The sequence below is a fragment of the Notothenia rossii genome (assembly GCF_949606895.1).
Source record: "Notothenia rossii genome assembly, chromosome: 10".
NCBI lineage: Eukaryota > Metazoa > Chordata > Actinopteri > Perciformes > Nototheniidae > Notothenia > Notothenia rossii.
In genome coordinates this window covers 26,047,077-26,335,434 of record NC_136908.1, presented here as the reverse complement: position 1 = coordinate 26,335,434, position 288,358 = coordinate 26,047,077, and the positions used below count along the sequence as shown (strand labels likewise).

The following is a 288,358-nucleotide window of genomic DNA, read 5'->3' as shown; positions in this document are numbered from 1 at the left end:
GGTGCATCTTCCTGTGACTTTATCTGTCTTCGCATTAAAGCCTGGAAACTCAGAGCTGAGATTGACAGCATGACAAACAAGGACCAGAAGAAGTTCTGTGCAGGAAAGTTCTCTTTTAAATATTCTGGATGCACTGTGCCATTCACGGTTTTACACTCCAGCTTGCCAACGCCTTGCCCTAAGGCCACAACACAAGGGACCAAGGCACTGAGGCCCTGACCGATGAAGAACGTACGAATATACTGTCGAGGGTAACTAAACATGAAAGGCAGGAAGGTGACGTTGGACGTGCAGCAAACAAAAGACAGCAGAAAGGTGAAGAGCAGGAAAGGCAGCGACCTTTCTTCTCCAGCTATTGTGAGGGTGTGTGACCAGAAGACAGCCAGAAGAGCGGAGGACACCACGGCCAGCACCTGGATGCAGTGGATGACGATGCGTTCGTTTAAACGCCCCGGAGCACAGTGGTGAGTGATAGTCACTGCCACTGGACCAATGTTCCCAAATGCTATCAGCACTGAGATATAGGCAGGCAGATTCCAGCCTGAAAGCAGATACAATTATCAGTTAGGGCAATGAGGAATAGGTTTATATTATATATTCTTGTATGTTACAATACATCCAAATCGATCGAAATGGGAGCTATGAAAAACACAACTTGAACTTCTCTTTTCCATGAAAAAGTACTTATTTTAAATCACTCATGCAGCTGTATTTTTAGGCATTTACTTCTTTTGTTACATTGCTACTTAATATAAGTTAAGATTTCCAGTAGTTAACATACATGAACACATTAAAATGTAGCTTACAAGACACATAAAATAAGATGTGAGGAAGTATTCCGATATGTTTACTAAAGTAAAAGGTAGGAATAAAAAACACAATGTTAAAAGTACAAGTTTATAAGAAATATCTCATATAAAAGTACACTATTCGCAACATCAACATTAATTCAATTCATTCAAGGCAACAGAAGACTGCGGTCAAGCCAGCCGTCTTTCACTTTTGCGTGGTCAAACCAGCCGCCCCTGTATTTTGAGTGCGCGATTAGTTACAGGTTTACGGTAATGCAATAAAACAACCCTGGGAAGCTGGATTTCAAAGTAAAGGATCGCATGTGGTTCATTTATATTATTTGCGATTGAGGAACAGGGTAATTTATGAGAATAATTGTAGGACTTATTGCTTCATAAACTTGTTGCACAAATACTATGAACTACTTTTACTGTGTACTTTTTGAGAATGGCAACATTCCCTCCAGAGAACAAGAAGGAGCATTTTTGTCTAACTTTGACGTGGGATAAAAAACATTTCTTCCATAAGTAGTTTATGAAACTGCCATGTTTGTACTTAATACTTCTAGAACTACTTGCAAACATAATATGAACTACTTTTACTGTGTACTTTGAGTAATTTGAGTTTCAAAGTCCTCTCCAGAGAACAAGAATGAGCATTTTTGTCAACTTTAATGTGGGATAAAAAACATTTCTTCCATAAGTAGTTTATGAGTCTGCCATTTTTGTACTTAGTACTTCTTAGACTACTTGCACAAATAATATGAACTACTTTTACTGTTTACTTTTTCAGTAATTTGAGTTTCAAAGTCCCCTCCAGAGAAAAAAGATTGAGCATTTTCATCTAACTTTGGTGTGGGATAAAAAACATTTCTTCCATAAGTAGTTTATGAGTCTGCCATGTTTGTACTTAGTACTTCTTAGACTACTTGCACAAATAATATGAACTACTTTTACTGTGTACTTTTTGAGTAATTTGAGTTTCAAAGTCCCCTCCAGAGAACAAGAATGACCACATTAAAGTTGACAAAAATGCTCATTCTTGTTGTCTGGAGAGGACTTTGAAACTCAAATTACTGAAAAAGTACACAGTAAAAGTAGTTCATATTATGTTTGCAAGTAGTCTAAGAAGTACTAAGTCCAAACATGGCAGACTCATAAACTACTTATGGAAGAAATGTTATTTAGACCACATTAAAGTTGACAAAAATGCTCATTCTTCTTCTCTGGAGAGGACTTTGAAACTCAAATTACTGAAAAAGTACACAGTAAAAGTAGTTCATATCATGTTTGCAAGTAGTCTAAGAAGTACTAAGTACAAACATGGCAGTTTCATAAACTACTTATGGAAGAAATGTTTTTTATCCCACGTCAAAGTTAGACAAAAATGCTCCTTCTTGTTCTCTGGAGGGAATTTTGCCATTCTCAAAAAGTACACAGTAAAAGTAGTTCATAGTATTTGTGCAACAAGTTTATGAAGCAATAAGTCCTAAAATTATTCTCATAAATTACCCTGTTCCTCAATCGCAAATAATAGAAATGAACCACATGCGATCCTTTACTTTGAAATCCAGCTGCCCAGGGTTGTTTTATTGCATTACCGTAAACCTGTAACTAATCGCGCACTCGAAATACAGGGGCGGCTTGTTTGACCACGCAAAAGTGAAAGACGGCTGGCTTGAACGCAGTAACAGAAGGACCTCAGTGTTATTGAAAATATGATTGTATTGTAAAGGTATAGTGTACTGTGTAGCTGGAATATGGATAAAAATGTACCATTACTCTGTTTCTTATTATTTATTGATTGATATTGTTATACCCGTAGCTATGCTGTATTCAACAAAGTTACATTTAATTATTCTTAATACTGCATCACACGAGTACATGAATGACTGAATGAAATACGTAGCTAGCTGTGGTCGTTTGGTACACGCTAACTTCTCAGGTTTGTACCAAAGTCCCACTGAAGCCAAAGATAATAAATGATAAAGCAAAGTGTCAACATTATATGACTTTATTCATTAATAAGGGCTCAATTGTGATAGACCAAAGTTCAGGTTAGGTAAGTTGCATCACTGACCTTCGGGCAGCACGTTGACTACCACCGGGAGCTCGACCCACAGACTGTTGACAGAAATCCAGGACCCCATGGCGAACAGAGCCACAAGCCCGTGGGTCACCGGCTCACTGCTCCACCAGCTACCGGACATGGCGCTGCGGATATAATAACAAACAAAAGGCTGGTAACACGTTTTACCGGCTTGTTTAGGCTGAACGACGAGACGTTTGTTTTTCGCACACTGCTTTAACCTGAATAATGGTGGACATTACGCAAAGTTCCCGCCCCTTCAGTTGCCTTTCCGTGTGCCTCGTAAATTCAACTTTCAGTACAAGAATCTAAATTAGTTATTATGTAGATCAGCCTATTTGAGAATAATTTAACGTTATTGCATCATTATTAAAGATGCATTACTGTGATCATCAGTATTATAAACTACTGGTTAATAGTATTTTTTCCATTAATAATCTAAAGTTGCAAATTAACTTTAAGTGACTTAAGATATCCAGCCTAAGTAGTGGAGTAAAAAGTACAATATGATCTAAAATGAAGTAGAGAAGGAGCATAATTGTTTCAAAAGTAACAGGATACAATATAAATATTGTAATATTAAGTTAAATAGACCTATAAATACCTGCAAAATGTGAAGTCGAGTTAATGTGCCCCCATTTCTCCAATGGTTACAAACGTCTGGTTAACTGTATTTATTTGCCATTCCAAACATTTATTCCCCATTCTTACCAGTGTCCAGCTATTTCCATGGACTATCCTTTTATCTGCATACTGGCTGTTAGACAGAAAAAGAGGCACTCAACTTAATTTGAAAGAATTATAAGTTTATACAGCGTCTTTATTTGTTGTTGTTGCTATAGTAACTGCTTTATTTAACATTTCAGTTTCCCGAGAAACTTGAAGGCACCATCGTCAAAGAAACCATTCCTAGACCACCGGTTGGATGAAACTGGCTGGTGCGTTCGTTTTCCTCTCCGCTGACAACTGATACGGGCGGCTCCATCAAAATCAAGGTTTTTCCTTAAAATGTTTACACTTGAGGACTTTCATTTGACAATTCGTTGGTGACTATGATTCATGCACGAATTGGCTGTAAATATGTGTATGCTGTATATGGGGATATATTATTATATCATTACAAGGTTTGGGGACTCCATCATCTTCTCTTGGAGACATAGTGGGTAAGGTTAATTTATTTTCAAGTATAGCCTACCGGTACTTGGAAAAATAAATGCATTAATAGTCCAGCAGCAAGTCCTCAAAAAAGGCTTTAGTTTTCGAGATACCCATACCCGAGGTAGAGGGTAGAACAAATGACAACAATGATTTTCTTATCTTTAGGGTCTCCCATTAATGAAATTGATTGTTTTCTAATTTTATTTGGGGAAAAAAATGTTTTTTTGGTTGTTCTTTAGAACTACCCCAATCCCTGAAAAAGAGCCAAATTAGACCAGGCCGAATGTGGGAATGGTGACTAAAAAGCCCATAACTTGAGAATGACAACTCTTTTCCTCTTCAGAGTTGCTGAGGTATGAACCAGGTGGCTATCCTACATCACCAAATAGTCAAACAATTATTTAACTAAAAAAATACTGAATTATAGTCCTGTAAACTTAGCTTTAGTTGAGATGGAAATTGTACTTTTTGGTGATAGGAACATAGGACTCAATCACTTTTCTCTCATTTATCAGAAAAACAGAAATCCCTAAAAGATATACCATTACTGAATTGTCTAGGGTGCTATTGAACACTAACCAGTAGTTGTATGGAAATATCTGGTACAGTTCTATTTCAAATGAGATTTCTTTAGACATAGGCCTAGCTCTTCTCTGATACAGTCACATTCCGAATGGGGGATTAGTGGCACAATAGCCTATAAGTTAAGAATGCTTACTCTGATAGTCATTATATTTGGAGAGGGAAATACCAGGTGGCTGCACTACATCACCAAATAGTCAGAATAAGAGTAACCCAATATAATAAAGTGTATTAGTTCTAAATTGCAATCCTCTAAAACATAGGTGTAAATAGTACATGTTTTATTGAAACTGGAACCTTAATTCAAAGTACAGTATACAATTTATCAAATAATTCTGTGAGAGGTCAAGTATATAGATACTAGAATATAATGTTAAATGTCAGGTTCCTCAGAAACGTTAGGGGACACATGTTGACATTGTGCACAGCAGCTGCAGAACTCCGTACAGGGAAGGCCAACAGAGAGGCACTGGCACTTCCCACTCTCTCCACACTTTGCATCTTTGCAATACAAGTGAGTAATGTCTCTCACTTCTGTAGGTGCTGGGGTTTTGTAAATAGCGCTGGTTGAATGGCCCCATCTCTGACAATCCACCCCTTGCCAACAGGACTCCATAATAAGGGTTTGGGTTCGGGCTGTGACACCATATCGCTGTCTGAAACATTGCTCTTTACATTTTGTTGAAATGCATCCTCTGTTGGTGGCAGATTTTCCGAGGCTGCATCTGTTGTTGATGCAATTATGAACCTCAGTTCGTTCAAGTTTGTGCACATCAGTCCAATTTCCTTTTTTCCATATAGCAGAAGCGCCAATTCTCTTGCGACTGGCAAAGACTCTTCCAAGCTGGCAGAGAGTCCAAAATGGGCCAGATCTTTGAGCTCGCTGAGATGGGTCTTGAGTTTGGTGAATTCTGTTGTCTTTCCTATTCTGTACAAACTACTTGTTTTGCCACAGCCAGTGAGTGCACAACATGCTGGTAGACAGTTAGACATGTCTTTTCCAATTTTCTCACACATGGTGTTGATGGGGACAGATCTCTCTCTCATTCCATGGCCTGCATGCATGTACACTAGAGATGAACCAAACATGTATTTGCTTGCATAATATATGAGCAGTACTTCCACACCTTTGTCATTAGACCTCACGATGATGCGGGAATATGACTCTGCAAGATGTATGGCATGGAGCACCATCCTTGTGTCTGCCTCCTCCTGATCACAGTACAGTGATGTCAAACTGCTGACTCCTGCTGTGCAGATGCTCTTCACCTCCTCTCCTTCGTCAAATCGTGAGTGTAGTCTCTGTGGGGCAGCAGTGACAATGTAGTGGCTCCAAAACATGCACAGTGCAGTCTTGTTTCCACTACTCCTCAAGTACTTCCTGTAGTTTGGGACATTTGTTTTGCCAGTGATAACATGTGTAGGCCTTCCACCACTTGCACCACTCCTTTGCCTCTCCAGGTCTTTGATTGACTGCTGGCTGTCATACCTGTCAAATACCATGACCACGCATTTCATTTCTTGTCTTTTTTATATATATATATATATATATATATATATATATATATATATATATATATATATATAATATGTGCCAAACACACAATGCAGGGTGTGTCAATACAGGTGCATTTAAAAAAAGTGCAGATCTGTAATGAGGACCCAGCTCTGAAGAATAACACAAGTGTTATAACCCAAAGCAAAACAAATGTCCCAAACTACAGGTGGTCTGGGGAGTCCTCAGGTTGGTCTGTGGAGTCCTCAGGTGGTCTGGGAGTCCTCAGGTGGTCTGGGGAGTCCTCAGGTTGGTCTGGGGAGTCCTCAGGTGATCTGGGGAATCCTCAAGTGGTCTGGGAGTCTTCAGGTGGTCTGTGGAGTACTCAGGTTGGTCTGTGGAGTCCTCAGGTGGTCTGGGAGTCCTCAGGTGGTCTGAGGAGTCCTCAGGTGGTCTGTGGAGTCCTCAGGTGGTCTGGGAGTCCTCAAGTGGTCTGGGAGTCTTCAGGTGGTCTGGGGAGTCCTCAGGTGTGTCTGTGGAGTCCTCAGGTGGTCTGGGAGTCCTCAAGTGGTCTGGGAGTCTTCAGGTGGTCTGGGAGTCCTCAGGTGGTCTGGGAGGGAATTCCACAGGTGAGGAGCAGCTGCACAGAAAGCCCGATCCCCCATTGTGCAGAGTTTGGTCCTGGGGGGGCGAAGCCGATGGTTAGTTGTGGAGCGGAGGTTGCGTGTGGAGGTTTGTGATGTGAGAAGTTCCTTCAGTTATGGAGGAGCGTTCCTGTGGAGGCATTGATGGGTCAGTAGTGCGATCTTGTATTCGATCCTGAATGAGACAGGAAGCCAGTGGAGGGAATGAAGGACGGGTGTGATGTGGTTGTACTTTCTCACCCTCATCAGGATCATAGCGGCACTGTTCTGTATGTATTGGAGCTTCTGAAGGCTCCCGCTAGGAGTCCCGATGAGGAGAGCGTTGCAGTAATCGAGCCTTGAGGAGACGAAGGCATGGACCAGTTGTTCAGCATCTGACAGGAGTTTTGCAATTTTCCTGAGGTGGTAGTAGGAGGTTTTGCACAGGTGTTTGATGTGGGTGTCAAAGGTCAGATGTCGGTCAAATCTTACACCCAGGTTGGTAACTGATGTGGAGAGGGGTATGTTTTGGCGAGAAAAGGCGATGTGGGTTATGGGGGATGACTGGACCTGGTTTGGTGTGCCAACTAAAATAGCCTCTGTTTTGGAGCTATTTAGCTGCAGGAAGGTTTGTTGCATCCAAGCCTTTATCTCCTCAATGCAGTTGTTAAAGGATGTTGATGGGAATGGAGAGGATGATGGTGACAGTGGGATAGGGTCTTTCTTTATATTTAGCTGCGTGTCATCAGCGTAGCAATGATGTCTACCAGCATGTCATGCACTCACTGGCTGTGGCACAACAAGTAGTTTGTACAGAATAGGAAAGACAACAGCATTCACCAAACTCAAGACCCATCTCAGCGAGCTCAAAGATCTGGCCCATTTTGGACTCTCTGCCAGCTTGGAAGAGTGTTTGCCAGTCTCAAGAGAATTGGCGCTTCTGCTATATGGAAAAAAGGAAATTGGACTGATGTGCACAAACTTGGATGAACTGAGGTTCATAATTGCATTAGCAACAGATGCAGCCTCGGAAAATCTGCCACCAACAGAGGATGCATTTCAACAACATGTACAAAAAGGAATGTTTCAGACAGTGATATGGTGTCACAGCCCGAACCCAAACCCTTGTTATGGAGTCCTGTTGGCAAGGGCTGGTCAGAGATGGGGCCATTCAACCAGTGCTATTTACAAAACCCCAGCACCTACAGAAGAGAGAGACATTACTCACTTGTATTGCAAAGATGCAAAGTGTGGAGAGAGTGGGAAGTGCCAGTGCCTCTCTGTTGGCCTTCCCTGTACGGAGTTCTGCAGCTGCTGTGCACAATGTCAACATGTGTCCCCTAACGTTTCTGAGGAACCTGATATTTAACATTATATTCTAGTATCTATATACTTGACCTCTCACAGAATTATTTGATAAATTGTATACTGTACTTTGAATTAAGGTTCCAGTTTCAATCAAACATGTACTATTTACACCTATGTTTTAGATTGTAATTTAGAACTAATACACTTTATTATATTGGGTTACTCTTATTCTGACTATTTGGTGATGTAGTGCAGCCACCTGGTATTTCCCTCTCCAAATATAATGACCATCAGAGTAAGCATTCTTAACTTATAGGCTATTGTGCCACTAATCCCCCATTCGGAATGTGACTGTATAAGAGAAGAGCTAGGCCTATGTCTAAAGAAATCTCATTTGAAATAGAACTGTACCAGATATTTCCATACAACTACTGGTTAGTGTTCAATAGCACCCTAGACAATTCAGTAATGGTATATTTTTTAGGGATTTCTGTTTTTCTGATAAATGAGAGAAAAGTGATTGAGTCCTATGTTCCTATCACCCAAAAGTACAATTTCCATCTAAACTAAAGCTAAGTTTACAGGACTATAATTCAGTATTTTTTTAGTTAAATGATTGTCTGACTATTTGGTGATGTAGGACAGCCACCTGGTTCATACCTCAGCAACTCTGAAGAGGAAAAGAGTTGTCATTCTCAAGTTATGGGCTTTTTAGTCACCATCCCCACATTCGGCCTGGTCTAATTTGGCTCTTTTTCAGGGATTGGGGTAGTTCTAAAGAACAACCAAAAAAACATTTTTTCCCCCAAAATAAAATTCAGCAACAATCAATTTCATTAATGGGAGACCCTAAAGATAAGAAAAATCATTGTTGTCATTTGTTCTACCTCGGGTAGGGGTATCTCAAAATCTGAGGGCCCTTCTTGCTAGACTATAAGGCTTTGACATCTGGCACAGTGAACCCTCTTTCAGTGCTGCCTTTCTGTAATCTTGAGCCCCTCCCAGTCAAGGCTTTTATATGCATGAACTCATTGACATTGCTGATGCCTTTAATGCAAACAGGAATACCCTTCAAAATCTGAGAAAAACACGATATTAAGGGACCTAATTCCAGGGAGACGATGTTAATTAGAGCCTAAACATAAGCTTACATCTCTACAGGCAGTAAATAACAAACTATGCACTAAGGCGTTGTTTATTTCATTAGCGGTTTATACAACATATTTTAAGTCAGCAGTTATCAACTGACCTCATAATCACAATGCATAATCATGTATTAAAAAAAAAAGTTTCCCCAGTAACTGAAAAAGTTACCTTTAAAGAAAGGCTGGTAACAAAACAGCACCGTACAAATTATACAGTTATATGCATATGATAATCTACAACAATCAAACCTTATATTTTTAAATAAAGGCAGTTGAAGTACAGTAAGTAACACACATGACAGCTGCGATAGATATATGCAGAATGATACAATAAAAAGGATAACGGTCATTGTTTATATTTTTGATTAGTTAGCAAATGTAAAATCATAAGAGAGTGACAATTATTCTCTCTTCTCCAAAACCACACTTTTTTTCAGACGCCATGAAGATTCTCATTTGCTGTTGTCACATCCCATCCAGTAGCAGCATTAGGTTGAACCACAGGCTTTGTCTTTGTTTTTTTAGGGGCCCAAACAAGCGAGTAACCAGGTTTAACACGAGGAAGTGCAAGTTTCAGCTTCAACACCATTTGTGTGGTGTTGCTGAAAGTACCACCCAAGTTTTGGTCTGTGTTGTCCAAAACCATTTTCTGGTACATTATCTCACAACGGATTCCTTCCCGTTTCTCTTCCCTCGTTTTTCCGTCAAAGCGCAGCATCATTTTGTCGACATCCTGCTGTGTCTTGCATGGCCCGCCGTTTCTTTTCACTTTAGCTACAATGTAATCCCTATCATTGTTCTCCACTCGCTCTTCCTGTACTTTTCTTACTTTCTTAATCTTGGGACTGTCGGCATCATTTTGGCCACTTCTTTGCCAACTGGAAGATTCATCGGAGCTGCTGTCAGAGGAACCGGATTGGTCATCATCTTCCTGAAGGTTCTTCTGTGAAGAGCGTTTGTAAGACTTGTCAGGTTTTTTCTTCTTGATGGGACTTTCTTCTGCAGTGCTGAAAGGATATTTCGCCATCAAGGCGGAAAATGTGCAACTTTCCAGTTGTGAGATCAGATCTGGTGAAGGGATTTGACCAAACGTTCCTCCTGGCAGGAAATCCTTCAAGTGTTCCTCAGTGACAGCAGCAATCACCTTCACTATCCTTTTCAGGCAAGCTCTGATAAGGTCCCTATTAGTGTGCCACTGGCCACAGAAATGAAACACTCCATCAAAGATTTTCTCCTGTGATGGGTACTGCAGAAAAACATTTGTCTCAGCTTCAGGTTCTAGCAGTGTTGAAGGATCTTTGGACCAATCGAGGAACTTTTGGTACAGGGAGAGTATGTACTGGCAGAAGAGGGAGTAATCTCCGCTGCTACTCAGGAGCTGCCAGTAAGGACCGAGGACTTTGCAGTAAACAATGGCCAGGACACACACAAAGCTCTGAATCACTGAGTCATTAGCATCAGCAGCAACGCTCTCCAGAATAATGTTTGTGTCGTTTGTCATTGCAAGCAAATCAGAAAAGAACAGAGCCGTCTCTTTGTGATGGTGGATAAGACCCGCTGCAGCTTCGAAGTAGTTCTGGAATCGTTTTGATGGATTTACTGCAATTCTGGAGGGGTTTTTCTTTTCTTCGCAGAAAGCTACCCAGTGTTTCCTGTAGTTGTTCATGCAAGGGTTGGTTGTATTTAGGATATCACAAGCCATGTGGATGTAGCGTGAAGTGGCACTTTCAGACAAATTCACAAAGCTCTTGAATTTTGAAAGTCTGTCCCGGCCTAGTTTCTCTCCGGTTGATAGAATGATATCTTTCTCAAAGGCCATGATCTGCTGCTCCACAGCATCTTGCAAGTCAACAAGGAAATTGGCATTGTAGTTTAAAAACACAACGGGGTAAACAAGTGAAGGCTCTCCACAAAGTGTGTCTAGTTTTTGCTCAAACTCTGCCATGGCTCGATGCTCCTTGCATGTCAGAGCATACTGATTTTTGAGGAGATCCAAGCAAACTTGCTTGCATGCTTCGGTTTTCCCACCGTACATTTTGGACAGCTTTTGGACAGACAGCATTGCAATGTCAAGCAGAGTCGAGGTATCTTCTTTGTTATCTGACGTTTCTTCTCCATTGTTGGACTCGTCCAAATCCTCATCACTGTCATCGTTTAAAGAGGCATCTTCTTTCACAATTATTTTCTTTACGTCTCTTCTCAGGTTAGATTCCTCCCCTTCCATGATTTCATGGCTCTCATATTCCTCCTTGATTATAACTTTTTCAAAATGGATGGTGTCGTCTTTTCTCATGCGCTTCTTCACAGTGACTTTGGGCATTTTCTTACGCACCAGTTCAAATGGACTTTGAAGCAGATTTTCCATCGCTGCATTCCTCCTGTGACTCCTTGTTTCATAATTGCGGTAATGCAGTTTTAACTTCTTTATCTTAGGTCTAAGGACTTTATATGCCTTTGGAAAATCCCCTTTCTTACAAAACTCAGGGTTGAAGTTTCTAAGCCAAGTCACTATAACAACTGGTGCAAGTTTCTCCCTGCTGACAAAGTTACTCAACTCGAGAATCAGCCCATTAGTGACTTCTATTGACTGTGCTCGCTCACTAAAATCCCTAATTTCCAAAAGATGTTGCCGTTCAACTCCAATGCTGTCACATATTGGGCCAACAAAGTTAAAGTTGACGTCCGAATCAAGAAAGATTTGCCTTGCATCACTTCCCAGACTCAACGTGGTTGCGATGCCTCTTTCCACCAAACAACGAAAGTTAGTTGACCAATGACTCGGGAAGATTTTCATTAGCCAAGATACGATGGCAATCCATGGAAAATTATTGTCCTCTGTCAGAAGTCCTACTTGAATTAAAAGTCTGTTCTTGCATGGTGCACTTTCAAGCTCCAATCCTTCTCCTGATTGAGGACCAATGAAGTCTGCAACAAGCTTCCAATAGTACTCATCTCCTGAAAAACAGACAAATTGGCAAGTGAGCAGAAAAGTACAAAATCTAGGATTTTTATGGATTTAATTAATTAAATTTGCGCTTTCAATTTTGCGCTTTCAATTTTGCGCTTTCAATTTTGCGCTTTCAATTTTAAACCACTGAAGATGGAAACATTCAGAAAGGTTGTAATGCTATAAATATAAAATAATTCCAGAAAACTGTTCCCAAAGACTTGCAGTATATAGTGAATTTCATCATATCGTATCTTGATAACAATTTAACTACAAGTTGGACTTACTCACGTTAAAAGCATGGTTAAAGTGTTAGACTTACTCAGATTAGCTTCGGTTACTGCCTCTTTACCACCAAGGGAGAAATCTTGGACATCCTCCATTGTGTGCTGTCTGAAAAGAGAGTCACCGTTCAAAAAAGAAAAAGAAAAAGGGGGCATCTTCATCATTCAGAAGCATAACCACACCAAGAAGAAAGGGGATGTTCATGTGTAACAATACTCAAAGTCTTGGTAAATACCCGGGTGTGTAAAACCTTAAATCCACAATCATTTTTGTAACTATGGCTGTTTCCATGTATTTTAGATAAGGATCGTTTTTTTTGTATCAGTTTGTCACATCTTTTATCAATCCTGAAAAGCAAAGAAAACCATCCTGGAAACTACTACCAGTACAAATATAAAACAATAATGCTGTAAGACGGCATCATGGCATTAGTAAGAATAAGATTAACTTTGAAGGTCACAGTTCTTATAGTCTGTTCTTCTGAATGAGCAATAGGTGAATTACACAGAAAAATCACACTTTCAGTGATGTTGTGGGGAAAGCAGAATAATGCCTCCCCCTGGCAGTAGCATGCACAATAACACTATACTGAAGTTCTGTAGGAAAAGTCACTCATTACCCTGCCGAAAAGAAAAAAAAGCTTAGTTGTAAACTTTTTCCAACATTTATCTTTTACGTTAATGATGCTACATTTTCTCTAAAGATTGTAATAGTTTGTACCAAAAAGTACATTTATATTATGTTGTAGAATGTTTCTCAAATCTTGATCAACTTGAAAAATATTAAACATCATAATTACAACAAATGACAGTGAAACAGATATCAGCGTCCAAACATTAGGCAATAACCTATGTTAAAAAAAATTGCGCAGGGCCATTGTATTAGACAATATATTTGTTTAGAATGGTATACCTTATCAACAGTACAATAGGTATACATCTGTTTATTATGAGCCACTATAGTTATGGGGTCTTATCCACTCAGGGAGTCCCTCGCCTTGACCAGTACACCTGGAGAGCCTTATTAGCTGGGAGCACATACATTTTCCTTTTACAAAAAATACTATAAAAAGGACAACACTAGACAATTTCCGTGATTAATTGTAAAAATAAACTTTAACTAAAAAAGCATTAACACTCAACTTGCAAATGAGGGCTAATGCTACAATAGCTCGGCATGCTAATGTTAGCATTGTTGTGAGCAACTTGCTAGCGTTAGCACCAACTTTATGTACAGGAAATGTAGCATAATATACTGCAATAAATCTTGAATGATACCAGAGAATAAGACCTTTTTGCGTACTATAGCATTTACAAGTAATTTCAAATGGACAAGTATCAGTAAAAGTCGTTCTAAAGTATTAGTTCTTACCCCAAAACAACACCACCGTGCTTTTCTGAACCTCAGTACACAGCATGAGGGAGTCAAAACATGGACAGCAGGCTGGCCAATGATTGGATAGCTTTACAAAGGCGGGCTGTACTTGAAGTCTCCACCAATCACAGGAGCAATGTGAAATTCATTGTGGGATGTGGGTATACTACGGAAGATGGAAGTAGCCGGTTGCCAGCGGTGTTGGTGAACCAGCAGCAGGTATTGCAAAAATAGCAACGAATTAATTTGTACTTTTTTCTGTTGTGTGTGTGTTCATATCGTTTGTTGTCAACGCATTGCACATGTCGTTCCACCTTTCCGCTACGTTATGTTGCACGGTGGCTCGTCAACTTCCTAGATAGTTGCAACAGTAACGTTAGCTCATTACATTATGAGCTGGTATGATTCATTTAGCTAGCTAACAAATCAACGTTGCAATGTGCTCTTATAAGTAAATGCTTAATTAGTATTTAGCACCATACAGAACGCTGTTGTTTTATTTTATTTTATTTTTGCCGTCTTCTCTTTTAACACTTCAGAGACATAGTTTGGATGTGACTAGCTTGACTAGCTTCCGTTTACAAACAATCGAGGATGCGCACGCACATTGACACATTTATGAAATAAGTCTGTTAGTTACACGTTATATTTCCATGGATTCCAGTTGTTTCCTTGATCAATATTGCAGCAGCACAGTTTAAAAACAAAAGATACCATTCACCCCACATATCTTTGCTGATCGATTTTACGAAACTCCCATAGTGTATATTAATAATACAATATTACAGATACTTGAGCAATGCAACATGATTGGAACCCAAAAGCATAACATAAACAAATGTAATAGCCTTATTTTCCGATAATGTGTACACATACAAGGAATTTGACTGGTCTTCTTTTTTACATTACTCTTTATGTACTTGCACAAAAATAGACATAACATTCAGGAACAAGGACAACAAAGGTTAAGGTCAGACAGGAATATTATGTAGACAAGTATGCGAACAAATTATTTAATAACAGTAGCCTATATATAAATATAATATCACAAATGACCAACACTAAAATAAAAGTGTTCTGTTGTAAATTAAACAAATTGCTCAATGGAGTAAATACTAAACACAGAGTGAATAATCATTATTTACAGTATGTGTTCATGTCCATATACTGTGTTTCTTTAAAGCATGTAGGATTTATATGACACTATATACAGGATTCTGCTCTATTGTACGATCCCATTTAGCTGACACACTATCACATTAGCATAAGCTTTATGTATTAAGAAAGTTGTAAAACAAGTAAATCACTAGATATGATTGCAATCTCACAAGTTACTCTGGATTTACATCGATCCACTGTGCTGCATGTCTTACCATTTTGTTTATCATTCTTATCTACAATAAATCACCCACACAGATACAGACTAATGTTATTTGTTTTCTTTTTTTCAGAAGCCGATATGTTACTTCTCAGCCACTGTCTGGTTATTTGACAAAAGCTTCTGATAAAGACTAATTATTTGTATACGATGGAAGCAGAGGCTCCAACCCACAGTGAAAGAAGTGAAGACACCACACCGAGCACATCAAGTACATCAGGTCAAGGAGAAGATGGACCAAAGACCAAGAAGTCATCTTTGAAGAGGACCACTATTAAACCTACAAATGCAAAGGCCAAGAAGCGTAAAAGAGTCTCCCGGCCTGTCCCGCTGGGCTACACCGTGCATCAAGGGGAGGATATGCTTCTGGTCATATCCAGTTCCACTTCTCAGTACGCCGGCTCGGCTTGGACCCCCCCAAAGAAGGGAAGCAAAAAAAAGAAGCTTACTAAAGGAAAAGGAAAAGCTAGTCAGATTAAGAAACAAAAGACAGTCCGTCCCAAACCTAAAGTGGCAAATAATCCTGTTGTGAAGGAAAAAGAGGACACTAATCTGTTTGTACCACAGAAAACAACAGACCACAGATGGGGTCAGATTCTCCCTGAGGAGGTGCTAGTCAGTATTTTTCAGATGGTGGTGGTCCAGGATGGCGCTGTACCATTTCTTTGCAGGTAATAAACACATATTTGATTTGATGTAGCTTAGCTTAGTGACTACTCAAATATCTCGAATTTATACTAAGATTCGATGAGGATATAGCTTATCGAGCAAATCATTTAACACAAAATTATCTTTCTAAAATCTACTTTAATTGGAAAGCTATAATGGGATGATCAAATGGCTTTTAAAAATGCAGTCGTCCAAATCTATAACTCCAAAATTGTTGTTTAACTTGAGAAAATAAATAAATTAGGAGTGCCATCATTATTTACATAATTGTTGAAATGACAGATTATCACATAATTTAAGATTTGATCCATTTAATGTCACATTTAATCACAATTTCAAAGAGCTACATGTGAAATATTATTATAGACCTGAACAGTCAATTGTATTATTATACAGTATACAATTCATCATGTATTCAATAAAATACCATAGAAAAAACCCACCAAATGCTTATGGATTTGGGGCGAAAAAACTGGACAATGCAGTTTGACTTTAATTGATTTTAATGCAATGATGGACTAATATAATACTGAGTACTTATTTTGTTGTTGTTGCTGTTTGATGTAATGGTGGTTGCCTAGTCATACTTTTATGTATGTAATGCATTTTTTGCTGTTCCGTTTATTATTATTGTTTATTTCAGACCAACCTAACTTTTCTTCTGCTGTTCTGGTTCAGGGTGGGACGAGTTTGTCGTTTGTGGAACGCTGCTGCCTCCAGTCCGGTCCTGTGGCGTAAAGTTACTGTGGGTCACTGCTGGATTGCACCAGGGAAAACCCAGCTACCTAAAACTGAGATGAAGATTAAGGAGACTTTTGACTGGATGGCACAGAACAGGTCTGCATTTGTAGAGACAATAAACTGTTATTTAGTTTGTGCTTGTAGGTCTTGTATTTTTCGATTTGTTTTAAAAAAATATATAAGATGTAGTCGTTGTTCTTTAGATTCTCTCAGCTACGAAACTTCTCTCTCTGTCACTGGAAAAAGAATGTCACCTATGCAGTGGAGGTAAGTCACCAACACTAGATATCTGTCTTTTATGTCATAAGCTTCTTAACTGCAAAGATTATTCAATAAACCAATCAGTTGAGAAATCAACCAGCCTTCTATTTTGATAATTATTTAATTGTTTCTATCACTTTTTATCTAAATACTTGCTGTTTTTAGTGTCTTAAATGTGGTTCTATTTTTGTCATATATCCAAAAAGCTAAAGATTATTTTTGAGTGTTTGAATATCTACTATATTACCTTGGGCACAGGAATGTTATAGTCTGACATTTTAAAAACAAAATGTCCATTTTGAAAATAATCATCAGGTGTGTCAATTATGGAAGTGTAATTGTTAACCAAATCCAATAAACTGTATTTGAATAGTTTTGTTCTAAAAAAAAGTGTAACAAAGTATGGACCAGCTTGGAGTAGAGAGTCATTTTAATGCATTTTTGTTACAAAATATTGTCTGATAATTCATAGGATGCCGTCTTTATCATCGCAGGTTGTATTTACCCTATGTTTTTCTACTCAATGAAGGTTGTGTCGCAGTTTTGCCCCCACCTCCGCTCCCTCAAGATCTCCTACTGTACAGGCCTAGCAGCGACAGCCTTCCACAGCCTTGGTCTGCACAGCCGGTCTCTGCAGGGCATAGATCTGCAGCACTCAGAGGTATGTCCAGGACCAGCTCAGCAGTTGAATTAGTTTCACTGTAAAAAGAAAATGTTAGTGGTGGATGCATCCTAGAATGTATTAGATGTTGTCATCTTTAAAAGCACCATTAACCCCATAGTCAAAAATACACATTTTAACACTTACTTGTTGTGGGAGCAGTTCAATCAATTTTGCATTACAATAAAATATCCAACAATTAGGCTGCAATCATACCACTCGTTAGAATGTTCGACGTGAGTTTGGGCTGCAACAGTGAGGACGGCAGGGGGATGCTGGAAAAAGCAGCAGAGAGAGAAGATGAAACTAAGCTAAACACCGCCCTCCCTGGCAGCGGTGACAAATCACATTACTTGCGATCAATGAGGATCTCATAGGTTTACCAAATGAGTCACCCTCAATTCTGCTGTACAACCCTGTGCTCACCATAACAATGCCTGATTTAGTTTGAATGCAACTGTAGACATTTATGAAAGTGTACCTACAGGACCGAGTGAAATATGAAAAACATGAGACTTCAAATCTAAATAAACCTTTTTTTTGTAGTTTCAGGTTGAGGGGCTCCTGGAGTATCTTGAAAATCATGGGAGCCAGATCAAGCAGATTCTGTTCACTCATGGTATAAAGAATGACAGACTTCTGTCAGCGATCACCGTAAGTCACACCTAGCCTTCCAGCTATGTTGTTTGAGTGTATGCAATACACATAGACCTGAAGCCATGGAGAGCAGATACACTTGTTACTCTCAACATATTGGATTTGTTATTTCAGAAGGGGAGCTGTCCTGATTTGGAGTTGTTGGAGGTCAACACAAAGCTAGACAGTAAAGATTGTGAACTTCCTGTTTTCATCCACGCACTACACATGGCATGCCCTAAACTCAAGGTAAGAAAATAACCTAAAGCAGTTTTGGACTGCTGGTCAGACAATACAGAAATCGTCACTATTTTATGACATTTTAAAATCAGCATGATTTATGGAGGAAATAATCGGCTGATTAATCCATTGGAATAATTGTTATTTGCAAGTTCAGTTTTACATTTTAGCCGCTTGTTAGCGATACATGTTTCACTCTCTTTGCTACCTGCCACTGAACAATAAATGAGTATACCATTACATTACATTAGTATACCATATGTGTTTACATTGTTTACCCATGAAACTTGCACTTTTATTGTAATTCCTATCAGACCTTCCGGATGCTGAATGTGAGGCCCCTGCATAAGACGATGCGTAATAGTGCAGATTCTACATTAGGCTTCCCGTTACTGGAGGAGCTGTGTATCGCAACCACCTCTTATTCCTACATGACTGATAAAGATTTGTGGGACATCCTGTTTGGCTCCACCAGGCTGCGGGTGCTGGACCTGCGAGGCTGTTCACGAATCACACCATCCGGTCTCTCATCACTACCCTGTCTTGGTACGCTTAACTCATGTGATACATTTAGTTTATTTGTTGATTTGGCGTTACAAAAAGCTCTTTATTGTTCTCATACTGTCTGTGCTGCAGCACCTCTTTTCACCCTCTGTCTGAAACCAGAGGCCTGTACTACGAAGCTGGTTCAACCTAAGCTGGATATGTTTGAGTTAGCCGGTTGGCCTAATCCAAAACATACGCGCTCTCGCTAAGCGGTCCTACGACGCGGGTTATCAAATGGATCGCTCAAGCCAGCCGTGTCCTATCTAGTTAGGTGCGCGTTCACATGAAAGGGGTGGTATTTGGAGCATTCGACCAATCACAAACATGGAGAAGCGCACTGACAGCGCAGCGTCATACTTCCTGAATGAAAAGTCAACTATAATATTAGACATATGAAGAAGTTAAACTTTAAACATCCATGACTTAAACACTTTATCCAGGATAAAAGCCACATAGCTGCACCTGCAAGGTGAATACAGCTGGTAAAAGACAAAGTGTTTGAATGCGTACATTAACAGGTTTATGGTATCACTTCCCCATCTAAGACATGATCTGACTTTAATTACATTTGACTCGAGTGTTTCGTCAACTTAATGTGTTGCTTAAAATAATACTTCTGCATACAGTATGTGACACTGTGAGTGTTGCACGTCCAGATACGGCTCAAGAAGCTGACTCGGATAAGGAAATATATGATACATTATGATGTGATATGAAGGATAATGGGACACATCGACGTCTGCACTCACAGTGCCGCGGACTGTAAGTCATGTTACTTTGATCTGGTTACTTATGTTGTGGCAGATATTTAAGTAAGCTTTCTTAACGCTAATGTTAAGATAGTGAGATTGCTTTGAAGATAGGAGGTGATATATTCTATTAATGTTCACGTTCACACAGTCAGTGATTTTTGCCGGCCGTCTTTCCTGCAACGGCCGTTTAAACAGTATTTCCTTTCTCCTGTAATATGACTTGATACTTGATAGCTTTAAAGTCTGCACACTGAGCTCTGATTGGTCAGCAGGTGCTGCTTTCACTGAGTTGATCTCTTAGCCTGCAACCTAACCTGCTCCGGAGCAGGCTAGCCGTTCAGCATAAGTTACCATGGAGATCTAGCCCGCTAAGAAGTGAACCAGCGTCGTAGGACCGAAAATTAAGTTTTCCCTGAAGTAAGCTTGCTAAGCGAAAATCCAGCTTCGTAGTACAGGCCTCTGAGCCCAGTCTGCTCTGATTTGTTAGCTGGCCGGCTCTGTTGTGATTGGTCAACCGCTTAGAGATGTCCCGCCTCTTAGCTTATCAAGTACAATGTGTTAGAGTGCTATATAGCCAACAGAAGCGCTAGTGTTACATAGTAATGTCATTATGTTACCGGAGTAAACAAGACCAATGGAGAAATTTCAGGCAGGGGCCGGGGGGAAACTCCATCTGGAGGGAACACAGGGACTTTAACCTTTGCAGATAATTTACATGCAGAAAAAACCTATATAACACACTACAGGAACATAATAACTCAAATAGCTTTAAGCAAGATTTACATTGGGAACTAATTATGATAGGCTGGTCTTTTCATGTGAAATCCACAATGTCTTGAACTATTATTGATGAGATGAAATACCCCTTTTTTTATACTTATCTTTAAGCACATTTACAATGGAATGTTTATTATTTTTAAGTTCCTAATAAAATAGCCTGCTGTGTTCTTAATATCAGATCTGAGTGTCATTAAAAACCCAATTTATTAATTAATACTCCTTTTATTTTTGCTGTGATTTGGCAGAACTGGAGTGTCTGTTCTGGGGACAGTATTTCTGCAGCAATGTTGGGTTATCATCACCGAAGAAGGAGCTTCACATGGTCACCCAGAAATGGAGTCGAACACTGCAACAGCTTGACATTGCAAATCAGCTCTTCTCCGAGGAGGACCTGGAGATAGCCATGAGTCACCTCGCTCAGGCCTCGGAGGCAGATACCCTCCATTCACTGAACCTGAGTGGGACCAGGATCACACCACCTGCCCTCAGGTACTTAATGTATAGTTTTTCTTGACTCTACCAGTCCCATTAATCAAATAAACGTTTGACAATCACATCATCAGAACTGATCATGAATCCAGCATGACATTTGTAAATCTTGAGTATTGCAGATTTAGCATTTTCATTATCTTTCCAAGGGTTTCACAAAAATAAATTGGTGTCTTTGCTTTATTTTGCAGGCCAGTCATCGGCCAAACAACGGCTCTTAGGTACCTTAACCTTTCATCCTGCCGCTATCTTCCAAGAGGAATAAAGAGAATTTACCGTGGCCAAGAAGACATTCGCCAGCTGCTGGACAAACTGTAGTGGTTGTCACATTTATTCGGGATTCAAAAATCAGAATCCGAAAGGCTTATTTCAATGTCTTAAAAACATGGATTGTTTTTTAAGGAATGTCGTCAATAACTGATATTAAATAGAAAACTTTAACATGTCACTTTAAAGTTTGTAATACTGTCCTTCCACTAGAGGGTGCTGCACTTTTAAGCTTAATTTACAGAAAGACCAAATGCTTTCTTGCTGCATTCACATATTTGTTACGGATATACATTTAAGTGTTTCCAATTGAGAGACATATTTCACACTCTTGTTTGAAATAAAACAAATGTTTTTCATTTTATTTGCTTTATTGTTATTGAACAGAAATGATTATGGGTGATTTAAGAGTTGTCCAACATGTGAGGACTCTTCAATCAGGAAATAATTTGAAAGTGTTATTCAATACACATCAACTTCCAAAAATGTCAAGATGTTCTGACAAAATATTTAAAAGAAAAAAAATATAGTATTTCATTTGTTAAGTTGGTCATATAATGAAATGGTATCAATAAAACATAATTTACAATAATACAAAAAGAGCAGGGCTGACTTCAAATGAAAGCAAAGTATAACTTAATTTGTAATTAAGTGTTCTAAATGGTAACATAACTAAGTCTAGCTTCTATAGGCAAAGCTTAACTCCATCTACCCACATCAACATACGATACTACAATTCATAATTCCCACAAATCCAATCCAACTTTATTTATTAAGCACTCTAAAACATCCAGACCCAAGTGCTGTGCAGAAGAATACAAAATCCCCAAAAAGTATTGCAAATCTACGATGTTATTTCCCAGTAACAGCCAAGAATGCAGAAAACAAAGATTTAAAAACAATATGCTGTATTTTAAGTGTTTATCTATGTAAGATCTGTATGTATGTTTTGAGAAAAGAGATGATTTAATCAGTTTAATAGAGTTTTACGGCGACTAAATTCAACATTTCTCAAAGTTGATTTATTTTGAGGGGGGCTAAATTCCAAAGTGGAGTTGTGTCAGTGTCACTGGTTTTGTGGGTGCTGGTTCAAATAATCTACACTCCACAACAAGCAGTTGTAACTGAAGCATTACAAGTAACAGTAGTTGGAGAACAACAGTATGCGTGTATTTTTCTCTCGTGTTTCAAGATCCTGAATTCTGTTGATTAAAAATCTAAGAATGCAAGCACAACAGAAAATAAAATGCATGAAGAAAGCTTTGGTTTCATTCACTTTTTCAATGATAGTAAACTGAGGCCTGTAATGGGATCTGTGACACACCTCTCAACCAGCTGAAGATATGTGAGGTTCTCTTGAGTGTTGGGATCAAAGAAGCCCTTGGTGTCATCATCAGGGTCGGACAGGATCTGGTTCATTTCTTCATCAAAGTAACCTCTTGTGTATGCCACCTGTACAGGTACTCTGTGACTGTGCACTGGGTCAATTATGCCTCCAGTGGCAATTTGGGCTTCAAGGAGACGAATTCCATGATCTTTGACAATAAGATCTTTTTTCAAGGCTTGGAACAAGGAAATTGTGTTTCCAGTGTAGGGATCTTTGTATCCTGTCACTGCCCTTTCTGCTGAAAGCAGTTTGTTCTTCCATTCGCTGCCAACCACTCTTTGAGATACAGCTTCTTCCACTGAAAGTTTCTTGTTTTTCACTGGGTCAATGACAAAGCCAGTGGCAGCTTGAGCCTCAAGTAGAACAAGAGTAGTACCAGGAGTTAGCAGGCCTTTGCGTTTGGCTTCATAGATACTCAGGGTCTCTTTGGTGGACTGCAGGTACACTCCTGCAATACTGTTAGTTCCCTCTAAGTACTTTCGCACTGACTCCATTACACTTACTTCTGTCACTGTGACATTTCCAGTTGTAAGCTTGATGTAAAGGTCCTCATTGATGATTTGTGATTCAAACAACTCCCTAGCTGTGACGTCTTTTCTGATTCCATGGAAGTTTTGTACTTCAGTTGTCTCTGTGACTGTAGTCTTGATACTAGATTGTGTCCTGCTGTCCACTTGTCTTTCTGGTGGTTGGCACATGACGATTGAGGAGATTGTTGTAGTCTGCGGCTCAATGATTGTCAGTATTATTTTCAGGAAGTGTTCGTTTGTGATTGATCCAGACTTGTACTGTTGCACAAGCTCTCTCCTCTTCTCCTCAGTGATGTGTTTGGAGTAAAGCAGATCCCACAGAGACACTGTTGTTCTTTGGTATTTTCCTCCCGCTTTGGTTGTGGTTGTTGATTTCAAAATGAGTTTTGTTGCCTCATCAACAAAGAAATACAACTCTCCTTTCTGTGCAATCACCAGTAAGCTAAGGCCTGTAATGGGATCTGTGACACACCTCTCAACCAGCTGAAGATATGTGAGGTTCTCTTGAGTGTTGGGATCAAAGAAGCCCTTGGTGTCATCATCAGGGTCGGACAGGATCTGGTTCATTTCTTCATCAAAGTAACCTCTTGTGTATGCCACCTGTACAGGTACTCTGTGACTGTGCACTGGGTCAATTATGCCTCCAGTGGCAATTTGGGCTTCAAGGAGACGAATTCCATGATCTTTGACAATAAGATCTTTTTTCAAGGCTTGGAACAAGGAAATTGTGTTTCCAGTGTAGGGATCTTTGTATCCTGTCACTGCCCTTTCTGCTGAAAGCAGTTTGTTCTTCCATTCGCTGCCAACCACTCCTTGAGATACAGCTTCTTCCACTGAAAGTTTCTTGTTTTTCACTGGGTCAATGACAAAGCCAGTGGCAGCTTGAGCCTCAAGTAGAACAAGAGAAGTACCAGGAGTTAGCAGGCCTTTGCGTTTGGCTTCATAGATACTCAGGGTCTCTTTGGTGGACTGCAGGTACACTCCTGCAATACTGTTAGTTCCCTCTAAGTACTTTCGCACTGACTCCATTACACTTACTTCTGTCACTGTGACATTTCCAGTTGTAAGCTTGTTGTAAAGGTCCTCATTGATGATTTGTGATTCAAACAACTCCCTAGCTGTGACGTCTTTTCTGATTCCATGGAAGTTTTGTACTTCAGTTGTCTCTGTGACTGTAGTCTTGATACTAGATTGTGTCCTGCTGTCCACTTGTCTTTCTGGTGGTTGGCACATGACGATTGAGGAGATTGTTGTAGTCTGCGGCTCAATGATTGTCAGTATTATTTTCAGGAAGTGTTCGTTTGTGATTGATCCAGACTTGTACTGTTGCACAAGCTCTCTCCTCTTCTCCTCAGTGATGTGTTTGGAGTAAAGCAGATCCCACAGAGACACTGTTGTTCTTTGGTATTTTCCTCCCGCTTTGGTTGTGGTTGTAGATTTCAAAATGAGTTTTGTTGCCTCATCAACAAAGAAATACAACTCTCCTTTCTGTGCAATCACCAGTAAGCTAAGGCCTGTAATGGGATCTGTGACACACCTCTCAACCAGCTGAAGATATGTGAGGTTCTCTTGAGTGTTGGGATCAAAGAAGCCCTTGGTGTCATCATCAGGGTCGGACAGGATCTGGTTCATTTCTTCATCAAAGTAACCTCTTGTGTATGCCACCTGTACAGGTACTCTGTGACTGTGCACTGGGTCAATTATGCCTCCAGTGGCAATTTGGGCTTCAAGGAGACGAATTCCATGATCTTTGACAATAAGATCTTTTTTCAAGGCTTGGAACAAGGAAATTGTGTTTCCAGTGTAGGGATCTTTGTATCCTGTCACTGCCCTTTCTGCTGAAAGCAGTTTGTTTTTCCATTCGCTGCCAACCACTCCTTGAGATACAGCTTCTTCCACTGAAAGTTTCTTGTTTTTCACTGGGTCAATGACAAAGCCAGTGGCAGCTTGAGCCTCAAGTAGAACAAGAGTAGTACCAGGAGTTAGCAGGCCTTTGCGTTTGGCTTCATAGATACTCAGGGTCTCTTTGGTGGACTGCAGGTACACTCCTGCAATACTGTTAGTTCCCTCTAAGTACTTTCGCACTGACTCCATTACACTTACTTCTGTCACTGTGACATTTCCAGCTGTAAGCTTGTTGTAAAGGTCCTCATTGATGATTTGTGATTCAAACAACTCCCTAGCTGTGACGTCTTTTCTGATTCCATGGAAGTTTTGAACTTCAGTTGTCTCTGGGACTGTAGTCTTGATAGTAGATTGTGTGCTGCTGTCCACTTGTCTTTCTGGTGGTTGGCACATGACGATTGAGGAGATTGTTGTAGTCTGCGGCTCAATGATTGTCAGTATTATTTTCAGGAAGTGTTCGTTTGTGATTGATCCAGACTTGTACTGTTGCACAAGCTCTCTCCTCTTCTCCTCAGTGATGTGTTTGGAGTAGAGCAGATCCCACAGAGACACTGTTGTTCTTTGGTATTTTCCTCCCGCTTTGGTTGTGGTTGTTGATTTCAAAATGAGTTTTGTTGCCTCATCAACAAAGAAATACAACTCTCCTTTCTGTGCAATCACCAGTAAGCTAAGGCCTGTAATGGGATCTGTGACACACCTCTCAACCAGCTGAAGATATGTGAGGTTCTCTTGAGTGTTGGGATCAAAGAAGCCCTTGGTGTCATCATCAGGGTCGGACAGGATCTGGTTCATTTCTTCATCAAAGTAACCTCTTGTGTATGCCACCTGTACAGGTACTCTGTGACTGTGCACTGGGTCAATTATGCCTCCAGTGGCAATTTGGGCTTCAAGGAGACGAATTCCATGATCTTTGACAATAAGATCTTTTTTCAAGGCTTGGAATAAGGAAATTGTGTTTCCAGTGTAGGGATCTTTGTATCCTGTCACTGCCCTTTCTGCTGAAAGCAGTTTGTTCTTCCATTCGCTGCCAACCACTCTTTGAGATACAGCTTCTTCCACTGAAAGTTTCTTGTTTTTCACTGGGTCAATGACAAAGCCAGTGGCAGCTTGAGCCTCAAGTAGAACAAGAGAAGTACCAGGAGTTAGCAGGCCTTTGCGTTTGGCTTCATAGATACTCAGGGTCTCTTTGGTGGACTGCAGGTACACTCCTGCAATACTGTTAGTTCCCTCTAAGTACTTTCGCACTGACTCCATTACACTTACTTCTGTCACTGTGACATTTCCAGTTGTAAGCTTGTTGTAAAGGTCCTCATTGATGATTTGTGATTCAAACAACTCCCTAGCTGTGACGTCTTTTCTGATTCCATGGAAGTTTTGTACTTCAGTTGTCTCTGTGACTGTAGTCTTGATACTAGATTGTGTCCTGCTGTCCACTTGTCTTTCTGGTGGTTGGCACATGACGATTGAGGAGATTGTTGTAGTCTGCGGCTCAATGATTGTCAGTATTATTTTCAGGAAGTGTTCGTTTGTGATTGATCCAGACTTGTACTGTTGCACAAGCTCTCTCCTCTTCTCCTCAGTGATGTGTTTGGAGTAGAGCAGATCCCACAGAGACACTGTTGTTCTTTGGTATTTTCCTCCCGCTTTGGTTGTGGTTGTTGATTTCAAAATGAGTTTTGTTGCCTCATCAACAAAGAAATACAACTCTCCTTTCTGTGCAATCACCAGTAAGCTAAGGCCTGTAATGGGATCTGTGACACACCTCTCAACCAGCTGAAGATATGTGAGGTTCTCTTGAGTGTTGGGATCAAAGAAGCCCTTGGTGTCATCATCAGGGTCGGACAGGATCTGGTTCATTTCTTCATCAAAGTAACCTCTTGTGTATGCCACCTGTACAGGTACTCTGTGACTGTGCACTGGGTCAATTATGCCTCCAGTGGCAATTTGGGCTTCAAGGAGACGAATTCCATGATCTTTGACAATTAGATCTTTTTTCAAGGCTTGGAACAAGGAAATTGTGTTTCCAGTGTAGGGATCTTTGTATCCTGTCACTGCCCTTTCTGCTGAAAGCAGTTTGTTCTTCCATTCGCTGCCAACCACTCTTTGAGATACAGCTTCTTCCACTGAAAGTTTCTTGTTTTTCACTGGGTCAATGACAAAGCCAGTGGCAGCTTGAGCCTCAAGTAGAACAAGAGTAGTACCAGGAGTTAGCAGGCCTTTGCGTTTGGCTTCATAGATACTCAGGGTCTCTTTGGTGGACTGCAGGTACACTCCTGCAATACTGTTAGTTCCCTCTAAGTACTTTCGCACTGACTCCATTACACTTACTTCCGTCACTGTGACATTTCCAGCTGTAAGCTTGTTGTAAAGGTCCTCATTGATGATTTGTGATTCAAACAACTCCCTAGCTGTGACGTCTTTTCTGATTCCATGGAAGTTTTGTACTTCAGTTGTCTCTGTGACTGTAGTCTTGATACTAGATTGTGTCCTGCTGTCCACTTGTCTTTCTGGTGGTTGGCACATGACGATTGAGGAGATTGTTGTAGTCTGCGGCTCAATGATTGTCAGTATTATTTTCAGGAAGTGTTCGTTTGTGATTGATCCAGACTTGTACTGTTGCACAAGCTCTCTCCTCTTCTCCTCAGTGATGTGTTTGGAGTAGAGCAGATCCCACAGAGACACTGTTGTTCTTTGGTATTTTCCTCCCGCTTTGGTTGTGGTTGTTGATTTCAAAATGAGTTTTGTTGCCTCATCAACAAAGAAATACAACTCTCCTTTCTGTGCAATCACCAGTAAGCTAAGGCCTGTAATGGGATCTGTGACACACCTCTCAACCAGCTGAAGATATGTGAGGTTCTCTTGAGTGTTGGGATCAAAGAAGCCCTTGGTGTCATCATCAGGGTCGGACAGGATCTGGTTCATTTCTTCATCAAAGTAACCTCTTGTGTATGCCACCTGTACAGGTACTCTGTGACTGTGCACTGGGTCAATTATGCCTCCAGTGGCAATTTGGGCTTCAAGGAGACGAATTCCATGATCTTTGACAATTAGATCTTTTTTCAAGGCTTGGAACAAGGAAATTGTGTTTCCAGTGTAGGGATCTTTGTATCCTGTCACTGCCCTTTCTGCTGAAAGCAGTTTGTTTTTCCATTCGCTGCCAACCACTCTTTGAGATACAGCTTCTTCCACTGAAAGTTTCTTGTTTTTCACTGGGTCAATGACAAAGCCAGTGGCAGCTTGAGCCTCAAGTAGAACAAGAGTAGTACCAGGAGTTAGCAGGCCTTTGCGTTTGGCTTCATAGATACTCAGGGTCTCTTTGGTGGACTGCAGGTACACTCCTGCAATACTGTTAGTTCCCTCTAAGTACTTTCGCACTGACTCCATTACACTTACTTCTGTCACTGTGACATTTCCAGCTGTAAGCTTGTTGTAAAGGTCCTCATTGATGATTTGTGATTCAAACAACTCCCTAGCTGTGACGTCTTTTCTGATTCCATGGAAGTTTTGAACTTCAGTTGTCTCTGTGACTGTAGTCTTGATACTAGATTGTGTCCTGCTGTCCACTTGTCTTTCTGGTGGTTGGCACATGACGATTGAGGAGATTGTTGTAGTCTGCGGCTCAATGATTGTCAGTATTATTTTCAGGAAGTGTTCGTTTGTGATTGATCCAGACTTGTACTGTTGCACAAGCTCTCTCCTCTTCTCCTCAGTGATGTGTTTGGAGTAGAGCAGATCCCACAGAGACACTGTTGTTCTTTGGTATTTTCCTCCCGCTTTGGTTGTGGTTGTTGATTTCAAAATGAGTTTTGTTGCCTCATCAACAAAGAAATACAACTCTCCTTTCTGTGCAATCACCAGTAAGCTAAGGCCTGTAATGGGATCTGTGACACACCTCTCAACCAGCTGAAGATATGTGAGGTTCTCTTGAGTGTTGGGATCAAAGAAGCCCTTGGTGTCATCATCAGGGTCGGACAGGATCTGGTTCATTTCTTCATCAAAGTAACCTCTTGTGTATGCCACCTGTACAGGTACTCTGTGACTGTGCACTGGGTCAATTATGCCTCCAGTGGCAATTTGGGCTTCAAGGAGACGAATTCCATGATCTTTGACAATAAGATCTTTTTTCAAGGCTTGGAACAAGGAAATTGTGTTTCCAGTGTAGGGATCTTTGTATCCTGTCACTGCCCTTTCTGCTGAAAGCAGTTTGTTTTTCCATTCGCTGCCAACCACTCTTTGAGATACAGCTTCTTCCACTGAAAGTTTCTTGTTTTTCACTGGGTCAATGACAAAGCCAGTGGCAGCTTGAGCCTCAAGTAGAACAAGAGTAGTACCAGGAGTTAGCAGGCCTTTGCGTTTGGCTTCATAGATACTCAGGGTCTCTTTGGTGGACTGCAGGTACACTCCTGCAATACTGTTAGTTCCCTCTAAGTACTTTCGCACTGACTCCATTACACTTACTTCTGTCACTGTGACATTTCCAGCTGTAAGCTTGTTGTAAAGGTCCTCATTGATGATTTGTGATTCAAACAACTCCCTAGCTGTGACGTCTTTTCTGATTCCATGGAAGTTTTGAACTTCAGTTGTCTCTGTGACTGTAGTCTTGATACTAGATTGTGTCCTGCTGTCCACTTGTCTTTCTGGTGGTTGGCACATGACGATTGAGGAGATTGTTGTAGTCTGCGGCTCAATGATTGTCAGTATTATTTTCAGGAAGTGTTCGTTTGTGATTGATCCAGACTTGTACTGTTGCACAAGCTCTCTCCTCTTCTCCTCAGTGATGTGTTTGGAGTAGAGCAGATCCCACAGAGACACTGTTGTTCTTTGGTATTTTCCTCCCGCTTTGGTTGTGGTTGTAGATTTCAAAATGAGTTTTGTTGCCTCATCAACAAAGAAATACAACTCTCCTTTCTGTGCAATCACCAGTAAGCTAAGGCCTGTAATGGGATCTGTGACACACCTCTCAACCAGCTGAAGATATGTGAGGTTCTCTTGAGTGTTGGGATCAAAGAAGCCCTTGGTGTCATCATTAGGGTCGGACAGGATCTGGTTCATTTCTTCATCAAAGTAACCTCTTGTGTATGCCACCTGTACAGGTACTCTGTGACTGTGCACTGGGTCAATTATGCCTCCAGTGGCAATTTGGGCTTCAAGGAGACGAATTCCATGATCTTTGACAATAAGATCTTTTTTCAAGGCTTGGAACAAGGAAATTGTGTTTCCAGTGTAGGGATCTTTGTATCCTGTCACTGCCCTTTCTGCTGAAAGCAGTTTGTTTTTCCATTCGCTGCCAACCACTCTTTGAGATACAGCTTCTTCCACTGAAAGTTTCTTGTTTTTCACTGGGTCAATGACAAAGCCAGTGGCAGCTTGAGCCTCAAGTAGAACAAGAGTAGTACCAGGAGTTAGCAGGCCTTTGCGTTTGGCTTCATAGATACTCAGGGTCTCTTTGGTGGACTGCAGGTACACTCCTGCAATACTGTTAGTTCCCTCTAAGTACTTTCGCACTGACTCCATTACACTTACTTCTGTCACTGTGACATTTCCAGTTGTAAGCTTGTTGTAAAGGTCCTCATTGATGATTTGTGATTCAAACAACTCCCTAGCTGTGACGTCTTTTCTGATTCCATGGAAGTTTTGTACTTCAGTTGTCTCTGTGACTGTAGTCTTGATACTAGATTGTGTCCTGCTGTCCACTTGTCTTTCTGGTGGTTGGCACATGACGATTGAGGAGATTGTTGTAGTCTGCGGCTCAATGATTGTCAGTATTATTTTCAGGAAGTGTTCGTTTGTGATTGATCCAGACTTGTACTGTTGCACAAGCTCTCTCCTCTTCTCCTCAGTGATGTGTTTGGAGTAGAGCAGATCCCACAGAGACACTGTTGTTCTTTGGTATTTTCCTCCCGCTTTGGTTGTGGTTGTTGATTTCAAAATGAGTTTTGTTGCCTCATCAACAAAGAAATACAACTCTCCTTTCTGTGCAATCACCAGTAAGCTAAGGCCTGTAATGGGATCTGTGACACACCTCTCAACCAGCTGAAGATATGTGAGGTTCTCTTGAGTGTTGGGATCAAAGAAGCCCTTGGTGTCATCATCAGGGTCGGACAGGATCTGGTTCATTTCTTCATCAAAGTAACCTCTTGTGTATGCCACCTGTACAGGTACTCTGTGACTGTGCACTGGGTCAATTATGCCTCCAGTGGCAATTTGGGCTTCAAGGAGACGAATTCCATGATCTTTGACAATAAGATCTTTTTTCAAGGCTTGGAACAAGGAAATTGTGTTTCCAGTGTAGGGATCTTTGTATCCTGTCACTGCCCTTTCTGCTGAAAGCAGTTTGTTTTTCCATTCGCTGCCAACCACTCTTTGAGATACAGCTTCTTCCACTGAAAGTTTCTTGTTTTTCACTGGGTCAATGACAAAGCCAGTGGCAGCTTGAGCCTCAAGTAGAACAAGAGTAGTACCAGGAGTTAGCAGGCCTTTGCGTTTGGCTTCATAGATACTCAGGGTCTCTTTGGTGGACTGCAGGTACACTCCTGCAATACTGTTAGTTCCCTCTAAGTACTTTCGCACTGACTCCATTACACTTACTTCTGTCACTGTGACATTTCCAGTTGTAAGCTTGTTGTAAAGGTCCTCATTGATGATTTGTGATTCAAACAACTCCCTAGCTGTGACGTCTTTTCTGATTCCATGGAAGTTTTGAACTTCAGTTGTCTCTGTGACTGTAGTCTTGATTGTAGATTGTGTGCTGCTGTCCACTTGTCTTTCTGGTGGTTGGCACATGACGATTGAGGAGATTGTTGTAGTCTGCGGCTCAATGATGGTCAGTATTATTTTCAGGAAGTGTTCGTTTGTGATTGATCCAGACTTGTACTGTTGCACAAGCTCTCTCCTCTTCTCCTCAGTGATGTATTTGGAATAGAGTAGATCCCACAGAGACACTGTTGTTCTTTGGTATTTTCCTCCCGCTTTGGTTGTGGTTGTAGATTTCAAAATGAGTTTTGTTGCCTCATCAACAAAGAAATACAACTCTCCTTTCTGTGCAATCACCAGTAAGCTAAGGCCTGTAATGGGATCTGTGACACACCTCTCAACCAGCTGAAGATATGTGAGGTTCTCTTGAGTGTTGGGATCAAAGAAGCCCTTGGTGTCATCATCAGGGTCGGACAGGATCTGGTTCATTTCTTCATCAAAGTAACCTCTTGTGTATGCCACCTGTACAGGTACTCTGTGACTGTGCACTGGGTCAATTATGCCTCCAGTGGCAATTTGGGCTTCAAGGAGACGAATTCCATGATCTTTGACAATAAGATCTTTTTTCAAGGCTTGGAACAATGAAATTGTGTTTCCAGTGTAGGGATCTTTGTATCCTGTCACTGCCCTTTCTGCTGAAAGCAGTTTGTTTTTCCATTCGCTGCCAACCACTCTTTGAGATACAGCTTCTTCCACTGAAAGTTTCTTGTTTTTCACTGGGTCAATGACAAAGCCAGTGGCAGCTTGAGCCTCAAGTAGAACAAGAGTAGTACCAGGAGTTAGCAGGCCTTTGCGTTTGGCTTCATAGATACTCAGGGTCTCTTTGGTGGACTGCAGGTACACTCCTGCAATACTGTTAGTTCCCTCTAAGTACTTTCGCACTGACTCCATTACACTTACTTCTGTCACTGTGACATTTCCAGTTGTAAGCTTGTTGTAAAGGTCCTCATTGATGATTTGTGATTCCAACAACTCCCTAGCTGTGACGTCTTTTCTGATTCCATGGAAGTTTTGTACTTCAGTTGTCTCTGTGACTGTAGTCTTGATACTAGATTGTGTCCTGCTGTCCACTTGTCTTTCTGGTGGTTGGCACATGACGATTGAGGAGATTGTTGTAGTCTGCGGCTCAATGATTGTCAGTATTATTTTCAGGAAGTGTTCGTTTGTGATTGATCCAGACTTGTACTGTTGCACAAGCTCTCTCCTCTTCTCCTCAGTGATGTATTTGGAGTAGAGCAGATCCCACAGAGACACTGTTGTTCTTTGGTATTTTCCTCCCGCTTTGGTTGTGGTTGTAGATTTCAAAATGAGTTTTGTTGCCTCATCAACAAAGAAATAAAACTCTCCTTTCTGTGCAATCACCAGTAAGCTAAGGCCTGTAATGGGATCTGTGACACACCTCTCAACCAGCTGAAGATATGTGAGGTTCTCTTGAGTGTTGGGATCAAAGAAGCCCTTGGTGTCATCATCAGGGTCGGACAGGATCTGGTTCATTTCTTCATCAAAGTAACCTCTTGTGTATGCCACCTGTACAGGTACTCTGTGACTGTGCACTGGGTCAATTATGCCTCCAGTGGCAATTTGGGCTTCAAGGAGACGAATTCCATGATCTTTCACAATAAGATCTTTTTTCAAGGCTTGGAACAATGAAATTGTGTTTCCAGTGTAGTGATCTATGTATCCTGTGACTGCCCTTTCTGCTGAAAGCAGTTTTTTTTTCCACTCACTGCCAACCACTCCTTGAGCCACAGCTTCCTCTACAGAGAGTTTCTTGTTTTTCACTGGGTCAATGACAAAACCAGTGGCAGCTTGTGCCTCAAGCAGTATAAGAGATGTCCCAGGGGTCAGCAGGCGTTTTGTCTTGGCCTCGTAGATGCTCATCACTTTCTTTGTAGATTCAATTCTGACACCTGCTATACAGTTTGTAGCTCCGAGGTATTTCTGAATCGATTCCATCTTGTCAACATTATCTTCGGTTATTTCCCCTTGTATTATCTGTGTGAAAAGCTCTTTTGAGATAATCTTAGACTCAAACAACTCACTGGCTGAAACTTGCTTTCGAAGTCCTTTAAACTTTCTTTCTTTGGATGAAACTTCTGTAACAATAACAGTGAGTATTTCAATGAGCTCCTCTATTTTCGTGGCTCCTTTCTTGTATTGTTGTATGAGCTGCTCCCTTTTTTGTTCCGAAATATATTCAGAGAGTAACACTTCCCACAATGTCACTTCTTTGTCTTTAAATCTCCCTGCATTTATGATGATAGCTTTGTTTTTGAGTGTAAGCTCTATTTGCTCATCAGTGTGAAATACATGGGATTGCTCTTTGTATAGGGGTAGAAGAAGTAGCCCAGTTTCAGGATCTTTCTCGCATTGCTTTATCAGCTGATGGTAAGAGATTTTCTCTTTAGTGTTTGGGTCAAAAAATCCCTTTGCGTCATCATCTGGGTTCAACAGAGTTTTGCTGATTTCGTCATCCAGATATCCCTTTTTGATAGCAACATGAACAGGTAGTCTGTGACTTTGATTTGGGTCTATGATTCCTCCAGTTGCCATCTGCGCCTCAAGAAGACGTATACCATCACTTTTTTGAATCAGCTGTTTATCCATGGCTTCAAACAGTGATATTGTTGCATCAGTGTATGGATCTTTGTAGCCAGTGACAGCTCTTTCAGCTGAGAGAAGTTGCTCATGTAAATCTGGTCCAATTATTTTTTCTTTTGCTGCCTCATCAACAGCATAGTTCTTGTTTTTCAGAGGATCAATGATCCATCCTGTTGCTGCCTGCGCCTCAAGCAGTAGAAGTGCAATGCCAGGTGTCAACAGTTCTTCCTTTTTTGCCTCATATATGCTCATTACTTGTTGAGATGGATGAACTTTTATTCCAGCAATGCTTCCGGTTCCCTTAAGGTATCCTCTCACAGGTTCATGTTGGACAACTGATTCAAGAGTGAATTTTCCTTTATTCACCTGTTTGAATGTGTCTGCATCAATAACATCAGTATCTAGTAGTTTTTGTGCAGAGACCGGTTTTCTCAGGCCCATTATCATCGTGGAAGTTTTGCTCTTCTCCAGTTTATTAATGGTGGAAATCACTGATGTAATTATGGTTTCTGTGCTAATCTTTCTTGCTCTGTACTTCTCAATGAATTCAAGCTGCTGATCCTCGGTAAAGTACCCAGAGTGAATCAAGTCCCAGAGAGACACAGATTTTCCTGAGTAGTGTCCTACTGATACGGTCATTGTTGTCTTTTGAAGCTCTTGCTTTATCTCTGTGTCCGTGTACATTTTTACCTTTGTCTCAGTAGCTTTTGGCTTGTCAGTCAGTGGCAGGAGAAACAGTCCTGTTTCCTTATCTTTTACACATCTACCTAGCATTTCCATGTATGTCAAATTATGTTGTGTCTTTGGGTCAAAAAACCCTTTTGTGTCATCAGTCGGATCTGTTAGGGCCTTATTAAGTTCTGCATCAAAATACCCTTTCCTGTATGCAACCTCAAGAGGTAAGTGAAGACACTTCAAAGGATCAATGATACCACCTGTAGCAATCTGGGCCTCAAGTAAACGGAGGCCATGCTGCTTGACAATCAGATCCTTTTGTAAAGCTTGGAAAAGAGAGATCTTTTGACCAGTGTATGGATCTGTGTATCCAGTGACCGCCCTCTCTGCAGACAACAGCTTTTCATGCATCTGTGGACCAATCAACTTTTCTCTGATAGCTTGTTTTACTGTGAGTTTCTTGTTTTGCAAAGGATCAACAATAAACCCTGTGGCCGCTTGTGCTTCAAGTAGGCAGAGGGCAGTGCCAGGTGTGAGAATGCCGATTCTCTGTGCCTCATAGACGCTCAGCTTTTTATTGGAGGGTTGCAGTATCACTCCAGCTACACAACTTTTCCCATGTAGGTAATCTCTCACACTGTCCATGTTCATCACATCAGTGTTTTTTATCGTTCCATCAATCAAACTGTTGTAAGTTGTTTCATTCACTATTTCAAGTTGCAAAAGATCCACCACAGAGACCTCTCCTCTGAGACTCGTAAAGTTCAGCCCTGCCTGCTGTTTTATCTCCTTACTCTCAATGATCTCTAAAATGGTGACAGTCAGTTGCTCGATCGGGATTTTCCTTGATTTGAAGAGCTTGAAAAGCTCCTGTCTTTTGTCCTCTGTCAAATACTCTGAATTGATAAGTTCCCAAAGTGTTGTGTGTTTGTCTTTGAACCTTCCATATTTAACAGTAACTATTGTTGCTTTGAACGTCTCCTTCAAATTTTCATCTATGTTAATTCTGTTGCTTTTGCTTTTGAGTGGCAAGAGAAAAAGACCTGTACTAGGATCTCTAACACATCTGGCCATGAGCTGCAAGTATGTCAGGTTCTCATGGGTGTTGGGGTCAAAGAATCCTTTGGTGTCGTCACTTGGGTCAGCCAGTATCTCGTTAATTTCCTCATTGAAGTATCCCTTCTTATAGGCCACATGGACAGGAATGCGATGGCTGTTCACTGGGTCAATGATCCCACCAGTGGCAATTTGTGCTTCCAAGAGTCGAATTCCATGGTCTTTGACGATGAGATCATTTTGCATGGCTTGGAACAATGAGATTATTCGGCCATCATATGGATTTTTGTATCCAGTGACCGCTTTCTCTGCTGAGCGCAACTTTTGACACACATCAGGCCCCACAACCTTTGCTTTGACTGCATCATCCACTGAAAACTTTCTGTTTCCGATTGGGTCAATGATGAACCCGGTTGCTGCTTGTGCCTCCAGTAGAATCAGAGCAGTTCCTGGCATCAATTTCCCTTTTTGTTTGGCCTGGTAAATGCTCATGATTTGAGAATCAGGAAGCAAAATGCCTGCAATGCTGTCTTTCCCCTGTAGGTAGACATTTACACTTTCATCTGCCATCACTTCCTTCACTGACGTTTTTCCCTTTTTCAGATCCTCCATAACCTCTTTACTAATGATATCTGCGTCCACAAGCTGTTTGGCTGTAACAGTTTCTCTGATGCCTTCAAAGACGCAGTTTGTTGTTTTCACAGACTTTTCAATGACTTCCAGAATTGTTGTGGTAACCATCTTGATATTGAGCTTCCCCTCTCTAAACTTTTGAGTGATGTCTCGCCTCTGGTGTTCATCAAAGTATTCTGACATGAGGAGTTCCCACAGAGATACTGTCATTCCCATGTACTTCCCGTATGTCACGTTGACCTTCTCCTCTTTGAAAGTCATTTTAGTTTGGTAGTCAATAAAGGTCAAATTCAGGCAGTCTGACTTGGAGAGGAGAGGGAGGAGACACAGTCCAGTTATTGGATCAGTGACACACCTTTGCATCAGCTGAAGATAAGTTAGATTATCTTTTGTGTTTGGGTCAAAGAAACCTTTTGTGTCATCCCCTGAATCCTCTAGTATGGCGTTCATTCTTTCATCAAAATAACCTCTTTTGAAGGCCAATTCTGTTGGTAGTCTGTGACTGTTGATGGGATCTATTATTCCACCTGTAGCAATTTGCGCCTCAAGAAGGCGGATCCCATGTTCCTTAACCATGAGGTCTTTTGACATGGCTTGAAACAGGGATAAAGTTCCACCTGAATATGGGTCTTTGTAGCCAGTAACTGCTCGCTCAGCAGAACGCAGCTTTGCATGATATTCTGGACCAAAAACGTTGTTTTTGATGGCCTCATCCACAGTGTACTTTTTATTTTTTACAGGATCAATCACGAATCCAGTTGCAGCTTGTGCCTCCAGTAGAACAAGTGCTGTTCCAGGCATCAGTATACCTTTCTTCATGGCTTCATAAATGCTCATTCTCTGATTAGAAGAGAGTACAGCAATGCCTGCGATACTGCCTTTGCCTTCCAGGTATTCTTTCACTGTTTCCATCAACATCACATCCTGTGTGTTAGTCTTTCCCTTCTGTAGGTCATCATATGTTTGTTTGTCAATGATCTTTGACTCAAAAAGTTCAGTGGAGGAAATACCTCTCCGCAGACCTTTAAAAGTGATGCAAACAGGAAGGAGCACCAGGCCTGTGTCAGGCTCCACGGTGCATTTTTCTAGGAGGTTTTGGTAGTTTAGATTTTCTTGTGAGCTTGGATTGTAGAATACTTTGAGCTCAGACATCTGGTCATTGAGCAAACCTTTTTCATAGTAGCCCTTTTGAATTGCTGATTCAACTGAAATAGTTGACTTCTCAACAGGGTCAAACAGGCCATTTGTGGCAATCTGTGCTTCCAGCAGCCTCAATCCATATTCTATTGGGACTAAATCTTTTCGAATAGCTTGGAATACAGATATCATTTGGTTAGTGTAGGGGTCTACATAGCCGCTGACAGCTTTCTCTGCTATGAGGAGCTTTTCTTTCATCTCTGGTCCAACTATTCCCTCCTTAACAGCATCTACAACAGGAAGTATTCTGTTGTTTATTGGGTCTACGATACCTACTGTGGCTGCTTGTGCTTCCAGCAGGGCTAATGCTGTTCCTGGCTTAAGCAGACGTTTCTTCATGGCTTGATATATGGTTATCTTCTCCTTTGTTTTCTCCAAAAAGATGCCCCCCACAGGTGCCTGGACTTGTGTGTTGCCATTTTGCTTGGAGTCCATCTTTGCCTCAAGAGCTGTATAACACAGAAACAGTTACGTAATTGGTTTGGATTTTGAATGCATTTTCTGTGAGTTATATAGTTGTTGTGTTCATTACAAATGTTTACAGAAATTCCTATGAAGAAAGTCTTTACATTGTTAAATGTACAAGCCTATGATATACATTATGTTAATTCTGGAGACTGTAGTTCATGTTGCTGTTGATGATAATAATAATAATAATAATAATAATAATAGTGAATACATACATCGTTTGTATAAATACGTTTGGAGTTCTTAAAATCCCTTTCTTTTTAATTCAGTACAATTGAACAGCACCACTTACTACAGCCTCTACAATAACCACAAAGTATTATTATTACATTTTTAAAACAGTTTCAACATTACTGAACTTGATTAAGTGTTTTCCGCATCTACATTTGTGAAATTATTTTTCTCTAAATATGAAGCGCTAAGAGGATAACTTTACATTGATTTATTTCACACTTCTGGCTCATAGTCAGTTCCTCTATTAGTAGACAACAAGGCACACTTATATACAGTACATATCTTACTTAAAGTTGTGGGCTGCTCTTAATATTACTATGAAATCTCACCAAACCATCAATGAAAATGATTTGTAATTGTTCTTGCATTATGTTGTTCTTTTGACTTGCATGGCTACTCTCCTTGGTTATGTTGTGGTGTCCACAAGTTCATCACATGAAAACCTTGCTTGATTTTGAATCACAAATTGTTTGGCCAATGTGTTTTCATACTGTGAGTTATTTAATCTTTAGAAGAAGCCAAGATAAAAAATTCAAGAACGTCGCAGGGTATAAAGGCCTTATTAATTGTAGTAAAGTAGTTCCTAAATGAAGGGAAGACAGTTGCAACTACTTCAACTGTGATGATTTTTAAACATATTAACATGAGGGTTTACTGTGGCTCTCTTTTTCAATTTAGAATTTCAGCTGTTTTAGTTGTTTTCTGTTTGTTTTTAATGCTAACACATATCAGGGAATGCAAAAAGGCTTAACACTAATGTTTGCCTATTGGTCCTTATCTGAATATCTAATATATTGCAGCAAAATACTGAAAGTGAAATTTGGTAATTGAGTTAAGGCCATGAAGTTTAAACATAATAAAGTAAAGCCTCTAAATCACCAGACTGTGCAAGAAAAAGTTGGTTAGTTCAAGTTTTTTTCCTAACCTTTTTGTTTCCTTATCAGTCTGCAGCCTCAGCTCCTCGGAGGTTCCGGGCCGCTCCTGATGAAGGCCAAAGGTACTCCGACCTGTTAGAGCTTTGAAACTCGGTCCCTGTTGAGATAAGGCAGGTGATGAACATTCTGCTCATCAAATCTCTCTCTCTATGTTCGTTATCAGCCTAGTCTTTTTATCATGTATTGAAATTGTACCTTTGTGTTTACCCAGTTTATCTAGGCTACTTGCTCACAACTCAATAAATACACACACTCACACTTGATGTGTAAATGTGCCTGATAACAACAAGGGTGATATTGGATAGTGGTGCTCAGTCCACTATAAATGTGGTTTTTTTTGCCAACAAATTACATTATTTAAGCCAGGGGTTCCCAACCCCCGGGCCGGGGGAGGTGTTACTTTCCGGGCCGCAAAATAGCTGTGAGTTTATCGTAATATTTGCAGAATTAAAAATATATACAAATATTTTATCATAATGTTTAATTATACCAGTCATATTATTTCATCCAGCAGCCTAGTTAAACTTTCACCAGAAAACAGTTGAAAATGGCTTTTAGGATGTTCCGAGGGATTCGGCGGCTCAGCCTAAGGTCTCAGCCTCCCGTTTGCACGAGAAAGTTACCGGTGCGCCAAGTAGGAAAAGGAGCACCAACCCACTCTCTTCAGTCTGCGTACAAAATACACGACTTTACACATTGAAAATGTGTGCAATAGATACGCAGAAGTCTTATTTTGGGTGCATATGATACTCTAACCATTCCCATTGAGATCTGAGGCCGAGTTTTGCGTGCATACGCCACGTTTCGTGCCTGCACCACTTATTTTTGTCCGGTCGTGTCTTGGTAGACCGGAAGCTGTGCACCACTTATTTTTGTCCGGTCGTGTCTTGGTAGACCGGAAGCTGTGGGGTTAATAAAATCATGTTCTTACTCAATACCAAGCCACGATTATTGTTTTTATTTTAAACCGTATAATGTCTGACTTTTTTTGCCGTTTTTGAGGAAAATAAATGGGCCTCAGAGCCTCAGAATACTGAAATCTGTATTTTTTTAAATCTTTTTTTCCCTTCTAATTTTTTATTCTTTTCTAAATAACACAGTCTTATTTACTCAACAATAACACACTATTATCCTTGTTTTTATTTATTTGTTTAATTCTATAATCTTGGACTTTTTAGCCGTAAATAAAGTCACCGGAAACAGACGTAGGCCTATAAGGGACATTTTGAGCATTATTGCGATACACACCACACACCCACTGAACTGATTACCCAAGATCCTCAGCTTGAAGCTCGGTGATTAGATGTTTTAGCCGCAATGGCTGCAGCATCAGGAGGCAGAGAGCTGTGCCTTTTTACGCACTGCCTTTACTGTGTTTACCTTCTTCAGAACAGTTTAACCCTCCTGTTGCCTTCGGGTCAAATCTGACCGATTTACTACTTTCATCAATCATGACTTTTTTGTTTTACATTCGATTGCATTAAGGCTTTATGATATCCTTCACAGTGGAAATTTGAACATATAAAATTGCTGATCACCACTGTCATTGAATTTTGGATGATTCAGTCAACTTAATAACACCCATGATGTTCCCGGTCAAAAATGACCGCCATAAAGAAAAGGAATTAGTAACCATCCGGATCAGATAAAACACAAACACCCACACACCCACACCCACAGACGCACACCCACACAAACACCCACACACACACACACACACACACACACACACACACACACACACACACACACACACACACACACACACACACACACACACACACACACACACACACACACACACACACACACCCTGGCCACCGGACGTCTCCTTCATAATGCGCCTTCTCCTCGTTTCCCCAGCATTCATTGGATTATCCGTAAATCATACAAACAAAACTAAAACGTTGATTTATCTGTTTTCCCGTTTTGGTTTGAAAACTGAATGACGTCTTCTTTTTTTTTAAACGTTGTTAATATGTTTTGGATGCATATTGTTCTAGTATTTGTTCAGGCTGTTACATACAATTAGTCTCTGTTGCTAACTGCTGGTGAGTACATTTTAAAATCAGTTAAAATTGACAACCGGTCCGCAATGTTTTTTTTATGTATCTGCCGATCCTTGGCACAATAAAGGTTGGGAACCCCGGATTTAAGCAACAAAGAATGTTTTTATGCCATCAATAGTATATCTAGTTTGATGGTACAGACATCATCTTGTGAATATATAAAAAGTAATGTATGCAGAAACATAAATCTAAATATGAATTTAGGTATTCTTAAACACTTGAAAATATGTTTAATAAAACCTAATAGAGGTAACTGTACCTGTAATGACAGTCAAATGGAGTTCTTTATTCTACATACCTTACAATTTATTGAAAGTATTTTTTTCTGAATACATAATCCACCCTTCTTCAAACCTAATCCCTACATTAGTAGGCTACATGGTGCATGGGAAATAGATATTGCATTAGGAATTTTCTTCCCATTTCGTCATATTGGAATCAGAAAGAAACTGTGCCAATTCATGAACTTGTTTCACAATAATCATGTATTTGCTTTGGCATGCCAACACGTCATGCTTCAGAACTGGTCCAGCCAAATGCCCTGTGTTATGATAAGGCTCAGAAATGTTTGTGACACACTGCAATTACTTACCCTCCCAATCATTAAAATTACCAATGTTCACACTCATTGTAACCGTTTTTTCCCCCCTACCGCCTTGTGAAGTAAATGTCTCTTTAACTGTAAAATGCTCCACTATATTCAGCAGCTTGTCTCTAACTGTGTCTGTCTGCTGTTTGGTTCTGGCAGTGTAAAGAGGTTAACCTTTTTTCTTAAAATGCATGCCTGCTGCAGCTGACACAAGTATAATAAGAGTAGTGAATGTAAACAGGAACAATGACTTGAAAGACGCTCAAATGCTCCTTTAAGATGGGGAACTGCAGAGTTGGGGATAATATTTGTTTTTTAGAATAGATTGATACATTGCTGAAAGAGAAAAATGGACGCATTGCATGTTATGATACACCGGGTGATGAGGGGAAAAGATTGACCGTATTTATAACATTTGGGAAATATTAATAATAATAGTATTTCAAAACTATTGTGGCTTCACAAACCAAGAAAACCAAAGAAAACAGGAATGCAATCAAATACCAGATCACATTCAACAACTAGAAATAACACATTAAATAAAAACAGTAAAAACAATGTATAAATGTCCCAAAAAAAGGAGGGAAAGTGGGAGTGTGTGGGAGGGAAAGGTCAAGATTTAAACAGGCAGAGAGCCAGTGAGGTTTGAAAAATATCCAACACTACAAAACTTAACAATAGTGCAATGTATTTTAGCGTTTTAGTGTTCTAGATCTTATAAAGCTTTGAATTAAATGTGAAAGAGACGATACAGTACCAGACTGACAATGACCATACCGAAATATTCAAGTTCTAACAGTTTCACTGATGCAAATTACATCATTCAAACAAGTGAATTTGATTTGCATAAAATTATTTCCCACACCTTCTGTTGATAGATTTGTGGCTCAGGCGCTGTGCACATGATGTCATTGCCTTCAGGAGGATTGAAAACACACTCTAAGAAAACAAGGTGTGGAAGGAACTTGGTCATGGCCTTCACAAACCTGCTAACTGTTGCAATACACAACAGAGAGGGTAACTCTAGACAAGGCTCCATTCTCTTTATAATCACTTCCATGTTACTTACTGTGCAAATTGTGTCAGAAAGTCAACAAAATTAGCTTTTCCGCATGACATGTTAATCCCCATTCACGCACCTTAAGCGAGTAAAAAGTGGTACTCCTGTCATGTCTCAGTAGACTAAAGGTGTGTACTTTTTTCAACATGCTGAAACACAGGCTGTGTATTGTATGACAACAGCTGTCCTGCAGTGCTGCTGAATGTGCTATTTGAGGCCGTGTCCTACTTTGTAAATGTTTGAATTAGATGTTGAACATTTACTTTACATTTATTGCACCATGCTGTTTGCTTATCATATCGTGATGCTCCACCTGCCTGAAGTATGTGAAGATACTGTAGCTTCACTGGTAATAATGTGCCTATTGTACTTAACTTTCACACCACAGAGGAGATAGTGACAATAAAGTTAATGCTGTGTTGAATAAGCGGGAACTCTGTCTCAGAAACATAAACTGGTCCACTTTTATTGACATTTGAGAGGTGTAAATGTTATATACAGTTGATATTGAGCACACACTGCATCCTTTATTTTGTTATTCATATTAAGACACTTGAAGGTGGGTGCATAATATTAAAGAAACTCCTCAATAGAATGCAGTCCAACTACAACGCCACAGGGCTAAAACATAAGATTTAATTACCACCTCTGTAACAGTGTCGGCAAAAACAAACAAGTAGACATGTGTTTCAGATTACATTAGATTGTACAAGCAAGTAGTTACACCTCAATATCTGTTATCTATGTATTATCTAGATGATTTATTTGATTATGACCTCCTCGTCTGCTTGAGTTATAGGGCTTCTAACTTTAGCTTAAATTTAGCCAGGACAATCTGTCTAAATAGAAGATATTTGTGCCCATGAGTAAAACTGTAAAACTGCGGGAAAGTGACCATCACAATAATTATTGTCTGAGCGCCTGATATGATATCTTAAGGAATCTAGGACTTTTTATATAACTCTATTTTATTTAACTTTACAATATCCTAATTCATCTGTCAAATGATTGTCAATACAATTGTAAATCAACAAGTCAGATAATCGTTGCAGCTCTGATTTTAATAATAACTACATTTGTGTTCATTATTTTTATGCTTGTAATGAACATACAGATGCCTTTCACATATTAGGTGGTTCATAACATAGATGACCTTTGAAAAGATACCTCATATTCCAGTATTACAATATGTAAAATTGTATGTAAGGCTTATTATATGAAATGTATTTAGAGTAAAAAGTGAAACCATGTTACTCCTACTTGTCTGAATGAGTTATATACTGTAGGCTGTAGGGCATTAACTTTATCTTCAACTGAGGCAAGAATCTGTCTTAAGATGTTCGGAGTAGAACAAGATTAACAATCCACTGCAAATGTGTTTTCACCTTTGAAGGACACAATGTCTGCATGGCCTGTTGCATCACGACTATAGACACTCAATCTTTCTTATTGCATTCTTGACAAGGAAAAATAGGAATGTGTGAGGCAATGGAGTATCACTTGTTGCATAAAAGTTTCTGTGTCTGTGAAAAATGCCGGATTAATAATAAAGACACAATGTTCAGATAAGCATTAACGGGGATATTCAGGTTTTCCTTGTGTTAAAAGATTATTATAACAAGTAAGTAAGTAAAGTTTATTTATAAAGCGCTTTTCACAGACAAAGTCACAAAGTGCTTGACAAAACAATAAGACGTCAACATAATTGATCAATGAACACACAAGCCACATGTCATAAAAGCACCAGAACATAATTAAGACACAATAAAACAAAACTTACAAACAAAATTTAAAACAAACAAAATAAAAAACATAGTATAAAATGGAAGAAAATTAAGCACACCGGTTACCCAAACAGGAATGTGGAAGTGTGGTAATCAGTGAGGAATGTTTGCTTTCCCATTTTATCAGAAGGGTGTTGGCTGACATCAGCAATTTCAACACTATCTCAGTCCCACTCTAAAAAAACTAAGCTGCAGTTTAAAAAGTGGTTTTACTTTGGATTAACAACACTTCCACTACCTAGAAAGAGCCTTTTCTTATAGAGACTGATTATTTCTTTAGAAACAAATAAATGATTGAAGTTTAAATCCCCAAACATTAAGATAAATAAGGCTGCTCTTACCTGATTTGTGTAGAAAGTCTCACTGTGGTTAGTCAATGTATGCCGGTGTGAGAGTCACTGATGTTTGGAGGAGCTCCAAACATCTCAGAGCAGTTCTCAGTGCTCCCTGGTCAGATATAAAGCAGGTCCAGCTGTTAAGCCCCTCCCCTTCAGAGAAACACCCTCTTCTCCTGCCTGCCAGGGAGCCACGACCGGAGATCCCTTTGCTCTGATCACAGGATGCCAGGAATTCCTGCAGATTTCCTCAGCGCATACCCTTTGTGCTCTTAAACAATAACAAGCATGCAGATTGATCATTTCTTACTGTACCAGAGGTGAGCATATTTGCTCAACTGACATTCAAACAAAGCTCACATAATGAGTTGTACATTTGGTGAGTCTTAAAGATTATTCTGTCCAAATGCAGGAGTCTTAAGGCCCTGACACACCAGGCAGTCACCAGAGAACTCGCCGACGCCGACGCCGACTGTTGCGTCGGCGTGTTCTCGTGCGTCTTGGCCATGTGTCGCACTGGAACACACAGCAAAGACTTCAGCCGAGTACGTACGAACAGCGCATGCGTGAGTGGCAATAACTCTCCTTACCAGCAGGCGGCGGTAGTGTGTATTCGCAACAACCGGAAGACAGAGAAGAAGAACAGACTGCGTGATCTAAACAAACAACAAATAGCGTGTGCGTTCCATTTTCACTCTCGTCCATCGAAAACAGGTTTTGTGCGGTACTGGAGCTATCAGCCATTGGAGTGTTGCTTGTGGAAGACATTCTCAAGCAACCGTTTCGCTTCTCATGCACTGATTCGCTAGCTGAACAGCCAATCAGAGTGATTTCTTTGTCCGACTGCCTGTGGCCGATTCAACATGTTGAATCGGCCGTGCGTCGGCCATGAAAGGCCAAATAAGGCGTGTCATGGCCGACCGTGCGGGACACACCAAATTGAGTTTGGGCGACAGGGCACGCTTCGTCGTCCGACTAACGAAAAAGGCCGATTTCGGCCTGGTGTGTCAGCGCCTTTAAACAATCTTTGTGTGTTATTGGATTGATTATTTTTCCTTTACAAACTGAAAGTGAGCAGAGATGCTAATCATCCTTATCAAACCTGCCAGGTTGTGACATGCAGAACAGGATGCCTTGTGATTACAGAGAGCATTGTCTTTGTGTGCGAACGACCCTCAGGTTTTGCAGGTTGTCAACTGAGAGAAGCAAAACAGGACGGGGAGGGAGTGGTGGGCTTTGAATCCTTAATAACAATCCATTGCGTAACATAAAAAACAACCTGTACTGTAAAGACATGTGAAATGTTCCCGAAACCAGATGCAGACACATGTGTCATGTTGAAACATTGACGTTGTTCAATTACTAATGTGCAAGTGCAGGTGGAATCATTAGGTGACAATAAAATTCCACTTGATCAAGCGTGAGAATGCTTCCATTCATGACCGAAAAGAGTAGACGTCATCAGTTAAAAAAAAATGATTTAGGCTGTTTCAAATTCTTTCAAATAATGACTTTGTGTTTCTATCAAATGAAATAGACCCATCATATCTGTATTGTAAGTTGCTGGATATATCAGACAATATCAGTTGTGCAACAGACAGTTTAAATTTATGTCAAAAAGTCATAAATAATTATAGTTACATGAGATGATTCATTTGTCCCCTGAGGGAAAAAGTGGGTAGATTACCCAACCCAAAAGTCAATCAAGCCAACAATTTTATGACTACCAAATGCGTTATCTCACCTGTGGAGACATAAGCTGACATTTACATTTCTCCAACAGAATCTTCAAACTCCAGGTTCTTTTGTTCAAGTGGGGCGGGTTGGCCCACAACCTTCTGAAGCAGCAACACGCCTTTGTGTGACTTGGAACCAGATTGATACATTCTTCAGGGGCCACAGCAGGGCAAGTCCCAACCTGTCTTTGGGTTGATTGCTCTTTTGAACAAAAGTGAAATCAGCAGTAGCACTTATTTACTAACATTTAAATGTTTGCAAATGCTGATGACAAGAAATGTGCAATTCTGAACATGAATGGTTTCAGAGAACAACAAATGTGAACTAAAACTGGTCACCATGGTTTATAGACTTCAAGGCTTATTTCAAATACCACCAGCCAATCCCATCAGCTTTCAGGAGTTTTAGTTTTGAAGGAAAAAGCATTTTGAAGCTAAAGAGATATAAATGTTGTCAGGAGCAGGTGGAGACAGAATAATATGCAAATATAACATCACTTCAGTGTTTAATCTGTGTACCAACACGTACATTTGTCTTTTGACTTGCTAATTGAAAGTTGAATATGCATACTTTACTTTACTTACTTTTGTTTGTGTCAGAGAAACTGATAAAAAAAAACCTGCCCAAACCTGTGTTTTGGAGTTCAGTGGAAGCATGCGGGATGTCTGGCAAGAAATGACTACATGAAGCAATTTTTTTTACTGACACAAAAAACCACAACTGTGCCGATAAAGGTAAATGTATGTTTATTGAAACAAGCTGTAATGGTTAACAAGAAATACACATGCTTGTAAAGACAAAGCATGTGTGACTAAATGTAATGTATTGACAGTTACATAAAAGCAATTACTTACAGCATGTTCCTCTTGATGTCAACGTGTAAACATCAGTCTGGTCGGTTCATTTTTGTTTAACAGCATGTAATGAGAAACAAGTGCTGTGCTCAAGTACCATGTGTTAAGTATAGGAATAAGAGACATAATGGAACAGAATAGGCACAGAACGTTCAATCAAGTACAGTTTTTAGGTAGTTGTGATTTACTTAAGTATTTCGTTCTCATGCAACTTAATAAAGGACATATGTATTTATTTATTATCTGCAGTGTTGGGACTAACGCGTTACAAACTAACGCGTTACTGCAAAGTAACTACTTCTGTGGTAACTAATGACGTTGCTAGTTACCCATTCCCATAAAGTAACGCCGTTATAGTTACTGTGATTTGAATGGTTGCGTTACTGCGTTACATTATGTGATGGGACTGAACCGAATCTCCCTGCGGATGTAATTTACAGGCGAATACAGCTATGTCCTCTCACAGCACCATGGAAAAGTGAAAGTAACCAGAGAGGAGTGATGATTGGTTAACGCGGGGTAACATTTCAGGGTAAACCCATCAGAGACAGAGTTGGGCGGGTCTTGCCTTATGGGGAAAATACCATGAATACACACGAACACTTGCTAATGCTAACACACACGGCAACGCTCACCACCAGCACACACACATACACAATGGCAGATGCAAGTATCAGCGAGAGTAGCAGCGCATTTGCAACTTGGAAATATAACCACTGTGTGCAGGACAGAAAGCATTGTCCACATCGAAAAACAGCAATGCCAATCTCCTGAAGCACCTAAGTACCTTACATGGGGCTATGAAACTAGTCGCCAAAGACCCCACCGTCTCAACCACCGGCAGTGACCCAGATGGAGCAACACCATCTAAACAGCCAAAAAACGATTCTTTCAAATCGCCACATGTCACCCAGAGTCAACTAAATAGATTGCCAGGTATGATGTTGAGGACATACTGCCCATCGCAACGGTCGAGTCTGTTGCCTTCAGAGAACTAGTCAGCAAAAAACAACACAAAAACTTTATTTGTATTGTTATTATTTTTAAAGTAAAGTAACTTGTTACTAGTTACTTTTATAATGCAGTAACTAATAAAGTAACTCGTTACTTTTGAGAGCAGTAACTATAACTATTACTAGTTACTTTTTAAAAGTAACTTGCCCGACACTGATTATCTGACAGCCTTAGTTACTTTGCATAAATCTTTTGCATAATAAACGTATGTCTTTATGTAAGCCTTTCTAAGTAAATACATAACTGCTGCTTCATGCTTAAATACTTATTATTGTTTTCATTTGCATTATATTATTAAATCCTGAAATCTACCAGTCTGTATATTAAGTATATTTCTGGACACATGGGGGCAGCAGAAACAATCTGTGAACACGACACTGACATATTATCATCTTGTAAAGTTGACCTATAACCTGTCTATTCACATGTCAGCAGGCACAAAGCAATGTTAGCATTAATGCTGGCCTTGTTTTTGATCACTTGACCTAAATGTCCAATTAAATCTCTCCTTTTAGCTCAGTTTTGTCTTCAAAAATATTGATAATAGTCTTAAAGGTCCCATGATATGGCCATTTCTACTGATCATAATTCCATTGTTGAGGTCTACTAGAATAGATTTACATTGTTCAATGTTCCAAAATCACATTGGTTTCTCATACAGCATCTCTGTATAGTATGTGTATTCACTCTCTGTCCTAAACGCCTTGTTGGAGCTCCTGCCCCCCCCTCCCTGTGAGCCCAGTGTGCTCTGATTGGTCAGCTCGCCCACTCTGTTCTGATGAGTTCTGGATCATAAGTCCTGGATGGATATCCTCTTGGATTCATCTTCCTATTATACACACATGCATTTCCAAACATTTGGACTACCTATGTTGCAAATGTATTATCTTTTCAATTTACACACGGCATCTATTGCACGTCTGTCCGTCCTGGGAGAGGGATCCCTCCTCTGTTGCTCTCCCTGAGGTTTCTCCCATTTTCCCCTTTAAACTTTGGGTTTTCTCTGGAAGTTTTTCCTTGTACGATGTGAGGGTCTAAGGACAGAGGGTGTCGTATTGTCATACTGATATTATGTACAAACTGTGAAGTCCACTGAGACAAATGTAACATTTGTGATATTGGGCTATATAAATAAACATTGATTGATTGATTGATTGATTGATGAGTCCTGTTACTGTTACAAGCTGGCTCTGCTTGTAACATAAGGACAACAGTCCCACACAGGAGTTGCCCAAAACAATCATTTATTTTACCTAACAGTGGTTACAATCAACAATAAAACAAACAGAAGAGCGGTGTCCTGCTGCACCGAGCAGGGCAGCTGAAAGAGAGCGAGAGCCTGTTCTGCAGCCCTCTTATATCCTGGAATTAAGTGCCACAGGTGGGTCCCATCACTGCTGATTACAACAAACACACAGGTTACAGCAGCACCACCTGGTGGACAACCACAGGGTTGTCACACCCCCCCATAAAAGAAGTGTCCCCAAGACACTGAAACATCCAAACCAATAACAGAGCTTATACTTACAGCTAATACATGAAACAAAGCTTACCCGGGTATAAATGTTACTCTAGTTTACCACTGCCTACTTTCCACATTCACCAACTCAGCAACCCGGCACCCTGGAAGCAATTAAAGAGCAGGAAAACGCTGGAAAAAAGATGTGAAAACAGGAACAGGTACTGCTCTCGACAAATCATCAGCCGTCACATTTTCGGAACCTTTGAGATGCCGGATGTCCAAATGGAAAGGTTGTAGAAATAGGGACCATGTCATTAACCGCTGGTTTGGGTTCTGCAAAGAATGTAGAAAGGTCAGGGGATTGTGATCTGTGTATATCACTATTGGCCTATAACCACTATACACTTCGAAGTGCTGCAATGCCCAGATCAATGCCAGTGCCTCCTTCTCTACAATCGAGTAGTTCAACTGGTAGGAGTTAAACTTGCGTGGGAGGTAACTGACCGGGAACTCCATATCAGAGGCATCTTGCTGTAATAACACGGCACCGGCACCCGTGTCACATGCATCCACTTTAAGATGAAAAGGTTCCTCAAGACGCGGGGCTCTCAGCACTGGAGCGCCAATTAGAAGATCCTTAACGTCCTTGAAAGCCTTCTGACACTGAACTGACCAGTTAAACTTCATCCTTGGACTTATCAGGTCAGTCAAGGGAGCAACAACCGAGGAGAAGTTTTCACAAAAACAACGCTAATAACCTACCATGCCAAGAAAACGGGCCAACTCCTTCCTGGTGGTAGGCGGAGGAAACCTCTCAACGGTTTCCACTTTTGCCCTTACTGGACGCACAGTACCCTGAACAACGACCTTACCCAGATATGTCACTGTGGCCTTAGCAAACTCACACTTGGCCAAGTTCACAGTGAGATTTGCCCAGACCAGGCGATCAAACAGACCATGTGTCACTGTACACCACCAAATCATCTAAATACACGGCACACCCTTGTAACCCTGAAACCACGCGGTTCATCAAGCGCTGGAATATAGCCGTTGCGTTTCTAAGACCAAATGGCACGACCGTGTAGGAGTATAATCCTGTAGGCGTTATAAAGGATGCAATTTCCCAGGCCAGTGGGGTCAGTGGTACTTGCCAGTAACCTTTAAGAAGATCAAACTTGCTTACAAACTTAGCTGTGCCAACTTGATCCACACAATTCTCCATCCGAGGTAGGGGAAAACTATCTGGCTTGGTTACAGCATTTACCTTGCGAAAATCAGTACAGGGTCTAAAAGTTCTGTCAGGTTTAGTCACGAACAAACATGGTGAGGCCCAGCTAGAATGTGAGGGTTCTGCAATGCCATTATCTAGCATGTATGCAGTGGTGTAGTCTACGTGATACGCTGGTATACGCCGTATACCCACTAGAAAATGCCAGTGATTTCCGTATGCCCTCTTAAAAATGAGCGATGATACGTAACAACATCATTTTGTGACTTCGCTTTCACGCTTTCGCCCCCTTCTGTGTTAATACTTTTGGACGTCTGGGGCTTCCGTCGCCTTTGGCCTGTTGCTAAGCAACAGCAACACACTTTGTTCGGCTCTGACAAACCCCACGTTTCTCTAACGTTATCAGAATTTGATCCTTCCATCATTCAAGTTCGCGGAGCGCTAAACAGGAAGCAAACATGAAACGAAAACAGACGAAAATATTTTAATGTTTTCCGAAGTTTTCCCCTATTACCAAGAAGAGCCAGGTCAGGCAGCTGTCCTAAAGGTGACAGAGAACGAGCCCGGCGCTACCGCAAATTTACCCGGTAAGTGGAATTAGCATGGTTATCATTAACGTAACAGTAGCTGGAATGTAAGAACAGGCATCCTTGGTTAGAGTGGAGGGACAGAAAGTTAGGTAAATGTCAGCACACATGCAAAGGAAAGCTGATCTAAACAACAGAAATTCATAAAGTCAATGACTATGCAAATGAGAGTTAATTCATGGTCATGTTAAAAGTGCATTTAAAACATTTGCACCATTATATTACTATATGTTAGTTATCAGTAGTTGTCAAATAATTAGCTATTGAAAAAGTGGAACATTTTTCTCCTTTTATCTGCTTTTCATGCATTTGTTAACCATGATGTAAATATTGTAAGCAGTTTATTAAATACTTTTGAGTAAATCTTGGCTCTTTTCTGCAGATATTATTGGTAAAAACGTGTATTATGCTAATTAGTCATGGTTTTGTTTATTTCCAGGTTGTGCTCTTTGCAGCGCTACAAAATCAACAGGTGTCCTCACAGAACAACGAGTGTCTATGTCTGAGGAGTGGGTGCACTTTAAGATCCAGTCCTCAGATTCAAGCAGATCAATATCTCTGGCCTCTTTGAGAAACAAGATTAGACGACATGAGACGTCCAGAGCACACAAAATAGCCCAGGAGCTCACGGAGAAGGGTGGACAGGGTTTAGTTGGAAATTTGGTGAGAGCTGTGTCAGAGACAGTGTTTGCAGTAGGCCATATTGAGATTTTGATAAAAATGTCGATTAATTGTTCAACCCTAGAAGATAAGTTGGCTTTTTCCATAATTTTTCATTCTTTTATTTTTTTATCGTTAATGTCTCTGGCAGTTAAAAGTCACATAAAAATGCTTATAATACATTGACATGTTGATAACACATAACCAGTCTCAAGACTAGTCTATGCATTAGTAAGTGTGATGGTGTTCATGAGGTGTTGCTTCGAGACAGGATGAATACAATTATTACAGTATACCCACTACAAAAAAGTAGACTACACCACTGCATGTATGCAACCTCTGACTCGAACTGCTCACGTTTTTCAGGGGAGTTTCTGTAAAACCGCTGTTTTATGGGCGTAACCTCTCCCATTTCAATGTCATGTTCCACCAGATGCGTCCGTGAAGGAACATCTGAAAATAGGGTAGGATATGACCTGATAAGAGAGCACATATCATCGTGTCTAGACAGTGGCAAATGTTCCAAGAACGTGTCCAGTTTACACAGGGACTCTGAATTATTCAACCGACCTTGTGTTCTACAGTCAAGTTCATCAACCTCGGTTTCCACCAAGGATAGAGACCCTGCCACGTTTAAAGGAACTGCCACAGCTGCCGGTTTAACTTCTGCTTCGCTACCTGAAAAAACACGAGATAAATAGAGCTTTAACAGGTTTATCTGGCACAACTGGGTGGACCTCTTCCTATCTGGCTTGGAGATGACATAATTCTGATCCGACACCTGACGCACCATAGAGTAGGGTCCCGCAAAGGGTAAGCAACTAAAGGCAAGGCTAGTACTGGATCCCCAGGGCTAAAAGTGCGGTTCTCGGTTTTCCTGTCATACAAGGTCTTCATTGTCTGTTGACTTTTCTCCAACTTTACCTGGGCCTGCCTAACCGCTTCAAATAGACGCCGTTTGAAACCATTTACATACTCCCGCAGGTTGGCTAGTGGATCAGGAATCTCCCAATCCTCTTTTAATACTGCTAGCGGGCCCCTAACATGGTGACCAAAAACCAGGTCATTGGGGCTGAAACCAGTGCTAGACTGTACGACCTCCCTTGCCGCCAACAACAACAAAGGCAAACCTTCTTCCCAGTCACGATTCAACTCATTGCAGTATGAACGTAACAAGGACTTCAGTGTTTGGTGGAACCTCTCAAGTGCCCCCTGGCTCTGTGGATGGTAAGCGCTTGAGGTTACATGTTTCACATGAAGTTGTCTCATAATCTGCTTAAATACATGTGAAGTGAAGTTAGTACCTTGGTCACTCTGAATAACTTTCGGGATACCAAAGATGGAAATAAACTGACTCAGTTTTTTCACCACAGACTTAGCTGTAATGTTCCTCAATGGATAAACCGCAGGATAACGTGTGGACTGACACATCACCGTCAGCAGATATGAACTTCCAGCCTTAGACTTGGGCAATGGGCCAACACAGTCAATCAGCAGATGATCAAAAGGGGAGGACACTGCCGGAATAGGAGACAGAGGCACAGGTTTAATAGTTTGGTTAGGTTTACCCGTTAATTGACAAGTATGACAAGTCTTAATAAAGACAGAAACAGTCTTCTTCAATCTGGGCCAGTAGAAATACCGCAGCACTCTGTTGTATGTCTTCTGCATTCCCAAGTGACCAACAACATCATCATGAGCTGTTTTCAATACCCCTTCTCTCAGTTTGTCTGGTATGACAAATTGAAATATTGTTTCCCCAACAAAACCCTCACCGTGAGGCGACCATTTCCTTACCAATAACCCCTCTTGTAAGAAATATCCATGGGCTGCACTGATGATTTCCTCAACGGGGCGAACCTGGGACAAGAGCTCCTGCAAAGTTGGATCCTCCTGCTGCTGCTTCGCCAATTCACTACGAGAGACAGACAATGGAACAACAGTTAGTGCCAAAACCATATTCTCAGAAATGACTTTTCTATCTTGTGCTTTATAGGTCTGGGCTTGTGTTACTGCACAAGCTGGAACTACCTTTGTCAGCTTCTTCTCAGGGTCAGCAAGCTCGCCCCTCACTGGCTAAGAGGACACCACTGGTGAAAGAGGCACATCAGGCCACACTCTGCCGCCAGTCAAATCATTTCCGAGGATGACTGCCACTCCCGGAACAGGCAAAGATGGCCGGACTCCCATGGCAACCTCACCCTGCCGAAAATCACAAGACAACACCAACCGATGCTTTGGAGCAGACAACAACTGAATCCCCATTCCCTTGAACAATACACAACTTCCAGTGTCACTTACCGAGGAAAATGGAAGAACACCCTCAGTTATGTATGAATTGATAGCACGTGTGTCTCTCAGTATCTTAACAAGGAATTTTTTTTCACTTCCTTGCAGAGACACATAACCCTCTCATATGAAAGGGGCATACCCTGGATCAATTTCATCTGCCAACTGGGAGGAGTGAGGCTTCACCTCTTGCATGGCTGGTCCGTAGTTAGAAACCGCAGCAGCAACTGGTTGCGGGGTAGTATAGAGTTTAACCGCAGCTATAGCCTCATCCCTAGCATCCTTGTGGGGAGAAGCTGCAAGGGCAACAGGCCTGGGAAACTGGACATTTTGGAGTCCCTTAGTTTTTGCAAGTACTGGGCATTCCTTTTTCTGGTTTCCTGTACCCAAACAAAAGTAGCAAGTACTTAAATCTAATTTACATCTGGGGTTACCAGACCAGTTATTTCTGCTCCCCCAGTCAAATCTCTCCCCTGAATGAATCTTGTGTGCTAACGTGTATTAATCAGCTAACACCCCGGCGTCTGTTACATTTTTAACCTTATGCTCATTCAGGTACGTAGCAACGCGTTCTGGAAGGATATCTTTAAATTGTTCAAGAAGGAACAATTCCCTCAAATCATTAAGATGTACTACTTTGGAAGCCATGACCCACCGATCACATTTCATCGTCAGCTCCCGAACAAGTTCCACATAGGTCTGTCCTTCTGACTTCCTTAGTTTCCTGAACCGCTGACGTTAGTCCTCAGGCACCAACTCATAAGCTTTTAGCACTGCAGTCTTTACCCTTAAGTAATCTTCACTGTCAGCTATACTTAATGCAGAAAATGCTTCTTGAGCCCTACCAGTTAACACACACACTGTAACAGCAATGTTTTCTCTGAATAAGACCACTGTCGTCTTTGGCTAAGTCGCTCAAAAAGTTAAAAAAAAGAATCTTCTCCTCGAATTTCTGTAACAACCTCAAGTTATTAATTACATCAAAAGTAGCTGGGGACACCCCAGAAGAAAGCTTACCCTCTTGGATGAGGTCCAACTTGTAACGCTCTTGTTGCAATTCAGCTTCCCGCACCACTGTAGTTAACCTTAAACGCTCCATCTTAGTTTCCTGTTCACGAGCTCTAGCCCGGTCTTGTTGGTACTGCAGCAGCATTATTTCCTTTCTCTGTTCAAATGTAATTTCACCAAAGTCAAACCTGCACTTCTCTGCCGCTCTGGATTTATAGCTGCCTTCTCAGCCAACTCCTCCTCGGAACCATCATCGACAGCCACTGCTGGCAGAACTTCTTGCAGTACCAACTGGGCCTGTAACATAGTCACTATGGTGTCTTTACGACCCTGCTTTGGAACTTCTACCTCAAAATGCTCTGCAATTTTTAACAGTTGGTCTTTAGTACATTTTTTCAGCAGTTCCACACTGGGACACTTAACAAAATATGTCAATGTAGCCATGATTATGCAAACTCCCTTGAACCTGGTGCACAGACACCTACAAATATATTTATTTTTTTGTTTACTCTGGAATACCTCTCCCCTAGCTAACTGCCTACCCAATCCTAGCTATCTTGTCTCACCCTAGTCTTCATGCATGCCATGACAGGTGTTTTAAACACTTACCCAATGACCCGGTAAAGCCCCAGCGAAGCTGTTACTCACCAAGACAACCACGGACGTGTACCCATGACAAAAAAAGTTGAATCATGTTTATGCACAAAAATAACAAACAAAAATAACAAACCAACAAGCTCCCCTAAAGGAGATGTTGCTTATGCCTAGTGATGGCAGTTTGACACTGAAGCTTCGAACGGAGCTTCAACCCTGGACTTCCTATTCCATAGAAGCAGTGCTTCGAAGCTTGCTTCAAATCACGTGACATGTGACGTCCGAAGCAAGAACTGCTTCAAATCACGTGACATGTGATGTCCGAACCAGCAACTGCTTCATTTCCTGAATGAATCAACTCACTGGTTCGGCGTCCAATCAGGTGATTCAATGCACTGCCTCGTCTCGATTCTGACAGGTGACAGGTTGAAACAGTTTCAAATTTGAGCGCTTCAACACTTTATAACCGCTCTAAACAATGCGCAATGTGTGGGTTGTTGTTGTAGTTTGCATTGTTGCTGTTGAGTTGTTGTTGGCATTGCATTTGAATTGGATCATTATAGAGCAAGCCAGGAAGAAAAATAGGTTGTTCTGGCAAGTGAAACACTTCGAAATGTGGAGAAGTTGTGAACAAAAAAACAATGAGTAATATAAAAACACTTTGATGGTTGAAGGAATTGATAGCCCAGTGGATAGAGCCGGCGGCCAGGATGCGGCGATATCCTCCGCGCAGCTGGTTCAAAGCTCGGAATAGTTCACTTTTAATCATTGCTTTTGAACTTTAATACTTTAATAACTGATAAAAGGCCCTCTCCGCCCAAAAAAATGTCAAGCACTCTCTAGTCTCTTCTCAATAACCCAATACACACTATTATCAATCTTTAATTGCAAATAGAACATGATATTCAGTCTTAGTGTGTGTGTGTGTGTGTGTGTGTGTGTGTGTGCATCGAATATTTTTCAAGGCAAAGATGCGTTAAACCCACTGCAGCCTTGCACTTTGCCAGGAGAGGTCGCTGTAACTGAAGCTACGAGAAATGAACCTATTTCCGACACAATTGTCCAAGTGGTTCGATGCTTCATTCAAAGCTTCATTTTGCCATCACTACTTATGCCTATCAGGAAAGGTAATTCCAAAGCTACTCCTTAATTCCCCACACCAGGAACAAACTGTCTACACAATCAAGGCAAACAAATCAAGTAAACAACTATCACCTGGTTCGTTATCCCGGACGAGCCCCTATATGTTACAAGCTGGCTCTGCTTGTAACATAAGGACAACAGTTTCACACAGGAGTTGCCCAAAACAATCATTTATTTTACCTAACAGTGGTTACAATCAACAATAAAACAAACAGAAGAGCGGTTTCCTGCTGCACCGAGCAGGGCAGCTGAAAGAGAGCGAGAGCCTGTTCTGCAGCCCTCTTATATCCTGGAATCAAGTGCCACAGGTGGGTCCCATCACTGCTGATTACAACAAACACACAGGTTACAGCAGCACCACCTGGTTGACAACCACAGGGTTGTCACAACCACCGTTACAGTGGAACATCAGTGTTTATGTTTTACAATTAAAGGTTAATTCGTTTTTCTGTTTTGCACCTCCTCCTATTAATATCTTTGTACATCCAGCACTAAACTGTTATATTGTAGAGATCACTTATAGTATCTTCTTGATTTTTTATACTCTATATTTCTATCATTGACCTTCTACTTTCCCCCTATGAAAGTATGTACTCTTAATATTTTTTTCATCAAATATAACACATAAAAACAATAATTCAATAACGTGCTTTAACCACTAGGCGGTAGACACAAGGTGCACACAGCCATAATAACTTTGTATAATTAGTGTAGGGCACTTATGTATGTACAACATCTGAAGATGTGTAGTCTTATTCGTGTTTTCACACAATTTTACAGCATATTGCTATATTATTTCAGACTCAGTATTTACATTCTTATATTCAAAGAAAATCAGTAATATCTTTAAAAAATACAAGTCCTCAACATATTGTTTATTGTCAGAGCACAAACACTCAGATTGGAAATGTGACTTATTGTGATATTTGGAATACAATCCTTTCCCCTACTCCTGTTTGAATGGAGTCAACTAAAATATAACCAGTCATTAATATAGGCACATTGTTTTTTTTATGTATTATTAAACAATTACCATGCATACAAATACAACAAGAAACCATATAATACAAACATTTAAAAAAACAGCTTCCTATTGTGCAAAATAAAGGAACATTTCCAAAAAGGATGGATGAGTATTTTCAAAGTCCTGAATTTTGTGTATACTTAACACTCCTCATGTGTCTGTCAATTCCTACTTATAACAGAGTATTTCTTCCTTTAGCTCTCCCATTGTTGGAGCTCCTGCAGGATATTGCTCAGTGTTCTCAGCCTGCCTGAAACTAATGCTCCATGCCAGGAATGTCCGTTCTTGCCTGCACCGCACCCAGCTCACTGCTGAGAGCCCCGACTGCCTCACCTCATTCATCTCTGTCCAGCTTTCGTTAGAATCATAACAACTGCCAAGATTATGTGCGGAGGTTCAGATTATTTAAAACCATAATGACTCTTTATTGACAACAACATTTCCTTGCCAAACTGTCTCTTACTGTACCTTATCCTTGCCCTAACTGCCACTTTAATTCTAACCACCATCACTAACCTGAAACTAACCCTTGGGCTAGATATGATGGGAAATCATTGTGACTAAACTCAGACTTCATAAAACATTACAAATTCAACCTGATTGTGCTTGTCATTAGAAAAGATTGCTGCTTTTTGTCCATGCAGGAATGTTTTTTATATGTAATGTTATGTATTAAATATTAGTTTTTCTGTGTTCATGCTTTAAAACGTTCTGTTGGAGAGGAGTTTGTGTAGCTTCTGTCTCTGGCAACAGAAATCCTCTGCTCTGTTGGACCTGCACCCTGGCCTCCTTCCAGGTCTGATAAACCATTAAGCAAGCCCCCAGGCAAAGACATAGCCTTGCCTTGTAATATTGGATACCGTTTCTTGTTTCTGGACTGGCTTCCTGTTTACCATAGCCCACCTGTTTCTGGCAAGTAAACACTGTGTTTTTCTCTCCCTCCTGTGTCTTTGTGGTGTGTTTGAGTCCTGTTTACTGTCGTTTCAGCTGATTATTACTGATGTTAATCAATGTGAAAAAGAAAAACTTCAAATTGTTGTATATTATATTATAGTATGTTGAAAGAATCATAATATAGCATGATGAAAATATGAAAAATATTCAAAGAATGAGGTGTCCAAGTTACAGTAGTAATGTGTAGTATGACAAAAATATAACAAAAGTCACCGAAAGGTATGTTAAAATTTTTGAAAGAAAAAGTCACAATATAATATGTTGAACAAATAATTAAATCATATTTTCACAACTAAATAGTGTCTTGAAAATAATCATAGTAGGCCTATAGTATTTTGAAGAATGTGAAAACAGTAATAGTAAGGTATGCTGAAAATAATAAACAATTCAGATTATAGTATGTTGAAAATATGAAAATAAATTCAGAAACAGTACAGTCATGAATTTAAATAAAATGTCATGTTATAATATGTTTTAAATGTCAGATAAAATGATGTAGTATAGTATTTTATGCATTTAAAAAAACATCATGGTAAAGTATGTCGAAAAAATATCATTAAAATGTCATAGAATAGTAGGTAGAACATTTTAATAAAACTTCATAGTATAGTGTAGAGGTCGCCAACTACATTTGTCCAAGGGCCAAAATTTATCCAAGAGACACTTTCGGGGGCCAGCGATTTTTATATACTGTATATAGCAGTTGTTGACCGGGTTGGGTAGGGAGGGGGGTTCTAGTGGAGCACGCTCATGTACTGTCAACTCCCCGGAGCCTCGCAGCGGGGCTACTGCGGAGCACATAAAGCGGGCCGTTTCTCAATGTCGAGTACACATGCTGCAGAGCCACTATTTCAAGCATACTACGTCATCGAGTGCCACCGAAGTACTGTTCCAATCTCCAGCATACTTGGAAATCTACCGAGCCCGGCGTACTCCGTTTGGAGAAATATCGAGGCTGCACATGAATAGACTCCGCGGTCTTAAAATCCCCACAATGCTTTGCGCACGGACCAATTTCCCCAAATCTGTGGTGGAAAATGTCTCATATGAGTATGACCAGTGGCGGCTGGTGGAAAATATTTTTGGTGGGGCTGTTGATATAGTGAGTAAAAACATTTTTTTTGGGAGAAATGACCCCTTAAATTGGGACTTCTGGTGATGTAATGGCCCCATAAAATATTGGTTCTAGGGCCAGGAACAACCAGGCTGAGTCGGGCTGAGCATGCTAAACTAACTGCGCTCAAGCCAGCCACTCGGGAAAATCTAGTCAAGCCAGCCCTCACGTGATATTGCGGTGCGCGAATATCCTATGCATTACGGTTGAGTCAAAAAAAATCATCCCTCTGTGTTTAGATGAGAATAAAACAAAAACTGTCCAGTATCAAAGACTCATTTCACTTCAGGGTGATAGCAGGACATCCCATTTAGTCACTCAGAAAAAAATCAGGACATTCTGATGTAGAGTTTCAAAATAAAAGACCTTTGAAATCTCTATTGTATGAGCTATCATCCCTGTTTTTAGATGAGAATAAAACAAAAACCGTCCAGTATCATAGATCCATCTCACTCCAGGGTGATGGCAGGACACCCCATGTAGTCACTCAGGAAAAATCAGGACATTCTGATGCACAGTTTCAAAATAAAAGACCTTTGAAGCCTCATATGAGCTATCATCCCTGTCCCCAAAGATCTTTTATTTTGAAACTGTACATCAGAATGTCCTGATTCTTTCTGAGTGACTAGATGGGGTGTCCTGCTATCACCCTGGAGTGAGATGGATCTATGATACTGGACAGTTTTTGTTTTATTCTCATCTAAACACAGAGGGAGGATTTTTTTTTTACTCTACCGTAATGCATAGGATATTCGCGCACTGGCAATATCACGTGAGGGCTGGCTTGACTAGGTTTTTCCGAGTGGAGGCTGGCTTGACCGCAGTCTAAACTAGAGAGATAATCGCTATCAAGGGGGCTACAACTACAACAAGATGAACATATTTGACCGTGATTTAATTGTAATATACGTTTCAAAAGGATGCCGAAGTAACAACATACTGATACCGGATAGTAAAAACTATGAATTAAGGCTTTGACAAGTCTGCAGACAGACGGCAGGCGAAAAACCTTTTAAAATGCGTGTTTTCTAATGGAGATTTGGCTAAGCTAACGTTGTAAATGCTCCGACCGTCCACACTCACAACAACGGCCTATACATACATACATAAACCAGCGACTGTATTCGCCATGACACAGACAGTATGTGGTTTGTACTTGTTTAACTTTTGTCTAGTTTCTGAACAGATATGAAGAGCTGTGAGCTCTGAGTGCTAAGAGCTAACAGCTGTGTTGTTTTTCTGGGGAGCTCATTGAAGATGACGTCACGGCTCCGCCTACACTGCGTTACCATAGATACTACCCCAGTTCCTCACGAGTCTAAAAAACAACTCACGTCAACGCACGTAAGCAACGTGGGCGCCGAATGAGCGCCCTCGTGACCAAAATATTTGACGGCGCTGATTGGCTGAAATTATGTTTCGGCGGCACAGTTTACTATTGAGACTTTTGCAACGTGCTGGTTGCTGCTGTTTGGCTCGGGGGCAGCGCCCCGTAATGATAAACTAATGCCAAGGGCAAGGCCAGGCAGGAAACATGTGACTTATCAGTAACTTTAGACATCGTAACACAATTTTAAACAAGATTTTATTGTAGATTATACATTTTACTGATACCAATTGTATGATATTTACCTTCTTCATTAAAAATAAAAAATATAAAATATATATAGGCCTATTTTTGAAATATTCTTTTTTGAAATATTTTTTTTTTTATTTAAAAATTGTTTTTGTATGTGGGAAGAGGTGGGGCGGCGCCCCTAGCGCCCCTATGGGCCGGCCGCCACTGAGTATGACGCACACCTGCACACTTGCTCGCCTGTTCCACTCTTTGTTTTCCGAATGACAGGAAGTATTCTTACCTCGCTTCTGAAGCAAGATCGGCAGACATGTGCTACCAAGCAAGCGTACTCGCGATTGAGAAACACCTGCAGACTCTTCCCACTAAGAAAGGATCACTTCTTCTACAGGGCAGGGAAGGCTACGCAGTAATCAGGCTACTGTCCCGCAGCTGCTGCGTCTCTGTTGGACTCCAGTCCAGTCTCCAGACATTACTCACGAGACGTTGAAAAAAAAAACACTCTGCCAACGCCAGTCACCCCCGCCGTGCGGGCCGGATCAGAATGTCTGGCGGGCGGGATGTGGCCCGCGGGCCGCCAGTTGATTGTCACTGTGTGTAGAAAATATCATAAAAACCAACATAGTATAGTGTGTCATGAATAAAAGAATTACGTCATATTATAATTTGTTGAGAACATCATAAAAAACGTCATATTATATTGTGTCATAAAATAAATCATAGTAGGCCTAGAGATTGTCGAAAATATCCGAAAAACATCATGGTATATTCACTGCCGAGGTTTCAACATCGTCCGGTAAGATTTCTCTCATTTGTGTTTGAAGAAGAGAACGAACAGTGAAGAAATGATAACATGGAAATAAATGTGCCAAAAACAAACAATGAATAGGCTATCTCTGAGTGATGTGTGAGCGCGTCGGCCAGGCGCTAAACCAAAGAACAGAAAGGAGTTAAAATAAGTGGGAAAAGATTTCTCTTTTATTCGTACCGTATGTCAATGAAAATATTATAATTTAATAATATTTGTAAAAGTCATAAAAAAGTATATGCAATACGTGTCATGATCGTATGATTTTATAATACTGCTGTAAAAATGCACAATGCAAAGTATAAAATGCGACCAAATGAAACGGCCTTCTCCAGGGCCGTGGGAAGTAGGGGTGCTGAGGGTGCTGCAGCACCCCCTGGTGGAGGACAGGGGATCTGCACTTCCACAAGATATAATACCAAAAAAAAACGAATTTTCAGCCTTGATGTAACAACATTCATAATTAAGTAAAGATAACACCCTTTTTTCAACCCGGTTACATTTTCCATTTGCCCTGTACGATGGGCGCTGTAGTGATGAAAGTGAGGGATGTTGGCTTAGCAGGCGCCCGCAACTCACAGCCAAAGTGAGAGAGATAGAGAGAGGGGATACCGCGGGGATACGTTATCTCAGTGAGTCTATCTCAGTGAGTCTCAAACGTTTTGATCACATTTTATGTAAACAAATATTTCCAAGGTACACCTTTATAATTATTAGGATAAATCAAAACAGGTTTGAAATCATTCCAATGTATAGCCTACTATAGGACAGTAAACCAAAAATATCGTTTAAAACTGGAGAGATTTAAAAATAAGCATAAATAAATAAATGTTAACTGGTAAAATAAGATATGAATGAACAATACAAATAAAATAAGTTACATTTATTTGTTATTGGCTATGGTAGGTTATTGGAAATGTTCACATACTTATTTGATTAATAAAATGCAAACCGATCTGTTGTACCCTCTAGATCAGTCTAGTAATTGGGCGCTCAAAGTGCACCAGATTGAAGCATTTGACTTTAAAATGTTAAAGAAATCTTCCTGGGGGAAAACCCCCGGACCCCCCTAGAGGATGTGAAGTTCACCCCTCCAATTAAAACATGTTATAACACTAAATAAATTTGAAGCCTTGTTATATAAGCTGTCCACCATGTCAATATGTTTCTCTTTGTGTAGTGTATTGGTCTTTTGTAGAGGTTTTTCATTGCCAGCTAAAATCTTGCCTATAGGGCAGCACATTGGTCAGAACCAGCCCTGGTGTCATCCCCACAGCACCCCCCATTTGAAACATGTTCCCACGGCTATGGTACTCTATAGTAACTCATTAAAAAGTCATAAAATAGAGGGCCCTATACTAAAATCTGTAAACGCTTATTATCTGTTGACTGTTGAATGACTTTGATTGGGCAACATATCTTCAAACAAGGGCATGTGCTGCATTCCAGGACAGCACAGGACAGGTTTTATCAGCCGTGTTATCTCCGGCACACCCAGCCTCTCTTTTCTGAGCTGCTTATTGACTCGTCAAAATGCTCAACTGTTGTTTTCTCAACCTTATCTCACCATCATCAAGCTGACACCACCCTGATGGTGTTCAGACATAAAGCATTAATGTTGAAGGAATACTTCAACATTCTGGGGATCACGCTTACTCTCCTTTTGCTAATAGTAGAGTTATAGTTAGTTAGCCTATTGGAAGAATAAAAATGCTCATGTATAATATTGGTCATGTATGTACTTCATACATCACACCTGTGCAGTGATGCATGTTTCGCATCAATAAGTGTGCATTTGGATCTTTATTAGATAATCAACTTACGAAATAAAGAACATTTAAAAAATATTTAGATTCAATCTGCAAAAATATTCCAAATGACACATTTGTTTACTATTGTATTGTTCTTCTACAGTTTCTTTTTTACTGCCGATTCAATATTATTTCAGCACATCTTGAGATTGGTTATTTTTATGGAGTTCTAAGAGAACAGTGTAGGTGTTCATCTCTAACAGCCTGCAGAAGCTTTCCCTCTCTGGTTAGCATGATGTGAAGTCGAGGCTGAAGCTCTCAGACAACATTATCATGTTTGGAACATGATATGGTGGTTAATCACAGCAGGTCGGCAGCATTTAGCTGAGCTTCTCGTAGAATTTTGAGCAGGAATTAGCTCCCCCTCCTTTTTTTTTTCTCGAGCTAAGGACCCTGAACCTGCAATTCTCTAACAGGGCTGAAATAGAAGGATATGAGGGATGTCTAAAAGGCATGATCTGTTTAGTATTTTAAGCAAAACACATCATAGACATGTTTTTTATTTATTTTTATATATCTGAGACCCTGATATATGCCTTAAAATAACATAATATGAGACCTTTAAGCTGCCTGTGATAGCTCACCTAACTGAAGACAAATGTTATCTCTATAAGGTTTCACACTTGCTTTTTTTTAAAGAAACCTAAGACTGCTGTCACAACTCTTCCTTCATTCATGCCAAAAACCATAGAAACCAACGGTGAAGGTCATAATGTTTCATGTTTTTATTATTATTTAACCCCACAGTGTCCCCACACCAGGTATTTCTGCTGTCACCAGATAGCAGGGCAAGGCGTAGCAGGGTGGAGATTCTCACGGAAGGCTGATCTTTCTCAAATTCATGCACTTTAATTGCGTTACTTCTATTAAGGCGTGTATCTTAAAGGTCATTTTATAATAGTTCCGTTAGACGCCAAGCTTTAATTCCATAATTAAATACAAGCTGCAAACTGCATAACCTGAGCCAACCTGAGTCACACCAGTTCTGAGAAATGTTCAAGTGTATAATTAATTAATTAAAGTTATAATTACATTTTTTCTTAAATGCTCTACCTAGAAAAAATGTTGTTCAAGTATAATATAAATATATATATATATATAAACACATACGACGGATATAAATAAACTGAATGTCTTTACAGCGTGAACATTATGAGGAGGTATAAACATTATTTGTCAGCAGTATAGAAATTGGAAACACTATCAATCAGGTAAAAAAATATACAATATAATACAGACACTATCCACAGAACAAATATAAACCGTTTTGGAATAAATAACTCATCCCTTGTAGTCTGTCTCATTGTTGTTGGAGATAAGGCCGACCACGTTGTGCCATCTGCAAACTTTACGATGGTGTTATAGCCATGTAAAGGAGTGCAGTCGCGGGTGAAGAGGGAGTTTAGAAGAGGACTCAGCACACAGCCTTGTGGAACACTGGTGTTCAGTATGAGAGGTGAGGTTGTCTAACCTAACATACTGGGGTCTGTTGGTTAGGAAGTCCAGCATCCAGTTAATTTTATTATGCTGTGTTAGGAGTTGTTGGGAGGTGCAATGTTTACAGTGTAGTTTGTGCAATCGAGAAGGTTAAATAGGGGAAGTGCATTATGTGTAAATAGGTATGGACACAATGGGGATATGTACAATTTGACGGACACTATGCATAGGTGCAATAGGGAAAGTGCAATATTGATTTGTGTATGAATACAGTAGGGAATGTGCAATATTTGATTTATGTATAAATACAATAGGGAAAAGTGCAATATTTGATTATGTATGAATGCAATAGGGAAAGTGCGATTTGATTATGTATGTGCAATAGGGATATGTGCAATAGGGAAAGTGCTTTGCAATGTGATATTTGATCTCAGTTCTGTATCTATGACTGATTGACCTGAATGTTTTATTTGTATTATTTCGATGCCCAAGACAAATTTCTTCTAAGGGAGACAATAAAGCTCTATCTTATCTTATCCAGTTACAGAGGGGGGCTTGATAATTTTGGAGGGGGATGATGGTGTTAAATGCTGATCTAAAGTCCACAAACAACATTCTCACATAGGTGTTGTTATTGTGCACTGGGTGGAGCACTGTGAAGATCCTCTGTGGTCCTGTTCTGGCGGTAGGCAAATTGAAATGGGTCCAGTGAGGGTGGTAGGCAGGATTTGAGATGTTTGAGTACCAGTCTCTCAGAACACTTCATTATGATGGGGTTGAGGGCCACAGGTCTGAAGTCATGTAGGCTCCCTGCAGAGGAGTGTTTTGGCACCATATCATCTTTCTGAAGAATATACATTTGCAGTTTTCCTTTAAATAATTAATATTATGCGTTTAATATGCTACATATAAGAATATTATTATTTACTTATTAGTGTTTCCGCACAATCATTAATAATAATTGTTATATATTATTATTATATATAGCCACAGTCCATGGTCAACACATGGATCAGATGATAGAGTATTTTCCCGCTGCAGTGACAGCAGAGGACAATAAGACGCTTCTGCTATTAGGCCCCAACAGTTAAATATCAACAGTGGGATTTCAAATGTGAGTGTCTGTGTGTTTGCCTTAGACAGACATGTTGTTATGACGGCTGACACGGCTGACACACGGAGACTGAAACAGAAGAAACACTTCTGACAAAGTGAAACATTTCTCCCAGCAGAGATCAGAAATCGAAAATGCACTCTGAAGGTTGGATTTAAAGTGGACCTATTCTGCAATATTGGAAAAACATATTGTAGGGCCATACCTATACAAAACATGTCTGTGAAGTTTTTTGCTTAAAATACCAAACAGATCCCCCATTGTAGCCATGCCTCATACTGCTCATACCCCTCTTTTGCAGCCCTGTTAGAGAAACGTGGATTTTGGGTCCTTAGCTTGAAAAAAATAAAAAGAGGAGGCGGAACTAATGCCTCATCAGAATTCTACCGGAGATAAAGTTCAATTCTAAAACGCCATCCTGTTCTAAACCACATCAAGGATTATTTCTGAAACAGTATGGAGCTCAAATGCTTTTTCTCTTGCAGCTTTATCACAAGGTGAGTTCCCTTTTTTTATTTCCTGCTTTTTAAACACATGTGTTCTACAGCAGTGCTTCTTAAACTTTTTTCAGTAATGTACCCCCTTTGAAACATTTTCTCAGCCAAGTACCCCCTGACCGACCCCGAACATTTTTGATAGAAAAAGCCTATATATATATATATATATATATATATATATATATAATTATAATATAGTAATGTTCCATCAGTGTGTGATTTATCCTCCTTCATGCATGAATAACAACAAACTAAGGATATTTTCATCTTTATGCATTTTTTAAAAATTAATTTTTAAGTAATATATGTTTAACAAACCAATGAACACAATTATATATTATGCAAAAACTATAAAATACAATACTCAAATATTATAATAAAATTCACTGTGGTGCCTGATGTGCAACTATACCATCCGAAACCCCATGCATATACAAGAAAACAGCATTAAATTAGCATTCTCTAATGTAGTGACCACAATGCATGAAAGTTTTTTTTTTTTTTTTTAAACGTTGTAACTGAAAAAAGATGTGCAATTATAAACAAACCATGTAATAACACTGCAATTACACTATTTAGAAGTTTTAGGTCCGATGCCTCCAGTCTCTTTGGCTGATGTTGTGGAGGCTTTTCGCATCATCTCTTGCGAGGATTTGTACTCCGATGGCTTACCAACATGACACAGGTGTTTGGTGCTGAGATGTCTCTGGAGGTGCGCTGATTTCATCGAGCTGTCCACGTTCCCTGCTGTAGTGCTGCTACGTTTAAACCACGATTCCATTTCAATTTCTATTTTTTATAATATAATATTGCAACTGGCTTTCCGCTCAGCGTGGTTCCGGGCTAGAGCCTGATTTAGCTCTGGTTCGGACTGTTTCCACCGCAGTGCAGCCGGCTCTCAGTACCAAAACCCGGTTCTTAGCTGGCCCCGCTCGGCTGCCCGGCAAGATCCAATACGTCGGACACCAAAAAGTGCATTTTGCATGATAGGTCCCCTTTAATAAAAAACTGACTTTGTTAATTTCTTTATTCCTGTAAGAAAAAAGTTATTCATTATTTATCAATTACTCGCGCTATTTTTAGAACGGCCCATGCAGTGACTGCCCTTGAGGGTACTGCCCTGCAATCCCCTCAAGTACCCCTAGGTTTCCCAGTACTATAATTGGACTCCTTTGTTTATTTCCACAACATAGTGACATCACTTTTTAACCCTAGCGCATCTATTGGCTAGCGCTCCAATACATTGTAATCCGGATGCAATGCGAATATTCGCATCGCTCTAATCGCTTGCGTTTCACTGCGGCTGTCAGTTGTGTTTATGTTTACTCGCATCATTCAAACAAGACGAGCTGGCCAGCGGCCAGGGCTTATCTCCATGTAAATACTATGGTAGATACCAACTACAACAACATTAACATATTTTACAGTGAATTAATTGTAATACACGTTTCAAAAGGATGCCGAAGTAACAACATACTGATAACGGTTAGTAAAAACCATGAATTAATGCTTTTAGTGCAGACAAGACGGCAGGTGAAAAACCTTTAAAATGCGTGTTTTTCTGAATGGCGATCGGATCGATCAGGCTAAGCTAACGTTGTAGCTGCTCCGTCCAAACTCACAACAACATGATACAGACACAGATACAACAGGGACTGTATTCACCATGACACAGTCTGTGTTTTGTTCATGTTTAACTTTTGTCCAGTTTCTCAACGTCAGTGACGGCAGGCGGAGATCCTCACCGCTGATTGGCTATCGCGAGAACGCGTCACGCGAATTTGTCCCGGCCCCCTTCGATCGCCACAATCGCGCCGCGTCATTCGCATCAACCGCTTCATTCGCGCTGCCGGAATGAATTTGTGTCTGTCTGCGTCTTTGCATTGACTTTACATGTAATTGCGCCCCCCCAAAAATCGCATCCCCTCCGATGTGAACGCACCATAAGGGACGGGACATCTTTAAGAGGTTGACCAATCACAACAGAGCCGGAAAGCTAACCAATCAGAGCAGACTGGACTCTGGTTTCAGACAGAGGGTGAAAAGAGGTGCTGCAGCAGAGGCAGTATGAGAGAAATAAAGAGCTTTTTGAACATTAGAGCATGGAGACATGTCCCAGTAGAGAAACAAAGCACTAATATGAACCTGAAAGTAAGCAGTTGTGAAAAATAGGGCCCCTTTAAACAATCTAAGAATATCTCAATGACAGGGCAAATTAGTTGTTTTTACTTTGATACCTTGGTACATTTGTCTGAGCATAAGAAGGTACAGAATGTCAGAACCATCACTTATTTTTTGCCTGAAAAAACGTTTATGTGTAGCTTTGTGAGTACAGTGGCTGGCTCACTCTTTGTGAGGTAATACCGGAGTGTCAGTCAAATGAAAACAGTTTCTATGCTGCCTTTGTCTAACAGCCCAGCCTTGTAGCTTCTCTTAAGTAATGATTTTCCAGAGAACTGCTGGCACACAACCAAGCTTGAATCATGATGTATTGTACTCATGTTGGCACGGCAAACAGAAACCCACACATACTGACTTTGGTCTGTTAAACTGAAATGTGAAAATATTCTGCGCAATCTAAGAAGCCAATTAAAGCCCTCATCCGACCATGACTGATTTTCCAGATTACAAGATTTTGTAGTGCTAGTTAGGAAGCCCCAATAGAAAAATATAAGTTTTATGATTTGAAATATCTCAGCCCCATGGCATCCAACATGTGTCATACATTATCTGACATATTATATGACACAAACTTCTTTATGTTGGAGGTGGGGGATTGTATGTGTAAAAGATAGGCATTTGCTGTAGCTTGTTTTGCTTTTTCACTAAGGAGGTACACATTTCAAAAGTCAGAATTCATGACCCCTGACATATTTTCACTCCCATTGTATAGCCGTGATGATCCTTCTGCAGTATACGGCAGAATGAGGGTAATGATGATACCGTGTTGGAACTTTTTTTGCTTGTGTACTTTCATACGAACTCCAGTGTTGACTTGCTCTGTGTGTATTCAGTCTGTGATGATTGATACAAGTTCTCATCTTTGTCCAGTTTTGCAAACAAGTTGTGCATGACTACTGTAATACTTCTGCACTTTGAGTAAGTGCAGAAGTATTACAGTAGTCATGCTTCTGTAGAATCACAAATAGCTCCATGTGTGTTACTTTTACATAACCAGCTGAACTGGTAGCCTCTCTGACATCACACAAACTGCAGGCACACAAATTGAGGGTCTGAGACTTGCTTTTAACTTCTACTTGAATAATGCAGATGCCATATTTTTCAGTCAGAATGGCTAAAAATATGATGAGTTTGTGGCTGTTACATTTACTAAATTACATGGATTAGATTAAAGTAAAGGCGGCGCACAACAAGTGGCACCATCTGTTTACAGTGATTAACACTTCCTGTATCTTAAATGGGCAAAGTTTTATAGTATTACATTTGTTTTTCTTAACATTCAGATATGAACACAGCTAACAAACATGTTTAGCAGTAGGAGAAGTCATTTGATTTCAGCTGAAAATCTTTGACGATGCTGTGTGGCCAGTCCAACTGGTGTTGATATTTTCAACAAAGAGTAAATAACACTACAAGATTTGGCATTGATAAAATAATATATGTGCTTATGAAGTCTTTGGCAATGCATCAATAATAGAAAAATAAATAAATAATAAGTTTAAAACATACTCTACTTACATCTCAATGTACACATCAAATGACAACATACACTTATTCATCTTAAAACATATTGTTAAGGCCACTTAACTTAATATTCCTCCTTGTCCCCTCCCCTCTGGCAGGACTCAAACCTCTCTCCACCTGAACAGCTGCTTCCCCTCTGCTACCGGCCCATCAAAAAGGCCCGGGACCCCCCTGACTGACCCTCAGTCCCTCTATAGACTGTATGCATGACATTAATGCACACAATGTAAACAATAAGATGTTCACCCTAACTCAGTCAGTCCTTCACCACCCTCAGAATTCTGCACATTGTAACTGCACATTTAGTTTCTATTCTATTTCAACGTTTACAGGTATAGGCCTACCTATGTTCCATCCATATTCAATGTAACCTTTGCTATATTTTAATGTCATTATAGTTTTCTTAAAATAATTTTTTTATCATTGTTTTATTTGTATGCATGTTTATGTATGCAACAAAAACACCAAGACAAGCTCCTCTTAACCTACTTGGCAAAAAACCTGTTTCTGGTTCTGATTCTGACAGGAGAAAAACATTTGGTGATAATAATACTACATTTAATTGTTTTAAAAGACCCGTTGAAACAGCAGGAGTTGAGCTAGTTAACGTTAGCTTATACCTGCTAGCTGTTAGCAGTTAGCTGCCAGCTGTCAACATTCCCATTTGGCTAATTAGCGGAGCTCACTGACACGAGAGAGGTTATAATAAGTTACATTATAATGCATTCAAGTTGTGTTTAGTAAAACAGTGTATTGGGCAAACAAAAAAAATGTATTTTATAAAGAAGTAAGAAATGCAATTTTGTAAAAGGTGGCTTTATAAAAAAATTCATTTAGATGTTTCAAGGCAATATGAAATAGATACTAGAGAGGGAATTATGAACTGTTTAACTTTCTATAACTACCTTCATGCAGCTTATAATACATATTTAAAACTACTAATGACAATACTTTTTTAAAATCAAATAATAATACATGTTTTTTCTTCTAATAACTTGAATGGTGTGTTTTTTGTAAAGTAAAGATGACTACTGGAGCCTCGCAGCGGCGAAACCGTGCCACACTAATTGCGCCGCATAAACGCATAGGTGCGCCGCATAAACGCATAGGTGCGCCGCATAAACGCATAGGTGCGCCGCAATGAATGCATGGGTGCGTCGCACGCAATCTGCGTGATCTTCCTGTAGGGAGACACACACACACACACACACACACACACACACACACACACACACACACACACACACACACACACACACACACACACACACACACACACACACACACACACACACACACACACACACACACACCTCATCTCCTGGCATTTCCACTATGATCCCAACATGAATCATTCAGATGACAGCCCCAGCAGCCATGCCAGAGGGCTGCGATGTGCTATGTCCTTCATCCTGGAATCTTTCATTAGGCTGCAACACTTCAGTGACATGCTTCAGTTATGAAGCAGCACAGTGTGTACTACAGTAAGTAAATGTAGAAGTACCTGGTCCAGTGACAAATACATAGATATGTATCATTAGATTGTTAATCCTGAAGCATCAATGTAGCAGCATCTTACTGTTGCAGTTGTAATGACTTTATATAATAGTATTTGGTAGTTTTATCCAGTGGTTGCCAACCCGGGGGTCGGGTCCCCTCTGATGGGCCACCCAATTCTTCTGAGGGGTTAAGAAGGGAGAAAAGTACTGCTATACATCAGAAGCCTCCACAGTCACATGCATTCCGAGGGCCAGAGCGGGCGACGTTGAGGCGCATCTTAGACTGCTGGCTAAAAATAAACGTAAAAACAGTAGGATTGTTATTCACGTCGGTGGTAATGATGTTCGTTTACGCCAATCAGAATGCACCAAACTTAATGTGGCGTCGGTGTGTAGTTATGCTAAAACAATGTCGGACACCGTAATCTTCTCTGGTCCCCTCCCCAATCTGATCAATGATGACATGTATAGCCGCATGTCATCATTTCAGCGCTGGTTGTCTTGGTGGTGCCCAGCAAACAATGTGGGCTTCGTAAATAATTGGACAGCCTTCTGGGGAAAAACTGGTCTGATTAAGAGAGACGGCATTCATCCTACTTTGGAAGGTGCAAATCTCATTTCGGCAAACATTTCAGGGCTTTGTGGACTTAATCCATGACAAACTGGAGTTGAGACCAGGAGGCAGAGTCGCAGTCTTCCACGCTTCTCTGCGCTCTCTCCTAGGCAGTCATCCATAGGAATCCCGAACCCAATAAAATACCCAATATTAACGGTGTGTGTGTCTGCCCAAGGACAATTTAAGGTAAAACCTAATAGAGGTGTCATACATAATAACCTAATACAAGTAAATGTAACAACTACTACAGTGCAACAAAACAGGAAGATTAAATGTGGTCTCTTAAACATAAGATCTCTAGCATCTAAAGCAATATTGGTAAATGATTTAATATCAGATTATAATATTGATATATGCTGTCTCACTGCAACTTGGTTGAGACATGAAGAATATGTCAGCATAAATGAGGCCACTCCACCCAGCCATATCAATACTCATATTGCCCGAGGCACGGGCCGAGGAGGTGGAGTTGCAGCAATCTTTGACTCAAGTTTACTTATCAATACTAAACAAAAATGTAATTATACCTCCTTTGAAAGCCTCGTTTTTAGTCTTACGCATCCGACCTGGAAAACTTTGCAGCCAATCTTATTTGTTACAGTGTACCGTGCACCAGGTCCTTATTCAGAATTCTTATCAGAATTCTCTGAGTTTTTATCAACTTTGGTACTTAAAACAGATAAAGTAATTATCGTAGGTGACTTTAATATTCATATTGACGATGATAAAAATAGCCTTACTGTTGCATTTAACTCTATATTAGATTATGTTGGTTTCTGTCAGAGTGTAAATAAACCAACCCACTGCTATAATCACACTCTCGACCTTGTTCTGACTTATGGTATTGAAATTGAGCAACTATTAGTCGAACCGCATAATCCTGCTTTATCCGACCATTTCTTACTGACTTTTGAAGTACTGTTACTAGACTACAAAGCATTAGCCAAAAGCTCCTGCAGCAGAAACCTATCTGTTAGTGCTATAGCCAAATTTAAGGAAGAGATTCCACCAATACTTAACTCGATAGCATGTTTGAATGTAAGGGAGGAAACTTATACAAAATGTACACCGCCCCAAATTGATCATGTTGTTGATAGTGCTACAGATGCGCTGCGAATAAAATTAGACTCTGTTGCTCCTTTGAAAAAGAAGAAAATAAAACAACATAGATTAGCTCCATGGCATAATGCCGAAACCCGCAAAATAAAGCAAAAGTCGAGACAACTTGAAAGGATATGGCGTTCCACTAAACTTGAAGAATCTCGTTTAATTTGGCATATTACTCTCAATGAATATAAGAAAGCACTGCGCAAAGCGAGAGCAGCCTACTACTCTTCATTAATAGATGAGAATAAGAATAATGCAAGATTTCTTTTCAGCACTGTAGCCAGGCTGACAGAGAGCCACAGCTCGACTGAGCCTTCTATTCCCATAGCACTCAGTAGTAATGATTTTATCTGCTTTTTTAACTATAAAATTGTTACTCTTAGAAACAAAATCAATGACCTCTTGCCTTTGACCAGTATAGTGTTATCAACAGCTCCCGGAAACGTAAGTTTTAATATTACACTAGATAGTAAACTAGAATGCTTTTTAGCCATAAACCTTGAACAATTAAATTCAACGATTCTCTCTTCTAAACTATCAACGTCTATCTTAGACCCGATTCCAATTAAGCTGTTAAAATAAGTTTTTCCATTAATTAGCACTTCTTTATTAAATATTATGAATATTTCTTTATTATCAGGCTATGTTCCACAATCATTCAAAGTAGCAGTGATAAAACGGCTTCTTAAAAAGCACAACCTCGATCCAGAGGCTTTAGCCAACTATAGACCTATTTCTAATCTTCCGTTCCTCTCAAAAATTCTTGAGAATGCAATCGCAAAACAGCTGTGTGATTACTTAAAAAACTATGATTTATTTGAAGATTTTCAGTCTGGCTTTAGAACACAACATAGCACAGAGACAGCTCTGGTTAAAGTCACAAATGACATTCTAATAGCCTCAGACAAGGGACTTGTCTCTATTCTTGTCTTGCTCGATCTTAGTGCTGCATTTGATACTATTGACCATGATATCCTATTGCAAAGACTAGAGCACTTAGTTGGCATACAGGGAACTGCTTTAGGCTGGTTTAGGTCCTATCTATCTGAACGCTCTCAGTTTGTACGTGTCAACGATGAATCTTCCATGCAAACCAAAGTTAGCCATGGAGTGCCACAGGGCTCAGTGCTTGGACCTATTTTGTTCACACTATACAGGACTGTCTCAGAAAATTAGAATATTGTGATAAAGTTCTTTATTTTCTGTAATGCAATTAAAAAAACAAAAATGTCATACATTCTGGATTCATTACAAATCAACTGAAATATTGCAAGCCTTTTATTATTTTAATATTGCTGATTATGGCATACAGCTTAAGAAAACTCAAAAATCCTATCTAAAAAAATTAGAATAGTTCCTCAGACCAAGTAAAAAAAAAAGATTTATAACAGCAAAACACAATCAAACATTTGAAAATGTCCATTAATGCACTCAGTACTTGGTTGGGAATCCTTTTGCACGGATTACTGCATCAATGCGGCGTGGCATGGAGGCAATCAGCCTGTGGCATTGCTGAGGTGTTATGGATGCCCAGAATGCTTCAATAGCGGCCTTTAGCTCATTAGCATTGTTGGGTCTGGTGTCTTTCAGCTTCTTCTTCACAATACCCCACATATTCTCTATGGGGTTCAGGTCAGGGGAATTTGCAGGCCAATCGAGGACAGTAATGCCATGGTCAGTACACCAGTTACTGGTGGTTTTGGCACTGTGGGCAGGTGCCAGATCATGCTGGAAAATGAATTCCTCATCTCCATAGAGCTTTTCAGCAGACGGAAGCATGTAGTGCTCTAAAATCTCTTGGTACACAGCTGCATTTACTCTGGGCTTGATGAAACACAGTGGACCAACACCAGCAGCTGACATGGCTCCCCAAACCATCGCTGACTGTGGAAACTTCACACTGGATTTCAAGCAACTTGGATTTTGCTCCTCTCCAGCCTTTCTCCAGACTCTGGCGCCTTGACTTCTAAATGAAATACAAAACTTGCTTTCGTCTGAAAAGAGGACTTTGGACCACTGTGCAACTGTCCAGTGCTTCTTTTCCTTAGCCCAAGTCAGACGCCTCTTCCGTTGTCTTGAGTTCAGAAGTGGCTTGACCATGGGAATACGGCTATTGTAGCCCATTTCCCGGACACGTCTGTGAACAGTGACTTTTGATACCTGGACTCCAGCTTCAGTCCACTGTCTTTGAAGCTCCCCCAAATTCTGGAAGCGACTCTTCTTCACAATGCTGTTAAGGCTGCGGTCATCTCTCTTGGTTGTGCAGCGTTTCCTGCCACATTTCCCCCTTCCAACAGACTTTTTGTGGATGTGCTTTGAAACTGCACTCTGTGAACAGCTTGCTCTTTGAGAAATTTCTTTTTGTGTCTTACCCTCCTGATGGAGGGTGTCAATGACGGTCCTCTGGACAGCAGTCAGATCAGCAGTCTTCCCCATACTTGTGATTTAGTTTACTGAACCAAGCTGAGTGTTTTTCAAGGCTCAGGAAACCCTTGCAGGTGTTTCGAGTTAATTAGACGATTCAAGTGATTCGTTGAACACCCTACTAGTATACTTTTTCATGATATTCTAATATTTAGAGATAGGATATTTGAGTTTTCTTAAGCTGTATGCCATAATCAGCAATATTAAAATAATAAAAGGCTTGCAATATTTCAGTTGATTTGTAATGAATCCAGAATGTATGACATTTTTGTTTTTTTAATTGCATTACAGAAAATAAAGAACTTTATCACAATATTCTAATTTTCTGAGACAGTCCTGTATATGCTTCCGTTATGCAATATCATAAGGAATCATTCTGTAAACTTTCATTGTTATGCGGATGATACTCAACTATATTTATCAATCAAGCCTGATGAAATTAATCATCTAAATAAAATTCAAGACTGCCTCAAGGACTTAAAAACGTGGATGACCTTACATTTTTTTATGTTAAACACGACCAAAACTGAAGTTATTGTACTTGGCCCGAAGAATCTACGAAACAAATTATCTAAAGATACACTAACTATGGATGGCATTAATTTGGCCTCCAGTGAGACTGTAAGGAATCTTGGTGTTATATTTGATCAGGATTTATCCTTTAACACCCACATAAAATCAATTTCAAGGACCGCCTACTTCCATCTACGTAACATTGCAAAAATCAGGCATATCTTGCCTCAAAACGATGCAGAGAAACTAGTCCATGCATTTGTTACTTCAAGGCTGGATTATTGTAACTCCTTATTATCAGGGTGTACAAAGAAGTCAGTCAAGTCGCTTCAGTTGATTCAAAATGCTGCAGCTTGTGTACTAACCAGAGTTAGGAAAAGGGACCACATTACTCCTGTTCTGGCTGCCTTACACTGGCTCCCTATAGAACACAGGATAGAATTTAAAATTCTTCTTCTCGCCTACAAAGCCCTTAATGGGCAGGCGCCATCTTACCTTAAAGAACTCATTATACTCTACTGTCCTACAAGGGCATTGCGTTCCAAGGATGCAGGGTTGTTGGTTGTTCCGAGAGTCTCTAAAAGTACAATGGGAGCCAGAGCCTTTTCTTATCAAGCTCCACTTTTGTGGAATCAGCTTCCAGTTTGTGTTCGGGCGGCAGACACCCTATCCGTTTTTAAGAGTGCGCTTAAGACCTTCCTTTTTGATAAAGCTTATAGTTAGGGCTGATTAGATTCAGCCCCTAGTTTTGCTGATATAGGCTTAGTTTGTCGGGGGACATCTTACTTCTTCCTTCTCTCTGTCTATACCTTTGTACTCTCATGTTCCGATTAACCCAGCTTCCCCAAATTTCTTTCTTTTTGGTGTCTATATACGCCGGGATCCGGAGTCATGGATGATCCTGCGGTCCTGTGTCATGGATCGCGAGTCCTGGATCTTGAGTCGTGGCTGTTGTCCTGGATCATGAGTCCTGGATGGATATCCTCGTGGATTCATCTTCTTATTATACACACATGCATTTCCAAACATTTGGACTACCTATGTTGCAAATGTATTATCTGTTCAATTTACACACGGCATCTATTGCACGTCTGTCCGTCCTGGGAGAGGGATCCCTCCTCTGTTGCTCTCCCATTTTTCCCTTTAAACTGTGGGTTTTCTCTGGAAGTTTTTCCTTGTACGATGTGAGGGTCTAAGGACAGAGGGTGTCGTATTGTCATACTGATATTCTGTACAAACTGTGAAGTCCACTGAGACAAATGTAACATTTGTGATATTGGGCTATATAAATAAACATTGATTGATTGATTGATTGATTGATTGATTGATTGATTGATTGTTTAATCTTTTGTGTGTTTGAGTTGTATACCCTTTAAATAGACAGTATATGGCACATGTGTCAAACTCAAGGCCTGGGGGCCAAATCAGGCCCTTGGTGGATTTAATTTCGGCCCGCAGGATCATTTCTAATTACTATTAGATCTGGCCCGCCGGTACATTGCACGCACACCTTCACTCAATCCTGAGTTTCCCAGAGCCTGACCCCAAATATTGATGAACCTGCACCCAAGATGAGATGCCAAGTATCGGCTTGAACTAGCATCACAGAACAGCACAGTTTAAATGGATGTTTCCTTCTGCACTTTTTTTCTTGCGACAACATGGCATGTTGTTTTTTTCTTTGAGGGAAATTGTTTTTTTTAAGCTGTTGTTGGCCTGTGGAAAAATGTAATCATAAGAAATGACTGAGGAAAAGCTGCAGATAGAGCCATAACAAATGAATGCAACTGATTGTTTAATGTTTAATGTTGTTTTTATAGGCAATAATTACAACTTTGTTAGTTCCAGGTTTAATATGTGCAATAAATTCATTTCAATACGTTCTGCAATAAACATTGAACCAGTCCGGCCCTCGACTAATACCGATTTTTTTATTTTGGCCCACTGTGTATTTGAGTTTGACACCCCTGGTCTATGGGTTTACCTGGCAGAGCCTCAGACATTGAACACAGCAGTTGGAGGAGTTTAGTAGTGCAACAAAAAAAAAAGATAAGGAAGCTTAACAACAATCTATTGTATCTAAAAGGCTTTTCTCATTTTGTTTATGTCAAATCTTAACCTGCACACATTCTATTTACTGAAGCTGTTAAATAGATTTGATTGAAAAAAGTATAGGGTAGCATGAATTAACCAACGGTCAAGGCGTAGCAGGGTGGAGATTCTCACGGAAGGCTGATATTTTTCTTACTCAAAAACTTTATTTGAGATTTTTCTGTTAAGGCGTGTATCTTAAAGGTCATTTTATAATAGTTCCATTAGAAACCGAGCTTTAATGCATTATATGTAATTAAACACAAGCTGCAAACTGCATAACCTGAGCCACCCTCAGTCCTTTCACAACAGCCCGTCACCTCTGAGAAATGTTCAAGTTTTTCCCACAGAAGGCGGGGGAGCTGATGGGAATAATTAAATATTTTGTCATATGCTCTACCTAGAAGAATGTGAGGGATTCACACTTTATTCTGTTTCTGCTACCTTTAATGCACTACAGTAGGGCTATTCAACGACAAATTCAGTTGGGCCAGATTTTATAACTACAAAATTCAGCTGGGCCAGACAATCAGCGCCCTGTAAAAAGCGGGTAGTGACACATTTTAAACCAACACATATTACTGCGATGAATAACATCCAATTTTTATTCATTGTTCATCTAACAAAGGTAGGTCAAAAAGTGCATAAAAACACAACAAATTAGCATTAATTTAACAGAATCTGAAAAAAAGTGCACAGTTGTAGCATTACATTTGTTTGCTTTAGAAGTCAAATATTCAGGTTATGTTTTTTGAACCAGGCACATCAACAAGTGCATTTACTGAATACAATAAAAGCAGTCTTAATAAATGTCCTCACATACAAAAAAAACAGCTAAAGAGCTCCGATGCAACACAAAGCAATACTATTTTTTCACTTTCAAGTAATAACAAAAAAATCATACGTTTTGGTCACATTTGACCCAGACACATTACAAAGTGCATTTAAATGAATACAGAAAGAACTGTCAAACCCTTCAGTGCACAAACCCATAACAAGGGATACGGGTAACTATATGAATGAATACTACACTACACGTCTACTATAGTAAACTAGGTGCTTACTATCACCTCATTTGTGATTTGTCATCGCTGACTTTCTCAATGGGAGAAGGGAAATTTTTTGTGTTTTTCATGTTTTGAACAAGAGCAGTGATTTTTGGCTCATAGGATGTCAATCCTAAAACATTGGTGAAGAGTGCTGTCAGTCAGGGAGCAGCGAGTGCTACTTTTGATTGAGTTAATGTGCGAAAAGCTTGATTCACATGTGTATGTTGATCCAAAGATACTGAGCACACAGATCGCTACTTTCTGAACATTATGGAACTGCTCAGTGGTGTAGTGGTCCCTGGAGAAGTGGGTATACTCTTAGTTTTGCAATTTTTTTTAAGCAGCCCATAGTGCAAAGGATTATCGCCCTGTTTTATAGTGACATACTCTATTTAGTTCACCCCAAAAATATTAACCCAGTATAGTTACTCAGTATTACTTACACACAGTGGTGGACAGTAACGAAGTAAATGTAATTCGTTTCTGTACTTAAGTACTTTTTTGAAGTATCTGTACTTTACTTAAGTATTTCCATTTTGGGGGACTTTTTACTTTTACTCCACTACATTTCAAAGTAAAATATCTTACTTTTACTCCACTACATTACGGGACATCTGTCGTTCCTTCTCATGAGTGAATTATTTGTTATATAAATAAGCAGAGCGTTCCACAAGGTTTAGGAGTGTGTTTATGGGAATTTTTGACCATTCTTCCAGAAGCGCATTTGTGAGGTAATTTAACCAAGAGATTTTGGACAATTCCATACTCCCAACTTTGAAAACAGTTTGGGAATGGCCCCTTCATGTTCCAACATGACCGTGCACCAGTGCACAAAGCAAGGTCCATAAAGACATGGATGACAGAGTTTGGTGTGGATGAACTTGACTGGCCTGCACAGAGTCCTGACCTCAAACCAATAGAACACCCTTGGGATGAATTAGGAGCACAGCCTGAGAGCCAGTCTCTTCATCCAACTTCAGTTGCCGCTTCTGGAAGAATGGTCAAATATTTCCATAAACACACTCCTAAACCTGGTGGAAAGCCTTCCCATAAGAGTTGAAGCTGTTATAGATGCAAAGGGTGGACCGACGTCATATGAAACCCTATGGATTAAGAATGGGATGTCACTTAAGTTCATATGCACATCAAGGCAGGTGACCCAATACTTTTGGCAATATAGTGTATATATAAATAAATATCACCACAAATATTGAATATCATCATTCAAATAATTCAACAATAAATTCAAAACGATATGTTACAAAACAACAATATATAGTTAACAATGAACAAAAATATATACATTTTACAACATATCCATGAAAACCAAAGTGACTCTCTCAACCCAGTGCTGGGTTTCTAAGTAAGTGCTCATATTACAGTATTTTCCAGACAGACTTGCTTTCTGCAGGAGTTTTCACACCGCATTGCCTTGAACGCATAGAAGTGGCAGCACGGTGTCTCTTCAACCAGGTCCTCATATACTTTTGAGGATCAAACATAGAAGTAGGGGGGCCGTTGATATTAATCATCATCAAGTTTGATATGTTTGAGATCAGTAGTACAGCCCTTTTGTCTGAGCTTATATTGTTCATAAGGCTAAAGTTCCTCTCACACTCTGCTGTGCTGACAGGGAATGTCTTCATACAGTTCATGAGTGGTTTTAGGTCCTTGGGCTCACTATTGGGCTCTTCCAGTAGGTCTCGCATCCCATTCAGTGCTTGGTCTGTGCACAAGTGAAATCGCTTGCACAGTCGCTTAACCTGGTCTTCACCATGGCGAATGCTGGGGTTTGATGGCCATTTACTCTGATCAAGGATGCTGAAGTCCTTGATGACCGCATCTTCGAAAGACAAGCGTTGCTCAAGATTGTTCACAAGGCTTTGTAAGAACTGGCCTGGATTGATTGACTTCAGCTTTGCATTTCCTATTAGAGCTATAGAGCGATACTCCCCAGCCTCTTTTGCCTCTAAAGCCTCACAGTATTTTTCACCTGGAGTCTCTTTGAAAGACTGTATCACTCTGATTGAGCGTTTCAGCAGATGCTCTGCTCTGAGGAGAGTTATAGAATGAGCTTGAAGCTCCAGTGACAGGACACTTAGTTCATGGAGAGTGTCATACATGAGCCCAAGGTCACAGATAAATTCAGGACTTTGAAGACGGTATAATAAACCTCTGTACATTTGTTTCTCTTTGGTGGACCTCATCTCATCGGAAGACGCATTCTTAAAGTGCTGCACAAGACCTCCCAGGGATGTCCACACAGCACGAACAGTATGAAAGCTACTGTCCACCCAGCGTACATCTAAAACTCTGCCAATGCGAAGAAGTTGTGAGCCTACTTCAGCTGCTGCATCTTTGAGTTCAAGCTCATTTTTGTTCGACATACTATAAAGTGAATATAGCTTCTGCATAAATATTTTAAAGTGGTTGACACCCGTCACCTCATCAACAGCATTTGACACAGCTAGTTCCAGCCTATGGTTCATACAGTGCAACACAAAGAGCCTTGGGAATCTCGAGGTCAACCTGGTTGCTACTCCTGACTTCTTTCCTAGCATGACACTGGCTCCATCAGACACAAATGTTACCCAGTTTTCAAGAAGCCACTCTTCTGTAAAGCCAGCCTTCATTAAACAGGTGAGTAAAGCCTGTTCTATGCCATCTGCTCTCTGATTGTCTAATTCAACTAGATCAAGGAATATGAACTCAGGGCTTGCTCCTTCAATTGACGCTTTTACAGAAACTGTCATGACAGGTTTGTGACTTAAAGAAGAGGCCTCGTCAATAAGGACAGCTAACTTCGTGGATGATGCTATTATGTTACTCACAATTTTGCTCTGCATCTCACTGGCAACATGTTGTATGATTTGTGTTGCACTGTAACGTGAATGAAGTATTGAGCCCATCTTAACACCATTCAGTTCCTGCAGCTCAATGAGGCTCTCATGGTCAGAAAAGGGTCTGTTCTTTTTGGCCAAATGGTAGGCTGTTCGGAACACAGCATCAGTTTCCTTCTTGTAGGACTCAGTCATAACCTCCACTGCATTCTCAATGGCCGATTCTTTTTGTTGTTCTGCCACCTTCACAGCCTGAGAGTGTGCCTTGGACAAAGCATGTTTCCTGATCTTATTTCTCAAGACTGACAGACTTGTTTCTCTACTTCCCTGAGAAGACACTTGAATTTCAAAGTTCATCCATTCTCTTGAGAGTGATACACCTTGCTCCTTGTTGATCCCAATGGAGTTCACACTGCTACAAACCAGACATCCTGTGAAGCATAAACATACAATGTAACTACTGTATCCACAGCTGTATTGTGTGCATGGTCTATTTTTCCCATATACATAAAAGGACACACACACACACACACACGCACACAATATTAATGTGTGTCCACTGTTTCAGAAGCTACCTAAACTAACAAGATACCTAAACTTACCAAGTTTTTTGTTTTTGGATCCCAACTTGGGGTTCTTGGATTTAAAATCCTCTTTTTGATTGACAGTCCACAGGTCAGGCCAGTCATTATTGATGTCTAAGGGAAGAACAACAAAAGTGATTGAATTATAGGCTATAAAAGGGGAACAATGACCATAACCTATTCAAAAGTGTAAAGTTGTCACCTTCATAATCTGCATTATTAGGTTTTTTCATTTTAGCCCCCAAATAGTCAAATAGTCAATTACACAGGGCCTAGCTGTAGCTTTATCCATGGCTGTGTCAATACAAAGTGTGAAAACTCTTCTAAGAAAAGGCGTTATGACGTGACTCAATGTTGCACACAAATTAGACCTAAACACAGACAAACCTTGTGCCCTTTTCAACCAGGTCCTTGGTAAACAACAGCACGTTTCCTTTCGTGAGGAAGACGCACTTTTAAACTTTTACCGTCATATACGTCTTTTACTTCCTACCGCATCCTGCCTTCAAAATAAAAGTACCCGTTTTCATAATGTATCCAAATTCGTGGATTCCACGTAGCGTCGCTATGCCCGAATCTGGCTGTGCGTCGCACAAGGTCAAAATGCCCTTGCTATTTTTAAGCTGTTGGCTGAAACAACAGTCGCCAAAGTAACACAGATATAAGACTTTATTCAATCCTAAAAGAGGTAGATCGGCGGGATAAATGGCTGTCTTTAATTAGAAGAGACCACTGGCAGCCAACATCTACCCTCAGATTGTGCAGTCTCCTATAAATTAGCACTAGCTACATTTGACCTCAAATTATGTAGCTGCTAGTGCTAGCTAGCTAGCTAATTTTTTATCTCCATTTGACAGGAAAACGCTGACAATCCAAAACACTAATCTTCAGTTGCCACAGCTAATTATACAATTAAGCAGATAGCTGTGTCACGTCACCAAACACACGATGATCTTAGCATTATGTTAGCTAACGTTAGCTAAGTGCTAACGTTCTTCAGATTGCGTGGTACCTAGCTATGCTCTTGAAAAGCCTTCAGGCTATCTCTGGTGTATGGGGATGGATTTTGTGTACAAGATAAATGTAAATGTCGGGAAAATAAAGTTGGGGCAGACACTTAGCATAAGGGACACAATAAAGTTTGGAGTAATAAATATGGATTGCAGCAAATAATGGATGTATTTTCCAAATGTCTTTCTGTCTCACTAAGGTGTGCTGTGCTCATTGCCATGAAGCTATAATAGCTAACTAGCGCCACTAGAATCAGAAATACTAAATTTAAAAGTTGAAACCAACTATTAACGAAAATAATGCTATTACTACTTTTATGATATGACTACCTAGCTACGATTTGTTACAAAAATCTTAAAATATAGAAGTGAGACTCACCGTTATTGTCGTCTTCATCTCCTTCCCTGTCAGCATCCTCTTCAACGGATGAGGGGGACGGAGGGAGCGCAGGTGTTGGGCTGATGTCAGGGCTGATGATAACAGGGCTATCAGCTAACAGCTCTCGTGTTCTAGCCTCACTATCTGTAGCTGAGCTGCTGGCCGATGTAGTTCCACAAGGACGTTTATTGTAAAAGGAAATTTTAGTCTGAATGGCTCGCTTCATTTTAACAGTTCATACAATTTTTGTAATGGCAAATAGTTGAAAGTAAATTAACATTTGTCTATATGCAGTTTTTTTCCCTTATTAAGACCCGCCCTACTCTGCCTCTGATTGGTTTTTCATCAGTTCTCGCGCTGAAAACCTGACCAATCTAACCAGCGAAGGCATAGAGTTAGCCAATATGAGGCAGAGTAGGTTTGTGTCATGAGTCTTCACAGTACTATGAAATGACATTGAGCCACTACTAAATAATGCGCACCAGCGGTGATTGAGAAGTGGGTATACGCCATGATGTCTGAAAAATAAGTGGGTATACGCCGTATACCTGCGTATACCCTGGACTACACCACAGGAACTGCTGTTTGTTGACATCACTCCAAAGCTTCGCTGGCCCGTTAGTGCGCTGCATGTCAATAGATTCCAGTGTATATTTCCCCTTGTCGATGCAGGGGACCACTTCCTTTGCTCTTGTTGATACGTCCCCCTCTATGGCAACAGTGAAGGAGTCTCTGGCAAAGCCCATCACCTCTGTGGGCAGAGCAAGTCCATCCAATCGATCGGCAAAGTTCTCTTTCAACCTCGCAATGAAATCTGTCATCCCATCCGTGATTTGTGCCGGAGATGTGATGTGTTTGGGGAGCGTCGGAAAATGCAGCATCCGACCCGTGCTCAAGTCGGTCGCGAAAAGGTCCAGCTTGACTTGGATCTGCTCCACAAGATAAATGACCGTTTTGTCTCTGTTTACGCTTCAGGGTTGAGAGAGACATGTTTTAGAGTTGCTATCATAGGACCACCGTTACTAGCACCACTAGATGCACTTTCAAAAAACGTGCTGCGTTGTGGTTTGGTGGTTTCTATGCAATGCGGAGTGTTGCGTTCATGGTCTGTACTAGTGTAGGAATTTGGCTACGGAAGGCTGGGCCACTCGGGAGTTGGTTCTGGGCCGCATCTGGCCCCCGGGCCGCCAGTTGAATAGGCCTGGACTAGAGCATCACTCGAAGGTGGGTTATTGTATGAGTCAAATGTACTACTTGCGAATGTTGTATAAATCAAATTGCCAATTGCCATATTAAAACATCAGCTGCAATTCACGACATGAAGAAGGCAGTCTCTGCATAGCATATAAGCTAATGGAGATGCAGTTATTTCCAGCATTATTTATATACCGTTCATTCACGTCTGTTATGCCTTTTATCTGCTAATGTACAGGAGGAAGAGTGATAAACTCTCTGTCTAGTTGGCTTACATAACAGTTAAAGTTTACAGCCTAAAAAACATGGAGCATTTTTCCCCCTTTTATTCATTTTGATGTCAATTTGCACATTTCATAGTAATGCTCAGCCTCCACCCTTAACTCCTAACAGTCATCATCATGTCAACCACAACACAGATAAATACTGATAGAAATGTGTGTGTAGTTGTTGATACATTGCTGACAGAGGGAACTACATTTGAATACAGATTTAAGAAATATCAGTTTTTGAGCATGTCATAAGCATGTTTTGTCTTGACTACAGTATATTACAACTATATTATAATAAAACAATATAGTATTTTTATTATTGAATTGATTATGATTATGATTATTAGTATGAGTAGTTTATTTGCATTAATTATATTTTAATCTTTTTGAGGCTAGTATTTGGCATAAAAAATGCTGAAAATCCTCCAGCATCATTGAAGTCTCCGGTTTGGGAACATTTTGGTTTCACAGTTACGTACAAGGATGACGGACAAAGACAGGTGGACCGAACCAAAGTTGTTTGTCGGCATTGTTCAACTAAAATTGGTTACGCGGCTGGCAATACATCAAACTTGCACACTGCACACTCATTTGAAAAGGCATCACCCGAACGTGAATATCACCGGTACCAAAAGAAAAAAGACTGAAGGGCAAACCCAACTCCCACTAGCATTTAAGCCTCCACCACTCACAACAAGTTCAGACCGAGCCAAAGCTATTACAAACGCCAAATATCCTTATGTCGCCATGTTAGCAAAGCGCTACCTGGCTGTATCTGCTACCTCTGTCCCTAGCGAGAGGGTGTTCTCCACAGCAGGAGACATTGTTAGTGCCAGCAGATCTGCCCTTTCGGCAAGCAATGTGCACAAGTTAATTTTTCTTTAAAAAAGCATGAAAATACAATGACAAGCAAGTCATAATGTCAAGCTGGCTGCTTAGGTACTATAGTTCAAATACAGATTATTTCAGTTCATCGAAATGCTGCAACTTAATGTTTATTTTATTATATTTTGTATTTATTTGAGTGAATATTCACAGTTTAATAATAATTAAAAACCCAAAACTAATAGTTTATGTTTTTTGAGTACTAGTACAGTAACGTTCAAATACAGATTATTTCAGTTCATCGAAATGCTGCACCTTAATGTTTATTTTATTATATTTTCTATTTATTTGAGTGAATACATTATTCACAGTTTAATAATAATAAAAAAAAAATATATATTTTATGTTTATAATATAATAATAATAATAATAAACAGGAATTATATTTGCAAAGTAGCCTACTTTGTTTCCAAACTAATTTTTTTCACTCCTGTCGGTTGGGGAGGGGGCCTCATCTCACAATGTCGCTTAGGGCCCCAAGTTGGCAAGGGGCGGCCCTGCTAACAAGTGTGCCACTCTCTCTAACTTTTTCAACATAAACTGTACCGAAAATAAATACCTCACGATGTCTATCTAATTATGAACTTGCTTTACTTTCACGGAACACATTTTTGCTGATAACAAACAAATGTAACAAAGTAACATATTTACCAACACATGTTCTACGCCACTACATACTTACATTTAAATGTGTGCTGCATCGGTTCAGCAATTCTCCGCAAGGGTTTTGGAAATTGGTCCGTGAGCAAAGCATTGTGGGGATTTTAAGGACGCGAAGTCTACCCATGTGCAGCCTCAACATTTCCGCCAAACCAAGGACGTGGCCTCGGTGGAATTCCAAGTATGCTGGAGATTGGAATAGTCCTTCGGTGGAACTCGATGACGTAGCATCCTTGAAATATTGGCTTGGAAGCCAGAATCCTCGAGATTGAGAAACGACGCCGACTCCGAGCTGTCCGACTTCAGGCGAGCTTTTTGAGACCTCCCACGGCTGCGATCGGCTATTCTCGTCTACTTTCGAGGCGAGCCGCAGCTCGTCTCAAACAAGCCTACTTTCCACCGAGAATAAAACGAAGTTCGGACATGTTTTTTTTTTCTGCAGGGAGAAATTTGAAGATCACGTGACATAGACGCCAGCCATTGGAATGAATGGAATGCAGTTGGAGGTCAACCAATCACAGAGCTTGAGAACTAATCATGGGGCTTGTCAAACAGAGCACATGGTGTAGTCCTAAACGATAGCCGGGGATTCTGGGTAGTGTAGTGTCTTCTGCCATCCTTTACTCCGAAATACTTCCGAATCGAAGGGGAAAAATACAAAAGCATTGCACACAATTTAAACCAATCAATGTTGTGTAATTAACAAGGATAATCTGGTGTTTTTTAGTCGATGAGTAGTGCAGATATCACTATAAAATCAATCGACAGTAAGGGGAATACTTACTTCCGGGTGTACAATTCTCCGTTATCCAATGGGAATGGACGCTCACATTGCCTTTAAGGGCAGCCGACACAAACAAATGCCGTGCTTCCATGAGCGTCAAATCAGATGGGAATACATTGCAATCAGTTCAAAGCTATTTGCGTCCCTTTATGAAACTGAAGGAGCCTAGGAGCGTCACAACTGCATGCCACGGGACCCTGACCAAGCGTAGCTCCTGGACGATTATGGAGTGAGAGTGTATTGAACTGGTAGCCTCTCTGGCATCACATAAACTGCAGGCACACAAATTGAGTGCAGGTGGGTCTGTGACTTGAATCATGCAGATTTTTCAGTCAGAATGGCAACATGATTCAAAATATGATGAGTTCGTGGCTGTTACATTTACTAAATTACATGGATTAGATTAAAGTAAAAGTGGCGCCAACAAGTGGCACCATCTGTTTACAATGATTTACACTTCCTGTATCTTAAATGGGCAAAGTTTTAGAGTATTACATTTGTTTTTCTTAACATTCAGATATGAACACAGCTAACAAACATGTTTAGCAGTAGGAGAAGTCATTTGATTTCGGCTGAAAATCTTTGACGATGCTGTGTGGCCAGTCCAACTGGTGTTGATATTTTCCACAAAAAGTTAATAACACTACAAGATTTGGCATTGATCAAATAATAAATGTGCTTATGAAGTCTTTGGCAATGCATCAATAATAGAAAAATAAATAAATAATAAGTTTAAAACATACTCTACTTACATCTCAATGTACACATCAAATATCAACATACACTTATTCATCTTAAAACATATTGTTAAGGCCACTTAACTTAATATTCCTCCTTGTCCCCTCCCCTCTGGCAGGAGGCTGCGCTCCATCAGGACTCAAACCTCTCTCCACCTGAACAGCTGCTTCCCCTCTGCTACCGGCCCATCAAAAAGGCCCGGGACCCCCCTGACTGACCCTCAGCCCCTCTATAGACTGTATGCATGACATTAATGCACACAATGTAAACAATAAGATGTTCACCCATAACTCAGTCAGTACTTCACCACCCTCAGAATTCTGCAAATTGTAACTGCACGTTTAGTTTCTATTCTATTTCAACGTTTACAGGTATACCTATGTTCCATCCATATTCAATGTAACTTTTGCTATATTTTAAATACTTTTTTTTTATCATTGTTTTTATTTGTACACTGTAAAACCTAACATTGTGTTAAATAAGAATGAATAAGTAAGCCTTACTTATTTTTTATTAACTTGTTATTAACACTCAGTTTAAATAATTAAGCTGTAATACAGGGTCGAAAAACCTAACTAACTCAATGTAATTGATGTGAGCTAATTTAGAAAAACTAAGTTAGTGGAAATGTTTTTTTTTTTTTAACATTAGGACATGCGCAGATCACTCCTTGACCACTTTGCGCTCAAAGTTACTTTCTGGAACTTTCTGGAACATTTACGAGCATGCCCTGCAGCGGATGGACGTCTCCCCAACGGCTAGCCGCTCTGGTCATTATCTAGACCAGGCCTATTCAACTGGCGGCCCGCGGGCCAGATGCGGCCCAGAACCAACTCCCGAGTGGCCCAGCCTCCCGTAGCCAAATTCCTACACTAGTACAGACCATGAACGCAACACTCCGCATTGCATAGAAACCACCAAACCACAACGCAGCACGTTTTTTGAAAGTGCATCTAGTGGTGCTAGTAACGGTGGTCCTATGATAGCAACTCTAAAACATGTCTCTCTCAACCCTGAAGCGTAAACAGAGACAAAACGGTCATTTATCTTGTGGAGCAGATCCAAGTCAAACTGGAACTTTTCGCGACCGACTTGAGCACGGGTCGGATGCTGCATTTTCCGACGCTCCCCAAACACATCACATCTCCGGCACAAATCACGGATGGGATGACAGATTTTATTGCGAGGTTGAAAGAGAACTTTGCCGATCGATTGGATGGACTTGCTCTGCCCACAGAGGTGATGGGCTTTGCCAGAGACTCCTTCACTGTTGCCATAGAGGGGGACGTATCAACAAGAGCAAAGGAAGTGGTCCCCTGCATCGACAAGGGGAAATATACACTGGAACTTATTGACATGCAGCGCACTAACGGGCCAGCGAAGCTTTGGAGTGATGTCAACAAACAGCAGTTCCATAACGTTCAGAAAGTAGCGATCTGTGTGCTCAGTATCTTTGGATCAACATATCAATCAAGCTTTTCACACATTAACTCAATCAAAAGTAGCACTCGCTGCTCCCTGACTGACAGCACTCTTCACCAATGTTTTAGGATTGACATCCTATGAGCCAAAAATCACTGCTCTTGTTCAAAACATGAAAAACACAAAAAATTTCCCTTCTCCCATTGAGAAAGTCAGCGATGACAAATCACAAATGAGGTGATAGTAAGCACCTAGTTTACTATAGTAGACGTGTAGTGTAGTATTCATTCATATAGTTACCCGTATCCCTTGTTATGGGTTTGTGCACTGAAGGGTTTGACAGTTCTTTCTGTATTCATTTAAATGCACTTTGTAATGTGTCTGGGTCAAATGTGACCAAAACGTATGATTTTTTTGTTATTACTTGAAAGTGAAAAAATAGTATTGCTTTGTGTTGCATCGGAGCTCTTTAGCAGTTTTTTTTGTATGTGAGGACATTTATTAAGACTGCTTTTATTGTATTCAGTAAATGCACTTGTTGATGTGCCTGGTTCAAAAAACATAACCTGAATATTTGACTTCTAAAGCAAACAAATGTAATGCTACAACTGTGCACTTTTTTCAGATTCTGTTAAATTAATGCTAATTTGTTGTGTTTTTATGCACTTTTTGAACTACCTTTGTTAGATGAATAATGAATAAAAATTGGATGTTATTCATCGCAGTAATATGTGTTGGTTTAAAATGTGTCACTACCCGCTTTTTACAGGGCGCTGAATGTCTGGCCCAGCTGAATTTTGTAGTTATAAAATCTGGCCCAACTGAATGTGTCGTTGAATAGCCCTGATCTAGACCCTCCAGAAAAACGCGATTCTGCGATCGCAGAATTTACCGCATAATCAGCAAAATGGCGCAGATTTTTAAAAGGCCGCATATTTATCAAAAGGCCGCATAATCCCCGCATTTTCCCACAAAATTGAAAAGAAAAAAAAGTTAACTCGTCTTGACGTGACGTCTTCAGCTCGCGCGTCACAGAATGTAAACAACACTGTATAGAGTGAACGTGTGGAGCTCACACGATAGAGAAAGCACCAAGATGAAAAAATCTAATCCATCTCATTTACCGACGAACATTTCTACTAAAGACCGGGCAAAAAGTGGGGGGAAACTATTCTGCACCCCGTGCAACTGTATGTTGGAGCCATAGACTGTATATTGGTTGGAGCATAAGAGGAAATTGACGGTGAGCATCAACCTCCAAAACCCTTTCGAGGGCTACAAGAAACGAAGTGAGTAGGCTACAAGATTGAAGCTGGTCAGATCACGAACGAGTAAATGAAATGAAAACAGAATGAGGCGGAGAAGTGTGTGTGTGTGTGTGTGTGGGGGGGGGGGGGGGGTGTGTGTGAGATTAAAATAGAATGTGTTTAATTGAATAGTAAAGGGGTTTAAGGTTAGTGGCAGGTTGTGTGTGAGAGAGAATAAATAAAACAGCCCAATATTTAAAAAAATTGTTATTCTTTTTCCCCGCATATTTAGCATATTTCGCAACTTTCCGCATATTTCGCAACTTCCCGCAATTTCCCCGCATAAAATCACATAAAAACCCCGCATTTTTAATCGCATAATCAAGGATTTTAGCCCGCATAATCAAGGAATTTAGCTCGCATAATCAAGGATTTTTGCCCGCGTTTTTCTGGAGGGTCTAATTATCATTGTCACATTACAGTGAATCTTGTGCTTAGCACACTGCTTTGGTGAGTGCATATTAACATCCCAACCGTTTTGCTGTCTTGTTGTTGTATTTAATCTCAAGGTTTATATGCTTGCTAGTTAAGATAACATTAGCTAACGTTAGCTAATGTTAGCTAATGCTAACTATTGCAGACATAATGTGGCAAAATCGTGTTGCAGCTTGGCCCAGGAGATAGTCTTAAAACATTTAATATATGGAGATAGACGAGGGCTGACTTGATTTATCTGCATAAACGTTTTTAAGTACTTTTTGTATGAGTTGAGGTTCTGTTTAGAAGGCATTGAACAAAGACTAGCACGTGAGTAACTTCATTATGTCAGTGTGTTAGCCTAATGCCGTGACTTGTGGCTGTTTTCAGTTTTATATATTAGCCTATACAACAAAGTATAAAGTTACACTTCACAACGTGTGAGCGCCAATCAGTATATACTCCAAGCGGGTTGCGGTGCGGGACCGGGAGCTTGAGGAGGGACTCTCCCGCTACGGGCGGCCGTTCATGGGTGCAGACTGCGGGTGCAAGCTCCGCGGGGCTGGCTTGGCCATGTAGCGGGCATTACTTCACCGCGACTCGCTCTTTTTTAAATGTGTCTGGCGGCTGTGTCGGATGTGGGCATTACAATTCTCCGCAACGGGGAGTCAGGTTCCCACGTGAGGTGTAGATGTAGCGTTCTTGCCGTCTGAAGTCACTGTTGATAATTATACAATCAGTTTCTTTCTATTTTAATTGTTTAATTAACAAAGTGCATCAGATGAATGGATTTCAATTTTCAAATATAAAATATATCTCGTGAAATGTTCAACAAAAACAAAAAATCCCAAACAATGTGTGACAGTTGAATCATGTATTACACAGTAATAGTAGGCTATTACCTTTTAATAATTTATTTTACAATAATCATATGGAGGTACCAACTGAAATGGTTATTTCACTCCTGCATATGTTTAAAGTGCATTTGGTGAAACTTGATTTAAATTAGCATAGCATAAAAGCTAACTGATATTAGTCTACATTTAAAAAGAGTATAGTGTTTACATTCAATGCAACCATAATCTGTTATAATAGTGACGATGTTGGCTGGCATACTCAGTTGAATAATATGTATTTGATGGTTATAATATCCAGGTCTTTGTGATTTAAAGGCTATGCCATATTTAAAAAAATGTGGTGAGGATTTGTCATGTTTGCAATCTTTGCTATAATCGATTAAATGTCTATGTTTTTGTTAGAAATATCTGCTTTCAATGTTTTATTTTTCCCCATTCAGGATTTAACAGATAGTGGCAACTCCACACATTCCATGATCAAAGCAGTAAAAGGTATTTTTACACACTACACAATTCCTCTCTGATCGTTTGTATTTGTTCTATGAGCAGCGGCGTAAGAGCTTTATGTTAAAGGGCCCATGTCATGCTTTTCCGGTTATTACCCGTCCCCTTGTGTGTTATGAAGGTTTTTCTGCATGTAAATGGTCTGCAGAGTCACAAACCCTCAAAGTACACCCTGTAGCGAGTAAAACTCTAACACAGAAAATACCTCCCCAAAACGCCTCGTTGGAGATTTCTCATTTTCCAATTTTTTCTTCCTGGCCGTTATGATGTGTGAACACCCAGTTGCCCCACCCAGAGCCTTGACGTGCATAGAGCTCTGTGAGCGCTGACAGACGAGTTGGGATCTCACAGCGTTTATAAACCTTTTTCTTACTCAATATTAAGCCACACTTATTGTTTTTACTTCGGCTGTGAGTGTTTGTGTGTGCTCAGGATGAGTTTGGCTGTGTTTAGGTGTGTTTAGGTGTGTATCGCCAATCAGGAAACCACACCGCCATGGAGCACACACTGCAGCTCAGACGGCAGCTGGGAGCTTCTCAACGTCCCGACCAATCAGAGCACACTGGGCTCACAGGGAGGGGGGGGGGGGTGAGCTCCAACAAGGCGTTTACGACAGAGAGTGAAATTCAGTGAATACACATACTATACAGAGATGCTGTATGAGAAACCAATGTGATTTGGGAAAATAGCACAATATAAATCTATTTTAGTATACCTCAACAATGGAATTATGACATGGGACCTTTAACATCACTAGAATTTGATCACAACAATAGCATGGATGCAATTTAGTCCTCTTCTCACTTTCACATATTTCATAATACACGTTTTGCATTCTAAATCAGGTAAATACAACACTGTAGTTTCTAAATGGTTGTATAGGTGATGTTTGATTATTTTTGTTGGTTTGTCGTTCTTGATTTTCAGATTTCCCAAGCAGATCGAAAACCTCCGATGCAGTGGACCTGTAAGTTCTGCTCATTTTGCTCTGTAAAAAGAGTCTTTTTACTTAAGCATTACCGCCTCAAACATGGCTGCCATACTAGGACATCACCACTCCCATGCCTCCATAAGGAATGCCTTTGCACATTTAAATCTTTTAATGCACTCAAGGTTCACTTATCAACATGGCACACTCGTAAGGATATCGAGAAAGTGAGTGAAACAGCGTTCCATTGTCAGCTATGCGACTTTATAGAGACTTGCAGTCAAGCAGATTTTTTCACACATTTGCGAAGACATTTGAAGTCGAAGCAAAAGGTGACTTGTCCATATCAAGGCTGTAACTTTCAGAGCAATGTTTATTCCACCTTTAATTCACACAAAAGCAAAGAACATCAGATGCAGGATAGGTCAGCATTCAAACCTGACATTTTTTCAGAGAATATACTTGAAGATCTTCCCCCTAATCTGAATGATCCATCTGAGGATAGTGTCCCTGAAGCTGAGGATAGTGTCCCTGAAGCTGATGATGTTGAGTTCGGTGAAGATGTGGAAGATTTGGAGAGTCAGTTGGAACATAATGTTGCTGCTCTTTTTCTGAAGATGTCATCAATTCTTCACATCTCTGAAAGTGCAATGCAAGAGGTTATAGAGCAGGTCAACCAAATGTATTTGCTGTCGAAGCCCTTGTTACATTCCTCAATTCGAAAAATACTAAATCAACATTGTGAAGAAGCTGATAACTCATTAGTGAGCGAGATAGCCAGAGTAGTCACTGAGAATAATGTTTTCCTGAAATTCACTTCTGCTGGGGGATCATTGTCAACTGCTAAAAGACGAACATCATACATTACAAGAGAATTCTCTGTGGTAAAGCCTGTTGAATTTCTCCTAAAAAACGACAAGCAGTCAGTGGTGTATGTCCCCATACTGGAAATGCTGCAGAGTTTGCTAAGCAATGGAGACATTTTGGACAAGGCCATGTCACTAAAGAAAATGTTCACAGGGATACAAATCGCACAGGGATGGTTCCCACTTTAAAGGCAATTATTTCTTGACAGATGAAGAGTTCAGGATTGCTCTGTTTTTGTACATAGATGATTTTGAGGTAGCTAACTCCTTGGGAACCTCGAGAAAGAAACACAAGCTATGTGCTATCTACTGGGTACTTGGCAATCTGCCCCCTAAATATCGCTCTTCTCTTCATTCCATTCAGCTTGCTATTCTTTGCAAGGTTGACAACATCAAAGGCCATGGCTATGCTGAAATTCTCCACCCTCTCATCCAGGACCTTGTGTCTCTTGAGCAACATGGTGTATATGTCGAGCAGCTAGGAGCCAGCATAAAAGGCACTGTATTATTTGTGGCTGCTGACAATTTAGCTGCCCATTCTTTAGGAGGCTTCTTTGGAAGCTTCAGAGTTAGCCAGATGTGTCAATTCTGTATGGCAACGCGGGAGGAAATACAACACAAGGAAGTTCGGACAGGCTCATTCCAACTAAGAACTAAAGAAAATCATGACAGACAGGTGCAAGATGTGTTGCATGATTCTACAATGGCTCAACAATATGGTGTCAAAGGAAGCTGTCCACTTAGTGAAAGCTTGGAAGATTTTCATGTTGTCGATGGTTTCCCACCAGACCTTTTGCATGATCTTCTGGAGGGTATCGTTCCAACTGAATTGGCCTTGTGTTTGAAGGCACTGATATCAAAGAAATACTTCTCCCTTGAATTCCTGATTGGGGCCATTAAAGACCCTGTGAAGTGTGCACCTGTGCATGATCTGTTATGCTAATACGTATAGTAATGACCAAAATTGTCCATTGGAACCCATATCAAAAGACGTTGGAATAGCAACGAATTTGACGAGTTTTGAATTTGCCGGGGAAATCTGCAGTCGAACTTCGCCTTCGTGGGCGTGGCTTGCGATCTACTGCGTGACTTCACGAGATGGACGCCGCCGCACTGTTTACATTCACCACCGTTCATTTTTTCTCTTTTTCAAAGTCGAATTTCTCAACGTTTTTGAGCTAGTATTTTCCTGGAAAGTGTGTCGGAGTCGACTGGAAGTGATTGCCAATCGAGAAAACCTGACAATGGAGGCGACAGTGAAGAAAGAGGGATGAAAAACATAGGGGAAACGATGCATTGCCGCTGGCTGTAGTAATGTCAAGTCTGCCGAAGTGGCGATGTTTCTGTTCCCAAAAGATGAAGGTGAGCCTGGCTGGTGTCATTGTTTCGTAGATTCTTTGATTGATCATGATAAATAAAGGCCACTGGTCGATTCGAGAGAGAGAGAAAGAGAGACTGAGAGAGTTACAGGGTTGTTGTCAGCATCTGGTGCTAGCTCGGAGCTAACGGAGATTAGCTGTTTCAACAATAAGGAGAGGGAGAGTGCTCTCCTGTGGGACTGAGAGAGATAACGTCAGCTCAGGGAGGTAAACTGTAGCCTAAGTTATCTCAATGGGTTTGGTCATCTATGTAAACAAATATTTCCATCTATGTAATATTAGTTGTATAAAATAGGTTAAGAAATCCTTCCAATGTTTTTTGATTATTGAAATATATGTTTCATATGAGTGTTGAGAGCTGTATCCATAAATCTCTTAATGTTGCTCTCAAAGTGCACCAGATTGATCACTTTCCTCATCTATCCTGTCCGAAAAGCTGTCCAAATCAATCATTTCTCTCACACTAGTATCACTTTCCAAAGTCTCCGCCATGTTTACAATCGCAACTGGGTACATCTTGTGACGTCACAGCCACTATCGTCTGCAACTTCGGTTAGGCTCAGACGGCAAAATTAATAATTCATTAATTCATTAATTATGAATTATTAAAAATAATTTTAGCCATGAACAGGCACAATAATATGTAAGTAATGAAACTGCCATTTCATTTTGGTGCAAAAACATGCACTTCACTGGGTCTTTAAGAAGTTTCCGTATACATTTTCAGACAGAACAAATCAACCCCAGCTCATCACGAAGACCTTTTCCTCAAAGGGAACAATTGGAGGAAATGGTCATGAAAATTGGACACTACTCCGACTTCTGCCACTACTGGTTGGTCATCACATTCCTGAGGAGGATGAAACATGGGAGGTTTTAATTAACCTAAAAGATGTGCTGGAATTGTCAGTGTCCTCAAGCTTCACAGAGGAGTCGTTGCACTTTCTTGAATGCAAGATCTCAGAACATCGAGATTTGTTTCAGAAAGTTTTCCCAAATCAAAGAATTCGCCCAAAGCACCACTACATTGAGCACTACCCTCAATCGATTCAAAAGTTTGGTCCATTATGTGACGTGTGGACAATGTGTTTTGAAGGAAAACACAAGTTTTTCAAAAAAGTAGTGAGGCATTCTCACAATTTCAAGAATGTAGCCCTCACTTTAGCTCTCAGACACCAAAAAATGATAGCATTTCATTTAGCTTCCACCTCCTTATTCAAGCCATCTGTTGAAATCAATAAAGTAAAGTCTGCCATGGTGGCTTCATTTCCTGAAAATGTGCAGAACTTTCTTCATCACAGGAATGCCCAGCAGAACACAGTCCTTGTAGCATCATCTGTCTGCATAGATGGCATTAAGTACAGTGCTGATATGGTCATTTCAGTTGGATGTTGCTCAGGGCTCCCGGATTTCAGACAAATAACTAAAATTGTGGTTATCAATACCGACATATTTTTTGTCTGCAGACTTATGACTTCCTGGTATGATGAGCATCTGCGAGCATATGAGCTGTCTAGAAGCCATTTGTCCACCTTTTCAGTCACACAGTTGTGTGAACTGAACGATGTTTTCCCCCTGTCACTCTACAGAGTTGGAGGCAAACAGCTTGTTACCCTTAAACGGTACATATTATGCTGAGCGATGTGAATTCAGCATTGTGGCAATCTCACAAATGTCTTCCTTTTCCCCAGGATAAGACCTCAACATGGACCAACGGTTATTGCTGAGAGTTGTCATCACCGAAGATTCTATTTTGAAGTTAACTTTAAATAAGAGACCGGATTCCGTCAAAGAATTGATTGCTCAACTCAGGGATAAATTATCTCTGCAGTATGAATTTAAACTTCAGTATGAAGACCAAGACTTCAATAACGCACTCTGCAATTTGACAGAAATATCAGATTTGCCTGAAAGAGCTACACTGAAAATCATCCCTATCGTGCCTCTCCATTTAACTACCATTTCATCACCCTCAACAAGAGCAGAAACGAGTGAGTGCAGCACAGCAGACACTGAGATCCTGTCGACTGCAGGAACCTCACCATTGCTAAGACATCAACAATGGCCAGAGTTCTTTAACACACCAAATTTCTCAGTTGATGTGAACTACAGACTTACGGCCCGTCTACACTACAGGCATGAAAAAATCTTGAAGCTGGGCGTGTCTGAAGCTTGGCGATTTTTTGCGAGCAACGCGACAAACAACCAATCACATGAATCTCCCGCCCCCGACATACAAAGCAATAGCAATGTTAAAACGAAGTAAACTGGATATAAACTCTCCAAACAGGCGAAAACCTACCAGTTTCACCCACTGTCTCTGCCACCTCCCTCCATGCCTGGTTTCTCCGGTTTGTATCCCGGTAAATAGTTCCGGTCGTAAAGAACCGGGTGATTTGCTACCGTAATATCTCGTTTGGAATATGAGGAAATGAACTGCGGTCTGGCTCTCCCAGCTTGCACGCGGTTTGATTGGCTGCGCTTGCACTGGCGGGATTTGCATAAACGGGATTTGATTGGCTGATGCCAAGCATCGAGCCTCAAAAGTTGAACATTGTTCAACTTTTGATGCCGATAGATGCTCGTGATGCTTGCAAAGCCATGCCATGCTCCCCACAATGCAGTTCGGCGAAGATTAAAAATCTTCTACGTCACCCCATTCAAGTGAATGGGCGAAGCGTTGAAAGCATTTTTCGATGCCTGTAGTGTAGACGGGCCGTTAGACAGGGAGATCTTGCCTATATGAAAGATGGAACACGACTGACTCCATCAAGAGATATGAAGCATGACATATTACAAAAGCTTGCTGAAACAGTGTACAGTTTCAAGGCTTATCCTGATGATGATGACTTCAGCAGTGTTGCAAAATCCCTTATTAGCAAACATCCCTGCCTTACGGAGCCTGGTTCTCAGCCTGGATGGTATGGCTGGAAGAATAGCCTGAAATTTAAAATGGCCAACTATCGCACAAAACTTCGAAAAGCTGGATGTGAGGATGTAGCAATCAACGGAGGAAAAATAAGTAAAGTCAACCCACAGGGTGAATCGTCAAGCAAGAATATAAAACGACCAAAAAGAGGTGAAGCAAATTATCTGCCTAATTTACCTGAAGGACATGATGAAACAAGCCTCGAAAATGCCAGAAAGATTCTCACGGAGGAAATGAAGAAAAAAACACCTAATGGCACTCTCATCTCACAAATGATGGAACAAACATTCCCACTGCGCAGACGAGAGATTGTGAAAAAGGAGCCTGCTGTACAGAACATGGTTGAACGATGGCCGGCCCTTTTCACAGAGAGACAGGTAGGCTACTTTTAGTTTGTACTGAGTAATGCCTTTAAGGTTGACTTTCCTCCATGTCAGCATTTCACTTTACCAACTTCCCAACCACTAATATAATGCCAATCAAAATAAGGCTGCAACTAATCATTATTTTCATTATCGATTATTCATCCGATTATTCTGTGATTGATTAAAAATATGGTCTATAAAAGTTGATGTTTTTAAATGTTTTGTTGTGTAAGTTCAACATCTAAAGATATTGACTTTAATATGATGTCAAATTTATTTTTGATTGATAGGAAGAATTTTACCAAAATCTTTTCATGAAAAATTACTTACCACATTCATTATCATAACATTTGGCAAATATTATTGTTATATATGTTCATGTTAATATTATATTGTTGTGGGCTATAAGTGTACCCTGCCTTTCTATCTAAGCCATAGTGGTTGCCTGCTTGCACAATTGTTATGATTTAATCTGATGTCTTCCTAATGTGCTGGTTTTCCATCTCCTACCCCACCCCCTTCTCTACTTTTTCAGGTATTTGCCGAATTTAATCGGATTACCAGTCGGAACTTCGAAGCAGACTTCTTTGAGGTTTCTGGACCAGCACACCCCAGGTTTCATCCAACTGTTCAAGTCAAGAAAAGGATCGGTTGGACAGAAACTGACAGAGTTGATGCAGAGCATCAACTGGCCGGTAAGTAATATAACTTAGCAACTTTTTGTCACATACATTGATGACGATATGGTACTACTTAAAAAGCCTTCTAAAATAATTAAAACAACCCCTCAAAAAGATGGAAAATGCCAAAATGTTTCATCTTGTGAGTTTGTCATTTAATCTCATCTGTATCTTCTTTATCTCTATCATTAGACACCGGACGTGACTGAACAGCGCTCTGTTGTCCTCAAAGGCATTCCAATTGTTCTTGGCGACGACTCCAGGGATTTTTCAAGACATGCTTTGTAAGTACTTGAAAACAAAAAAACGGTTTGGTTTGCATTTATTGAAAAGTTATATCCCCTATTTACACAAACTTGCAACCAAAAGATTTAATTTGGTGTGTTCAAAATACTGTACACTAAATTCCATGACCAGGAGTCTAGATTAGACATGAGGTGTAAAATAAATGTACGTTCCTAGCTGTATATGCATCCATAGCATTAGTTTCCTCATACCACATTTACAGAACCTTCTTGGATATAATGTTACAACGCCGTTTGAGTGTGTACTTGAGCTACATTTTTAGCAAATACTTCAAAGCAAATGCAACATGAATGTTTTCATAGGAAGACCTACTCTAATAGGTAGCGATGATATTCTAAATAACGTGTTTTTCTATGCAGGATACAACGAGAGATGAGGCCCTATCATCCGTCACCGTTGGTGTGCTGACTGTTCTCAGCGAAGACAGTCCTCAGGAGGGTCCAAGCTCAATGCAACTCGAGCCCATCTCCACTGACATTGTGCTTGAGGGAGGTATTGTAATGGAAAATATCAAAAACTTTCCACAGGCTGTTTGCCTGTTATTTGGCCTGATATATGCTTTGCATTTAGACTACCCAAAATGCATGGCAAATACTCTGATGTTCCTTCAAAGAGTGATGCTCGGACTGGGAACCAAAACATTCTCACCTAAGCTATTAACGCTACGAAACGCTCTATTGGATTAGACCTTAATCAAGATAGTCATCAGCTATCAGATAGAACTTGGCACTTTAAAAAGTTGCACTGTTAAATATTATGACAAAAGTTTGTTACTATGGGGACACTGTTATAACTCTGTTAATTGTTGAGAGCAAAGTACAATGTTTGTTTTTTTAAAGTACTCTTCTTCAAAGTGGTCATTATAGATTTTAAATGTTTACAATTGGTGTGTTGTGCACTGCTGTTTTTATTAAGCTAAGGGTTTTTAGTACTTAAAAAGCACTGTTTGTTGGCACTTGAAAATAAATGTTATATTGCAACTGAATCAATTTGTGTTTTTAATGCATTCTTTTTGGAGATTGTTGGGAGTTTACACAACGTGTTTAGAGATTTGTTGTAGTACAATTATCTTAGTTAGCAGGAATTAGTTTGTTTAATTTAATAGTAAACCTTAGAAATTACGAGTTAGTCAAATTTAAAAGGGTTAAGTTCTGGTGATTTGTATATTTAAGTTTAATTTGTTCATTGAGTTCACACAAATACAAAAAAATAGGTTAATACAAAGCATGCCTTTTAAGTTTACATAACTTAGTTTACATAAGTTTACACAATTTTGTTCACATAAGTGTACATAACTTAGTTTACATAAGTTTACACAACTTAGTTTACATAAGTTTACATAACTTAAAAGGTTTTTGTCAACTGTACACCTAGAATACACAAGTTGTTCGTACTGACAATAAGTAAGTTAACTTAACTTACTTATAAGTAAGTTAACTTAACTTACTTATTGTGAGGCAACGAGTTTGCATACTTTTTCTAAGTTACCACAACTTATTAAGTTTTACAGTGTATGCATGCATGTTTATGTATGCAACAAAAACACCAAGACAAGCTCCTCTTAACCTACTTGGCAAAAAACCTGTTTCTGATTCTGATTCTGACAGGGGAAACACATTTGGTGATAATAATGCTACATTTAATTTTTTTTAAAGACCCGTTGAAACAGCAGGAGTTGAGCTAGTTAACGTTAGCTTATACCTGCTAGCTGTTAGCAGCTAGCAGCTAGCTGTCAACATTCCCATTTGGCTAATTAGCGGAGCTCACTGACACGAGAGAGGTTACAATAAATTACATTATAATGCATTCAAGTTGTGTTTAGTAAAACGGTGTATTGTTATAAAGAAGTAAGAAATGCAATTTTGTAAAAGGTGGCTTTATAAAAATATTCATTTAGATGTTTCAAGGCAATATGAAATAGATACTAGAGAGGGAATTATGAACTGTTTAACTTTCTATAACTACCTTCATGCAGCTTATAATACATATTTAAAACTACTAATGACAATACTTTTTTAAAATCAAATAATAATACATGTTTTTTCTTCTAATAACTTGAATGGTGTGTTTTTTGTAAAGTAAAGATGACTACTGGAGCCTCGCAGCGGCGAAACCGTGCCACACTAATTGCGCCGCATAAACGCATAGGTGCGCCGCATAAACGCATAGGTGCGCCGCATAAACGCATAGGTGCGCCGCAATGAATGCATAGGTGCGTCGCACGCAATCTGCGTGATCTTCCTGTAGGGAGACACACACACACACACACACACACACACACACACACACATACACACACAGACACACACCTCATCTCCTGGCATTTCCACTATGATCCCAACATGAATCATTCAGATGACAGCCCCAGCAGCCATGCCAGAGGGCTGCGATGTGCCATGTCCTTCGTCCTGGAATCTTTCATTAGGCTGCAACACTTCAGTGACATGCTTCAGTTATGAAGCAGCACAGTGTGTACTACAGTAAGTAAATGTAGAAGTACCTGGCCCAGTGACAAATACATAGATATGTATCATTAGATTGTTAATCCTGAAGCATCAATGTAGCAGCATCTTACTGTTGCAGCTGTAATGACTTTATATAATAGTATTTGGTAGTTTTATCCAGTGGTTGCCAACCCGGGGGTCGGGTCCCCTCTGATGGGCCACCCAATTCTTCTGAGGGGTTTTATAAACTAAATGGGTAGAAGAAGTGAGAAAAGTCAGTGTTGAATCTTTTGTGTGTTTGAGTTGTACCCTTTAAATAGACAGTCTATGGGTTTACCTGGCAGAGCCTCAGACATTGAATACAGCTGGAGGAGTTTAGTACTGCAACAACAACAAAAAGATAAGGAAGCTGAACAACAAACTATTGTATCTAAACACTTTTCTCATTTTGTTTATGTCAAATCTTAACCTGCACACATTCTATTTACTAAAGCTGTTAAATAGATTTGATTGAGAAAAGTATAGGGTAGCATGAATTGAAAAGTACAGCACCAGAACCTACAACTACAATAAAGTACAGTACTTGAGTAAATGTATTAACTTTTCAGGGCTTTATAACGTTTTACTTACAGCTTTAATAGTGGTGATATGATGCTAGACTCCTCATGTCTAATTGTTATGTTTCTTTTCTTTTGCTCTGCTGTCAGGCAGACTGCACGCCTGGAAAGATCTGGGAGAGGAACTAAAGAGGACTGCCCCACCTGGTGGACAATACCACACATTAAACAATAAGATACATCTGGATGCTTGTGAACACATCATTATTACGCTTACTCTCTTTCTTGCTAATAGTAGAGTAATAGTTAGTTATTGAAAGTAAAAATAAAAATGCTCATGTATAATATTGGTAATCTATGTACGTATGTACACATTATGATACATCACACCTGTGCAGTGATGCGTGTTTCACATCAATAAGCATGCATTTGGATCTGTATTAGATAATCAATTTACTAAATGAAAAACATTATTTTTAAATATTTAGATTCGATATACTGTATGTTTTGAAATTGCCTATTTTCACAGAGTTTTAAGAGAACTGTGTAGGTGTTCATCTCTAACAGCCTGCAGAAGCTTTCCCTATCTGGTCAGCATGATGTGAAGTCGAGGCTGAAGCTCTCAGACCGGCAACATTAAAGCGGCCATAGCAATGAGGAATTTGAACCCGAGCATCAACGGTGAAAATGAAAGCGTTTGCAGCATTTATGCATGGATTGATGTCAAGAAGTGAAATTGGATGTGACATGTCAGGTGTGTTCAAAAGAGATTATGCAAATCTTCTCAGGTTCCATGGAAGACGCGACATAGAACCTACTCATTAGCTAGGATAATAATCACTTCCTTTTCCACAACAATGCACCACAATGCTAAACCACTTAGCAGACAAATGTTATCTCTATAAGGTTTCACACTTGCTTTTTTTTGAAGAAACATAAGACTGCTGTCACAACTCTTCCTTTATTCATGCCAAAAACCATAGAAACCAACGGTCAAGGCGTAGCAGGGTGGAGATTCTCACGGAAGGCTGATATTTTTCTTACTCACCAACTTTATTTGAGATTTTTCTGTTAAGGCGTGTATCTTAAAGGTCATTTTATAATAGTTCCATTAGAAACCGAGCTTTAATGCATTATATGTAATTAAACACAAGCTGCAAACTGTATAACCTGAGCCACCCTCAGTCCTTTCACAACAGCCCGTCACCTCTGAGAAATGTTCAAGTTTTTCCCACAGAAGGCGGGGGAGCTGATGGGAATAATTAAATATTTGTTCATATGCTCTACCTAGAAGAATGTGAGGGATTCACACTTTATTCTGTTTCTGCTACCTTTAATGCACTACAGTAAAGAAGGAAATTTTTTATTTTTAACAGCGCCACTTCAATTTGACAACATACATTTGCAGATTAAAGAGGGACTACACTCTATATCAGGGGTTTTCAAAGTGTGGGTAGGTGAGCCTCCCCTCAGAGAACATAAGAACAGCCGCGCCCCCCCTCCCAATTATTATTGCTGTTATTATTATTGTTGTTGTTGCTATAATGCAGGGGTATTCAATTCCATTTCAAAGAGGTCCAGTAAGAGAAAATGTAATTAAATGCTCAGTTTTCGCTGTCTACCTTCCGCCATTTGAAATTACTCCGACTGTTTCTCTCCTCTTGTCGTGTCTCTGTGTGTGTTTGAATCTATCGTGCTGACTGCACTGATTTGATTGGCTGAGTAGCGTCAACTCCTTAAAACATTAAACAATAACTTTTTTAAACCTTTTTATTTTTATGTTTTAAACATATTGTATAAAACTCCCCCAATACTTGGACTATTCCTTGCACCCCTCTAGAATAAGCCTGAATGGTCTGAACCATATTGCATCAGTAACGTGCACTTGTTATTATAACAAGATCGCAAGTACGCTGGTAGCGATCGGAAAATTGAGTGTTGTTCAGTTTGTGTGTTGTGGAACATGCGTGTCCGTGCATGAAAATATACCACACACCCAATTACAATTGCATGTTCAATTCACTACCCTGGAAGTTAATACAGTTGTTAAAGTTGGAACAGCCTGTGGACAGCCGTTCTTCCTTGCATGTCAGTCGCCAACACCCTCTTACAGAGGACAGGCACATCTAGCTGCAGCACGACCCGTATATTTCCGCACGCCGTGTTCTCAAGACATATTCTTTTTAACATTTTCAACATGGTGGATAAATCCTTATATGCTCCCGGTAACACACAGAACGTCAACTTTGCCTCCTTATTACCAGGGGCGTAGCTGGAAATTCTGGGCCCCATGAAAGAATCTATTTGTGGGCCCCCAATCCATGCGAGTGCGCATTAGCGCGCACGCTAAAAAAAATGTGGCCATTTATTTATTGATGAAAACGCATAATATGGTTTTTACCTATACATTCGGATCAGCAGTTCAGCACCAGTTCAGGATGTCGCATTGCGTTCATCTTCAATGAATGGACCAATGCAATAGTCTACCAAACAACCTTGAGTTGCACTAGCTAGGCATATTTTCCCCTATTCTTGTGACAATGTTTTCTGATACTCAACATACAAAAGCTGTTACTTGTCCTGTCTCTCTGTAATCCCATCTCCAACACAAATAGTCTACTCAAGCACACTATTAGGTTGACAGACACTTACATTTTGATGTGCTCTGTAGTATACAATCGTTCCCTGCTTGGATATACCTTTTACGAAGCAGATTTTGAACTGTCGCGGGCAGAGCACTAGCTTTTTTGCTGTAGCGGCCGGGTTGCTGCCTTTCTCAGCAGAGTGCTAAAGCCCTACCTGTTACACGCGCAAGTAATTCGAGGAGGCGCGAGTGACAAGTGTTGAGTTATTGGTGGGGACAATTCAGGATTCTTGGATACTGGTGGGGTCAGAACCTTGCGTCCACCCCCAAAACGACACGATGAAACCCAACCTCGAAAACCCTGTTGAAGTTAATGAACTGTAATGGACTGCAAGAAATCAACATGCACTGACTATCAACTTTATCTTCTGTCTATTTAATTGAAAATTACACCCAATACAGGAATGAACAAACAAAAAATCTCAACATTCTTTGACTTATTAAATTAAGATTTGAACAACACAAGGACAAAAGTATAAATTAACTGAAGATTTGAACATAATTATAAAACAATAAACTCTCAGGACATGAACACACTTACAGCAAACAATGAAAAATGTAGTGCGAGAGGACTATGCATCAGATAGTAATTGTTCACAATGTGGGCTGTAGCCTGTCAGCTTACTATAGGGAAACATCCCACAATCCTGTCATAGACTGGATTTTTATTCCTAAATCCCGAACGCCAATCGCCGGACCTTCTTGGTGGCAAAATCTTTTACGAGCTCTTTGAAATCAAGTGACAGAGCCAGCTTGCTTTCAATCGATAACATTGCAAGGCTGTTCAACCTCTCTTGCGACATGGTAGATCTTAAATAGCTCTTGATAAGTTTCAACTTACTAAATGATCTTTCACCACCAGCTACGGTAACTGGGAGCGTCAAGAAAATTCTGAGGGCAATGCAAACGTCTCCAAAAATGCTCTGGAGTTCCATCTTGTATATTGCATTCAGTAGATCAAGAGAGCTACAATCAGGGGGGAAAGTGGCAGAAAATATTTTATTGAGATGCCTTATCTCACTCTCAAACTGATCTGTGAGATCCTGTGAGTATTTCTCCCTCAGTGGCTGACACACAGAAGCCATGACACTGTCACTCAACTTCCCAATTTTAAGTATGGCAGCAAATTCTTCAACAATATTTGCTGTTGTTTGGAACCGAGTGTCCAAGTCACTTATGATCTGGTCCATGGCAGTGAGAAACACAGTGTTACGGAATGTTGTTTCTGGCCTATCCTCCTGACCTGTTCCTTCAGCAGTTTCATCATGAAACCTCTTCCTCCTCCTCTCACGGCAAAGTTCTTTTTTGAAATGAGGTGGAACCTCCATTTCCTTAGCTACCATTGATGCCTCAGACAGAATAGCATCCCATCCATTTCTGAGAGTCTGCATCTCATCTCTTAGTGCAGCAACATTACCTGCCTCCACCTCTATTGAGATTTTCCCTGACTGGAGTATCACATTTCTGTCATCAATAGATTGCAATACTTTCACCCAAATGGTGAGAAGGACAATGGCATCAAATGACATGAGGTAGTTCCTCAGACCAACAGCTTCAGATCTGGCCTCACCTGTGAGACTGCATGAGCTCAGTATGGTAGCAAGGGCTTCAATGACACCAGGTAGGTGCTTTGCTACAGGTTTCACAGCATCAATTCTCGCACTCCAGCGAGTGTCAGATAGCCTATGTACAGAGCAACCTGTTTTCTTTTTGTATATAGACCAACGAGATGGACTGGCACTTACAAATGTGTAGAGGCGGTTAATGTAACCAAAAAAGTTGGATACTTCAGGGCTCGATTCTGCAGCATGCACGCCTACCAGATTCAACGTGTGGGAGGCACAAGGTGAGAAAGTAGCAAGATTATTCTTTTTCAGTATTTGTGCTTGGACTCCCTTGATTTTCCCTGACATATTCGCCCCATTATCATACCCTTGCCCCCTGCAATCACTAATGTCTATCCCTAGATCCAGAAGCACACTCTCCATCATGCCTGCTATTTCACATCCTGTTTTTCCGTTGAAATCTTTGAATTCAATAAATCTTTCAGTGATCTCCCATTCGCCTGTGTCTTCATTATAATGTACATATCTTATGAGCACAACATTTTGCTCGGTGTGGGAAATGTCAGGCGTTGCATCACAAATGATTCCATAGTATATGGCATCCTCCCTTTCCGTCAGAATGGTTTTTAAAACCTTTCCCCCACACAATTCAATAAACTCGTTCTGGATGTCTGGGCTCAGATAATGAGTTAGCTGGCTTCCTTTTTTGGATGTCCTGATTTTGTCTAAGTGGTCTTTCAAGAGTGGATCATATCGTGACAAAAGTTCTAGCGTACCTACAAAATTTCCATTGTGGACATCGCCCAAAGCATGCGTTTTACCTCGGAAAGCTAAATTCCTCGTTGCCAAGTGCAGAGTGACATCAAGGAGTCTCTGCAAGATAGCTTTGTTTTTCTCAATTTCAGACTGTAGCTCTCTCTGCAACTGATGATCAACGCCACATGCAGTCATAACCGAACACTGTAGGTGTTTCCATCGCAAATAACAGTCCCTGTGATTCCTACTTGTTTCATGGCTTGGGAATTTATCATACATGCGACGCCACTCGACGTCACACATCTTGTATCCCTGGTCACTACTCAAAGCACTAAGAGAGGGTATTTTTTGCTCCTTGGAGAAAAGAACACATGGTATGCAGAACAGTGCATTTGCACTTTCACTGTGAATCAACCAGTCCCTTTTCACTTTTCCCCTACCCTTATCTGCTTTGGTGTATTTCAAGTAATCTGGAAATCTCTTTCCCTTTGAATCATGTGGAATTTCTTGATCTGTTTCTCGCATTGCTAATTTCTTTACAATAGTTGCCCTGTCCTTGTCACTCATCCTAGCTGGGAACAACCCTGGGTCAAGTGATAGCAGATCTTCTACCTCAGACACCACTACAGGTGGCTCAGTATCTGTGGCATCCTGTGTCGGAGCCTCACTTTGTCCCTGACATTGACTGTCCATAGCTGCTTCCTCCTCATCTGTGCTGCTTTCATGGTCCTCGACCTCTTCTTGTACTGGTACCTCTGCCTCTTCACCTCTGCTCTCCTCGTTGGCTGCCTTGCTCGAAGGCCCTGGCTCTAGAGTATCCATAGTGTACATAATTTATAAAATGCCCTATAATAGTAATAACACAGTACAGCTCGAGCTATCTCTTAATTGTTATAATAATAATAATAATAATAATAATAATAATAATAATAATAATAATCATTTGTATAGATATTTTTCAATTGCTCAAATCTAGCTATAGCTACTGTAACAACCTCAATTTAATGTGCCAGTGGTCAATGGTATTGCAATTACTGGAAGAACTAGAGTAACTAAATGTGAATATACCTAAAGTTGTATTCAATGCATGGTAAGCATATTTAAAATCTGTTTGTTAACCCCAAGCCCTGCTGCTTTACCTCCCTCTCCTTCAACTGGGAACCGGCCTGAGGGAAGGGGTACTGATCCTGAAGCCGCATCTGTGCATTAGAGCAGATGTGATTAGCATGTAACATTATACAGGTTAGGTTAGCTAGCCATAGCAAAAGGGCATAGCTGCTGGATACAAATTCACTGGGCTCATCGACACTCATCTAATTTTTGATAGCAACAGGTAGCTAACGTCAGCCACAAAATGTTGGCTAAGCTGTTATGGGCTTCAAAACAAGTTCTGTGAATAAATACCTTTCTTGTGAAAATACTTGGTGACTATCTGTCGACCTCTTTTATTATTTTCCTCTTGCTGACGTTTTTTCTTTCGTTTCTGAGCTCCTGATTCATGAGCTGTAGAGGACATTTTCCTGTCAGTCTGTTCAAGCTGCAAGCTGCTGGTGCACTGCTGTGCCGCCTAGTTATAGTTGAAAGTGGGGGTGCAAGATTAGTAACTGGCAGGCAAGGGGTGGTTTGGAGTGGGTCAGGCACGACCACCTCCATGGCAGAATTGTTTTAATTTAATGAACACCTGTACGTGCAATTTCCTGCAATATAGAGCACAGAACTGTCTCAAAATCCTATGGGATCCTAAAGGATTCCTATAGGGTTCCAAAAACGTAAAGAGATTCCTATAGCATTTTTTGACTAGGGATGTTATCCTAGGTCTCTTTCTCACTTCCTCTGCCTCCTCCCTGAGTCTGCACAGTCACCACATCATTCTACATTAAGGAGAGCAATACACTTATGAGTACACTGAACTGGTTTGAATACACAATCTTTATGCTACTCTGTAAAGAAAGGGAGAGAGGGGGGAATATATTATCCAAGTATTTGTGTCTTAATTTGTTATGTTATCCTACACTTTAAGCTGACTGATATTTCCATTACCTGTAACTCTTGTGTCTCTTTCTCTCCTTCTCTGCCTCCTCCCTGAGTCTGCACTGTCACCACCACATCATTCTACACAGGAGAGCAATACACGTATGAATACACTGAACTGGGTTGAATACATGATTTTTTATTTTTTCTGCCATGTTCTACCTGGTTGGCTGGCTGGCTACACACACACACACACACACACACACACACACACACACACACACACACACACACACACACACACACACACACACACACACACACACACACACACACACACACACACACACACACACACACACACACACACACACACACACACACACACACACACACACACACACACACACACACACACAGTGTGCAGGTTAGTTACAGTAGGAGATGGGCTTCTATCATATTATCTTCTATCATTCTATAATTCCTTCTTCTTTTATTTTCATTTCAGGTAGTTGTACCTTAAGAGAATTGAAGGCTGGCATCTGTAAATGCAGATAGATATAAGTACTTTATTCTTATTTTATTATCATTATTTTCTTTCCAATGAAATGAAATCAGAAAATAAGTGGTATATGATGGAAAATATGAAAGTCAATGCTTGAAGGAAAATGGACTTCGGAAAAGTTTTTTATTTTGTATTTACTGTTCTGTAAAAGTCTTGTCGAATGCAATGTTTTATGTTTTGTGTGGACCCCAGGAAGACTAGTTGTTGTCATGCAACAGCTAATGGGGATCCTAATAAACTCAAACTCTAATGGGCTTCGATCTACCAGGTAGCTAGCTAGTCAAACACACACACTGGTTGATGTTACTAGCTAGCTAGCAAACGTCAGCTAACCGCTAGCTAACATAAAGAGTGACCTGTAATTCAATGCAGCGAAAATGAAGAGAAGGTGATGATTATAAATGTGTTTTATTGTATTGAGTGGTAGAAGTAAAGACATGTCTAACATATTCTTTGTTTGAACAACTTACTGAAAAGGTCTGCCACCAATGACAGACTGTTCGCGGTGATTTACACTCAGCCTACCTGCATCAGGACTGCTGTGGGTGGGAGGCAGTTGATCAAACCATTGTGAGCGAAATGCGGGGGGGGGGGTCACAATCTTTGGAAACTTAAAAACTCGCTATTAAGTGTCTATAATCAGCACAAGTTCTTTCATTGCGTATTATTAATTCGATTGAAATTACACACTTATGTTTACAGTGATATATTGGGGGGGAAATGTCATATTTTTCATATGATCAAAAAGTGGGGGTGCAAAAGCACACGTTTGCTCCCCCAAGGTCAATTGTGGGGATGCACCTGCTCCGCTTGCTCCATTGCTCAGGCGCCCATACCATGCAATGAATGAAGGGAGGGGTGCTCATTCTGTCAAACAGAGTAACAAGCACCTGTTTGTTTCTTTTGGGACGTTTTTTTTTAATACAGGCAATTATACTTTTGAGTCATTTACATTAACTTACTTTAGGATAATAATAAAACCATATTAATAAAAAGATAATAATAGTGTTCTCTGGGCCCCCCCCCCAGTGCTGGGCCCTTGGAATCATCCTAACCTCCCCCCCCCCCAGCTACGCCCCTGCTTATTACACTCACCCCTCCTTTAGTGGGAACAATGAGTCTGCGTCTTTGATGCACAGAGGAATAAACACAGATCATCCTCTGGCTGCAGCCTTTACCGGTACTTGCTTTTGATCAAAGTCAATGCGGAAAACCTGCACTCACACAGGTAGGTGGAGGTGAAGGGAATGAGCACTTTTACAGCCTTTTTGGCGAGGTGGGGGAACTCGGTCTCCACAGACAGCCACAAGTGGGCAAGTGTCACTTTACTCGTCTTTTTCTCGTTCTTTTGTGTCTCACGCTGCGCCTCCCCTGAAGCTCTCTGGCGCCCCCCAGGGGAGGCACGCCTCACACTTTGAAAACCACTGCTCTATATTATTGTTGTTTTGCTTCTCACATAATTTCTTGACAGCATATTGAATTAATAAAGGAGATTTTTACATGAAGCCTGCATTTGAATTCATTCATGTTAAGGGGCCTCATTGTGCTTTTTGGGCTTTCCTGTAGTGTGTTATAGAGATGTTGGTACATGAAAATGGTCTGCAAATGCTCAAATCCCTGTGTTCCCTCAAGAGGGAGTTTGTTTACTTCCGTAACATAGTGACATCACTATGTAACTCCAACGCATCTATTGGCTAGTGCTGCCACACATTGGATAGGCTAAGAGGTTGACCAATCACAACAGAGCCGGCCAGCTAACCAATCAGAGCAGACTGGGCTCTGCTTTCAGACAGAGGGGGAAAAAAGGTGCTGCAGCACAGGCAGTATGAGAAAAATAAAGAGCTTTTTGAAAATTAGAGCATGGAGACATGTCATAGTAGAGAAGCAAAGTACTAATAAAAACCAGAAAATAAGCAGTTTTGAAAAATAGGGCCCTTTTAAACAATCCAAGAATATCTCAAAGACAGGCCATTTTTGTTATTCTATTTTGATACCTTGGTACATTTGTCTGGGCATAGGAAGGTAAATAATTTGTCTTACAGTTCTATAACCAGCTTCTCTTAAGTCATGATTTTCCAGAGAACTGGTGGCACACACCAAGCTTGAACCACGATGTATTGTACTCATGTTAGCACGACATAAAGAAACCCACACATACTGACTTTAGTTGGCATGTCTTCATCTGTGAAACTGAAATGTGAACATATTCTTCACATCCTTCTGCAGTAGTACGGCTGAATGTTACCAGGGCTCATATATCATTCAACCTCAGGCACCCATATATTAGCATTAGGTTCTTAATAGAGACTATCATGTTATTATGTTACCTGTTTTGGTAAAGAAAATATGATCAAATCCCTTAATGTCTTACCTTTTATTTAACTTACATTCTATACACATTAAAATCTGATGGCAAATGCAATGGATTATTTTCCTGATTAGGGGTCCTCCTAAAGTAAAAAGAAAAGAAAAACTACAATATAAATGTAAGGAGAGTCAACTCATAATATTTCCAGACCTGGACAATAACAGAAAACAGTGTTTATATTACTTTTAAATGTGACTACATTTTAGCTGAGGATAAGTCATTTGTCGCTGGATATGTTGAAGTGGCATGCAAAAATTGGAAGCCTTTGTTCCCTCCATTATGGGATTAAATCCTGAACTGCATTAGGATCCGAGTCCTTGCTGTCTTGCATGGAAAAAAGTAGGACACAATTATGTGAAAAAATGTAACCCAACAAACTTTAAATGCCCTTTACTTTATTATAAAATAAGCAATACAAAATAGGGTGACTTATTTTGAGCTTTCATCAGTATTTTTCAATGGCACGTTTAAATATTAATTGATCACAACCAACAGTGTGCCATTCATGCCAGCAATCTGAACAGGACTGTTGCTAACCAATGAGGAAAATCCTTGATACTTATAAAAATAGACCACCTTTTATCTCTCTGTGTGTGCTATAGCGTCCTGCTCCGTGTGTTTGGAAAGAGGAGGCTGTGGGGGCTGCCTCGACATCAGCCCCTCCTGGAGGGTCTCTGGCAGCGGTTGAAGGGTGAAGAAGACCTGTCTGCAATCCTGACATATTAAACAAGAACATTTATTTTCAGTGCTTTTTAAAAGCAGTTTATTTCACTACAGTATTGGAAGACAAACAGCCACTTACAGCAGCCGGCTCTGCTGGAGGGGGGTAGTGCACAGCGCCCGGAGGGAGGTAGGGGTACATCAGGGGGGATCCCTGCATGCCATCGTTGTAAAGCCCAGCAGGCATGGGGGGCAGCCAGGGCATGTTGAACAGGAGGTTTGGATATGGAGCATATTGGCCGGGGAAAGGAGCAGACATCCTGAAGGGGAAGTGGCTCATAGGCAGAGTCTGACCAAACTCACCGAAGTAAGGACCATCTGAGAAAAGGTAAGGGTTTATGAACTTCATTTGTAATATTACATGTTTTCTCTAAAGATTCATTTTATTATTTTAGATTGGTGTTTTAGTGTAAGGTAGTTTATACACCATATTATGTTTCAGGCATCAATCTATCTAAAATGGTAAATCATCATACACAATAACGTAATTAGTACTGAAACCGGATACTGAAAAGAATACTGAATTAAATGTTAGAAGTAGACTTTACTTGAGTAAATAGCAATACCAAACTGAAAAACAATAAGTCGAAGATATGCATTGAAAACCTTGGTTAAACCCATAGGTTAAATCGTGCGCAAGTCTTGTCAGCTAAATAAAAAGTATACGTCTAAGAATCAAAAGTAAGCCTATCCATTCCACAAAACCAATAAAGACCTGTGAGAGTCTTATAAAAACAGCATCTTTAGTGTAGTTGCTGAATTATTATATATGCTACATGTACGTTTTACTGCTGTATGTGTTAAGGTTGTGCTCATTTTAAGGTCATATATTGCAGGGTAGTTTAATATACAGGAATGCATGATGCATGACATCATCATTTATAAATGTGTTGCTATAGAGTTAAAGTAAAAGATTTGCCTTTAAAATAATGCTTGGCGCTTTTCTTAACCCTTGTGTTGTGTTCGAAAGCTGTTACCATTCATGATGTTCGTGGGTCAATTCTGACCCATGATTTATCTCAGTCAAAAACACTCAAAAGGAATGACTATCATCCCATATTGTTTTATCTACATCATAACTAACTTATTATGCATTCATAACCGTACAATCCTGTAGTCATTTTTATTTGATGGCCCCAAAACACATTACATATTTAAGTAACACATTTGATTAAATTAATTATTTATATTACCTATAGTGAAGACAGTGGATCATTATGTTATCTGACTATAGACCAGTGGTTCTCAAAGTGGGCGGTGCGCCCCCCCAGGGGGGCGCAGAGGCATGACATGGGGGGCGCGAGAGACCAGGAGGAAAAATTGTTATTAAAAATAAATAAATCATATTTTGAAATATTAATGATTCAAAAATAATATCATACAGTACTATTACGTCTGGGTCTCTGTGCTTCATTAAAGCTTGGCTCTGTGTTTGTGTGGAACGAACCATTTTGTGTGCGTGCGCGAGCGAGAGAGAGAGCGCACCGGTACCGGAGATCGTTGTTGTTAGCTTCTGGTGCTAGCGAGCTACGCTAACGGATATAAGGAGTTTTTTCAATAACAAAGTGGAGGAGAGTCCTCTCCTGTCAGACTGAGAGACTCAGTGAGCTAAAGGACTCTCTCAGAGTGTTATCTCAGTGGGCAGGGCTCGACATTAAGGGCTGTCCGATGGCCCGGGGCCATCTAGTATTTAGCTCGGGCAATGAAGCCTCACCTGCTGGTTGCCCGATCGGGCAATCTATTATGCCAGCAGCTCGCGGATCCAGTAATGAGTGACCCGACAGTAAAACTAAACATATCTATAACTAGTTTAGGTAGTTTCAGAGGTAATTAAAATAGCTTGTGTGATATTCTAACCTGAAGTGTGTGTTTTGTCCGCTCACCGCTGCATGTGATCATGCAGTGCTGCATGTCGACTCGTCAGCAGCAGCTGATCTCTCTCTCCCGTCAGATTAGACTTCACTCGCGTTTATGTCCATATTGATCAGATCTAGCTAGTTGTAGCTAATGATAGGACTACCTGCTTATTAAAAGACACCTAAACAATAAGTGTCGCTATGCAACTGGGTGAGGCCACAAAGTATAGCGCAGCATTATGCATTTGTTTACATGCCCACCGGAACCCCGAGGCATTACCAACAGATCAACGCACAATCAACCCATACAGGACATCTCTTTCTCCACATTAAGTGTTAGACATTAGAATTGACTATTCTTGTCTGTCAAATACTCTTCTTGTCTCTCACATAAGTGGCGCAACTGAAGCGGTATTGTGCTAAAGGGAAATTATTGTGACCGAAGAGATTTAGATTTGTCGGCCAACGGGAATGCTGACGTCGCCATTTTGTATGCTTCGCGGATGCGCTCGGCTCCTCTCGACTGCTGCTCGGGTCTGCTCGGTCAGCTTCCGGATGAGGAGGCATTCGTTCGACCAACTTACAGTAGATAACATTACAAACATTTTTAACAGGGATCATAATAGTGTAAATAATGTTTGTTTTGGCAGTTACAACTGAATGTAATGTTTTCTACTTTTTTACATCTGGGAAGGCATTTGCCTTCATCAGATGGAAAGTGTCTTGAACAACAACTTAAGTATTTCTTATAGCTATGTAGGGCATGCAAGCGAGCAAACACAAACAAGAACAAACAAACAAGTGAAATGAAGAAAAAATTGAAATTGTACAATATAATATTGTGCTGGTTCATCTTATAATTCACTCTAGAGAATGCACCAGACAGCATCTAAGACCTGCAAAAATCTAAATGTTCTAGTGGGAGGCCCCCCAAACCCTTCGTGGCATTTTGTCCGCACGCATTTTTCAGGGCAATCTCTATTGGGCTCAGGGCCATCTGTAAATTAGCTTAGATGGCCCACAGGGCCATCTAAGCTAAATCCTTAATGCAAAATCCTTAATGTCATGCACTTGTGGGTCTCAAACGTTTTGGTCACCATTAATGTAAACAAATATTTCCGAGGCACACGTTTATATGATCATTATAGTTATAAAAAAACAAGAGAATAAATTAAAAACAGGTATGAAATACAATATGACATTAAAAAAAGAATACATTTTAAAAGGGAGTGATTTGTAAAATATCCATAAAGAAAAAGTAAATCTGTTTACAGTTCTGTTTCATATGGGTGTTGAGAGATGCATCCATAGATCTCTTCATTTTGCTCTCAAAGTGCACCAGATTGATGCTTTTAGCTTCAATATTTAAAAATCTTCCCGGGGGAGCTTGCCCCCAGACCCCCCTATGTAAGGTCCACACACCCCCTATAAAAATAGCACTTTACCCCTGCTTACACCTATATGCCGTGATCTGATTATCGAGCTTTCATTGTAACTGTCACACTGTGTATATGCGTGGAGATTGTTGCAGTAGAAAATTCAACTGTAGCGACCGGTACATTAATGGGAAACCCTAAATGTTTGAGCACCCTCTATGAAACGTCAAGCTACCCCACAGCAGGCACAGCACCCCAAAATAAATCTCTGGCGTCGCCACTGACCCTGACTATTTGTGTTGGGGGGGCCCGACTTTTTTTTTTCTCCAAAGGGGGGGCCTGACAGAAAAAGTTTGAGAACCACTGCTAATAGACTAATACAATTTCCCAAAAAAAGGTTTTTACAACTTTATATTATTAACTATAGTAACTTCTGTGGTGTTACAGGTACAAATGGACCCATATAGATTCATGCTAGAAAAAAACAAGCTTTCGTTGGACAATGTTGTTCATGCCCTGCAAGATGAAGTGTGTGTGTGTGTGTGTGTGCATGTGTGCGTGTGCATGTGCGTGTGCGTGTGTGTGTGTGTGTGTGTGTGTGTGTGTGTGTGTGTGTGTGTGTGTGTGTGTGTGTGTGTGTGTGTGTGTGTGTGTGTGTGTGTGTGTGCATGTTTGAGTGCTTATGTGCATGTGTGAGTTCAGGTTCAAGTAGTGTTAGTGTACATATTCTTTGAGAAAGGTCAAGTTCCCGTGGGGGGAGGGGGGCCAGAGGGGGGGGAGACCAGGTGCATGTTGCAAAAAAACAATTGTTACAGTGGTGAAGGGGTGGGGGAGGGCTGTTTAAAGTCAAAGATGAATCTTGATTGGGCCAAAATTGACCCAGAGTCACCCACAACAATGCTGCAAATTATACCCTTTTTTTTACAGACCTTCATTCAGATTTGGCAAAAATTTGGCAAAAATCAGTTTTATACTGTTTATATAGCTGTTGTTGAGGATATCATGAATCATTGTTTCGATACAAAAAACTAAAGGGTAGTTATTATATCATTTTCACTTGAAAAGGGTCACGGGAGACCCGAATACAAATTAAACTATAAATTGATTGATCTTAGCTGCAGATTCATTTTTGGATTTAATTTATGTTTTTTTGAATGTACTCTTCTCTTATGTTAATGTGAACTATGTTGTTTATAAATTATATCAATTTGATGTGTTGTCACTTTACGGTTCTGTGCTATGTTATTCCATTTCCATTACCTTAAATTAGAGTATTTAAATATGGTTGTAACTTATAGGTTATTAGTGATTTAAAAAAGCAGAAAGAGAGATACTTTTTTCAGCAAACTATCCCTCGTTTTTCGCGCCGCTCTCTTGCAACATTTATGTGTGTGCGCGCGCGTGACACTGCAGCTGCATAGCTTGCCCATGGGCTTGTCCCACGCGCAGGAAGCTGCAGGTGTTCCATTCATGGCCGTTAATGCCATCACAACATTTGAAAGTGTTTTCTCTTACATAATTATCATTTTCAGTAAAACTTGAATTACATTTATCGCGTGTTTAGACAAAACTGTTCCTTTTTTATGCAACATTCTCACAAATATATTGTTGTACATCATGCGTGCCCATGAAGGCAACATAACTTTTGCTTTAATGTACGGTCAGCCATTTTATTTATTTTTAAACATTTGTTTTGTTGGTCTAAGAAGTGAAACATTATTCATTGTTTTGTTGTTATTTTAAGAAGTTGGTCTCTTCTGCTGTTCTGTTCAATATTTATCTTGCATTGTTTAATTTGTGATTCATGCCGTGTCCTAATCATAGACTGTAGCTATATGGTCCTAATACATGTGGTTTTATTGCTCGATCTTAACTTATCTTTTTTTTTACCTCTGTAAAGCGTCTTTGAGAATATGATAAAGCGCTTGATAAATCAAATGTATTATTTTTACAGTATCATCTCAGTGTAGGTAACTTGAAGTTGTTTCAATACAAATTTTAAACACAAATCAAGTGATAAAAAAAGACTTACCAAAAGGTGGACATGGTCCTTCTGCACTGGAAGCAAAGGACAGCGCCTTCCCGCTGTCCACACCGGACACCTTCTCCCCTCCCGCCGCGGCGGCTCTGCTCCGGGGGTCATGAGGGCTCCAGGCGGTGCTGGCGGCTCGCTCCGGGGCCCCGTCTGACGGGGGACACATTAGTCCGTATGTGCGGCGAGCGCCTCCTTCCGGGGCCGAGTTGGTAAAAGTCCCCTCAGCTTGCCGTTTCACCGCACTGGGTGGCTGCTCTTTATTCGGGAATTTCTTCAGATTTCTCTGGACGGCCGTGATCCTGGTCCTCTGTGTGATGAGGTAGCACTTCCAGCACTCACATGTGACGAAAGGACAGGACTTCACATGGCCTTTCTGCGGGACGATGATCCCATGGTGTCGGCACCGGGTGCATTTCGGCTGTCGGCCGGCGGTAGAGGCCACCGGCAGGTGCTCTTTAGATAAGGACATGTTGCCTGTTGTTTGTTAACAATAATGCTCTAACTTGCGTCTTAAATGAAATGTTCATCGACTGCGTAGTAAACTGCCTTCTCCGAGTATGAAGGCTGAGGGGGTTAAAATCATGACCCAGTGTGAACTCTGTATAAATGTATCATTTTCACGAGAGACCACGAGCCTTATTACTATGGCAAGCCTATTTAGCTTTTATTCATTTATGGAGGATATCAAAAAATCTATTCTTAGTAAGAATGCAAATTCTTGATATCAAAAATTCAATTGTAAATAGTTGAAATGTGTATTTCTGATTTCAGAAATGCGATTTGAACTAGTCGAAATGCCATTTGTTGATATTAGAAATACAATTTCAACAATTCAATTGTAACTATAAATAAAAATTGAATTATAACTAGTAAGAATTACATTTTTGATATAAAAAATGTGCATTCTAACAAGTTAAAATTCAAGAAATAAACATTATTAGGTATATATATATATATATTATATAAGATATAATAAAAGCTAAATCGGCTTGCCATAAGCTTTAGTGATGGGCATTTCGAATCCCTTCGGGGACACAAATCTTTTGATTCAGTTCACTTTAAAGATTCGTTCACTGATTCGTTCACCGGTTCGCGAACGACTTCACGTGATTTGCACATTCGCGAACGACTCGTCTTTGTACTTAATTCGTTCAGTGAGTCTTCACTACTGCCGAAGTCCGTACAAGAAGTTTGCTGGCGTAAAATGTATGATAGTAAAATACATTTTGCACCTCACCTTGTTGCCCCATGAATTATGCTCTGGGAATAGGCTACATATTATTTAAGAAATATAATTGGCCATTGTTAAATCTCATAAATGTGTGCCTGACTATACGATGTATTACAGCAGGCTAGCACGTTATTCTTTCAAACCCATGCACGTACTATGTGGCCTAACTTTAATCCCAAAGCATTAAACTCCATTTGGCCGAGTTCAAAGTGAATAAAAAAATATATCCTCTACATCGGTGACGATTTATTAATATGCTATGTACCCATCTATGTTTATTTACCTTTAGCTAGCGGCTAAGCTAGTGGGACGCTACGGAGCCCAGCTATCCGCTCTCTGAAGCTTTTAGGGGCGACAGGGGGAGGAGAATGTCCCGCTAACGTTGTGTGTGTGTGTTTCTCATTAGCGGGATGCTATGGAGCTCAGGTATCCGCCCTCTGAAGCTTTTAGGGCCGACAGGGGGAGGAGAATACAACGCTGTGTGTAGGACGCTACGGTTCAGGCAGTGCCGTATAGACTGAGAGTTACGTCATCTCCGTTCACTCCAATGGACCACTTTTTTACAGCAATGGCGGATCGTGGAGCCTCTCAATCGTTCCCCGGAAGTTAGCGCCAAGGCTAGCAGAGCTGTAGAGTTGCAGCATAATAGACCGTTCGTGACGGACTTTTAAAGGTAAGAAGAAGTTTAAAGATTTATATTGCGGATATTATCAGTACATCTGATTCAAATTAACATGTGTATTAAAGGATGTCAGTGGATTATCCCTAAATTAGTAGATTTAGGGAACGTTTACAGATAACAGATAAAGCTAGGATAACGGATCAAGTTAGCAACACACGTTGAACAGCCTTTAAATTGTAAATTCCGTTCTCTTAATGTCATTTCGTCCAACGTTGTTGAATTAGAGAAGAGGGGCTTCTAAACGGGATTGTATGCGGGGGTGGAGGGAGTTAAATATTAGATAAATATAATTTTGGTGCGTGTAAGAGTGAGTGTTTTTAGCAGAGCCATATTGTGTCCTTGTGATTATGTTGATTATTACCTGTCTGTATAATGTTGCAGCTCAGCTGATTTTGGATTGATGGCAAAGGGAGAGGGACTTAAGTGAGAGTGAAAACACAAGGTAAGTTTAATACTACTGTTTTATATAAGTAAGCATACTAAACATGTATTCTATCACTGTATTATATAAGTAATCTTGTTAGTAACCTACTGTATGGCAGGTGGAGGGGCAGTGATGTTACAGGTGGAGGAGCAAAACTGCAAGACTGCAAACTCACAAGACAGAGAAATCAAAGTTTGTTCTCCAGAGAAGAGGTTGATTTCACTTCATTTATTTCATATTTTCTAAAGATGTGGAAATGGCAACAAAAAAAACTTGAGAGCTGTAACCAAGACAACTGTAACAACATGAGTAGAGAGCCACCAAGGTTTTTCAAGTCCCTCTCTTACTCCATTTTGCCAACCCAAACTTCCAGGTACATGACGGGACACCTTGCTTTTTTTTGTTGTTTGCGCTCCTCTGGCTGGGTGCTGGCAGGTGGAGGGCAGTGATGTTGGCAGGTGGAGGGGCAGTGATGTTACACACGAGGCTCAAACTTAACACATTGCATCCTTCTTTGCAGTGTCCTTATTCCTGGAAGGGGAATCTGCAATTCCTGCAGAGTTTTGTAACCCGTTGGTCCGCACGCAAAGCACATTTTTAAAGCCTTCTTAATTGTCTCATTGCTCCATTTCATCCCCTTTGTGGTGAGTCTGCCTAATGCCTTAGGTTGGTCTTTTTAAAACGTTTTCTTATATCTGTTGTCCCTAATTTTCATTGTTTTCTTGAAAGCTGCATTTTCCTTCCTGATTTTTCTTAGTGCAGACTTTGCTTTTTTGGTGATTCCTTCTTGGCTCTTTAATTTTCTCTTTAATTTTTTTAATAGATCTGTTTGACTGGCTGCTGGTTCCCTCGTATGCTGACTGGCTGCTGGTTCCCTCGTATGCTGACTGGCTGCTGGTTCCCTCATATGCTGACTGGCTGCTGGTTCCCTCGTATGCTGACTAGCTGCTGGTTCCCTCGTATGCTGACTGGCTGCTGGTTCCCTTGTATGCTGACTGGCTGCTGGTTCCCTCGTATGCTGACTGGCTGCTGGTTCCCTCGTATGCTGACTGGCTGCTGGTTCCCTCGTATGCTGACTGGCTGCTGGTTCCCTCGTATGCTGACTAGCTGCTTGTTCCCTCGTATGCTGACTGGCTGCTGGTTCCCTCGTATGCTGACTGGCTGCTGGTTCCCTCGTATGCTGACTGGCTGCTGGTTCCCTCGTATGCTGACTGGTTGCTGGTTCCCTCGTATGCTGACTGGCTGCTGGTTCCCTTGTATGCTGACTGGCTGCTGGTTCCCTCGTATGCTGACTGGCTGCTGGTTCCCTCGTATGCTGACTGGCTGCTGGCTGAGTGGGTGGTGTCCACCCTCCCTGTCTCTCCTCACTAGCCATGTCCTCTTTCTTCACCCTCACTTTCCTTTCTCTCAGTCTCCTCATCCCTTCTTCCCTCAGTCTTTGAGACTAATGTAAGTAGAAGACATGGCACTGTAGATTTTCGAACATTTAAAATATTATACCACTTAAAAATAAGAAATATGACTTTTGTTACTAAGAGTTCATACTTATTATACCTGTGTCATCTTTCACACTATAGCTGTGATCATGAGCTATGGGCTTTGTAGATACAGGTCCCGGGGTGAATCGTGGTGCAGGGGCCCTTCCCTTTTTGAACCACAGGGCGATGCACGAAGATGGTGGGTATAGTAATAAAGTTCCATAACTTCAGTTGGGAACAAAGACCACACCTTATCTCCCCAAGGCAACTTCCCATCCAATAGGTGTGCTATATAGGTGTGTATAACCCTTTCTCCTGTCTGTTACTCCCTCTTTCAGCACAAGAACCAGAGGGGGATTCAATGGAGCCTGAATACCTGCACTGAGACCCTCACCCTGCACCCTGAGTCTCAACTCTGTGTTTTTCAAGCCTTTCCCTGTTTTTTTGTATTAAACAAAACATTAAGCTTTCCCAATGGTGTGGTTTTCGTTTTGTGAAAAAGTGCAAATGCAGTGTTTGTATATAATAACCTCACATATTTTGTTGCTGTTGGTCGTGAAATTGCTCCTGCTGACTTGAGCCAGCCATTTTTTCCTCCGCTCTGTGTCAGTGGGGAAGCCGTACATTCGTACTCCTTTCTCGGAGTGATTTGAGCATCCCCAGGCAGCACAGCAAACCATTGTGGCGACTAGGAGGCAGCACAGCAAACCAGGACAACACGGAGGAAAAGGCACAGACAAACTGCATGATATGCTATTCAATGTTTATTGAATTCCATGTATTTGCAATGGATGTTCCTGAAAACAACACATTTAACATCATCATCATGTTGCTGCTGCTGCTGCTGCTGCTAGTCCTTTGATAGTCACCTGTCGGTCTCCTGTCTTTTCTGAAAGCCATAAAGAGGACATTAGTCATTTAGATAACTTGTGTCCTCAATTACCATGGGATTACTGAAACTACCATGAATTTAAGAAAATGGTAGAAATTAATCTAATCTGAATTTTGAAGCATTCCTTTAGATCCCCTCCCTCTAAATATACCAATAAACATTAGAAAGTGATGCTCCTGACTACCATACAAGTTTAAGAAGATAATATTGGTTTTAAAGAATTCAAAGCTATAAACAGCAACAGGCTCTTTAACCAAGGCACTGTTAGCCTAACATGTAAACTAGTTGTTCACACTAATCATAATATTAGCACTTAATATTAGCAAATTCTATTTTATTTTTTAAAACATATTGATGTAAATACATACACATATCGATTTGTTGTATAAATATTGCATATCAAAACCTTTATTCACTAATAATTATCAAAAATCGTAGTTCTATCTCCTGTTATCAATGCATTCACATTGCCCGCCATGAACTTCCGGGGAACAATCCTCGTCTGCATGAACCACGTGACGATAACCGTTTTTGGACTTCCGCTGTCGTAACTCTTCTATCTATACGGCGCCGGGTTCAGGTATCCGTTCTCTGAGGCATTTATGGCGGACAGGTTGAGGAGGATGTCCTGCTCCTGTGTGTGTGTGTGTGTGTGTGTGTGTGTGTGTGTGTGTGTGTGTGTGTGTGTGTGTGTGTGTGTGTGTGTGTGTGTGTGTGTGTGTGTGTGTGTGTGTGTGTGTGTGTGTGTGTGTGTGTGTGTGTGTGTGTGTGTGTGTGTGTGTGTGTGTGTGTGTGTGTGTGTGTGACGGAGCTCAGATGAGAGGGCTCTGATCACAGTTGTAATCCTCTGCAAACTGCATGTTTTCTGCCATATTTTATGAGAGATAAAATGATTTTCTGCCACAGGAGTTTGACAGAGAATAACTGAAAAAGTACACAGTAAAATAACTTCATAGTAGCCTACTTGTGGTAGAAGTCCAACTATTACTGAGTCCAACAATAAAGTACTTCATTGTATTTGTGGTAGTTGTCTAACTGAGTCCAAATCTGTGTAGATGGAACATCCAGTATTTTGGACCCTCCTCTTGAAAGAAAGGGATAAGATAAAATAACTGTAGGAAACAGTTCTGAACTGTTTCCGCCAGTTCTTTAAGTTAGTCGTTCGCGAACTGCTTCTCTTTAGATTTTGGTGGAAGGCGGCGATTCAAACAAACAAATCATTTTGTGGGAGGAATCAGTTCATCTCGTTCACTTCAAAGATTCGTTCAAAAAGAATGAATCGTTCGCGAACGACCCATCACTAACAGTGTTGGGACTAACGCGTTACACAGTAACGCGTTACTGTAACGCAACTACTTTTTGCAGTAACTAATAGCGTTACTAGTTACCTATTCCCATTAAATAACGCCGTTATAGTTAGTGTGATTTAAATGGGTGCCTTACTGCGTTACATTATGTGATGGAACTGAACCGAATCTCCCTGCGGATGTAACTTACAGGCGAATACAGTGATGTCCTCTCACAGTACCATGGAAAAGTGAAAGTAACCAGAGAGGAGTGATGATTGGTTAACGCGGGGTAACATTTCAGGGTAAGCCAATCAGAGACAGAGTTGGGCGGGTCTTGCCTTATGGGGAAAATACACACACACGAACACTTGCTAATGCTAACCTGCTAACCTAGTTCTTATTATACATCCATGATGCTAACACACACACACACACACACACACACACACACACACACACACACACACACACACACACACACACACACACACACACACACGGCAACGCTCACCACCAGCACACACACACACAATGGCAGATGCAAGTATCAGCGAGAGCAGCAGCGCATTTGCAAATTGGACATATAACCACTATTTTTAATTTGTGGGGATAAAGGACGCAAAAAAGCTTACGGTAAAATGTAAACTGTGTGCAGGACAGAAAGTATTGTCCACATCGAATAACAGCAATGCCAATCTCCTGAAGCACCTAACTAATGTACATGGGGCTATAAAACTAGTCGCCACAAAGACCCCACCGTCTCAACTAATGTCTAAACATATCTTTTGTGTTATATTGTTCAACTACATTTGGTAATGATAATTGCTACAATGATGGGGAGTTGTCTTTTCTCTTACTGTGCCAAAGAACAACACAAAAACTTGTATTTTTATTGTTATTATTTTTAAAGTAAAGTAACTTGTTACTAGTCACTTTTATAATTTAGTAACTAATAAACAGTGATGCAAATTAGTCGCTTTTCGGCGCCTCCCGCTTTTTTAACGCTGATTTGGGTGACTTGTGTAATTCGCGGAGAACCGAAGAGTTTTGGGGGTGGGGGGGGGGGCTCCGTCCGTCCGCCCGTCCGTCCGTCAGTCCGACTAACGGACAACTTTTCACTTCAAAAAAGAAGAAGAAATCTAGACCGCAAAATAATTAAATAAGCGAGTGCCTGTTTTTCCTGGCCAGGGGCAGGTTCCTTGAACACAACACGAGCGCGTAACGTGTCTTCACGTGGTATATGTCTCGTCGGAAAGGAGTGTAGAGTAGAGTGCTGACGGAGAGCACCGGAACGGCGCTCCAGCTCTTCAAATATTGCAGTACCCATAAGGAGCCGTACACACCGCAGTGTTTGCGTGGCTGTCTTTAGTTGTAAGCACAGTGGCGATCTGTTGTTATTAGCATCTGGTTAGCTAGCTATGCTAACAAATTTAAAGAGCTTTTCTACAACCAGGTGGAAGAGAGCTCTCTCCTGAGAGGCTCAAATAACCTCAGCTCAGTGAGGTTAAGGCACACCTTGATATGATCATTATAGTTATTAATGAGACATTAGAGTCTAAATGAAAAACAGGTATAAAATACAATATGACAGTAACAAAAAAGTTTTTAAAAATAACAAGAATAGAGTTTAAAAGGGGAGTGATTTGCAGTAGCGTGGCGTGGGGAAAAAATTAGGGGAAGCCAATAATACGTCCTTTCTTTTGGGATGGGGGGGGGGTGTGGTGGTCCAACCCAGTCTCATGGCATTTCGTGTTCACCAACACGATTTTCCCCTTTTTTTCGTGTTGCACAGCACGATTTTAAAAGCAATGTATTTCTATTGGTAGTCTCACAGCATTACGTGTTATAGGAAGATCGGAAGCTGTGTGGTTCATAAAAACATGTACTTACTCAATATCAAGCCACAATTATTGCTTTTATTTTAAGTTGTATAATTTCTGACTTTTGTTGCAGTCTGTGAGGAAAATAAATGGGGCTGAGAGCCTCAGGATACTGAAATCTGTATTTTTAAAATATTTTTTTCCTTCTAATTTGTTATTCTTTTCAAAATAACACACTGTTATTTACTCAACAATAACACATAATTATCCTTGTCTTTATTTATTTGTTTATTTCCATAATCTCGGGCTTTTTTGACGTCCGTCAGGAACTGAATTTCAAAATAAAAATAACCGGAAACAGACGTAGGCCTCTAGGAGTTTAGGATGGCCGAAGACACTACACTACCCATAATCCCCAGCTATCGTTTAGGACTAAAGTCCCCGTGATTCATTTTCAAGCTCTGGGATTGGATGTTGGAGTGGCAGTGCGCCAAGGTTACGCCTAGCCTCAAACAGCTGTTTGAAATGGAACGAAACCACGCCAGACTTTCCAAAACTGGAATCGAACGCCCCCCCAGAACTACACATGCTGGCTATTGTGTTTCGCAAAATGTTCTATGGGACGTCTCTACTGAAGGTTTTCGTTTTTCCCACAATTAGAAGTTGCCAGTATTAAACACATTGGTGTTATCAAATGTAAAACATATAATTAATACATGGGTGAAAATCGCTTGTGTCCATAATGCGCATCATTAATATATGCCCACATGATAGCTCATTGTTACTTTGTAATTCTACTCCACTACAATTCAGAGGTTAACCTGGTATTTTTACTCCACTACAATTATTTGAGTTACTTTGCAGATTCTGATTAATGATGTGAAATATAAACAACCCTTAAATCAGACTTTAGTTACACCTGAGTAAAATTCAGGGAAGGTGATTGTCAAGTGCCAACAATCAGGAGAGATATTTGATAGTTGGTGCTTGAGAAGACTATACATTTATCTGCAATTGACATGAATGGAAATGAGTAATAAAGTATATTCATTACTCGTTATTCTCTACTAATAGTTAATTAAAGACAGTATATTATGGCTATTTTGCACATCCCTTTCAAGATTTTCAAAGGTTTGACATACAGTATCATATACACAACTACGGTGTATGCAATGAATTAAAATCTTGGGTCACAGGTTCCTCAACAGCGCATTACAAGACATCTATCAATATGTGTGGACATCTTACTTCTTCCTTCTCTCTGTCTATACCTGTGTACTCTCATGTTCCGATTAACCCAGCTTCCCCAAATGTCTTTCTTTTTGGTGTCTATATACGCCGGGATCCGGAGTCATGGATGATCCTGCGGTCCTGTGTCATGGATTGCGAGTCCTGGATCTTGAGTCGTGGCTGTGGTCCTGGATCATAAGTCCTGGATGGATATACTCATGGATTCATCTTCCTATTATACACACATGCATTTCCAAACATTTGGACTACCTATGTTGCAAATGTATTATCTTTTCAATTTACACACGGCATCTATTGCACGTCTGTCCGTCCTGGGAGAGGGATCCCTCCTCTGTTGCTCTCCCTGAGGTTTCTCCCATTTTCCCCTTTAAACTGGGTTTTCTCTGGAAGTTTTTCCTTGTACGATGTGAGGGTCTAAGGACAGAGGGTGTCGTATTGTCATACTGATATTCTGTACAAACTGTGAAGTCCACTGAGACAAATGTAACATTTGTGATATTGGGCTATATAAATAAACATTGATTGATTGATTGATGTGTGTATACCTCCACCATTAAACTGTCATATTCTGCACATTTCTAATTTCTTAATTCGTTTTTCTGTTTTGCACCTTCTCCTATTAATATCTTTGTACATCCTGCATTAAACTGTTTTATTGTAGAGATCACTTATAGTATCTTCTTGATTTTTTATATTCTATATTTCTATCATTGACCTTCTACTTTCCCCCTATGAAAGTATGTACTATATACTATATATTTTTGTAATATAATCAAATATAACACATAAAAACAATAATGCAATAACGTGCTTTAACCACTAGGCGGTGCACACAAGGTACAAACAGCCATAATAACTTTGTATTATTAGTGTAGGACACTTATGTATGTACAACATCTGAAGATGTGTAGTTTTATTCATGCTTTCACATAATTTTACAGCATATTGCTATACTATTTCAGACATAGGAATTTACATTCATATATTCAAAGAAAATCAGTAATATCTTTAAAAACTACAAGTCCTTTTATATCAGCTGTGCACCGTTATGGTGTAAATATAACCTGTCTATGAATTAGATCAAATTTACAAGTCAGCTGAATTAGTGTTGATACTGCAAGGAGACGTATTGTGTGAAGAGAAATTGAAGATGTTGTTTAATTGTTGATATATTTATGATCCACGTCAAGTATTCAGTTTCGGCGGCATTTCTTCCAGTTTTTCCAAAGGTCTTCTCATCAGAGCTCTATAAATAGAGAACTACGGCAGATCTGTAATATGTAATGCAGCCGAACCGTGTATTACAATGCCGTTATGTGATGACTTTCAAAGAGAAAAGCAAGAACTGTCACGATTCTCATGTTATGTCACGTTTATAGTTTTGTAGGTTTTTGCTGTTTTCCATGTCATGTTTTCCTTTGGGTTATTGTCTTGTCCTTTTCCCTGTGTTTTCCTCTTGTCATTAGTTTCCCTGGTGTGTAATTGTCTGATTATGTTGACCTGGGCCCCTGAGTTTTCTCCTCCCTCCTCACCTGTGTCTTGTTGTGTGATTGGTCTTGTGTGTATTTAAGTTCTGGGTTTTCTGTCTGTCTTGGTCGGTTCGTCTTGTTCCCTGACTAGTTCTGCGGCGAGTGTTCCTTTTTTGTCATTGTGTATATATATCATAGCCTTGAAATAAAGGGATTTTCAGTTTATATCTGCATTTGGGTCCTGCTTGTTTCACAAACCGTGACAGTACGAACCGAACAAGAAATGGGCCAAGCAGATCCGTTAGAGTCGGAATTATTACATTTTTCCTTTTTTTTGGCTAACTGCTCGGATAGATGGAAGAGAGCACCCGGAGTTCAGCAGCGGGAGGCTGTGTTGTCGGAGGCGCGCCAGATGGCTAGAGAGAAACCAGGTATGGTGAAGTTCTTACCTGGCTGGATTTCAAAGATCCTCCCTGTGTGTGATTCCCGGCCTGCTAGCCCCAGGCTTGCTAGCTCCCGGCCTCGCAATTCCCAACCTGGCACCATACGCCTCGGTGGGTTCCGTCTGCAGTAAACCCATGCTACTGCCCCAGTTCCTGCTCCTGTCCAGGAGTCATATTCTGGAACTCGTCTGGCTTATGGAGGTCCACGGAGTATTCAGGCAGCTGATAAGAGGAGGAGTCGCAAGGCCAAGCTAGCAGCTCAAGCCCCAAGAGCCATGGTTCCGGCTCCAGAACCGGACCTTACAGCCATGTTTCCGGCTCCAGAACCAGACCTTACAGCCATGTTTCCGGCCCCAGAACCGGACCTTACAGCCATGTTGCCGGCTCCAGAACCGGACCTTACAGCCATGTTTCCAGGTCCAGTGCCGGCCCACACAGCCATGTTTCCGGCTCCAGAACCGGACCTTACAGCCATGTTTCCGGCTCCAGAACCGGACCTTACAGCCATGGTCCCGGCTTCAGTGCCGGCTCCAGTAACCATGGTCCCGACTCCGGCTCCTCGTCACCTGCTGACTCATCGGCCGACGCCAGCTCCTCGAGTCCTGTCGGCGTACCGGCCGACTCCAGCACCTCGTCTCCTGTTGGCTGTCCGTCCGACGCCAGCTCCCCGGGTTCTGTTGGCGAACCAACCCACTCAAGTGTCGTTGGAGCTCCCGCAGACTGCCCTTCTGCCGGGGGTCCTGCCAACCCCATGTCCTGAGCCGTTGGAGGTCCCTTAGACTGCGCTTCTGCCGAGGGTCCTGCCAACTCCATGTCTGGTCCCGTTGGAGGTCCCGCAGACTACTCTTCTGCCGGGGGTCCTGCCAACCCCATGTCCTGTGCCGTTGGAGGTCCCGCAGACTACTCTTCTGCCGGGGGTCCTGCCAAGTCCATGTCTTGTCACGTTGGAGGTCCCGCAGACTGCTCTTCTGCCGAGGGTCCTGCCAACCCCATGTCCTGTGCCGTTGGAGGTCCCGCAGACTACTCTTCTGCCGGGGGTCCTGCCAAGTCCATGTCTTGTCACGTTGGAGGTCCCGCAGACTGCTCTTCTGCCGAGGGTTCTGCCAACCCCATGTCCTGTTCCGTTGGAGGTCCCGCAGACTACTTTTCTGCCGGGGGTCCTGCCAACTCCATGTCTTGTCACGTTGGAGGTCCCGCAGACTACTCTTCTGCCAGGGGTCCTGCCAACTCCATGTCGTGTCCCGTTGGAGGTCCCGCAGACTACTCTTCTGCCGGGGGTCCTGCCAACCCCATGTCCTGAGCCGTTGGAGGTCCCGCAGACTGCTATTCTGCCGGGGGTCCTGCCAACTCCATGTCTTGCCACGTTGGAGGTCCCGCCGACTACTCTTCCGCTGGGGGTCCTGCCAACTCCATGTCCTGTCGCGTTGGGGATTCCGCCGACTGCTCTCCTGCCGGGGGTCCTGCCGGTCCTGTGTCCTCTTCCATGGGGGATCTTGCCGACACCGGCTCCTGACCGGCCTCCGGAGCTGTCTGGTCTTCACCCCTCCTCGGACTCTGCCTTGCCCCCGGGCCGTCCGCCCGAGATTCCCCCCATGGACTCTGCCTTGCCCCCGGGCCGTCCGCCCGAATTCCCCTTTTTGAACTCTGCCTTGCCCCCGGGACGTCCGCCCGAATTCCCTTTTTTTGAACTCTGTCTTGCCCCCGGGCCGTTTGCCCGAGACCTGTCCTCCAGACCCCCTCCACCCACCCTTCTGGATTTTTGTTTTTTTGGGACGTCTGGAATCCGTCCCTTGAGGGGGGGGTTATGTCACGATTCTCATGTTATGTCACGTTTATAGTTTTGTAGGTTTGTTATTTTTTGCTGTTTTCCATGTCATGTTTTCCTTTGGGTTATTGTCTTGTCCTTTTCCCTGTGTTTTCCTCTTGTCATTAGTTTCCCTGGTGTGTCTAATTGTCTGATTATGTTCACCTGGGCCCCTGTGTTTTCTCCTCCCTCCTCACCTGTGTCTTGTTGTGTGATTGGTCTTGTGTGTATTTAAGTTCTGGGTTTTCTGTCTGTCTTGGTCGGTTCGTCTTGTTCCCTGACTAGTTCTGCGGTGAGTGTTCTGTTTTGTCATTGTGTATATATATCATAGCCTTGAAATAAAGGGATTTTCAGTTTATATCTGCATTTGGGTCCTGCTTGTTTCACAAACCGTGACAGAACACTCGGAATTAAGTATTATTTTATTCTTTTGAAATGTTTTTCCGATTTCATATCATATAAACACCAAATCCCAACATGCATTGCTGCTAAAACATCCAATTAGCGAGCTTAAACCATAGCTGAGGATTTTGGGTAACCGCTCGAAATGCCTACGTCTGTTTCCGGTTATTTTATTTTGAAATTCAGTTCCTGACGGACGTCAAAAAAGCCAGAGATTATGGAACTAAACAAATAAGTAAAAACAAGGATAATTGTGTGTTATTGGTGAGTAAATAACAGTGTGTCATTTTGAAAAGAATAACAAATTAGAAGGAAAAAAAGATTTAAAAAATACAGATTTCAGTATTCTGAGGCTCTGAGCCCCATTTGATTTCCTCACAGATGGCAGCAAAAGTCAGAAATTATACGATTTAAAATAAAAGCAATAATTGTGGCTTGATATTGAGTAAGAACATGTTTTTATGAACCACACAGCTTCCGGTCTTCCTATAACACGTAATGCCGTGAGACTACCAATAGAAGTACAATGCTTTTAAAATCGTGCTTTGAAACACGAAAAAAAGGGGGAAATTGTGTTGGTGAACACAAATCAATAGATTAAAAATCGTGTTGGTGAACACGAAATGCCATGAGACTGGGTTGGGTGGTCAATGTAATAACGTAACCAAATGAGTGATTACAGCACCCGGTATCATTTTACACACATTTGTATCATACAGATGCAGGACTTACACACGCCTGTTATCTGACCGACAGGTTCGCACGCACTCTCCAGCCGAAACTCTAATAAGCATTCATTCACAAACTAAATCAGGAGACCCTTAACGTTTTACGTCCGGTTCGCTCCTTTGTTCCTCGCTGTACACAGCTCCAGTTTGGGCATTGGCCTGTCATCAGATTGTATTTGTTGTTGCTGCTGCAGCAGAAGTTTAGTACAATTATTTTTGATGAAATACTCCAAATCTCCACCACTCCATAATTGCACTTGCTTCAGTTGCTTGCTACTTTCTAACGGCGATGAGAGTGGTGCAGTGACGCTATCTATCTTCTATCGATTAGATTTATGATTCGAAAATTATAAAAGTAGGGTAGACATGTGGATATTATCCGACTGAACAAAATGTGCGTTTACCTAACAGGTTCGTTTTCCACTGACCTTTTTTCGAGCTATTTTCCAAAACCCTGTGGAGAAATCCCATTGCTATTTTGTCGAGGGAAACCGAGCACAGTTTACTTCCGCTTTTTGGGACGCGTCACTGCACCGCTAAGTTGATGCGATTTGATTGGATTGTGAGGCAAGGGAAGCCAGCCGCCTCGTGCTTCCCTTGGCATGGCCCTGACCAATCACAGGTTGGCAGGGGCATGACGTGAGCCTCATCTGATTGGTCAATCCCTCCATTTCTTTTCACCAAGGGAAGCAAATTTCGGCTGGCCTCCTCTCGCAACAGAGAGTGCAATCTACTGTTTCACCATAACATCTAGAGGGGCGCTGTTTCACTCTTTGTAAAATACTCAATGAGAATGGGAGAGAGACGGGCCGGCAGCAACACACAACAAAGAATTTCTGAAACTAAACGAAGTGTTTTTATTTATTTATTAAAATTATAACTACAATCCGAAAAAACAGGGGAAGCCTGGCTTCCCTTGGCCTCCAGGAGAAAACGCCACTGGTGATTTGTAAAATATCCAAAAAGAAGAATCTGCTTACAGTTCTGTTTCATATGGGTGTTGAGATGTATCCATAGATCTCTTCATGTTGCTCTCAAAGTGCACCAGGTTGATGCTTTTAACTTCAATATTTAAAAAAAAATCTTCCCGGGGGAGCATGCCCCCGGACCGAACTAGAGGAGGTTAGGTCCCCCCCACTTAAATCATGTTCACATTGATAGGATACTAAATACATTTTCACACATCTTGTGTCCATATCTTTCTGCCACAACCATGCACGTGCGTGCGTGCATGGGCGAGTCATGGTAAAATATTTGGATTAAGAGGTAGCTTTTTCTTTGCACAGCATGAAAGAAAGGCCAAATTAATGGGCTGTGATTTTAGTTTTTTTAAGCAGTTCAATAATTTGTACGGCCCTCGGAGGATGTTGTAAAAATTGAAAGGAAAAAAGTTCCCCACCCCTGCTGTAGATAATAATAAAAACCCTTGATTTATAACTTAACATCTCTGTCTCCTATTCATCTGAGTATATTATAAAGAATAGCCAGTTAATTTAAGCATTATAGCGCAGGCCTTTGTCAGATGGTATATTACGCTGTTTTTTTTCTGCTTCGAATAGTTCTCTCTTTTTTCACCATACGTGTGTTTGCATCCCTGAATAAAGTAACTAGTTACTTTTTTGAGAACAGTAACTATAACTATTACTAGTTACTTTTTAAAAGTAACTTGCCCAACACTGATCACTAATTAGCTTGAGCCATTCACAATACAGTACAGACCCAGGTCAAACTGCTGTGGTGTTGTTGCCAATTGTAAATCTCCAGGGGGATATGTCGGGACTATTGAAACAGTGATATGTGAGCAGTTTATTTGAGTCCCAAGTTTTTTTGCATTTCATGCAAATTCTGCTCCATATTTACTATATTTATTTGAATTTTACATATTGCAGAATTTAAGAAAGCATCATGAGCAGACTGTAAACTATAAATGACCTATTTATATATATTTAATTAACTTACACACTTTTGGAAGTAATGTGTAATTTTTTTTAACACACTGCTGTGTCAAAGGCAATTCAACACATTCAGTGTCATTTCTGAAGCATTTTACACACATGTGTAAAATAAAAATGCACATAGTCAACACATTAGTGTGTCCACTGTCCTGCCCAATCAGGGTTGAGTTATTTCAAATGTATCATTTTTCAACTGTCCATCAAATATCCAAACTGCCCTTTACCCTTTTCACCTCTGGCTGGTGGAGGATGGATGTGTAAGCGGAGGAGAGTCTAACACTAGGTAAGTTATTACAGAAACAAAACGTTTTTAACAAAGTGAGCATATTGTCATAATGTGAGCAAGCTAGGGGTCAAAATAAATATTTGTTAACTTAAATAAATATGTTTTGCCAATGATGAACAGCTAAATATTGTTTGAGTTTAGCTGCCTGGATGACAATTTATTTTCCTTAGGCCCATCTTCTTTTTTTATATTTATTTTTATTTTAACTTAATTTAGCTTACACTCTTTTCTGTGACCATCATTCTTCAATCGGCATTATATTGATAGCATTAGCAGCTATGTGTGTAATGCTATCTAGCTACTTTGGCTAGGTTTCATTGTTCGGCCAGATGTGGCGGGAAAGTGAGAGTGAGAAGACCGACAGAGGCTGCATTAATATACAGTCTCTTACAGTGCAGATAAGTAACTTGGCACTAGTTATTTATTAGTAGTAAGTGTACACTACAGTTTACCTGTTTCTGACTAAAAACATCAGACACTACTCTATACTTGCAAATATTATATTGTGTAGAAGGGAGATTTCCTATCTGCCTATTGTCGCTACGGCAGTTGAGACGTAGCGTCACGAACGGCACGTCAAGCCTTCCCTTCCGACGATTTGATTGGTCGGAAGGGAAGGGCCGGCCGGCTTTCCTTCCGACCAGTGGCGGCTCCTGAGTATTTTTGTTGGGTAATCTATGGTAGGGCTAACCCAGCGCCAAATAGATAGAAGAGTTCCGACAACGGAAGTCCAAAATGCTTGATCGTCACGTGGTTCAGGGAGACTCAATAGTTCCCCGGAAGTTCGTGACGGGCCATTTGAATCACGATTCGAATGCATCGATACCAGGATAGAAATGCAATTTTTGGTAATTAGTGGTCAATAAAGGTTTTGATTAAGATGTTTACATTTATTGTTTAATTCTACTCTTTTAACTGTCTAATGTACAATGCTTTGTCTTTTGCTGCTGCAGCGTAAACATTTCCCCCAATTGGTATCAATAAATATTTGTACAAAATATCGATATGTGTATGTAGTTACATCAATGTTTTTGTTTTTTTAAAGTAATATTTCCTAATATTTGAGGATTAAGATAAAAATAAGAAGTACTTTATTGATACCAATTGGGGAAATGTTTACGCTGCAGCAGCAAAAGACAAAGCATTGTACATTAGACAGTTAAAAGAGTAGAATTAAACAATAAATGTAAACATCTTAAATAGAAATAAAATAGCATTACAAAAAGTAGAAAAATATACATAGTGTGAACAGCTATCTTACCAGTTAACATATACATGTTAGGCTAACGTTGCCTTGGTTAAAGAGCCTGTTGTTTATTGCTTTGAATTCTTTAAAACAAATATTATCTTCTTAAACCTGTATGGTAGTAAGGAGCATCACATCCTAATGTGTATTGATATATTTAGAGGGAGGGGATGGGAAGGAAGGTTTCAAAATTCAGATTAGATACATTTCTACCATTTCTTTAATTCATGGTGGTTTCAGTAATCCCATGGTAATTGAGGACATAAGTAATCTAAAGTACTAATGTCATCTGTATGACTTTCAGAAAGGACAGGAGACCCACAGGTGCCTATCAATTATTGTCAATTGACAGCACAATGAGTCAAAGGACTAGCAGCAGCAGCATGATGATGATGTTAAATGTGTTATTTTAGGAACATCCATTGTAAATAAATGGAATTCAATAAATATTGAATAGCATATAATTTAGTTTGTCTGTGCCTTTTCCTCTGTGTTGTCCTGGCATATCGTCTCCCCCATGGTTTGCTGTGCTGCCTGGGCATGCTCCAAGCGCTCAGAGAAAGGAGTACATATGTAAAGTTTCCCCACTGACACAGAGAGGAGGAAAGAATGTCTGGCTCAAGTCAACAGGAGCAATTTAACTATCACAAAAGACCACAACAGCCACAAAATATGTGAGGTAATCATATTTTTCACAAAACGAAGACCACACCATTGGGAAGCTTAAAGTCTGTTTAATCAAAATAAGGAACAGGGAGAGGCTTGCAAAACTCTGGGAGGTGAGACTTAGGTGCAGGGTGAGGGTCTCATTGCAGGTCTTCAGGCTCCATTTGTCACGGTTTGTGAAACAAGCAGGACCCAAATGCAGATATGAACTGAAAATTCCTTTATTTCAAGGCTATGATATATATATATATATATATATATATATATATATATATATATATATATATATATATATATATATATATATATATATATATATATATATATATATATATACACACAATGACAAAACAGAACACTCACCGCAGCACTACTGCGACGAACCGACAAAGACAGACAGAAAACCCAGCACTTAAATACACAAAAGACTAATCACACAACAAGACACAGGTGAGGAGGGAGGAGGAAACACAGGGGCCACAGGGGGACACAATCAGACAATTAGACACACCAGGGAAAAGAACCAGGCAATAAACAGGAGGAAAACATGACAGGGAAAACAGCAAAACACCCAAACCTAGACATAGAATCGTGACACCATTGAATCCCCCTGGGGTTCTTGTGCTGAAAGAGGGAGATAGGAGAAAGGGTTAGATACATCTTACAACCAGGATGGGAAATTACTGACCTATTTTAAACTTACCTTGTGTTTTCACTCTCACTTAAGTCCCTCTCCCTTTGCCATCAATCCAAAATCAGCTGAGCTGCAACATAAAACAGACAAGTAATAATCAACAGTATCACAAGGATATTATATGGCTCTGCTAAAAACACAAGTTACGTTTTTGTTTACTGTTTGGAAGTCTCAAATATGCACTCTAAATCCATATCAATAGCGATGTATCACAAAAATAGCTCTCTTCCTTATTATTGTGTAACGTTAACTATATTATACTAGCTTGAACTCCAAAAAATATATCCTCATTTCACCACCTCCACCCACTACAATCACACGCCCCAATGTTATATTTAACTAATATTTAACTCCCTCCACCCCGAATAAAAGCACGTTAAGAAGCCCCTTTTCTCTAATTCCACAATGTTGGGTTGAAATAACATTAAGAGAACGGATGAATAGGCTGTTCGTGGTTAACGTGTGTTGCTAACTTTATCCGGAATCCTAGCCTAATCTGTTATCTGTAAACGTTCCCTAAATCTACTGATTTAGGGATAATCCACTAACATCCTTTAATACACATGTTAATTTGACTCAGATGTGCTGATAATATCCGCAATATAAATCTTTATACGTCTTCTTACCTTTAAAAGTCGAACACGAACGGTCTATTATGCTGCAACTCTACTGAGCTGCTAGCCGCAGATAGCCCCGAAAGTCAGCGGCAAGCTAACTTCCGGGGAACTATTGAGAGCTCCACGATCCGCCATTGCTGTAAAAAAAACTGGTCCTGGAAGCTGAACCTGCTGCTCCTCACAGAGAGAAGAGGGAAGAGGCTGTGTGAATCACTTTACATTGTGGATAAGGGTGGATAGCCCCCATTGTTCTGTGTGTCAAAATGAAAGACAGCCCACACACCTATCAATCATCAAACCATGGGGTCTTATTTCATTACGTGTTGATTTCTATCAACACGTAATGTTGTATCGATTAGAGACGTACTACAGCAAAAGTATTCTCCGTCGGGACTTCCTGCAACAACTAGTGATGTGTCGGTCGCGAACGAGCCGATTCTTTTGAACGGCTCTTTGGTATGAACGAGGGGAACCGAGTCGTACTTGGTGAGAGCCGTTCTTGTTATCGTTCAATTGTTAGTCCGCACTCACTGCCTGCCAAAATCCACTCGCCTGTTAAAAAGCTTGATTTTGTTCCCCAAACGTATTCTGTGAAGACCCGCCCATACTCTGATTAGTAGGTTTCAGCAGGAGGAGTGAGATGGGGTGGGTCTTAACGGAATACGCGAGAGAGAGAAGTCATAACAAGTGGTAGGCTACAGGACAGGTAGACGACGTGTTTTTCGGATGGAAAATGAGCCAAACGCGAAAACGCAGCAGCATTTTGATGAACTTCAACCAAAAAGCGCACTATTTGTAAAGGCAAAATATCTTTTAAAGCAGGGTCAACAAATGATCTCCATCTCCACTTAAAAACACAGTATCTAATATTAAGAGTTGCGTGAATTTCATTCAAGGCAAGGCAACTTTATTTACTTAACACATACAGAGGGTAAATTCAAAGTAGTACATTCACTGACATGGATATGGCGCCACCTTGTGTCATGTTTACAAAGAAGATTATTGACATTAGGTCTGGCAATACAGTCAATCATTATCCTGGTGATTATTTCGCTTATTTTCCCTTCAAAGAGCCATAATTCCCATCACTAATCGCTGCCCAGGCTTGCCCATGCTTTTACCAGCGGTCCGTTCTGGTAGTTGACCAGGAAGCAAGCCACATTGAAGAGCTCCTCAATGCTTCCACACACAGACAGTGGTATGGCTTTGTCAAATAGTTTGTTCTCTTTGACTCTTCTGATGCACCTCTCCACATGGACCCTCAGACGTGCAATGGATTGAGTCTGCCTGACATCGTCCCTGCTCATTTGGGTTTTTTTGTGCAGAAAGGCAGGCCGGTACACTTTACACTCAACCAGATTGTGCACAAGGAACCCTTTGTCGACCATTATCGCCATGTCTGGTGTGAGCAGGCTCACAATGCCAGACAGCTTGAAGATCTCCCGGTCACTCATAGATCCTGCATACAGGCCAGACACAAATGTAATGGCACCATGTGGTGCCATGCCGATCATGGCCTTGAATGTAGCATGCGACTTGTATGTAGAAAACACCTCACTCTGCAGCAGGAGAGATGATGGAGTCTGGCAGAATATTTCAGTGCAGTCCAGCACCACTTGTGTGTCAGGGAAAGCTGAAAACTCTGGTGGAAGGTGAGCTTTGACAACTTCGCGTGGGATCCACAGACGTTTGCTTCCAAGCAGTTGGTAGAGGAAGTGTGTCCAGGTGGAAATAATTCTGCTGACTTTGGTGCGGTGAATGCCAAACCGTTCTGCTAGATCCCTCAGATGTAGGCCCACTGACAGGTGAGGAACAGCAGCAGCTCATCTATGGGTGGAAGTTTCTGTGAAAACAAATAAGTGTTAGGCATACTGTAGATACTGTTATAGGGGAGACCGGGTACAGTTGTAACACATTTTCCTGGGGTTTGTTGTTCTGTGTGTGTGTGTGTGTGTGTGTGTGTGTGTGTGTGTGTGTGTGTGTGTGTGTGTGTGTGTGTGTGTGTGTGTGTGTGTGTGTGTGTGTGTGTGTGTGTGTGTGTGTGTGTGTGTGTGTGTGTGTGTGTGTGTGTGTGTGTGTGTGTGTGTGTGTGTGTGTGAGAGAGAGATGTGATGCACTTGTTAAACGGTGGTATAGTGCGCAGCGTGCATAATTATTAATATACTGTACATCCATGCTTGTATGCTGCTTACTGTTGTTGATGGTTGAGAGGAATCCGAGCTGCTGGCAGAGGATGCCTTGGCGTTGGTGATCCGCACCATCTTGGTGTCGGCTGCAGGCTCCACCAATTTCCAAAAGGCGAGGAAATGCTTGTATGTGGCAAATCTAAGAATGTAATATTGTTCATGTTAGACATAGTTTTGTTTCTTAAATTAGCTTCCCCAAATGAAAAGTGTTTATCAAACTAGTGGCCATAACAACATCCTGATAGCCTTATAAACAAACCTTATAAACAAACCTGGTGTAGAAACGAATGTCCTCGTCCTACCCTGCCAGGCGTTGTATCCCGAAACGAGATCTCGGTTGTAACATCTCCAGCTTGTGTTGTAGCTCCCTAACCTGGATTTTCAAGGCTTCGTTCTCGTCGGCCACCTGATTTGCCATCACTGCCGTCGCTGGATTTACAGAGTAGTCATGATCCGGCGGCGCAAGTGTTTCCACCTCGTACTCAGCTGCCGAGTCCGGGGTGGGACTCTCTGCCCTCGGCCAACGCTCCCAAACATTACGTCTTGGTGTAGGTAGCTCGTAGTTATTCCAAGCAAAGAGAACAGGTGTAGCTCCTTTCTTTACTCTGTTCAGTCCTCCAGCTGTGACCAATAAGTTTCCTGGTCGAAAATGCCTACTACAAACACGGGTATTTGTTGTGGGGCTGAAATTGTCCCTACGGACCTTGATCAGCCACTGAGCCTTTACCTCAGCATCAATAGGAAATGAATGGAAACTTATTTCCCGATTATAACTGGACTTATTTGTAGAAAGGGGCACACAGCAATGTAGTGTCGACTTTCTTACCCGCTGGAAGGCCAATCGCTTTTCTTTACCGCTCATCATCTATGCTATCTATCGCTATCTGTATGCTATCTATCTATCTATCTATCTATCTATCTATCTATCTATCTATCTATCTATCTATCTATCTATCTATCTATCTATCTATCTCTCTCTCTCTCTCTCTCTCTCTCTCTCTCTCTCTCTCTCTCTCTCTCTATCTATTGTATGTATATCACTAACTCCCCAAACAACTCCACACCGAAGACCGGAAGTACTCAGGCTCACACCCAGCCACCGGAAGTTGATAGACGCCATCTTGTGCAACTAGCCTATTGTGCTAAATTCAACACTGGAATCAAGCAAATATTAATATGTTTGCATGACATTAGTTATTTATATTTTGATATCACTTAATTATACGTTTAATACATTTAAGTCAAGCCAAGGTACATGTAATGGTAGCTAGTTAGTGCTCTTACCTGTGAGGCCTCCTCCAAACAGCATAATAACCAGACTGTATCATTAAAACTAAGTACCAGTTCTAGATCCTTGACTTTAGACAAACAATTCAAAGGACAACATGTATTTAAAGAACAATCTTTATTTGAATGTGCCTCTTAACCTGATATATTAGTTATACAGTAATAGTATTGACAATCTAAAAAAAACTGAGCAACTCAACAGTCAACTTTATGTTTCTTATTGTCTAAAGCAGAAGTCTTCAACAGGGGGTCCGCGACCCCCAGGGGGTCCACGGAGGTACTGCAGGGGGGTCGCGAAATCTTTGGTTGATTAGACCATTTTTATTTTTTATTTAAAAAAAAAAAAAATTCCAATTTTTTTTTCCCCACAAATTGAAATGTCTTTAAATGCACATTAACATGAATCCAACATATTGTAGCGAATGGAGGAATCGAGGCTGAAGACGTTATCTTCTGCTCCACAACCTTTCTCCGCCAGATCGTCAAGTATCAGCCGTATCTTGCGTCTCCCCTCCGGTACACAGCACCGTAGTGTGGAGTTGCATTAGGTAACGCGAGATACGGCTGATACTTGCGCATTAGTTTCTGTTATGGATCAGTATCAACAGTCCTGCCAGTAACATTACTATATTATCAATACTACTTTAGTTATAGGCTGATATATGATAGCTGTGATGTGGCGTTAGCTAACATTCTGTAGCTAACGCTGGTCACTCACCAAGACAGCTGCCCTGTTCTCCACTGTTTCTCTTCACACCACAGCTCAATTTCTCTCCGATGGCCGTTATTTCTTCTAATCCTTGGCTGCTCCTGGTCTCTTGGACGTCTAGCAGGCTCATAATCATAATCATATGCATTTGAATATATATTTTCAACCTCTTCTGTGTCAAAACTGGCATTGTGATCCATGTTTATTCATACGTTAGACCGGCCGCTCTCCCCATGTTACGTCACACGCGGGAGGTCACGTGCGGAGGCTTTTTTATGCGGAAGTGAAAATGTCTTACCAAAACGACACCAGATGTCACTGTAGTGTATATTTCTGTATATTTTTGGGGAAAATCTAGTGTATTCATCATTTTCCTACACATTTATTCACTGGTGTCTTTAACCTGCAAGTTACTTTTTAAAGTTAAAACTTGAATCTGTGAATTATTTTAATAGCTCTGTGTTGTGTTCAAGATGTATGTTTATAAATGGCAGTGGCACGGCCACCCTGTACCTTGCACATGTTTAAAATAAAAACATGAATATATTAACCTTTGAATAGCTTAGTATTGAATGTACAATAACAGAGTAGCTATGTTTATACACGGCACTAGGCCCCGTTTAATATAAAACACAATTGTATGCCATACATATAATAGGGGGGTCCCTGCTCCAGCTCTCCATCAGTTTGGGGGTCCCTGGCCTGAAAAACGTTGAAGACCCCTAAAGCATTTGTTATTTTCATTTTCCCCCTCTCATATTCAGTGTGGACGGATTGAGACAGCGTGGTGTCCAGAAAGCTGCAGAGACTTCAGGGAGATACCTCTGTGTGATGGACGTCCTGTCTGTTGGTTTGGAGAGGACTGAGGGTCTTTCATCAGCGAGGAGGACTAGGCCTGATGGAGGAGATTCCAGAAGTATTTGACGAACTGCAAACTAATGGCATTCTTACGGAGAAGACCACGCTCAAACTTGTCAAAGTCTGCATCTCTGACTTGGTGGAGAGGCATGGGTTGTAAGCATATGAATGTGAAATATGTTTATATATAAATTTTGCATTTAAGTGATATAATGGTTATAAAAATATGGCACATTTGTTTTTTTATTTGCTTGATACAAAGGACATTCTTTATAACCAATTGCTTTATCATCACGCATTTGTAATATTTGTATGCTAAAACTTTTTGTATTCTTTTTGAAAAATAAAAACTAAATAGCTCACTTGTCATCCATTTTTATCCTTAGTGGTCTTTGTGAAGAATCTCATCACTATATTCCCTCAGCTGAAAGTCCAAGTCGGTGGCTATGGAGAAGGCTTAGTGAGTATAAAGTTTTTTTCTAAAATACCGAAAAACATTGACATTTCTGATTTAATGGTTTTTAGTGTGAAAACAGCAGTTTTGTATCAATTACGTTGTGAAAGTACAGGCTAGCCTAGGGCCAACATCTACTTTGTCTAATAAGAATGATGAGTGTTCATTCAAATAACTTGATGGGTAGACTAATATATACTGTAATTGTAATGAATGTAAAGGCTGCTATTGGTAATATTTGTATTTACATATACCTCTCCTGAACTTACAGTGATTAACAATGATTAGTGTGTTCTAGATTTCACTTCTAAACATAAGCAGCTGGTTGGTCAAAAATAAAATGTATATTGCTTCGTCATATCCTCTTAAATTTTCACCACTTCGTTATGAAATCAACTTTGATTTTATATGTTATTTTTTCCCCTCTTTAATTTCAGGGGCATCTCTATGACCCAGCTTCACATTCTGGGTTTTTGGAGATGAGACTTCGCAATATACGGCGTAAGCTGGAGGAAGTTCAGTGGCGTTACAGGAGACACAAGAGAAGCAGAGATGTTGGACCAAGTTCTGTGCAGGACGAAGGGGACGATAATGACATCAAAGAATGTATCAACCTGATGAAAAAGCTGAGGCCTTCTGCAGAAAACATTTAATCTATCAAGTCAGCAATGCAGAAAACATTCACATCGCGCAGAAGCTGGATATCCAAACATTCACCCACCATTAACCAAATCTTCCAAGAGTATCCACGATTCTTGGATATACCAACCCTGGTAGGCTTTTTTAGCATCTTTATGCATTTGTGCATTGCTGTTCACAGCTGTGCAGTACACAAAATGACCCATTCTCATAATATTATCAAGTTTATTATCTGATCGTTTAACAAATGTTAGATTAAAATACTGGTCTTGTCAATTTCATAATGTCATTATATCTTTATCTGTATCAACTGTCTCCGTCTTTCCACCACCCAGCTTGATACAGAGTTTGAGAAAATCTTTGATGGTAAGGGGGACCTGTTCATAAGGCGATGGGAGGCCAGCATCATGCCAAAGCTGAAGGCTGTAGCTGCCAACGGGAAGGGCGATGTTACAGCTTTGATCGAAGGGATGGAAAACCAAACTGAGGGTATGTAGGGCCTATACAATTGTTTTGTTGAATTTATAAAAAAAATTGAGAAAATGATTTAATATGCTAATGATTACTTTAGTGGCCAATTGTCCAAAAGAAAATCAATGTTCAAAGGCCACTTAGTCTAGGAGGCGAGTTCGAGTATTGACTCGCGTATATTCAAAAAATTAGATACTTGCTCGTTCCATTCAGGTGCTTTATTTAGAGGTTCAACATCAGCTGGCGGCCCACTGCCGACGTGCAACATTTGCACAGTATTTAAAACAAAAAAAACACACAAGATCCCTCGGTCTTACGGATTTGTACGGTCAAAAACTTTTCCCAACTTGGCTCTCTAGACTTCCTGCTGTGTCATGCTGGCAGCGTCATTTATACCCGAGCACACCCCTAAGATTGCTTTCTATAAATAACAAAAAATAACGAATATTCAATTCGCTCACAAAAACATAATTCATTACCATAAAATAATGTGCCTAAATGGCTCTTACAATTCTGGCCCCTAATTATAAGGCGGGAAGACTTATAATTAATAATAATAACAAGAGTAATTTCCAAACAAAAATATGGCTAACAATAGCTCAGTTATACTCCTAACAAAACATTTGCATTTACTTATGGGGGAGGAATCCACCTACACCCCTTGACATAGGATTTCCATAAAACAAACTAAATATACGTATTTTAAGGGATGAACAAGCGCCCTGTAATGCATTGTGCCATACTGCAAAATTAAAGTGTCCTATTCACAAATTAGGCATGGCTTCAGAGTCACTACTGACCGACTTTAAACAGTCATCAACGTAAAAGTTCCTCAGAACTGTCTCTACGGCCTGAGTTGATGCCGCAGTCCTGTTTTCTTCTGCTAATCTTCTTGAGGCAAAGCTAGCACAGCTGGCAGACGAGGTGGTGCCGAAAATGTGTACAACCATTTTGTAATCAACCATTTCTTGTGTGAGGTCTCCATTAGGCCACCACAAAAAGCGCAGGAGGTCTGTATCCTCTTCTGGGACTCTGACTTGGTGGTACATGGCTTCTATGTCTGCCATCATTGCAACATGCTCTTGTCTAAAACGTGTCAGGACTCCGATGAGGGAGCTTGTAAGGTCAGGACCCTGAAGTAATTCGTTATTGATTGAAGTTCCATGGAAACTTGCAGCACAGTCAAAGACCACCAGGAGTTTTTTCTTTTTGTGGGTGGTACACAACATGGTGTGGGATATACCACACTCTCTCGTCTTGCCGGCTCAGTTGTGTCTCTGGCACCTTGACTGCATATCCCTTGCTTAGCAGGTCACTAATAAAGTCTTTGTATTCCTGGTGGAATTCAGGTTTTTTGTTGAGTCTCTTCTTTAGGTTAATTGCTCTCTGCACTGCAGCATACTTATTGTTTGGCAAGCTGACCAATGATGTCTTTGTAGGTAGATTGATGTAATAATGTCCTTCAGCATGATGGATTGAGCTGGACACAGAGCTGATGCATTTTTTGTCTTCCTGTGATATTTCCAGTTTGTCGCTGTAGCAATGCTCAGGAAAGTCTGCATTGTATTGCTGTATGAGTAGCCTTTCCACAGTCTCTACTGCAATCCGGTTGATTGTGAGTTGGTGCTGCTCACCGTCCTCTGGCTCACTGTCTTCTTGTTCTTTAAGCGGGCCGTTAATAGTCCAGCCAAGGACCGTCTTTACGGCATATGGGCCGTTGTTCTGACTGTGAATGACTTTCCATGGCTCGAAAGCTTCATACACGTCATTTCCAATTAGGAGTCCTATCTCAACAGCGATGCACGGCAGCTCTACTTCCTGAAGGTGTGGCCATTTTTCAATGTCTTTCTGAAGAGGAATATGATCCTTTGTTACTGGGATGCTCTTTTCCGTGAAAACCTTTTTTAAGCTGATAAACTTATCTTCTTTGATTCCACAGACCTCCAAATCTCTCAGCAGAGAACTTTTCATTTCTTTGGTTGAGCTCATTGTTGTTAGGACAAGCTGCGCTCCTTTTCCCTGCAGGTTTAGCTGCCTTGCTAAAGAGTCTGTGCAAAATGTTGCAGAGCTCCCAGGGTCCACGAAGGCGTAGGTTTTCACAAGCTTGCTTCCTTTCTTTGCTTTGATGTAGACCGGAAGAATAGCAAGAACACATCCATCTCCGGCCCCTTCACAGGTAGTAGTCTCCTGATTTAAGCTCACCAGTGCACTTGAAACTACTGTGTTGTCTGACCTGGCCGCCTCTTGGCCTTCTGCACGTGCATGATTGGAAACATTTTCTATTCTGTGAATGTGTAGCAAGCTTGGATGTCTTTCTGAACATGTTTGGCATGTCGTTCTCTTTTTGCAGTCTTTACTCACGTGCCCTTTAACTAGGCATCCAAAACATAGTCCAGATTTCCATATAAAATCCACCTTTTCTTTATGAGGTTTTTCTTCAATCTGATGGCACTCCAATAGTGCATGGTCCTTTTTGCAGAACAAACATGGCTTCATGAAGGCAACATTACTTGACGTCCTGCTATTCACTGTCAGTGGTTTGCAATTATCTTCCTCTGTTGATGTGGCCACACTGGTTGCAAAGATGCTTCCTTTAATCCTTTCACTCCTGGTATTTTTCTCCATTTGTAAAACGTTCCTGCTTTTCGCTTCGGCAGCAGATCCCTGCAGGTCACCAAAGAGAGGGTCAGCCAGGATTTTGGCTTGTCTATCCACAAAGTCGGCCAAGTCTTTGAATCTCACTCTTCTCTGGCTCCTTTCTTGGATCTTGAATGCCAGCACCTTCCATCTTTCTATGAATTTATAAGGTAACTTCGAAATGATAACTCTCATATGTGTAGGGTTATCCAGCTCCTCCATGTAATCCACATCCTCCAGGGCATTTCTGCAACTTAAAAGGAATAGGTAAAACTTGTTGAGTGCTGTTGTGAGTCCTCTGTTAAATTATTTGCGGCCATTTTAGCACCTTTTCCATCAAGTTACAGGTGTTGCCCATTAAAGGCTCAACTTCATTCATTTTGGCGGTGAGTTGTCTTAATTTACCTCTCCTTGCATTGATGCAGAGCTGTAGCCACTGCTCCATGGCCTTTTCTTTTGGTTTTGCTGCCCTCTTGTGGGCGTCGACCGTAAACGCACCCTCATTGGCGCTGTCTTCCGACATTATTCAACCGGTTCGGCTGACCAAAAGACAACAGCTGTTTTACCCAGTGGCTCGAACTCCAACGGAAAGGCATGCAGAGTAGCGTGACAGCCTGCAGTCTGTGTCCACACGGTAGAGGATAATCCAAACGGTCCTTTGCCCCAGTAGCCACGATCAGATCCACATCCGACAATTCCAGTGATAGTAGGTTCCTACACGCTAGTAATCCTCACAACGTTGTCGGTTAGTTTTTGACTTATTTTAGTGGCCAATTGTCCAAAAGAAAATCAATGTTCAAAGGCCACTTAGTCTAGGAGGCGAGTTTGAGTATTGACTCGCGTATATTCAAAAAAGTAGATACTTGCTCGTTCCATTCAGGTGCTTTATTTAGAGGTTCAACATCAGCTGGCGGCCCACTGCCGACGTGCAACATTTGCACAGTATTTAAAAAAAAAACAAAAAAAAACAAGATCCCTCGGTCTTACGGATTTGTAAGGTCAAACATTTTCCCAACTTGGCTCTCTAGACTTCATGCTGTGTCATGCTGGCAGCGTCATTTATACCCGAGCACGCCCCTAAGATTGCTTTCTATAAATAACAAAACATAAACTAGAGCTGTCCATAAGCAAGATAACATGTTACAAAACAGTATAATAATAATTCACAGTATTTCAGCCCATTTGGGTTAAATTAAAGAATATTCAATTCGCTCACAAAAACATAATTCATTACCATAAAATAATGTGCCTAAATGGCTCTTACAATTACTTTACTCTTCCCCAATCCCCCAACCCTGATTCTCATTTGCAGATGAGAATTGCTACACAATGCTGGTTGTACTAACTCATCTTCTTCCACCTGTTGCTGCAACACGCTGTAGCGTGAAGTCTGCAATTACAAAACTCCTGGAATTTGTACCGGTATGTTTAGTTTAATGTTAAATTATGTGAATTTTAGTCAGTAGGTCAATATAAAACAACATGCACATACTTGGTTATAATTAACTAGTTTAGGAGTTGCTTTTGATAAACTGAATGAAAACACTAATTCTAATATTTCAATATTTCTAGGCAGGGAGTTCCATAGATTCCCTCTTCGATGCACCCCAGGATCCAGGACAGACCATACAGCCACATCTTGTCTGCATTGGACATCAAAGGGGAGGGTCACAGCAGTCCATCATTGTGGCAAAGTCTGACAAGATTGCCTTTGGATCAAGGCCTGGGATGTGCTGTGGACAAGCGGTTCAAGCTTTACTGGGTATGCAACCTGGCCTACCCAACCCCACTCAGCTCTGTGTTCTCATTCTTTGAGCACTTCTACGGCCTACCAATGTCAACAAACCGGAGAGCAAAGGTTTTGGACCTCATCTCTAAATTAAAGTCTGTTAATTCAATCAAAACAATATGTATACTTGTCCAAAATGCCCTTCACAATTCACACAGATAAAAAAACTTATCTGGCATCTTCGTGAAATCCATGCATTGTCAGAAGGAATGGGATTTACTCGATTTACTAACTTGCTGCCAAGATGGCTGCCCAAGGACATACCACTGCCCCTTAAAACACAGCATCAAGGGGAGCACTTATTTGGGGAAATTATTCAACTTATACCCCACTGTGAGACATTTCACTCTCTCATTAGAATACATCAAGTTCAATATTTGATGAGCATTTCTTTGCATACGTTATGCAAGAAACTGAAGACTTTGAAATGATAACATTAGGCGATGTTGCTGATGTTACACCTCTTGATCTACTTTTTTAGCACTGACAAGCTTTATCTGAATCCAAGGTTTAAGATTTTTTAGGTGGGCTTTTATAAACTGATCCGTTTATTCTCGAGAGAACATTAGAGGAATTACAAAATTCTCATTTTTAAATTACTTTCTTAATGAAATATTGTGATAACAGCTGGTGGAAACACATCGCAATGTCAAAGACTTCAAATGTTTTGGCTTTTCCATAATAAAAACTCAGTACTGTATATGTAATATTAATATTTAATAACATATCTGCTTGATATGACGGTTATGTTTATGCAACAATAGTTTGCTGAAGATTAAAAAAAAAATGTTTTAACCAAGGTATAAGGTTTTTTTTAGGTGTGATTTTATGAATGATCTGTTCTGTCAACATTTGATGAATTAGAGAAATATTAATGTTTTTAAATGTTAAAAAAAATGTTTTTAATGAGATATTGTGTTAATGAAATCCTTGTAAATAAATGTCCAATGAATGTATTCTTGCATTTGATTTTTGAATAAAAACCATATCCAACACCTGCTACTTTCCAGTAATCGTCATTGACACACAATGTGCAGATATAACACCATGAAATGTTAATTCTGGTTAAAGAAATAGAACACAAAATGTGCAGAAATAACAAATGAGTGTGTTCATCTTGGTTACGCATTTATGACACACAATGTGTAAAATGTGCACATTGTGTGTTAGGGGCATGTAACACATTTTGTGTGTAACATTTGATTTGATATGTGATTTATACATAAATTAACACAACACGTGTTGTCCCTGAGCACACTGTAGGTGTGTTGAAATTCAAGGCATGTCATTTTTTACACATCCCTTCTAAGAGTGCATTAAATACATTGAACTTCTGCATGAGCAATTATTATTATATATAACATAAACACAGTGCCAAGGGATATTATACCCAATAAGTTATTTAATAATTTGAGTACATTTGTCTGGTAATACGTCCGTACTTTTACTAATATTACTACTTGTAATGGAGGATTTTTCAGTTTTAATAATGACCTTTACATGAGTGACATACTGTATCTAAATACTTCATTTGTTTACAGATATTCATTCTCTGATATTCTGCTGCCATATACAGAATGGCAAAATAAACTTTAGGGTAGCTTCTTTTTAGACAGTGAAATAATGCAAGGAAACGTGCAGGAGCCTCAAGTATAGGTGTTGATTCTATTCATCTATTATCTGAAATAACCATACTATTACCTATTGTCATCATATTTAATTGAAAATGAATAAACTTGAGAAAAAAACTTTAATTTCCATCTTTATTTACATAGCGTAAGGTGTTACAATAAAATTCTTTGTCACCATTTTATTATAAATACACCCTTTTCAACAAGGCTTGACAACCGTCATTAAAATACATCCTTCAAACCTTTTGAAACGTAATAATAAAAGAAATGCATAAATGGATACAACTATTTTGTTTTTGCACCTTTTTAAATGTTAGTAAAATCATGCAAAGCAGAAATATAGCGTAAGAAAATAAAATGATATAGATCACGTGTGTTGCTTTACAAAGAAGATTTAAATCAAAACAAGTATATTGTGTGGAAAATACAAATACTGGGTCTGGTGGCGAAGCTTGAAGATCTTTCTCAAATAAATGTTTATTCATGGCTTTTAGCAAGTGCACAAGATAATTATCAATGTACAGTACATATTTGACATCGTCTATGTAGGGAAACATTATTCAAATATTCTAAATCTTAGCTATTAAACATTCAAACCATACATTTAAGCCCTGTGTGACGACTATATTTATGACACTGAAAGGAACTGCAGTGGACTTGATTGTAAAAAGGCTTACCTGATAATACAGTAATCATTCCATTATGGGTAGCATTGCTCTCTCAGACATGCATTAGCCAATGTAACCACTGCACGATGTTTACAATACTCAACATCACATTAGAGTATTTTAGAGTATTTCGCAGGCACTTACATGGTTTAGGCCTTTAAATGAGTTTGGATGCAAGTTTCAAAATGGTCAACAGTTAAATGAAGCAGATGATCTTCATATGAGCGAGTGTTTTTCTGTGATGTTGCATACAATCCTTGATGACAGTGAATTTCACAGTCCAAGTGGATGCCACAGGTCTCTGGAAGACATCTGAACAAGGAGCTAGAGACTAACTGAACTGTGAAGACAAAATCTGAAACAGAAAAAAAAAAACATTGAATTATGGGCACTAAATATAACATACAAAGAAATCACACTCAAATCAGATATGACAAAGAAACCTACCCTTTTAAAGTGCTCAGAAAGGCAGGGACTTGTTTGTGTTGGTCTTGAGGTTGGACGTGTAACGTCAGGAACTGTCGGATTGTGTTATAATAGGATACATGATTCTTCCATTTATGGTAGATTGCTCTTTGGAGGTTCATTTTGTAAGGTTAGGATGTTGCTGTTACTCCAGGTTATATGACAGACAACTGGGAATGGAGTATATTGGAGAGTATATGAGGCAGCAGTTTAGTCCAGAAAAAGATCTTGAAGCTTGGCATTCTTAAAGCAGACACTTATAGTGTTTTTCATCTTGGGGAGAATCCTTATTCTGCTCTGCAGGGGGTCATTTATCTTTCTTTAACTAACATTTTCTTTTGCAGAAATATACACATGTACAATATATCTTGTAAAACCCAATTGGTTCTCCTTAACAGTCAGGCTAATGGTAATGAACAGTTTTAGTTATAGTGCACCAAGTACAATATCGTAAATAGAATCTTGTTTGTGGAACAGTAAATGCTTATGGTATTATAAACCAAAAGAATATTATATGCACTTTTGAAAAAAACAGCTGTTGCATATGCTGCTTACAGTACAGCAGTTAGAAAGTCTGAGCATAAACATATGTTAAAGTAAATGTGACAAATACAATAAAGAAATATTTAACTTGTAGAAAATGAAATATTAAAAGTCATGTAACAACCACATGCAGAGCAGAATAATGGTAGTCTTTACTCTACTGAGAAGTATCTGGTGAGAAATGTGGCTTTATAGTGTATCCTTCCCTTGGAAATCATTCCTTTACTAATCAGTATCGGCGGCCATAGCTTGGCGAACTATAGGCAGTGGAAGAGAAAGTCGTTGTTGAACCTGTGGCATCAATGCTGCCTCTTCTGGAGCCTGACCTGGAGCCAGTTCTTGAGCCAGAACGTGACCCAGAGGCGGAGCCTGAGCCGCTGACGCTATAAGGACTGTAAAGGCCTTTGCTGGATTGGGATGAGGCTTCAAGTAATCGCAGGCCTGTCCCTTCCTCTACCATGCTTCTTTCCATAGCATCCTTGTAGGAGATCTTAAGCTTGGTTTTAGGGCATGTAAGGTATTTTGAGTATGCGCTAACATCTCGTAACTTCTGTGCAGTGCGTGCATCTAAGGAGCCTTTCTTCACTGCCTCATCTATGGACACTCTGCTAGTAGCATCTGGTTCAATTAGACCACCAGTGAGATATTGGACCTCAAGGAATCGCTGTCCGGCCTCATAGTACAGCCAGCCTTTCTTTAGAGCTTGGGCTGCTGACATTTTGGCTTTGGTTCTGGGATCCTCAAATCCATTGCACGCCTTCTGGGCTAGACTGATGCGGTCCACCATGACTTTATCCACAAGCCCTTTGTTCATTGCATCTGCAACGGTGAATTTCTCTCCAGTATTTGGGTCGATAATACCTCCTGTGCATGCCTGAGCCTCCAGCAGCCTTTGACCTGTTATATTGTCCACCAGGTTTCTGTGTATGGCCTCTGTGATGGATACCTTCTCCAGGGTTTCTGTGTCTAAGATTCCAGCCACAGGGCCAGTTTCTTCAGTAGGGTCGTTCCATGTGGTTGCTGGGACTTTTATAGAAGGTATTGGGCTCATGGGGTAAGAGGAAGAGGAGCCAAAGGAGGATGTACGTGATCTGCTGCCGCTCGTGTTTCCAGACAGCATGTCTGCAAACTCTGTGATGGACAGCGTTCCTGCACGGTATTGATCCAGAGCTGACTTGTCAATCAGTCCTCTTGAGAGTGCATCATCAATGTCATACTGGCGCCCAGACCTTCTGTCAATGATCATGGATTTCACAACTCCATCAGATGAGGTGATGGTAATTTCCTCCCACTCACACTCCTGCTCTGCGAGCTCCATATATGTCTGGTGGTCAATGAGCCCTTTCTGGTATGCCTCATACACAGACATCTCTTTGCCCGTCTCTGGATCGACGATGACGACCCTACGCTTGCGGACAGAAGACTTGGATGATGTCTTTCTCTCGCGCTTCTTCTCTTTCAGAAGCAGAAGACTAAGGCCTGTTTCTGGGTCTGTCATACATCTCTCCATCAGCTGCAGGTAGGTGAGATTTTCCTCAGTGTTGGGGTCAAAGAAGCCCTTTGTGTCATCAGAGGGGTCAGTGAGGATTTCATTCATTTCCTCATCAAAGAGGCCACGTTCATATGCTGCTTCAACTGGCAAGCGATGGCTCTCCTGTGGATCAATGATTCCACCAGTAGCAATTTGAGCCTCTAGCAGACGAATGCCATGGTCTTTCAGAATGAGGCCCTTTTTCATGGCCTGGAATAGTGAGATGATCTTGCCAGAATAAGGGTCCTTATAGCCTGTGACTGCTCGTTCAGCTGAGAGGAGTTTATCTTTAAACTCTGGGCCGACAACACTCATCTTAACAGCTTCAGTGACATTTAGTTTCAGGTTCTTGATAGGATCAATAACGTATCCTGTGGCGGCTTGAGCCTCAAGGAGCTCAAAGGCAGTCCCTGGTCTGATCATGTTCTTTTTCATTGCCTGGTAGATAGACAGACGGTCTTTGCTAGATTCTACATACACACCAGCAATACAGCTGGTACCCTCCAGGTATTTCTTCACATCTCTGCTGACTTCCTCTACTGAAATAAGACCCTCAGTGAGTTCGTCGTAGGTCTTTTGGGTGATTATCTGTGAACGAAGCAGCTGGAGTACAGTGATTTGCTTCCTGAGACCCTTGAAGAGGAGGTTTCTATCTGCCAGTGAAAGCAGTCGCAAATTACTTTCTTTATCAACTCTGCATCTTTTCAGTAGCTGGGCGTATGACTGTTTTTCATCTGTTGTTGGATCAATGTAACCAAGCACATCTTCAGTAGGTTCAGATATTCTGTCAAGTGTCTCTTTGTTGATGTATCCACGCTGCATGGCAACATCGGTGGGGAGGCGGAAGTAGTATTCAGGATCAATGAATCCACCAGTGGCATTCTGGGCCTCCAAAACCCTCAAGGCATAATCCTCAGGGACAAGTTCTTTTTTCATTGCCTGGAAGAGAGAAATCACTTTCCCGGTGTATGGATCCTTGTAACCTGTAACTGCTCTTTCAGCAGAAAGAAGCTTGTCATGAAGTTCAGGGCCCACAAGCCCCTTGCGTACAGCTTCATCAACTGTAAGGAGTTCATCTTTTACTGGATCAATCATGAATCCTGTTGCTGCTTGCGCCTCGAGGAGACTCAAGGCAACTTCAGGCTTAATCTTTCCATTCTTCATAGCCTGGTAAATGCTGATCTTTGGTGGATTGACTGACAAGATTCCGGCAATACAACCAGTACCAAAGAGGTATTGTTTGACTGATGGCATTTCCATTACCTCACGAATACTCATCTTTTCTTGTTTTAAGAGATTATACGTTTGCAAGTCAATAATTCGAGCACTGTATAGCTCCTCAATAGTTATTCTTCTTCTGATTACATCACATGACATGCCCTGCTCTGACTTCAGAGTCTCTCTCTGTTCAACAATTTCAATTATGATGATTAGCATTCTTTCCTTTGTGATTTGCCCAGAGCGATATTGCTCCATGAGGCGCAGTCTCTCTTCTTCTGGAAGCATATTTGAGTTCATTACTTCCCAAATGCTCATGGTCTTTCCTGCAAAACTCTTATGAGGGATCTCAATTTGAGTGTTGGCTAGATCTGTCTGGGCTTGCTCCTCTGTGTACTGATAAGATTTCTCAACAGGAGCAGGAACTTCAACCTTTGACAGAGGCAGGTAGCACAGACCAGAGGTGGCATCTCTTGCGCATTTCTCAACCAACTGCTTGTAAGTAACACTTTCATTGGTGTTGGGATTAGTGAAGCCTTTAACATCACCGGAGGGTTCATTGAAGGACTTGGACATTTGTTTACTGCAATAGCCACGTTGAATGGCCACATCATTGGGAACACGATGGCTGCTCACTGGATCAATGATACCTCCTGTACTAAACTGAGCCTCCAGGAGAGGAATGGCATGCTCCCTCAGGACAAGCTCTTTCTTCATGGCTTGGAATAGAGAAATCTTACTGCCTGTGTACGGGTCTTTGTATCCAGTCACTGCTTTTTCAGCGGCAAGAAGTTTCTCATGAAGCTCTGGGCCAACAACTCCAACCTTCACAGCATCGTCCACAGAGTATTTTTGATTTTTGACCGGATCAGTTATGAAACCAGTTCCAGCTTGGGCCTCCAGTAGTGCAAGCCCAGTTTCTTGCTGCAAAACCTTCTTCTTCATTGCTTGATATATGCTTAGCTTGTCATTTGAATCTTCCATGGTGATACCATCAACACGGTCTGTGCCCTGCAAGTACTTCCGTACCTTATCAGTTTCACTTATTTCTTTGGGTGTCTTTTTACCCTGTTGGATTTGGTCAAATGTAGCCTTGTCGATGATGTTGGAATCAAGCAAGGAGCTAGCAGTGACTGGTGCTCTTAGGCCTTCAAAACAAGCCTCTTCCTTTGTTTTGTCTCCTTTTTCCTCAACCATTGTTATCACAATCGTTAAAAACTTTTCAATTGTAATTTGCCCTGTTCTGTACTGGCGTATCAGCTCCAATCTTTGCACCTCAGTGATGTATTCAGAGTGTATTATCTCCCAAATTGTGACTTTTCTTCCTTTGAAAGGGCCATAGTCCAGTTCCATAGTCGAATGGTTCAAAGCCTCTTCTGTCTTAGCCTCTGTAATCTGTTTTTCTTCTTTTGGCTTAGCAGCTTTCTTTGAAAGATGAAGCAATGGGAGTCCAGTTTCTTTGTCTGTGACACATTTATTCATAAGCTGAGCATAGGTTGAATCCTCTTGCGAGTTAGGATCATAAAACACTTTTGTGTCATCAGTGTTTTTGTTCAATGTCTTGCCGATTTCCTCGTCAAAATATCCACGCTTGCAGGCAAGGTCATGAGGGATGCGATAGCTGTTAATAGGGTCAATAATTCCGCCTGTTGACAATTGTGCCTCAAGCAAACGCATGCCATGGTCTTTCTTTATGAGGCCTTTGTTCATGGCTTCAAACAGAGACACCTTCTTTCCTGTATATGGATCTTTGTAGCCACTGACGGCTCTCTCTGCTGACAGAAGACGTTCATGAAGCTCGGGGCCCACAAGACCCGACTTAACAGCTTCATCAACAGTCACCCTCTCATTTTTGACGGGATCAATTACAAAACCAGTCGCTGCTTGAGCTTCAAGAAGGTTCGCCACCGTTTCTGGTGACAGTAATTCTTTCTTCATAGCTTGATAAAATGGCATTTTCTCCTTTGTTGGTTCATTCAAAAGTCCACCAATGCTGGGTGTTCCTTGAAGAGCCTTTTTCACAGGCTCCATCTCAGAGATCTCTTTCACTGTTGTTTTGCCATTACTCAACTTGTTAAACAAGTCTTTGTTGATAATTTTAGACTCTAACAGCTCACTGGCAGACACTGGCGCCCTCAAACCCATGAACACATTTTTACTTTCCTTCTCCTTGTCTTCCACAACAGTGATGACAATTTTAAATATTTTCTCTACCGTGATCTTGCCTGTCTTGTACTGGCGAATCAAATCTCTTCTTTGCTCTTCTGTGAAATATTCAGAATTTATGACTTCCCAAATGGTGACAGTTTTGCCTTTGAACCTTCCAAAAGGCACAATGACGTTTGATGTGCTGAACACTTGTTTAGTCTCCAGATCTGTGTATGTTCTCTCACTCTGAGTGGCTTTCTCTGTTACTGGTAATATCAGCAGTCCCGTCTCTGCATCCTTTGTGCATTTATCAAGCAACTGTTTGTAGGTGAGTGGCTCCTGAGTGCTTGGGTCAATGAATAATTTGCAATCATCACTAGGATCAGTGAGTTTCTTGTTCATGTCTGCATCAAACTGACCCTGCTTGTATGCAGTCTGTAGTTGCACTCTATGGCTATTGATCGGGTCAACGATGCCACCAGTTGCAAGCTGCACATCAAGGAATTTTGTGGCCGGCTCTTTTTCAATAAGGCCCTTCTTCATGGCCTCAAAGAGAGAGATTTTGGCTCCAGTATACGGATCTTTGAAGCCAGTGGCTGCTCGCTCTGCAGAGAGCATCCTGTCATGCAGCTCGGGGCCAATTAACTCACATTTAACTGCCTCATCCACAGAGAGAAGTTTATTTTTCACTGGATCTACAATGTACCCGGAAGCAGCTTGAGCTTCCAGAAGAATTGTGGCAGTGTTTGGAGTGATCTTGTTCTCTTTCAAAGCCTGATAGACACTCATTTTCTCTTTGGATGGAGTCAAGATACCTCCCACACAGCTCTGACCCTGAAGGCAAGATTTTACTTTATCAGTCTTTGCGAGGTCTTGCACTGAGACTTTGCCCTTTTTCAATTTGTCCAATTCCTTTTTGGTTAGGACGCCAATGTCATGAAGCCTTTCAGCAGGAACCTTCTCTCTTATTCCATCAAACGCAAATGGTGATTCTGCAACTTTCTTCGCTCCGTCCACTTCAACAGAGCCATTGAAGACTGTCTTTGTTGTTCCCACCTTGGTCATGGTAACTAACTGCTCTTCAGAGACCACATCAGTCTGCACTTCAATCGTTTTGGAGGCAACCTGTTTGGTTGCACTTTGTTTGGAGGCACCCTCAAGACACTGAAGTTTCTCCCTGAGCTTTTGGTTTTCTGCTCCCAGCTGTTTTTCTTGATCAAGCCTTTTCTTTTCAAGCACTTCCATTTCTGTCTGCTTGTTTTTCATGTCTGCCTCAGCCTCCTTTTGTTTTTTAACCGCCGCATCCATAATGGCCTGTAGTTTATTTTTCTCCTCTTCCATTAGCTTTCTCTGACGTTCTTGTTCATCTTTGAGAGCTTCGGCCTTCTTCACTTCATCCTCAAACTGTTTCTGGAGTTTCTTTTTTTCATCTTCAACAGCCTTTTCTCTTTTCAACAACAGTTCTCTCTCTGTGATGAAGGACTGCTGTATAATGGCCTTCTGTTGCTCTATTTGTTCTTTTTGGGTGTTCGCCATCTATTTGGAAAGAAGAAAAAACAAATCAGTTATTTGTCAAAACAAAAAGCACTCAATAATTGCATGTAACTAAGCAATATTTCAAGTAATAGTTCAACATTTTTGAAATAAGCATTAGATTGAAAGATCCCTTTCGGGTGTCTGCATACTATCTGAAGTAACAGTTAGCGGTTGCTTAGCATAGAGGCTGAACATATTCCTAGCTGGCTCTGTCCAAAGTAAGAAACTGTGATATCAACATCAGATATCTTGCTATCTTTGAACTTGTCAGAGCCAGGATTGTCATCTCCCCGTTATGCTAAGCTAACGTCTCCTCACAGTAGTTTCATAATTAGCGTACAGATATGAGAGATATCATGTTTACATCTAACCTGCTGCAAGAAAGGGAATAAAAGTATTTCCCAAAAAGTTCTTCAATGTTTTCCCTAGCGACCATTTTAACTCTGTAGTATTGTGTTTTGAATGACATTCATATCAATTGCTGGATGTTACTTTAAGTCTCTGCAATTTACATGAAATGTTACATTTGCTTCCACACATACTGTAGTTAGTGTGTTTGATATGACTGTTCATTTGACTATCTATTTTATTTCATTAAGAAATACCTCGTTAGATTTGTTCTGTAGCTCCTCCGCCTCTTTTTTCAGTTTCTCCCTCTCTTTCTCAAGGTCAGCGATGGCTTCCTTCAAGCCATCAGCCTCTCTGGTGCTCTGCAGCCTCTGTGTCTCCAACTTCTGCACAACGGTTTCTGTGCTTTGTTTTTCCGTGTCTTTAAGGCGTGCTTTTGCTTCATCTGCTTGTTTCTTGAATTTCTTAGCCTCGTTTTCAGCTTTTGACTGAGCGTCACTGAGCTCTTTCACCTTCAGTTTCAGTGTCTCTGCCTCAGCTGACACCTCAAGCTGCCTCTTCCGTTCAGCCTCTAATGACTTTTGGAAGCCCTCTGTCTCCTTATCAAGGCGCTGCTGGATCTGCTGTTTGTCCTCTAATAGTTTTTTAGCCTTTTCCTGTGCCTGATCCTTCTGTTTTTGGAGCTCCTGTGCCTCCGCTTTCAGTTTTGTTGCCTCTTGGATTGCCTGCATTTTCTCCTTAAGCATTTTTTCTGCAAGTGCTCGTTGTTCAGCCAAGTTGGACTCTGCAATCTGTCTCTGTCTGGCTGTTTCCTCAGCTTCCACACTTAGTCTGGCAGCCTCTTCTGCCAGGCTCTTCATCTTCCCTGCTTCCTCCGCAAGTACTTTCTGTGTTTTATCTTTGTCTTTCTTCATGAGGCTTCGATTTTGTTCCTCAATCTTGAGCTTAAGTTTAAGAAGCTCATCCATCTGGATTCTAACCTTGGCCAGTTCATCCTCCACCTGTGCCTTTTGCTTGACGGCATCATTAACTTCCCCTTTGACTCGCTGAAGCTCCTCATCCAACAGAGCTTTTTGCTTATCAGTCTCATCCAGTCTGAGTTTAACCATTGTTAGTTCCCTCTCAACCTGAGACTTCAGCTTAAGAGCTTGTTCTGCTTCTTTTTTGTGCTTGGCCATTTCTGCATCTGCCTGCTTTTTCTGCTTCAGAGCTTCTGCCTCAGCTGCTGCTCGCTTGGATGCCTCCTCCTCTGCTGCTTTCTTCAGTTTTTCTGCATCTTTTTGAGCCTTGGCCTGTTTCGCAGCTTCCTCCTCTGCAGATTTCTTCTGCTTCTCAGCCTCTGCAGCTTTTTGTCGGAGCAAGGCAGCCTCTTTCTCTGCTTTCTCTTTAGCTTTCTCAGCTGCTTGGGCAAGTTGCTTAGCATTTTCAAACTCCTCTTTCATCTTTTGCTGTGCAAGGCTATCTTCCTTGTTCTTGCTGAGAACCTCTTGGGCCTTTTGCTCTGCAGAACTGCATTTCTGCGCTGCCTCTTTGGCCACAATAACCTGCTTCTCTGCCTCCTTTTCAGCCTTTTCTTTTTGTTTATTTGCTTCATCAGCTTTTTTTTTGAGGCGTGCAACTTCCTCCTGGGCGGCTTTGCATTGTCGAGCCGCCTCTTCCTCCGCTGCAGTAATCCTCTTTACCTTCTCCTCAGATTCCTTCCTCTTCTTCTCTTCCTCTGCAGCAAGCTTTTTAAGTTTCTCGGCCTCTGCTTCCGCTTTGAGTTTGCTCTTCTGTGTCTCCTCAGCAATAACCTTCAGCTTCTTTAACTCATTCTCCAAATCAGACTTTCCTTTGGATGCTTTCTCAAAGTTGATCCTGATGATGTGAATTTCTTCTTCAACAATCTTCTTTTGCCTCAGAGTTTCTTCCACGATCGTTTTCTGCCTCACCATCTCAGAATCCGAGGAGCTCTTTAGGTGAATGATTTTCTCTTGTATGTCATGTTTATGCTGAGCGGCTTGATCCTCCAGCAGCTTCCTCTGATAAGCTTCGTCCTCAGCTTTTCTTTTCAGTCGTTCGTTCTCTGCTTCTTTAGCTTTCAGAGCGATCTCCGCCTCAGTCCTCAGGCGAGTTGCCTCGTTAATGGCAGCCAGCTTTTCTTTGAGGATTTTCTCAGCCTCCGCTCTCTGCCGGGCTGCCTCTTCCTCAGCAGTCTGCCTCTGCTTCTTCGCCTCTTCAGCGACTGATCTCAGCCTGGTCGCTTCATCAGCAAGTTGTTTCATTTTCAAAGCTTCAGACTCAAGAAGCTGCTTACTCTTTTCTGTGTTGGACATCGTCTTCTTTTCAGCTTCAGTTTTCATCTTCAGAAGAGAATCCATTTCACTTCTGACTTTAGCCAGCTCTTCTTCCAGTAGTTTTCTCTGCTTTTCGGTGGCACTCACCTCCTTTTTCAGACGCTGGAGCTCATTATCCAACAGACCCCTCTGTTGTTCGGCATGGTCAAAGTCAGCCTTCAGTCGAATGCACTCCTGTTCTGCAGAGAGCTTTTGTTGGGCTACTTGTTCTGCAAATGTCCTTTGTTTCTCCAACTCTTTCTCTGCATTATCCTTCTGTTTCAAAGCAGCGTCTTCAGCTTTAGCCCTTTTCTTGGCATCCCGCTCTGCTTCGACTTTCTGCCTCTCTGCCTCCTCTTGAGTCTTGCTCTTCTTTTGGGCTTCCTCTTCGGCCTGCAGCCTCAAGCGGAGAGCCTCATTGGCTTTCTGTCTCCATGTTTCAAGCTCTTTCTCTGCCTGCTCCCTGGCTTTCTTAGCTTCCTCTTGTTGTTTCCTGAGTTGTTCAGCTTCCTCCTGCAGCTGGAGGACCGTGCCTTGCTCTTTCTTTAGGGATTCCTCCAGTTTGGTTGCCTTCACATTGAATGACATGGAATGGGTTTGCAGCTGTGTAGCAGCACTCTTTTGAGCCACTTCCTCTACTACCTTGATCTGCCTCAGTTTCTCCTCCTCAGCCTGTTTCATGCGTCTCTCTGCCTCCTCGGCTTGCATCTTGAATTTCTGCAGATCATCCAACGCCTTCTGCTTCTGCTTGGCGGCCTCTTTTTCTGCCTCAGATTTACGTTTCAGCTCGTCTTCTGCATTTTTCTTTTTCTGAGTTTCTTCGGCCACCTGCTTGCGGAGCCTTTCTGCGTCCTCCTGAGCAGCTTTCCTGAGCTTCTCCGCCTCAGCTGCCTTGTCTCTGAGCTGCTGTAGCTCCGACTCAGCAGTTTTCTTCTGTTTTATTGTCATCTCTAGCTGGATGCGAATTGTGTGGATCTCCTCCTCGATTTTGGTATGACTGACCAGCGCATGCTCAAGCTGCTGACTCTTGGACTTGATCTCCTGCTCGGACAGACTCTTCAGATGATGCAGCTCGTGCTGTATGTTTTGCTTCTGTTGCTCAGCGTCCACGGCAACATCTTGCCTCTTGCTGGCTTCTTCTTTCATCTTCAACTTCAGCTCCTGGGCTTCTTGTTCTGCTTTAATCACAGACTTAGCTTGAGCTTCAGCTAACTGTTTCTGTTTATCTAACTCGGCTTGTATCTCTGCCATCTTTTTCCTCTCCTCTTCTTTTAGTTTTTCAGAAGCTTTCTGTATTAGTAGAAGCAAAAAGAGAGTAAAGGAAATTGTGAAAATGTTAGGTGATAGACTTCAAAATGACATTTCGATATTAATAAAACATGTAGGTACATGAATATGTAAATACATTAATATATTACAGTTACATTTTTTTAACAATAAATACTGTATTGGGAAATGATTGTCAGGTTATTTTAATGTGTGGCACACAGAACGACACTTGACTTTACAGCACAGCACTTCACTTTGCTTTCATGCAGTTCAGGTATTTCAATGTATTTTGAATGTATGTTTGTGAATGTAGTCGTAATGATTTCATACTCAGTACAAGTTTTGTTAAAATGTGCGGAATGTGTTGCTGCTATAAAATGTTTAATATTTGGGTTTCTAAAGGAACATTCTTGTATAATTCAGTCACTATTTGATACTTAGGGTTATACATGTAGTCGTGTTTCCTTAATCTTTACATTCTTAAATTAACCAGTTGAGCCCTGAGCCTGTTTTTCAGGTCTCAGGCTCGAAAATGACATTCCCAGAACAATTGACCATATCTTCCCTTCTAAAAGAGTTAAATTAATAATCTTTTTTCTCAAAGCAATGATAAACCTGTGAGTTGGATGTAGAAAAGTCAGAATCAATATATACTTTTTTTATTTTAAAGTGGACCTATTATGCTATATTGCAAAAACCTATTGTAGGGCCATACCTATACAAGACATGTCTGTGAAGTTTTTTGCTTAAAATACCAAACAGTTCACCCATTGTAGCCATGCCTCATACTGCTCATACCCCTCTTTTGCAACCCTGTTAGAGAAACACGGATGTTGGGTCCTTAGCTTGAAAAAAAAGAGAAAAAAAAGAGGAGGAGACGGAGCTAATGCCTTATCAGAATTCTACCAGAGATAAAGTTAAATTCTGCTGTGATAAAACGCCATCCTGTTCTAAAACACATCAAGGATTATTTCTGAAACAGTATGCAGCTCAAATGCTTTTTCTCTTGCGGGTTTATCACAAGGTGAGTTCCTTTTTTTATTTCCTGCTTTTTAAAACACATGTGCTCTACAGAACAGGTTAGCTCTGAGTGTTAGCGAGGCTTGCTAATGTAAACAAAGACGAGATTACGTCCAAAACACATCAGGCATTGTTTCTGATAGCAACTTTCTGTGGGTCTGCCGCCGATTGAACTTCATATCGGCAGCAAATCTGTATCCGCTCGTTATACCCCCGTTTTTAAAAGATTTGGGTTCGGAGGAAAAGAGAAAGGGTTTTATTTTCTGACGCTGCGTGAGTTCCCCGACACACCGGGGACACATATTTATGTATAAAAGACACCAAAAAGTGCATTTTGCATGATAGGTCCCCTTTAAAGTTAATTCAGATTGAACATAGTAAAAAAAATGTAAATTATAGTGTCCGTCCAAAAAGAAAATCATTACTTATAGTGAAAATCACTCTTGGATGATGGTAAGGTAGACTAAAAGCTCTAGGAATCCAAACTATAACATATAATAAGTACCCTGTATCAAGATTTATGAAAAACAAGTGACATTTGACCTTTTTAGAATATTTAGAAAAAAAACCAGTTCTGGGGTCATTTGGGTGCATTTTCCATATCTCCGGCCCCCCTCGGTCGATTTTGATGATTGACACCTCGTTTTAACCGTTAGAGCCAATAGAGGGAAGTCCAAACATTACCCATTGGTGAATGAGGGATGCGTAGCCAGAATGCCCCGGAAGCTGTCATACACTCTAGTAGCTATTGTAGCAGCTAATATGAAATCCCCATTATTGACATACAAATGGAATGATGGATTATCAGTAACCATTTCAAAGTGACACAGACACATTGGATTAACCTATGGATTAACCTTCTGTAGCGGTTTTCTCGTTTTAATGCCATTGAACACAACTTTTGATCAGAAAACAACAAAGGTAAGACGTTTTTAGCCGTTTTGGCTCCGTAAAGCAAATGTTGTTGTTGTTGTTGTTGTTGTTTGTTGTCGTTTCGCCTCGAGTTCTGATCGCTCAGTGATGATACTTATATGTCTGGAATTTGTGGAATCTCAGTTTGCTAATCGATATCTTGTTTGTGCAGATCCAATAAGTAATAAGGGTATTTTACCTTGAGTTCTGTGCTAAGTGCGTTAGCATTTCTTCGCTCAGGGCTAATTCAGAGCCTTTGTTATTACCCTTTTGTGTCGTTTAGCTAAAAATTGTTAATATTGTCTGAAAGCTGAGTTTCTTCCCGTTAAGTGGGTATGAGACATTCACAGTTTGTTAAATATTAAGAAGCCCTCAGATGCTGTTTCTTGTAAGATGTTGCGTTTTGCCCCAGCCGTGGGGTTTAACTGGTTAAAAGCAGCTGATTGAAAAAATCATTAAGGATATAAGCAGGAAATAAAGAAGAATAGCATATAGTGATGCAGCAAACACAGCATGATTTGATGTAACACAAAGAAAGCTTGGATTAAAATGAAAGTGACCAGACATTAATCCAAGATCAGGGTACATTTAACTCTGACAACAGATAACATCAAGACATGAGTTCTACTCTTTAGAAGTGGGCATTGCATTGTGTACAAATCAGAAGGTCCAACGCTTTAGAAATCTTTCATAATGATCAATAATTCATCTGGTTTAGGATGGTTATTGCTGGTATATTTGAATCAACATCCTCGGTTGGTTTGATTTTTTGAAATCTGAGGTTGAAGATAAAACAAGTGGTCATTCTGTCGATAAGAAAACAGTTGTTACTTAACTCAAATTAATTGTTAGTTATCTTAATATATTTCTTTTAAAAGCAGAAAAAGTGAAAAAAAAATCCAGTTGCAATTTCTGATTTATTTTTAACTTTTCGACAAATAAAACAACATGTTTAAAGATGTAACTGCAAATTGTGATTTGAATAATTTCATAAGTTTTGATTTAATATACTAAAAGATGAATTTAATACTTTTTTTAATTAATCATGATTTGCAGCCCCTAACAGTATTGATACAAAATACACATCCTTAAAGAGTGCCTTTTTGTTAGATAATTAAAGGAAGACAAAATAATTACATAAACTGGCTTGCCCATTTAGATCAAACGTTGACATCTACACTAGTAAGGCAGATCATGCTTACAGGAACCTGATGCCAATTGATCAGAGAAACTTCTTAATGAACAATTATGAAAGGTCTCCTAAATGCCCTGAACCTTCCTTCGACTATACAAAAGAGCCTGATGAAGAGACGGATGACATGAACAGAAAGGGTCCTTTTTTATGTTTTGAAATACCTGGTGCTTTGGGGGTAAATTCATCTCTTAAGCGTGCGATTAATACTCATCATGACAAAGCACTGGCAAGCAGATCAAAGGGATCAAACACAATAGAAAGTTAGAAAATGAAAAAAAGGGGGAACAAAGTAAAAGCTAAGGAAGAAAAAACAATATCTAAGAAGGCAGGTAGCCAAACAGAAATCACAAGTGTGTGTGATTTCAAGAGGAAATAAAGAAGCAAAGACTTAATCAAGCAGTGTAAAATGTGACTGATGCACCATGTGTCGTATGTACAGACTATGTGACATGAATTGACTAAATACACAGAGGAATGAGCGACATGTACTGTAGGGGGGATGTGATGTGTTGACACCGTTTGCTTCACCACTGAAGGCTGTCACTCTGTAAATAATCTCTGAGATTTTCTTAAGCATTTTGGTATTATTTAATGACAAATGATTTCCCATACATCACTCAGTTAACAGGTAGGAGTTGCATTGTTTGTGTTAGATAGTTATTTGACAGGAACCTGCTGCTGCACGACTCCAGGGTTAATGTGTGTTTTTACCTCATCGTCCTCCAGGCGGCGCTGCGTCTCTGTGATGAACTTAATGTACTGACTGGTGAGAGTCATCAGCTCACTGTAGCGGGTTCTCAGAGTTACATACTGGAAAAGATGGAGTGCATTTACTTTACACATGTTATATCAATGTGTGTCACTCTTTATAGTACATTTTGTTACCAGGATTATGTATATAACATTTAAATACTTTTTGTTATGAGCAGACAGTCATACTAAACTGAACTTGAGGTGTTTGCTCTTCTCATGTGTGACGTACCTCCTGGATGATGTTATCAGAAGCACAGTCCATTTTGGGTTTCTTTAAAGGAGATGCCATGGGATCCTGGAGGGCTTTGTAAGTCAAAATCTGGAGCTCATAATCCTAAAAAGAGAAGGAAAAGGTTAATTGAACCATAAAAAAAAACTTATTTTTGTAAAGCTGGAAATATCAGTACACACCTTGACTGAATCGATGTAAGCCTTTGCATTTTTCTGGCAACTGTCAATCTTGTCCTTGTTTTTTTCAATCTCTTCCAGGAGTTTCTGGAAAAATAAATGAAACCATTATAACCAGACAACACTCAGATATTAAAAACATGTTGTTATTGAAATAAGAGCGCATTAAAAAAAAATTATGAAGAAAGAAGAAAAAACATAGCTACTACTCTAATCATTATCAGACTTCAGTACTCTATTTTTAGATTCTATATTCTCTTAGTCATATCCACAACCGCTAATTCTCAGAGTCCTTTAAAATGCAACATCAAATATAGCTAAGACCTAATAAGAAATATAGAAAAAAAACTGTAAAACAATGAAAACCCAGAGTTTCATAGGAATTCAAGACACGGTTAAATGTGTCCCCTGAGTGTGACCACCAGAGGGCATACTGACTTTGGCTCCCTATCCCACACACATGTTCTTAACAATACCTTCTCCTCTGCCAGCTGCTCCCTGAGAGCCTTGCTGCCTCCGATGGGCACAGCCTGGATCTTCTCCTGCCTCTTTCTGGCCTCTCCCAGCCAGTGGATGAGCCACTCGTAGCTCACGTTGTAGGAGTTCATGTGGCGCCCGAGGAGGTCGAGCTCCCGCTGCCTCATGTCCATCTGAGCGAACACGACCTGCCAGCGCTCCAGCAGGCTGCTGACCAGCTGACGGTAATGCTCCATCTCGGCGTCGCGCTCGCTGTGGATCCTCGTCATCTTGTCGTTGATGGTCGACGCTCTCCTCAGCTCGTCCTGCAGGCGGTCGAATATAACCTGGTCGGCCTCTACTTCGGCACGCATTGACTGTGACACAAAAATAACAAGTTATCATCAAGATGATACAATTCAATATGTAAAATGACTGTCTTTATGAAAAGAAAAATACCTTCAGCTGACTACGCTGCTCCTCCACCTCCTTCTCATTCTCTGGAACTTTGTTAACATCAAGCAGACGACTCTCGTAAGTCTTCAGCGCGGCTTCTGCTTCTTTAGTGTTCCTGATCACCACGTCAATGGTCTTCAGCCTGTAATCGAGATGTGTTCACATTAATAAAAAGGCACAAATCCAGCTGTGAAATAACCAGGATGTGCTAGGAGTCACAAAGCCTCACTTGTCCAGGTAGATAGAGGAAAGGCCGTAGACGTGGTCCATCTTCCTCAGCGTGACGTCCAGCTCGGAGCGCAGCATGGGGGCGGAGCTAATCTGCTGTGGAGAAGCCAGAACCTCCTCCGTCTTCTCAGTGATGGAGTTCAAGTCTTTCTTTAAGCCCTCCAGCTCGGACTGGACTTTCTGTCATTGAGAAAAAGGCAGATCGTTTAGTGACCCATTATTAAAGCTATTTGTTTGCATGTATTATCGTTGTTTTTGGTTTAGTTGGGATGTGTTACGAGATATTATAAGAGTTTTAAACATAGTAACTAAGTAAATGAAGCACTACAATGCTAAAAAAAACACCTCCACCCTTCAAAGACTGCAAGCACACATTAATATAAACAAAGATTTCTTGTTTATCTATTTTAACATCTATTTATTAACATATATGTACATTTTGTAGATTTATAAATGTTGTTAATATGTATATTTAAAGTTAATTAGATCTAAGTACGGCCTTCTCTTTGCTGCTACTACTGGTTTGATAACTGCTTTTATTTATTTGTTCACATACTTTCACTGCGTTGAGAGAAGGGTTAGGGAATTCCATTGTACCTAGTGTTATGACAATAAAGATATTCTAGTAGGAACTCTTTAGGTAATTCCCTTTCCTTCTTGACTTTGTGTTCATGTTTTTAAACTCAGTTTCTTACCATTTGCTCTGCAGTCTTCATAGCGCAGGCTTTCAGAGGCTCCTTGTCCACGGGCTGGCGGAGGCGTGTCACTGTTCTGTTCTCACATCCCTCCAGCCTGAGGCGGAGGTCTTTGATCTGCGTCAGGTAAGTCTTGCACACCGACTCATCTTGCTCTCCTGGTTGGATTGAAATAGAATATTCATTATTATTTTGCAGAAAATTCCAACTCTGGATTTATAAACCGGTTGTTGATAAAAATCAGATTTTGCATTGCATTTAAGCTATAGGTTTTAATAACTGGCAATCTGCATACAACATGCCATATTCCAACAGGTACAGTATTAGTTTTTTTTAACAGGACATTTTAAAGAATCATTTGCATTTTGACTTAAAAATGTCTATATAGTACTTCAAACACAATAATATGAATATATAATAAGGACTTTAGTACAATAACATACTTTGATTTTTAAATGGATTTATGTCACACTGTACAAATTAAATGTAATTGTACATGTTTGAAGTGTCCCATGATTATTCGTCAGAGTGGTTAATTAATCAGTTATTTGATTGAATCATTCAGTGATAAAGATTGTAGATCAGCTGCAGTGAAACCATGCACACAGAGAGGAAGGCAACGGTGAGTGAAGTTAGGAGGGATACCGGGATCAGTGAGGATGATGAATGATGAAGGTGATTTAAGTTAATAAAAAAAGAAATGACAACACAACAGCGTTCACACACATTCCTGATCAGCCAATCAAAAGCTGTGACTGCACATCTGCTACTGTAACTGTGGACCTTACCTGCTCTGGGGGGCACATAGCCTGCAATGTGAATCCAACAGTCAACTTCCACACAAATGATCATCACAAATGTATGAGAACTTATTCAATGAGAAAAAAGGCTAAATTAAATAAATGAATAAAGAATTTGCCTTGTCATCCCTATCAGACCCATGTTGATCATGTTTGGGGACAGGTTCGAAAGTGAACAGTACACACCTTGTTCTGCAGAGCTGACCATGGTGTTGTAGTGCTGGTTGGCTTTGTTGTAGTTGGACTCCACCTGCATGCGGTCCTCCGCCCCGAACGTCTCAGAGTCCTGGCTGTCTCTCAGGAAGTCCTGGTAGTGCAGCTCCAGGTTCCTCAGGGCCAGACGGTACTCCTCCACCCTCAGGGTCTTAAACTGCAAGGGTGCAAGGAAGATGCATGTTGTAAACATTGTGAAAACAAAAAATAAATCACAAAACTCTGTGCCTTTTTATTTAAATCAATCATGTCCAGTACTTTTAGGAATTCTGTATGTGTAGAGCAAATACTTTTCTCCTTCTCTAGCAAACAATCAACACAAATATATTGTCAATTTGTCCTTTTTGAAAGTCATTTTTGTCTACTTAGTACTTACCAGCTTTCATACTTATTATGTACAAATGAATCTTATTTAATGTAAAAATCTAGGAGGAACAGTAAAAGTAGCCTTCATCTGATCCATTCTGAATCTAACAGTCCAAAATAGTATTTTTACAAGGAACCACAAGCATTTACTTTGCATGGATGAATCAACATCATACCAATAAATGATGCTTTTTGCAAATGTATGACTTTATATGATAAGATAATCTTTACCTTTATACTTAGCACTGTCATGTCAGAAAATATCCATTTTTTTCCCGTGTAGATAAACAAATTTAATATTGAAAGTTCTGAGTTTTTCTTGTGAAATGTTACTCCTTTCCCAGCTCAGTGTTACTATTGTATTTAAAGTATTAAAGTATTTTCTTTACCTTAAATGGCCCTAATGCACCATTGTACTCTGGTAGCATTTTAAATTCATGTTTAATTGAATCAAGTCGCTGTTCTTCAGGGATTTTATATCAACCCAAATGCAATTCCTTAGCGTGTTATTCCTTCTCTCATATAGCGTATCCTGTGTCGTTACCATGGTGACGTTCCAGGTTTTGATGATGTGTATGTCTCTCATCAGGTACTGATAGGACAGCATGCTCTTCATGTCCAGGAACATATTCTGCCACATGGTGTGCAGCCGCTGCAGGTTTCCATCCAGTCTGAGGAAGGGAAGGTGGAGGTTAGCACCCACTGACAAACTGCAGGTGAATTTAGATTTTTAGGAATCAATACGGGTGAATCTTAGCTCACCCGGCGACACTGTTCACAGCGTCCTTATTGGTGGGAGGAACCAGGAAGCAGATGGAGGGAACAGACGACTCGTTGCCTTTATCATTCAGCACCCTCCACTTGTAAGGCTGCGAGTTGTTCAACAGAGCGCACTCGTCGCCTCTGTGGACGGTGATCTGAGAGAGAAACACACCAGTCTGACTGACTTCATCTGCTACTGATACCCCTGTAATGTACTGCTGTTTACATAGCCTTCATTAAAAGTGAACCCATTTATATTGAATCAGGAATTTGGCAAATCAACTTTATTTAACAATTATTTTTAGTTTTTAAACGTGTGTTTTCTTTGATTTTTATGCATGCAGCATTTCTGTGCATGTCCCAAAAGAATTATCGGAAATCAGTGTTTCAGAGTTTGGTAATAATACAATTCAAAGGGTAGATAAGTGGAGGGCATGAGGCTTGTAATTGGTTAGAACTTCTTCGATATGCAGTCGAGAACTTTTAACAATTGAATCTGTGTCGTCCTTTTATCTTTAATTTAATTATATTTGAGTTATTAGTGTTCTTCCTATGTCTTCTGGCAGAATGTGTGTTTATATGAAAAAGAAGCATGGAAAAAAGTGATGCAGGAATAAGTCCTAAACCTAAACCTAAACCTAAACCTCAAAGTCCCGTGCTTGAAAAATCCCATGCCAACTTCCAGGTTAAGAACATGAACTGAGTTTTTTTCATAAATACAAACACCTTTCGATGCCTACCTCCATTTGTTTGAAGTCGCATACAGCCTGGATGGGCTGCTTGCCCTTTATGGCGGTGGCGGGGTTACGTGGTTTCAGCTGGATGATGGTCTTGGCTCTTCGCTTCAGGCCTTCCAGGTGGGTTTGGAACTCAGCCAGTTGTTCTTTGTCATCCTGTGAAGTACACAGAGCACAAGAAAGCGTTAACAGAAGAACAAACAGCTATCTCTACTCCATCAAGGACCATCTTCACCCTTAAATCAACAGATATTGTATACAGTATGTTCCCCAGTTGCACTTTTACACATTATAATAACAGTGTCTTGATGTGTTTGCCATGTAAACAATATCATGAACCCACAGTGGCGTCCTGCAGGAGATCTTCCAGCCGTGTGACTGTGACGGAGCGGTCACAGGTGTACTTCCTCTTCATCGTGTCCTGCATCTTTTTGATTTTGTCCTCTGCCTCCTTCACGTCAGAGAAAAACTGGACAAGGAAGAAATTGGAAGAGGTTAAGTTGCAGCATTCAGAACTTGCCCAACGAAAAACAGAAAGGTTTGCAACATAAATACTGATGAACAGGTGAGCTTTGACTCTTAATGGATAACCTGACCCCATGTTTGTGCACAGACAGTTTTTAAATGCTGAAGTGCTGCTGTGTAAGTTAGTAAACATACCTGGTAGTATGCAGTGTTTTCTTTCAGGTGGGTTTCTACACAGCAGCACAGCTGCAGGAGCCAACTCCACTGAGTCTGCAGAGCTCCAGTGAAGGCCTGAGGAGGGGGTGTAGAGAGAAAAGTGAGGAGGACAAACAATACCAAATGTCAGCATTTCAAAATAAAAATATCTACAATTTTAGCAAAAGAAGATAGATTTTGGATCTGTTTTAGCCAAACGACTGATACGGCCTAAATGGAATTAAATAATTTAATCAAAGACCATATACTCATTATATTAAATATATTTTGTTATTCTTTTATTATATTTATACAAGAGGCTGTGCAAAGAAATGGTATGCTTATTGAAATAATTTATATATGATGTCAGGGAATAATTTCGCCCTACATGTTTACCTTTTGCCCTCTGACGCAGCTGACCAACCTTGAGCAGCCGTTATCTGCCTTAAGGAGGGGCTGCCCTAGCATTTTGTTGTTGTTACCAGTTTATGACCGGGCAGCTCTCTGTCAGAGATAGTTATTGTTGTGGGACACCTGGAACACATCCTTCTCGGGGTGTAGATGACCCCGAGCCATAAGAGACAACAAATGTGATTCAGTGTTCTCAGCTGTTTATTCTATCTATTGAAGAATGTTGATTATTACACTCTGAACTATAGTTAAAACCTGGAGCTACAGGAGGGGTCTTCAGAATTGATGGTGGCATCTCAACCGTGTGGTCAACTCGTGACCCGTGACATGTCTTGTGAATTCTCCAGCCGAAGCTCCAAATAAACCGTCAGTGTTTGCCATCAAAGCTCCAGCTCTCCTCGTGTCTCTCTGAGTCCTGATTTTAATGCTTCAGAAGTTTCCCCCATATACGATGTAGAACAATTGACCCATATATTATTACATTTCTTTCTTACCACACATCTGGGATTTAAAACAATTTTTTTTTTTTATACTATTTACTAAAAGTCTCACTTCCCTTTATCACATTCACATTCATGTAGTAAGAGTGTATTGAATGGAATGTGTTTATAATGACTAAACAGCATAGTATTACTTAAATGGGGATGGGGCTCTGTTGGATATTGTGTCTATCCCACTCTATCTGGGATTTATTATATTAAATATAACTTTAAAGACCAATAAAACTACAATTGAATATGGTGATTTAGGCTGTAGTAGTCAAGCTATCTAAATCTAAATAAATATAATAATCGTACCTCTACAGTCTTCCTGGCTGGGTGTCCGTCCCTCAGCAGTTTGTCTCCTGTTGCCTGGACGACGTTCACCTTCTTCTCCCTGAGCTCCAAGTCTCTCATCAGACCCTGGAACAAAGAGGGAAGAAAACTCAGAAGGACAGCACTAGAAAGGTCTGTGAGTAAACCTCATTAGAGCATCACGCTGTTCTGTTACCGAGTAGTTGTCTTTCTTGGCCGTCATGTTGGTGTTGCGTTCGCTCCAGTCGTAGTTCACCTCCTCTTCCTCCTTCTCATTCAGCCACATCAGCTCTTTGGTGGCAGCGATGACGAACGCGTGAAGCTGGTCCAGGGAGTGCAGACGGGCCTTAGACGCGTTCTACAAGAGAGGACAAAACAAAATGAGGCAATATGAGGGACAGAAAGACAGAGGAGACATTGTGGCTTTGGGAAAGCTCAATTTCTACTGGCTGCTGAACAAAAAATATAAAAGTCTATGCAAGATTTCTGCAGCTTTTTGTATTTATTTTATTGCATTTTTTGTTACTTACCAGGAGCTTGCCGTACTGCAGCTCCAGTTTTCCCAGATAGTCGCGATAGGCACCTTTACTGGCAGGTGAGATCTGACTCTGGAACAGGGGGAGGAAATAAGAAATGTTAAAAATAGGTCAGTCAAAGTAGCAATAATTGTAATAAAAAAGATATATATTTCTATTAGGTTGCGTTAAAAATGAACTGTGTTTGTAGAGTTCTCTACACAATAGCAGCACGATAACTGTATATTATACAAACCTACAAAGAAACTAAATAAAGAAATGGATGATGGTTAAGTAAAAGAAAAACATAAAATAAAATAACAATAAATCCTCAAATAAAATAAAAGGAAAATACAAATGTAAATGTTCCACTTGCCAATATGAGTCCAGAAAATAACAATCATCCATGCTAGTAGCATGGGTGATTGTCAGATTTAGTCCTTCGTTTATAAAAGTATCTACGGTTTGAGTCGAGATTCTTTGACATTTCTTGAACCACATTACCATGCTTCTTTACCTCCCCAGATAAAACACCTCTCTGCTCTATCTGAAACATCTCCTCATGTTTATGTCAGCAGTCTGTACCTCATCGGCCTTGGCCCTCTGGATCTTGGAGTGGAACTCCTCCACGGACTGGTGCAGGCCACGGTGGCTGCCCAGCTGGGACTCCACGGTGGGCAGGTCTGAGCCCCACTGCCCGTCATCCACCCGCCGCTGGTTCTCCTCCACCCAGCCCAGAAGATCTTGGATGTAGCGCATGGTGACTTCATCCAGCTCGGGCCTCACCCTCATGGGGGCCTGCTGCAGGGTGGTGACCTGGGCGGTGTGGATCTGAGTCATGGGGATCTGGGAGGTGTGGATCTGGGTCATGGGGATCTGGGAGGTGGTGACGCCAGACTTCAGGCGCAGGTTGTACTCGCTGCGGAGGTTCACCAGCCTCTCATGGAGACGATACACCCTGGAGCCGGGGGAAATACAGAATGTCAATTTATTCTTTAATTAGTTCACAGGAAATACATTTGATGATGAAATAAATGTCTTCAAGTAAAAATGCTAAATATTTACAACAACAAAAATGTCTATGTTTTATATACCATTTATTGTTGGGCTTTAGACTGTTGGTTCTAGGCATTTCACCACAGTGATATATTATTGAATCAACCATAAGTAATTAATAAAAAAAAAGGTAAATTAGTCAATGAATAGATGAATAGAGTTCTGCAGGAATGAAGTGTTTTTGTAGATCAACCCGGATTTTAACAGTTTCCTGACAAAAAATCTAAAATAACTCTTTCATTTGATCTGGATTATTTAGCAACACACTCCACCTACAGTATGTCACATGAGTCTAACGTCACCACCGCTAAGCTAAAGGCGGACTGATCTAAGGACGTTTAATGTCCCACCAAAAGGTCTTATCAAAACACTTGTAAACAAACAACTTTCTTTTGAGACACGTAAAAACGTTTAGATTTAAAAGAAAGGTATTACTAGAACCCATTACTGAAGCACTATAGTGATAACAAAATGAGGAATTAGTTGTCCTCATGTCAAAGGTTAATCATTTGCAATGATATAAACTAAGCTAGTCACCTGCGATACATCTGTTCAGCCTGAAGGTGGCGCCCGTCTTTGAGCAGCTGAACGTCATTGAAGAGGAAGCGGATCATTCCTTCTGCTTTCTCCAGATCTGCCTCCATCTCTGCGGTGTGCTGAGCAGGTTTCCCTGAGTTCATCATCCTCATGTCCTGCAGCACAGACACAGGTTACAGCTCTGCATGTGGTCCAAATCATTTTTTTTTTTACTGTATATGATTTTGTCTGTCACAGATGTTTGTGTCTCACCATCTGCAGCAGAGTTTCCACCTGGTTCAGCTGCTCCTCACACACCCCCGACTCCATCTGGACCTTACTGACGACCCTCTGGAGTTGCTCCAGCCTGCAGAGGGAGTGAAGGGAGGACAAAGGTCAAAAACATTTTATAAAAGGTAGACTATTTACACATTTCAGCCTAATGTGAAGTGATGTATTACAATGCATGGATAAAGTAACAAATAAAGAAATGCACTTACTCTGTCTTTGGGCGCAATATATGCTTTAACGCATATCCCTGATTCATGAAAGCCATGTTAGAGCTCTGTCTGTCCACTAAAGGAAAGATGAGGGTTTAAAAAACTCTCCACAGAACCCAAACTAAAAGCTACGCCCTGGCAATCTTGTGATTAAACAGACAAATGTATTAGTGACTATCAGATGACCATATTATTGCGAGGTTTCCGTGGCGATGAGGCGGTTGTCATGTGTTGGTCCTAATATGATTTTTACTTTCCATCCCACAAACTCAGTTTCATCTCTTCTTTTTTTGCCGAAGTGGAATTTTTCTTAAGGAAATGAGTCATCCTCACACAGTAAGCGGTTGTGTTGTGAATCATTTCTCATAGTTTTTTATATTTCTTGTGGTTTTTAAATGTGAGGTTTTGTTTTGGCAACATAGCCTGTGATGAGGTTTGGGCCGTGGTGTTACTCACCTCTCAAATTCTTTCCTGAGGAGACGCTCTCTCTCCAGGATGGCGACGTGCAGGCGACCCCATTCCTTCTCCACGTCGAAGGGGTGGTAACCGGGAGGCACTTTGACAATACCGGCCTGAACTGCACCCTGAAGAGTATGACACAGATTAGCTGAAACTGACTAACTGTTATTTTTAATTATCAATTCATATAAAAAAATATATATCTGTTTCAATTCTCATATAGTATACTTTTGTGGTGATACATCAACAGAATAACTCTGACGGTCCTTGGAGTACTTATGTATAAAACATTTTTTTAAAATAAGCTTCAAAAAGTGATATCTCATCAAATTCAAATTTCTCTAAAAGTCTTTTTAACATAAAAAAAAGTAATAGGTACAGTAGAGCATTATGGAGCCCACATTTTTGATCAGTTATGAGAGTTTTGGGCACTTGGAAAAGGTTGTATCGATAGATTCCATAACACCCCTTTTTTTAAATCAAAAATAATTATGTCTTTTTCCATGTAGGTGCAGGTCTTATTCTGTAAATGGCAGTGAAAAACAAGGCGGCACTATAAAACATAGAATACTAATTCACCCTGTACCTGCTTGTCTGAGCATTTTCAGCACATACTGCAAACACGGCTATACTTAAACATGCCTATGTAGTGTAGCTGCAGATGGAACTCACTTCAAAAGATTTGAAGATGTGTTTGGAGCGGTTCTTATCAGACTCTTTCGCAGGAAGCTCTGTTTCCTTAAACTTCAGAAACTGACGCCAAAGAACCTGCAAATAAAAGAGATGAATGAGAACGCTTCATCGGCACTGTCATCGTGTCATTTAGCTGTTCAAAAATGTTTCTTTAGGTCTTAACGCCCAGACCCCCTCACCTCAATCTCCTCGTAGCTGTTGGGGAACTTCCTCTCCTCGAACACCATGATGTGATGTCTGATCCACTGCAGCAGCATGGTGACCAGCTCATAATACTCCTGCCAACGCAGCTCCAGCTCCTGCAACACACAGACCATTTACAAATATTTGATTTATTACTCAGCATTTCTGAAGCTATTGTTGTTGTGACACATTCTTTCAACAAATCTTCTTCGTAAAGGGATTATAAACCTAATGCTGTAATGTCTTTATACTGTCATGGCTTAAAGGCTGACTGTACTTACATTTTGTGTTTCATGGTGATGATGCTAATAGATATAAAATAAGGGAATATGGTCATCTGTACTTGTCAATCCTCATTGCTTTGATACACTTGGACCCTTGATCAATGGCATCCAAGCTATGCTTAAAATATTGATATTACTAAGAATATATCTTTCATAAGTTCATAGTTTCCTTCTCTCTGGTGTGAAATATCTTTGCAGTGATTTAGAGGAAAGAAGAACTGACGATGAGGAAGAGGAGGACTCACGTTGGCTTTGACACCCTCCTGAACGTCTGGTACCCTGGGCATGGCATCGTACAGAGAGGAGACATATGTAATGATGGATTTCTCATCAGGGTGAAGCACATCAACATCTGCAGAGGGAGGGAATAACAATGTTTTAAGAAAAATGGTTACTTATTTTTAACTGGAAGCTGGAAAAAGCAATTCACACAGGCTCTAATATTCCCTGAGTAGAGGCTTTCAGGGAAGTATTGAACATGTGACTGCTCTCACCCTCGGGGTCCAGCAGTCTGGTGACGCCCAGGTCTCTCTCGGCCACGCTGAAGGCCTGCTCCAGATTCTCCTGGTTGGACTGCCGGTACACTTTACCCATGTCAATCAGAGTGGGCCTGCGGGAGAAAAACAGCAAAAGAGGGTCAGTAAAGTCTTTCTCTTTGACAGTTGAAAATGTCAGCGAAAGATATACTTAATTACAGTCTGGCATCCTCCCTTACTTCTATGTTTTTGCAATTTTTATCTTCTACCCCACAGCAGAAATTCCATTTTGACGGCTGCCAGTTAAAACATAAATAATGATGTGGCATATTTCATATTTGATGTTGCTTGAGGCCCTTTGGTCATGAGTAGTATGCATCTGATTCCAGAGAGGGCAAGCAAAAACAGGAGTCCTCACTGCCAGAAATCTTAAAATTCCTCCATCTTTTTATACAAAAGGAAACAGACACCTTGCCTTTGAGTGCACTTTGCCACGAAGGTAACTGCTTGATAACATGTAGGCACAGGCTCAGAGGATACAAATGCATATCATGCCTAGAGATAGGAAAGATAACATTCATAATGTATAGGAAGTTCTGCACATTTAAGTCTGAGAATAACAATGCCAGTAAATATGAAACTTAGTTTTTCTTTCAGTTTATGTACAATCCGTAAACAGAACCAGCTACCTCATTAATGTTATATGACCACTTAAAAAATATATACTGCTATTTTTTACCATGGTGTTCTTATCTGTTTTTTTACTTATTGTGTTGTGCACGTCTATTCTCTTTCCTTTATCTGCACTATACTTCTGCTGTTGTAATCATGTACATTTCCCGGTTGCAGGACCAATAAATACATTCTGATTCTGATTAAAAAGCACCAAATGATCCATACACTTGCATAACTCTCTGGATGTAGTATTCTTTGTGTGGCCGGGGGGGTTCCTGCTCCACAAAGCAGGCCTGTCTGTAGGACAGTCTGTCCCTGCTCAGGTGCACCATGTGAGGCTCTGAGTCGTGCTCCTCGCTCTGGGAGCCTCGACTGGAGCGGGCCCCGAGGCCGGTGGAGCCTCGGCCCGAGTCAAAAGAGTTCTCGTTGGGTATGTCTTCGCACAGCATCACCACCCGATCCTCCAGGTCACTGACGGAGCCCGCCGTGCTGCTGGAGGCGCTGTTCAAACGCCTCTTCGATGAAAACTTCCTCTTTAGTTTCAACATTGTAGCAACGCAAAAGTTTCCTTGCAAATGCAGTTGAAATTGTGAAGAAAAAAAAGGTTTTCTGAGGAATATCGACTTTATCTTGAGCTGCTTGCTCCTGATTACATCCTGAGGTTCCTCTCTGCAGCTGCTCAGTCTCTGCTCGTCCTGCTCCTCCTCCACCCAGAGACACTCTCAGGCAGAGCAGTGAGCGCAGCTGTGTTTTGCTGCAACCTGCCAAGCCTCCAATGAGCTTACCTCCAGGGCAACCTTTCCTCAAATGAGTGTAATGCAACCACAAATGCCAAAGAACGCTTTCTCTTTTCACACTTAATGATGCCAGCTTAGGCTGTACATGTTTTTGGTGTTGTGTGGTGGAGAGCCATCCTGCAGGGCTTGTCTGTGTTTGCAGGTGCAAAGACTAAGAGTGGCGCTCCTACCAAAATACATGGTTTGAGTGTTAAACCGTGAAATACTGCAGGCTTAGATGGCGGCTGATTATAGTTTATTTATGTTGGCGGCTAGATTTAATTAAGTTGCAATGGATCTTTAAGAGTCAATTAAACATTTAACAGAATTGATATGCAATTACAGTTGCAAAAGCAAGAGCTGTAGAGTTAAGGTCTGAGTTAGCATTTATCTCGATGTTTGATTTACAATAACCAACCAAATTTGTCCGGACAAGTCAGGTGTGCCTCTGTACAATGAAATACCAACAGCAATAAATAATAAAAGGTACCGCAACATGAAATGCAAAAAAAGGTCACAGAGAAGACCTTTAAAATGAATGTACTTTTCATATCCTACGGTGATAAAGGATTCCAAGCCCAGGCAAGCTTCTCCAACCAGAAATCTTTTCCCATGGAAAAATGCTTCGTGCAACGAATCTCCATGGCATCTCTTTCTTAGATGACCCTTTAGTGTCACTGTCGTATTGCCCCTTAGGGTAATTTTTCTTTCTAAGACATCCAAGTGCATACTTTATCTTAGAGCCACTCTATCCTCCATCAGTGCCTCACCTGTGTTTGTGTATGATGGCGTTGAACAGCTTGCCGTCCCTCCAGCCGGTGGTGAAGTTGTCGCAGCGCAGACCCTGGTATCCCTCCACCATCCTCTGAGACCAGAGCAGCAGCTTCTCTTTGGCCGTCATGTCGTCCGACTGGCCGTTCACCTGGATGTCTGAGATCTGGAGGGGAGAAGTTACAAGAAGTCAGCAGTGATAGTAAACTTCATTTTTTTATTTCTTTAACTCATGTGTTATTTATTACCTGGAAAGGGGGGGTATAGTATTGTTTTTATTTTTGGTTTGTTAAGAACGTTATGTTTTTATCCTTTTCTGAATAAAAAGTACTATATAAATAATGTTTGATTTAATTTGTTGATTTTTTAAATTGTAAGGCAAAAATCTTCCAAATGAGTGTAAAGTAATCCGAATCAGAATACCTTTATTCATACATTTATATTAATGGAAGTAGAACACATAATAATCATCTTAAATAACTCACAAGCATGAGAGTTTTTCTTAACCATCGTGTCAGAATATGTGACTATATTACATATATATATCCACCGTAGGAGATTTTGTTGATGGGTCGATCCCTTTGTTTGTTTGGTTTTTAGCACAATAAAGGACTGGCATGATTTTCAGGAAACGAGGTAGAAGGGTGCAGCATTGGAAAGAACTCCATATTTTCATCATCGTTAACATTGCAAGATTAAACAGTGTTGCATTCGTGTGATGTCGGAAATATTGCTGACAGTAGTTCCACAGTGGGAAAACGCTGGTGAATGGAACAATAATCGTTGATGTATTGATGATATTGATGTGAACTTTTAAAAAGTGTCCATGTTTTCACATCACGACTTCAACTCCTGTACACCAAAGCTGGAAGAACTACTTCCAAATTCAGGAAATAGGATATGTTGACCCCAAGTGGCCCTGACTGCCTTTCAGTTAAGAAACAGTTTGCATGGTGAAAGGACTTTTCTCTCCCTTGCACATGACTTTCCTTCACTTTGATATTCCTATATTGATTGAAGTGTTTGTTGAAGGGCAGGAAAACGTATTTTCCAGTTTGCCCGCTGATTTCGTCCAGATTTGACATGAGTCACATTTCAAACCTCAAATACCAAGCAGCACTTTAACTTGGAGGGCAAAGAAACAAAACACTCAATGTTTTGGAGAGAAACACAAGTTATTTTCCAGCAACATGTCGATGAGTCACTACATACACCTTTATAATGTATACATTTCCAAACAAAAAAAACCTCACTAAATAAAAGGCTGCTGAAAATGAATGTTGGACTGTGTAGCAGAACCTCCACAGGCAAATTGCTATTCTTTAAGAGCTATGAGGCTTGGCTCTGAGTCACAAGAACACACTATTAAAAGAAATCTCCCAACAATATCACTTTTGTTTTTAAGTTATCTTGTAGTTTTAAGTGAATAAAAGATGATGTAAACATTTTGAATCAACACAGATGAATATTAGCTAATAGCTAAATATGGAATGAATTATCTCTTCTCTTTTTGAGATGTATGTATACTTTATAACCCCCGTTTGTAAAGACATAATCATACTAATTTAAGGTAAATCCCAGCATTGTGTTGACACTGAGGGACATCACAAATAATGCAGCTGTTTGACTCGTTTTGTATTTTGCATGAATCCATCCATCCAGTGGCTGCCTGGCCCACATCTATAATGAGACTTGTAAACAGTACTTATGAAAAGGCCTAGGAGTTCCTTCTGTCTGCCTGTAGCTCCAGATGGGGCGGTGTTCTCTATAAAACTAGGCACATGTCGTAAAAAGTTGCAAGAACAATTCCAGGAAACATTTTAATAGTTATTTGTTGGTTTTTTTACTTTGCAATTTCAATTGTGAGAAAAAACCCAGTGACCCGTGTCTCCAATCATTCCAACAGTTTGTCTTTGATGTCTTGATATCTCTTATTTGGGATTTGTATTCACATATAAAGACATGAAATCATACAGAAAGTATAATAAAAATGATGTAAATAAGCTGCATATTATGCATTAAGTGAAGGTTGCATTTAATGTTGTGATAAATGTCAGAGTTTCTTACTTAAGAAGTGTGGTTACCATTACCATAATATACTATTTTCAGGGGTTTTCGGTGAGTCATAGCAGAACTGAGAATTTATTTTTGCAGGAAAAGCTGCTGGAGGGAAAAAAGAAGACTTCCTTCTGCTTTTTTCCTTTCAGAAGGGAAGCCCTGATGCTCAGCGTGGACGTGGGCACCGAGTGACTCAGACTGGAAACAGGACCTCCGCCCTCGCAGATTTAAAAAAAAAAAGTCATCCCAACTCTGTCACGCAGCAGGCCCATTATTTATACTGGTCACCTGTGTGCGAGTAAACTGTTACCTGCACCTGGGGAGCAGAGGGGAAATTCACCATTGTTTGTGAAAACTAGGATGTTCCAAAACAAAATGGGTATGGGAACGTACAATGAATAGCTGACTGGTGACTCAGTAAACTTAAACGGAAATGTTTCTTTTATTGCTTGAATGGGAATAGTTAACTTTTGTAACCTTATAAATAGCTGGAAATCTGTTTTTCTCTAAAGCTTTTGGAGTTTTTTGATGTGTCACGCCCACGTCCTCTTCCAGCTTTCCCGTGGGAATGACTGAGTCACACTGGATGGAAAAAATGAATCCCACACCAACATCAAAACCATCAAACCGATTATAGCATCAAAGAATCTCCACGCACTCCCATTGTTTCCCCCTAAGTCTTCCAAACACGCCTCTTCAACATGAGGAACACATCTGCTCATTGACAAATGCTTTCCTCAAATGTGCCATAGGTGGTTTTAAGAATTTTAAATTGTTTACATTTGAGATCCGGAAAAAAGGAAACCCCTTTATTTAGATTGTAAGACTGTAAGCCGCGCAGAACTGAGGAAAGAGTCATAAAAGACTTAAAAACTGACTGAGCACTGTTCTTTCAGAATGAATGAATAGCTTTTCTTCAGTGTTTAGTCTTCGTGCTCTCAAGGACAGGGGAAGCGGTGGTATTTGTGTATAAAAGTGCAAAATGCAGCCAAATGTTCAATAAAGTCCATTTGGAAGTGATTGGCTGTTGGACTCCACTGTGGGCTCACGCTGCTGTGTCAACATCGGGATGAAGTGGGGCTGATGATTGAAGCTAAAAGAGGGAACGTGCTGCGGAAGAACCCTAATTATAATGTAATCAAAGCAAATTGTATGAAACGCATTGTACTCGCACGGTGGAAGGATTTTTCGTATGCATAAGCTGTACAGTTTAAAACATAAACAACAAATGTAGTTTAGGAAATGTGAGTCCGCTTAAATACATGCAAATTGCAAGTTAATGCAATTTATATAATGACAGATTTTTGTGTCCAATATTTGATGTGTTAGTTTCCTTCACTGCCTTAAAGGGGCAGTGGAGGAAACTTCGGGATGTTAGCAGACCATTTACATGCACAACAAGCTATATAACACACTACAGTGAAGGGAACACCCCAAAAGCATGTCAGGGCCCCTTTAACTGAAGCAATTTATAGCTACATTTGTTACACTCATTTCTGTACCGGCTAATGTGTATTGCCTTAAAAACAGCAATGTATAGCTAAACATGCCTTTAAAAGTGCTAGACATTACCTGGAAGTGAAGGATGATGGTCCATATCAGCCCCAAGGTCAGCTTTGGGTTTCCATCTGCAATGTCATCATTCCTGATGTTGACCAGTTTGACCTGAAAGGACACCAATTAAACCTAATGGTCAGTCTTATGGTTTATTTAAATTGTGAAGAATTAGAAGACATAAGGAAAACAGTCAAATATAAATGCTGCTTTGATCAAAAAACTTGTATTGGAAATGCCATTATTTACCGACCTGTCGGTGTTTGAGGAAGTCTAGGGCGATCTGTACATTCTGCAGCTTGTGGAAGCGCATACGACCTTTCTCCCGTGGCTGCAAGAGACGAGAGGACACCAAACATGAGGAGGAGGGAGCACATGACTAAAGATGAATAAACAGCAAGGCCCCATGACTGAAGAACAGGTGTTTCAGTGTCCAGGAACACTTTTTTGTGCTTACAACAATATATATTCTACTGTGGAACAACACAAACATTTAACAGTCATGGCCATAACTTCAAAATTCAACTTTAGCAAATTTGAAGTGCGATTCAAATTCGGCGTGATTGTGATCAAAGCGTCTGGTCAGACCAGATCTGACCCTGATGTGCATTAAACAAAGCAGCCAGGATGCCTGCAGGTGAGAGCATGATGATGAATGATACACAATCTCAGTGATTCCCCCGATCATCAGTCACAATCTTCATTTCCTCTGAAGCCTACAATAACACTTTGAAAATAAAAATAGTTGATTCCTTACAATAAAAACACCTTTTACACCTTATAGTAGTGCACAAAGTTCCTTAAACACAGTTAGCATTTTACCACTTCTGTTTCCCTCATCTCAAAGTCAATCCTTTTTTTTAACAGGTTTTTGGTTAAATACCTGAAATAAGGTCTTTGGTTAACAAAAGCTTAACAGATCACTATCTGTTCTGCAACATAAAATGCGTCTGTCGATACCCAACTGGAGAACGTCCAAAGCTTCCATGCATCTTTAGAACGACAGTTGCTAACAAGTGGCTAAATGAGTCAGCGAACATTAGCCGCCTTTAGCTTAGCGGTGGTAACGTGAAAACACGTGAATGTCATGTAGACCGTCTATAGCCTAACGTTTTACTGGGGATTGCAATTATATGGAGATAATCCTGCTGAACAAAACGTGTAAGTATCATAAATGTGTGTTTGTTAAAGATCTTATTTTCTGCCCTATTCCAAAATGCAATAAAAAAATCCGATTGCTTTTTGTTGAGGGAGCCCTTGTAATGATGAACACTTTAACTGGAGCACAATCCATAAAAGCATCTATGGTTTCTAAACCTACCCAGAATGAGACAGTGACCCCAGCATTGATGGCCATGACATGCATTGGTGCTCCACATTTGAAGCTTCAAGTCCATAAGAAGCTTCGCCGCCTAACCAGTCAGCGTATAAGATAAGATAAGATAAGATGTACTTTATTGATTGGGAAATGTTTGCGTGTCAGATTAAAGAGAAGACACGTTGGCTTTTAACACAGCAAGGTTACCTTATTGACCATAAAAGTAGTTTTTATGGTCAAGCCCTAAACTTAAACTGGTGTTTACTTTTGAATAATAAAATAACTAAAGACTGATTCTATACTCTTCTATACCCGCCAATGTCAATGTGTCAATTCAACAAGGTGTAATCAAATATCTAATTAGCAGAGACAATGAATGTTCTATTTGTAATGCAGAACATTCGTTTATTTGATTATTATCAAAATCATATAATCATTATATCTTATTCAAGCATACGTCAAAGATGAAAAGCCTTGGATTTATGAAAGACAGTTCAATCAAGAAGACGAATCATGAATAGAAGGTTGCGAATGTTGTCAATTACTGTATAAAAAAATACCTAGTTTTGTGGCAAGTTCTGAAATGTTGGATATATAGTATGCTCCTATAAGAATATTGTTTGTCCTGGTTCCGCTCTTTACTTCTTTATGTAATGTAAGTGTTTTCTTTTCTTTTTTTACTCTAAAGCCGTCAATATTCAACTTTAAATATGAAAAATCACAGCCACAAAATGCCCTTAATAAACAATAACGGTAGAAATGACTCCTCTTAAAGCTACACTCTGTTCTCCAGGCTGGACGCCCCGCTGATAAAATGGAAGAGGACGATGTCGACACACAAAGGAGACGAGGCAGGGAGTGTGACTATCATCATGCACATCCCAGCAGCCACCTGTGGTGGTGACACATGCCGTGCCTGACGCCCACAGTCCAGGCGCCACTCACCAACCGCACGTTCCTCACAACGTCCCGTTCCCTCGGCTACCCCAGCAAGAGCATCGCACAGAGAGGAAGCACAGGGGGAAGAGGTCAGGGCAAAGGTCAGCAGGAGTTAGATCAAAGGAAAAACCAGGGGTCAAACAAGTCAGTGCGGAAAGGTTACAAGATGGAAGCAAAGAATGAAAATTAGTGTTGTAAAGCCACCAGAATGTGTGTTCCACAAAAAAACATTGCTTAGTTAAGTAAAGTAAAAAAGTGCATGTTCTGAAATATCCTACAACCTTGGAAGACTTGAAGTCAAGACATGCAAGAGTGGAGACAAGAGACCCAGCAGAGAAATGTTCGACTCAGATAAGCAGTTCATGTTCCACCAAGTGTACTGGACAGTAGAACACATTAAAGTCAGTGGGACAGGGAGCAGGAACAATTAGACGTGTTTGGACAGGACAAAGGGCAGGCGCGACGGATTCATTTTAGAAGTGGGGGGGCCAAAAAAAGTGCGTGTGTGTATGGCCCAATCCCAAACCACGCCCTACACCCTACCCCTACACAATCCCCCTCCGTGACGGAGTGAACTCCGTGGAGTGACACATGAGGCTCCCTCCTGTCAGATGGAGGGAGTAAATACAGCGGCAAGCTTTGGGACAAACTCCCCTCTCTCCGGCAGAAACAGGAAATGCCGTAACGGCCTAACAACGGTTTCAAATCAGCATCTCTTTGACAAAAAATGTAAATTAATAACTCAAATAAAACTCCAAACATTTTTAATTGTGTTACTTTTTTGTAAAGCTCTTTTAGTTTTAAACCTGATGTTTATAAGCTTCTTAGTGTTTGCAACAGTCTGTAAATATACACAACTTTATAATAAAATGCACACATTTACCTTTTTCTAGACTAAACACAGGTATGATCCTAAGTTAAAAAAATATGATGTTATCATGAGGTTGGTAACATCGCAATGTATCACTATCGTTTAGTGGTTTTGCAAAGAATTAACCACTCGGTTGTTGTACCATTCTGCGTTGAAGTACCTTCTCTTTGCCCAAATAATCTACAAGCGGTCTCCTTTTTTCCAACAGTTAGCTGTACAGCTTTACCCGCCTCAATGTCCCGACAGCAAACCTCCATGCAGTCGGAACCAGCCTGTGGGGTCGGCGGCGGTTTTGACAGTTTCTGCGGCCGCAGAGCTGCTGCTTTTGGGTTCATCTGGCTTCGCTGTTTGAAGAAGGTCCACGCTCCGGAGATGTGGATGTCAGGGATATGACCTTCCAGTTGTTAAATGTAAGTTTAGATTGACTGTATTTAGTTTTCTTCTGCGCTGGTTCTTCTGATATGTTTGCAAGTATATATATTCTTTCTATCTTTAGGTTAACGGCTGACATACACAGAACAACGTAACAAATAAAGTAACAAATAAACAAATCTAAGCTTTTTTATTGGTTGTAATTTTCATGGATACATTTGAATGGTGTGACAATATCCTATTTGATTGGGTTAAAATGTACATATTCTTCCTGTTATGTCTGCCTGCTTTATTTTACCTAATGCAAAGTGACCTGCTCCATCGAAATCAGTCGCATTGACCCCAAGACACATTTTGATTCCTAGCTTTTTAATGATATCAGGATTGTTTTTGTAGGCTACTCCAAATATTAAGCAAAAATATGTCACATTATATAATGACTGTTACAGAGTCATCATTTTGAGAAAAAGGCCTTTAAAGTTTCCTCTTCTCTGGAATCCATCAATCTGATTGATTATTAGCGGAGAAAATGATCAAAATACTACGGAGGGAAGATATTTTCGTTTGGATTACTGCACTCACGGGAAACACCGGCTGTTGTTATGCCTGCTGTGACGTTAAATTACTCCGTTCTCCGCTTGTAATTATGCCGTTACAAACTTCAAACCTGTATTTATCATCTGAATTTGCCGAAAAAAGTTTAATATTCTGAAAGTCAAGACTTTGCTTATTTGAAATCAGATAAAAACAAACTGCAACGGACCCTGCCGTGTTATCTATGATTACTATACACCTTACATTCATTATTTCAGCGGGAGGGAGGGGAAGCGGCGCTGTGGAACAGCAGAGTGGCGAGTGAGAGCTGTCATCTTCCCTTTACAAGCTTCAAACATGCCTGTAGCTAGTGAGATTGAATATAACAATCAAAAATAACAAAATATACACAGCTAGATCAGATCGCGTTTTGGATGCGACTTTAGAGTAGAGGGGAATTATTGAAACGGGATTTGTACAGTTTTCCGCGGCATCTGCTGCTGCGAAAATGTGGGGCAGGGCTGAAAGTGGGGGGAACAATGGTCCCCTGGCCCCCCCGCTTCCGGCGCCCTTGACAGAGGGTCACAGCAGAAGCAGATGTCAAAATACTTAAAGGTCAAAGGTCTCACCAGTGTCTCTCCGGAGAGCACCTCCAGCAGGGAGATGAGGTTGTGTCCATCTCTGAGGTCCTCGTACAGGTCCGTGATGTGTCTCTGGGACTGTGGACACAAGAGAGGAGAAAAGGCTTACATTTTTTCAATGACATACCATTTTTTTTATTCATTGGTTTTCCCAGAGTGTGAGCATCAGCGGTGAACACACACAATACAAACACTGCAAAGCACAGGAACAGGTTACCATCTCAACACTGACATGGATTTCACTCGAGGCACATATTCCACTGAATCCCACTGTGTCACGTCAAAAATAATTAAAGCAACTTAAAAAGGGAAGGGCAACACACAATGACAACTCTCTAGATTTGTTTTTGTGCTAAACATCGACCGTAGAGATGTCTGCTTTCTATCTAATAAAATAGAACTCAAAGCAACAAGAATTACATTTTAAAAACTCAACAGAAATGTACTTTTCACAAAATCATGACCTAGTTTCTCCAAATATTCTACAGACAGTTTTCAGAGCAGTTTCAAGTAGGAACAGAATTCAATTCACTATCAGTATCATTGCCCAGAAAGAAGTATCATCTACTTATAAGGAGCTTGTGCTTGTATAGTGCTAGCTAAGCTAACGTTACATGTTAGCAAAGTAGGAAAGGATCCCCTGCTGTAAATGGCCTCGCGTCCATGAAAAGATGGGCGCGGTGATGCGGTTAGCAGATGTAGTTTGGAAAACAGAAAATGGTTCTTGAATTAAACTGCTCACAACAAAGTCTGTGGAATTTCTTTAGTAATTGGTCATGATTTCTAGAAATACCGATATTACTGTTGAGTTTTTTTCCTGTATTTTCTTGCAGTCTGAGAGCCATCTAGTTCCTTATGTTGGAGAGAAAAATTCACCAAGATTGATTAATTCCACTACTTGTAAGAGGGAGAATATTTGAGATTATGCGATTAATCGTCTCTTTAGCAATGGAAAGGAACATTACGATCACTTGGAAACAAAAAACTGTTCAACCACTAAGCTACTTTCTTAGAGGTGTAAACCAAAGTGAGTACACTCATATATTTAACCGAGACTGCATAGAAAAACTATGCTATTGTTAGTATGAAAGTTAAACATTGAAAAATAGTATTGGTCTGCAACAACGCATACTTTTTCAATTGTTTTTGGGTCAGAATGTGATGCTTTACCTTCATTTTCTCTACCAAACAAGTTAAGTAAATCTTGATGAGAGGGTAAAGTGTTTCCACAGGCATGCAGGCAGAAATGAATGTATATCCACTCAGCACTCGGCTCACTGACAGCACCTACCTCTGCCTTCCAGTGCTGAAGGAAAAGATGAAGTACAGGATGAAGGATGGAAAGAAGAAACAGTTTGATGAGAGAAGATATGAACCAGCTCGGACGAGTGAGGCGGACAAGAGACAAACATGCAGACGCTGGTTGATATTAAAGACAAAGATTGTTGGTCATTTCCTCATTTTAAATCATTTGGTTTGACTGGTACACCAAAAAACTATTTATAACTATTGTACAGTATTAATTTAATTTGCTTCTGATGTTGTTTGGATTGCATTGGTAATAATACAACTTGAATAAACACAGAAGGACATCTGGTTTCCATTCTGCGTAGTCTAGAGAGACGTAAAACATGCTACAGTAGATGGCACTTTTGAGACAGCTAAGTATAATAGTGGAGTGTTCCTGGCCCTCAAACGTTAATCCCATGATTCTGTTGTGACCACAAGTCCAAAATGCCTCGAGGGCAGCCACATCGAACACCCGCTCAAGTTCTATCAGAGCCAAATCTGGGGGATTTCTAGACAAAGAAACAACGAGTGTCGACAAAAGCCAGTGAGCCGTCTCAGACAGAGGCCTCGTCACACATGGAGGACATTCCTCACAGTTTTACACACTCCAATTCCCCTGTCAAAGCAGGGATTCATCAACCTGAGATTGTCTGTAGAGCAGCGGCCAGAACTGGACACTTCAGGTACAGCTGAGCGGTATCTTTACTTTAACAGTATACCCTGGAAACTTTGGCAACAGGAATCAAACAACTTGTATGTAATATATATGACTAGTGTCTATAATTGCTTGAAACCTGAGATCCCTTTTATATAAAAGAAAGTGAGTTGGTTCAAAACTGAACATTATTTCCTTCTCGTTCTGCTGTGATAACATAGAATAACAGGAGCTATTTGCGGTGGGATTTTAAGTAAAGTGTCACATAGAAAGATCCCTTTTAGTCCTCTTGTTAGTGTCAAAATGTTTTCCAAAAACAGAAATGTTTGAGACACTGACATTTTCATTGATACCATATTGTGAGAATGAATCTCTTATATACTGAAAACACATCTGTTTGTCAAGGCTTTCAGTCTCAGTGAACTCTCCATATCTCTGTGACCAGCCTGTTCTTTTTATCTTCTTATTTGTTTTCCTTTTATGTCCCCCCCATGGCTCCTCGTCCTATTGTAAAGCGTCCTTGGGTTTCTTGAAAGGCGCTATAAAAATCCAACTTATTATTATATTATTATTATTATTATTACAAAAAACTTTACTAAAAACCAACAGCTGCAACGATAGGTGGATTATTAGTTGCCAGATTATTTATCGGCCACTGTTTTGTTTTCAGTATTAAGTACTCATTTTTCAAGCCAAAAAAATGTTTCCTGTTTTCAACTGTAAGATTGGTCTGTTTTCATTGTAATAAATAAAAGTGAATATTTATTGGTCAAAACATTGGTCAAAACAATTATAATTTTCTTATTGGAACTTGAAAATTGTTAAGATTAGTTTTGCTTAACTGCAAAGAAAAAGAAAAACACAAAGATTTACTTTATTTTATGTCAATGAATTCTTGATTATTTGGAGGATTCTTTGATTCCCAGAGCTCAAGAGGTTTGTCCTCAAATTGCTCTTTTTGTTTAACAAACAGTACAGACATACAAGAAATTAACATGATAACAACAATCATTGGCTTGCATACTACAAGTAGGAAGTGCTTCATTTCTAAGGGTCGTGGGGCAGAATGCTTTCCAGTTGTTTCCTGACAGTATCACATGTTTAGCATTGGCCTGAACTCAGAGCAGTTCAGACGTGGAGCCTCCTGTCCCCCAGCCCTGTGCAGAGCCCTGAGCAGAGCCCTGTGCAGAGCCCTGAGCAGAGCCCTGAGCAGCCCCTGACAGTCTGGAGCCCAGATGTGAAACCTGAGCGAGCCCGGCCCACAATGCCTCTGTTTTTCTAAAGCGAGGCCAGGTGTCGTGACTCACCCCCTCACAGTTAACACAAATAGCATGTGTGGAGGAGCGGTTTTTTACAATGTTGTTCACCCTTTCAAAAGAGTTTCGCTCTTTGGAATAAAGGCATAGGGAACAGAAATCTAATTTAGCTTTTCGTTCCATCTCCAGTTTATCCGTTGTTGCTTTAAGGTTACTCAGCAATTAGGCATATTGTAACCAGATGGGACATTAAAGTAACCACTGCAGTTTGACTTAAACAAAACAACATTTAGGGTCATTTAAGGACAACTTGTTTTCTGAGCTCCAAATGAAAGCTACTTTTGTAATCTATATCATTTTACAACAAACATAATGCACAAGTATGTATGTAGTGAACCTTACCTTCATCAGGTGCTTGTTGACCCATTTTGTGAAAGTCTTTTTCTGAACTCTGTCCCGTTCATCTGTGGGGATCAAACAGAAACTCAGTTTAATGAAATGTGTCCATGCATTAGTATTACTATGTATACTATTTACGACAAATCATATATACATTACATTCACAGTGATTGTTTTCCAAAACATACCGGTTTATCAATTTCTAAGCTTCAAGCTGGAAGCTGACTCACAACCACTAAGATCTACCAAGTCACCCCCTCAGGTCAAGAACCATGAGTTAACGACCCCTGCTTTAGACAGCAGTTGGCAGTAAACATGATTAGTGTACATCCAAAAACAGTGTTAAAGTTCAACTTCAGTGAAAAAACCTTTATTTCCTTATTTAATCAAAGTTTGAGAAAGTCCTATAAATGAAGGAAACCAGAACAATGAAGGGAAGCCAACAGAAACTTTAAAAGGAGCTTCAGGTGACACAGAAAGGGACTGCATTCCCTCTTATGTGCTTTAAAAACAGTCCATCAAAACCAAGAAAACGTGTCGTAAATGGTCAACAGTTAAACACCTCTACAGAAACATGTTCCACCATGTAACATGTAAATCACAAACATACCAGCAGGTAATGTTTATGTTGTGCAACAGATGCAGTGTTCGGACAAAAAGGGAACAGAGAACCCAAAGAACACGACATCCCCTGGTGCCAACGCCCATCAGGGTGACATTGTGCCCATGACTCACAAACACGCTTGTGACCAGTTAGGAGTAAAAACAGAGAAGTGAAATGAACCTTAAAAGCAGAGAAATGATACCGGTTCATTTCCCACTGAATGCATGGCTTTGTATCTAGGATGAATCTGCAGAAAAACTCTCTTGTTTCTTCATGCGGTTAAATACAATATAGGAATCAAAGCCAGAGGAAACTAACATACGAGCTAAAAGAAATAGACTGAGACATAAAAGCACAATTCCCTGATCTCTCTTAAAAAGAAGGTGTTTGGTTGACATGTAGCCTTGAGCGGCAGACAGAGCTATTGGTGTTTCCTTTCATCCCCTGAAAGAATCTTTTGAGATGAGGTGAGAGATATCCGCTCTCCCCAAAGAACATTACTGTTCGCTCATCCCGTTATGTCTGTGAGATAACTGCAAGTCCCACACTGAAGGAGACAACATGTTTATCTCTTCATCATTGAGTTTTCAAGACCCTTCTGGTTAACACATCTGACCGCAGCTGAGTTTGATAGGGTGAACAAAAGAAAGATAAAGTTAATACATTTTTCGGTTCATCAGTCAGATGATCGTAGATCTTTCATCATAAAATGGGTTTTGGTGTCAGCACAGTTGACCAATAAAAAGAGTAAAAAGCCATGACGCATAAAAGGGGTGTGGCCTGTTTGATAAAAGAGAGCCAGACGACCATCGCACACAAAAGTCGATTCTATCATTTAACATTAAACTATAACATTTCTTTATAATATCTAAAAACGTTTAATCGGTCTTTTTCTCGATTTGAAGGGAAATACAGAAGACTTCCATGCCAGTAAAACTCCAACAATGTAAAGATGAAAGACTCTACCTTTCCTGTGATCCATGTTCCTGAGCATCCCCTGGTAGTGGGGCTCCTCTATGAACACCCCGTCACTCCCCACACTGTCGGAGGAGTAGTTTTGGAATTTGCGCTCCATCTCCGTGCTGGCCTTATCTCAGTAATCACAAACAAATCAGAAGCCTCTGCAGGTTTAGGCGTTGTTGTCTACTTCCACTTCTTCTTATTGCCTGAAACCCTCTCCACAGTCCTGTAGTTAAGTGGGAGTGTTCACTGATTCAGTTCCTGAGTCTTACTCCCTTTTTTCCTCCCTTTGCTTCTCCGACATTCTATGCTCCCATTTCTTTTTTTTCTCCAGCCCTCGCAAAATGCCTGCCTGCGGGCTATGTTGTCAGAAGCTGTCATTTACAGTGATCTGTGGAGAGAGAGGGAAGATTCTCCCCCAGGCCCAGCCCTGTTATGTACACCCGGACCCCACCCATCAAACCACACCTCATGAAAGACCCTCACTGAGCACCACACCACACCAAGACCCGATGACATACAAATGCACAGATATGGAGACCTCAACCACCATATGCCTATCTTTTACAGTTGCATTGATATTTCACTTGTGCTATGTTGAGTAACTTAGAGACAGGAGAGGGTTTTTTTGCACGTTGAATATGTCTTGCACAACTGACAAAAATACTCGTTTTTTGTGAGTGTAATGATGTTCTACAGTTGACCTAAATACTGCCATTAAATGCATTATAATTGTTTTCTAATGATGACAAAATGTAGCTAATGGTTGTTTACTTCAAATGTAAAACCTTCTGCACGGTATATACCACAGTCAACTTTAACAACAGCATTAGAACTGCTAATGAAAATGCCAAGAGTAATGACAGAGTATCTTCAGAGGGAGGTCAGAGGTCCAAAACAGGAGCCTGAACTCGGGGCACCTTAGGGCCTTAGGTTCCAAAACTGAGCTGAACACATAGTGTGTTTTAAATAACTTTGCAATAAACGTATATATATTTTTAAAACATATTTTTCGCTCAAGATTAGCCTTTATTAGAGGGACTGTTTTGAAAAGGGGAGATAGAGGGGACGAAATGCGTAAAGGGACCGCTAGCCGGATTGGAACCTGGGTCTGGGTACTGAGCCCCAATACATGGGCCGGCCGCTCTAACCACTGACTAATACAGCAGCCCAAACTTATGTTCTTAAAAGGGCTGTCTGAATAAGGGGACATTGCCTCTTATAGACCAACGTTTACAGAAAGCTTTTAACCCCAACTGAACTCCACATGGTCAGGCTAGCAGTCACCAGTGTTGTGTCTGAAGCTGAAGGCTGCACTGAACACCACAGACCATCAAAGAGAGTCCTGTTCCTGAACACAGAGGAGGTCAGGCAGTGGAAACAACGTCCGCGGCCATTTCTCGACATGGTACAATCACATGAAACCCTCGAGCATGAGCCCTCTGCCACCATCAGGATACAATTACAGGGGTTTGTTTTGGAATGGGGGGGTTGTCTATGGCAGAGAATCGAGTGGCAGGAAGAATAGAAGCACTTAAAAATCGCTAATGAGAACAACCTGCAATGTTTTACTTGAAGCGTTTGGCTTGGACTTGGATTCATATTCGTTCAATCCTGAATAAAAGCTTCTGTTGAGCTAGTTAGTGAAAAACGTTCAAAAAGAGAAACCACACTGCTGCACAGAATGATCAAGACACAAAGCAGCGATTGTGGCTCTGGAGTGGACTGGACAGAGTGCGTCAATGTGCATGAGGGGTGCAAGAAAAGGAGAATTGTTCTATTTCATGTAAATATAACTTCTATCCGTCCGTTCAGCTGTACAAATGATGTCCAATGAACACTCCGAACTAGGAATGCACGATATATACTGTCACGATAACTCACCGCTGATAATGAGAAATGGTATTATCATGTATTATTCCAGAAACTGAATTATAGATCATAAATGATCGGCCGAAGATATGAAGCCCAAACACTTTCATTGACTTAACAGACGGGGCATATAAACACTTCACTCTTCATTGATATTTGTGTTTCCAGTTTTAGAATACAGTATAATTATAACATTTTTTGTTAACATTTTTGAACAATATTGATGTCAGTGCGTTTGGTTTGGCTAGGTCAGAGCTTTGGAATACTTAATCATCCATGTCTGCTAATTACATCTTAGTATTTCTAAAGTTTGGAGTGTAAAAACGACAGAATGATATTATTTTCAAAATACAAAATCCTACATTTATTGGTTATCTTAATCTTAGCTTCTTTTGAGCTAGTAACTAAAACATTTTCAAAATGAGTATGTGGCGGCATGTGCCTTTAAATTGGGTTTCCGAACGCAAATAGATACAGAGAAGAAGTAGATAGTGGTTGTCAGAAGTGATTAGACCCCTAAAGTGCGTATAAAGTACAGGTGATTAACTTATTTTAAAAATTCAAAAATGTGAAATGATTGGTTCATCAATCATCGGTATTAGCCATGACAGGTATCTTTATCTGTTATTGAGATCAGCTGTAAATAATCCATATTGTGCATGGATAGTGTGGTTTGCACACAGCACTGCTGTTTTTGCAAGTTAAGCATTCCGCTACTCTCACCTCCACCCTAACACATGCATGTCCCATGAATACCTGTAACACCTTTCACCCTTGGCAGCATCTATCTTCCGTGCAGATACTGACTAAAAGTGTTCAGAGAGGGATTTTTTGAATGCCTACACAGGGAGGTGGCTTGTCGGGGCTTGAGGAGTAGACCTGCATTTGACTCTATAGGTATAGGTGCTAAAAAACTATATGTAGGATGTAAGGTGTCTATGAAAGCCTGTATTTGTTTACAATGCTGTTTCCTTGCATTGCTGTACAAATCATTGGCTGCCAAATACCAAATTGTGCTGAGGTCAGCTGATTGATGAGTTTAAATTTTTTGACTTGAAACCCAATTTTGTGCAATGTTGAATAAGTATCAAGTGCCTTTAATGTGATGCAGTTAGGTCACTTTCAAATATCCTATCAACACAGTGCTTTACCGTGTAGATTGTTTCCCTGTTTCTGATCACATGCAGTGATAAACCGAGCAGTGCGAGCTGATAGGAGTTTTACGATGACAGTTCTGGCGTGAGAAGCACACAGGTCTGTGCATTCCTGAGGGCGTGCCCACCCTCCTCGCAGACAGGGGGAGCCGCCTCTGTGAGATAACACCACCCCAATCAAACGAACCTGCCTGGCTGCTAAACTGTGCAAGTGACAGCATGCGGTGGCAGTCCCAGCGAGGACAGGAATGTTAACTAACAGCGAGGGTTATCTGGATAGCAGGTTGTGATGGCGTTATGGTGCAGGTATGAGAGTTGGACATATCAGGGAAGAACTGTGCCAAGGTGAGGAATTAAAGCCCCGGGGAATTATGGGGCAGATCCAACCTGGCAGTAAAGATGGTATAAAAGCATGTGCTACACAGATGAGACTAAGCCCGGTCTGTTATTGAAAAAAACTCAGGTGTTTGATAAATGTAACTTTTTACAAAATGCAGATGGATAATAAACTCATGAATTCAAAAAGCAACAACACAGAGGCATTTTGTTGTCCTCAATGTTGCCCACATTGTGTGTTCTCTCCATAATTAAAGAGGGCTGATGACTGAAAGTCACTTTTGCAATAGGAGTACCATTTTAAGGCAGTATGCATTCATAAGCACTTGTAATTAGCCACACATGGTGTTTACACTCTTGCGGTTATGAAAATATGAGGACTAGATGATTCCTGGATTTATGATCTTCACATGTGACAATTAAAAAGATGATGAAGCTGTTGCTCAACACAGTTTGTCTCCCTCTTCTGTTGGAAAGGCTGCACTACAAAACATAAGAAAAGTATGAATATATGTAATCATCTTATTATAATATTTTAAAGTGTAACTACAAGCAGACAGACGGACTAAGAAAGTGCAAGTCCAGTGGAGCCCAGCAGTGTTGACTCATGGACAGTCACTTACACATGTGGAGAGAGTGACTTGTGGGTGAGTGGTTGCCATGACAAAACATCCGAAACACACAGAAGCTGTGAGTTGGTCAGCGTGATGTTTACAGAGGAGTGGTTTTGCCACAAACCTCCAGAGGACTCTTGCGTTGATAAACCCTTTTTTTCTCCGTCCTAAAATAAAAGTCCATGGAAATATAGACATTCATATAATCAGTGGCTGAGTAGAACAAACATGTTGCAATTGCTTCCAGACTGAATGTTTACGCAGTTTTTGTATGTTAGTGTATTAACATCCGAGCTCATCACATATTTCCTCTTTATGTACACCTCTGTTTGACTTTGTAAGAAAGGGACCATTAAACACCATCAAAATGGTTTGTTATTTTAATTTTTAATTATTTCTTGTTAAATCTATTAATAATTTGGTTTAATATCAGAAACATTTTATTTTTTTAAACATTCCAAGAGCCAAGGCTTACATATTTAAATAACTTGTTTGATCTAACATACTCGAAGCCTAAAGAGGTTCATTTAATTAGCTTTTCCTGGGGAGCCTTTTTGCATGTGGAAATACTTTAACAAATGGAATGATTATGAAATTAGCTGCAGCTGAGTTTTCTGTAGTTCAATATTAGTTTCAGCTCTTTATAACAGTTCAGTGTTCTATACGAGAGGAGAGGTAAACAAGATGTTGCCATCACTTACATAAACAAAAATATTGTTTGTGTCAACTTCCTTCAAAAAGTAAAATAAAAGTTACTAATAAATAGAACAACAACGCTCCTAGCTTTTTTGACCCTCCGGGCTTTCTGTACAGTGGGCGGAGGCATGTTAATGGTTAACATATTCACTACAGTAACCCGGCAGCCCCTCCCCACCACATCGTCCTCCTTTTACAGGCGCGGAGAGATGGAGACGGCGGCTCAGACCTACCTGCGCAGCACATCCTGCTGTACAGAAGAGGCCCCACTTCCCCGCAGCTCATCTCGTGGATGTAATTAGTTCGTCTGTATATCATTTCCAGCTCCAGGCCTCCGCACCAGGACGGCACCGCAGCGCTCATCGTATCCTCCACTCCCGCCATCCCGGCGTGTGTTGGTGCCGCTCGTAAAGCAACAGCTCAGGACTCTCCAGAAAACTCCCCCTCCTTTGCGTTTTTCTCTTGATCGTTACCAGCCCTCAAAACTTTCCCCTCTCCTCTATCCGAGCCACATGGAGGACACACAAACACAGGGTCGTGTCAGATTGCAGACACTTTGTCACAAGCCCGGCCCATTTTCTTCTGTTTAGTGAGCGGAGTTCTGTTCTGCTCCATCCTGCTCGCCTTCGTGCTTAAAGAGTGTTATAACTATGTGTGCCTTTGAAACGCGCCTGAGAGGGACTTCCCCGAAATAAACAGAGCGGAGTGCTGTATGTGTGCTGCCGAGGACCACACGATATCCCTATTTTAGCATCTGCGCCTCTTCCCACGTTACATAACCCCTCCAAGTCCCCTCAATGCGAAACAGAATCGAGGATCACTTCTGGGAAGATGCATTTTATTTGATTATTACAAACAGCGAGTGACGCTCCTTTCTATTGTCCCTCTGAGGCTGTCCACAGGGCAGAGTGCAGGTTAGCACGTGGTAATACATTATCACTTTCCCAGCATGCAGAACAGCTGCAGGGTAATAAATAACTCAACATTGTGTAGGAGTCGTGTTTTCTTTTTTTTTCTCAGCGCAACATTTGGAAATAGTTCACATTGGCCTATTTTCAAGTTCAGGGAGCAACCATTGTGAAAGTAAATATTTCATGTTAAGTGCAATCAGGTTATTGGAATGTTGTTAATACAACAACACATCTGAGCTTTTCAGCAACCAAACTTCACAGAAATTGTACAAACAGTCGTCTGTAAATGTCCCGTCAGTATAGAAGTTTAAACAATATTGAGAACATGTCAATTGTCTGAACTGTTAGTTACAAACGCACAGAAACGTAGCTCTTTATTAAAACAAATATGTAATTATTATTTAGAAATGATCTTGGTTGTTACACATAGTGTGCCTACATGATTTTCTATAACCGACTTCATTTTTTGCCTTTAAAAGGGTTCGTTTTATGCTTTTAGGGTCCTCCCTTTCCTGTAGTGTGTTTTATTTATTTTTTTGTGCATGTAAATGGTCTGCAAAGGCTCAAATCTGAAAGGTTCCCTCCAGAGAGATGTAACAATCGGGCTAGGGCTGCTCGATTATGGCAAAAATCATAATCACGATTATTTTGGTCAATATTGATATCACGATTATTAAATACGATTATTCATTGACTTTGAAAACATCGAACAATCTAAACAATCAGAGCAGTGGGCTCATCATAGATAAAATAAAGAACTTTCTGAACATTAAATCATGTAAACATGTCACAGAAGGCACACAAATTACAAATATGTATAATGTAAATGTTTAAATTCATAATAGGGCCCTTTAGGTATATTGACACAAAACATTTAAAGTTTGGTAGATGGGAATAAATCACATTTATTTCTGTTTTATTAGCTATAGCCTTTATGTAGTTTCAAATGTTCATGTGGATGTCAGTTTTATAAAACCGGTTTGTATCTCTCACGATATTTAAAGTAGGAATGATAACTAACATGTCTGCTTGATTCAGGATCACACTGCAACAGCATAATGTTGCAGCAAAGCACAGCAGAGACAAAAGTTATATGACTTAAGCATATATTAGAATTATTTAAAGACACAAAAAATGTTCCACAGTTAAGTCTTTAATCTTAAAATAATGAATACTTAAGATTGATGCAGGATGCATTTGCTTGAATGTTTGCAGGAGTTGGTGCCAATTTGACACCGTTACTGGTCCTCCTCCCTTGAACATAAACACAGATCAGAGCCAAGCTCCAGCCTCAGCATGGGCACACTGAGTACAAGTGACAAGCCTTACTACAAGCTAGGTTGATCATAATGTGTTGTATGTTACTTTATTGTGAAGGGCATGTAGGGGCACGGTGGGCGTACTTTCCTTCAACAGCTCAATAACTGCATGTTTTTTTTCAGTTAAAATACAGCAGGCCATCCCCCCTCCTAAAGACTGTCATTAATGCCACAGGGAAAGTAGACAGGGAAGTGAGTCACAGCTGCTAACGGATCTAAACTCAGCCCTACTATATGCAGCATGTGGTTTAGCAGAAACCAACGCCAGTCTGGTGGCTCCTCCATGAACATGGGAGCAGATTTGGGTGTGGCTTCCTCAATGGATTAAACATATTCAATGTTGTGAAGTAAACAGAGCTTTTGGATCTTCAGAAAGCCTCGCAGTAAATCATTAAAGGAAATCTCAAGATCGTATAGTGTTGAGGAGGTGGTCAAAATCTAAAGAAGCCTCATGCAGAACTAAGAACAGTTGATTTATAGATAATCACTTAGTGTTAATCACTGTAATTATCTAAAGAGAGATCCTTTAGAGATCCTAAAGATCAGCGTGAGGCCTCCCGAAGGGGAACCTTAGACCTCCTGCAGTTTGTTATGACTGTAACCAGGATACACAGTGCTGCGTCCCCGGTGTCGAGTTTACTACCATTAGCCGGACGCCATGTGTGGCACTGTGTGAGCTTTTTTTAAACCTGGCTTCGGGTTGAAATCCCTTTTACCTACTTTCACTGTGTCAAAGGCACCTTGCCGTGTGGGTTATAGCTGTAAGTCACACAAGCTGTGTCCTTATATCCAGCACGTGACACTGCAGATGTTTGGAAGTGTGGTCATTGTTTACATTCAGGGTCCAGGACACGCAGAAAGACAAAAAATCTATAGCCACACCTCCCTTCTCTGTTGAAAATACATCATTAAAGTTCTGGGCATAGGGAATATGAGGAGTATGCTCCTATTGTCTGCACTGCGGCAGATACACAGCTGAAAGCAGATCTCTTCAAATGCAAATCGGCTGGATATTGACGGAAGGTAGAGATAGCACGCAGCCTAGTTTTGCTATGCAATGTTTGCCCGCAATTTACCAGTCAAACCACTCTTCCAGGCAACGTTTATTTGATCAAGAGAAATCTGTTTGAAATGCTTCTTGCTTTTGTTCCATTACTTTTGAAGGCATACGAAGCCTTTTGGGAGAAAGTTTTTGGGTCGGTTTTCTCGCTGATGACTTGACACTGCTATAAAAAATGATCATGCTGTCATAATAAACTCAGGCAAGTCAGTGTTGTGAAAACCTCTTTTATCTACTTGAGGTGTGTCCTCCTCAACTTCCTTTGAAAAAGGCTTGTGCAGTTTATTACCAGACCCAGGCCACTGGGAGCGATAAGGGAAAAGACAGTGCCTGCCTTCAGATTAGCAAAACAACCAAAACCCTTTGAGTTTGGTGTGACTGATACTACAAACACTTTACAACTGGATTGAAGTGTCAAGCAGGTAGAGGTTTTGTGATGTGACTTGAGGCTACTTTAATGTTTTAAGCTGCCTCATTGTTCTTAGTACATTTTATGAATTTTTTCAAGTGTCTGTTGGCCAAACTGGTTTTTCACAATGCTTTCAGGAAGGAAAATAAACACTTGCACTTTATCTAGAGCTGCAGACTGAGACATCCTCTAATTTAACTCTGGGTGTGTCACCTGCAGGTGTGTTTGACAGCTGCCAATGTGCAAGGTTGTGTCAACAGTAAAAAACAAAGGGCCTTTGTGAGGTGTGTCTGGTGACATGTTAGCGACTGGTGCCTGCAGGTAACCTTGAGGCTTTTCAGTGGTTCGAACCGAGATTAATAGTTTTTTCCATGTCAGCATTTTTTGGAGGTGAAGAGGATATGCAAATGCTTTAAAACCATTCCAAGAAACCAGTAGAACTGGATTATTGATACATGAGTAAACACCAACTAGTTAAGGGATTAATCTCACATCAAGTCACCTTAAGGGAACCACACAACTGAAGCCGCGTTTCTATTTAGACAGAACTTGGATGAAGCAATTAAAAAAACACTATTCAAGGAAAAACCCCATCATAGGAGAAACCTGATGCTGAGATGTGCACATCAGAGCTCTGACTAAGCCGAAACCCGCGGAATGCTCCGACTCTGACGTCATCACATTACAGCCAGCATTTAAAGGGTTAACTGCAACACATCCATACCACAGGAAACCCAGTCCCAGAAAGAGGGGGGTGTGAGGAAGAGAGGAGAAGGAGTGTGCGCCACAAAAACACAGCAGAGGAGCAGGGTCGACGGACGACAACAGAAGCTATTTGCACAGAAAAAAACCTTTGATCTGCTCTCTGAAAGACACAGTTGTTTCTCTTAAAGTGAGCCTCGCGGCGATGAGTTGTCTTACCTTGCTTCTTCCGTACTCTCCACTGCCAGGCAAGGATTAAGGTAACAACATGGCCCACAACCACCAGGGCTGGGAACACGTAAGGGGGGCTTGCCGGCATCGGGCCTGGTATAAAGTGGAGAGTCCAAGGCTCTGAAGACAGACGGGAGGGCTGAGGAATGGGAGGGTGCGGGGGGGTTGAAAGGTGAGGGAGACTGGAGGGAGGGGGGTGTGCGGCTAGGGGTGTGGTGCCATCCTGGACTTTAAAAGAAGCTGCGCAGCCAAGTTGTCCGTGACTTTTTACAAGAGAGAAGATTGGCAGAGCACCCCTCCCTCTCCTCTCGCCGCTGTGACTCAGTCCTCTGGCAGAAATGGCCGATATCCCTCCCTCCCTCCCCCTTTTTTCCATATAGTTTACTCTAACAATTCCTCTTCTTCTTTTCTACAGACTAGTTATTTCAAAATGTACTTTAATTTTCCCAGCATGAGCCACTTTTCAGCTTTTTAAGGAATTAAAAGAAGTGTTGTCCTCCTTGACGGCCCAAGTGACTCTAGAGGTTTTGCTAGAGGAACTGGCTCGCTGCTTTCCCCACTCGCTGCACCCTATCTGCAGGAGTTAATAATATATGAGGCTGTTTTGTGTAACACACACACACACACACACACACACACACACACACACACACACACACACACACACACACACACACACACACACACACACACACACACACACACACACACACACACACACACACACACACACACACACACACACACACACACACACACACACAAACACACACACACACACAAAACACTCTCTCCAGTCAGTCTTGATAAGGAAAAATTAGAATGAGGGAAGTACACCTTGAGCCACTGTCAACGTTTCCGACTCATTCACCCTACCATATTATTTTCTTTTACCCACCAAAAGTTATTTTCCACCATGGTTTACGAGTCATAGATCATCCAAGGCCTCCCTCCCATACAAATGTCTATACTGAAGCCATAGTATTTTTTCCACTGCACAGTATACCAAGCCACTATCAATTCACCCTCATTATGCAACTTCTCTATGTTCCCCTAGATGATAATTGCTTCCTTATGCTTGGACAGCATGGCTTATAAGCTTCCCAGAGACCTATTTTACTGCATACTGTTTCACCACGAACCATTTTATATCCTCCCTTAGAATTAACCCTAAAATCAGAGAGAGCTTTGCCCTTTGGGCAAGTTATTAAAACACTGAAAAGTCTTGAAGGAAAACGCAGACACCACTTTTTTATGATTTTGACATTTTCAAACCTGTTATTCATCTATAATTACAAGCTTTGTGTCACTGTGTGATTACCAGTAAATTCCTCTCTAAGCTTTTCACCTGGTTCTCCCAGCAACATGGATTTTGTGTGCATTGTTATCTCAGTGTATGGAACTATGCAAGGACTAGAAGCCCTTGACACTTGAAGGATTTTTTCTAATAACTGAAACAGCAAAAATAACCCATACAATACCAGCTTACATCACTGTAGAGACATCAAAACCATTTCTTGCTGCGGGCAAAATGGCATGTCTGCCAGAGTGTCTGTTGTCGGAACATAAGTTGGTGTGCACCTTAGAAACAGTGTCACGCGGAAACCTAACACCAGGACCGGTGACATGATCACACATCGGAGGCAATGCCACACGCCAGCCGTGCCTCGTAAAGCAGGCCATAGATAGAAGTTAGACCTCGAGCTGTCTTTTGCATTAGCAAAGGGTCCTTGAATGTGCGGAGGAAAATTCAGAATAGTCTTCTGGTGTACAGGCCTTGACGGATTTTCTGGCAACCCAGAAGAAGGAAAACATTATAAAGGGCTCAAAACGCTAGCAAAACGTGTTAAACAATTCCAGCAACACTAATGTGTTGCTTGTGCCTTTAATTGGGGATTGTGCTGGCCTTTGATAAACTGTTAAGGCACATTATGACAGAGTAGAGTGACTCAATTGAAAGCTGTCTCAAAAGTATAGCAGTGGGAAACAGAGTCTTAGTTCACTTGCAACAGAACAGAGATTTTGATCTGAAATGTTGGCAGATCACTCTGGGTGAGACCTTATATGATCCCAGTTATAAAACGCCAACCAAATCCCCAAAGCCTTTGAAACTGGCTGCTCAAATTGGAAATGATGAACCGTGAAGACTGAGAAAAGGGAATAAAACGGAGGGAGAAGTACAGATGTCTGGAATAAATTCATTCCACCACTCCTTCATGGGAGGAGTCAGCCCCCTCCCGCTCTATTCACATGGTATGTGTTTGGTCAATGATTCCCATATTGTGATACATACTCTGCATACCCACATGGAGGCAATAAAACAGAACTTCACAGCCAAAAAACAGTCCGTTAGGTACACAAAGTTCAGTATTCAGTAAAATGCCACTATCACTAATGGCAAAGATTTCCCAAAGGTGACAAGTTGGTAAGTCAAGAGAAGAATGTCAGACAGGTCTTTAATTTGCCATTTACAACAAAAAAGATGCTGATGCTAGGAGAGGCACTGTCCTGATGTGACATGCATGATGAAAAGAATTCAATTCTACTTAATTTATTCCAGTTGTAGCATATTTGAATGCCACAAGACAAAGTCTAAAATGATAAGTTGCTGTAAAAGGCAAGCCTACCTTTTGGTGGTCCCGGACAGCGACAGCAGCATAAGTCCATCTTTGCTGAGCGAGCGACTTCGCAACTTTTAGAGAAAAAACTCAACTGCCAGGAAGTCAGATCTGACCTCACGACATTGTGTTAAGATGAAAACCAGGGGGGGCGTGCTAAAAAAAGCCCAAAAAAAACAGAAAAGCGGAGGCACGGCTGGGAAGTGAAAACTAGACAGCGCTGCGAGTTTGCCTTAATTTGTGAGGCTTCCTCTGTGGAAACAGCATCTCGTGCGTGGTGGTTTCTGACGAGCGCCACTGGATTGAATCCATGTGCCGGGATGAAGAAACTCCCTGGGACACATTTTCTTACAGAATTTAAACAAAGAGCGGAAAACAAGATTTATTGCGAGCAAGCTACCATAACAAAGGCTTCTCTGTGGAAGCCATGGAAAAGTTGGGCAGTTTAAACATACCCCCCCATCCACAGGATAAGGATAATAATGTATGACTACTTAATTGATTTAAAGTTAAACAGTGGGAGCTGGAACATATGATACCAGAAAGAATAAGAAAACAATGATAATGAAGCATATGTTTAGCTAATGTATTATAAGCACACATCTATACAGTAGTATCTTTGTATACAATTATTGCTTCTGTTTTTCCATCATTCTGATTTAACTGTACTATATCCTCTAGTTGCAGTATCTTTCATGTAACACTACAAATAATCAGTGCTGAAAAAACCGACCTATTTGATTTGAAACATTTAATTATTTATTTAAAAAAAAAAGCCAAACATTTCCTGGTTCCAGTCTAAAATATGAAAACTTTGTTTATATTATTGCGGGTCAAATATTTAATTAATTTTTTCTTGGACTGGAAAAAAAGATTAATGGAAAATGATAATCCCCAGAAAGTATAAAGAGTGCTTCTATTGAAGGCAACATCTATATGCTAAAGGCATGTTATATATGCAGCTGTGCATCACTGAGCCCCACCAGGCCTGGTACTTCACTGCGATGCTTGTATTCACCCATAACACTACTATGCAGTGGAGAAAGACGTGGAGCAGCCTGTCAGGGTCCTCCAGCTGCCCACACCCTCTGCATTTAACACCATGGAACATGATCCCAGACACTGCCAGGCAGTGCGGGTGGTGTGTGGAGCTCAAGGTCTCCTGGGTAAAGTTATAAACTATAATCTGAACTCTTTTTCTCTAAATTAACGCTCGCTGTACACATCTGGGATCATAAATAACCAGAGAAAAAGGGTGCAGTTCTGCATTTAAAAAAAAAAGAGAAATCTTAGGAATCCTTCAAACAACATGTTGCCTATTTAGCACAAACACAAAGCCCCCTATCCTGGACTGTCCTTGAATACACTGCAATGAGAGCCACACCCAAACCTGCCTCATGGTCCAGACTCACACTCACCATAAAGCATTTCTGTGCTGACACCTTTTGGTAAGAAGACAGAACTGTTCAACAATGAAGACTTCCTACCTTGGCCGTGTTGAATCAAAGCCTCCATGGAGTCTCGTCTGTAATTCATCTCCATTGTTTCTATATCCTATACTAAATGCATTACATAGTATTATGACACATCAGGTTAGTGAATCTGAGTGCTGCTGTGGCTGGTCCTTTCAAGTACAGTATGATCTTTTTAAATGTTGGAGTTCACGTTCATTGCAGGCTGGGCTAAAACACTGAAGGGCAGATGAAAGGTAGCAACTGCCACATGTTCCCATCTGGACTGCTTCGCCCCTTATGCCGAGGCACTGGCAGGAAAAGCTGAGTGTGGTTTAATAGGACTCACATTTCCCCAGTCCCTCTGCTTAGTCATATATCAGCCCTGACAATGGGAAGCTAAGAGGAAGGCTGCATATTAAGGTAAAGCCTGGGACTTACATCGGAAGCTTATGCAGAAGTATTGATCGACATCAAGTGGGTGCGTGGCTTTAGAAATATTTAAAACCGGAACTCTGGGAAATTCCTGATGTTCTGAAGAGAAAGAATAAGTGGACGGTCTCTGCACATGAATAAAGTGCAATACAGTAGCAGGACAGTATTTCAAACAGATCACTTTTTCCCCAGCAGATGGCAGAGTAAAGTCCATACCAACTAAATCTACATGTACATACAGTAAACCTTATGGAAAACTGCATTTCGGTAGGTTTGAAATAACAGTAAATGTGTAAAACCATGCAATTCTACACAATGCATACATTTTTTTTAAAAGTGCTTGAATACTAGTCCCTAATATCTACAATTTAACAAACTAGTGTTATTCAAATTAATCAAGTAGTTCCCAATTGACTAAGCTAAACTATCCATGTGTTTATATCTATGTATAGGCCTTGATGTATGTTCCTGTTGGGGGTGCTGCTTTCATGTGTCAGTACAGTAGACTATAAATAGACACTCCAGAGTGATTGCCTATGTCTGTTCTTGTATGGAACAAGCATGTATCAGCACCACACGCCTGATGACCTGCTAACTCGGCTGCTACATACAGCGTCTTATAAATAAGCAGTGACTTAACAGCTTTCTTTTGGATTTTGCATCTTAACAGGAATCATTTACAAATATTTGGTCTATATATAGAATAGGGCAGACGTAAAGTATCCCAGGCCACACGCAATGCAGGGTTATTTGCATTTAACATAACACTTTGATTAAGTGTTTATTCGTTGTGACTGTAATTTCAGTTACACCAGCCTAAATTAGTTAATCAAATGGACTTGAAGTATGCAAAGGGGTATCTATTTTCTTTTTTATGGACCATTTATTTTTACTTTGTGCAAACATCTCCATCAAATCAAATGGAATTGTTAATTTACTTGAGATTTAAATGTAGAAATAAGAACTACACTTCATAACTGGGCAAACATCAAGCCACAGGTTGGCACAAACCTTTATGCATCCAGTAAAATGATACATCATTGTCAGTCTGGCTGTTATTCAACTGTATGGACAATGACAAGAGCATCAGTTGTATTGTAAGATGATCAAATGATCTCTCACTTAACCTCCCAGACACAAGCAGTACAGCAACGCCCAGATATCCACTGCAGACAAGATGAAAGAGAAGGAAACAGATAAAGCGGAGAAGTAAGACAAGCTCAAACTCTAAGTCAGGAAGTCAGGCCAGACCCTCTGAACATCCTCCCCAGGGTCCTCTGTGAGGAAGCTCCCAGGATCAAGGTGATAAGGGAAACAACTGGAATCTCTGAAGGGACTACAGGGACACCCTTCCTCAGAGGAGGTCTCTGAAGCTAAATACAACTCAGAGATGACTGTTATGGTCTTGTCCACAACTTTCTTGGTATCCTCTATATCAGTTAGTGCTCGAATGAAACATTTCTCAATTTAGGGTCAATAAAGTATATGCTTTTTTTTCTTATCTTATAATCAACAACATTTTCTGTGGCTGTTGATGGGGGTGTTGCTGAATGTTGGGATCAGACTTAAGAAGAAGAACTTGACTGTCAGCTGTTGCATGGTCTCAACATCACTTTCAAATTACCAAAAGTTTCTTCAGTCACCCCATTAATGTCCTCAAAAACACATTCATCTTTAGCGACCTTTTTTTTTCTTTTTCGATGAGCTCCGCCAACAAAGATATTGCTTGCCAGTCAACTACTGCATCTTCAACCTCAGGTATTATCTCTCCAGGTGTCTTCAGGGATGGATTTGAGGTTTCTCTTCTCCTCACAACTAAGATCAATTATTCTGCGGCTCCTTAAACGTACACTCTAAAAACAAATGCCTTGACTCAACAAAGAAAATCAACGCAACAGTTTGCATTAATGTTTATTGAGTTAAGACAACTTGTTTTAATTTCCACTTACTTAATAATTGGTAGCATAAACACAAGTTTTGAAGTTGATAACTCAAAAGATTAAGTTGTTCCGACTAGTTTTACCACATGATTTAAAAATAATTTAAAGTTGTATGTACTTAATTACCATCATTGTGAACACATGCTTTTAAGTTGACAACCATTTATAAATTAAGTTGCTCCAAATATATTGTATTCAATAGTTTTTTTTCTTAGCTTTTTCATGTTTTTGCCTTTAAAGAAATAAATTAATTGATTCCACAACAAAAATAGTAGGCAATTCTCTTTTTATTTTGAACTGCAGTTGTTTATTTCAACACATGATGTTTCAATCAGGAGAAAATTCATTTTGATTGAACATTTATTGACACATTCCATATGATAAGGTGCATGAACACCTGAAATCACAGCTGACTGCAGGAGAGAGGAGAACCATTTTATAGTTTGGCTGCAGCACGTTGATTGGCTGCTGGAGAATGAGGTGAAATGTAATAGGTTAAAGAGAACGCCTGTGATGAGCTGATTATATGCAGCTGCGGAGTGAATGTATACACCCAGTCTTCCTGAAAGAACTTGCGCTGAGCTTCATTTAAATATTGAAAAAAAAGATAAATAACACAAATTTAAATTTCCCCCCAAATAATAAATAAACACATTAGCCATATTACCATGCATGAAGTTAGAGGCCTTTGCATATTTAAAACCAGTGCCAAATATGTCAAATCTGTAAAGTTTTTGTAAAGCTACAGAAACAAACTCTCAATGGCCACCAATCTGCAGATCACACACATCAATTTGACAAAAGATGTAACAAAGATGTTTACACTGCCGACAGTCATTATTTCAAACAGTATGAACACATTTAACGCAGAATGCTTGCTCATTCATTTGTTTCCCTTGACCACGATGGTTGCCATCGTATGGTCAGATCCTGGGGTGGACTGGTCACTGATGAAGGCGATATTCATGTCCTTTTGAAGCACATTAAATAATAGCTTAGCGCATAATAGATAATGAATCAGTTAGTTGCATACTTTTTAAACTGTCACTCTTAGCGAATTCAGAGCCATTATTACCAGCTGCTAAAGCAGCGCTGGTATTGTTTTCACCTATTGAGTCTGCATGTGTGTGTCATCATGGAAATGTGGTCCTGAAGACACAGAGGTGGTTTTGAGTACTTTGCCTAGTGTTTAAATGCATGTGGACAGATTTAGTCAATCACAACCGTGCAAGTTTTAGTGTATCTTCTCATCTTTTTTGAAGGTTCCATACACTATTTGAACTGGTTAAGTGAAGAGCAGAAGCCACTTTTCAAATTGTACACAATCCTTTTCCCATGCCATTGCTGTCAACACCTATCCATGCTGAACGTTGCTAAGATATTATTGATTGGGGTGTGGCCAAAAGTGCAATATGCTTCAAAATGTAACTGACAGAGAGCAGTGCTTTTGTCCTGTGTTTTTACACTGTGGCCATGAATTTTATTTTATTTCAAGATTTTTAATTACGCCGCTAAACTCCTTGAAACGGTCCTCTTCCTTTTCTCCAACGTACACGACAAGGCAGTGGATGGCTATAGTTCTCTGCATACTTCAATTGTATTGTGCTATTTTTTAAAAAGGAAAAAAAGAGAAATTACCTAAATTAATATATTCTGAATGGGTGACTGCCAACAGCTTGCATTTCAATGACAACTCTAAATAACGATCCTACCTCAAGAAGCATGTCCTTGATCTGCTTCACCGAGATTCATTTTTAATAAAAAGCGATATCACAATAGTAACTAAAGTATTTTTACACTCACAGTAGCCTCTCCTACTTTGTATCCTCTCACAGAACTATTCACAGTTCAAAGGCTGCTAATTTTGGTCAAACAGCAATTTGCCTTTACAGTGCAACTTCAAGGCTATCTACTGTATTTGAATGACAAAAGATGACACTCACTTTAAAATGTCCTTTGTATATTTCTATTTGTCTTAACTGTCAGAACTTGTCCAGGCATGTTAAGTGGGAGTGGACTTGAAATCCTTAACTCAAGGTGTAGAACAATGAAGTTATCAAGCCAATTGCATTACTTACTACAACTTGAATTTAGTTTTAAGTCAATTAACGCAGAAATCAGAGTTCAAATTACACACAATATTAAGGTGATGTAATTACCAACATTAATACGTCAAGACAACTTATAAATTAATGTTTGCAACTTAAAATGTTTATCTAAATAAATTAACTCACATTTTTATCTTGCAACCATGCATTTAATTAAGTGGAGGTGAAAGGTCGCCTGAATTCGTTTTTAGAGTGTAGCCTACTTCAACTCCACACATTCAGACTCTTAAAGAGCAGCAGGTGGGAACAACAGCCTTCATATCAAACGTCTGCAGGACTTCCTAGACCAGGGGTCGGCAACCTTTTTGATATGAAGTGCCATTTAAAAAAAAAAATGTTATTAGGACGATTCTAAGGGCCCGTGACTGGCAGGGGCCCCAAACATTTTTATAACATTAAGAAAAAATGTTTAAGTAACTTTTCATCAATCATCAATAATTAACAATAATAGAACGTTATATTGATAATGTACTCACTACACTTACGATTCATTTCACTTTATTTCTTCCAAAAGTTAATTATCCAAAGCCTCTGTACACCCCCCTCTATTTACATTCAATGGTTTGGTCCTGCCTCCAGACGCTGTGCGGCACCGCACTTGTTAGCAGCAGAGTGAGACCTGAGGAGGGATGCTAATACCTACGTGTGTGCCATGTCTCAACCACTCACAAAGTCAGGCTTTCTAGAAAGATGAGAAAGGAGAGAAAGACAAGAGAGAGGGACTAAAGGACGACAGTATGTCACCCGGTTTTTCAAAGAAACGGTGGGTGTGGTCTATGAGTGGTGGAAATTAGTCTGTTAGCTAAGCTTAGTCCATTGTAAATAATAATTGTAATGTTTTGCTGACATTAAGTACTGTCAATATCTTCACAGAAAATGCTGAGGTTTTTCATTTCACTGCTCTTTTAGCTGACATTTAATAAATGCAGGTACATTTTTAGAAGCTATTCATATAAATCAGTTGCCCCTCCCCATGGTGCCAGGACCAACAGATCCATCTCTAGGCTCCGCAGCCCTGTCCCCCCATAATGCTTTGCAGTCTTGCCATGCTGTCCATTGAAAGCCAGTTGGCTAGAAAGCTGGACTTCAAGGACTTGATCAGTGGCTTTGTCTGTTGGAAGGCTAGGCGCTGGGCTCTTGGTGATTACGGCTGAGCAAGGCCTCGTAATAACTGTTAAAGGGCAAGGCTATGGTAACGATATTGGATCACTACACAGAAGATGCATGATGAGAAAAAAGACTGAGAACAGGCTCTGATTTAGCACCACCACCAGGCCTTTTCACTTCCATTTCCGTTTTGTTGTCCGTTTACACAATTAATACACTTATTTTGTAGTTGGTCATTTCATTTCATTTCAAACCTTTATTTAACCAGATTGGTCCCATTGAGATCATAGATCTCTTTTTCAAGGGAGACCTGCAGCATATAGGTTCCACATGAAACATAAAACAATAAAGGACATCATACATTATATTTACAGGATACATTTACATAGTTATAGACATTTAAAAGTGCCCATAGTATCAACGAGCATTTCATTTAGCCTAGCTTTAAAAACATGCAGAGGAATGAGATTGCTCAGTTTAAATTCTTGCTGAAGGTTGTTCCAAGCAAGTGGAGCTGCTGCGCACATAAAAGCTGTCTTACCTAAGGCAGTCCTTGCTCTTGGCACATCTAGCAATACTACATCATGCGATCTCAGACAATAGCTGCTTGCAACTCTCTGTGTTATCAGAGAGCAGATATAAAAAGGTAGTTTACCCAACAAAGCTTTATAAATAAACATGTACCAATGACTAAGCCTCTTTACAGTAAGTGATGGCAAACCTGCCTTGGCATACAGGGTACAGTGATGAGTAAGTGCTTTACAATTAGTGACAAATCTCAGTGTGCTGTGATAGGCGGCATCTAACTTGTTCAGGCAATGGGCAGGTGCATTCATATAGATCAAATCACCATAGTCCAGCACAGGTAAAAAGGTCACAGAGACTTTTCCTGGCCTCAAGCGAGAAACAGGACTTGTTTCTGAAAAAGAAACCTAGCCTAACCCTCAGCTTTTTAAGCAGGTTATTGACATGAAATGTAAAAGTGAGACAATCATCAAACCAGATACCAAGGTATTTGTAACAGGTAACCACTTCAAGTACTTGTCCTTGCATAGTAACAATATCTAAAACAGGCTCTGGTGTCTTTTTAGCTTTTGAAAATAGCATTACCTTGGTTTTTATCAACATTTAAAAGAAGCTTAAGCTCAGAGAGCTGAGTCTGAAAAAAACTGCCTGTAATTTAACACCAGCCTCCTTAATGGAGGGACCTGCACAGTACATCACGGTATCTTCCGCATAGAAATGTAAAGTAGCTTCATTCACATTTTCTCCTAAACTGTTGATATATATGGAGAATAAAGTTGGTATGTATATTTAATTAAAAAATATGTTATGTTATTTTTTTGTTATAATATTGGTGTTAATGTTCACTTCATTTTAATTTAAGAGGTCATGTATATTTAAGTTATATTTATTTTGATTTATGAATGTTCCATTCAAAATTGTTATTAAAAAGGCATGTACACCATAAAAGATTACTATTGAGGTCTATTGTCAGGAATGTTAGTGTTATATGAAATAGTGAATTCTACTGCAGCAGAATGTTGCAGTAGAATTTGCAGTCTGCACAGTGTTATATTTTCACCTCTCAGTGTCACTAAATATTGTGCGGTTAGTATTGGACTACAAGATAGATGCAACATATGTAAATACTTTAATGTTCAACTTCAGCACTTCACATGTCAAAATCTAAGCAATGTACTTACCTACCTAGGTAGAGTTATTTAAAGCATAAATGAGTCGGTTGGGTTCTGGAGGTGTGGTTACAGCATTGTGCTTGGTTGGCGCGGCCTGTGCCTGGTGGTGGGGCCCAATGTGATATCTTTTCATGGGGCCCAAAATCCCTGGCGGCGCCGCTGCCTGTCAGCACAACTTACATGATGCCGAATTTAACAAACACATTTAAATAATTGGTTTAAACGGCATAATAATAAGGACGATCGTCCGTTCTGTGATTCTCCAGAACACACAAGTTATGATATTAGGGTCATGCAGAGTGAAATGAGATCGTTGTCCCTTTAAGAGAGAGAGGGGTGCGGCTTGTGCATGTGTGTTTGTGAATGGTAGAGCGACAGTGAGGGAACGTGTGTATGTTTCTGGAAGTGAAACGGGAAAGCAGAAAAACAGGTCTGTGATGTATTTTGTGAAACAGAAGAACAGCTAAATAAATGCAACGTCCTCCAAAGAACAGCTCGCCTCTCTCCAGTCATTTAAGCTAAAGTGGGTTATTGAACCTGAAGCTTGTTGCTTCTGCCCTCCTCGACTACGGTCTGGGAGCCGACAGGAAAGTTCAACACACAGATGGCCAGTCCGCCCCTTTGTAGCATATTATTTCGATGGAAGATGAGCAGTTCGCCACTGGGCTTTCAACTAAATAAACACAGCCACGCAAAAACTGCGTCATTTGTACAGCTCCTTATGGGTACTGCAATTAGTGAAGTGCTTTCCTCCGTGGTGAAACGATCAGCACTGCACCACGGAGGAAAGCGGCAGAAAGTCACCTGGAGATAAAGAGAGCGGGGCTGCGTTGCGTGCATGGCTTCCTTCTGCAGGTAACGGGGAGACTCGCTCTGGCGGCGGTCTCGCGTTCAGGATCCGAAAATTAAATATTTTGCACACTTATTCCACTTATTCCTAGTGCGCCACTGGTTAATGCTGGCACGCGTGCCAGGGGTTGCCGACCCCTGTCCTAGACAGTAGGAGAATACTGGTACAATAGAAGAAGAAGGGTCTAAAAAAAGGGGTGGCTTGGCCTCCTTCAGTGAGTTGGGATTTCTGGTCTCATCACCAAGCTGGATTAGGCTCTAAAGTGTATTGGAGGCCTCGGGTTGTGCAATGTGGGGACTTGTATAAACTATATGCACATGATCAGAATACACACAGTGACTAACAAGTTGAAGGGGTGAAGGTCTGTTCTCTGGAGGCAGGTCCATGTAATCTTGTAGGTATGCAATCCCTTCGTCTGTAAAATAGTAACAGGTGTGTTTCCAAGCAAAAGTCTCCCGGACACAGCCCTTAGACTTGAGAGAGCCAGTGGCACAGATCACCTTCAGGTTGGTAACCCCTGTCACTTCAGAGGGCATGGACTGTAGACGCTTGTCCTTCTTGGCCACAAGGACACCATGTCGAAAGAGAATATTGTAGATTGCCCTCAGATCGCATAAGGGCATTAACAAACCAGCTTCTGTTTTGAATGTGGCTTTTCTTTTTAACCTCTTGGAGGAATGATATATTGATATTTTCTTCTGCGTCAGTTTTTCTCAACACTGACAACAGTTCCATCTACCAAGTTGTCATCATGAGTTGGCATGAAGAAACAGTGAGGCTCACAACCACTCATATCTTCCTGATTCCCCAGTTAAAAGAGAAACTGTGTGGCAGTGATGAGAGGGAGGAAAAGAGGGGATTTCAATTGGGGGGTGGGGTGTTGACAGCATGAAGACAGAAACCAAAGGATGAAAGAAAGCCGGGTAGAGAAGGTCTATGCTCTGCGGGGCTATTGGGCATTACTGCTACAAACCCAGATCCATCTAACATATTTCATTTGTATGACTAATACAAAGCAATCAAACAAAGGAACAAGCTTTAGCCAAGGTTTTCTTAAAAACATGTGGACACTAGCCACTATTGCTATGTTCATACTTCAATATATATTTTCAATATTCATAGTTTACCATATCAATGGTGTTTTGTTTGTACCTAAGATTGTTATTAGTGCAGTAATTCATTGTTTTTAGATATTGACACAATATTTATTCTATTTTTCTTTTAAAAAATCAGAAGAGGAATGGTAATTTTGTAAAGAATTTTGTAGGGATGCACTGTTCTGACTTCTTCACTCCCGATAAAAACACAAATTCCAGACTGATATCCAAATGACTTAAACACACACATTCTTTATGGGAAGTAAATGACATTAGTAAGAAATATTATTTTACAATGAACTCAAACCACCTTCAAAAAGCATGAGAATATATATGTAAGGCTTTGTTCTTCTCCTGATTGCTGCTTTTTTATCAAGCCATATTGAAGCATAACGTCAGACACGTCACATGCTTTGTCTGGTGTAAAGATTCATAACACATAACTTTGAATCGCAGTGCACACTGATAACATAGGTGTACAACTGATGCTCTGTTTGTAAAACCAGGTCAAGTGCAGTGATAAGCAAGGGAGCAACAGATCAAAAGGTTTATCTGATAGGAAGCAGAGATGACACACAACCCACTATCAGCAGCGCTGAGGACAAAACCATCATCCAAACAAAACACAAGACACGGCTGCAGCAAGTCTACCACTTTTAGAAGCAAAGGTTTGGTGGATTTAATGTGTCTACTTGAGCACAAAGATACAACATATGGCTATGGCAAATCATAGCTTGTGTTAGAGATGTTATATTTATTTTGGGAAGACTAAAACTAGTTCCCAGTCACTGAGAGATTCAATGATCTTTGGCCTACCCACATTCCCCCAGCAGTCATATCCCACAACCCCAACCAGCCAATTCTGCAAACTTAAATGGAAGAGCCATCGAGGTCACTTATTTCCTTAGGAGAAGACAGTTGTGCCTGTGTTTCCTTCTCTTACTCAACCTCCTTTGGGATGATCGCCATTGGAAATTGCCACAGGGGCTATAAATACAGAGAGGAGGTTTGGAAAATGTTTGCAGGGGATGGGGATTTTCCTTTAAATAAGGTGTTCCCTCCTCTGACAGCTGCTCAAATGTCATTCTGAAGAAAATGTCTGAATAAATAGAATAGAATAGAATGGGAGGGATGAAACCCTCTTTAATGGTCACACATGCAGAGCACACAGCACACACAGTGAAATGTGTTCTCTGCTTTTAACCCATCCTAGTACCAGGAGCTAGTACTAGGAGCAGTGGGCAGCTATTGTACAGCGCCCGGGGAGCAATCGGAGTGGGGCGGGGAAGGGGGTTGTCCGGTGCCTTGCTCAAGGGCACCACAGCAGGGCAGGAGGTGAACTGGGACCTCTCCACATAGCAGGCCACACTCCATATTTAGGTCAGGGACTTGAACCAGCGACCCTACGGCTCACAGTCCAAGCCCCCAAAGACTGAGCCACTGCCGCACAGGCTACAGTGCCCTCTGTATTTCACATTAAGTCCCAGGCTGTGTGTACAGCTAATGCAGGAAAAGTGATGAGAAAAATGAGAACTTCAGCAAATCTGGTAGAACATCTGTTATATGCACTGTAAAGTTTCGAAAGTTTCAAGCCGTTCTAATAATTAGCCCCTTGCACATTTTTTATAATCCTCTTAATGAAAAGCACCTTTGTTTGTCACCCTGTTTGTCAAGGAAAATGAATGCGAAACAGATTCCTTGCTCTCTACTTGAAGCAATATTTCACAACAAGCGCCTGGGAGCAACAGAATGCAGGAGAGGCAATAAGCTGAGCAAGGACAGCAGGTCTAGCTTGAACAGCATTGGTCAATCATTCTTACAGTTTAATAGGGGCTCTGTGTCTACGCCACTTAAAACAATGTACAAATACGTATTAAGCACACTGTGAGCTCTGCAGATAGAGATAACCACACCCTTATGGGACATGGCAACGTTACCACGATCACTGCAAATAATCTTTGCTCCAGACGAGGCTCCATGGCAGATCATACTCGGCAATGATTTGCTGCCAGTTCCATGGTATTTTAATAGCAAGGAATGATAAACTGAAGCAATAAGTGAAGCTATCTGGAAAGAAGGAATCACAAATCATAATCATGACTGACTCTGCTGGGATGGTTAAAAGTGTGATAAATTTCAGGGCACATCAGGGGAGAAGAAAACAGATCTCTCACCGTGCAAACTTGTTTTTGTGATACCTTTAAAAATGTGCAACCTGTATTGTGATGTTTATGAGGCAGAGACTTTATCTCCATGTGCTCTTCATCACCTGTGCTTTGGCTTTAGAACAAACAAAACCACGGCAACAACAGACTTTTGCTTGGTTACTACCAACACATCTCAGAAAAATGAAACTGTCTGTACCTGTGTCAAACCTCTTCCAGCTTCTGCTCTAAAACAAAGCCTTTTTTTAAAACACCAAAGACAACAAAGCAAAGGCTATAACACGATAAGAAATGTATACGTTATATATACACGTTTTAAAAATGTTTCAACTAACCAAATGGGAATTAATATGCTGTGTTAGGGATGGGCGACATGACAATGTAATACCTTGCAATAGTAGAATTGTGTCCACCGGTAGAGATGTGGCAACACGGTTTTGATGCTGCTAGCCATTCTCGCGTGATCTTAAAATACAGGACAATTATGCGACAGGAGAACGAAGAAAACTCAAGGTGACAGTGGCTGCTTTCAAAAACAAACCAATTCAACTCTTTTGGAAGATGAAATGCTCCCTGCATTGAAGTACTGTACAGACTTCATAGCAAGTAATTCAAGCTATATGATTGTCTTCCAAGTCGTTAAACGCAATTCTGCATTTGACATTTGGAAACGGAGCAGTGGGAAAAGTGGTGTTAGCAGTATTGCTTAAACAAAGTACAAGCTCATCTGGTTAAACAAACTATTCTGCAACAATCTAGTATGCATCCAATAGCTGATCGATCAACTGTCTACAGTGAAACAAAAGCCAATACATCCGTCTCATATGTTCTCTCTGTTCTGGGGTTGGTGCCTGCCTCATGTTCGCTGGAAGTAAAACAAAAACGTTATTCTCCCGAGGGCAAACTGATCATCTGCTGATATTCCTTGCAAAACTGTTCCTGACATTTAGAGACTCCAAACTATCAGAAACCAGTACTGTAGGCTTCTGTTTGGGAGTTTAAGGTCTTGCTTTTTTTATTTATCCTCGCAACACACAAAGAAGCCTTGTTAGACAGAAGCAGTTGTGTCCCTAGAAAACCACAGGACAGCGGTAGGTCCCAGTCAGATATGCACAGTGACTTTGTCCCATCTAGGACAGTCACAAACCAGCCTTGTCTGTAAGGGAGCAAGATACTGAATCTGATTCACCAGCAGCATGCTGTTCTGTTTCTGACAAGTTGCAAAAGGCAAAATAAGTAGCTGAAAGACTGCAAGATGACAGGTCATGTCAGGTGGTAGTGGTGCAAGGTGTTTGCTATTGGAATTAAAAACATGGATTGACAAGTGTGGACATGTTTTCGGTGTTCATTTAAAAATAATCAATCAATCGATCAATCAATCAATCAATCAATCAATCAATCAATGTTTATTTATATAGCCCAATATCACAAATGTTACACTTGTCTCAGTGGACTTCACAGTTTTTACAGAATATCAGTATGGCAATACAACAACCTCTGTCTTTAGACCCTCACATCGTACAAGGAAAAACTTCCAGAGAAAACCCACAGTTTAAAAGGGAAAAATGGGAAAAACCTCAGGGAGAGCAACAGAGGAGGGATCCCTCCCCCAGGAAGGACAGACGTGCAATAGATGCCGTGTGTAAATTGAAAAGATAATACATTTGCAACATAGGTAGTCCAAATGTTCGGAAATGCATGTGTGCACAATAGGAAGGTGAATCCACGAGGACACCCATCCAGGACCCACGATACAGGACCACAGCCACGACTCAAGATCCAGGGCTCGCGATCCAGGACACATGACCGCAGGATCATCCATGACTCAGGATCCCAGTGTATATAGACACCAAAAAGAACGAAATTTGAAGACGCTGGGTTAATCGGAACATGAGAGTACAAAGTACACAGGTATGGACAAAGAGAAGGAAGAAGCAAGATGTCCCCCGACAAACTAAGCATATATCAGCAAAACTAGGGGCTGAATCTAATCAGCCCTAACTATAAGCTTTATCAAAAAGGAAGGTCTTGAGTGCACTCTTAAAAACGGATAGGGTGTCTGCCGCACGAACACTCTATGAACAACCAACAACCCTGCATTCTTGGAACGCAATGCCCTAGTAGAACAGTAGGGTATGAGTTATTTAAGGTAAGATGGCGCCTGCCCATTAAGGGCTTTGTCGGCGAGAAGAATAATTTTAAATTATATCCTGTGTTCTATAGGGAGCCAGTGTAAGGCAGCCAGAACAGGAGTAATGTGGTCCCTTTTCCTCACTCTGGTTAGTACACGAGCTGCAGCATTTTGAATCAGCTGAAGCGACTTGACTGACTTCTTGGTACACCCTGATAATAAGGAGATACAATAATCCAGCCTTGAAGTAACAAATGCTAGTACTAGTTTCTCTGCATCGTTTTGAGGCAAGATATGCCTGATTTTTGCAATGTTACGTAGATGGAAGTAGGCGGTCCTTGAAATTGATTTTATGTGGGCTTTAAAGGATAAATCCTGATCAAATATAACACCAAGATTCCTTACAGTCTCACTGGAGGCCAAATTAATGCCATCCATAGTTAGTATATCTTTAGATAATTTGTTTCGTAGATTCTTTGGGCCAAGTACAATAACTTCAAAAAATGTAAGGTCATCCACGTTTTTAAGTCCTTGAGGCAGTCTTGAATTTGATTTAGATGATTAATTTCATAAGGCTTGATTGATAAATATAGTTGAGTATCATCCGCATAACAATGAAAGTTTACAGAATGATTCCTTATAATATTGCCTAACGGAAGCATATATAATGTGAACAAAATAGGTCCGAGCACTGAGCCCTGTGGCACTCCATGGCTAACTTTGGTTTGCGTGGAAGATTCATCGTTGACACGTACAAACTGAGAGCGTTCAGATAGATAGGACCTAAACCAGCCTAAAGCAGTTCCCTGTATGCCAACTAAGTGCTCTAGTCTTTGCAATAGGATATCATGGTCGATAGTATCAAATGCAGCAATGAGATCGAGCAAAACAAGAATCGAGAAAAGTCCCTTGTGTGAGGCTATTAGAAGGTCATTTGTGACTTTAACCAGAGCTGTCTCTGTGCTATGATGTGTTCTAAAGATTGTCCAGACTTAAAATCTTCAAATAAATCATAATTTTTTAAGTAATCACACAACTGTTTTGCGACTGCTTTCTCAAGAATTTTTGAGAGGAACGGAAGATTAGAAATAGGTCTATAGTTGGCTCAAATCTCTGGATCGAGGTTGTGCTTTTTAAGAAGCGGTTTTATCACTGCTACTTTGAATGATTGTGGAACATAGCCTGATAATAAAGACATATTCATAATATTTAATAAAGAAGTGCTAATTCATGGAAAAATTAAAGAAAAGGTGGTTGTTAATTGTTATGGTGACAAGACATGAAAGAGGGTCAGTTAAGAGTGTTACACTCACTAGGATAAGATCTCTGATGAGAAGCTAGTTTGTGATAGTACTTAATCATGGACATTTATATGAATTGGTTAAAATGCTTATAAGAAAAACGTTACTTTCGATATGGGTCATTCAAAAAGTAGTGCAATTACAAAACAGTTAGGGTGACAATGATTAGGACATGATAGCTTATACACTAACAATATGCCTATGGAAATATATATTTTGAAAAGATAGGCTATAACTTACATTAGGAGTTAGAGTAAATGTAACATAGTTAGCTAGCTAACAGTTTTAGCCAAAAAATAGGCAAAAAAGTAACATACACATTTACTGATTTGTAATGAAAGTAACACTAAGAACAGCAATCCAAAGAAGCTGGCATGCTGCACACACAGAATGGCAACAGTTTCATAAAAATGACCATCCTGATATGTTGATTTGAATGGAAATGTATGTTCTACTCTAGTCTACCTCCTTGCAATGCTGGTGAAATGATTATTTTGGGGCATTTTATAAAACAAACTCCATACAAAATGAAATCCTCAACAGAATGCTGGAAGGAGCAAAAGGGTTTCAGTTAGTATTGCACAAACCTCTCGTGAGGATAGAAGTGATTTTCAGTATAAAAGCATTGGAACATGAGCTGTCTAGATTGCGATGGAGGTAAAATGGCTGTCAGTGTGAGCAGTTAATGGATGCTCACAGCATCAAAGTGGCTGAACCCCTGACTTTATGAAAAAAATATGTGATGCGTCTCAGGGAGGCATGAAGCAGCTGCACTGTGGATAGAGGAAATGCTGCTCGGTGCAAAGGTGACAGGGCTCACTTTCTCTAAAAGATCACAAATGTCTTAGAAAGCAGCTAACTGAAGGCTGCACTTTGCAAGAGATGCCAGTTTGAAATCATAAGAGAACTGTGTGATTAAGAGTAACCAGGCCATGGCGACAGAAGAGAGGAAATGTGAGAATTTCCGTGTGTGTGTGTGTGTGTGTGTGTGTGTGTGTGTGTGTGTGTGTGTGTGTCAGACTGGCCACTGCAGTGAATCATCCAAAAACCCATGATAGGTTGTGGTCGGCCAGAAATGCCTGTAACCATGGAAGCATGACACATTACAGAAATATGAGTAAATACACGAGTCCAGAACAGTGGTCAGAGGAGATAGCATCGCTACTGGCAACCCAAAAACAGACAGACTCTTCCTGGAAGTGAAAGCTTTTCAGTGATTCATCACCAGGCAACCATTATTGACCATCCAAAAGTTGCAGATGATAAAAACATCAAAAGACTGGCAGTGTGGGTGCAGGATGAGGTGAGCGCAGACTGGTTTTGACATTATTTTGAAGAGGACACACGCATTCCCCTCAAGGCTATGAAATATATATAATCCCCCAGATAAAAAAACACAAGGATGAGAAGTTGAATTATTAAAAGGAATACTTATAATTTGAGTATCTACACTATGTCTGAAACTCAAAGTTTCTACACTACACAGCTATTTGCACCACTTCTTCAACATTACCCAGAAGCTCTGCTGCAGGCAAGGATTTTTTACAATACATACTGTGCATACCGATCTCAAGAAGAAGTCAATTAGACAGCAGTGTTGTTCACATTTTTTCTATGAACATTTTGACTTTTTGACATTCTCTTGTGGCCTTGGGTCACTGGTGGAATGTATTGAAACTGCTGTGAATCTAAGCAGAGTACTGGGTGTTCCTTTAAGCTCTAGTTGATGCAAAGAAACGAGAGTACTACACCAAACCTTTTGCAGCAATTTAATATTTCTAGCAAGCTGCCAAAGGAGATAAGCTCTAAGCTTCAAAAATAAAGTTTATGTTGGTATGTTCTTGTTGTGGCTGTCATGTAGGGATACTCCTGCAGATGAGGGCTGTTAGAAATGGCACTGTTCCCTCAAAGATTTATATAATATTTAAGAAATGTTCTCAGTGATGCAGAATGGCACTGAAAGCCTAATTGAAACCCACACCAGGGTGTTCTGCGTGTAGATAAGACAGTCAAACGTTTGTTTTACTCCATGGAGGCTTGCAGGCCTCAGTCAACAATCTTCACAACTCATGAAATCTCCTTACACTCAGACCTTGAACACTGTCTTAGGCGCTAATAAACTACCAGATGAAGAAGAAACTTTGTGTACAACTGCCGCGATTAAGAGGATACGACTCGAGGGAATTTAGGGTAATGGGTAGTAAATCCACTGTGGGGCAACAGTGGTGTTTCTGCATGCCAGATAAGCAACAACAACACTTAAAAGGCACTTTGGCAAAGTAACACCCCCGTAGCTAAAATCCTCTTTGGTCAAGCGGGGACTCTGAGGTTATTGTGTCAGCATGATATGTGGGGGGGGGACCTGGACATTAATGGAGTCCTATAAATCCTCATAAACCGTACCCTGACAGTGTGAAAGGGGCTACTATAGAATAAACCCTTTCACTGCTTCCCCTCCCCTCTTCTGTCCCCTTCTAGATCACTCCCAGATTTTACACCACCACGACAAAAATGCGTGATAGAGTGTCAAAGAAGAGGTATCATAGAGAAAAAGCAGCCTTTTTTATATGCAGGGGTACCTTGCTGGCTGTTGCTGGCTGTTGTTGGCTGTTGTTGGCTGTTATGCCTGCGGTGAGAGCTGGAAAACAAACTGCCTCTGCAGCTTTTAAAACTTCATCTCATTGCCAGGACAGTTCTGGAAATGGCACAAGGACGATGGCTTTATAACGTACAATTACTGAGAATTTCAGTAGGAGGGGTGTTTGAATATAACTCACTTTGGATTGCAAAACATAGAATGCATATCATGGTAGGAAATGTAAGGTACTTAATGCAGGCTTTGCTGCAAAGAAAAAGTGTCTGTGAATCAATAAATCAGTTTATTCAAATTTTTTATAAAAACCAACAAGGCCTGGTTCAAAATGTTCAGTGATGAGTGTCCAAACCAGAGGTCGCGTTAACCGAATATTTTCCGTCAATGACTGATTTTTTCTCACAATGAAGGAAAAATCTGAAAGCAGTCCGTCATTTTGACAGATTAGAACACAACTCGGAACAGCGCCAAAATGTCCACATTATATTAAATCCTTAGTGGCCAGGTAGACTGAGGGCGATCTACTGTACTGCAGTATGTAACTATTATTTAGTCATTCACACCCCTGTCCAGTTGGTGGTGAGTGTGTGTATATTAAGTAGCTATTGTCTAGTCTTGTTTTTGACCTCGTTGATTACCTCGTTGTTTAACTAAGCCCAGTAATTGTGATGGTGTGGATAAACGAGGTGAAAAAAGAGGGATTGATGCGGTGGAGGATGAAGGACAAGCCAGTAAGACTAAAACTGACAATGTTCAGCCAGCAGCAGAGGCGCAAGCAAGTGGCAAGGAGTTCAAGCGGGAGTACCGGGTTCAGTGGGAGCAAGACTTTAAGTGGCTGAGGAGGGAAGATGGCAAAATGTTCTGCGACATCTGTAGAAAAGCTAAGATGAGTAACGGATTTGTCCAAGGGTGCACGACGATGCAGAAATCAGCGTTCAGGCTAGGCTACAGCAGATCAATTGAGTTGTTCTTGTAAATGTTTTGTTCATATTTTGATTGTAATTGTCTCATTTAAAACGATGGCATTGTTCATATTTGCCTGTTTATGCACAATGGTCGCAGTGTTTTGAGCGGCCTCTGCCCCCCTCTGCTGTGCTGTCAGTGCAGGAACAAATAAATCATTCATGTTCGTGTTGACATGAAAAGTGACCACACGGTCGGTGTCTCTGTTCATCTTTTTTTTTCTCCATGCCCTTAAAAGTTCTCTATGAATCATTATAAAAAATTAATGAATGAACATTTGCTGCTCTGTACCCAAACATAAATATTAAATATGTCTCATCTCATCATTAAAACATGAAAAATAAAATGACGGGTAATAATGGATTATGACGGAAATTTTACGATCCTGTCCGTCAAAATGACAGCAAAAAAAAAGTCTAATGCAGAGAGACAACAGAGAGAGATTGCAGTGTACTCGACAATAGAAACCTTTAAACAAGTGTCCAGGTCCTAACATCTGTCAGTAAAGCCCGCGTCACACTGTCCCGAAATTGACACCAGATGGACAAACGAATATGGAATTGTGAATTTCGTACGAAGATGGCCTCGAACTTGGTCAACGTCCAAACAACAGCAGAAGCAACAGCCGAAGAAAGTACGATGCCTACAGAAGGCCACACGATGGCACCCGAACCACACACGAAGGCAACATTTACGTTACATTTAAGACAACTGCAACAAAAGTAACAAAAACAATGATGTGAAAGTACTATGGGACTTTACATTTTGGAAACTTGAGATTGTATATAATAAAAATGGTCACTGATATTTTCAGACTTTGTTCTTTACTTTCTCCATCTTTATATGTAGAAGATATTAAGTTTTCTCTGTCATGTTGTTTCCATAGCAATAACAACTTCCTGTCAACAGCGTAAACTTGCCTTCAAAATAAAAGCATCTAAATAAAACAGGAAGTTAACCTAAATTACATTTAGGACATACAACTGCAATGGAAGTAACAAAAACAATGTAAAATCCTTTTCAGTTTCACAGAACATAAATTGGGTTATTTACCTAATATGTTTGCATGATTTTGTTGTGCAATAAAACAACCAGAGAAGCGATCTGCAAGGAAACATTGCACACCGTGGTCCCATCTCGATGTCATCGTACTATAATACGATGGCTACACAACGGCATTGCGAGGGCTTCATGTAGTCATGTTTCCTTCCTAAGACAATCGGGCAGCTTCTTGTTTCCTTCGTATTGTCTTTGTGAGGCGAAAAATGCCCGATGGCACCGGTGATCACACGAAGTAAAGACGTAGATGACACGATTTGACAAGATGCCCTCACGAGTGCCTTACGAAGGGCAAAATGGACACACAAATTCAACACGAAAATGAACCTTTGCAAGGTGTTTCGGCATTTTGCCACCACTCACGAAGATGCTGCCGGAGCCTGAGAAACTCCACCGGCGGTCATACGATGGCTTAAGATGCCCACATGAATGGCCCGATGTTGTTACGATCAGAGCCGCATTTGAACATTTTCTTTATCGTGTGTACATCTGGTGTCAATTTCGGGACAGTGTGACGCGGGCTTAAAGAAATGTATGCTAATTAAACGTGCCTTCTAAATCAATTTAAAATTTGATCAGACTTCGGAGGCACCCAAGTCAATCAACAAGTCGATCGTATCGCTGAAACATTTATTAGACTGATTTGTCAAGTGACAACAACAAAATAAAAATTTTTTTTTACTTTAATCGTGAACTAAATAATACTTTTTGGAGTGTTGGTCCGACAATGAAAGTAAGCTGAATAGCTCTGTAAATCGGGATAATCATTTACTAAACAAACGGGGTGAATTAGATGAAATAATCATTAGTTTCAGCGCTTATATCACACAAAAAGCAGACTGTAAAAACACGTGATTCAATCCTCTCACCAAAGGGCTCAAGATTTAATTTGAGATACAGAAAGAGAGACAGAGACATTGCCTTGATCTGCACATCAGATAGGCTACAGTTGATTCCCTTGGCATCAGAGCAAAGAGCATGTCAGACATAATGACCAACATCCTGCAGCATCTCATGCCACCAACAAACACAGCACAGGCCGCCAGTCACTATCATTAAGTCAAATGAAAAGCTGTATTCATATCCACATACAAAGCTGGTATGTTACTATTGTAGACATTTGGATAATCGTATTGAGACACTGTTACAGAGAAAGAGATTTTATCAAACTCTCTTCTAAGAGACAATGTTTGCTAAATCTAAAGGCTACAAAAACAGTTAAAATTTAAAAATGTTTAGCACATAGAAGGACCTCACCCTTTCTGTGCCACTTGCAGCACCAACTGGCCCCAGGGAGCCACAACTCAAACCCACAAACAGTTTTAAAGGCAGGAACAGCCACTTACCTAGAAGAAAAAACACCAGAGAAAGAGACAAATTTAGCAAAAATGCAGTTCTCCTAAAGTGAAATAGTTACTGTTCCAAAAATATAACTGCTAGTATAAAAAAAAAGCACTTTAAAATGGGAGTGGTGTTGACACAAACACTGTGCGTTAGTTGATAATGGATTGAACAGTGCCAACAAAACCTTTTGGAAATGCTTTTAACGGTATAAGATGCAGATTAATGAGAAGACCACAAAACCCTTCTGGGCAAAATTAAAGAAAGACAAATAAAGCAGATGGAAATGGCTTTTGAAGTAGCATTGATCTTCATAGTACTTAACTCTGTGAATGCAATCTCATTAAGGCCCCCGACAACTCTGCCATCAGCCTGCAGTAGCTTCACTAACAGCGACACCTGCTGACCCCTGCAGGGACAGCTACAAGCCCAAAAGCAGCTGTGTTTTAAAGCTCGTCTTTCAAGTGGTTTAAGAGTCACCTGGTTTCAATTCCTGAGCTGATTCCCCTTGCCCTAACCAAACAAAGCAAGGCGAGTGTAATCATGTCCCCCCGAGAGGAGGATTAGAGGAGGGAGTGTATGATTAGAAAGGATGTGTCAGTACAGAGGCAGTCTCCCTACTGAATTACAGGAAACCTGGGGTTAATGACATTATGTAATCACATCAGCTAAATTAGGAGGACGCTCCGCTAAGATTGTGGCCAGATTTTTTAAACCAGCATGACTGACAGACTCACTGACAACTGTAACAGGATTACACTCACTACTATCATTACTATTACTGAGCAATACAGAGCCAACACAGAGCACACAATCAGTTCTTACAGACTGAATTATACACCTACAACAGAATATGAGAAACAAAGACTGAGTGCCTAGATTTATATTGGGCTTGTTGTAATCCATGTTTCTGGTACTGGTCACTTTTATTCCATCCTGTTTATTTCTGAAATAATTGATTTGCTTTTAAACAATCGCTGAATAAATCTGAGGTTAGTGGTGAAAAAAAAGGTCCAAAGCAAGCTATCCCAATCCTGCATTGACCCATAATGCACCAACATTAAAGACTTCAGATCAAGTATCAAGGCTCAGGGCCCATTTATACGGGAAGGCAAATGCAAACAAAACGCAAACGAACCGAAATCGAAATCAAAAAAGTCTTCCGTTCACACCGATACAGCTCAATAATCGTGTCCCTTCACTCGAGACCGCTCGACCCGCTGGAGACGCTGTATACATATGCCGGGCCTGTAAGTGGCGCTCTACTTCCACCACAAAATACACCAAAAGCAGCGAAGAAGACCCCTGAGCATGGTTGCCATGGTTGCTTGGTTGTCTCCACGGTGGATTTAGCAACATGTAGTTCATGTAGTTCTCCATGTCCACTTTGGTTGTGGTAGAGGAGCTGTAGATTTTGCACTAACATCTGTAGCATGGTCAGTAGCAGTAGCAGTAGCTACTGACCATGCTACAGCAGTGAGCAGCAGAGGTGGGGGGAGGCGGGGCTATGGCTTCATCGTTATCAGGGAAAGGTCGTACAGGACTTACACACGGAGCCATTTGGCCCCCCAGAGCGTTCCGTCCACAGATCTATCCACCTTGGGAACCGTTATCGTTTGAGGGGTCCGTTTCCGCGGTTCCGTTACGGCCTCGTGTGGATGAACGGGCTATACGAAAGAAAAAAGTAGCAGATACAACCCGTTTCGTTCCCGTGTAAACAGCACCTCAGTGTAGTCACTGTGGTGTTTGTTATTTTAGGGGTTTGTTTACTCAAACTCTTTTCTGCATTACCTAATTTTCTTATCGATCTTGGTTTGTTAGTTCTACGCTTTTTCTAAAATGTTCATTTATTAAGGGGTGTGTATTAGGAAAGGCTTTCCTACTAAAACCCGTAATACAGGAAAATGCACACCCCTTAAGTTAAGAAATGCACATTTTGAGTGCTGAACATTCAACAGCTGACAGCCTGATGCTAAAAAGCCCTGCAGGGGATTCTGGGTCATCAGCTGTTTTTTTGGGCCACTTTATGGCAGCAGAAGCAGCAGAGAGTAAATGTACTTAATACCAACATATTACTTGTCTTAAGTTGATAAGACAAACCTGTTAGCAACATGCAACAGATATGTATGTGCCAAAGATACATTGGGATCAAATATCCACTCTCGGTTACTGTAGGTCGTAATCAAAGCAATGTAGCTCTTTAGCTGCTAAATGTTAGCGGTAACCTTGGCCGTTTCTCAATCGCGAGTACACATGCTGCAGAGCAACTATTTCAAGTATACTACGTCATAGAGTGGCGCAGAATGCTGGGCATTTAACATGCATTTAAACAGTCCTTTGGCGCCACTCGATGACATAGTATACTTGAAATAGTTGCTCTGCAGCAGTTTTACTCGCGATTGAGAAATGGCCTTTGTCTGCTGTTTGGTTACCAGCAGATGGTGTACACTACATTTATCAGAACTGTTTTGCTGAAAACGGCTGGTAATCTAAAACTTTCTTGCCCAATGCATATACGCAGTACAGATTGGGCATTCACAAGAATATGCGAGTAGGTAATGACAAAGTTAATGTGATAAAGTTCAAGCGAGCATTTGTATTACTCTTGAATAAAGAGTGTAATTGGGTGGCGTTAAAGAATGTTGGCAAAACTCCAAATACTGTGCAGGTTATCCAAAGTTTAAGAACAGGGGGAGTTGATTTTTTTTCACGATCTGATCTGATCTGATCATCTACATAAACAGAGCATAAGCATGAAAAATATTCTTGGTCTTTGTTGTTATTTGATACAGCTAATACATGTATTTAGGGGCGTGGAAAAAATGTAGTCGGCTGGACAGGAAGGTAAAAAAAGCATTGACGTTGAGATGTCGTGTCCGAAAATATTGTTGATGGGATTTATAAAACTGAATCATAAGAATAACGTTTCGGCTGTAAAACCAAAACAAGCAGAAGGACACTCAAACATTTAGTAGACCTGATAAGAACAATGGAAATGTGTTGTAATTATATTTATTTTTAATTTGTAAAACATATTGATTTCAATTGAATTAAGGCGGGGCAAACTCTTTGGTGTTCTTATGTCTCTGCATGCAGTGTACGTGGTTATAGTGTTCCCATCTGGAGTGACTACTATCCCTGGCTGGACAGAAACAGGTGAGGAATCTGAAACATGGCCATGCACCAATTTCTTCAGCTCAAATAGCAGCTGAAGCATATGAGAGCAACTTAATATTGCTTCTACAGATACAGACAGAGTGACATATGATCCCTCCATATCTGAGCATGAAACACAGACAGGATGTATGCATCAGCAACATTCAGCAGACACGCCTAATGAGGCCAGTTCAGGCGTTCAAGACATACAAATGTACAGAAAGATGTCCATTTCACAAGCATATTTAGTGTTTTAAACTATGAGCCCCACCGCTCAAATACAGCAGCCACTTATTTATCCCCTGCATTGGATCGTTATATGCTGGGATATTCTTGGCAAGCAAAAGTGCAGCAGTAAAGAAGAAAAGAAAATGCTGATGTGATGCTGGACTGTTATCTGCAGATCAAACAGAGCACGACTGCAGATACACATGTTGAGGGGAAATAAGGAAGCAAATCAAAGTGGGATACTTATTCATCACTAAATAGGAGATTACAACCTAAACCATATACTTATAGGTCATGAGGAAACCACATAATAACCCCAATCATGTTGTTGCTTTTAAGTTGGTTCTGGAAAGCATACATGTTGTTTATCTGTACAACGGAAAGCTGCAATCGATAGAGTTTCAGTAGAAGCATTTTCCCCTCATGATCATTAAACCGATATAGTTCAGATGTTTTGTGGCGTGGTAAACGTTTACTAGTCCTTTTAAACATCAAAGTCACACAATTATACAAATGAAAATAACCGTAATGCGAGGTAAAATTCGATGAAGTGTACACTTAAACTGACATTGTTTTTTTTTTAAGGTGGGCTTTTCTTTTTATGTTTCTAAATTACATTATGCTGCCACACTGGTGTCTGATTCTCCAAGCTTAAAGGTGATACACTTAAATGGATAGGTAGGCCATATAATCTCCCCTTTAAAAAGTCAGGACTAACCCCTTTAGGTGTTTAGAAAGCATTTGCTTAAAGCTACACTGAACAAAAATATAAACGCAACACTTACCCTAACCCTAATCCTAACACTCACACCAGATACTGACTGGTTTTCGGACCCCCCCAGACCCCCCCAATAAAGCAAAAATGCATGTTTAATGGTGGCCTTTTATTGTGGCCACCCTAAGGCACACCTGTGAAATAATCATGCTGTCTAATCAGCATCTTGATATGCCACACCTGTGAGGTGGGATGGATTTTCTCGGCAAAGGAGAAGTGCTCACTATCACAGATTTTTTCAGATTTATGAACAATATTTGAGAGAAATTGTTATTTTGTGTATATAGAAAATGTTTTAGATCTTTGAGTTCATCTCATGAAAAATGGGAGCAAAAACAAAAGTGTTGCGTTTATATTTTTGTTCAGTGTATATTCAATTTTTGGTTCTGAGTTTCCTTATCTGAATATCTAATAAATTAAACAATATAAAATATCACCAAAACACATGGATTTGTTACAGCTTAATTATCACCTGTCTAACTGATACTGCAATCACAAGTGATGTCAAAACAATGTCACATGGTATTGCCGACAATAGCAAGCACTTCCTGTCTGTCTCTGTTCATGTTATAGACACAACGGTCTTCCCTCAGGGCTGCAGGTTTGGAAACAACAGCTGATGACCCAGAATCACCTGCAGAGCTCATTAGGAAACAGGTTGTCAGCTGTGGCCTGTTCAGTACTCTGTGTGCACCGTTCATAACTCTCATTCCAGTTCAAACAAAGGCAATCCCTACGTGAGGTTGTATCACCGTTATTGTGAAAAAGGGAATCCACTGAATGATTCCAAAAAGGGCTAGTGTCATTGTTAGTACCTGAACTTGATAAGCAGAACACAGCTTTATTATTTATATGTGTACTATATGCTTGTTTCCCCCTGAACATATTAATCTGGGTAGAACTCCTATATTAATGTTTTTGTATACTGTATATAATGTAGCCACTTCTTTTAAGTCTTATGATTAATCAATTACTTTCTGAGTATCTGTGTAAAATATTGAAGTAGCTCTTCAAAACACAACCTGCCACTGTCAGGAAACCACTTTGACACGTACGTCTGAAACACTAAACCGTCAGAGCTCAAGAGCACTGACCCCTGCCCTGACCTTCCTTTTAACTGGATATGGCTGGTTTGAACCTGCACTGCTTGAAAGGCCCAACTTTCAAGCAGGCATATAACATACAGGAGGCATCACTCACAGTAGTGCACTGTTGAGTTGGAGAAGATGGAAACAAAACAATGCAGAAATCAGGTAAGAAACAGAAGAATGCTAAACAAAAGAAAATACATTTTCAGAGTTAAAGGTGGGGTAGGTAATTTTGGAGAAACCAGCTCGAGTGCGCTAGAATTTGAAAATACACAGCCGGAAAAAATCTGCCACTTCCTCACAGAGCGCCTCCTCCAACACACACGAACATGCACATGACCAATGAGGGCACGAGATAAGTTTGTGCACAGATGGAAGGCTGAAAGGCAGGTAGGCCATCCATTTATTTTAGCCGGGCCGGCTCAGATGATTGGTTTAAAGTACTACGGCTTCCACAGATGATATTTTTTTATGGATTTTTGTCAAAGCACTTAAGATATTCATTGCTATCGGGATGTTAAGAGCATTCCATGGAATATAACAAAAAGGGTATCTCGAGCCGGTTTCTCAAACTTAACTACCCCACCTTTAAGTAAGAAAGTAAATTAGAAAGAAAAGCTTCCATCAGTGGCGAGCCATCATGCCCTTTCTGAGAGCCTAAGATAGTCTAAACAATTATATTTGAAAAGAAAAAAAGAAAAATGTAAATATTTTTTTTGTTATATTTTTATTAGTTTTACCAAAATAACTTGATTTATTTGTATTTAAAATAACATTTCCAAAGAAATAAATCTTTCGAATCTGCCTGTTCAGTTTCGGTTTGAATGTGAAGGGTTAAATGAAAGAAGCTCCTTGAGCTGTCTCTGCGAGTTACTGTGTGAAGATAGGAGCTGATTGGTGGTCCTGCTGTAAATTCACAGAGGGCCTGCTACTGTATAGTAACTCAACGAGAGAGTAATGTCAAATGACAGTACAATTGACCAATCATATCTTCCCTCTAAATGGGCGGGCTTTATTTTCGCAGACTTTATGACAAGTTCCGCCCGCTGTGAGCTCTATGCAAGTGGTGCAGTGACGCGTCCTAAAACCCGGAAGTAAGCAGCGCTCGGATTTCCTCGACAGAAAGCAATGGGATTTCTCCATAGGATTTTGGTCTGTGGAAAATGAACCTTTTAGATAAATGCACGTTTTGTTCAGCCGAATAATATCCACATGTCCACCCTACTTTTATCATTTTCTAATCATAAATCTAATCGATAGATTTATGATCGATAGATGTATGATTAGCATAGGTTCGTTCTCGTTCATGATGGCTCACTTCATTGATAGTGATGACATCGTTGCGAAATTATTAACCGAGTCATTTTCAAGATTGAGTTACAATAATAAACTGGAGTGGCAAAGGATCAGCTGCATGACCCCGTTAACAAAAATGAGTTCATTGTTAGTTCAGCAAATTCAGCTCTTTGGCCCTTTTTCAGAGATCTGCATAAGCCTTAAATGAGCTCAGAAATATCTAGGTCAAGAACCCAAAGCTGTCTGGTAGACCAAGGTTAAATTGAGAAGAATGTCAAGATGTTTTGAAGGGTGAACTCTACTGTCAGGAATGAGTCATCAAAGCCATGTGTCAAAGTGGCCCCGCTTGTCCCAACACACACAGGAGAGCATCAACAGGCTCTTGTGTCAAAGAGCTGATTCTGTACCAAGTGCCTGGAAATAGCTGACAAAAGCCCACAATGGGAGCAATGGTCTTGAGGTGACGACATGCTTACAAATGAAGTGAGCTTCACTAAGTAAGCAGCAGTGTTTAAAATATTAAGGAACTCCTTTGGGAGTGCTCAGTGAAGCGAGGGAGCTTTTGTCCCAGGAGCTCTGTGGAAAACATTCTCAGCCTGTCTGAGTGAGGAGGACTTCTTCCAAAGTCTGACCACATTTCGCCAAAATACTCCAAACAAACCAAAAGTCCACACAGAACAGCTTTTCTTTTTTTTTTTACTCCTTTTGGCTCTCACTAGTTGGGTTGGGTTCTGTCGCCTTAAATTTGAGGCTTTCTGTCACTATAATTGTCAGTCAGTGTGCTGTGAATCCTTTACTTAGTGAGATATATGCATATACAGTATGCTGAACATTGAGTCACAGACACACAGTAAATGAAGCACACTCTCAATGGCCTGAATAACTTAGTCTGGAAATACCAACCATGCAGACAGTGGTGCCTGCAGGGCATGAAATATAGATGGAAGGAGAGGAGTAGTACGTGAATATATTTAAGAGGCCTTAGGGACAGAACTTACTCAGAATATCCACACAGTTGGGTGCATGCCAATAATAAGACTAAGAGTTTGATTCAAAACAGAATTGGCCTTACTTTGCAAGTTAAGCAACATACCATAATACCAATCCCTGGAGAAAAGGATTGGGTATTATTAGAAAAAGTATGATACCAGAGTTTTAGACAATACTTTCTTAATTTGAACAGAATCAATATTCTTATTAAAAAAACAAGCCAAAGGTCTCAAATATTAAGTAACATACAAAAAAGAACTTCCCTATAAGTAAATAAAAAGTCCATCCGGACTAATACCACCAGACACAGAGACAGCTTCATCCCGCAGGCACTAAGACTGTTAAACAACTGAACTGCTGAAACAATTTCATAACATTCATCTGCTACTTAGTAATTATCTATTATCTAATATATCATTCCAATAACTTGTATAGACTTGTATTGCACTCTTCCACTTTTTTTTCTCAATTATTTTTACAACTATTTTTCTTTTGTATTACTTTTAATATAATATTGCTTTTAATATTGTCTGCTTATCTGTATTATTGTGTTGCATTGTTGAAGAAGCCTGTGACATAAGATTTTCAATGACATTACTCTGTAGCTATGTTAGTTTGACAATAAAGAACCTTGAACCTTGAAAATATAGGTTGAAATGATTAAGGGATCAATGACAAAACTGCTGTTTTGCTGTTTTATATCCAATTAAACTAAATATCTTTGGTTCTGGACTTGTGGTCAGATAAAACAAGGCACCTGAAGTAACATTGGAGATATAGCAATGAGGATTCTTTCAATTTTTTGACATTTTAGACAATTCATCTAAACAACAATTGCCAAATTAATTTCATAATAAAACTGAGTTGCGGCTCCAATCTCATTAAATACCTGTTACAAATGCTTGTGAAACTGATCATGCATTGGAACGTTTCTGATCGTTGTCAGAGACACATTGCGGTCAATAGTATTGAGCTTTAATATCAAGCCCGAATGGAGAACTAGCTGCAAGAAATTAGACTGAGAAGGGTTATATACTGTAACTGGATTCTGAGACATGTAGGTCGTGGGATACCTATAAGGGAGAGAAGTGGGAGGAGCACACTGCTGATGTAAACACTAGATGTAGGAAACATCTAACCATGCTGCAGCCTGACGAGCAGCAGAACAGATGTAAACATATTTCCTGCAGATGTTGTCCTCTGACCAGGCTGAACATTGTTATCTCTGACTGAGGGGCAAAGCACGGCCGTATCCCTGCTGTTACCGCGGTGATGCAGCAGCAGTCACTCTGCATCTCCCGGCGCAGACGCAGTCACTGTGCCGCATGCAGCAGCAGCAGCCCCCAAAGCTTGTAAAACACATCCTCTCTGCACAATCATTGCCCCTGCCCCCTGATCCCTCTGCTCACGCCTGGACACAAAGAAGAACAAAAGCTCTTCATCTACAAAGAGCATGTCTGACAACAGAACAGAGGATTATGATACCTCCATTTTACCCGACAGCCCGGAAACCATTCAAAACTGAACTTTGTCCAAAACGATGAGGACGTCCTCACCATCGTGGGCAAACAAGGCAGTCCAGAATACGCTAAATATTGAAAAAGGCGTGAGGAGTACCTTTTAGAGAGCTGATCTCATGCTGGATAGATCTTCCAGGGTCCATGCTCACGGTGTCTGCAAACCGACGAGTCAGCTCTGAAACACCAGGCTTGAGGATGCAAACGTCTCTCCGCTAACTGCAGCCTGTTTCTCCCTCTCTCCGCTCCGCTGCTGCCACAGAAGTTGGCAGCTTAGTGTTTTTGTTCTCCCTCTCTCTCCTGCCGGCTTGTACACAATCGCTGTCAGCAGAGAAATTGTGAAAGGAAGGAGCTCCCTCCTTTCTCTCCCACCTCAGTCTCACCCCTCCCTGATGTTGTCCCGTCCCATCCTTGTGGTGCTCAGGGAGGCTCTTTAACCAATAACAGTCAGGTTGCACCATCACATCACAACAGTGTGTACAGCTGAAGGGAAGCAGCCAATGCAGAGTGTGAAATGATGACAGATTTAACTGTAGGAGGTGCTGTATGAGAAGTGTTCATGTTCATTCCCAGATAAAATATTACTCTGTCTCTAGGAGATACAAATAAACAGTTTACTTTGACATGTGGTGTTATAAAACTAGATATCTGTTCAAATATAAAGTATAAAATCAGGGTAAGGGACGTTTCCTTCTCCCTCAGGACAATGGCGTCAGTGACTCAGCATTACCTCCCCCTTTAAAACTAAAAGCCTTTCTATTTTAATGAAAATCGCTGCAGAGGATACCTTGGCTCTCAGGGAGGGGCTCAGATGACACAGCACTTTTTTAGTTAACTAAACTTTGCAATCAGAATGAAATGAAATGATGGCACTTTGAAATAGATTTAATTACATTCCCATGACAGCTAATGAGAACTTCAAATTACACACATTTTAAATTGAGTTTGTAAAAAAAAAGATATTAAGCAAACGATCCAATCCAGCAGTAAAAATACACAAATAAAGGTTTATATTGTTAGAGCCTCGACAGTGTTATTTTAGAAGATGAAGGTTATGCTGCCTTTGACTCAGCAGTCTCTTCAATCCTCCAAAGACTGGCTGGCACTCTGCTGTGTCGTGTCTGAAGTCAGCAATACTGAAATTGCTATGCTGTCTAAGTATGAATAAATTGACAGCCAAGCCATATGCCTCTACATTTAAGACTTTGAACAGAAGTGGAAAACATATAACAATACGTGTGTGCAGTATGAAAAACTCAGAATTCCTAGTTGGCAGAATTTAACTAAGTATAACACATTGCGATTGTAAATTATTTTATTAAAAAGGATCAGCATAAAAGTGTCCAATATGATCTGGTAGTGCCTAATATTAAAACAGGCCCTATTATGCTTTTTGTGGTTTTCTCTTATCTGTAGTGTGTTCTATAGATTTGTGTGCACTTAAATGGTCTGTAAAGGCAAAGAAATCAGAAAGTTCCTCCAGAAGGAGTTTCTCTCCCACACTCCCCCCCCTACCAGAAACTCCATTTGACTCCTTGTTTACTTCCCTAACACAGTGACCACAGTATGTAACACACGCTTCGATTGGGTAGCACTCCGACACATTGTAAGTGATAGGCTAAGGGGCGGGACATCTCTAAGCAGTTAACCAATCACAACAGAGCCGGCCAGCTAACCAATCAGAGCAGACTGGGCTCTGGTTTCAGACAGAGGGTGAAAAGAGGTGCTGCAGCACAGGCAGTATGAGAACAATAAAGAGCTTTTTGAACATTAGAGCATGGAGACATGTCCCGGTAGAGCAGGCATGGGCAAACTAAGGCCCGCGGGTTAATGTATATACGGCCCGTTGGGCATTTTAATCCGGCCCGTCGAATATTGGTACAAAATTGTCCAAATTAGAGTAAAAACTGCATTCATTTTGCCTTTTTCCTGCAATACCCGGCATTTCAGTTGATCCCACTAAATGGCGCACTCTAGACACATCCGGCAAGATCTAAGAACCAAATACGTCACGCTTACATTGGATGGGGTCGAGATTAACCTGAGCAATAACAGTTCATGGCGAGTACAGCGAATACAAGTTGTAACAAGCAGTAGCGCTGAGCAAAGTGACTAGAACGCGACCACACACTTATATAAAACACTTATATAAAGTCAGGCAACACTAACCAGGCTTAGTGTGATTATGTTTATTTGACCTTACTTTAAGAACCGTTTACTGTTATTAACCATTGTGAAGAGGCAGACGTTTTCCTGTTGTTTTGTATTATTGCAGCTATCGGATGGAATCAATACATGGGCCACATGTGGCCATCACAAGTAAAATCATAACGAAAACTACGCCAGTAAAATGTGCCAGTAGAAAACGGCTTATGCCACAATATGATAGCAACAAGTAGTTAAGATAGTCTGATTAGCTCGGTTGCTATGCTAACATCACCTGTAGAATCCCAGAGAAACTTTCATAATAGCGTTGTGATGCCAAACAGTGTCAATTCAGACTGAAACGCATTCACTGATGGGGATGGGGGATATCAGCTGCTTGTGTGACAGTCAGACAGTGAATACTTTACAGCGGCCGCTGCCGTGAGTTAACAGTAGACTCAACTCCGGTGGACGAGCAGCACTGCAGCGGTCAGTAATGCTGCTGAACCACATTAATAAACAATGCACCACGGCACTCTGGAGAAAGGTATAAGGTTGGAGAAATAGTTCTTTAATTTAATCTGGCTTCGTATGATTAAAAACTACCCGACGCAGTCCTCTATTGATGTTGTTGTGAGCGGTGTTTCTGAGAAAATCAGCTACGTAAAACGCTGTGTGGGTCATAAGAAGGCACGTAAACGGTTACGTCATGACGCAAACGATGACGCAATGACGCAATAATTCACCTTTTAACCTGCATCTGTAAAAATGAGTGGACCAAAAAATGAAAAGTCGACAATGAGTGCCGAGTGTTTAATGAGGAGTGGACAGCTAAATCTTTTTTCACCGGTCTGCTACTGGCCCGGCCCGTCTGTCAAATTTTAAAACTCATAGTGGTCCCTTAGCCAAAAAGTTTGCCCACCCCTGCGGTAGAGGGATAACATATGAAATCTGAAAATGAGCACAAGAGCGCCCCTTTAAAGCCATACAGTAACAGTTATCTTTGCCGTAGATAATGTCATAAAGTCAAGCTAGATCGATAAGAATATGATTTTTTGCTACTTTTAAAAACTGATGTGTCAATGCAAGATGACACAGCAGTCTGGGAAAAGATTATGAGGAAAGCCAGCTCAACTACAGGGGAAAATCCATGAGTAACTGAAAACACAATCCACAGACCCTCGTCTAAATAAGCACACTTTGGTAATAAGATTATACTTTGTTATACGGAGAAAGGAGAGGGTGAGTCAGCTGTTGTATTCAGGCTGATGAAGCTGAGAATAACTCATGGTGTATTTGTGTCTGTTCCATGTAGACGTGAGGATTGTGCAGGTGTATGTGAGCTGTTTGGATTGAATACGACAAACTATTCATGTGTCAGCCTTGAGTCATGAGAAAACATTGGCATCATACAGAATACGTTGTCAAGCACTGGACTTTAACCACGTGTGAAACCAAAGTTAAGTTGTTTTTAACGACAATGCTGCAACATGCCATAGGAGGTTGTCATGTTAAACTTAACAAAATAGTTTCATGGATTTCACTGGAACTGGGATGGAGTTTCATAATTTCACGAATTATTGTGCAATTTTGAAAAGCGTGATTTACATTAAATGTATCAGAAGCAGAAAAATCTTTCTTTTTTGCGGGGAAAATTTGGTTTCGTGAAAGTTGTTCCACTATAGAAATAAATATAAGTATAGAATTTTTTTTTTAATAAAACATAGGAAATAGAAATGTGTGATAAACAGATCAAATATAATATCATAAAATATTAAAATGTAAAGCAAGTAAGGCACAGAAAAAAGAACATATTTATAAAAATATTATACTAACACAAGGGAGTTAAGTTCAAGCATCTTGACTCAGAGTTTCTGACGCTCTGATGGAGTATCTTTGTTTTTTCTCAGAAGTGTACAATACCAAAAACAAATGTGGTGACGGCTGTGCACATGTACTGTAGGTGAGTGTCCTCTAAATAGGCTTATGTTCTGGAATAAAGAAGAATCCCATAATATCAGCTACAGCTACCTCATGTGATCTGATTCATTCCACACTCCTATAGGACAGATGTTCATGTGGTCCCGTGCTTCAGGGCCACAGCTCCACACCGGTTCAAGTTTCAGAGTCAATGCCATTTCCTGCTCATGGTTCGTCTTCTTCCTAATGAATCTTTCCGTGGCGAGACATCTTGAGTGCAAAGGTTTTAAAGAGCATCCATTACAATTCAATAAACATTGCTATGTTCTGACTCCCTGTCTAAAATGTTCTCCTGATCCAAAGAGCATAACTTTGACAGCTGATTTTTATTATAAAAGATAAATAGCTGAAATATTTCACTTGGCCTACATACCAATCACAGACAGTAAATCACAATAACAGCATTTAGAAATGTCCTGAAACTAAATCAGGCCTCCTTTGCAAGAAACACAAAACAGGCATTAAACTAAATAATTGGGGGCAAATTATCTATATATAAATTCTTCAGATACAAAAGCAAGTTTTTCCATCGTAGATGTTCAACTTGCAAATTCAGCTAGTTTTTTCAACTTTACGTGATCCTACTTTTTCTTTTTTTCTAACAGCGTGATGCTGAATTCAACAGCCTGCCTCTGACCTCGCACAGTAATTATTCATCCTGTACTTGTGCCCAATCAGCTGCCAAATAAATACTTCAAGTGTGAGTAAAACCGAAGTATCAATTTTAAACACCTCTATTGCAAATTGCATTACACTACTGATATATTTTCAGCCGTGGGCTCGCCACAGTCTTGTGCTATAGTCGTGAAATTATTCAGGAGGGCTGTAATGACTCCTTTACCAATCCATACACAATCAATGAATGCTTGTCGGCACAGATCCAGTTTCAGGCAGCTACAGCAGCAGCAGGGAGGAGATGAACATTGACTACTGTTTCTGTGGGTGAGGAATGGGGAGAGATTAACTCTTCAAATGACGACAACAGCCCCTCAGATTTCAATATTAAGTTTGGGATTTATTTATTTACTGTAAAGAGATCAAAGTGTGACAGTCAAACTTGATTCAATTATCCAAATGTTCCTTTGCGTCTACTTCCTCAAAAAGGACAAAGGTAACAATACTGTAAAAGAACCAAACATGCAGTCTTTTCCTATTTAATCAAATAGTTCACTTTGTTGTGACTAACAGAGGTCTGTTATTCCCCAATTTGAGTCCCTCAGACAGACTTCTCTCAAAGCCTTACTCCTGAGAAGGACAATTCCTAAAACCAATAATGGCCCTTCACATCAGAATCAGCCCTTTTGAGCCTTTGTATTACTCTTTCTTGGTAGACCACTTTGCAGGCGGTAAACAACCTGGGAGAAAGCAATGACTGCAAACTTGACTCTTTTGACAAATGCACATTGTTTCAGTAAAACTGTGAATTTCAAAAAATGCTGGGATGATACAACCAACCTTCCTGAGAACAGACATTTTTACACAGAGCTGATGGATGTTCTCCATTTAGGTGTGGCTGTCTCAGTGTCAGTGAGCCCTGGAAGGGAACTGGCTGAACGGAATACAGCAACATTCTTTAATGTTATTATTTAGATAACAAGTCAAAATGTGTGCTGTACGAAGTGGCTATTTTTCTTGGTTTTGTTAAACCACATTTGTTCAATACAATAGTTGAATTTAATCCCTTTTTTCCCCCAAACTCCGCATTTACTCCGAGGTGGTGCACTGTGATTGGATCTAGGTTTGCTCTAAATGGCCCTAGAGCCACTTTCTGTGATTTCTGACTTTAGGGGTAGCCCTGCTGAGATCAGTGCTGTGTGAAGAGAGGTAAAGAAAATACAGGTGCAGTAAAGAGTAGGGTGAAGGGCTTCACACCAAAGGAAAGAAGCCCCCAGGTGATTACCGTTGACGGAAAACATTAGGCAGTAGCTGTTAGGCCACACATGAGACATGAACTTTTCTACAAAAAAATATTTGTTTAAACATGCTATCATTAGTGATAGGAAAAGGAGGTGGGCATTTTTTATATGTATATAAAGTATTAACTGATTCATGTTTACCTTAGTTCATACAACTGTAAAATAAGAAGAGTCTAAACCAGGGGTATGCAACTAAAATTCAACGAGGTCGTTAGAGAAAATCTCCCCATGCAAAGGTCCGGAACATCAAAATGTCTAACTTGCTTTATGAATTAGTGTGATATATATTGAAGTAGCCTGCAGCTTTATCAACGTCTGCATGTAATCAATAACCGACTGCCAATCAAATAAAGAAAGTACAATTCAAAAACAACAATATTTATTGTCAATTAACATTGAACTATACAGATATACAGTAAATACTGTGGATATGTGTAATATTCCTCTCGGGCTGCATTTAAAAATAAAATAGAGAAAATAAATAAAATAACTTTTGAAAATATGTGCAGCTTAAAAGTGCTTAATTTTAGATAAATAAAATAAAGTGTAGCAGCAGCTTGAGTTTCCCTTTTTCTTTGTTAACCGTTTCACATCATGACTTAACAGTTTCAGCCGATTATAGAACAATATCAGTCTTTACACATTATAACAATTGAACAGCTTTAAAGTTTCTCTTTCTTTCCCTCTTATATTGCAGTCCCTCACTCACTTTGTTTTATTCAGTGCAAGAATTGAGCTGGAGCTTGTCCTGCCAGAAGTTTTAGATCTTGGCTGAAATGGTGTCAGGGCCATTCTTACACACACATGCAGGTGCTCATTGGTTAGCCTCGGTTAGCCTGCCCTGGAACGATATTTAGTTTTACTGCTTATTTTTTGTGACCTCAGTTCTGACTTGAGAGGGAATGTTTGGTCAAACACTTTGTGTTTTGTCTCATAGTGGCGTTTTGGCACTTTTAATGAGCGCCACGGTCTCTGAACAAATGAGACACACTGGTTCTGTGCTCTCAGTGGGCAGGATGAACATGAATGAGTCCACTCATGGTTAAAAGCTCTGTTCTCACTGTCCACTTTCCTCTTCTTGGAGAGCGCCATGTGTAATTGTTTGTCTCTCCCTGTCTGCCGCTAACACGCCTGTTCACTCTCCTCTCCGCTTCTCTCCCTGTATCGCTAATTATTCTCTTCACTCACTTTCCTCTCCACTTCTCTCTGCCATGCTCTCGTCTCTTCTTCTGGGTTTCTCTCCCTGTATCGCTCATTCGTCTCTTTCGCCCCCTGTCGGCGGCGATTAAAATAGAATCGCCCCGTCAAAATTGAAAACCCCTATTAATGTATTGATTATAGGTCCGGGTCCGTATAGGTCGGCGTCTGGGTCCGGATCCGGACCGCGGTCCGCCTGTTGCCGACCCCGTATGGTACGTTCAGAATACAGGCATTGATGCCAACTATCAGAGAGGAAGTGTAAGACATCTGATACATCGGCAAATAAAACCGTGTTATATCTGTCCCATCACTAGACACTGCTAAATTAAGTTTTTGTGCAATTTATTTTCTAAGAATCAGTTAAAAAAAAATATCACATGATAAAAGGCCATAATGCAATTGTAGAATTTTAAAAGACGGACAAAATTAAGTTTTGTTGCTAAATGTCACCATGTGCCATGGTACGCCAAATGACTCCACATCGGGGTGAGTTTATGTTTCTCTTTTCACGCAGCTGTTTAGTACTACAGTGTCGGAACTCAATCTGAGACACAGTTAAAAGTCTAATTTCTCTTAATCAGAGGTGGAGGACCTGATACACCCCCTGCACCCCTCTCAGGGATGTGCCCCTTCCCGCTATTAGAAGTTGGAGTAGTACCCAGGACACTCTGCAGTGGTGTACCATTCTCAGCCACTATTTGGGGGGAGGAGGTGTCACTGTTGGTGCCATCCAGTGCTGTCTAGATTCATTAAAGCAATATCAAACTCCAAGAACAGTTGGTGCAGCCCATCGACACACACATAATATAAACAGACAACAACCTTGTCTTGTCAGGGAGTTAACTGCCTGCAGCTAAAAATAACGATTGCCACTCCCTGCTCCTCTCAAACATTAAAAAGGGCAAATTCAACAGTTTATAATAAGCAAAATTACACAAGAAGAAGTGATCTGATGGTTAAAAATAATAGAACGTTTCCTCATCTTTAGTGTCAGCATGAAATCCCTGTGAGGCCAACTCTAGAGTAGGTAATCACATTAAAGTAGCTCCAATCAAGTTGGGTTCCTCTTTTTTTCTGGGTGATGTCTGATGAGGTGTAGAGGTGCGTAAACCACATTCCCCCCAATCCTGCTAACTCGCAGAAACCAGAGTCAGTGTTGGAACAGTAGAAAGACTCAAAAATATGGTTTTGGTGAGTTCCTTTGTTTCAGTTGAGCTTGAATGAAGTGCCTAAAAATTACTTGATTATTGTGGCTTTGAGGAGAGCATATTATTTGTGTATTTTATATGTAAATAAATGATTATAATTGTCCAAATCCCGGTTGATTTGAATTACTATACAGTATATCCACTATAATGCCTGACACATAACAACGTGCCGGAAAAGGGGCCATACTGTAAGAACCAGAGGCTGACATTCACTATTGCAGAAGGTTTAAGAGAGCAACTAGAGGGTAATGTGTGTGTGTGTGTGTGTGTGTGTGTGTGTGTGTGTGTGTGTGTGTGTGTGTGTGTGTGTGTGTGTGTGTGTGTGTGTGTGTGTGTGTGTGTGTGTGTGTGTGTGTGTGTGTGTGTGTGTGTGTGTGTGTGTGTGTGTGTGTGTGTGTGTGTGTGTGTGTGTGTGTGTGTGTGTGTGCTACTTTCAGACAGAAGAAAGAGAACACTTAACAGTGTCAGTGTGTACACCAACACAGGAGGAATGCACTAACTGTGTCAAGATGAAAAATGTATGGTGAGGCCCACTATCCCTCAGATCTACCACTTCTAAAGACACACATTCAGGCTGCCTCTTTACCCTCTGTAGCACTGACATATATCCACTAGAGGCTGTTCTAGGGTCAGCCAGAGGAACAGTTTATTACCAAAAGAAAACAAACATTCTGTGTGGATAGTTTAACTGTAACCATTGAAAGACGTGAATCCGGAAGAAAAAATATGCACAATACTTATTACAATACTCTCACAACATCAAGCACTGGGAGACTCATGTGTGCAGTGTTTTAAACCTTGTTTTAATGTTAACTTGTCAGTCTTGTTTTTACTTTGACCACAATGAACCTTGAACATTTTTAATTAGGAAAATAAATATATGCATTGCATCTAAAGTTGAACATTTGAATAGAATCATTCATCCTTTAGAAGTCCCACAGTGGAGACATTTTCAAAAGGATTCTGCTTTAAACTCATCCTAGTGTTGACTTGTGGGAGGCGATTACATACAGCTCCAAGGGAGCAGTGTGAGGGCCCACTGCCTTACTCACAGGCACTTCAGCATTACTTAACAGCTGGAACTTCAACCAGCAAGATCTACAGACCGAGCTACTGGGACCCTTATAGCCTACAGGAAGATGCAAGTTCATTCATTCTCAGCCTTTAAGATAAGTTTAACCAGGTGAGACAAAATACATATAAATGTTGTTATTGTTGAATAACAACTACAGATCCACAGCTCATAGTTACTGCTATAACGAGAGAGGGTTAAGCAGTAGCTCTGGGCAGAGTTTCTTGGAAAAGACAGGCAGCAGTGCTTCCCAAAACTCAGGCACCCTGCTGAAAATTGGAGTACATGCCAGCTAGCTCACTACTGACATTCCTGGCATTAGTCTGGCTTATTGTAGCATGCCAGGACCAGGGTGTTGGCACCATTGTTCTAACCCCAAAGACCAGCTTGAGGCCAGGGTCTCTGTGTATCCTCATACTACACAGTAATACACAGGCTAGGGGGCACTTGAGTAAATGAATCAAAACACTCAATCGACACATGTGGGCATAAAGAAGGCTCAGAGTACAATCGCTCAATTTGGTCTATATTTCTAGCTACTCCCAATCTTTTGTAGTGTAACCACACAGAGCACTGTGGCAGGATAAAATGACAGTTTGCATCTGAATGTCTCCTGGAAACTGAAATGTCCCAGCGACCAGACACTATTTCTCTGCCGGTGACATCACCCTCACAGGCAGATTAGAAAGACATCCTTTCATAGTGTCAGTCAATACCACCCCACTACTCCAAACACTGTGGGAAAGTAAACACTGACTTCACACTGTTTAATCAGAGGTTAAAACTCTTTCTATTTTTTTCTTTCTATTGAGAGTAAAACTGTAAAACAGACAGCAGGAATAGATGGATGTATTATAATAGGGATTCACCACATGGACTCTTTTTTCAGGCATGAGATACAGTAGTTACCTGTTCTAATTGCCCTTACCAATAAGATAACAGTATTGTTAACACAGTTCTGACTCTAAAACAGTTCACTACATTTTCTAGTTGAATATGCTACATCAAAAAAGATACACAACTATAATCGAAAATTAAAAAACAATTAATGACATATAATATGTCAAATCATAATTTAAAAAAAGGGCTTCTGGAACTTCCAACCACATCTAAACAAAGGTATGAGGAAGACCATGTGATTTGGTTGATCTTTTCTGATAGAGTTTGAGATTAAAATAAATTGTTGTGCATGTTATAGTCTGGTAGCATAATTACTGTCAGCTGTTATTGGCTCCCTGGTTTTGGGAAGACGGTAATCCACCACTCTAACACAAATCCCATCTCAATTACAGAAGCTCTACTCCGTCCTCTCCAGGCAGAGTTCCCTTGACATGGTTCATGGTTTGGACTTGCACTTCTCTGCAGACATTAAATTGTTCCAGAGAAAGAACCAGAGACACAGTAAATCAACTAATCACATCTTGATGTCATCAACCATCAAAATGTTTTTTGGCCCAGTGAATGAATGTGAAGAACACAATACTGCCAGATGAAATGGCATGATGGCCAAACTGGTCTTACTGCAGAAAAAATATAAAGACTTTCAGCCGTCAGGGTCAATATTAGGGATGCCAGCGATTATTCCATTTTTCGAATATTCGTTACAGTCTCCATAATCGAAAATAATTTTTTTTAATTCGATTTTATTTATATATTTTTTTATTATTATTTATGTTTTTCTTTTTGTTCCTGGCTTAGTTTCAACCAAAATATAGATTAATGCTAATAATAGTAATAGTATTAATAATTATAAGTGGCCATTGGTCACACCACCAGTTTGTTTTACTGTAAACTTGGAGGAAGCCAGCAGCAGTCTGCGCTGCGCTGCTACACACCGACCCCCCCGTTTTTTGTGTAGCTGTGTCTTTAGTTGTAAAATTATGTGCGCCAGTTTCCACGCTGCGAGGCTCCGGCGCTAACAGTTCACGAGCGTGCTCCACTAGCACCCGGATATAAGGCGCTGTTATTAAAGAGTTGGAGGAGAGTCCTCTCCTGTCGGACTGAGAGGCTGATAACTACAGCTCAGTGAGATAAAGGACTCTCTGAGGGTTTAGATAGTTCACTTTAGTCTAAGTAGTGGGTCTCAAACGGTTTGCTCATCATTTATGTAAATAATTATTTCCAAGGCACACCTTTATATGATCATTATAGTTATAAAAAACAAGAGAATAACAGGTATGAAATAATTCCAACTCATACTATAGAACAGTAACGCAAAAATACAGTTTAAAAGGGGAGTGATTTGTAAAATATGCATAAAGAAAAAGTAAATCTGTTTACAGTTCTGTTTCATATGGGTGTTGAGAGATGTATCCATAGATTTAGTCCCTAACTTTGCTCTCAAAGTGCAGCAGATTGATGCTTTTAACTTCAACATTTAAATATAATCTTCTTGATCCAGTTCATTTATCTGGCGATTACATTTACCTCCCAAAATCACAAAGTGGTGTCAATTTGTGGAGATTATCCTGCGGAACAAAACCTGAAAGTATCATAATCGTGTTTTTGCCAAAAGATGTAACAGTTTAATTTCTGTAATATTTCAAAATCCAATGGAGAAATCCTGTCGAGGAAGCCCTTGGGATGATAGAAACGTCCTGGTCGGCTTACAGAGAAACGTCATTAATGCACCACTCTATATCAAAAGTTTGAAGAAGTTACCTGTGACAGGTATTTGTAATTAGTCATTCATTTTATAGTACAAAACGATCAATTTTAAAGATGCAATTAATTTGTTAAGTAATAGTCAAAGTAGAAGAAAATATGAAAACAAAGCATTTGTCTTGGTTTAAGAAAAGCTACATTTTTGGAGGTACAATATTTTTAAAACAGTTCAGTCATACAGTCCTGTTCAATCACTCATACACAAGCACACACATCATGTTCTCAGCACACAATATGTTTCAGCTGCACGTGTGAACAAACAGAGAGCAAACAGGTCATCTTACAAACTCATGTGAAGTAGCAGACAGGTGAGAGGACCCTGCTGCAGCACAGCATCCTGGGTAATCTACAGTACACTCACTGTGGCTGGAGTGTAGGTGTGAACATATGTGGAGATAATATATGAGAATGTCCTCTCTCAACAGGGGTCATCAAACTGAGAGACCATAGAAGGATACACAAGCGGCATACACTGTATTCATCACGTCCAGTGTCTGGCCTCTAAACACACAGCCTGCAGGGGCGAGAGAGACTGAAGAATGAAGGATGACTGAAAAACTGCTGCTCAAAAATCGTCCACATTTTCCATTAAAACATGCCAAGCTGTCAACAGCTTTAGTCTGATGTATTAGTTTATTGGTTTCCAACTGCTATGAACTTATAAATGTGATTAATCTAACATTAAACTGTGTGTTGATACTAATCAGATTATGTCAGCAGATGATTGACAGTTAGCTAACAGCAGACGTGCAGTAGGAGGCCTTCTAATTTAAATTAGGAGTAATTTCACTGTAAGAGCCTCTCAACACAAACAGTCAATTGAAAGGCTGCTCAAAGTATTGAGGGTAACAGGACATGTAGAGACATACATACACACTAGGGCTGCACGATATTGAAAAAAACTGACATTGCGATATATATTTTTTTCCCCTGCGATATATATTGCGTTTTTTTTAACGATATTTAACCGGATGAAGGATTTTAGTCACGGACGTCTGGATCTTAACTGATAAACTCATCATACCTTAAGTCATGATCTAACATGTCATGCTAATACATGTTGCTTAGCCTCAAATAAGGGGGTTCATCTGTGAATGAAGAAGAGAAGAACCTTTTTGTATCCAAAATAGTTCCAGATGGCAGATGTTGCTTTTCTTTTTGGAAGTAAATCTTCATTCTCACCGGTATTGTCCTCCTGTTCCTCGCTCATTTTTTACCGGTGTTTTGATGGTCTGCAAACTAGCGGGTCGGGGCCTGCTGTGATCTGATCAAGAATGATTGTGATTGGTGGTTTGCTGTGCATGCAGAGCCTGCATGTCACTCACTCAAGTACCCCTGACATGAGAGCTGCGCAAGTTTTCCTTTTGTAGCAAGCAGCAAAATAATTGTAACATGACGTGTTTGAGTTAATTTACCTACTTAATATCGCACATCCTAAAAAATATATATATGAAATAAATATTAATACAAAAATTAATAAAATCGCATATCCCTGCGATGTGAATATCGCCGTTATCGCCATGACATGATATATCGTTCAGCCCTAATACACACACACACACACACACACACACACACACACACCATTTACATATATAATAAATGACTGCAGTGATTACACATAATTACACCAATCCATCTAACTTTACAGTCTAGAAGCCAAAAAAAGCTTTTTGATTATGGAGCATGGTCTTTCTGTAAAAATGATATCTTGTTTCCTCATTACTTACAAAGCCCTCAACAACCAGGCCCCCTCCTACCTCACAGACCTGCTGCACCACCACACCCCTTCCCGCTGCCTCCGCTCATCAGAATCCAACCTCCTATCCATCCCCACCCGCACCAATCACCGGACCTGGGGGGACAGAGCCTTCTCCGTCGCTGCCCCCTCCCTCTGGAACTCACTCCCACAACCCATCAGAGACTGCACCGACCTCACCACCTTCAAAAAACTCACAAAAACTCACCTCTTCAATCTGGCTTTTAATGTGTGATTGTTTTTGTATTATTTGACTTTAACTTTAACTATATATTTATTTGTTGTTCCTTTATTCTCTTTTCTTTTCTCTTCACTATTATCTGTAAAGCGTCTTTGAGCACCTGTAAAAGCGCTAACAAAATAAATCTATTATTATTATTATTGTTTAAAGGAATTGTTCGACAACACCTTGGGAATAAACAAAGAACAATAATGTTGATTTGCTACCTAGAACTTAAGATAATGGCCATACTCCAGGAGCATTAACGTTAATGTTCCTGGCCAATAAAAAGTCTGCATTGTGACACCAATCTTTCGTATCGTGCAGCAAAGGAAGTGTTTGTGTAGGCCAACCTGGAAGTTAGCATTGCAAGGGATCCAGCAACAAAAAGCAGTGATTCCATTTGTAATTTGATTTCGGAGTATTGCAGGAAATAACATCTGTGGCTTGCCATAAATGTAATTGCCAGATGTAAATAACTAACGTTAGGCTTTAGACAAGACTACTTCCCCCATGACATCATGTCACCATCGAAAATCACTATCCACTAAACTTGTTACCTTTGTTAACCATCACCTGGCTCCAGCTAGTACTCTATCGATATCAGTTTCTCAAATAACTCTCACTATCAGCAAGGAAGCAAATAAGATTATTCTCCTCAATTTCAAATGAATATCCATGAATGACAATCCTCAGCATTTATAGTCCTTACACAAACCTGAATAAAAGTTGTTCTGGTCTCTTATATTCATATATATATGGATTTTATCTCTACAATCTATCTATCTGATAGATGCTCAAATATCTTCTACTTAGACATAAAAAAACTGCACTTTATTGCAACCAAATCCCAAAGTCAACCTACTGTAACTAGGTTGATAATGTATCCATGCATACAAGCGATTTTATATGTGCACAGCATGCGTGCACAACTGGGGGACTATTGCTATTTTGGAAATCCAGATCAAGTTGCATGAAACCGATCGGAGGGAAGTACTGGAAGCGAAGTGGGGGGGTTCTCTGTGGAAGCTGCGGCAAACTTATTGCAGCCCTTTTAGAAGTTAAGTGTGTATGTATACACACACACACACACACACACACACACACACACACACACACACACACACACACACACACACACACACACACACACACATACACCTACACATACACATACACATACACATACACACACACACACATACAGACAGACAGACTGCAGTGTGTAAATGCAAAACCAAGGTATGTTGTAGCTGCAGGTTGCCCAGTGGACTTGCTTATAATAATAATAATAATAATAATAATAATAATAATAATAATAATAATAATAATAATAATAATAATAATAATAATAATAATAATAATGCATTACATTTAATTTTATTTAAGAGTGTTTGAGAAGTGGGAGTGGGACACTGGACACAGATATAATCACAGAGCTCCGCTTTAGAGAGCAAACACAAAGATGAGATCATGAAAAACAAGGATGCTGTCATTGTGATGTTTGACCTGTCACAGTTCATCTGAAAGCTCAAATGAGCAAAAAGAGAAAGAAAGAATAGTGTGTTAACATGACACAGTAGAGGCAAATGATGAGCATAATAATGCACCTTTCAGGTGGCTTCACTGTCTGATTGTGTGTGTATTTTGTAAGACACATAGAGAAAAAGTAAATTACTTTAAATTGGTTAAGAAAAACCAAAAAAGACTGCAAACTCCTCTGAGTTTTACTGAGGCGAGGTCACTGTGGTTGCCTAAGCAACATCTCATTGAGCTAAATGTCATAAGTCATTTTAGTCAACTAGAATAACTTGAAGACTGACAGAGTAAACTCGTGGGATAAATATTCGCGGTAAGTATTTACAGAGCTGCGTGTTTTACACGAATAGATCTGTTCAGTAACTATTATAACACAGCGCTGCACTCAAAATACAAAACTGTATCATTCTCGAGGGAACTCCACCTGTTGTGATAACTTATGTACGGAGCCCCCTAGGGGACATGGAGAAGACATTTTTATATGGACCTCACAAGACAAGACTAACAAGCCGTCTAATGGGATATTAAGCCATTTTGTTTAGAAATAAATATCCAACCCCCCAGTGATTAATACGAGTTGTACAAGCGGTATACTTTGGAAGAATCTGATATCTCTCACCAGTGTTGTGAATTTGGAACTGTCAACACAGGTGTTAATAATAGAGGAGAATTCATCAATGTCCGCGGAGCCCGGTAATAAGAATTTAAATCAAGCAGTTATACTAATAATTACACCTGCTTGCAATAAATGACAAATATAAGCTCAGTGTTATTTATGGTTGATATTTCCTTCCTGAATGAAACTACAATTGGAAGTTTAACTTAAAATGAATGAGAAATCTTTCAATGTGTCAGCCTGTTCTTATGACACATCATGGTTACAGTATTAAGGGGGCCATACTTTCATTTTCCGGTTCACACACACATGGAGACTCATGCAGCTGCCCTGGAGAAATGGCTGATATTTAATGACAAATCTCTAAACAATAAATCCACTTTTAGCATTAGCTTCACACCATAAACTGTTGGCTCCCTTTTCATCCTGATGTGTCCAGACTTTAGAATCAGTGTGGTAGTACAATTATCTAAAACAAAAAGCATCAAGTCAAAAACCAACATTAGGAAAGAATAAGAGGAAGCGGGACCCTGGCAGAGGGGCTGGAGGATATGACGGGGGCCTGGAGCAGCAGAGTGCTGCCAGCAGAGCTACACAGCAGGAGCTCTTCCCACAGTGACATGCACAGGGGGCAACCGCATGGGAAGAGAAGGACTAGACGAATGGGAATGGATGGTTACTGCTCCAAACATAGACACAAGACAAGGCCCGTTTATCCTTAGGGAGGCTTTTACTTCTAACCAGAGTTTTTCTGAACATCCATGCTGCCTCTCAACAACAATTCATAACTTTGATACACACAGACATACTTAAAGGCATTCAAACTACTTGTGGCTCTAAACAGCTGCTTTCCAATTATGTCCTACTACTGTATATAAATGGCAAGCAGAATAGGAGAGCACAGCTGTTACTGTCAGCCTGTGTCATGGCCCAAACCCCCTCCAGATGTTGTAGTACACCTGCCTTTACTTGCACTTTGATCCATAAAAGGCAAGAGGCCGCTGGGTCAAACACTCAATATGGTTCTTGCCCGATATTTTGTACCTCCTAATTCACCAATAAAAACAAGTTGGTGCATAAAGCACTAGCAAACAATTATGTCTACAAATGCAAATACATTTTATTTAAATTATTAATCAATAATGACACTGACATGAACAAGCATGCATATAGGTCTGAACAATGATTTGCAGAAATGAGTGCAGCCCTAACATATGCAATGATGGTCCACCGCATAGGGCTTTCATTTTGTACTTCTGTCTTTGAGTGCTATATTCTTTTAGGGGTCAGTGAGATCATCACACCTGCAACAGAAGCATTTCAAAATGGTAGAACTTTAAAGGCCTCCTTATGTCAAACATGTTATTAAACTAACCACAGAGGTCAGGATTCCCTCTCAGGTTTTGCATTGGTTAAATTCAGAATGATGAATCCGGTAAGCAAAAGATCTGCAGGAGCATCTTGAGGTTAATCTGGCTTTTCTGTGTCTGCTTGCTAATATGAAAATCACTTTCAAGTCATAGCTTGAAAGTGATAATGTCATGGTTCACCCGGACATTATCGAGCGAATGTCCTTCTGATGTGCCGCCTTGCTGGCTGGTGGTCCTTATCACTGTTGTGCACTGTTGGACCTGTGCCATTCAACCCAGGGCCAGATGTCTCACCTCTCTATGCCCACAATGCCAGTGATTCCCCCAGTGCCAGTGTATGTCAAAGAGGCTGACAGCTCAGAGAAGAGGACACAGACTAGGACTCCTTTGTTTATGAACTGCTTGATCTGAAGGCCAAAGCTCATCCACCTGCTCTCAGAGAGAAACTGTCTTTGAGCTCTTACATATCACCAAAGAGGAAGCTATGGTTTCAAATGCAACGTGGATGAAGTGACGCTGCTCCAGCGATAATAATAACAAAGATTTGATTCTGAACTTTACGATGTTTCCAGCAGCTCTGTTCAAAGTTGTCAGTAAAGACGGGACGATATTTTAAGATATATATATTATGCGATTTTATCGTGGATCGTTATAAAACACTCACAGTAAGTTGATCGCAATTAATGCTCAAGATTGTAGTGAATATCCTGACGTAAAATAATAATAACATATTTGTAAGGTACAATTATTTCAATTTATTTCAGTGCAATCTTTTGGAGTTTAGAGCATAGTTTGATTATTGTTGGGATAATATTGTGAATTACATTTATTTTGCCAGGATAACAGGGACAAGAAATGTTCTCATTGTCCAATGCCTGGGAGTCAGACCACATGTATATGGCATATAAATAATAGAGACATTATACTACAGGACAAATCACCTTGAAACCAATGAAGGCTGCTGAGTAAGACACCATACTAGAGTCACTGGAGCATGCACTAACTCACACCAAACCTCCAATTCTAGCAACATCATATTATGCACATTTATGCACAATGAAAGCCACTAAAGAGGAGAAGAGGCGGGTGTTTTTACCTTTATACTTTTCTCTGACGTTCTCAAAGGCTTGCACATAGTCCTGCTCCTCCGCCAGCCTCTGACCCGGGTCAAACATGGGCATGGACATGGCCCGGCTGGTACTCAGAGTTAGGGCAACTTCCTTTCTCTTTAAACTTTCTTTTAAACTTTCCACTGGCACTCTTTGACTCTGTGTCCCTTCAGTGGTGATAAAAAGCCCTCCTGGCTGTGTGTCCACCTATCTGTCTGTCCCCACCTTCTTCCTCAGCCACACTCAGTCACAGTGTTCCCTCTAAAGCTGTAGGTTTCATTCCAGACCACCACCACTCCTGATTTCAGCTTGAGAAATACCCACACACACACACACACACACACACACTGATATCAGACCCTCCTCTTAAAGGCACAGAGGCGAGCACATACGTCAGAGATAGATGCCAGTTGAGGCAGACAGCAGTTCCTAAACACACACACACACACACACACACACACACACACACACACACACACACACACACACACACACACACACACACACACACACACACACACACACACACACACACACACACACACACACACACACACACACACACACACACACACACACACACACACACACACACACACACACACACACACACACACACACACACACACACACACACACACACACACACACACACACACCGCAACCCTGATAGAGAGACACACATGGCTACCTCGATGAAAAAACAAATGACGGAGCTGCGTGGGGTTATTTGAGAAACTGGGACAAGGCATGCCGGGAAGATCTTGTACGACTCACAGCTTTAAAAATGTAATATTCCCTAAACTGAATGACGGCAGCATTGAAAGTGTAATGCCAGAGAACCACACCTCTTCAGTGCTGCTCTTAACAATGGAGCAGCTTGGAGATAAACAACCCTATGTGAGAAAATACATCATTCACAGAAAAGAGACTAAAGCTAAAACTTTCTGAACCAACTTCTTATTCTTTTCAGGAAAAAAGAGATATGTTGTGAACTCAAATGTCACATGCTTAAAAATACTTGCAGCTTATATGCAGCACTGCTTATATTCAAAAATGTAATGAGCTTGTTTTATCCTCTGACAAGATCAATCAACTTGTTCGGCCCTGTTCTGGGTTAGCTGTCACACTTAATATTATTCTTATATTGTGCAAGACCCAGAACAAAGTCTGATTCTTCGGCCCTGCTCTTCAATCAGTGTGATGTAAAGTGCCAGTAAAGGAGTAAACACATCTACTGTAACATTCAGAGATCACAGAGCCTCTCAGATGAAGCCGTGACAATAGCATATCAGGATGCCAAGAAAAACGGGATGCACATGGAAGAAACACAGAGTACATTCTGACAGGAGCATTTGAGATTTTCCTGAGGAAATGTACTTTGAATCATTCAAATAGTAAATGGACTGCGTTTATATAGCACTCTATCCAGCCTTTACGACCCCTCAATGCGCCTTACATTCTACAAGTCTTCATTTACCCATGAACACCCCATTCTTACGGGGCAATGTTTCTTGCTCAAATAAGCTAACATTCACACACCTTTGGCCATGCCATTGGGCGCGACTTGGGCCAAATGTATTTGATTAGCCGCTACAGCCAATGAGAGAGTGACTCTGGACCTGCTATAACAGGGGCAGTGCCAGTGGCGGTTCTACGGGGTGGCACGGGATGGCAGCTGCCACCTCAGAAAAATGCCTTGCCACCCCAGCTGCCACCCTAGTTGGCAGCTTTGTTTTGAAAGAAAAGGTGTGGCTCATCGGACATTTATGAGAGAAAATCTCTAATGTCGATTTCATTTGAACGGCGGGACAGCGCAAAACGAGAAGCATTTAGGATCCAAGTAGACGGAAGGAATGAGGTATTTGCGGTCTCCAATGACAGAGAAGAGCCTGTCAAGTTTGGCTGTAAGGCAAGGCAAGGCAAGGCAAGGCAAGTGTATTTATATAGCACTTTTCTGTATGCGACAATTCAAAGTGCTTTACAAAACAAATTAAAATACTTTTTAGGAATACATACAGTAAAAACACATATATAATGGCATTTTACAACAGGCATTACAAACCAAAGATAATAAAATAATAAAGATAAACACCCAGGTATACAATAGATGTTTAAAGGCACACTGTAGTGCGAATATGAGAAGCTCAATTAAAAGCAGTCAAAGAGATATGTTTTTAGTCTCGATTTAAAAATAGTAAGCGTTTCTGCGGACGTGCATGATTTGGGTAGTTTGTTCCAGATTTTCGGGGCATAATAGCTAAATGCTGCCTCTCCATGTTTTGTTTTTACTCTCGGAACCGATAGCAGACTTGTCCCAGAAGACCTGAGGCACCTTGATGGCTCGTAATTATGTAGGAGTTCAACAATATACTTTGGTCCTAAACCATGTAATGATTTAAAAACTAGCAATAGTACTTTAAAATCAATTATTTGGCCGACTGGAAGCCAGTGTAAAGACTTCAGAACCGGACTGATGTGATCCACTCTTTTAATGTTAGTGAGGACACGTGCAGCAGCGTTCTGAATCAGCTGCAGCTTTCTGATGGATTTTTTTGTCAGCCCTGTGAATACACTATTGCAGTAGTCGAGTCTACTAAAGATAAAAGCATGGACAAGCTTTTCTAAGTCCTGTTGTGACATTAGTTTTTTAATCCTCGATATGTTCTTCAGGCTGTACTCAGCATTGAATCAAAATGCACCATAGCTTTAAATCTTAATACGTTTGTGAGGCCTTTTGCTGAACAAGATGGTAATCTCCACATTCAGCTGTTATAGGCATGCCAACTTGATGCTCTGCTCACGGATGATTCGATGAGTATAATAAACTGTTTGCCCCCAGAAAAAAGTTTTAAGTCCTGAGAAAGTCAAATAAGACGTAAAACTTCACTGCCAAGCCCAAAAAAGTAACCAATTTGATATAGGCCAGTAGGTAAGGACTTTCCACTGGATAATAACTGCAGCGATGTGTATATGTTTTAGCTGAATACACGTTTTTTTAACCCTAACTGATGCAGTTAGTCACTTCTTTAATGTTTGTTCTTTCTGATGTAAAGTCAAGGTTGTAACTGTTTGCAATGAAGTTGTGGGGCGCTGAACTGCTCCTTTGAATCTTTTGATATTTGATAGTAATTACTTGTCTTTCAAATTTGAAGGAGGGTGAGCAAGCATCTTTAGGAACATTCATCATTAACTCCTCCAAAAAATATAGTTTATTTAATAATAACACTGAATATGTGAATCATAACAGTGATTGACAGCTGATAGGAATAATTGGATTGTTAATATTATCATATCAATTCAGAAAAACATCGACGAGGCAGTTAATTCATGTACTTATTGCAGCAGTCTGCATAGATTTGGTACCCCTGCTGGTCTAAGAGTGAGACAAACTCATTCAGTTATTGTTCAGTTAAAATTCATTAAATTATGTCTGCCACCTTATATATTTATATTTAAGGCTTTACTGATGTGCCACAATAATGTCACCTTTGTTATTGAGTTATAATAAATATTGTGGCTTTCCAAGTTAACATCAATTGATATAAATGCGATTAAATCAGCATATACTTGTGCCAGGAGATGCCACCCCTGAAATTTTCCTGCCACCCTCTTGCCACCCCATGAATATTTTTCTAGATCCGCCCCTGGGCAGTGCAGATGGAACAGATAGCATTAATGAGCGCTCTGTCCCAGGACCAGACTCTGAAGCAGCTCAGCCACCAGGCATCATGTTCCAATGCGTGCCCTGAGAAAAGGCTTATTATAGTGCATGAATTCTGTACACAAAATTACTCATGCATTGACAAATGCCATCTGAAAATAGATGGGCTTATTTGCCGTTGATAGCAGGGTGTGTATTGGAAAGCACATGCTTTTATGAAACGTATAGTGATAGAGGTTCAACAATTTAAGTTTTTGCGAAGTATTGCGATTCTGTAAGCAAAGCGATGTGTTGTGACTAACTTCTGGGTCTGCCTACAAAAATACGTCAACACTGCAGCACTATTTGGACAGATTAAGTTACCAGTGTTTCCCCTATATACAAATAGTGGTGGCGCAGCGCCGCTGCTGAAATATGAGTGCCGCTGCTAGGGGGTGCCAGCAAGGTACCCAAAAAAAAAAAAAAAAAAAGATTGTCTTTTTACTTTTTTTTTTTTTCTTAAAATAATAATAAGTTTTTCATTTTTGATTTTTTTTATGTGGATTTGTAGTATTTGTGTTACTGGCATAGGCAACACAGGCGGTCGCCTTGGGCGCCAGATCTGGGGGGCGCTGCGCTGGTAGCTCTGGGAGGGAAAAATCATTGTTGACCGTTGGCGCTCATCCAAATGTTCGGCCTTGATGTAACAACATTCATAATTAAGTAAATGTAACACCCTTTTCACCCCGGTTACACGTTTAATTTGCCCTGTACGGTGGGCGCTGTAAGTGATGAAAGTGGGGGATGTTGGCTTATCAGGCGCCCGCAGCTCACAGCCAAAGTGCGAGCGTGGTAGCGAGAGAGCGAGCAAGGGAGAGGGCGCACCGGTACCGGCGCTGTTGTTATTTGAATCTGTTGCTAGCTGCGCTAACGGATTTAAGAAGTAGATGTTTATACAACCAGGGTGGAGGAGAGCGCTCCTGTAAGACTGAGAGGCTCAGTGAGGTAAAGGACTCTGAGTGTTTAGATAGTTCACTTTAGTCTAAGGGTGCATTATCACCTAATAGTCCGCTCTCTGGTCCGCAACAGACCACAGTTTGTTACATTGTTTCATTTTTCAGAAGGTTCGGTTTGCGTTCACACGGGCAAAACTCAAACGGACTATAAACTTTAAACACAAGTCCTGTGCTCGGAAATGCTGTTCAACCATTGGTCAGACATTAAGGGGGTGAAAACGCAAATCCCGGCAATTTCTAGCGGAGCCTCCGCCATGGAGCATCGGCACTTTCGGCAGGTTATTCTTAATGCTGCTGTTAATCTGGAGATCAACAGACACTAGCGGCCCGGCATATGATTATATAATCAGACAACATCCCTTAAAAAACATTATTACATGGCTTTGTTGAATACTAAATTCTGATTGGTCAATTCAGAACACGTGACACGTTGTTAATCCAGAACAGACAGACCGCTGTCTATTGACCGTTGGGACGCTCACATCTGCACAAAGAAGTCCGTTCGATTTAACTGTATACAGTTTGGCTCAAAAGCAAAGTGCATGCAGTTTGCTTTTCTAACTGACAAGAAAAGAGCGACAAGAAAACAGCGGAGAAGTAACGGGCAGAAATCCTCCTTTTTCTTAAATCAATAAAATCATTTTCTAAATCCACAAAAGCATTTAAATTAATATTGGGAGTCATGTTTGTTGAGAATGTGGCCATGTAATAAGCGGAATAATGTGCAGCGACTTGGTCATTATGGGGAAAAGAACACCTTCATGCCGATCTAGATCCCTCCGCTTCGTTGAAGATATCCGCGTTCTTGTGACACGTAAATTCTGCGCTTCCTATGTTTTGGTGCGGACTGCGTTCACACCAGCAATGAACCGCTCCAGAGTTCGAAAGCAAGCGCTCCGAGACCACCTATTTTAGTGGACCAGAGTCCGGTTGTTTAGTTCACTTAAGAGGTCTCGGACTGTGTTCACACCGTCCCAAATGAACCGCACCAAGCGGCTAAACGCACCAGGGTTCGATTCAACCGGACTATACAAGGCAGGTGTGAACGCACCCTAAATTATCTCAGTGGGTCTCAAACGTTTTGACCACAAATTATGTAAACACATATTTCCAAGGCACTCCTTTATGATTATTGGGATAAATAAAAACAGGTTTGAAATCATTTCAATGTATACTATAGGACAGTTAACCAAAAATATCGTTTAAAGTTGGAGAGATACAAAAATATGCATAAATAAATAAATGTTAACTGGTCAAATAAGATATGAATGAACGACAAAAATAAAATAAGCTACATTTATTTGTTACTGGCTATGGTAGGTTATTGGTTATGTTCACACACTTATTTGATTATGAAAATGTAAACCGATCTTTTTCATATGGGCATTTTAGAGTTGTGCCCCCTAGATCAGGTCTCTAGTAATTCTGTGCTCAAAATGCACCAGATTGAAGCATTTTACTGTAAAATGTTCAAAAAATAATCTTCCCGGGGGGGGCCATACCCCCGGATCCCCCTAGAGGATGTGACGTCCACCCCCAAATTCAAACATGTTCATACAATACTGAATACATTTGAAGCCATTTTGACATCTATTACCTATGTCAAGTTTCTGTTTTTGCAGTGTATTTGTCTTTTCTAGAGATTTTTCATTTATTCTTTACACATAAAATGTCGCCTAAAATCTCACTTAGGGCAGCAAATTGGCTAGAACGGGCCCTGGCACTAGGCCTCAAGAGCCTTTCTTGTGTTGGCAGACACATAGAAACAAATTGGCGGGGCGCTCTTCGCACGCGCACACACAAAAAAATTCCACGTGCCTTAGCACCGCTGCTATGACTCCATCATAGGGGAAACACTGAAGTTAAAAAAATGTTAACATTTAAAAATCTTTACTTGCTTAACAAATATAATATGAAAATGTTTGACATAATGCACCATTTTAAGTCAGGCCAGTCAGAGTAGTAATACTGTGAAAAGACACAACATACTGCAGATATCCTCGCAACCTGAGCACGTGTGTGTGTTATGACTTTCTCATACAGCTGGGAGTTTGTTTTCTCAGCCTTCAGAGGGATTAGGGGTCAAAGAAGAATTTCATGAAACTGCAAATTGCTAAATGTACATGAACAAATCCTTCACGTCAGGAATGTCAAATATTTCAACATCCTCAGTCACCCGAGAAATCATGTAAAGCTACAGTATGCAACTTTGCGGCACCAACTAATTGCAGTGTTTCTCATCAAGTGAGTTATTAAATGATAAAACCATGAACATATGTATAAATTGAATAATTGTTTAACCCACTGAATATAATAAACACTTACCTAATTCGCTATTTTTTTAGGAGATTTTTCATATAAACAAATCTTTAAGATGTTCACAGATAAAAACTATAATTGCGATATTATAGGGAGAAAACAATGTTATTGATACAATTATGATTATCTTGATTTTGATGTAGAAAAATGCGGGAAAAACGGCAGTGCCTTGTTTGGAGTAAAAGGTGAAACTCTTTCAGCCTTAAGTGACAGCCACTTCGAACATTTCTGAAAAAATACAATCACCTACAGAAAGTCAACCTGTAATTACTGGAAAAGTTCAAAACACTCTGCTCAAAAGATATTACAAAGTAAAACACACTAAGCCACTTAAACACTGAGGACCTAATTATTTATCCGGTGAGTTGTTTTTGTACAGCATACAGAACATGTTGGCTCTGATATTGTTGTATGAAGTGCAAATGTATGGATCTCTCTCTGCCCCAGTAGTACGGGTGTAAAGTGTCTCTCAGAGAAAAGGTCTCACTTTTGTCTCTCTGCTTGTTTGTCTTACTCTGGCTGCAGTGACTGAGCGCAGGGCCAAACCACCGTCCCACACATCACCAAACTGAAGACTCTGTGCCAGTAATTTCTGTTCTCTGCTTACGGAAAAGAAAACCACCGCACATCTAAGGAAGGATCCGAACGCCCCCTCACTAGTCATTGAATGCTTTTAGTGTATCCTGATTTGTGTGATCCTGCCTGGTTACAAGTTGGCAGCCGGAATTCTTATCACATATTGTGATGCAGTCAGTGTTGCTATAATGTGTGTAATATATTACTGTCAACACATTAGCATTATTAATGTTCTAATGCCAGGAATAACTGTTCGTCAATCTCTTCATAGATCTTATCCATGAGATAATGTATTTTTGTCTATGCACTTACATTGAATGCATAAATAGCCCTACATTTAAAAAAGAAATAAAGAGAAGGTAACCAAAGGAAAACAAGGGGTTAATGATTTACATTAAAGTTCAAATTCAAAATAAAGTATTTCATGTTAGTGAACATGACATTACAAGACAAGATCAATCAAGTAAACAAAGTTGTAAAGAATACATACAGACAGATTGCATGTATCTTTATTTAAAACATATTTAGTTTTGAGTCATTTAAATATATGTACTGACAAAGTTAGAACAAATAGACGTGCATATACTGTTCTGGAGGAAATAAGGATATACAGGTATGCATTGCTCTGCTGCACTTTCTCTGTGTATACTGTCCTCTTGTGTCCAGAGTGTATACTGCACAAACTCCTCTCTCCTTTCCTGGGTCATGAGCCCGAGTTGGATCAGAGTGCACCAAGCATGTTACTGAAGACACTCATTTGAAATGGGTATGCATTAAGTGTAAGAACAAATCTCCTACATGTCTTTGTTATTTAAAAACTGCTCTGTGGAAGTGACAGGACAAGCCTCTGGAAAGAAACAAGAAACTATTGAATGAAAGACAAAAATTGTCAATCGCACAATGGTCCCAAAGATATCCTTAGGCCCCAAGTAGCCATGGTGACGACTGTAAAATGGAATCCATAAATCTATGGATCCATAAATCTATTTTCTGACAGAAAGTACACAAAGCCCCACATTAAAAGCTGTTGTATCAGAATGTGTTGTGAGAAGACCCTACAAAAAGTATTAAGTCCAGTTAGTGATCCTTAATAACAGAACAAAGTTAGAAACTACAGCATGACATTAAGACTAGCATGTTTCTCTTCAACGAAGAGTTGAGCATTTTGTCTAACGTTGAGATAAACTTGAATTATGTAAAAAAAAAGAAGGTGTGGGTAAGTTGTGTAGTTAATTTAGCAAGAAGAACCAGATAAGTGTAATAGTTACATCAAAAACAAAAAGGAGTATTAATCAGTGCTTGAATTGGAATAAAAAAGGTGCCAGTACTCTAAATCAGCAACAAGTATTTGGCACAAAGTCATAGTATATCCTCTAATGCTGGTGGGTTTGTCTCTTTACTGTATATTTTAGAAAGGCTCACTGTACTTAAACAAAATGACTCAGGGTGCATCTGAGATTAGAGGGGGTGCAGTGGTAAAGTGCTATTTTTATAAGTGGGGAGTGGACCTGACACCCTCTAGTCTAGGGGGGTCCGGGGTATGCTCCCCCGGGAACATTTATTTTTAAATATTGAAGTTAGATGCATCAATCTGGTGCACTTTGAGAGCAAAATGAAGAGATATATGGATACCTCTCAACATCCATAATGAAACAACTGTAAACAGATTTACTTTTTCTTTATGGATATAAAAGAAAGTAAAGCTTGACTCCTACTGGCTGGTTAAATGACTCCTCGTCCCTGAGGCCACTACCAGTTTTTTGTACCATTTTGCTGGATTTATTTGTCAATAGCGTTGCTGCACAAAGTGATAGCCCTCTAGTTTAAATCTACTACCCAAAAAGAAACATATGGAGATGGGTTACTATTTAAAAAAAAATTGCAAATCTATTTGGGAATAGTGGGGCCGGGCCTCAAATCCTATAGGGGGGTCGGGGGCATGCTCCCCCGGTAAGATTTTTTTTTAACTGTTGGACTTAAATGCATCAATCTGGTGCATTTTGAGGGGGAAATAACGAGACTACACCCATATGAAACAAAAATGTATACATTTAAATAATCATAAAATCATAAGTCCATGGCCATAACCAATAACATACAATATCCAATATCAAAAAACATTGAAACTTGTTTATTTATTTGTTTTTGGTTCATTTATAGTTGTGAGTGTGTCTGGGCTCCTGAATCGGCCTCTCCTGTCTCCCTCCTCTCCCCCCTGCTCCTCTTTGAGGCAACAGCAAACACTAGTTTTAGCTCTCAACAAGTTTATCTTACCTTTTTTCACCTAGTTAACATTTTGTTTGTATTATTCATGCATATTTTACTAATCACTACCCCCTCAAATGGAAATATGTGTTTACATAAATGGTGACCGAACCGTTTGAGATCCACTGAGATAACTTAAACTAAGTTAACTATCTAAAGACTCAGAGAGTAATTTACCTCACCAGAGCTGTAGTTATCAGCCTCTCAGTCTGACAGCAAAGGACTCTCCCTCCACCTTGTTGTTGAAACAGCTCCTTATATCCGTTAGCGCAGCTAGCTAGCACCAGATGCTAACAACAATACACGTAACCGGTGCGCGCGCTTTCTCGCTCGCTCGCGCCACACACATACACCAACAGACACCCTCCCGAGCTTGAATGACACACAGAGACCAATCGAGGGCATTAGTATGATCTGTATGAAAGTGGCAATGTCGGCAGGCCACGTCATGTAGACAGCCAGTCACCCTCTGTGAGGCAGAGTCAGACCCACATTTGCGCTGCGTTGCGTTTACAATATATACGTATATTGCCGGCGGCTGAGTACCGGCACCACATGGGTAAAAATCAGAAGTGCCGGTACTGCGTACCGGTGAGTACCGGCCCAATTCAAGCACTGGTATTAATATAGAAAAGCAGAAAAACGCCAAGTTTCTGTGCCCTCCTCTTCAGCCTTATCTTGGTCTGTGTTCAATGAAGTTAAACACCCTTCAGCGATGTTCCTCTGACAGTGCTTCTCAAAGTGTGGTCCGCTGACCAATGGTGGTCCGTGAGCGCCCCCTAGTGGTCCGTGAGTATATTGGTAAATTTCACATTTGAAATAAATAAATACATTGGAGTTTTCCGCACTCTCGCGGGAATATCTCCGCAATGGAGCGAGCTTAAGTTTCACTTCCAATTGCATGATATACAGATGTAGCGATTCATTTCAGACAGTTTGAAACGCGAGGGCCGTGATTGGTAGGTGATCTGCCCTCGCTCAAGGGAAAACCTCCAGCTTGACTTGAGACCGCCCCCGTGATAGATAAATGTAATTATAATGAAGCCAGCTGCAATGGATCATTGATCCACCAGGGGGTGCAGTGGGGTTCCACACTGGAGCTCATGTGAAATAAAGTGAGATACAGTATGCTGGATGTACAGCGGAACTTTGTTAAGATCCATATGTCACGGATATCATACTACTGTGCTAAATAAGAGACATGTAATCATTTACAAAACATCACCATGTTGTTATTTAACAAAATAATTTTGTTATTCGAAAAAAACGAACGGGAGGAAATGCAGCCCGGCTCTCGATTTTTAATCCTAATTCAATCATCATCTTCACCACGATCATTTATGTTTATGTTCGCCGAATTGACATGAAATCACTGATTAACGTGCCTAAACTCAGTAATTCACCAAAAATATGTATATTTTAATGGAGCTTCGTCGGTCGATCAGGATCCCAAAATGTAGCGGAGGGATCCTCATCTGGATGAAGGGTGTTATTTTCCCCATAAGGAACAAGTCGCTGCAAATTATCCCGCTTATTACATGGCCACATTCTCAAGAAAGTAACGACATGACTCCCAATATTAATTTAAATGCTTTTATGGATTTAGAAAATGTTTTTATTGATTTAAAAAATAGTTGTATGTATTGATTTAAATTGACATGCATCCGCTAAGAAAAATAGTCCGTTGTTACAGTTTTTTAAACAGTCTGAATGAAACGGCAGCTCTCAGCTGTGTATTTACACAACAAATGGCCCATCAACCACCACTCTCTCCCCCCCCCCCCCCCCCCCCCCCACCCCCCCCTAGGTTACTCTGAGTGACCATAGACTGTATGTGACAAGTTTACAGTTAGTGACGTAACAACACCATAAAAGCTGGTGGGTTGAAAGCAATATGGGAGGTAAAAATAACTAGAATAATTGTAATTTATTTATTGTGGCTTTTATGTTTTTAGGTATAAAATGTTATGTAATTCAGGCTTATAGTTCACCCTTCTCTAAAAGCCTTCAACAATGACAATATTCATTGTAATTTAATAAATCCTTCCAACACACATTGTAAAAAATAGCCTACTGTAAGTTAAGAAATCATTTCAATATGTACATCTTCTGATGTAACAACAATAACATTATAAATAGTAACATAGCTGAACATGGTATTGCACATTTAGCTTTGAGTGTTACTGACCTGAGATGTTTTTATTACATGAATTAAGGTGACTGAGGCTTTTTAACATACAGGGATGCAAACTTATCAGGTATGAAAAAGGTGACAAGGATCCGAGCCCCCGGCTCCCCCACCCCACGGAATGACAGAGGATTTTAGCAGTCAGAACAACTAAAGCTGCAGTGTTAATAATAACAGAAACGCCAAAGAGTCACATCTAATAGAAATATATAAAAGCATTTATTTTAAATTGTGTAGCAGTCAGTTTATAATTTTGGCAGCACTGTTGAGCATTTTGAAAATGTATTTTCGTGCCTCTGTACAAGGCTTAAGTCTTTTTATCTTTATAGCCACATGGTGTAAAGTAACTAAGTTCATAAACTCAACGAGTACTATACTTGGGCACAATTTTGAGATACTTGTACTTTATTTAAGTATTTCAATGTTTTGCTACTTTGTTCTTCTACTCCACTACAGTTCAGCGGTACATGGTGACTCCAGTACTTGTATTTAATACCTTTAGTTACTTCACAGATCTGGATTAATTAAGTGAAATATAATCAAGTGTTAAATCAGACTTTAGTTCCACCTGGAGTAAATCCACAAGCTACCCTGCAGTATACAAAGTCATTCAAACTAGCTGCACCTTTACCAGCTTTCATGATCAATCATTATAAAACATATCATATATATTATTCTGAAATGGACCAATCTGCACAATGACTACTTTTACTTTTGCTACTTTCACTATATTTTGATGATAATACTTTTCTACTTTTACTTGAGGAACATTTTGAATGAAGGACTTTTACTGTAACAGATTATTCCTACACTCTGGGACTATTACTTTTACTCAATTACAAGATCTGAGTACTTCTACTTTTACTCAAGTACAAGACCTGAGTACTTCTACTTTTACTCAAGTACAAGACCTGAGTACTTCTACTTTTACTCTAGTACAAGATCTGTGTGCTTCTACTTTTACTCAAGTACAAGACCTGAGTGCTTCTACTTTTACTCAAGTACAAGATTTGAGTACTTCTACTTTTACTCTAGTAGGCTACAAGATCTGTGTGCTTCTACTTTTACTCAAGTACAAGATTTGACTACTTCTACTTTTACTCTAGTACAAGATCTGTGTGCTTCTACTTTTACTCAAGTACAAGATCTGAGTACTTCTACTTTTACTCAAGTACAAGACCTGAGTACTTCTACTTTTACTCAAGTACAAGATCTGAGTGCTTCTACTTTTACTCAAGTACAAGACCTGAGTACTTCTACTTTTACTCAAGTACAATATATATATACTTATACCACCTCTGTTTATAGCCTATGAAAAAAACTATTAGAAATAGAAGGCTAAAGCTAACGTTAGCAGATAGTGACAATGTATGCTAGCTAGCTAGCTCAACGATTCCTTAAATAATATTGCCACAGAAAAACTTTTCAGTTCACATCACGCTCTGCCGCTCCGACAGGGAGCTCTGCTCTGAACACCTGAACGGCCCGTTCTAACAGCTGTTTACCAGCGGTCCAGTCTGTGCCACAGTGACTCCGGACGCACAGTTAATATTAACGAACGCACCCGTAGGTAATATAGCTGCTGAAGCTAGACCATCATCTCGGAGCAGCAGAGCCTTATTATACATCCATGAGCAGAGCCGACAGGCAGGAAGACTCGAGCACACAGCTCGTACTTCATTATAATATATAAAAAAAGAACACCATGCGTGTCATGATGGCACATAACAGCTCACGGCCGCAGATTACTCCGGGTCCCAGCCCCCCCCATACCCCAAAAATATTTGTATTGCAGATCTACATGAATCACACAAACGACTTATTTTGGATTCAAAACGGCGAATTTCGCCGAAAGGTGACAAGTTTGCATCACTGAACATAGACAGAGCACAACTGAAACATAACATCTGAAACGATGTAACAACATAATACACTTGTGGGGATGCTTTGGATGTGAGGAGTGAGGGACACGGCTTAGAACGGGCGTGTCTCCTGGCAGGAGAGGAGAGTGTGCACCAGTCTGCCTTGATCTATGAATTCATGTCCGTGACACTCACTGCTGCCCACAGCTGTTTTATAGAAGGAAATTCCTTCACTTCATGAAAGTGTTTTAACCACACACACCTCTCTACACACACATGACGGGTGTTATTTTCCCCATAAGGAACAAGTCGCTGCAAATTATCCCGCTTATTACACGGCCACATTCTCAACAAAGTAACGACATGACTCCCAATATTAATTGAAATGCTTTTATGAATTTAGAAAATGTTTTTATTGATTTAAAAAATAGTTGTATGTATTGATTTAAAAAATAGTTGTATGTATTGATTTAAATTGACATGCATCCGCTAAGAAAAATAGTCCGTTGTTACAGTTTTTTAAACAGTCTGAATGAAACGGCAGCTCTCAGCTGTGTATTTACACAACTAATGGCCCATCAGCCACAGCTCTCTCCCCCCCTCCCCCCTTGATCTTTCTTCTCCAGCAGCTAAATTAACGGTAGGTTACTCTGAGTGACAAGCTTACAGTTAGACACAACACTGTAATTGCAAGTGACCCTCAGTTAGTTGACTTTTATGTTCAACTGCTAAATTCGTTACTGATAAAAAAGGGCTTCTACTGTACCTAATTACCTTAACACTAGAACCGCCAGAGGTTTTTGTATAGGCCTACCTAAACCCGTCAAATCCCGCTATTAGAATGCAATTTTTAACAACATAGGGTGCTACATAACACACTTTCAGGAAAAGTCACGGACTGGGAGACTTTAATATTTTATTGAAAAAAAGCTACATTGCACACACAACACACATCACACAAATTGACCCGATTGGCGGTTCTAGTGTTAAATAAACTCACTAATTAATGAAACCAGTTCAATACGCATTATTCTTATTCTTATCATTCTTTATGAGCGCAGAAATAGTCTTAAAATCAGATCTGTTTTCTAAATGAAATCTGACGGCAGGCAGTTAGCTCTGATCACCTATGATAAATGTGCCGCACCTAATTGCTGGCCATTCAGCCACAGACACTGTTCGAAATGGGGGGGAGCTAGGGGGAGCTTGGCTCCGCCAAAGAGGGAGGGAGCTCCACTGATGGCTGACTTTGAGATAAATAGGGGGAGCCCAAAACAATAGTGCATATTTGTGTCACACAGATTAGAAATGTTGAGTTTCTGTAAATAACAGTTCTTGAAATAAATAATAGTTATTGTTCATTACAGTTTCTGAATATTTGTTTTATATTTGTGAATATGTCTGGGTGTTGCCATCTGTACGTGGCGGCGCTACATTCTTACTTACGTTGCTATGGTTATGGCGGTGATGCCGGCGCGGTATTTGAAATGTTCATATTGATATTTTTTTAACTCTGGCTGTGTAATAAAAAAATATGGCAAAACGAAAACAGCCAAGCGTCACAGCTTTTGGATTCACAAGCAAAGAAGCGAAGGAGTCTAAAAATGACAACGTGAACGGAAAACAACTTTTAGTTGGCCGGCTGTAAGCGGCGTTAGGGTCGAGCTTGACAGCTCCACACCGAGGGAGAGGCCTGCCGATGCGGAGCCTGAAGAGGCTTCAACAACGGCCACATCCGCCGGCATAGTGACACCGTCTGTATTAGTAGAAGAATGTTTTTATAGCAATTGATCGCATCCGCGCTGCTGCGCCAGTCAACAGAGCGTGCGTGTGACATATTTAGTAGCAGGATGTGCTCTGAAAAATAGGGCTCCCCGAAAGCAAATGGGTAATTCGAAAACTGACAGAGCTCCCTCTCTATACAAATCAAACTGTAGACGGTGTGAAAGCACCTATTGTTTTAAATAATGGTCGGAATGTGACCTGTGAGCCTTCTGAATTACCGTGGGACAGCACATTCTAAACTAAAATGTTCAATCAATAAAGTAACATCTTATCTTATCTTAATAATATCTTCATATTAATAATAAATCATACAGTATGTCCGAAAGGGAGCAGGAGGAAGCAAACACAAAAATATAATGCATATTAAAGCAAACGATTGTAAAGGTTAAAGTATGAGCATAACAAATAAAGAAGTGTAATGTAAACATTTACATTATGATTATTTAATATATAAAGACTATATATTATTGAATTACAAGATTAGATATACTTTAGTTGATCTAAAATATTGATGTGTTCAAATGCTCTTCAAAACACAACTGAAAGTCCATGAAGCTTGTCTTTCTGTATTTGTGAATGAAGCGCCATCTCCTGGTTAAAACCTGAAATTAAAAATCTGGCAACGCCCTCTTGGAAAATAGTGGGAGGGCTTAACATTCCTCTATACTGGTATTTGGCATGTAGTAGGCAGGAAGCTGTAAGCTGGAGTCCGAAATTCAGTGCTACATCTGTAGCCCAGTGCAACACCTGCATCACACATGTTGCCACTTGTTGGTACCATTTTCAGGCGATTTGTAATCTGTTCCAAAAAAAACAATGTGATTTTGGATATTTGTGGAGTTAGGTGGTCCGCGAGTGTTTTTTTATTGGTTAAGTGGTTTTTTCTTGGTATGAAAAAGTTTGAGAAACACTGCTCTATGAAATGTTGAAAGATTCAGTGGTACCGCAATAACTCTACACTCCTCTCCCACACTGTGGGGCCTGACACAGCATGAGTCATGGTTTATCTCTCACTAAGAAACTAGATCAGAGTTCCATAAATATAGAGACCAACAACCAGCCTTTTACAACAGTGTGTTCTTAATATCATTGTAAACATATGCTGATGCTTCTGACCCTGTAAGGCAGATCATCACCTGCACCTCCAAACAGTTTAAAGAGCACAGACAGATCGACATTGTCATCTTAAGAGCCGTGATGCTAGCATCGCTAAAAACCATCATCTCACTAAGATTTGAATCCAGCTAAGATCATTACCGTTGTGGACAAAAGAAAACCGCAACAAAACTTGGTTAGGTTTAGGTAACTATAGTTCAATCAGGAGAGACGGGATGTATGGAATACATGTTTATTATCGGGTCACATTATATAAATGAAACATAATTATGACAGATTATAACAGTGAATAAAATGGTGTTAGGCCCAGGTTTTGTAGGATACCATTCGGGAAGGGAAAGAACCGTTTCCGATGAATCCCCTGGGTCTAGACACTGGTGGTGGTGATAAGTGGTTAGGTCCGGTTCGAAGGGAGAAGGTTAAGCTTGGCCCTGAGTTGGAAGCAGGAGGCGAAGGGGTGGAGGAGGGTTGCGCGTTGACACCTGGAAGACAGCTGATGGAAAAGGGGAGAGCATATATAGAGGGATTAACAGGTGCGATAATTAGGCTTGTGGATGGAGGGAAGTGATAGGTTAGCTTGAGGAGTGGCGCTCCCTATCAATTAGTGAAGGGAGCGAGTATTGCCATGACGTGCAATACGAAGTGATAGATCTTCCTGCCTGAACTTGCGCTGAGCTTCATTTCAATCAGGAGAGACGTGATGTATGGAATACATGTGTATTATCGGGTCACATTATATAAATGAAACATAATGATGACAGATTATAAAAGTGAATAAAATGGTGTTTGGCGATTAGGCCCAGGTTTTGTAGGATATCATTCGGGAAGGGAAAGAACCGTTTCTGATGAACCCCCAAAAGAAGTGAGAGTATGAAGTACTGAACGTGATGAAATATTACCTTGTGGTATGCAGTGGAGGTCTATGGATGAAATGAGAGGTTAGTGCATGTGGGGATTTTAGACATACTAATGCCTCCTAGGCATCCTTCTTGGATGTACAGGGCTTCACGAACATACAGGTTGTCCTGGACATACGGGGCATCCCGGACATACGGGGCGTCCTGGACGTACAGGGCATCCTGGACGTACAGGGCATCCCGGACATACGTGGCTTCCCGGACGTACGGGGCATCCCGGACGTACAGGGCGTCCTGGACATACAGGGCTTCCCGGACATACGGGGCAACCTGACTTAGCAGGGACACATTTAATACGGACTCGAAGGTTACAACCTGGACGTACATGGTTAGACATGTCAAGATAAGCATGAGCCGCGGGGCGAATATACGTGCTGACATGCTAAAGATCCACCACCAGTTATATGCATACGTACCAATTTAAGGTTGGAGAGACCTTTGGATAGCCAGCACGGCACTGAAGTCTGGACGAATGTAGGATGAGAAAGCGGAGGAGGACCACCGTCCGAGTTGTTGCAGGGATCAGGATGAGACACCTTGATTAGCAGCGGAAGTAGCTGCACCTATTCTAAATGAATGCCCCGTGTATAGGAGGGGGGATAACCCGGATTTCATGAGAACTTGCTTTAAATAGTGGTTGAACTGTCGTTGAGTTCAGGGAAAATTCCCTGAGATAAGAAATAATGGAGAGAGGGGATTAGAGGTAGGTCTAAGCTGTAAAAATGTGATCATGGATTTATAAGGGCAGAACTGGGAGTCGTTGCGGGCGGCGATGACGGAGCAGGCGCCGCCGCATTTGGAGTGCTTAAGATGTAAGCTAAAATGGCTGGCGTGAAAGGATATGTCAGACAAGCAGACGTCTCGATTGGAATCGAACGTTAGAGAAGCTGTGGTAAATTCACCTGGTCTGAGGAAAGCATAAAAAGCTAGGAGAAATAAAGCATCAAGTAGTGCATTGATATAAGGGGAGAATAACCCACTTCTAAGTTTGGAGAGCATAAGGCGTAAAGTGGAGAGTGTAATAGGACGTCTCCGGTCTAAGGCAGGGGGAAATGTTTTAATAAGACCTTTGAGAATGAGTTTGACTGACTGGTTTGCGAACAGGCTGGGAAATCCGGGATCGAAACAGCGAATGTTAAACTGAACTCCAGCTAAGAGGCCCCGGATGTATTGGGGTTTGAGGTGGCGATCAGTGGCGTAGTAGCACATGAAGGCGCACACGGTGGAGATGAGAACAGGTTTAAGTGTAATGCCTACGGAAAAGCAAAATAAAGCGAACGTTCTCCAAGCGAAATCATATGTTTTAAGAGTGGAAGCGGCTAAGCCCTTCCTCATGAAAAACCTGGCGGATTCGAGGTGCCTTGCTAGGGGGCTTCTATTTAGAAGAGAGAGAGAAGATGCAGGGGAGGAATCCTGACGGGTTGAGCGCTGGCTTCTGGGCAGAGGTTCCGGAATTTCTGGAAGTGGAAACGAGAGGGAATCAGCCACTGAGTTGAGGTGGCCGGGAACGTGACGAGCGGAGATGAGAAAGTTGTGGGTGATGGAAGACCACGTGATGCTTCTCATGAACGGCATGATGTCACGGCACGGGGAGCGCGCTTTATTAATAATTCCGACCACTGATTGGTTGTCACAGAGTACTGAGATCCGCTGCCGAGGCCAGAGGTGACCCCACACGTGGCAGGCAACAGCGATCGGAAAGATCTCATGCAGAGCGGAGGAAGAGGCATGGCTGGGGAATGCCGGAGGCCATGAGCCTGCAAACCACTCTCCCTGAAAGAAACCCCCAAAACCCACGGATGGGGCAGCGTCCGTGAAGAATCTCAAGGAGTCGGAGGAGTACCCGAGGTCGTCGTAGAAGAAGGGGACACCATTCCAGTGTGCGAGCAGGAGGGCACAGAACCGCAGGTCAGAGCGGCAGCCTTCATCTAAGAAGACGTGGTCATGGAGGTTTTCTACAGCCGACGCTGTATCCAGGAGCCGGGAAATAAAAGAGCGCCCCTGAGGGATAATACGCATGGCGAAGTTGAGGTGCCCGAGCAGGGAGAGCAGCTGCTGCTTGGTGACAACTTGTTGCTCACAGGACTTTGTAATGTCGTGAATGCACTGCAGTTTGTCCGTGGGGAGAGACGCTTCCATGTCTACGGAGTCGAGTGTAATGCCCAAAAACTCCAGGCGTGTGGTGGGACCTAGCGTTTTCTCTCCTGAGAGGGGAACACCTAACTCCTGAAAGCATAGTTTGAGTTTTGCTAGAGAGGCGCCTGAGTTGTCCCGAGGGGGATCTATGAGGAGGAAATCATCCAATAGATGCAGGACGGAGGGGATTCTGACGATGTTCAGGAGGATCCAGCAGAGGGCTTCGGAAAAAGAATTAAAGATCTAAGGGTTACTTCTGCACCCGAAGGTTAAACGGACAGCGAAGTAGAATTTGGACTCCCATCTGATACCGAACATATGCCACTGAGATGGGTGAATGGGGATTATTTTGAACGCGTCAGTAATGTCTGCTTTGGAGAGCCACGCTCCTTGCCCTGCGAATTTGATGAGCTTGATGGCATTATCAACTGAAGCGTAATGAAGAGAAAAATACTCTGAGGGAATAAGGCTATTGATGCTGCAAAACGGGCCAGCGCGAGGAGCGGACAGATCGAAGATGAGCCTTTTCTTCTCAGAGTATTTGCGTGTAGTGATCCTTTGTTGAGCTCTTTTTGAATGAACTGAGAGACTATGGTGGGTTCGTTTGGTGGCTGACTGCAGGTTTTTTGCCACTAAAGTCACTGAGGGGGGGGAAAGGACCCCTACCCTGAACCCTTGAGAGAGCCCTGACAAAAGATAATCAACGAACACGGGATTTGGGTGAGTCGAAAGCGCAGCTGCTAAATGTGTGGTGTTAATGGAAGTTGAGGGTTGATGTTTTAAGAGGTTTTTCCACCAAGTTGATTCTGGCGCGGGAAGTGGGGCCGGCGCCTTGGGCAAACTGACCTCGGGTGAGCATCCCTGCAGGTACTGACGGTTTGGTTTATTGTTCCCAGAATACTGCGTGGGGAAAACGCTAGACCCGGAGAGAGGCACTGAAGGGCAGAGCAGAGAGGTGTGGCCCTGCGCTCCGCAACTGATGCACGAAACGACTTGTTGCCCGCCGGTAGCCATAACGAGCAGCTCGGTATCCAGCATGGACCAGTCCAGGCAGATGTTACAATGAGCTAAGTGCAGCGCTGCTTTGCTAGAGAAGCTTTTATGGTATTGGTAAAACACGGATTTCCCGTATTTGATGTGAAGATCGCCGATCATGGCCAGATAAGCTTTTAACTCCACTCTCCTTTCAGGGTAAACTGCGCAGAGGGCATCACGGAAGACGCTAAAAGCTACCAGAAATTGCCCTATAGAAAGGTCTTTGAGGAGCCGGGGTCTGCAGATTTAAATACCGCAGTAATGCTTCCTCCCGAGGCGATGGCTTTGTCGCACTCCGGGGAAGGCAGAATAAGGCTGACTAAATTAATGTCTTTCCCGTCGAGGATCTTAGCTCTGAGCCGTGAGGAGATGTTAGCGGCTTGGGGAATGTAGGGCCTACCTGAGGGAGGAGCCGGGAGGGCGGAAGCCAGAGAGTGAGAAGGAACTACCGTGCCTAATGCAAAATCCTGACCCAGCGGGGCCGCCGCAGAGGTTGAAGCTCCGGCCTGGCCTCTCTCCATGGACTGGAGGCGAGCATAGAACTTGCCAGAGATTGCAGTGTGTTGACTAGAATGCCACCGAAGAGGGGCTGAGTCCCGGAGCTCCCGGGCTGAGCGGCGCTGGGCTGGGCGGCGCTGGGCTGCTGAGCGCCGCTGGGGCGAGCCTGAGGAGTGGAGGATTTCTTGGCCGAGGTAGCTCCTGGAGGACTCGCTTTTTTAGACCTTTTGCCCCCGCGGCCGCAAGAGCGCCCTCGCCCTCTTCCGAGGGGGCTGGCTGGAGGAGCTGGCCTGGGCTGGGAGACCGCGCCGGAGGCTTGGTCCGACAGCTCACGAAGATGGGAAAGCAGGAGATCTTGGGCTGGGGTGATGCCCTGCTTGCAGAGATGGGCGACGAGGAATTCTGCCTCTGCTGTGCGAGAGCCGCTGCGGGCGCTCAGACGAGAACTGAGGCGACAGTCACTTGAGGAGTTTGACGCTTCCTTTGGAAGTGCATCGGAATCGGGATCAAGATCCTTCGAAAAAGGTAAGATCTCTGAAGAGTCTGAATTAGACATTTTTTTTTTTTTTTCGTATCCAGTGTTTTTTTAGGCGTAAGAGCAGTGTAAGCTACCAACTTAGCGCGTTGACACCTGGAAGACGGCTGATGGAAAAGGGGAGAGCATATATAGAGGGATTAACAGGTGCGATAATTAGGCTTGTGGATGGAGGGAAGTGATAGGTTAGCTTGAGGACTGGCGCTCCCTATCAATTAGTGAAGGGAGCGAGTATTGCCATGACGTGCAATACGAAGTGATAGGTCTTCCTGCCTGAACTTGCTCTGAGCTTCATAACTTGTTTAGGATTAGTAAAAAATCATGGTTTGACTCAAAATAAGCAAGTGTGTTACCTTTATAACTTAGTGATGTAAAAAAACAAAAACGGAATGTCAGATTTTGGTTTTAAATGGGACGCAAACAGCAGTATCCTGGTGAGGAACAGCTAGGATAAAGGTCATGCTAAACCAGGATCATTCACCTCCCTCCTCTTTCCAATTCTTCTGACCTTGACAGTATCACGGTGTTTCTCTCTAATAAGCATTGTGTGTTGTATTTTTTATCACCATGACTAGCACTCACGTCAACAGAGCAACTGTGAAGACTCACAGTAATTTGATCAATAAACAAGCACGATAGACCCCTACCTGATATAGCATTACTGACGTCTCATTTAACGTATCAACCAACACTGTCTGCCTATCAAACTGTCTGCAGCTTGATAACAACTCACCCTGTCTCCATTTGTTTGGAGATAAAACTAGAGCTCCGACCGTGTATACATGTGTCTCAAAAGGTTAATCATTTAGAATAGAGCCATTATGGCAGCAATCCAAGGAGACAACATAGTTACAGCCGCCTTAATTTGATATAATTTGATCAGACCCCAGCATTTTCATCACGTCTGGGGGCTGTGGCTCGTACAGTAAGTCATGAGAAGGACATTGAAGTGAAAGTCATACAATCCTGCTGCTGCTATTGTGTGTGCAGAGACAATAACACCCTGCCACAGGAGTCAGGACTGTGCTGCAGTACCCCACCCTAGCAGATCAGAATCTACACCCACCACAGGAAGTGCTGAAGCAGCGGGTAACGTCTTCTGAGTGTCTCAGTGTTCAGATAGAGAATAGAGGTGGAGGAGCAGTGGAACGATCGGTGTGAAACCCCCCCTGAGGAGTAAATAAGCTTAATGAGATCATGGTAATGAAAAGGTGTTATGCAATATATGTCTCTTAACTGCTTAAAAGATTCTCTGAGGTAGTGTAAAGCACAATAGCAGATATTCTCATTACAGGCACTATGTCTTGTGAATTCAGATTGATCATCTCATGAAACATTGTTTTGTTGTCAATAAGTGACAGAAAAATCAACAGTAAATTAGTAAACATTTAAGGTTGGCAGTGCAAATGTCAGTAGTATAAAACACAAAACATGAATCGCATGAACCCATTACATTTGAGTAAATATGTCCCTTTTGCCTCGCTGCATAAAAATTGTGCAGAGAATATGTGAATGGGTCGGTACCACTTTTGTTTGTGACAAAAGCAATGAAGCCCAGATAACAGAACAAATAAATATGAATGTGTCATGTTACCATTGCTTAACCACATGAGCCCATCAATGTGGGCAGAAGCACCTAACCACCAAAAGAACCAATTAAACTCAATACACACCAATTAACCTGCAAAAAATAACAAAGGTAAACTCTGGTCTGCCACTATAATTACTAATTTCACAAATGCCAATGCAATTGCAGCCAATAGATAGCATAGAAGCATAAAAGTAAAACCTTCTGGCAATGCTAACACCAGAATATGACCATCACGCAGGTCTACAGCAGAGTAAACAAAAACACTTGCCTAGAACACAAAAACAAGCTGTCAGCATAATATGCAACACATAAACACAAGTAAAGCAGTCAGTCAATAGCAGTCAACACTGACAGAAAAAACAAGGGTCCAACTTAAAGTGCACATTTTAGACAACAGTTGATACGGTGAGTAGATGAAATACAATTAAAAAATGCGACCAGCTGCAGTGAGGATCACAGATCAATCACAATTATCAGTATTATAACAAAGCCGCCAAAAAAGGGATGCAATTTACTGTTGAGGAGAGCTTCCTAAGAGAATAGTCCATGAGTAGCAGCATTAACAGTTGGTTATAGCAGCAGTGTTACAGTACATTCTGAGCAGGAATTATTGCACAAACATAAAGATCTCTCCCTAATAGACATTTCTATCTCTTTTTTCCTTCTGCGTGAACATCGTACCTGCGATGCGGATGACGGCCCTGTCTGCTGGGTCCAACACATTTTCAGAGGCGGACTTAGAGCGCTTGATGCGATGGTGTTTGGGCAGGTTCCAGGGCAGCGTGTCTCCGGGGGACGGAGTGTAACTTATTGCGCCCACATCACTGGAGCTTTCTTCAGAAGCAGCCCTGACCAGAGGCCTCCTCTTGGGCCTGTCCTTCACCTCTTCCATGGTCTGGATGGACATGGAGAGAAGAAAAATAGGAACATGAAGTCAGAGAACCTCTCAAAACAGAACATAAAGAAGGTTCCTGTAAGTTATTGCAACTTAACTACCAAATATTAGACGTAGGTACCAGACCACCGAGGCCAGGTTAAATTGCTAGAAATTACAAAAAGGAGGAACTTTTCCTGTTTAGTAAATTTTCCAGCATACAAGAAAGGAAATTGCCTGTTATATGTTTACAGCAATAACATTGCTTGACTTCATGACACATTCATGAAAGCAAACTTCTAAAAGTTACGATTTTTTTTTATTAACAACTTGGAAAATAAGAAAAAAGTTAATTATTTACTATATTTTAACAACGTACAGTTAAATGTTTTATAAAACAAATATACTGATGCAAATAATTCAATAACAGGAATAAAGAATCACAAAAATATTGTTTACAGACTGCAATTACTGTTCTTCTGAGAAGTTATGTTTTGTGTGTATGCTTGAACCATCTAACACATAGTCAGTATGCTAACGTTGAAACGAAGTGTCTTACCTTTAGTTAAATTTGGCTTCAGGGTTTCTAACTTTTAACAGTTATGCTGTTTTTTTGTCATTTTTCTCACACAGAAGGAATACGTTGTTGGACCGCGAATATGTTCTGCTACTGTTAGCTAACTGTACTGCTAACTGTTTTTGGCTTACCGTCCATGACTATCTGTGACATATGTTGTCTTCGCCGCCTGACAGACAGTTCTATATAGTCAATTTTGCGGTTAAAACCTTCGGACTCGGCTGGTTCGAAGTATATTTGTCTTTCTGGCAGCAAAAGTTAGATTTTTATCATTAAACGGGACAAGCTAGGTTATCCTAGAACGTTTTTGGGGCTGGATAAATTACTAATTAGAAACACCTGCTGTGAAAAGCTAGCTTAACATTCTGACTAAAAACAACACGCGCTATTCTCTTAAAGCAACAGGCACACTAAAGTTTGACCCAACAGAAAATATCAGCAATGTTATTGTGAATTGTGTTGTAACAAATCTAGTTCTCCGTTATAACCCCCACTATTTTCTTAATAATTTCCAGAATTAAAAAAACATCATATTCACACTGGTATGGCCTATAAATATTTGGAATGATTGGAAAATGTTTAATTTGAATAGTGATAATACAAAACTAGTGTGAGCTGTAAGGGACAATATATAACCTAATTTACTGAAAGAAATGTCTTATATCATATTAAACTGTATCTTTGTCTTTCGGACTGACAAAACAAGACATTTAAAAACATCACTATGAAGAACAACTTTTTATCGATTAATACAAATCTATAACTAAATATTAATGGCAGTCGAAATCAATACAATGATATTCATCAAATATTTTTGGGTGTATATCAAAATGTAGCTAATGCTTGCCAAATTCCACTTAGCCTATAATTTGAATTGATGCTCAAGGCAAGTTAAGATGATCCTCTGTTCCATCTGAGAAACTGCACAGTCATATACTCAAAAATATGATTCTAGTGTAAGTTAATAAATGATGAAACTGAAATATTGCCCAGCCCGAAATGTGGAACATCTATATTTAGACCTAATGAGCAGTAACCAGGACAAAAGCTCAAGGTTGCAGCCAAGTGATCAGACAGAGTATTTTTCACCTAAATCCTTGAGACTTGACTCAGTGAGAGAGCTGCTATGAGAAACGGCAGGTGCTGCGGATGAACTACAACGTCACCACGCTTATTTTCAGCTGAGTCACCATCCAGCACTCAGGATGCTCCCCACAGGGGCGCTGGCTGCTCCGCCACAGGCTCTCTGATTTGGACAGCAGCACAAAGGACCAAAGTCCCAGGAGTAGTATAAACATGTGCATTAGATACAGTTCACATTTAGGTTAGGATTGAGCTTAAATGTAATTAATTGCTTTTAATAGAACTGAATTAGTGCAACACTATTGGTATTTAGGCAAAGGGTTATTTAAGTATAAAGGAAAGTGACATATGATAACTCAACCTGTGTGGAAGTTTTCTTTTCAGAAAAACTTGACAAAAAAAGTTTTGTCAGCCATGTTATCACGCCGTACCTCAATATGTCAAATCACTTTTTTTTAAACAGTGTTAGCCTCTGAAAGTAGGACACTAACACATTTCCAGTGGCAGTCTATTGACTGATCTTAATGGAGACATTGGCATCTAGCCACCATTTGACCTGTCAGTTACTGCTGTTCAGCTTTGCTACTATGATTAAGCGTTTTATAAAATGTCAAGATATTGCATGAAAACTTCAGGGAAATGCAGCCTGGGTTATATAAGGCTGGAGCTACACTAGAAAATAACATGTTAAAAATTCACAACTTCTGATCATAGCTCTAACGCAGATAGGTTTGTCTTGAGGCGCCGCTGAATGTTATCACAAACAGTTTTGTAGCCTCAATATACAGAATGCTTTAACTCAGTCAAGACGGGGAAATGTGTGAGTAAATCATGCCTGTACTGCAGAGCTCTATTCAATTACATTCAATTTAAGCACCCAAATATCTGCTGCTCTGACATTGAAACAACTAATAAATATCTCCAATGACAACATTACTTCTGTCCACCCTCCTGTCTAACACATTACTATTAAGACTGACATTGCCTTCACCCAAGCAAGCAGAAAGCATCAGGCTGATCCGTGTCACCAGGCAACCCTGAGGAGCCCCTTAAACTCTCAGGACTTGGAAATGGAAGAAAGTTCAGTGGTGTGTGCAGGAATGAAGAGACTCTGACAGTGTCTGAATCATTGACAGCTGACTGAAGCTCCTGCCTTCCACCCTCTTAACTGTAAACAACTGATGGACTTCATTAGGACTGGATCTGTTGATCATCACTTGACAGATTGTCTGGATTCTTCCCAAAAAAACTCAAAATAGAACCGAGTCAGGCTACACTGCAATGCCCCACCTGACATCATGCTGTTTAGCCGCAGTGATGGGAGACCTGAGGTTCACCTGCTCTTACACAGGTTAGAAAGATGCTTTAATTACACCATCGCGTTTTTCATAGTGCTAATAGATCATGTTTTTATTAATCTGCAGTGTATTCAATGACACTCAGTCCTGTCAATAGCACGATCGGCGCTGCGGCAAAACATGCATTATGAATCATGTGTATTCCGGGTTTACTCACGTCTAAAATATCCATGATGACTGCAGTTTGAGTCCCTTTGAACACTCGATACAAATCAAATTATAGCAGCGGTGCTGTCGGTTGATTTGTCCCGTTTACATTCGCTGAAAGTTAGAGAAGCAGCATCCCGAGCTCAGCGGGGGCGCGCCTGCGTCCTGCAGTGTCCCGGCTGTCAGACCTGCACTGATCCGGGCTGCAGAGCTGCTCCTCCCGCCTGCTTTCCTCCCTGATACTAGTACAACAGCACGGGTGAAGTTGTCGCTAAACAGCAGGCACGTATTAGGAAGAGGATGAGAGGAGAGATCTGATTGCACGCTCGGTGCGTAAGGAAACTGAGCTCAGATCAGGCTGATAGCAGAGAGTGGAGGCACAGGTTTCTTCACGCATTATACCCAAATTATTTTATGTAAATGTTGTGAGAGACATTCTAAACGGTGTTATTACGTTTCGTTTGTGCTCATGTTGGAGCTCATATCATTAATCCATTATATTTTGACAGGGAAGTCTAATCTGACCTTGAACTTCACACTTCAGGATGCTGCAGCAATGCCAGCACATTACTGCTGAGTTCAGCATCTGTCCTGCATGTGGAAACCATAGACTGTAGGTGGAAACAGATGGCTGCTGTCATAGTAAAAATAGCTTACATTTCATATACACTTACATACAGTGTTGGGGAATAATGGACAAAAACTAAATGTTGCAGTATAGCTTGGTGGCTCGACAACCTTAATATTGGCAGTTATTCAAGCAGTATTTAAACACATTTTGGGGGATACTTTTGTAGTTAGCTTTTTTAACATATAACAATATAAAATAAAACATATTATTATTATCTTGTTTAACTTTTTTGTTTGTTTTACCATATACATTTTCTGCCACTTTTTTCTTTCAATTTAATTACATATTTCTTAGCGGGGAATTCTGTTTTTGGTTAATATTTGACATGTGAACAGGTGGGGATTTAAAAAAAGTTAAATGGAGTGGCTTTTTTTGCCGGCATTTTAAGATTACACCTTTTCCTAATTTTGTCCTAATTGTAAGGGAATAATTCTGTCTTTAATCCTAAGGTATTTAACCTTTTCACCTGTTGACGTTTATAACCAACCCTGACTCTCTTATCTCAGTTTTATGACCGGTCAACTCTCGGTCACAGAGCCTAAGAGTCAGGCAAGTGGTTCAGTATCTCCAGATGTTGGGGATATCTCCAGTGTTCCCAGATATCTACGTTCTCCCCCAAATATGTTGTTTACTCTCTCTGAACTAGTTAACAGGTCTATCGAGAGAGAGGCTGGGCAGAGTTGATGTGGCAACCCACCCGTGCAGTCAGAACCTCTGGCTGCTGTGACTTGTGATGTGAAATTTTCCGGCCGATACTTGTAATAAACACCAGTGTTTGACATCAAAGCTCCAACTCTCCTTGTGTCTCTCTGAGTCCTGACTCTCCATTGCTGCAGAAGTTTCCCTTACTAATCATTTCAATATAATAAGGTTTGAACTACTGTTTTCTATAGTAAACAAATCCATAAGGTAGCTGTGCTGTAGTTCAACTTGTTCAAATGTTGAGTCATTGCTAGTTTTCAAAGCTTTCCACTTAACCTTAAAAATCAACAGCATAGTGTTTATCAATTTAAAGTATCTTTTGGGGTTCAATAGACTACATTTTGCCTTTTTGTTTTGGAGCAATGCCTTAAATCCTGACAAAGCGTCTCATTCCAAGTTTGAGTTGATAGTAAGTAGCTAATAATACTGTGTTTATACCATAGACTGTATATATAAAGGTTTATACCTAAAGTAAAGACAAATAAATAATTCTCTAAGTCAACTACATAACTCAAACCACTGAAAATGGCCATTAGATGTGGGTACAAGTTATGGAATAACACAGTCATTGGACCTTATGTTGAGTATTTTTGCAATCAAAATATTCTGTCATCACGATGAATAAAAACAAATAACCAAAACGTTCTCCCAAGTAGACTTGGCTCACCAAAATGTTCAGAACTGACCCCT

General features: G+C 40.6%; 10 protein-coding genes and 2 long non-coding RNA genes across 40 annotated transcripts in view; 4 read left to right on the top strand and 8 right to left on the bottom strand.

The window, feature by feature from the left end:
* Positions 1-3,148, bottom strand: part of LOC307023011 (solute carrier family 52, riboflavin transporter, member 2-like) — a 7,217-nt gene extending 4,069 nt beyond the window's left edge. For both annotated transcript variants that reach the window (XM_079655995.1, XM_079655996.1), the window contains exons 1-2: positions 2,872-3,148; positions 1-541 (exon numbers count right to left, since the gene is read on the bottom strand). The exon at positions 1-541 is cut by the window's left edge and continues 309 nt beyond it. In XM_079655995.1, the coding sequence (XP_079512121.1) occupies positions 1-541; positions 2,872-3,001 (671 nt within the window). In that variant the 5' untranslated portion in view covers positions 3,002-3,148. The remainder of the gene's footprint in view (positions 542-2,871) is intronic.
* A 6,075-nt stretch (positions 3,149-9,223) lies between these two features.
* LOC307023007 (uncharacterized protein) lies at positions 9,224-13,887 on the bottom strand. The gene is made up of 3 exons (XM_079655988.1): positions 13,795-13,887; positions 12,461-12,531; positions 9,224-12,146 (listed from the first exon to the last, which is right to left on the bottom strand). The coding sequence occupies exons 2-3, from the start codon at positions 12,519-12,521 to the stop codon at positions 9,625-9,627; spliced, it is 2,583 nt and encodes an 860-aa protein (XP_079512114.1). The 5' UTR covers positions 12,522-12,531; positions 13,795-13,887; the 3' UTR covers positions 9,224-9,624.
* A 5-nt stretch (positions 13,888-13,892) lies between these two features.
* On the top strand, positions 13,893-21,581 carry fbxl6 (F-box and leucine-rich repeat protein 6). The gene is made up of 10 exons (XM_079655989.1): positions 13,893-14,016; positions 15,249-15,846; positions 16,523-16,681; positions 16,789-16,852; positions 17,376-17,507; positions 18,054-18,161; positions 18,279-18,392; positions 18,698-18,929; positions 20,707-20,950; positions 21,142-21,581. The coding sequence occupies exons 2-10, from the start codon at positions 15,326-15,328 to the stop codon at positions 21,266-21,268; spliced, it is 1,701 nt and encodes a 566-aa protein (XP_079512115.1). The 5' UTR covers positions 13,893-14,016; positions 15,249-15,325; the 3' UTR covers positions 21,269-21,581.
* eppk1 (epiplakin 1) lies at positions 21,570-45,538 on the bottom strand. 2 transcript variants are annotated; one of them, XM_079655968.1, is made up of 3 exons: positions 45,435-45,538; positions 39,582-39,688; positions 21,570-38,403 (listed from the first exon to the last, which is right to left on the bottom strand). In XM_079655968.1, exon 3 carries the CDS (start codon positions 38,387-38,389, stop codon positions 22,490-22,492), a length of 15,900 nt encoding a protein of 5,299 aa, XP_079512094.1. In that variant the 5' UTR covers positions 38,390-38,403; positions 39,582-39,688; positions 45,435-45,538; the 3' UTR covers positions 21,570-22,489. The 2 variants fall into 2 exon arrangements, with proteins under 2 accessions (XP_079512094.1, XP_079512095.1); XM_079655969.1 differs by lacking the exon at positions 45,435-45,538 and having other exon boundaries at positions 39,582-42,310.
* Positions 45,539-82,408: 36,870 nt separating this feature from the next.
* LOC307022735 (E3 SUMO-protein ligase KIAA1586-like) lies at positions 82,409-86,653 on the bottom strand (the record flags this gene model as incomplete). Its single annotated transcript, XM_079655627.1, has 5 exons — positions 86,157-86,653; positions 84,786-84,881; positions 83,873-84,614; positions 82,959-83,395; positions 82,409-82,446 (listed from the first exon to the last, which is right to left on the bottom strand). Exons 1-5 carry the CDS (start codon positions 86,380-86,382, stop codon positions 82,409-82,411), a joined length of 1,539 nt encoding a protein of 512 aa, XP_079511753.1. The 5' UTR covers positions 86,383-86,653.
* A 7,149-nt stretch (positions 86,654-93,802) lies between these two features.
* LOC307023012 (uncharacterized protein) lies at positions 93,803-103,634 on the top strand. 6 transcript variants are annotated; one of them, XM_079655997.1, is made up of 7 exons: positions 93,803-93,868; positions 95,133-95,184; positions 96,124-96,163; positions 100,061-101,675; positions 102,199-102,358; positions 102,557-102,627; positions 103,009-103,634. In XM_079655997.1, the coding sequence occupies exons 4-7, from the start codon at positions 101,112-101,114 to the stop codon at positions 103,333-103,335; spliced, it is 1,122 nt and encodes a 373-aa protein (XP_079512123.1). In that variant the 5' UTR covers positions 93,803-93,868; positions 95,133-95,184; positions 96,124-96,163; positions 100,061-101,111; the 3' UTR covers positions 103,336-103,634. The 6 variants fall into 6 exon arrangements, 5 of the variants coding, with proteins under 5 accessions (XP_079512123.1, XP_079512125.1, XP_079512124.1 ...); XM_079655999.1 differs by lacking the exon at positions 93,803-93,868 and adding an exon at positions 93,919-94,165; XM_079655998.1 differs by lacking the exons at positions 93,803-93,868; positions 95,133-95,184 and having other exon boundaries at positions 95,784-96,163.
* An 11,959-nt stretch (positions 103,635-115,593) lies between these two features.
* Positions 115,594-122,119, bottom strand: LOC307023014 (uncharacterized protein). Its single transcript, XM_079656002.1, has 3 exons — positions 121,504-122,119; positions 116,322-116,557; positions 115,594-116,233 (listed from the first exon to the last, which is right to left on the bottom strand). Exons 1-3 carry the CDS (start codon positions 121,973-121,975, stop codon positions 116,099-116,101), a joined length of 843 nt encoding a protein of 280 aa, XP_079512128.1. The 5' UTR covers positions 121,976-122,119; the 3' UTR covers positions 115,594-116,098.
* Positions 122,120-122,393: 274 nt separating this feature from the next.
* LOC307023017 lies at positions 122,394-125,791 on the top strand. 5 transcript variants are annotated; one of them, XR_013803568.1, is made up of 6 exons: positions 122,394-123,410; positions 123,801-123,861; positions 123,944-124,487; positions 124,667-125,292; positions 125,421-125,520; positions 125,660-125,791. It is a non-coding gene; the product is annotated as an uncharacterized lncRNA (long non-coding RNA). The 5 variants fall into 5 exon arrangements; XR_013803567.1 differs by having other exon boundaries at positions 123,944-124,216; positions 124,364-124,487; positions 124,667-125,791; XR_013803569.1 differs by having other exon boundaries at positions 124,667-125,520.
* An 11,525-nt stretch (positions 125,792-137,316) lies between these two features.
* LOC307023016 (uncharacterized protein) lies at positions 137,317-154,200 on the top strand. 2 transcript variants are annotated; one of them, XM_079656005.1, is made up of 7 exons: positions 137,317-137,657; positions 145,830-146,079; positions 146,310-146,383; positions 146,815-147,150; positions 147,352-147,505; positions 151,437-151,546; positions 151,697-154,200. In XM_079656005.1, exons 4-7 carry the CDS (start codon positions 147,046-147,048, stop codon positions 151,937-151,939), a joined length of 612 nt encoding a protein of 203 aa, XP_079512131.1. In that variant the 5' UTR covers positions 137,317-137,657; positions 145,830-146,079; positions 146,310-146,383; positions 146,815-147,045; the 3' UTR covers positions 151,940-154,200. The 2 variants fall into 2 exon arrangements, with proteins under 2 accessions (XP_079512131.1, XP_079512132.1); XM_079656006.1 differs by lacking the exon at positions 137,317-137,657 and having other exon boundaries at positions 144,093-146,079.
* Positions 139,904-143,949, bottom strand: LOC307023018. Of its 2 annotated transcripts, XR_013803572.1 has the most exons (4): positions 143,342-143,949; positions 143,076-143,208; positions 140,276-142,726; positions 139,904-140,196 (listed from the first exon to the last, which is right to left on the bottom strand). It is a non-coding gene; the product is annotated as an uncharacterized lncRNA (long non-coding RNA). The 2 variants fall into 2 exon arrangements; XR_013803571.1 differs by having other exon boundaries at positions 143,076-143,949.
* Positions 153,663-259,335, bottom strand: pleca (plectin a). Of its 15 annotated transcripts, none has more exons than XM_079655983.1 (36): positions 258,802-259,335; positions 195,246-195,307; positions 192,934-192,948; positions 191,631-191,720; positions 189,231-189,266; positions 187,221-187,298; positions 186,986-187,078; positions 183,355-183,521; positions 181,152-181,267; positions 180,903-181,009; positions 180,370-180,489; positions 180,170-180,265; positions 179,495-179,622; positions 178,812-178,905; positions 178,560-178,714; positions 177,552-177,924; positions 176,982-177,059; positions 176,648-176,809; positions 176,455-176,559; positions 175,247-175,342; positions 174,930-175,055; positions 174,590-174,742; positions 173,850-174,004; positions 173,632-173,758; positions 172,695-172,878; positions 172,497-172,517; positions 171,709-171,866; positions 171,015-171,193; positions 170,789-170,927; positions 170,350-170,706; positions 169,877-169,960; positions 169,695-169,799; positions 169,424-169,522; positions 162,259-165,606; positions 154,660-161,653; positions 153,663-154,567 (listed from the first exon to the last, which is right to left on the bottom strand). In XM_079655983.1, the coding sequence occupies exons 1-35, from the start codon at positions 258,890-258,892 to the stop codon at positions 155,450-155,452; spliced, it is 13,701 nt and encodes a 4,566-aa protein (XP_079512109.1). In that variant the 5' UTR covers positions 258,893-259,335; the 3' UTR covers positions 153,663-154,567; positions 154,660-155,449. The 15 variants fall into 15 exon arrangements, with proteins under 15 accessions (XP_079512109.1, XP_079512097.1, XP_079512096.1 ...); XM_079655971.1 differs by lacking the exon at positions 258,802-259,335 and adding an exon at positions 240,117-240,295; XM_079655970.1 differs by lacking the exon at positions 258,802-259,335 and adding an exon at positions 206,099-206,565.
* Positions 259,336-275,802: 16,467 nt separating this feature from the next.
* The window catches only part of LOC307023015 (uncharacterized protein), a 31,236-nt gene continuing 18,680 nt past the window's right edge, over positions 275,803-288,358 (bottom strand). The window contains exons 4-5 of one of the 2 annotated variants that reach the window (XM_079656004.1): positions 282,978-283,191; positions 275,803-276,077 (exon numbers count right to left, since the gene is read on the bottom strand). In XM_079656004.1, coding sequence (XP_079512130.1) covers positions 276,004-276,077; positions 282,978-283,191 — 288 coding nt within the window. In that variant the 3' untranslated portion in view covers positions 275,803-276,003. The remainder of the gene's footprint in view (positions 276,078-282,977; positions 283,192-288,358) is intronic. The other variant, XM_079656003.1, reaches the window with a different exon arrangement.

What these genes read in the sequence shown, in the direction of transcription:
- LOC307023007 (XM_079655988.1), bottom strand. Translation starts at nt 12,521, where the DNA reads ATGGAGGATGTCCAAGATTTCTCCCTTGGTGGTAAAGAGGCAGTAACC. An exon ending in AGTAACCGAAGCTAATCTGA is followed by an intron (nt 12,147 to 12,460) that starts GTAAGTCTAACA and finishes TCTGTTTTTCAG; the next exon opens with GAGATGAGTACTATTGGAAG.
- fbxl6 (XM_079655989.1), top strand. Translation starts at nt 15,326, where the DNA reads ATGGAAGCAGAGGCTCCAACCCACAGTGAAAGAAGTGAAGACACCACA. An exon ending in GACTTCTGTCAGCGATCACC is followed by an intron (nt 18,162 to 18,278) that starts GTAAGTCACACC and finishes TTGTTATTTCAG; the next exon opens with AAGGGGAGCTGTCCTGATTT. An exon ending in CTCATCACTACCCTGTCTTG is followed by an intron (nt 18,930 to 20,706) that starts GTACGCTTAACT and finishes GTGATTTGGCAG; the next exon opens with AACTGGAGTGTCTGTTCTGG.
- eppk1 (XM_079655968.1), bottom strand. Translation starts at nt 38,389, where the DNA reads ATGGACTCCAAGCAAAATGGCAACACACAAGTCCAGGCACCTGTGGGG.
- LOC307023012 (XM_079655997.1), top strand. Translation starts at nt 101,112, where the DNA reads ATGAAAGATGGAACACGACTGACTCCATCAAGAGATATGAAGCATGAC. An exon ending in TGCAGAGCATCAACTGGCCG is followed by an intron (nt 102,359 to 102,556) that starts GTAAGTAATATA and finishes GTGACTGAACAG; the next exon opens with CGCTCTGTTGTCCTCAAAGG. An exon ending in GATTTTTCAAGACATGCTTT is followed by an intron (nt 102,628 to 103,008) that starts GTAAGTACTTGA and finishes TTTTCTATGCAG; the next exon opens with GATACAACGAGAGATGAGGC.
- LOC307023014 (XM_079656002.1), bottom strand. Translation starts at nt 121,975, where the DNA reads ATGTCCTTATCTAAAGAGCACCTGCCGGTGGCCTCTACCGCCGGCCGA. An exon ending in AGGACCATGTCCACCTTTTG is followed by an intron (nt 116,558 to 121,503) that starts GTAAGTCTTTTT and finishes ACCTTTTCTCAG; the next exon opens with ATGGTCCTTACTTCGGTGAG. An exon ending in CTCCAGCAGAGCCGGCTGCT is followed by an intron (nt 116,234 to 116,321) that starts GTAAGTGGCTGT and finishes TTAATATGTCAG; the next exon opens with GATTGCAGACAGGTCTTCTT.
- LOC307023016 (XM_079656005.1), top strand. Translation starts at nt 147,046, where the DNA reads ATGCAGAAAACATTCACATCGCGCAGAAGCTGGATATCCAAACATTCA. An exon ending in TCTTGGATATACCAACCCTG is followed by an intron (nt 147,151 to 147,351) that starts GTAGGCTTTTTT and finishes TCCACCACCCAG; the next exon opens with CTTGATACAGAGTTTGAGAA. An exon ending in GATGGAAAACCAAACTGAGG is followed by an intron (nt 147,506 to 151,436) that starts GTATGTAGGGCC and finishes TCTCATTTGCAG; the next exon opens with ATGAGAATTGCTACACAATG.
- pleca (XM_079655970.1), bottom strand. Translation starts at nt 206,486, where the DNA reads ATGGAAAAAAGGGGGAGGGAGGGAGGGATATCGGCCATTTCTGCCAGA. An exon ending in GCGACTTCAAACAAATGGAG is followed by an intron (nt 174,005 to 174,589) that starts GTAGGCATCGAA and finishes TTTCTCTCTCAG; the next exon opens with ATCACCGTCCACAGAGGCGA. An exon ending in AGCAGCTGGCAGAGGAGAAG is followed by an intron (nt 169,961 to 170,349) that starts GTATTGTTAAGA and finishes TTATTTTTCCAG; the next exon opens with AAACTCCTGGAAGAGATTGA.